The sequence below is a fragment of the Myxocyprinus asiaticus genome, chromosome 15 (assembly GCF_019703515.2).
Source record: "Myxocyprinus asiaticus isolate MX2 ecotype Aquarium Trade chromosome 15, UBuf_Myxa_2, whole genome shotgun sequence".
NCBI classification, from domain to species: Eukaryota; Metazoa; Chordata; class Actinopteri; order Cypriniformes; family Catostomidae; genus Myxocyprinus; species Myxocyprinus asiaticus.
Window position 1 is genome coordinate 24,194,140 of NC_059358.1, and position 288,358 is coordinate 24,482,497.

The window sequence follows — 288,358 nt, forward strand, 5'->3', positions numbered from 1 at the left end:
CCTCGTTGTCATTTCCGTTACAAAATATGGCTCTTCTCTGAAAAGGTCTATGAGGGAGTTTCAAACTTGCCCTAAGCACGCCTATGATGCCCCAAATGCTGTCCATGTAGGTAGCTCACTAGGTTTAGAGACACTGTACATATTTGTACGAGACTATTTTTTTGGGGGGGGGGGTTCCCCTTTTTCTCCCAATTTGTAATGCCCAATTCCCAATGCGCTCTAAGTCCTCGTGGTCGCATAGTGATTCGCCTCAGTCCGGGTGGCGGAGGACGAATCCAGTTGCCTCTGCGTCTGAGACAGTCAACCCGCGCATCATGTGGCTTGTTGAGCGCGTTGCCACGGAGACAGCGCGTGTGGAGGCTTCACGCCATCCACCGCGGCAACCACGCTCAATTCACGGTGCGCCCCACCGAGAACAAACCACATTATAGCGACCACGAGGAGGTTACCCCATGTGACTCTACCCTCCCTAGCAACCGGGCCAATTTGGTTGCTTAGGAGACCTGGCTGGAGTAACTCAGCACACCCTGGGATTCGAACTAGCGAACTCCAGGGGTGGTAGCCATTTGTACGTGACTATTAAAAACAACTGAACAAAGAATGAATGGGAAGTCGAAATGAACAAGCAAGAATACGTCCGTTTACTGCCATTCGTTTAGCACGAATCGGCTTTTTAATGTCAAGAGAGCATTCATTTACAGGCCACTGTGTGCAAAAGAGCCTTTAATACAGCCTTTCTTACCTAAACCTGTATGTACAACCTTAAAGGCGTGTCTGTGTAGCGCAACATTAACTAATATAAATCCCAACTCACCGATTTTTTTCTCCCCCGGATGATTTTCTAAACAGTTTTTCCTTTTTAATGCAGTGATTTGGCCTTTATTTCGCACGCTTCTTGCAAGACCCCCAAACAGGGATGAAGAGCGAAGACGGCCGTGTGACGTCATGCGCAGACTGAGACGCTATGTGGGAGTTGTAGTCCACAAGAACAGAACGTTGTAGTTATTGAAATTAATTTAGTCGAGCTGTCAAAATTGACGCGTTAACGCATGTGATTAATTTTATAAAATTGAATGCATTAATCTTTCTTAATCGCGGTTAACGCACTTACCGTTTGTACAGCATAAACCAGCATAAACACTGGTTATAAGGGCGGAACATTTGCGATGTGTCCGCCCGATAATATAGCTAAAGAAATTGGCTTAATATAAGTGTACTCCAAAAGTTAATTTACTATATCAGTACCTTTGTGTATTCTGCTTCATCCAGTAGATTTAACTCTGTTGGATGTTAGGCAAGAAATGGATCAGAATGATCAAGAAGCAGTCATGGTGAGGGAATTGGGTCAAAATATAGTCACAAGATGCATCAAAAGACCCAGAGAGAGGACAGGTGGGGATTGCTTAGCTATACTATACCAAGGATGAGAGTATCAGAGAATAAAAGAATATCTAATCATGTATTATGTACACAGGAGAACTAATGGCCATTTGGATGGCTGTGCTAAGATTAAATGATGTGAAATTATAAGCAATCATTTGTTCAGATTCCAGCATAGCTCTTTTAAGTCTTGAAGCTCAACAGTCAGACACAAGACAGGATGTTGGAGATTCTCCAGACCGTATATATAATGCAACAAACAAACATGAAGGTACATTTTGTGTGGGTGCCAGCTCATTTGGGAGTGAAAGGGAATGAGGAGACAGACAGGTTGGCAAAGCAAGCTATGCGAAAGGATGGAGAAGACATACAAATAACATACAGAGGATCAGAAATGAAATCAATAGTTAGAAAGCAAATACATAAAAATAGCATAATTATTGGGACACAGAGACAAAGGGTAGACATTTGTACTCTATACAAGCAATGGCATGTAAAGGAAGGTTTTCAGATGGGAGTAGAAGAGAAAATAACATAATATCAAGACTAAGATTGGGGCACACAGGACTTAAAACAATGCACTTAATATCAAAACATCCAACAAGATTATGTGAATGTTGTGGGGTCACTGAATCTGTAGAACATATCAAAATTCAGTGTGGGAAGTATACAGAAGAAAGAAAGGAATTAGTAGAAGAATTGCAGAAGAAAGCGGAGCAACAATTAACATTAAAGAGTCTTTTAAATCCATTTATGGGTAGTAGTATAACATCACTATTGATACAGTTCTGAAGAGCACACAGTTAATTGGGAGAACATAGTGTAGATGGAAGCGGGATAAGTAGATGGAAGAATAAATAAGTATGGGTATTTACAGGATAGTATTGAATAGTAGAAATAGTATTTTTTTCCCTCTCTCTCTCTATCTCTCTCTCTTTCTTCATGGAGGAACTGAACACACAGTGCCAGTGGAGACCTGGATACTGAAAGGTCCAAAGGTGAAGGTGGGGTTAAAGGGACAGTTCACTCAAAAAATAAAATTCTCTCATTATTTCTTCCCCCTCATGCCATCCCAGGTGTGTATGACTTTCTATCTTCTGCAGAACACTAACGAAGATTATCTCAGCTCTGCAGGTCAACACAATGCAAGTGAATGGGTGCCAAAATTCTGAAGCTACAAAATGAACACAAAGTCAGCAAGACTCCAGTGGTTAAATTGGTATCTTCTGAAGAAATATGATAGGTGTGGGTGAGAAAGTTTTTTTTTATTATTTTTGTTTTTGTTTTGTTTTTTATAGCTGATATCACCCATTAATAATAATAAATTAAAAAAAATCACGAACAAAAAAATCATACCTTTTAGTATTGTTTTTATGTGGGCCTACTGTAATATTCTTTGTTCTCTTTTTTTTTTTTTTAACAGAAATTGTTTTCAAAAGGAACCTTCATAAAACCTGAAATTATGAAACTTTTAAAATAATTTATCATAATACTTTTTGCAGAATGTCAAAATTAACATTAGAACTGTGATTGGTTTGGAAAGATCCCATCCCTGGATAATATGTTTTAAATTGTTATACTGAGTAGTTCTTGTTATTACTATGATAAAGTGTTATATGTTTAACATTAGTACTGTAATGAAAAGTGTTACCATTTGTTTCTATATGGTCCCATTCAAAACATACATTTAATTAAGGTTGCTGTGTAAACATTTTTGCAAGTCGACACAGTGTTACATGATGGGTTGGGAGCAACTGTAATTGATAAACCATTAAAAACATACAGTCTATATAATATAAAAGAGAAACATTTATACTTGTTTTCAGCTGAATTTAATTACATATATTTCAGGAAGAAAAAAAATGACTTATTCAGAAGGGACAAACAGGTTAAACAAACAGTTAGTTGTCGCCCAAGATGTCGACGATCCAGTCAACGTAGCGGCAAACCTCAGCATAAACCCCAGGAAAGCCTGCGTCAGCACAGCCATAGCCCCAGGAAACAACTCCTCGCAGTTCCCCATTGCACACCACAGGGCCACCAGAATCACCCTGAGAGACAAAATGGGTGGGTGGGTTTAGAGTGGTTATCATTAGAATCCGTTTGAAAACACACATTAAAAGGAAGAGAAAAGTTTAGTGCCCTTGACTGTTTCCTATGGCTGTACCTGACACGAGTCTTTGCCTCCCTCTAAGAATCCAGCACAGAACATGTTATCAGTTATTTGCCATCCATATGCACCCTCACACTGTGACCTTGAAAGTACAGGCAAATCCAAACACTGCAGCACAGCAGCATAGTCAACTGGAAAAAGAATATATGAACAATGTTAAAACTTTCTTTTGCAACATTTACATATCTATTTAATATTGACTGTACAGATCTAAAGTATAGAATTGTCATTAATCAGCCATCTCACCTCCAGTGTTGATCTGATTGCCCCATCCAGAAACCAAGCATTGCTCCCCTGCAAAAGAGCAGCTAGTCGGCAGAGAAATAGGTTGCACATAATCGTTGAAGATGGCAGGTTCACTCAGCTTGATGAGCATGAAATCGTTGTCATATGTCATATCATTATAGTCCGGGTGAGGTATTACCTTCTCTGCCCAGATCCGCTGCTCTGTGCCTTCTTCAACATACACATTGTGCTCTCCCAGGTGGACAGCCAGACGAGGAGGCCTATATGATAATCAATCCTTATATCAATGTTTTCTTTTATTCTAAGAAAAAAATCCTGCTGCTGTTAAATTTTATACCAATACATTTTAGTGCATACATTTGGAACAGAAAAATATTACGTATAATGATTGTACGACTGCTTAATATTAGTCCTTATACAAGCTGTCTAAAGGGAACGTGTAAACTATGATAAAAAAGTTTGATGGTGATTTAGATTTATAATGTCAAAAAAAAAAAAAGAAAAAAGTATCAAATCAAAGTAGAGTTATATACTCACGGGATGTAGCAGTGAGCAGCAGATACAACCCATCTTTCATTAATCAAAGATGCTCCACACCAGCGTTCCCCATCATCATAAGTAAGGTAAACTTGCCAGGGTTGGGAGTTCGGTGTGCATTCATATCCACCAATGATTTTATCATCAGCTGTGCTGCCAGCTTAATAATAATAATAATAATAATTAAACATTTAATTCTTCCAAAGGTACACTAAATAACCAAACAAAGCAAACAAAGTTTGATCAGTCTTTTATAATTTACTTTGATTTCTTTTGATTGATATTGGTGGTAGGTATCATATTAGTGTAAGACCATGGCTAAGTAATGTTACAGGTCAGTGTTGGCAGAAACTAACAACTGACATAATACATAATAAGAGAGATCTTCATACCCACAGCCACAACCAGTAAAACAAACGCAATACTCTTCATTTCAATGGTGGACCGCAAAACAGGAGTGCTCACAGCCAGACAATTTAATAGAGTGATTTTGCAGAATGCAGGAATAGCATTTATGTGTTAAGTCATCAATTCAACACCGATACCTAGAGAACAACCAATAAGGTAATGGCAAATATTTTGGATGTGAAACTTAGCACCTGTGAAAACAGTTCTTGTCACAGTTTTCCATGGATATGATAAATTCAAGGTAGTGCACATTTTGAGTGTAAACTTATATGCACAGTCAGTCACTCAGTAAGTAGAATATTTGTAGCTGAAAGCCAAATTAATAAACCAAATTATTTATTAAGCATGCATGGGTGAGCCATGTGTAGAATCATGATTTCTGTACCACCACCGTTCTCAAAGTTCACCACACTCATGTATAACATAGGCGTAAATGCTATCATATAACCTATGTATTTTTGGGAGAGATTAAATAGGCTATGGCAACATCAACATTACGTGCAATTCCCATCTACAAGGAAATATAATGAACAGACAGTATTTCACTGAAATGTTAACAATTTATTTGAGACAATTTCTCAGTTCAATACCTACATCCACTGCCTTTAAAATGGATTTACATGTTAAACTTGAAATGTGTAAATATTAGAAATGCAGACAAAAGCAGATTTGAGAAAGTACATTCAACCTTACGAAGAACAAAAGAAAACACTTTCTAGATATTGAGAAATCTTTCTCTTTAAGGCAGTAAGTATACATAGCATTTATCAGGAAACAGGTGAATATATACAGTATTTTGTGTGTGATTTAGAGGTTTCAGGTCCAGGTTTAAAATAGGTCACAGCGAGAATAAAAAAAATAAAGAAAAGAGGTCCAAAGTTTGATGATACATCAATGCAGGTTTCTGTTAACAAGTAAAATGTAACATATTTAGACATTTGCACATTAGGCCTTATTCATGAAACACAAGCAGAAAACTTTGTGTAAAGTTAGTAAAATGCTTCTAATGTAAACTGTCCGATTCAATTCAAAGGGACAATTTACCTAGGAATGCATTTACACACAAATTTGTTCCACTCATGTTTCATGAATAAGGTCCAATTAAGTTTTATCTGATCATTGGTAAGAACATCCAAACATTTACATTTCTATTCGAGATACCCGGCACAAAATGATGGAAATCTGTTGTGGTCTCCACTTGATTAGCAAAAAACCTCTACAATGCAATAGCATGCTGTCTTTTGCAACATTCTTACAGTATTTTTTGTGGCTTAGAAGCAACTTTTCCTCTGGACAAATGCAAACTTAATTCTTCTATTATTCTTAATTCTACACTACTATTTTTTTTTTCTCCCCAATTTGGAACGCTCAATTCTCAATGCGCTCTAAGTCCTCGTGGTGGCGCAGTGACTCGCCTCAGTCCAGGTGGCAGAGGACAAATCTCAGTTGCCTCAAAGTCTGAGACCGTCAATCCACACATCTTATCACGTGGCTTGCTGTGCATGACACCGCAGAGACTCACAGCATGTGGAGACTCATGCTACTCTCCGCGATCCATGTACAACTTACTACGTGCCCCATTGAGAGCGAGAACCACTTAATCGCGACCACAAGGAGGTTACCCCATGTGACTCTATCCCAAGCAACCGGGCCAATTTGGTTGCTTAGGAGAACTGGCTGGAGTCACTCAGCACGCCCTGGATTCGAACTCGTGACTCAAGGGTTGGTAGTCAGTGTCAGTACTCACTGAGCTACCCAGGCCCCCTTCAATACTAATCTTGAAATTGAATCAAATTTCTAAGGAAATTAAAGCAGTCTTTAAATACCAAGCCAACTACAAACCTTTCACTGACCACGCATCCAAGGCCAGACAAAATGGAATGGAATAACAACATTATGTTTAATTCAATATCACTGGTGACCAAGTTGAAGTTTACCCATACATTCTTAAAATTACATTATATGACTTTGAAGGGGTCGAATCAGCATTATATCTACCAAGGAAAAACAAATCTCAACAGTCACATTTTCAAGAGAAACATTAAACATGTCTTTTGAAATCTGGAAAGATGAGAAACATGGTAACTAATATGTTGTACAGGACAAAGCATAATGTTGCAATGTTTTTAACATGGAAAAAGGTCAGAATCTGTCCAATTGTTTCGGTATAGGTCTAACCAATTAAAAAGACACGCAGTACAATCGCAAATCTATCTCTAGCATGACCAAACATAAGACTCAGTTAGGTTATGTTTGTGAAAAAAAAGTCTACTCATCCAACAAATTTTGATTACATCTAAAACGAATATCTAACAAACACCTTGGCAGTTTAATCTTAAATTACCTCTTTCAAAGTACAAGGCGACAAGAAAGTAATAGAGAAACTTTCAAATGAAGACTCCAACAAAGAGGGAAAATAAATCTGATAATAATAATAATAATAAAAAAAAACCTTTGTAAAAACAAGGACAAAAAAGTGTCTAAATAAAACAAATGTGAAGTTGTAAGTATTGGCAGTGAGACCAGCATTGGTTCAAGTGTGGCAGTTGCATTGCAGAGATTTAAAAGGTAATAACACTAATTTACAGCATTTATGTAGTTACAACACATTGTTTAAAGGACATATATGGACTGCACCTGTCCTCATTTACAGCAGTAAACAAAACTCTTTTAGAGAGTGCTAAAATAAATCGGTGTCATATACAGAAGACCATGAGCCAGAAAAATATCCGTTATCATTAGCTTTTTTATATATTTTTCCACAAACATCCAAGTTTTAGAACTCTCCACGTGCATGTTTAATGTAATGTTGATGTAGTTCCATTTCCTGTTTAAAGGAAATTCCACACTCAATGCAAGTCAGGTTTACAGCACCGCTTCCCTGGGGAACCAATTTACTTCCCTTTACCTCTTTATCACTCAAGCCCTCCTGATGGTGGTCATTAAGATCTCTGACGTCACTTTGTATCTGTGGAAACAGAGAACAATGGTCCGATTCCTCAGTTTGGTGAACAACTTGGTGCTGATGAAACGCTTGTTGTGACAAGAAAGTTTTATCACAATGATGACATTTATGACTGTTAGGTTGTGGATTTGAGAGGGCTACAGTCTGCTTGACAATATATGTGGATATGTGCAATGAAGCCTGGAGTTTGTCTGAGGACCCAGGTGCCATGGAAGCATTGAGTCTGTATTGCAGTTCAGCTGGTAGATGGCGACGTACTTCATTGTGCCATGCAAGATGCTGCTGCAGCTGGCTTTCAGTCCAGTATCCATGGCAGCAAAGAGCACAACAGTGTGGTCGGGTTTTTGCAACTTCTTTATGTGCATTTAACTTCTCCTCACTGGGAAAAGCTTTAGCACATTTATCACATTTGAAAATACATTTGGTTGAGAGTTCTACATTTCGACTGTTCTGTGCAGGTTCCTCTTCCATAAATGGCTTCAGGTCTGCATTATTGGCCCTGCAAAACATTTTATGATTTTGAACAGCCCATTCTGAAGCAAAGGGCTTATAACATGCAGAGCAATTGACAACATTTGGGTGCTCTTCAAGAGATGCAGTGGGCTGTCTTTCAACACTGAGGTGTTTCTGCCATTTGTGTGCACGAAGACCACGTGCATTCAAGAATCTCTTAGCACAGTAAGAGCACTGATGATATTGCGCATTGGTCTTCTCTTGTTTGGTAGGTGTGTTAGATTGTGTGATGGGTGGACTGGACTCCTCAGAAGGTAGGATATCTGACTGTGGTTTCTCGGTCTTTGCAGGCTTGCTATGACGGTTTTCAAAGTGTGTTGTTAGAAGAGACCCACTTGGGAAAGACATTTGACATTGTGGACAGGTAAAACTGCCATTTGATTCAGCAGTTTCAGCTTCTTTTTCTTTTTGGGGTTGATCCTTTATGAGGGGATGATGTTTCTGATGCCGGCGAAGAACACAAAGGTAGAAGAATCCTTTCCCGCATAAATTGCATAAATAAGGTCCACCATCCACACTTTTAACAGTTCTTGAGCATTTCTTATAGCTCTTTGACAAAAATCTGGCAAATATTTTGTCCCTGTGCCATCGCCTATGTGTGCCAAGTCCTGAATTTGAGGTAAAATATCTTCCGCATTCTGTACACATGAAAGGAGTTCTTGCCAAATGCTTTTCTACCTTTATTTTGGCAACCTTGGGCCGCTTTGCCTGTTCAGCTCTCAACTTTCTTTTAGATACATAACCTATGCGATGAATTCTCTTATGAAAATTAAGAGCCCCAATTACTGAGAAACTTCTGCTACATTCCTGACATTTGTATTTTAAATCAGAAGCTAAACATGGTTTCTGTTTATTTGTAGACCCTGTTGAATGAGAAGTTTCACATATCAGTACATCTTCAATGTCATGGGAGGATGCATCTTGCTCCTTTATAACCATTTTCTTACATTTTGGTGGATATTCCACTTTGTCCCTTGGTTTTGAACAGTGCTTCATATGATTTTGTAGCTCTGACTCACATGCGAAATCAGCCTGGCATGTCGGGCATTGAGGCCCCTCAAAACTTAGTGGCAAATAAGAAAATTCTGTCACAGGGAGGCCAGTCTCAAAGCCATGACTTTTCATGTGAAACTGAAGGGCCATTGCACGTGAGAAAACTTTTCCACAGTATGGACATTGGTAAGAGTTCTTTTTCAACTGTTCAACTTGATGGTCAAAAGATTTGACAGGGGGTTGGCGATTATGGGAAAGCTGGTGTTTAAGAAAACAAGCTAGCATGTGATACGATTTGCCACATACCTCACATTTATGTTTCTTTTTTGAATCCGAGGGTGTTCTGAACATAGGATGTTCTTTTTTCTGACCACCCCTTCGACCCCTTTTCTTACGTCGCACATGACCATTCTCAGGGTCTGATGTATCAACAGGCCTTGCAGTCTTGACATTTGCGCACTGCGAATGGTTTTGCTTGTGATGATAGAAAGCACCCAAAGACCAAAAACCTTTACCACATTTTTTACAATGATGAACCTTTGGGCCCAAAAGTGACTTGGTTGGATTGAAATGCTTTGCCTTTTTATCTTTGTCATTGTTATTGCTGACTCTCCTGCCATTGCAAACTTTCCGATGGTAGTACAGACTTCTTGCATTTGTATAACTCCTGTCACACTGTAAGCACATGAATGGCTTTTTTGAGTGATGCTGTTGGTGAGAATGTAATGCAGAGAGTCGTGAAAAACACATTCCACACTCCTCGCATTTAATATTGTTCTTCTGCAAATTTGCAACCTGGTACGAAATAGACTTGTAAGGTACTTTGTCGTCATGTTTTTGCATATGAAAGTAATGAGCACTCTTGGAAGCACTTTCATGGCCACAAACCTCACATTCTATAAGTGCATTTTTAGTTGGTGTCAATCCATGACACTTCTGCCTCTTGTCTGATTTTTTCTCCATTTCTTCTCTGTGCCAACGCATGTGGTGACGCAAGGATAAAGCAGTGACAAACGTTTGATCACAATGTGAACAATTATATTTAACAGGCTTTTCAGGATGGCTTTTGCTCATTGTTTTGTCATTTATTAATCCTTCATCATTTAAATGCTCATAATCGATCTGTACAATTTTGACATCAATCTCTGGATTCACATGCAGGGAGGAGGTGGATTCAGCTGTCAGACTCGAGCTGTAGTCGAAGTCATCTTTTTCCTCTTGGTCTGATTCACACACTAACTCAAGATCAGGATTTTGACCCTGCGGGAGACCACTACTGTTCTCGTAATCATCAGATCCTGTGATGCGGACAACTTCATAATCTATATCTATTACCTCTGGCTCTTTTGCTGTGTTGAGTGTGTCACTGTAGATAAAATCTCTCTCTTGAACTTGAGTGTGTGAGATCTTCTGAGAGTACGTTGTTGGCACAAAAGCAACATCGTCATTCATTTCTCTGGCATTCCCGTATTTTTTTACTGTTTGCATTGCAGCACTTGTTTTAGAGTCCTTCTCCATGATGTCGCGGAAGACATCCGTATGGTAGAGCTGATGTGATTGCAGAGCGGATGCTCGTGAAAACCGACGACCACAATCCTGACATTCAAAAGCCTTCTTCTTCAGCTGATAAACTTCATTAAGGAATGATTTGGCTGGCAGCTCTTTGCTGTGAGCTAATCGCTGGTGCTTATTGTAGAATGTGAATAAGGTAAACCCCTTGCCGCACTCTTTACATTTATATGGCTGGCCACTGGAGACCTGTTCTCGTCTTTTATGCCAACGCTGATGGCACAACAGAGCCATAGAGCTAGCAAAGGTCTTCCCACATTCAGAGCACTCAAATGGATGTTTAATTTCCTCCTTCACCTTCCCTTCTGAACAGCTGGTTGAGAATCTCTTGTGTGTCGAAAGGCCAGACATGTTGCGAAAAGATTTTCCACAAAAGCACTGAACAACCTTTTGCTGATGATCCTCAATCTGTTCACAGCTTGAGCCATTGTCTTCAGTTGGACCTGGAGCATCATTAAGTGTTGGAGGCTTCTCAGTTTCACAGGTTTTGGATTTTACCAGCTTTATCTCATGGCAACGGCGGTGTGCGTCAAGAGCTGAAGCCCGAGAGTAACAGCGTCCACAGATGGGGCACTGAAATGATTTTTTCTTTAGATGGTCAAGCTGATGAAAAACGGACTTTGAGGCCAGTTTATGAGAACGCTGATGGTTGAGACACTGACCAACAGAGGCAAAAGCTTTACCACAATCCTTGCACTCAAAAAGCTTCTGTCTTATCACACCCTGCTCAAAGCCAGCATTTGTCCCATGTTTAATTACTTGATTACGATGCTTAAGTTGATGGGCAAAAAACTCTTTTGAGCTTGAAAACATTTCTCCGCACAGAGCACAGAACAACGTTTTTTGGCCTCTATCTGTTGACACAAGCAGGTCATCCCACTGTGAATCCGTGTCCAGGCAGACTATGGGACCATCATGGATATGCTTGCTACAATGCTCTAGGTAAACCTCCTTGTCTCCAAAGGTGTCACTGCAATCCTCACAGCGAAATGGCAAATCTCCTAAAAACAGGAAAGGGAAAAATGGGAGGTCAGAGTGATAGGAGAAAACTAAAAATGCATAGAGCCAACAAAATAAAATGCATATTAGCATGTAAGGAAAGCCTCCTTTACCCCAAATGACAATAATAATGATAATAATAATTACACATACATATAGTATGTGTGTGTGTGTTATATATATATATATATATATATATACACACACACACACACACACACACACACACACAGTTGAAATCAGAAGTTTACATACACTTAGGTTGAAGTCATTAAAACTAATTTTTTTAACCACTCCACAGATTTAATATGAGCAAACTATAGTTCTGTTAAGTTGTTTAGGACATCTACTTTGTGCATGATATGAGTAATTTTTCCAACAACTGTTTACAGACAAAGTGTTTCACTTTTAATTGACTATATCACAATTCCAGTGGGTCATAAGTTTACATCTGAGTTAACTGTGCCTTTAAGCAGCTTGTAAAATTCCAGAAAATGATGTCAAGCCTTCAGACAATTATTCAGTTAGCTTCTGATAGGAGGTGTACTGATTTGGAGGTGTACCTGTGGATTTATTTTAAGGCCTGCCTTCAAACTCAGTGCCTATTTGCTTGACATCATGGGAATATCAAATGAAATCAGCCAAGACCTCAGAAAAAAATAAAAATTGTGGACCTCCACAAGTCTGGTTTATCCTTGGGAGCAATTTCCAAATGGCTGAAGGTACCACGTTCATCTGTAGAAACAACAGTACGCAAGTATAAACACCATGGGACCACGCAGCCATCATACCGCTCAGGAAGGAGATACATTCTGTCTCCTAGAGATGAACGTAGTTTGGTGTGAATAATGCAAATCAATCCCAGAACAACAGCAAAGGACCTTGTGAAGATGCTGGAGGAAACAGGTAGACAAGTATCTATATCCACAGTAAAACGAGTACGATATCGACATAACCTGAAAGGCTGCTCAGCAAGGAAGAAGCCACTGCTCCAAAACCATCATAAACAAAAGCCAGACTACAGTTTGCAAGTGCACATGGGGACAAAGATCATACTTTTTGGAGAAATGTCCTCTAGTCTAATGAAACAAAAATTGAACTGTTTGGCCATAATGACCATCGTTATGTTTGGAGGAAAAAGGTTGAGGCTTGCAAGCCAAAGAACACCATCCCAACCGTGAAGCATGGGGGTGGCAGCATCATGTTGTGGGGGTGCATTGCTGCAGGAGGGACTGGTGCACTTCACAAAAGAGATGACATCATGAGGAAGGAAAATGATGTGGATATATTGAAGTAACATCTCAAGACATCAGCCAGGAAGTTAAAGCTCAGTCGCAAACGGGTCTTCTAAATGGACAATGACCCCAAGCATACCTCTAAGTTGTGGCAAAATGGCTTAAGGACAACAAAGTCAAGGTATTGGAATGGCCATCACAAAGCCCTGGCCTCAATCCGATAGAACATTTGTGGGCAGAACTGAAAAAGTGTGTGCGAGCAAGGAGGCCTACGAACCTGACTCAGTTACACCAGTTCTGTCTGGAGGAATGGGCCAGAATTCCAGCAACTTATTGTGAGAAGCTTGTGGAAGGCTACCCAAAACTTTTGACCCAAGTTAAACAATTTAAAGGCAATGCTACCAAATACTAACAAAGTGTATGTAAACTTCTGACCCACTGGGAATGTGATGAAAGAAATAAAAGCTGAAATAATTTTCTCTACTATTATCCTGACATTTCACATTCTTAAAATAGTGATCCTAACTGACCTAAGACAGGCAATGTTTTCTATGATTAAATGCAGGGACTTGTGAAAAACTGAGATTAAATGTATTTGGCTAAGGTGTATGTAAACTTCTGACTTCAACTGTGTAATATATACACACACACACACACACACACACACACACACCGATCAGCCACAACATTAAAACTATCTGCTTAATATTGTGTAGGTCCCCCTCGTGCCAAAACAGCGCTAACCCGCATCTCAGAATAGCATTCCGAGATGATATTCTTCTCACCACAATTGTACAGAGCGGTTATCTGAGTTACCGTAGACTTTGTCAGTTCGAACCAGTCTGGCCAGTCTCTGTTTACCTCTCTCATCAACAAAGCGTTTCCATCCACAGAACTGCCGCTCAATGGATGTTTTTGGCACCATTCTGAGTAAATTCTAGAGACTGTTGTGTATGAAAATCCCAGAAGATCAGCAGTTACAGAAACACTCAAACCAGCCCATCTGGCACCAACAATCATCCATGCAATTATCTAATCAGCCAATTGTGTGGCAGCAGTGCAGTGCGGGTCAGGAGCTTCAGTTAATGTTCACATCAACCATCAGAATGGGAAAAAAATTTGATCTCAGTGATTTGGACCATGGCATGATTGTTGGTGCCAGATGGGCTGGTTTAAGTATTTCTGTAACTGCTGATCTCCTGGGATTTTCACACACAACAGTCTCAAGAATTTACTCAGAATGGTGCCAGAAACAAAAAACATCTAGTGAGCGGCAGTTCTGTAGACAGAAACACCTTGATGATAGAGGTCAACAGAGAATGGCCAGAATGGTTTGAACTGGCAAAGCCAACAGCAACTCAGATAACCGCTCTGTATAATTATAGTGAGAAGAATATAATCTTCGGGGGACCTACACAATATTAGGCAGGTGGTTTTAATGTTTGGTGTATATATGGCCTCATGTATTGTACTCCTTGGATAGTATTCATGTATTGAATCCATTGGAAGACTGAATGTCTTTCCTAACAAAATGTTAAAGCGTTGGTTTAAGTATGTGCTTCATTCTTGCTCACAACTGTAACCCATGGGAAACTAGTTAAAATGTGTAAGTTAAAAAGTGAATGAATGAATGAATTTATATAGCGCTTTTCTGACACTACACTCAAAGCGCTTTACACAGTGAACAGGGGACTCTCCTCAACCACCACCAGTGTGCAGCATCCACCTGGATGATGCGACGGCAGCCATAGTGTGCCAGTATGCTCACCACACACCAGTTATTGGTGGAGAGGAGAGAGTGGAGTGATAGAGCCAATTAATGGATGGGGATTATTATGAAGCCATGATTGATAAGGGCCAATGGGGGGAATTTGGCAAGGACACCAGGGTTACACCCCTACTCTTTTCGAGAAGTGTCCTGGGATTTTTAATAACCACAGAGAGTCAGGACATCGGTTAAAAGTCTCATCCGAAGGACGGTGCCTTTTTACAGAATAGTGTCCTCATCACTATACTGGGGCATTAGGACCTACACAGTCCACAAGGTGAGCACCCCCTGCTGGACTCCCTAATACCTCTTCCAGTGCTCAGTTATTAATAAAACAAACAATTGCAAAACAATAAAGTAACAACTGGATTTATTTTACTAACAGGCAAATGTGAGGGAAAAGGAAACGATAAATCAAGAATAAGTGCATATTTATTTTAAAATTTACTTTAACATATTGTAACAATACTTTGAACTCTGCAATTTTATAATCGGCAAAAACACAAGATGAACTTGAAAGTGAAAGTGGAGATTGATAATACAAAAGGGACTTAATTATTATTGATCTGTTTCTCTCCAACACTAATCATATCACTTTTGAAGATGTGGATTTAACCACTGGAGTCTTATGGATTCCTTTTATACTGCCTTTGTGCTTTCAGGAGCTTCAAAGTTTTTGCACCCATTCACTTGCAGTATTGACCAACAGAACTGAGAAATTCTTCTGTTGTTATGTGTTCAGCAGAAGAAAGTAAGTTACACATATCTGGGATGCCATTAGGGTGAATAAATGATGAGATAATTTTCATTTTTGGGTGAACTTTTCCTTTAATCAGTTGCCTTTTCAAAATGAGGCTTTGCGTTTTCCCACTGGTCACAACTGTGACCAGTTGCAGTGGCTCACGACCTCCCGAGTGTCAGAATTTGCACTGTGTACACCCTGCCTTGCATGTTTACTTGTCCAGTGTGCATGAATTCTATGAGCCAGAGCAATCTTATTAATAAATAATAACAGACCCTTTAAACATTAAATGTAGAGGATGTGACTCCATTAAGCCCATGCACCATATAAGCCCACTTACAGTTAAATTTTGAAATATAAAAAAGACAAAGTAAAAGAAAAATGTGTTCTTGCAGAAGAAATGCACACATTTGTTGGTATCTTTTTACTTTTTATTTGGAGCCAATCAAATGTTTCGTTCTTGAGTTATTTGGGACCACTCTTCACGGCCATTTTGGAAGTTGCTCCAAAAATGCACTGTTTTTGAAGACCTCAGTTTTTTTGGAGTAAGATGAACAACTGGGTGAGGAATGATAAAAAAGTAACTACACTGTACATTGAAAAATATAGTGTTTTTTATCCATGTAATAAATATTGTGTTTACACAGTGTTTACACAATATAGGTTTATTTTCCATTGACCCTATTGTTCCTAATAAGCCCACTAAGCAAATAACCCATTCAGCCCATTAAAAATGTGTTAACTGAATTCATTATCAACTCTAGAATACTGAATCTATTGCAGGGAGAAAATGAATAGGCAGAGAAATAATTAATAGGACTGTCCATATATGATTAAAGCTTGCTGGATTCAGAAATTAAATATTTCATTAACTGGTTATGATGTTTAAAGTCTAAATCTAAAAATTTATCAAAATTGAGGTGTTCATTTAGTAATATGTGAAGGATTTACATTTAAAAATGCATAGTGGGCTCATTAAGAACACGTGGGCTTAAATGGCACACGTGTTCCTTTTAAGACCACTCCAGAATTTTCATGTTTTTTTAATTAAACGAAGTAACTTAATTTAGTCAGTTTATGACAAAACATAACATGAGAGTTTAGATGAGAGATTAATCTTTGATTTAATACTCAATTTATTGGAAGGCTTCTAACATTTCTTTAAGAAAACATGTAAAACAGATTTGGGTGAATTTATTTGGGTCACTTCCCCTACCAAATATGGTAGTTGTATGTGTATTATGGAAGGTTTCAGTTGCTTTCTTTTATGGAGCTTTGACACGGGCATCATCTTTCAGAATGGCACAGTACAATAAAATGGCTCTGATCATGTGATTATTTGCCCACCCATGTAAAAATTATCACATGCAATCAAGACAGTCTGCATGTTCATTTATCGTTGACAACTCTGTGTAAAATCTACAACACTTTTTAAACCCTTCAAATGTCAAAATAAATTTAATTCAAACATATTCGGTGGGATTAAATGCGATAATAGTCTCATTTTGATTATTTCTGGATCTAAAATACTGAACAGTTCTGAGTGCATTGAACCCTGATGATTTGAACAACTTTACAGCTCAAATAATACACAGGTTTCAAAAGAAGAATTAATGTAAATGCTTTTATAAAATGATAAGCTTCACATTTCTGCCTTAAAGGGATAGTTCACCCAAAAATGAAAAATCTCTCATCATTTACTCACATCATGTCATCTTAGATGTGAATGACTTTCTTCTGCAGAACACAAATGAAGATTTTTAGAAGAATATCTCAGCTCTGTAGATCCTCACAATGCAAGTGAATGGTTGCCTGAAATTTGAAAGTCCAAATATCACATAACGTCATGATAAAAGTAATCCATTCAACTCCAGTGGTTTAATTAATGTCATCTGAAGCTATCCAGTCGGTTTTGGGTGAGAACAGACCAAAATATAATTCCTTTTCACTGTACATCTTGCCATTACAGTCTCTAAGCATGATCACAATTTTAAGCTCGATTTACACTTCCTAGTGCTTGATGCATGTGCAGAGTGCTAGATGGCGCTATAGGAAGAGTAATCAAGCTTGAAATCACAATCGTCAAGGAGACTGCTGTCAAGATTTATAGTAAGAATTTAATTACATTTTGGTCTGTTCTCACCCAAAACCGATTGTATCACTTTAGAAGACATTGATTAAACCACTGGAGTCTTATGGATTATTTTTATGATGCCTTTGTGATTTTTGGACCATCAGAGATCTGGCCACCATTCACTTGCATTGCATGGACCAGCAGAGCTGAAATATTCTTCTAAAAATCTTAATTCGTGTCCTGCAGAAGAAAGTAAGTCGTACACATCTGATGTGTTAATGATGAGAGAATTTAAATTTTTGGATGACCTATTCCTTTAAAACTCTTCAAAAATTAGCTCAAACTAAGAAGTATTTTTTTATAGCACTTAAGTGACACTGTATTTAAAATTTTTGAGGAAATCAGCCTACGAATGGCTTACTTATAGTTGTCTCTTCATAGTTTTAAGATGATATTGTATTCATAAAACAGTTTCAAAACATTAGATAGAGAAATAAAACACACTAGACAGTTATAAACAATTTTATCAGCATTTTTACATTTATTTTACGCAAATGTGGAATTTTTATTTAGTAAAGCCTGCCATCTACAGGCAACCTAGCAGGATTGCAGCATTATTTAAGGTTGAACGGATCATTCGAATGACTACAAAACACCTCATTGCCTGCTAAAATAAATGCAGCACTGGTTCAACGACACAAATAAAAAAATAAAAAATTGTTTTGGCCAAAGAAGAAAGGCTCTCAAAACCTTATTTCATGGTGTGTGGTTGTCTTATTGATATAATAACAGATAGCAGCTCAGTGTTTAAAATAGAAATTCCACATGGACATGCAGTACTGGTGGTGTTATTTTGTCATTCTCCATGACGACGTTTGTGTTAATCCAGCTGTTTTAGCCCAAAATAATAAACTACAAGAAATGAGTATAACTACCATCTTGATGATCCACAATCAAATGGCAACAAAATGTTGTAATGATTATCTGTATGATCACAGACTCCTAAAATGAGTGAGTAGGGCTGAATGTTAAGTGACTTAATTCAACAGACTGATCTGATTTTAGATAGCGCTGCTACCAAGAAGCTAGCGAGGGAAGCTAACTGTTAGGATGGTGTACGTAACAACCAAAAGTTGCTTACCATCGGCACTTGCATCTCTCTCAGACGAGTCTCCTAGACTGGTTGTCTTGTCCCCCAAATCTCCTTCCCCGATCTCGACAAAATGTACAGCTGCATATTCGTCTTCCTCCGCTTGTTCTACTTTAATGTTTACGCGTGGAACTACAGAATTGGTTACAACAACTTCGGCGTGGTCCAGGGTTTTCAATACAGGGCCACTGGGACTCAATTCCAGTTCTCCACCGCTGGTTTCAGCATTAAAGGCTCTGCTGTTGCACACTTGACCTATGCTTACCTCTTGGACCGCACCTTTCTTATATTCAGAGGACAAACTTTCATTTTTCGATTGCAAACTTCCCTCGTTTGCTGAATAATCAGCAGCCATTACGGCCTTAGCCAGTTGGGCTCTCCACCATAGATAAGCAGCACTGCACTTTTCGCGGTAAAGGACAGTGTTTTTGTGGGGAGGAGCCGAATTTACGAATCCTACTATGGTGAAAGTTTGGCTCATAAATAATAATTACGCCAGACGTTGGACAGTGGGTTGAGACGGTACGATTGAGGAGATTCTTTGAACAAACAAATACATTAAACAAACAAATATGTCTTTTTTACTTCTTAAAATATGTTCCCTTCTATAACGTACATTTGACATATATCATTAGAAAAATAAAATGTTTCAACAAATGCGATTGCATGCATCATGAATATTAATTACACTACGTTCTTTGACGCTCCAGGAAGGTTGCGCGTGACGTCTACCTAAAGTAATTAATATTAATAAATTAAGCTTTACCGTAGTAGTATTATAAATAAGATATGGTAGAGATATGAAAATAGGAGAGTCTTAGCCGGGGCTGGTTTGGCGGCCCAGGCATGTGTAAAGTAATTTCCTGTTTTACTATACACCGTATATTGTTATTTCTATGGTTATTAATCACCGTGTGAGGAGGATCTCCTTCAAAGCAGCACATAAACAACGTTATTACATGGTAACTGTATTTTTCCCCCTCAGCGCTGGTCATTATGAACCAATCACATTCTTCCACTGGATGAAACGTTTTAAAATAATTTTAAAGTGATTGCAGAGGTTGGTTTCCATTTGTATGTGACATTGGAATCAATAATTTTAAACGATTATGCTTTTTAGTATTCAGATGTCTCCAATAAGACGAAAACGTTCTGAGATTAGGACGTGGCTTTCAGGAGGGCTCACTAGCCATTAGGACGATCGCTTTTTTATGTTATTAATTCATACGGGTTATTCACAATGAAACCTTCAGTTACACATTATAAAAGTACAAAACATTATAAAGATTACACAATGGACTGGGTTTTAGATCTTGTTGTTGTAGAGAATTTGGACATCAAAGAAGTAGGCTACAGATAAGAACATTTATGTTTATAATCTCAACATCACGAACAGCATTAAACATTACTGTTGCACTGTTATACCTTTGTTCCTTTAAAACGTTTGAACAAATATAAAGTAAATTAATAATCATAATAATAAAACACGTATGCTGAGTATACGTAATGTATAGTGTTGATTTGAGATGATTTATTATCCACAGCATGCTTGTTTTACAAAGTGGGACATTTTTATTTTCCTGGCACTTTTTATTATGATCCAAATGCCATATAATCTGACATTATACATTTATAGAAAGTTTAGGATGTCTTCTACCTTAGTCAAAAGCAAAAATGAAGAAATGCTTTATACTGTAAAGAAGAACCATTTAAGACCCTCTTTTGACCAAATCCCAGATTCTTTAGGCCAGTACTGGTAAAAGTGAGACTCTTGTATTGTCAAGGTTGGACAATACATTTTTGTTTCCCTCATTAACGAGCTAGAATTGGGCCTGTACTTGAATATATTTTATTTTAATCATTTATTTTGTTTGCAACATAGGCTTACACAGAGATTAAAATATCCACTTGTTAAATAAACTTTACTTAAATTAACAAATTCTCCTTAAAATATTCATTAAGATTAACCATTTGTAATGTTTAAAATATTAGTGTTAAACATTTTGTAAACACCGGGGAAAAAAGACAAACTCTGTTTAGTATTTGAATATTGTATACTTTTGCTCGCAACATTGGCTAAAAGATTAATATAAAACCTCAGAAAGCATGTACATCCACAACACAACTAAAACAAATCATCAAAAAGGGAAAATATACTACACTATATACTATACTATTTCTCATTTATGCTACATAAAGATTACAATATTATCAAGAGAAAAATGTTTTAGATAATACATTTTTCTTTTCATTGCATGTAAATAGGCTTTGTGCACTGCAATACATACATATGCATACACAACATTATGCATTGAACTGCACTAAACTGCTATTTAATCATTATTTATTGCTATATAATTTAATTATAAACTCACTCCTATTTAAATGACTTGAAATGCTATCCCATTTTGCCAATATGCCTCTGGTAAAGTGGGACAGAGAAAATTTGATTCAATAAAAATATCTACAAATTATTTGAAATACATTTTTTACATTTTCTGATACACATATACATAAATCATTTAATGTACGATTTACAAACATTAAGTCAACTTTTACATTTTCTTTTTTATAACCTTACCAGGATTTACCTCAAATTTCTGTTATTTTCTTTACCATTGATTTTCCCAATGGTTGTGAAATTAGCTGTTAACCCAGTGTAACATCATCAACTATAATAATATAATTGTTTACTTCCCAAAGATTAGTTTAGTAGTGATATTAACCATTTAAGGAAATACATATGGATGTAATGTGGATCAAGCTTAACTGCCCCACTTTACCCTTAGTCCCACTCTACCCATATACAGTACTGTGCAAAAGTTCTAGGCACTTGTGAAAAATGTTGCATAGTTATGATGTCTTTAAAAATAATGGCATAAATAGTTTTCATTTATCAATTAACGTCATACAAAGTCCAGTAAACATAAAAAAGCTAAATTAATATTTGGTGTGAAAACCTTTGCCTTCAAAACAGCACCAATTCTCTTAGGTACACCTGGACACAGTTTTTCTTGGTTTTTGGTAGATAGGATGTTCCAAGCTTCCTAGAGAACTTGTCACAGTTTATTGTAGGCTGTCTCAATTGCTTCTGTCTCTTGGCTGAGTTACCGTAACCCCTCTGTCAGCTCGCACCAGTCTGGCCATTCTCCATTGACCTTTCTCATCAACAAGGCATTTACAAGACTGTTGTGCATGGAAATCCCAGAAGATCAGCAGTTACAGAAATACTCAAAGCAGCCCGTCTGGCACCAACAATTATGCTACGTTCCAAATCACTGAGATCAAATTCTGATGGTTAATCTGAATATTAACTGAAGCTCCTGACACGTATCTGCCTGATTTTATGCAATGCACTGCTGCCACTCAATTGGCTGATTAGATAATCGCTTAAATAAGTAGGTGTACAGGTGTTCCTAATAAAGTGCAATGGGAATATTGAAATCTAAAATTAATATTTACTACTAATACATTAAAAACAGAATTAAGACAAATGTAGCCTATATGCAAACATACAATATATACAAAGAAAATATACATAAATATTCTATATATTCTAGCATGTATATATGTGAATATATACTGTGTATATACATATATATATATTTTTCACCCTATATATGAGGGTCTGTAATAGGGTGAATTGGGTAAAGTGTGGCAGTTAAGCTTGATCTGGTCTGTTGTTTTATAATAAAATTACTATTTGATAAATGTTTTAATTTTTGTCCTGTAATATATAGTGAATTTCAAAGTAGGGTATTCTTTCCCTTTACAAGAATGTTATTGATTTTTTTTTTTAATGTTCTTTGTGAAGTATATCAGGACTCAGTGCATGGGTTTTCACTAGTTGGGAAGACACTACAAATAAATATAGTTAAAAAAACAAAAACATCTTCCAATAAAATAGTTGACATTCCTATGGAACATTTACAAGGTATTGTATAACTCCTATTAATACAAAATTTGCCCCAAAAACACGTTAATGTATAAGGTTGGGAAAACATTTGGCCCCTGTTATAAACTGTGTAATAAATTAGGACATATATTATTTACAAACTAATCAACCACTAATATCTTTTTTAGCATTATACACAATAATTTTTTAAAAAAAAATATATATATATATGAAATTGCAAAAGTTTTTGTTTTGTTTTGCTGTTTTTGAGGATACTGACCACTTACCTATAGGAAAACTTACCCCATATGGTAGATGGTCAACAACATGATGTGAATTAAATAAATAAAACAAAGATGTTTTGTTTTGTTTTTTTTTTACAAATTAGAAATAGGAAAATATGCTGCTGACGACTTTTCAGATGACAAAGATGCAACATAGCCCAGTTTTATATTGTGTGTTTAGGGAAATCACCATGTCTCAGTAACGCTAAGGTTTTGAGTAAAAAGTCAAATGACCCAAATGTGTGTTTTTTTTAGCAGTGGTTTTGTGTATTGGTTTCAAACGTCTAGTTTAACATCTAATTTAACCTCTTGAAGTACAAGATTTGTTTGTAATTTCTGTCCTCTAAAATGTGAATATTATAACTTTGTTCTTACAGGTGTAAGGTAACCAAGTGAACATAATAAGCATACAGTTAGGCAAGGGTCAACTTTACAGTGGAAGTATAAATGTGAGAGTTTAAACGAATGGTTGTTGTTCTTAAACTATGTTCTCAAGACAAGAGTATTTTTCTTAAATGTCAGGTTGGGAAAAGTTGTAAATATTATAAATTTTTTAATTTCAATATTTACAAAAATATAAACGTTGCCATTATCCATTGTTTTACTGTTTAAATTTTTCTGAAAAGTCTATAATGGACCTTATTCACTGTAATGCACTATTTGATAGGTATGAAAATGAGGCTGCAAGGGATAGACTAAGTCTCTTCCATGGTTAGTACTGTTGTTTAAAAGTGTTTTTAATTGTTCTGTAGACAAAAAAATAAAAAAAATATATGTCTTTCCAAAAAAATTTCAGTAGACAACAAATGCCAAAAAGCACAAGTTGCGAAAATTAGATGTGACCAAGTACCTTTACATCTTTATACAGTGCATGCCATTGAAGAGATTGCAGTCTGTACCTCAGCCTTGTTTTCATTCTCCTTAAAAATATAATATGGCATTACTGTGAAAAAGGTCTAAAGACCATTGCTGTTGAATAACGGGTTCCATTATGACAGCTTACCTCATGAGGCATGACAAACTGCCAAGCTATTGGTAAATGTTTTCCACAAAAGGTAACATGCTCGACAAACTGTATTTTTTTCCCCAGGGAAATAAGGTAAACAGGTTTTTTTTAGCCAAGACTTTGAAGTATTACCTATGCATAAATTCACTTTCAAGAGACAAATACTCACAAAAGAAAGAAAATTTGAACTCCCCTTTCATGATACGCCAAGTTACCAGCATGATTTTAAATGTTTATTAATGTAGTATAAACCCATTATAAATTTGCTGTTTTTTTTTATTGTATTACTTCCCTAATTTGCAAGTAAACTAACAAAGTGACAAGTGTCAGCATGTTTAATGCAGTAGCAATGCCTGTTAACTCATTAGCTCTTTATGAATCATTGAACAAATTTGTAGTAGACAATCATATTACTTGTAAATAACCATAAGGTATACTTTCTTGAGTTTAGCAACTTGAGCCAAAAAAGTGGTTGACTATGAGTTTAAATTTCAATGATTTTAAGGTAATTAAATATGTGCTTATGTTACAATAACACTGCAGGTTTTTTGTTTTAGCAAATATGTATTTATGTTTAATTTGGTTTGTGTGGTTTATTGCACGAGGGTAACAAATCACATGAAACTAGTATATGTACAGCTGGAAAATTTAATAACTGAATAAAAACATTAATACGTTTTAAAATCTTGAACAGACACTCCAGCAGTTTAACAGCAATGTACAGTAAAACAGCAAAGATACAGTCTAAACTCATCTATTGTATGTATATCTTTTTTTTTTTTTTTTTTAAATCAAACTCAAATATCTCGCTGTGCATGTTGCATATAATGCATCTGTAATTCTAACTCTCCAGGTAAAGAACAACCACAGATCATGCAATGGAATAGGTGATCAGGAGCAAAAGGCATTTTATTGACAATTTTGTGTGGCTCAGTTTGTTGAGCTAACTGAGGTAAGTTTGTCACTTGTGGCATGAGTGGCATCTCATTTATGGTGCCCTGTGAGCTGAAGAAGATGCCTTGTGGTAATGGACCTGGAAGTTGCCTTCCAACAGAATGTATTGGATGAGGAGCAGGTAAATTAAGGGACGGTGGAGGTGGAGGAAAAGGTGGCGAGATAAAAGATGTAGACTGATTTAGAGGAATTTGTCGGCCAGACATTAGGGCTACATGCTGTTGTGCCGGGATATGGCCTTGTTGAACTGGTCCATTTAACACTGGAGTAGTTTGAAACCCCCACATAGGGGGTCTTTCCCCAAGAGGAAAACGAGCTGATGGATATGGCATGTTCAGTGGTCCCAGCTGATTTGATGGAGTCGCACTAACCCAGGAAGGAGGCATTTGAGTCTGTTGCTGGAGCTGTGGCTGATGAAGTTGTTGTTGTAGAAGCTGCTGTTGTAGTTGCATTTGCTGATGTGGAACCTGCATTTGCTGTGGTAGCTGTTGTGGAACCTGCATTTGCTGTGATAGCTGTTGTGGTACCTGCATTTGCTGTGATAGCTGATGGGGAACCTGCATCTGCTGAGGCAAATGGTGGATTATTCTGTTTTGCTGCTTCTCCAATGCATCTCCAGGTATTTCTTGCAAACTCACAGTTGTAGACATTTCTAAATGTGTTTGCAGACTCCATGGATTAGCGTTCTGTAAAGAGGAAACACCAGTGGATAGCACCATACCATCAGTCTGACCCAAAATTGGCATTTTACCCAGACCAGGGGACTTCTGGATTTGCAAATCCTCCTTTCTAACATGAGGACGTTTATTAGATTCACTGCTGGTTGCTGCATCCAAGTCCATGGTTACTTGGTCATCCTGTGGTCTAGTTTGTACAGAATCACAGAGTACTGACCATTGTGATTGCTTTTGGTCTTGAACATTAAGCAGCTGGTTTGGTGAACTCTGACTTCTGGATCTTGGTGACTGTGTTGTCACATCCAGTGATGAAGTCCTGTCCATGTGGTGTGGTGATTCCGGAGAGTTTGGTGTATTCACCCAGAGAGAAGGATGCTTTCCTTTTTGCTCTTGATCATTGCCAGATATTTTGATCTCTGGATAATGATTAGTAGCTAGGCTAGGTTGTGCTGACACTGGCACATTTGCTCGAGAAGTTTGCTGCTGATGCATGAGGTCTGGAAGACCTGGCCACTGCATCTGCACATCAGTTGGCTGGGTTTCTAATAAACTCTGAGAGTGCAGCAGTTCATCTGATGGGGGCGTAATTTGAAATTGCCATTCTTGCTGCAATTGAATTGGCTGGGAATGATTTTGTGCCTGCAAGTGCTGTGATCTCAGCTGCATGCGTTGATGGCTACCTGCATTGAAGCTATGTGACTGTTGTGGAACCAAATTTGGCATCTGACCGGGTAGAGGGTCTTGTCGTAGAGGCACTGACCTCCCATTGTCTCTGTCTAACCTCGGCCTACCCCTACCTCTCCTCACACCACTTGCATTTACTCTACCTCTTTGTGAATGTACGGACATAGGATAACTGTGACTCGGTCCTTGCCGCTTGCGCATATGTATCTTTTGATGTACAAGCAGACTGCTAAGCCAAGGGAATGACTTATTGCACTCCTGGCAACGGTGGGGTCTCTCCCCTGTATGAGTATTAAGATGGTCACGGAGCAAGTAGGCTAAGGAAAAGCTCTTGTCACAAAGATGGCATTTGTAAGGTTTTTCACCGGTATGGGAAAGCATATGCCGCTGAAGCTGACTCTCATCACTGTAGCCCTTACGGCACTGCGTGCAGCGGAATGGTTTTTGTTGATGCAGCCTCTGATGTGTTTTCATGTTATGAAGAAATGCAAAATCCTTACCACAGTCTGGGCATTTGTATGGCTTCTTCCCTGTGTGAATAATGGAGTGCTGCTGTAAGTAGCTACTGAATCTGAAGGACTTTTTACACACGTGACACTGGTAACCCTTGCTATGTATGCGCATGTGGAGCTCTAACACTGATCGGTAACGGAAGCATTTTCCGCAGTCTCTACACCTGAAAGGTTTCTTTTCTGTCTGTTCACCCAATCCCCCTACTCTTGACATACTGTCAATATCTGCCTCATCCCTATTCTTCTTTTCGGGGACTGCTTTAAACTGATTTGAGATAGGTGATGTGTTTACACCCAATGTGTTTGTCACATGTATTTGTAAATGTGACTGCAGGCTGGATTCCGTTGGGAATTTGAGAAGACAATATCGGCATGAATAAACCTTATCAAATCTTCGGCCATTGCTCATCCTTTCATACTCTGCTTCATGGATTAACATGTGTGCTCTTAGCTCAGCTGCTTTACAAAACATTTGAGGGCAAAGAGGACAGTTGCGCTGCTGCTCAACATTATGGTTTGTGTTCTCTTTACCCAGACCTCCCACATCTCTGTCGTGAGATACATTATAGTTTGTAACACATGCCTCAGACCTAGCTGAGTGAGAGATCTTCTTGTGTTGGCGACAATGTGCTCGCATGTTTTGAGCAAAAGCAAACTTTCTTCCACAGTATGAACAGTGGTAAGGCTTTCGGCCAGTGTGAAGATACTGGTGCTGTTGCAAAACACTACTAAACTTGAAGCTCTTCACACAGATTTTGCACTGGTGTGGCTTTTCTATTGCATGCCTGCGTCGATGGTCCTCCATGATGAAGCGATGCCTGAAGACCATATTACAATCTGGACACTCATAAGGCTTCAGAACAGCATGGGATCGTTGGTGGATATGCAGCGTGGCCACGCTCTGAAAACCTTTGTTGCACTCTAGGCATCGATATGGACAGTCTAAAGAGTGACTCTGCATGTGGGCATTTATGGACACTCTGTACTGGAATTCTTTGCGGCACAGAGGGCAGCGAAAAGGCTTCTCCACATACTGTTCACAAGCATGAAGCCTTAATCTAACCATTGTACAGAAACGCATACCGCAATGCTCACACTGAAATTTCCTCTGTTTTTTGTATATTTTGCAGTTTGACATCCTCTTAGAAAGTAATTTTGAACGTGATACTTTTGATACAAATCTAGTTTGGCTTTCTTCTTTATGTGTACTGCGGTGTTTTATGAGGTCACTTCGATGCTGAAAAGTAATGCCACATTCCTTACAAGTAAGGGAAGCCTGCTCATCCTGGTGCATGTGAAAGTGTCGATGCAGATTGAATGTTTCCCGACGAGTGAACTTTTTACCACATTCATTACATTCCAGGCTGCTTTTCCTTTGCTTGACAACTAATCTTTTACCACCACCCTTAAATTCATCTTCTTCTCCCCTCTCTTCTGTGATGGGCTTAACCTTTTTCATGCTGTTGGGATCTCCTGTTTCCTCTGTCTCCCCTTCCATTGCCTTGGTAGAAGGCTTCATTTTATCTGCTCCTTCTCTCTCTTCTGTGTTGGGCTTAACCTTTTCCATGCTGTTGGGATCTCCTGTTTCCTCTATCTTTCCTTCCATGCCTTGCATTGCCTTGGTAGAAGGCTCCATTTCATCTGCTCTACCCCTCTCCACTGTGTTGTGCTTAACCTTTTCCAAGCTGTCGGGATGTCCTCTTTCCTCTATCTCTCCTTCCATGCCTTGCATTGCCTCTGTAGAAGTCTCCATTTCATCTGCTCTTCCCCTCTCTTCTGTGTTCTGCTTAACCTTTTCCAAGCTGTTGGGATCTTCTGTTTCTTCTATCTCCCCTTCTGTGCCTTGCATTTCCTCGACAGAAAACTCAATTTCTTCATCTTTTCTACTCTCTTCTGTGTTGTGCTTAGCCTTTTCCATGCTGTTGGGATCTCCTGTTTCGATACCTTGCATTTCCTTGCCAGAAAACTCAATTTCTTTTGTAAACTCCTCTTCATCTTTTTTCAGCCGGTGTTCTTCCTCTATGGCAAGCTTTGAATCTGAGCCGAGGTTTTCTATAGTTTTGTCCACTATTTCCTCTTTATCGGTTTCTTGCCCTGTGGAGTGATGGCAAAACATTAAATAGAAGGTAATTTAACTGTAAAAGCAACATAAAACCTCAACAGTGATGGGCAGTAGCTTTTCTAGAAATAGTGAAGCTATTAGCTTAACTACATTTCTGAGTAGCGAGGTGGTAACTTTTCTAGTTTTCAAATCTAGTAGCTTTTTAGTAGCGAAGCTATATTTTTGATTAGGTAGCGGTGTAGCTTTTACAAAGCGGTAGCTCTGACAAAAGCTACACTACTTCATCATACATCACACCAGTGTTTACTATCGTCAATTTTGAATCAGAACTAAAGATGCCCAATTCACAAATGATTTGTTCATTTGAGTTGACACTTTCTAATGAATTGGTCACACGTGATAGCAAAGCGGTCTGAATTGGTTTGCGATTCAATCTGAATGACTCTAGCAGCTAACACATGAGCTGCTGAATCATTTGTTGTATGTTCTCACTTGACAACACGCTCACAGAATATTTTAAAATACGGAAAATGAAGATAACGCTGGATGCAGTGGATCTACCATCAATGGAAACCAAACCAGCAAATGCCTCCTATCGTTTGCCAGTGATGAAGGAAGTTCAAAATGTGTGCAGCTTGTGAATCACTGCAAGTAAAGACATTTTACAACCAAAAGATTATCAAAACACTTAGTAGCCTACAAGAAAACACATGTTTTTTGGACATGTACTATTACCTGGAAGCACCATGATGATACAATGGTATATGAATTTTGTAATCATATGACGAAATACCATGGTAGTCCCATGGCATTCTTTGAATTACCTTGAAGCGCCATGTAAATACAAAATGGAACATAAATATGCTTATTGTACACCAAAGTACCATGGTAATACCATCTGATACCATCATATATTACATTGCAGTGTTTCCCTTAGGATTTTTTTCAGCAGCTGTGCTGTTGTGCACGCATCCATAAGCCCGCAACGCCAGACACGTGTTAATGCGTATTGTTTGAGGAATAGCTTAAAACGGGGATGTCAAACTCAATTTCAGCCTGGGCCACATCAGGGTTTATTTGTGCCCTCAAAGGGCCCATTGAAAATGTGGAACCAGCACATGCTTTGGTTTGTACGGCATATGTACACATTTGACAGTACGGCATTGATTTTGAGTTTGGGATGCAGATGAAAATTATGATATCAACAACAGTGACATCTTTGGAATAAATAAACATCTAATTTTTATATGGCTAAATTGAAATATTCTGACAGTGTGACTAAGTTGTGTCTCCTTTACAGATTCCTTTTATCAGTCTCCTACTGATTAAACTATAGTCATCTCTTGGAGTTTCTGAAGGCAATCAAAACAATCAGAGAGAATTACAAGAGAACATTTTCTACAGTTGGAAACTGATAGCTTGGTCCATAACAGTTATGAAAATGTACCACAGTCCTTCCATAATCTACATAGTTTTAACAATGATATTTGTAATAAATCCATGGTAACCATAGGTAAAACCATGCTTGGCTCGTCACTACCATGATTAGTAACTATGGTTTCCATATAAAGAACTATGGCATTTTTGTAATGAAAAAACAGAAGTCTAAATACATTTAGAAACTTTTTTTGCCACAATTACCATAGTTAATACAGTACAGTTAGTGTCACTACAGTAAATTCATGGTAAATATTTTGTAAGTGTTGTGATTACAGAATTGAAAAGCTTTCTATTTCTCCTGTTTTCTTTTTCAGTGCTGTTTAGAATGTGGGAGCTGTTTGTTTTAAACTAGTTTCATCACCGAGACATAAGAGTTTTGCATCAGACAATTCTGTATCGCATTCAAATGAGTTTTGCGATCCCCGTCGCGCATCTCACTGGTTTACAAGCGCATTTAAAACAGTCTGTTCAGCTGAGACCAGTCCGCAAATTACCTTACCTGCTCTGCGCTCATGCTCCTTTATCCATGATTGAGCAGTGTTGATAACTGATCTGTGTAGCACTGTTTCATTCCTCTTTTGAAGCGAGCAAAATGCGCTCCAAAATGTACAGATGTCAGGGGAAGGGTCATTAATATTCACGAGGAAAGCGCTAACTGATTGTTCAGCGAAATGTTGCGATCCCCTGCCATCCTACATTTCAGAAATGAGCTTGCGGGCCAACTGAACTTAAGCGAGTTTGACACCTGTGTGTCATGTGGTGACGTCACTGAGTATGTGCATGTATTTGTGCTGCAAAATGCATATATGGGAAACACTGCATTGTTATTGCCCAGATGTGTTCTCTCTCTCTCTCTCTCTCTCTCTCACACACACACACACACACACGCACGTGCACAGGTTTGTTTCCCTATATAAGTGAGGACATCTCATAGACTTCCATTGATTTCATAGCAGGCTAATGCTATTTTATATCCCCTAATCCTACCCATAAGCCAACACACACACACACACACACACACACACACACACGGAATGTGGCCTCTGATCAGAAGCTTCCAGTACATTAAGATATACAACAGCTAGAGACAGAATTTAAGGATAAGATTAATAGGATATGTATGCAGAGTTTTTATACAGGAATGTGCAAAGGAAATTATGTTCAAATAGGTGTGGGCCTGTAGAGGTAGTAGTATAAATATAAAAAATAAAATGTAAAAATAGTGATTTTTCATATTGAGCACATGGGTTTGTATGGGTAGCATGTATAAATATGAATTTACATATTGTCTACATGCACATACATTTTATATTGGACTTCACTGTTTACTTGTGTACTGTATTGCACTATACTATACTATGGTTTTGATAAACATCATGTGAATAAGTTATTTAGATGCTTTGTCTATGACAGTATACTCTGTGCATCTAGTTGAAAAACAAAAAGCTTTAATGTAGCAAGCTACTTCTGTAGCTTGTAATGTAACTTGCTACTTTCTCTGAAGTATAGCTTTTAGCTTAGCTTAATATATATATATATATATATATATATATATATATATATATATATATATATACAGTATATAGTATACACACTCTGTTACGAGCGCACCGGACTCTCCCTCAATGTCAGTCACCCGCTCTCACTCACCCGAGTTTTAATCACGCACACCTGCAGTTTATTATCACCCCGTTGAGACTTACACTTAAACCTCACTCTCACACTCTGTCAGCGTCTAGCCTTATTGCAAGGTTCTTTGGACTTCCCTCTCGCCCGCCAGAGTAGAATACTGCTTCCCCGCTTATAACTTCATCACTGATCTGTTCTGGAGAACTTAGTTAATTGAGTCTGAGTCTTCCGTGTTTATGGGTTACCTATTCTCCTGTGTTTTTACCTCACCCGTTTGTTCATGGATAGTTCTGGATATACACATCAAGTTACACGGAGAATACAGCATTTCCACTCACCTGGACTAATCTCACCTGTTTATCCACGATCCACCCCTGACAAGCAAGACAAGTGTTTTTATGAATTCCGAGTTTACACCCTATCAACTTACCTGTTTGAACTTACATGTTATACCACAAACCACTCTGAATACTATGGGAATGTGACTTTGAGATCCTTGAAAATACTTTGTTGTTCAATGTGGTAACCTGCCCTTCAGTTTGCGTACCTTACTCACCTGTGATCTTATTTGACATTGAAGTTTCCTGTTTGGACCTATTTTGATCTAGAAGTTACCACTCATGGATTAGTGCCTTTTGCCTTGGTTCTCAGTTCTGTCTAAGACTGTTTCCTAAAACTGTATACAATTCATGAATACTAACCCTGCTTGCTTGCCTGCTTTTCCAGAGTTCTGTATAATAAACTCCTGCATCTGGGTTCATCTCAAGCTTCTGTGTCAGTGTATTATTACACACTCGCACACACACAAAATTAAACATTTTATAGTTTATAGCCTATGCATAAATTTGCATCCCCTTTTGTTTACACACCCCTTTCAGAATTAATAAGAATTTAATAGAGGAGTCACGTGACGCCATGCGAGGATCGGAAGTGTCAACGGCGAGCTCTGTGCACTTTGCTAGTTTTAACACCTTTAATGACATAAACCGGTGAGATTCGATACACTCTGTTCCATAACTGTTCTAGGAGCACAATAATTCAAAGAATTCAAAATCCTTGGGCTCTGGAGACATTAAGACACTTACGTGCTCAAGTTGACACCCCGAGCAGGCCGCGAGCCTGGGAGTCGATTTAGTGAGAGGTGCGTGAAATGTGGCGAAAGATGCTGAACATTTTGGCAATGATACGTCGATTGATCACTGCCATGGAGGCGAAGTTCACTGATGTGGTTACAAGAGTGGGGGATGTCGAGAAATGGATCGATTACCTGGAGTCATCGGAGAGTTAATTTATCTGCTAATCCCCCAGCGAGCAAGGTGGATTTGGAGCATGTCTGGGAGAAGCTGGAGGACATGGAGAACCGCAATCGGTGGAATAACGTCCGAATCATTGGAATTCCTGAGGGTGAAGAGGGACAAGATATGGTGAAATTCCTGGATGGGCTCTTTCCAAATCTGCTCAACATAGCAGGCCATAAGCTGGAAATCGAACAAGCTCACAGGGTTCCTGCTCGGCGATCTGCGGAGGGAGACAGGCCAAATTCTGGCCAAATTTCTGATATCATCCGATAAAGATCTGGTGTTACACAAGGAGTAAAGGAAGGCTTTCTTGGAAGAACCACAGCATTTTCTTGTTCCCAGACTTTATGAATTCGACGAGAGAAATGTGATCGATTCAAGGAATGCAAGAAACTTTTACATCAACGGAAGGTCGCTTTTGCACTGATATTCCCGGCCAAATTGAGAATAGATGCTAAGGATGGCCGTAAAACATTTACATGCCCAGAGCAAGCGATGTCCTTCATGGAGTGAGTGGGTCGTCTTGTTGTGCTCATGTTGCAGCCGAGTGGACCGGCTCACTGAACATTCGCTTGACTGTTTGAAGAATCTGCGCGCTCTTTGTGCTTAGTCCACCAATCGGCTGGAGTTTATTTTATAGAGCAACACACCTTCAGGGCAGTTTTATGGATGAATCTACACATCTTTGTGCTTAATCCGCCTATTGGCTGGAGTTTGTTTTGTGGAGTATTTCTTGTAAAGTCATTGGAGTAAGTCAATTGCTTGCACTCATGTTGCAGCCGAGTGGACCGGCTCACTGAACATTTGCTTGACTGTTTGAGAAATCTGTGCGCCCTTTTTTTTCTTTTTCTTTTTTTTTGCTGGCTCCGCCTAGCGACTGGAGTTTATTTTGTAGAGTGTCACACCTTCAGGACAGTTTAATGGATGAATCTACATGCTCTTTGTGTTTATTCCGCCTACTAGCTGGAGTTTGTATTATAGATTATCTTTTGCTGTGTAATTTTGCTGTCTCACAAAATTTTTATAGAAACACCGGACTTGAGCAATCTGATGGCAAAGATGTCGTGGGGGTTCTCATAGGCGTGCATGGACTGTTTGAGTTTGGAGGGATGGACGCCAGTTGGCACTCTCATGTGCGGGGTTAATGCGCACATTTTTCTTTTTTCTGTTTGTTTTGCTCCGGGGATGTTCGGGTTTTGATGGTTGCACTAATGTTGGAATGTTGTTTTTATAATCTTATTTTTGACACACAATCTATTTTTTCTTATATGTCAAAATGTCAAATGTTAATATGACTGGATTGTCACTCTCCACATGGAATGTGAATGGTTGGGGCACCCCATAAAAAGAAGCAAGGTTATTTCTCTTAAGCTTAAGAAATGTGATAAATTGTTTCTTCAAGAAACGCACCTTTCTCTGCAGGAAGCTGGAAAATTTGAGTGCTGGCTCAAGTAAGAGCAGGGTAGCCATTACACTGATAAGTAAACATCTACAATTCAAATGTCTCAAACAGAGAAAAGATAAATTAGGAAGAGTAATTATTGTTTTAGCTGAAATTCAGGAACAATGTCTTATTTTGGCTAATACTTATGCACCTAATGTTGATGATCAAGGCTTTTTTATAGATCTTGAAGGGATGTTGAAAGCCGCTGGAACCACTCATGATATAATATTGGGAGGAGACTTTAATCATTTGGTGGACTCAGTCCTTGATCATAATGAAGCAAAAGTGTGCAAGCCCCCTAGAGTAACACTGATGCTTCACAAGATGTGTAAAAATCTTGGTCTTACAGATACTGGGAGACTTTTGAACACATCTAGTAGGGACTATACATTTCAGTCCATAAGATTTACTCTAGAATAGATTTTTTTTAATATATTATTAATATAAGTCCCTCATTTCATCTGTTTTAATTTAGTCTCAGATCATGCCCTGGTGTGTTCAGAGGTGTTGCCACATATGGAGAAAAAGAAATCACATAGTGAATTCCAACAAATGCTAAAGGCTGAAATCAGAGTCTATATGGACACCAACTGATCCTCAGCATCCTCTGTGTTTGGCTTGGGAGGCATTTAAGGCGGTTCTTAGGGGCCGGATCATACAGTATGCCTCATTCACCAAAAAATCCAAAGCACAAGAACTCATGGAATTAGAAGGGAATATTAAAAGTGCCGAGGCAGAACTGAAGTGCTGAATGTCATCTAATGACCTCAGGGAATTGACCCGATTGAAATACAGATATAATACTATTTTGTTGCGCAAGGTGGAGTTTTGGCTATTCAGGGCAAGACAGTCGGGGGACAAGGCAGGGAAACAGCTGGCTAGATATATAAAACAGGCAAGGCGCCGGGGCCAGACAGCTTTGCTGCTGAATTTTTTAGATCTTATGCTACAGAACTGGCTCCAATTTTGCTAGAAATTTAATTTATTAATCTAGAATGGAAAGCTTCCACCAACCATGACACAAGCCTGGATCAGTCTGATTCTTTTTTTTTTTCCTCCCAATTTGGAATGCCTAATTCCCAATGTGCTTTTTTTAAGTCGTCGTGGTCGTGTAGTGATTCGCCTCAGTCCGGGTGGCGGAGGACGAATCCCAGTTGCCTCCACGTCTGAGACCGTCAACCCACACATCTTATTACGTGGCTTGTTGAGCGTGTTGCCACGGAGACATAGCGCGTGTGGAGGCTTCACGCCATCCACCGCGGCAACCATGCTCAACTCACCATGCGCCCCACTGAGAATGAACCACATTATAGCAACCACGAGGAGGTTACACCATGTGACTCTACCCTCCCTAGCAACCGGGCCAATTTGGTTGCTTAGGAGACCTGGCTGGAGTCACTCAGCACACCCTTGGATTCGAACTAGCGAACTCCAGGTGTGGTAGCCAACATATTTTACCACTGAGCTACCCAGGCCCTGGATCAGTCTTGATTCTTAAAAAGATCCAAGCAAGTGTATGAGTTACTGTCCAATTTCCAATGATCCAGCTAGACTTTAAAATATTGTCAAACATTTTGGCTAACCGATTAAGTAAAGTTATGACATCTCTTATACATATAGATCAGGTGGGGTTATTCGGGGCCGTAGCTCTTCTGATAACATTAGGAGTTTCATCAATATCATGTTGTCAGTGGCGAATGATCAGACTCCAGTAGCTGCCATCTTACTTTATTGCGATAAAGGCGTTTGATTTGGTAGAATGGGATTATCTTTTTAAGATTTTGGAAATATATGGGTTTGGGAATACTATTATTGGATGGAAGTTACTTTATAGACACCCGGTAGCAGTGGTACAAACAAATGGAATAATTTCATATTATTTTACTCTGGGTTACCCTCTTTCCCCATTATTGTTTTGTCTTGCCCTGGAACCATTAGCAGCCACGATAAAAAAGGAGGATGATTTTCCAGGGGTGGTGGCATGAGGTGTGGCACACAAGCTTTTGGTTTACGCAGATTATATTTTATTATTCATCTCCGACCCCACTAGATCTATGCCTTGCCTCCACAGAATTATTCATTCATTTTCTAAATTCTCAGGATACAGAGTTAATTGGTCTAAATCCGAAGCTTTGGCTCTGACAGCGTACTGCCCGGTAATGGCTTTTCAGCCGGGGGCCTTCCAGTGGCCCAAACAGGGCATTAAGTATTTGGGTATTTTATTCCCAGCAAATTTGTGTGATTTAGTTAGTTAATTTTGACCCTTTAATAAAATGGTTTTCGAGCAATGTGGGCTTCGTTATATTCATCTATGATTAGGAAGGTTAATGTTATTAAAATAAACTGTATTCCAAAATTCAACTACCTGCTACAACCTCTCCCTATAGATGTCCACCTCTCTTATTTCAAGCAATTTGATAGCATAGAAAAGTCCTTCATTTGGAATGGTAAACGTCCCAGATTACATTTCAGTAAATTGCAAAGGCCGATTGACAAAGGTGAGCATGGCCTACCCAAGATTTTTTTTTATTATTATGCATTCGGTCTCAGACGTTTGGCTTATTGGTCACTTCCACCTGAGAGAGTGAGAGAGCCCCTCCCTGGTTTTGTATTGAACAGGAAGTTCAAATCCCCTATTTCGCCATTGCAAAGCCTTTCTATCAAACTAACCGGAGAAGTTAAGTTACACCCCATTATCTCGCATTTTGCACGCGGTATGGACAAAAGTGTCCAGAGTGTTTAATTCAGACATTCATTTAAATGTTGCTTTGAGCATATGGCTGAACCCAAAATTATGTATTAATAAGTCCCCTTTCTGCTGGACAGAGTGGATTGTGAGGGAGGTTAATATGCTTGGTGACCTATATGAGAGTGGAGTGTTGAGATCCTTCGAAAATATGGTTCAACATTTTGGGATCCCCAGGTCTCAATTCTTTAGGTATTTACAGCTGTGCCACCTGCTTTGTACTATTTTTAGGAGTAGCATACACCCCCCTAGAGTGGCAGATACTCTGGGAGTGGTGATTACTGCTTTTGGAAAAGGTCATGAGGCATCAGTTTATTACTCCCTGCTAATTCAGAGTCTGGGGGATGGAGATTTAACTTCTCTCATGAGACTATGGGAGAAAGATTTAAACTTGGTATTGGAGGAGGGAGTGTGGGCAAGGATTCTAAAAACACATCAAGTCTATATCTAGAGATGCAAGGGTGCGCCTTATGCAATTTAAGATTTTACATTGATTCTATTGGACCCCCTCTAGATTGTATAGGCTTGGTCTTAAAGACACACCTACCTGCTGGCGATGCCAATCAGAAGATGGGGACACAACCCATGTTTTTTGGTGGTGTGTTAAGATCCAAGATTTTTGGTTGAAGGTTCAGAGTTTTATGTGTGACGTATTGGACACTCAAATTTCATTTTGACCCAGACTCTGTATTTTAGGCGATGGGGCTATCATTAATATAGGGGATAAATACATAAAAAATTGGGTCCTAGCCAGTGTTATGATCGGCAGGCAGGTCATCCTTAGGGGATAGAAGTCAGCTGGAACACCCTCATTTCAGGAGAAGTGCACAGAGATGGGCAGGTGGCGGCATTTGAAGAAATGTCATATAGAAGGCAGGGAAACTTGGATTTATTTAATAAAAATTGGGGCAGCTATTTGGCATTTTTGGAAGGCTTTCAGGGAGGGGAAGTGGAGAGAGATGTGTAGTTTTAAATGTGTGTGATATATTATATATAATATTATTATTATTTTTATTTTTTATTTTTTGTGTGTGTGTGTGTGTGTGTGTGTATTCTAAGTTTGACCACAGAGGTATTTGTTGAGGGTGGGGTTGGGGATTGAGAGGGGGAAAGGGAATAATGGGGGTTAAGTTGATTCGGTGTATATATGTTTGCTTTTCTGTTTCATTTGTCTAAATCAAAAAAGGGTTAATAATTTTAATAGATTAAAGATTATATATTTTCATTTAGTACTGTCCTTCAGAAGCCACAGATATTTACATATTTCCCACAAAACAAAATAATAACAATTTAACAAATCATCCTCTTCAAACATTTACATCCGCTTGGTTCTTAATATAGTGTGTTGCCTTCTTCAATGAATGTTAGCACCTTTTTGTAATAGTTGTGTATGAGCCCTTCAATTGTCCAAATGTGTCAAAAGCTGGATGCCTTCATCATATAGTCATTGTTGGGAAGAACTTAAATGTGCAGAAGATGCTGGGAAACCACAGATCATGCTGTGCCTAGAGAGATTTTATTAAAGGAATAGTTCACCCAAAAATTAAAATTCTCTTATCATTTACTCACCCTCATGCCATCCCAGATGTGTATGAATTTTTCTTCTCCAGGGTAGGGTTGCACCAGCTGTGCGTAAGGTCTCATATAAGTTGGGACGTAAAGTTCACACTTGGGGCTTAGTAACTACTAGTTAGTTTGTATCTAAGTCAGTGCTTAATTTGGTTGCACCACCTGTTCTTAAGGCAAGACTTAACTAGTAGGTCGTAAGCTCACTGTAAAATAATGCGTAGTCGCATATTATGAAGTTTACCTGTACTGATCCAATAAACAGCCTTCAAATTCGTACATAAAAGCGTTAAAAATCCGTGAAATTCAGTTTGATCTTGTTACGGTTGATGTTCAAAACTTGTTTGCTCAAAACTTGATTATAATTGTCAGTTGTAATAAATTATATCCCCATTAAAATACGATGTGTAATAAAAGTAGATTTGATAAATAGTATATTTGCCCTGTGTAAATAACTATATATAGGAACTGTATCTAAAATAAATAAAGGGTGATAAATACAGTACAACAGGCTGGAAAAATAGACATTTATTTATAATTTTAATATCCTATATATATATTTTGAATGTGTTGAAACTTGACACCGGGTGACACACCCTTCATGCTGAAGAGTCGCTTAAAAGTACGTTTATTTTTCTCGTTGTAAATGTAAACGAGTGTAAATGTCAACATCATACTGTATGTCGAAACGATTCATGCCTTTCACGCAAAACATGAGCTCATTGATGTCATAAAATATCAGTCTGCTTTTTTATTCCAACCATTAGGCTACTCCTGGTCGGAGTCTTCCATAAATATTTAGTTTATACGTAGGGTTACGTCCCACCTAAGTTTAATGGTGCAATGCTCAAATATTTAGTAGTGCGTAAATTGTGACTTGGTGCCCATTTACGCCACAACTAGGCTAAGTTGTAACTTACGTATAGCTGGTGCAACTGACCCCTGAACACAAATAAAGATTTTTAGAATATTATTTCAGCTCTGCTGGTCCTCACAAAGAATGGTGGCCAGAACTCTGAAAGTCCAAAATATCACATAAAGGCATCATAAAAGTAATCCATATGACTCCAGTAGTTTAATTAATGTCTTCGGTAGCGATCCAATTGGTTTTGGGTGAGAACAGCTCAAAATGTAACTCATTTTTCACTGTACATCTTGCCATTGCAGTCTTTACACATGATCATGATTTCAAACTCGATTACACAAACGCTAGATGGCACTATAGGAAGTGTAATCGAGCTAGAAATCATGATCACCAAGGAGACTGCTGTCAAGATTTATAGTGAAAAAGGAATTACATTTTGGTTTGTTCTCACTCAAAACCAATTGGATCGCTTCAGAAGACATTGATTAAACTACTGGAATAGGGATGGCACGGTGTGAGTTTTTGACAGTTGGCCGTCTGAGCAAAAAAACAAAACAAAAAGAAAACAGTTAACTGGTTTTACAATAATTTACACATTTTCCTGTATTGCAACAGAACTGAGGCAAAAAAGTAATATAATATAACAACTGAATGTGTTAGTGGACATGTTTCTGAGCAGAAACTGTATTTTTTCATTCCGGTTCAGAAGTTCTGCAGCCACATTTCCAAAAGGTTATCGGTTAGAACAAAATAAAAGTACGGTTAACAATGTTCTTTTTAAAATGACAGTACTCTGCGCTAAGAGGTGGGTAAAATACCAATTGCAGTGTTGCCAAATTTTGCAAGAGAAACAAGCAACATGGTCTGGAAAAACAAGTCGAAAATAAGCCACTTGCCTCTCCAAAATAAGAGAAAAATAGCAATACATTTTTTTCCTGTGTGGTGAATTGATCAGCATAGAAATCATAACAAGCAGTTAATTAACAGTTAAGTATAATTTTATTTACAGATCTGCTAATCAGTCCAAACCCGGTAGCATGAAATCTGTATTAATGCATCATATCTAACAATAATTCAGTGAAGACTTGGAAACAATGGAGAAATTTACTTTTTTACCTTTTTTACATTTTCCTTGTATCTGGATTAGCTGTGCATGTATACTGTATGTAGTAATTATAAATAGTTGTTAAAAAGGTCTTCATTCAGAGAATGCGACATCCACAACGGGCAATTAAGCAAATAAAGGTGTGATACAAAAGTTTCCCTCAGGATCAAAGCACATTTTAAATTTTTGGGCAACATGTTACAACCAGTTACCAGCATTTAAAAATAACGTTTTCACTCCGAAACAATTGAAAATCACTTTGTTCTGGTTTTCGGTTACTTCCTCTAAAAATGTTGTTAGTTCTCGGCTTTCGTTCCTTGAACCATTTTTTGTCCCTGACTTTGAGTGCAGCCATAAAATAGGAAAACTGATAAACAAACAATATATAAATATGAGGTAAAAAAAAAAAAAAAGATGCTCAAACATAGGGCACAGCACCACTTATCTGCATCCCAGGCGATTCGCTTTGAGTGTTTGCGTCATTTCAGAACTGCATAACTAAGATTTGTGTGGGTGCACAACATGTTCATGGCATCCAACAGTTTTTCTTGTCCAACAGTTTATTAAAGCAATCCATTGTCTGTCAGACACACCCACCATAAAGAATCTGCAACAGACTCCATAAAATACTGTTCTTTAATCAGTGCACAACACCTCACAAATAAATCTGTGGACTATGCATAATAAAGGGAGCATAAATTTAGTGTTGAATACAGTGAATTTGTACACCGGCAATGCTTTAAATAAAGAGGATGATTTAAGACTTCTCAAAGTTTACCACACTGATGGTAAATATATGCAATATCACAGCACGCTTGAACCTAACAAAAAGTTGCATCTCTCAATTCATCCCTTTAAAAGCACCACAGCAAAAAATATTAAACTTACTCTAGTTTGTTGATCAGTACCCTCAGTCTTTCAAATGCTCCCCAACAGATGATTAAAATAACTTTTTTGGTGGATTTTAGTCTGGTAGATCGAATTCCTCTTTTATATATTTTGGAGTTTGTGTGTTAAAGCCCAGTTCACGTTCGGTCCACGACACCTGGCCAAGCACCACGCGGCCACCGTCCGTAACCATATCAACAGCGACACACTAGCACAAGAGATCTTCACATTTAGGCTTACACCGAAAAACTCTTATATATTTACTGTACTGTATATATTATACAGTATATACTGTATATATTTTTGCCACATGTAAATTAAAGATTAAAACATTTTACGGTTAAATTAACCGTGATATTTTTTTTTATCGCAGTTAATAGTGAAACTGTATTATCGTGACATCCCCACACTGGAGTCGTATGGATTACTTTTACGCTTACTTTGTGATATTTTAACCTTCCGAGTTTTGGCCACTATTCACTTGCATTGTATGGACCTACAGAGCTGAAATATTCTTTTAAAACTCTGTGTTCTTCTGAAGAAAGAAAGTCATACACATCTTGAATGGCATGAGGGTGAGTAAATGATGAGAGAATTGGGAGAATTTTTTTGGGTGAACTATCCCTTTAAGAACAGTGGGCAGGCTTACTGCTCAGGACAAAGCTGGGACTCATGCACAACTATCACAAAATATACAAACAGTCACTGATCAAGGAAGCAACACACCATATTAAGAACCAAGGTTAAGTAAACTTTTGACCAGGATCATTTTTGTAAATTCAGATATTATCTTTCTTGTGGAATACATGTAAATAAATTGGTCATTGGAGAATAAGGTTGCCCAAGGTGATAAAAAAAGTGAAATCTTTTAAAAATCTAGTTTAAAACATAGGCCTATAGGCCCTTTCCTACCGAGAGTCCTGAAACTTCTCTTAGTAGCTTTGTAGATGAGAACTCTTAAGAGGAACAGGACACCCCTAAAGACATTTCCCTTTTTCACACTTTTTCCTTGTGTTCACACTCACCAAAGTAACCCCCGTAGTGATGTCATCTAGTATTGACCATTTTTCTTGTGAAGTTGTTTGCACGAGCGATTTATTAGCAACAACATCAACAACACCGACGGAAGATGCTGGGATCGGAGCTACACTTTTGTAGTACTTTGGCTGCATCTGAAAATGTAGGCAGCTGCCTAATCAGTTAATGGTTTAACTGACAGCATTTCTGAATGAATGGAACTCTTAAAGAGCCCATATTATGCTAATTTACAGGTTCATGACTTTATTTTGGGGGTCAACTAGAATAGGTTTACATGCTTTAATGTTCAAAAAACAAATTATTTTTCTTATACTGTACATTTCTGCTAAACCTATTTTCATCCTCTGGCTCAAACACTCTGATTTAGGTCACGTCTCTTTAAAGCCACCCTTTCCGAAAAGCCCAGTCTGCTCTGATAGGTCAGCTGGCCTAGTCTGTTGTGATTGGTCAACCACGTAGAGCATGTGTTGGAAATGTAACGTCCCTTACCATAACCGAGTTCTTGAGCAGTGTTGTCTGTGGGAGAGAATAACTCCCTTTTGCGTGGAGTTTGTGCTTTGTAACTTCACAGACCTTTTACATGCACAAAGAGCTATATTACACACTAAAGCAAAGGTAAAATCCCAAAAAGCATAATAGGGCCTCTTTAAGAAAAATGGTCTCTGAACAGTTTAAAAAGCACCTTATTTCATCCTACCTCTTTACAGAGCCTCTGAAGGCAGCGTTTTTTGGATGCAGCCCATGTCTTCAGGTTACAGTTTAAACTGGTTGTGTGAGCTGCCTGTGCAGTGTCCCTCAAGCCAGAGTGAGAAATGAGACGAGGTGGTGGAGGCGCTCTTTAACTGCACAGCACACGCTGAACTCAGCAGACAACATGTTGAAAATGCACTATAAACCTATTTATCAACAAGATCTTTTACAATACAGATTTTATGACTGAACATAAATTACTGCACTGAAATACTCATTGACTTAAAAGACGTCTTGATGCAAGTTAACCATGCAGTAACTGGCAAGCAATACTTCCCTCATGTAATCTAGATTTAATGACTGTTTAGTGTATTATATAGTTCAATTACCCACTCTTGATAAACATCTGATTATTTATATCCATCATCCCCAGAAATAAATCGATGTAGTAATCCAGAAATCACTTTATTTTCTCTATAGTCACAGTACAAACAGTACAGATGCGATGAAAACTCAGACCGTGTCTCTCAATGAATTCACACACACACATACACACATGTAAAATGGGTGATCCTCTTTGGATACTTTGTTGCTTTTATTTTATTTCTGTTAAGGGAATTGTAAAATTAGCGCAATCTCATAGTCAGCTAGTATTAAAAACTAAGAAACCCTCAGAAAATAGTAAAAAAAACTGTGTGTTTATGCGACCCATTTAAAATAGGCTACTTAATCTATTCCAACAGCTAAATCTGACACTAAATTCTGCTGAAAAGGGGCATTTATCTGCGACATGCTCGCCTTACATTATGATCATTGCACATTAAATATAGAACATGACACGCATTCACTGAATCAATGTTAGCGAATACAGGCATATTTATTGAAAACAAAACAAGAAAAAGAAAAAAGGACAGAAAAAAACAGGCCTGTGAGAAATGTACAATAAACCTAATGTATTCAAAACATGACGTGCACACAGAATAAAAGCCGTTAAGCAGTCGGCACATTGTTGAAAATAGTCACAGGGCACTTTTTTTTCCTTTTCTTTTTTCTTTTTTTTTTGCATACCTAGCCTAAATGGTAATTGTCTAGGCTACTTAATCAAAAACATACATTTTTGATGAGCAAAATTAACATGTCAACGTGGTCCGGTGAAAGACGTAACCTGACTCACCTGAGGCGATTATCCTGCAATTGAAAAAGCCTGCTCGCGTGAAAAGAATTTGCAATTACGCACAGATTTAAAGAAGACTCAAATGTGAAAATATCCATAGCGACTTGCAAGCCAACGTTTCGGAAATCCGCTTCCCGCACCACCACTGAAGTGATTTCTATACTTTGCTCATCTTGCAAGAGGACATTTTCCTGTGTGCGCCACGAGTGAAAGAGGGAAGCACGCACAGCCTGAGGTGAAATTAAACTTTGTATCCATCTGCTCCAGATATCCTCTTTTTTAATAATATTTGTAGTAATAATTATTTTTAAATGTGTAACATTAACATGACAGTAATTTAAGCGCAGTCTTTGTAATAATATAAAGCCAAATGTAAATGTGTAAAAAATGTTGAACAGTTTAATGGAGAAAAATATTAACTGATTAGTTATTCCAGTGTCGACTAGCAGCATCAGAACCATTTAGTCGACTAGTCTTGCACATCCCTAGCTAGCAGCTAGTTTGCTTACATATGCCAACTGTGGATTCCTCTCCTTTCTCAATGCTCTGCGTGTCATAAGTTTTTGACCAATCACAGGCTACAGCACCTCCACCAGTCCCTATATGCCCCAAAAGTACCTACCCCGGAGTAGGAGCTAAAAACGTACTCTAAAATGGCTGAGGAACTATAGGTGCGAAAACGACGAAAAGTACTAGTCCCAGGGAAAATTACCTAAAACGGGTTTAGTACCTGCAGTGGGAAAGGGCCTTATGTGTAAAGTTTGCTAAAATGTAATCTTTGAGTCCATGCTGGTTTCACAAATTTTTGACAAAACATTTACAGCATTTTCTACAAACAAATATTTAAATGGCATAACAAATGTCATGTGGTATAACCATCAAGTAGCCTAAAAAGGTATTTAAATACTTTCCTTGCACCTTAAATAGCCTTTAGTTTTCAAACTTATTTTTCAAGGTGAAATTTTTCCCCCCAAAAATAGTTTTGAGTCAATAATATCAAGCCGTGGACATACAGTTCTGGTTCTCATGGAGTGAGCTGTTTTTGCTGGAGCTCCGCTAAATCTCCAAATAATTTAACTTCTAAAAACCTGCAAATCCACCATTAACCCTAAGTTTCGTTCAATTTCAAGCTAAGCAACAACCATGACCATTAAGAAAAAAAACGACAAACCAAACGATGATGATGATGATGATGATGATGATCAGTGCAAGGCAACAAGCAACAGTCCAGGGAAGTCGAGCCAGAATGCTGCTAATGCTAGCGTGACATCCCCTAGCACTCAAGATGTTATGGATACCATAACAAACTTAAACACCTCTTTCAGCCAAAAATTGTATACGATTGCACAGACATTATCAGGGCTACGAAATACATTGACAGACATTACAGATCGAGTCACTCCTACCTGAGAACTGGATACCTGGAGAGAAGCCGAAGACTCGAAGTGCCAGGGTGGAGCCAGAGGCAGGGAGGACCGAGGCAGCGACGGAGGTTCGGAGAAGCAAGGCAGAGCTGGGGGATTGGAAGACTGAGGCGGAGCCAGTGTGGCTGAGGACCAAGGCGGAACCGTAGGGAAGGAGGTCCCCAGTGGAGCTGAAGGATCGGAGAGACAAGGTGTAGCCAGAGGATCGGTGAGTCAAGGCGGAGCCAGGTGACCGAAAGTCCAAGGAGGAGCTGGAGGGATGAGGGACCCCGGTAAAGCCGACAGGCTGAAGGACCGTGGTGGAACCGAGGGAACGTAGAGCCAAGGTGATGTCGAGGGATCGACAGGCCAAGGCGGAGTCCAGGGCTTGGAGGGTCTAGGCAGAGTCAGAGATGCGAAAGTTCTCCTTGTCTGGGATATCTCAGAGGGCGATGATCGAGCCGGTGGCTTGGGGGGAACCGGCTGATCAGGAGAACTCAGAGTGGGCACAGGTGCAGGAAAAAATTCCAACTCAAATAGCCCAGTGAGAGATGGCTCTGGAATGGATGAGGCTTGCAATGCTGGCTCTGGGACGGACGAGGCTTGCAACGTTGGTTTTTTGACTGTGGCAGACGCAGGTGTTGGCTCGTTGACCGTGGCAGGCTTGGCCATTGGCTCATTGACCAGAGGTGAACCTGAGACATTGCATGGAGCAGACTGAAACTTGGCTGTGACATGGCATGAAGCAAACTCAGGATCCAGGGCAAAAGATGGCGCTAGCTCAGCAACCATGACGAGGAACTTTGGCTTGGCGGCCACCTCCCCCACAGTGAACAATGAACCACAAATTAGTAGGGCAAGGTCGACATACTGAGCCAGGCTGTGGGTACTCTGACCGCCTGGCATCAGGGAAGAGATTGGCTCATTAAGTCCAAAGCGAAAACAGTCCTTGAGGGCAATCTCATTAAAATCGACAAGGTAGCAAAGACCACAATACTCCATGACATAATCCTCCAGGGGATGATTCCCCTGGCGTAAACGAAGAAGCTGGATTGCTGGGTTCATTTTGGTCGGTCAGGTATTCTATAACATTGGCTGGCAACAAGGTAGACGATGAGACGATGATGAAGTGCGATGATCCCAAGTACAGTTTATTTACAATAGTGATATCCAAAAACCCTAACTTCAAACGTGGACTTGACTTGACTTGACAACATTACATAAACAATACTACATTAACAAACAATACCTGACCATGGACAATGGCAAACATGAGGCTTAAATACATGGACAGGGTAACAAGACAAACAAGTTAACCAATGACAAGACAGAACTGATAATGAGTTAACAAGACAATAAACATGGAGGGAAACATGAAATCACATGACAAGGGGACCACATGACAAAATCACATGACAGGAAGAAACATGGCATGGAACAAAACACATACAACCCTGACAGTGGCAGACTCAGTTTTGTGGGAATCAATGAAAGCTGTTATTAGAGGGGATATAATTTCATTTCAAATAAGGAGAAATAAGGAAGATAAAAAGAGATTAAATGACAGATAATTTAATTTGGAACTTTAGGTCTAAATATTGCCCAACCACTCTAAATATGATTGTGACACTAAGAATCAAATACAATTCTGTTCTCTCAAAAAAATTAACCAAACTGTTTAACCAGATTAAACAACGGCATTTTGAGCTAGGCGAGAAACCCCATAAATTACTAGCTGGCAGCTTAAACAGGCACAAGCATCTCGGGCCATTCATAAAATTTGAACAAAAAGAGGTGATGTCTTAACCGATCCCAAGGAGATAAATAAATAAATAAATGCTTCGCTGACTTCTTTAAAGGAATAGTTCACCCAAAAATGAAAATTTGCTAATAATTTACTTACCCTCAGGTCATGAGGATGTAGCTGAGTTTCTTTCTACATCATCCCTCTCATGAGCGCACATCACAGAGATGTACAGAAGCGAACATTTGTAGTTAAAAAGTATATAAGTATTGTTTTGTTTCTAAAAAATAACTAATCGTTTGCGTTCAGAAGAACTTTATTTGTTGACTGGAGTCGTGTGGATTATTTTGATGCACCCTAAATATGCATTTTGGACCGTCAAAAAAATGGTGGACATTCACTTGCATTGTTTAGAGGAGGAGGCCTGAAATGAAATCCTAAAAGTCTTAAATTCTGTTTTGATGAAGAAAGAAACTCCGATACATCTTGGATGGCCTGAGGGTGAGTAAATTATCAGCAAATTTTCATTTTTGGGTGAACTATTCTTTTAAAGATGTGTACAAGTCAAAAGGAAATATAGACACTAATGCAATTAATACATTATTTTTAACACAAATCTCCCCCGATTAAGTGAAGAGGCAATCGAAATGCTAGAAGCTAAAATTACTCTGGAAGAGATTAATGAAGTTATCACTCATCTCCCTAATAATAAATGTGCAGGCCCAGATGCCTTTAGTGCAGAATTTTATAAAGCATTCCGGGAGACACTTGCTCCCATGATTATCCATATGATTAATTGTTAAATTTCTCAATCTAGATTCCCCCCAACAATGTACAAAGCTAATATAGCTTTAATACCAAAACCAGGACGAGACAGAATGGAGATGTCATATTGCCCAATCTCTCTTATTCCAATAGAAACAAAAATTGTAAGTAAGGTAAAGGAAGGCTTTCTTGGAAGGACCACAACATTTTCTTGTTCCCAGATTTTGCGAATTCGACAAGAGAGAAACGTGATCGATTCAAGGAATGCAAGAAACTCTTACATCAACGGAAGATCGCTTTTGCACTGATGTTTCTGTCCAAACTGAGAATTGATACTAAGGATGGCTGCAAAGTATTTACATGTCCCCAGCAAGCATTATCCTTCATAAACTCATTGGAATGAGTAAGTCATGGTGTGATTCTCACATTGCTCCCAAGTGAGCTTGACTCTCTGAACATTAACTTGACTTGCACCTTTTTTGTTTCCTTTTGTGATAGTTTCACCTAGAGGCTGGAGTTTGTTTTGTGGAATAACACTCCTTCAAGAAACTTTTGCATCGACGGAGGGTCACTTTTACACTGAAGTTCCCAGCCAGATTGAGAATAGATGCTAAGTATGGCCGCAAAGTATTTACTTGTCACCAACAAGCATTGTCCTTTATAAAGTCAAGGGAATGAGTAAGTCATTGTGTGGTGCTCGCTTGGCAGCCAAGTAGACCTGACTCACTGAACATTCACTTGACTGTCCAGGTAAACTGGGCGCCTTCTTTGTTTCTTTTTGTGTTGGTTCCGCCTAGCGGCTGGAGTCTGTTTTGTGGAATAACACTCCTTCGGGACAGTTGTGGATGAATCTGCTTGTTCTTTATGCTTATGCCTCCTATTGGATGGAGTTTGTTTTGTGGAATATTTTTTTGCAGGACATTGGAAGGATTAGGTCATCTGTTGCACTTATGGAACTGCCTGAGGAAACTGAACATTTTTTTTATATATTTTAATATTTTTTTACTTATTTTATTTATTAATAAATTATTATTAATTTACTAATTTATTATTATTTTGTGTGTGTGTGTTTTGGTTCTGCTAGAGGCTGGAGCTTGTTTTGGGGAGGAACACACCTTTGGGAGAGTATGTGGATGAATCTACACGTTCTTTGTGTTTATTCTGCCTATTGGCTGGAGTTTGTTTTATAGATTTTCTTCTGTTATGTAATTCTGTCTCACAAAATTTGTATAGAAACACCGGACTTGAACAATCCAACAGCAAAGTTGTTGCGGGGGCTCTCGTAGGCGTACATGGACTGTTTGACTTTAAAGGGATGGACGCCGGTTGGTGCTGTCGTGCGTGTGGTTAATGTGCACGTTTTTCTTTTTTCTGTTTGTTTGGTTCGGGGGGAAGTCCAGGGTTTGGCTGTTGCACTAATGTTGGAATGTGGTCTTTATAATCTTGTTTTTGACACACAACCTATTTTTTTCTAATATGTCAAAATGTCAAATGTTAATATGAATGGATTGTCTCTCTCCACGTGGAATGTGAATAGTTTGGGGCACCCCATAAAAAGAAGTAAAGTTATTTCTCTTCTTAAACGTAAGAAATATGATATAGTGTTTCTTCAAGAAACACATCTTTCCCCGCAGGAAGCTGAAAAAATTTGGGAAGATATGGGGTGGACATGTTTTCTTTATTGCTGGCTCAAGTAAGAGCAGGGGAGTAAGTAAGCATCTACAATTCAAATGTCTCAAACTGATTAAAGATAAATTAGGAAGAGTCATTATTCTTTTAGCAGAAATTCAGGGGCAAAGTTGATTTTGGCTAATATTTACGCACCTAATGTTGATGATCAGGGCTAATATTGGGAGGAAACTTTAATCTTTTGATGGACTCAGTCCTTGATCATAGTGAAATAAAAGTGTGCAAGCCCCCTAGAGCAACATTGACACTTCACAGGATGTGTAAAAATCTTGGTCTTGCAGATATTTGGTGACTTTTGAACCCATCTGGTAGGGACTATACATTTTTTTTCATCAGTCCATAAGATTTATTCTAAAATAGATTTTTTTTTATATATATATATATCTAAGTCCCTCATTTCATCTGTTGTGAATTGCTCAATTGGAAACATCTTAGTCTCGGATCACGCCCTGGTGAGTTTAGAGGTGTTGCCACATACGGAGAAAAAGAAATCATATAGTTGGTGCTTTGATGTATCCTTTTTGCAAAATCCTGAATTCCAACAAATGTTAAAGGCTGAAATCAATGTGTATATGGAGACCAACTGGTCCTCAGTATCCTCTGTGGGCATGGCTTGGGAGGCACTTAAGGCGGTTCTTAGGGGTCGGATCATACAGTATGCCTCATTCATCAAAAAGTCCAAAGCACGAGAACTTGTGGAGTTGGAAGGGAATATTAAACGTGCCGAGGCAGAGCTGAAGTGCCGAATGTCGTCTGATGGCCTCAGAGAATTGACCTGATTGAAATACAGATATAATACAATTTTGTCGCGAAAGGTGGAGTTTTGGCTATTCAGGGCAAGACAGTCATACTTTGAGTCAGGTGACAAAGCAGGGAAGCTTTTGGCTAGATATATAAAGCAAAGAGAGTCTTTTTCTACCATTCCCTCAGTGAAATCTGCTGGTGGTGAAATTTTTACATCAGCTATTGATATTAATAATGCTGTTAAAGAATTCTATCTTGATCTTTATAGTTCCACATCTTCGTCTACTGATGAAGATATTAGAAACTTTGTGGAACCATTAGAACTCCCTAAACTGACGACTGAGCAAAAATATTCTCTTGACTCTGAGATAACCTTGGAGGAGCTTGGCGAGGTAATTAAGGCCTTGCCTACAGGCAAGGCTCCGGGGCCAGATCGCTTTGCCGCTGAATTTTTTAGATCCTATGCTACAGAATTGGCTCCACTTTTGCTAGAAGTTTATATGTAATCATTAAAGAATGGAAAGCTTCCGCTAACCATGACACAAGCCCGGATCAGTCTGATACTTAAAAAGGACAAAGATCCAAGCGAGTGTAAGAATTACCATCCAATTTCCCTGATCCAGTTAGACGTTAAAATATTGTCAAAAATTCGGGCTAACTGATTGAGTAAAGACATCTCTTATACATATAGATCAGGTGGGGTTTATTCGGGGCAGCAGCTCTTCTGATAACATTAGGTGTTTCATCAATATCATGTGGTCAGTGGCGAATGATCAGACTCCTGTCCCTGCCATCTCACTTGACGCTGAAAAGGCATTTGATATGGTAGAATGGTATTATCTTTTCAAGATTTGGGAAATATACAGGTTCGGGAATACTTTTATTGGATGGATTAAGTTCATTACAGACACCCGGTAGCAGCGGTACAAACAAATGAATTAATTTTAGATTATTTGACTCTGGATAGGGGCACCCTGCAGGGTTGCACTCTTTCCCCATTATTGTTCTGTCTTGCCCTGGAAACATTAGCAGCCACGATAAGAAAGGAGGAGGATTTTCCAAGGGTGGTGGTGGGAGGTATGTCACATAAGCTTTTGCTTTATGCTGATATTTTATTACTCATCTCCGACCCCACCTGATCTATGCCTTGCCTCCACAGAATTATTAATTATTTTCTAAGTTCTCAGGATACAGAGTCAACTGGTCTAAATCCGAAGCTTTGGCTCTGACATTGTACTGCCCAGTAATGGCTTTTCAGCCGGGTGCCTTTCAATGGTCCCAACAGGGCATTAAGTATTTTGGCATTTTATTCCCAGCAAATTTGTCTGATTAACTGAGTTAATTTTGACCCCTTAATAAAAAGTTTTTCGAGTGATGTGGGCAGGTGGGCTTCATTACATTTATCTATGATTGGGAAGGTTAATGTTATTAAAATGAATTATATTCCAAAATGTAACTACCTGTTACAATCTCTCCCTGTAGATGTCCCCCTCTCTTATTTCAAGCAATTTGATAGCTGTGGCGAGTATCCCGTGCATTTCAGCGTCGCCCTGGAATTGGAGCTCATTTGCCAATCAACCGTGGAATGCAGATGCTGATCGGCATCACCTGCGAACGATCAGCTGGAGGGGATTTAAACCCCGGAGGAAGAGGAAGACAGTGAGCACCAACTCCAAGGCATGATTCCAGACTCCAGCAACGAGTGAGTGCCGATCACAGCACGCATTCCGCGGAAACTTCACGACACACCAGATTCACGAACACAGACACCCGACACGCTCACCCTGCCCTTGCACCAAAGACACCACGCACCATTAAGTTCTCCTTTTACTTATTGTCAAAATAAAACACCCCCTTTGTGGGACTGTACACTTGAGAATAATTGTTTGTGCCTCACATAGCATAGCAAAGTCCTTCATTTGGAATGGTAAACGTCCCAGATTACATTTCAATAAGTTACATAGGCCGACTGACAAAGGTGGGCTAGGCCTACCCAAGATTTTGTTTTATTATTATGCATTCAGTCTCAGACATTTGGCTTATTGGTCTCTTCCACCTGAGAGAGCCCCTCCCTGGTTTTGTATTGAACAGGAAGTTCTGGCTCCTATTTTGCCATTGCAAAGCCTTTCTATCAAACTAACCGGAGAAGTTAAGTTACACCCCATTGTCTCGCATTTGCACTCAGTGTGGACGAATGTGTCCAGAGTGTTTAATTCTGACATTTATTTAAATGTTGCCTCGAGCATATGGCTGAACCCCAAATTATGTATTAACAAGTCCCCTTTTTGCTGGTCAGAGTGGATCGGGAGGGGGTTAATACACTTGGTGACCTATATGAGAGTGGAGTGTTGAGATCCTTTGAAAATTTGGTTCAACATTTTGGTATTCCCAGATCTCAGTTTTATAAGTATTTACAGCTGCGCCACATGCTCTGTACTGTTTTTGGGAGTAGTTTACACCCCCCTAAAGCGGCAGATACTCTGGGAGTGGTGATTACTGCTTTTGGAAAAGGTCATGAGGCATCAATGTATTACTCCTGGTAATTCAGAGTCTAGGGGACGGAACTTCAACTTCTCTTAAGAGATTACTGGAGAAAGATTTAAACTTGGTATTGGATGAGGGAGTGTGGGCTAGGATTCTAAATAACATCAAGTCTGCATCTAGAGATGCAAGGGTGTGCCTTATGCAATTCAAGATTTTACACAGAGTCTACTGGACCCCCACTAGATTGTATAGGCTTGGTCTTAAAGACACACCCACCTGCTGTCGATGTCAATCAGAAGATGGAGACACAACCCGTGTCTTTTGGGGATTTGCAATAGTGAGGGTTAAATATTGATTTTGTTTGGATATGTTTTGGATATGTTCAGTCATAAACCAAAATCAGACTGGATTTATGCCAAATAGACACATATATTCAAATCTGAGATGCCTTTTTAATAATCTATAGGTAACACAAAACAGAAGCATGTTTGATCTCATTGGATGCACAATGAGCATTTGATCAAATTGAATGGCCATATATATTTGCAACTCTTAAAAGTTTGGATTTGGGGTAAACTTTATTCAATGGATCAGTATTATATATCATAAACCAGAGGCTTCGGTCCTTACAAATCAGACATTGTCAGCTCCTTTACCATTATACAGAGGGACACGACAAGGCTGCCCCCTCTCACCTTATCTGTTTGCACTAGCTATGGAACCATTGGCCACAAGCATAAGGCAGATTGCTGAAGTTGCCCCTGTCATAATTAACGGCAGACCCCAACATAGATCATTACATGCAGATGACCTACTTTTCTATGTGGCAAAACCAGAAACATCTATTCCACCTCTTTTAAACATTCTCAAAACATTTAACACATTTTCTGGATTCATAATAAACTGGTATAAAAGTGAATTAATGCCTCTTACTGCTAATATTGATACAGATTTTTTAATTCTATTCAATTTAAAATTGACCACAAGTCATTTAAGCACTCTGGAATCATAATTACAAGACAGGCAGACACATTACTAAAAACAAATTGGCATAACAAAATGGGTCAACTGAAAGATAATCTCAAATTTTGGAAGATCAATGCAATCAAGATGGTGACTCTTCCTCGATTTCTATATTTATTTCAGTCTATTCCAGTTCTCATACCATTAAAACAATTTCCGAAATTAGAATCCACAATCATCTAATTTCTCTGAGATTATAAAGCAGTCAGAATATCTGAAAAAAACACTTTTGTAAGCCAAAAGCAGAAGGAGGATTTAGTCTTCCCAACTTTATATGATACTATTAGGCAGCTAATCTACAAACCCTTGCTTGGTGGAGACAAACTCTGGAGGATAATGATGAGACACCTGAACAGGTTTGGATAGAATGGGCTTCATGTAAGAGGACATCCCTGGAAGCACTGCTGAATAGCCCATTCAAAATGAACTCAAGGTTATATAATGGGAACGTAGTAATCCTTAACTCTCTTAAAATATGAAAACTGGTTAAATCCTATCTCAATCTCCTGCACATGTATCTGGACAGCCCAATATGTAATAATCATGCTTTTCTCCCTGGCTTACAAGACAAAGTTTTCTCCCAATGGAAACAAAGTGTTTAATTACCATAAGGGACTTGTATATTGACAATCATTTTGGATCATTTACTCAGCTTAAACAAAGACATGAACTAATACCCTCTGACTTCTTCTGATACTTACAAATCAGAGACTTCATGAGAAAACACCTTGATGGATTTGAAAATATAACTATTCATCAAACTCTTGAAGCCCTAAGTCAATACAACCCACTTGAGCATGGTGCTGTCTCTTTTTTTATGCTCAGTTGTTAGAAAGGGTGAACACAAATACAGATCATATCAAGAAAGAATGGGAAAAGGAATTTGTTGCTGAATTAACAGATGAAACCTGGGAAAATTGCCTTGACAATAAAACACAAGTGTTCTATTAATGCTAGGCATACAGTGATTCAATTCAAAGTCATTCATAGGCTACACTATTCAAGATCCAAACTACACAGGATTTACCCTGATGTATCCTCTACTTGTAATAAAAGTAACATATCAGAAGGCACTTTCTTCCACTATTTTTGGTCATGTCTAAAAATTCTGCCATTCTGGTGACATATTTTTGAATTTCTTTCAGAATCGTATACAATTAACCTGGCACAAGATCCAAAGGTGGGCATTTTGGGGGACACTGAAAGTATAGGATATAAATATCAGTCACAAGCTATTTCTTTATGTATGGTATTAGCAAAAAAAACAAAAAAAAAAGCTTTACTAAAGAAATGGAAGATGGAGTCCATGCCCACCTTTAAAATACGGCTCAAGGACCTAAGTAAAGTGTTGCACTTAGAGTTGAGACACAATTTAACAAACATACCTTGGACATTTGAGAAAGTATGGGACCCAATTAAATTCTTCATTAATAATCTTGGTTTATAGTACTAAAAATTATATCTGGGATGTAAGTTTGCTCCATGTGCTTTGACTAGGCCTAATTTAATTAAATGCTGTTAAATATGTATACTATTTTGTCAACATCCGAAGGTCATTTCTCTCATGTTTGTTATTGCCTTTCTTGTTTTTGTTTTGTTTTGTTTGTGTTTTAAGTTATAAAGGGAACAAGTAGCTTTAGATCAAGAGACAGTATAAACTGGGTAAGCCTTCATTTTCATTTACATTTCTTTATCCTTTTTCTTTTCTGCTTTAAATCAGTGTCAGTTTGATTTACATCATTATTAGTAATAATAATTATTAGAAAGGTTTTCATTTATCTGTCTCTCATGTAAGGCATGTTTGATCATTGTACCTTCAATTTTTTTTTTTTTATGAATACAGATTGGCGACTTATTCTTGGACATATGTATTAAGTGAACATAACATTCAGTGCTACCAATGGCTGTTCCCTGTTATGATAAGTAAAATAAAGATTTAAAATAAATAAATAATATCAAGACGTTTTCTTAGGGTAACACAAATGGTTCTTCTCAATCAAAGCGCTGCTGCCTATAGGCTGGATATCTCGGCTGCCACGTCATCAAGCACCGTTGAAGGCCATCTCAAATGTGAGGACCCTTGAAAGGCAGTCTCATTTCGCAGCCTTCGTTCACCATATTTTGGAGTATACATCAAGTGCATCCTTCGTGGCCTTCAATCACACACAATCCCAAATTGCAGAAAACAAGTCCTTCTGTGTGCTATTGCACAATTTTGCACTATCCTGGTTTCTTCCTCCATATCTACAAAGAACTTGTAGAGGATCAGCACAATTTCCACATCTGTCATCTCCGATGCCGCTTGTTCTCTCTTCAAAGTTTTTGCGCCCTAACAGCAGAGGCGAAAACCTTTATGATGTAGCCATGCGCACATAATAAACCATCTCAATCTAGCACTGAATGCTGAGGAGGAGCCTAGCCTCAGAAGGATTGGTCTAGGAAGGACACACCCTAACTAGGCTGCAGCTTTCTGACTGAGAAGCACCCAAAATGACCATAAAAATGTGTAATCTCATAAAAATGTCAAAATACTGGTATTTATTACAGTCATGAGGGTCTAAAGGGGTCTACATTGTTTTTGTTGTCACATGACAACAAAATGGCTATCTAAGTGTTGGTTACACCACATGATTTTGATTTGGTGGACAACAGTTTTAAATATAAATCTTATTTTAAAATAGAATTGTTTTACTGATATTTTTAATTGATTTTTTTTTAAATTATAATAAAAGACTATTCTGCACTACTCATACCTTTTTTCAAGAATTTCAGCTTTTAATGAGACATTTTAAGCCCCAGAAATATCAAAATTACTTTGAACTCACTAATCGAAAACATGTTCATCATAGAAGTGTATTCAAGTAATTGTTTTGTGTGAATTGCATTTGTAATGTATTTTTGAATAATTTAATAGATGTGCAAAGACAAGTGAGCGTCACGTCACTGACCCATCGATGTCCAATAGCTTTCTCAGGGCAGTACTACATAAAAAAACAAAATGCAATTTTTATGAGCCCTCTAATAAAAATAAAAAAGATGAACATCTTTCAGGTGAGATGCAAAATTATGCACTCAACTGTACAAACACAAAAGGTAAGTAACCTTCAGACCACTTATTGGCAAAGTCATGTGACAGAGTATGCTTATTACAATGTATCATACACCATGATCCTGTATTCTGTTGCTTTAGTGCAAACTCTTTAAGTTGAAACTCTGAAGATGGTTGCCTAAAAGGCCTAAACAGAAAATATATGTTTCAGAATTTGGTGAACATGGATTTTCGTACTTAGGTTTGTTTTTGGTGTAAACAGACGGTCCCGTAACTTTTATTTATAAAAGTGATGTAAAGAAAATATGCATAATTATGTTTTTTAATGAAATTCTGAGAAATGGAAGCATCTTAAACCAATCTTCAAGCATGAAAGGGTTAAACAAGCTGTTGTGTTTCTGATTGGGTTAGAACAGGCCAATTACAGAGTAATAATTACTGCCCGAAAAACCGCTCGTGGTTTCGTGGGATCTTGCAAAGGCTGAATAAATTTGTGAAATTGTACCAGAATGTGCAATAACCAACGGAGCGTGCCATACACTGTCTGCCCTTGATGCAAAGTTGTGCATACCTTTGTTTTCATTGTGCAAATTCTCCGACGCCGCTCCGAAATCCTCCCCAGACTCGGTAGAAACGCTTTCACTGCTATTATTTTGAACGTACACGTCCATTTTTGGCTCGTCCATCGTTGCAGATGTCGAATAACATGCCATTCCTGATGCATCTTTGTTTCGTGGTGGAAGAGCAGGGCCATGTGGAGATGAATTTTCACTTGCTGGTAAAGACGGAACATCGTAGTCTGTCGTTCCCTTCGCGTCGCTGCCTCGTGCACAAACCTCCGCGTTAAAAGTAACAATTGCAGCAGATGATGACTGCAGTTCTTGATTATCTCCCGTGGGTGTACCGTTAGTGAGTTTATTATCTAATTGTTGTTCGGATTCAGATTGTACAGTAGCCATGTTTCACATATTTTCTCTCTTTTCTCCACCCCTAAAAACATGGAAGCAAGCGGCTGATTGGGAGCGCGTGTTACGACATATGCGCCCTCTGCGATTACACTTAAAGGGACACAGGATTTAATTTTTTTCCCTATTTGCATTTTACATTTACATTAAAATATTGTTTTATTGATTTAGCTGATTTATTAATAACACTTCGTTGTGTTAACAATTCCATTAACTGTGAACAGATTGTTAGAATTTACAGAAATCTGCAATACAGTAAAACCATGCATCTCAGGTCTGAAGGACAATGTATACCAAAAAGTAAGGCTTCTTTAGTAATATTTAATTTTAAAAAAGATGAATATACTGAATAACTATGTTTTATTATATTATTATAATAACTATAATTAGAACACATTATTAGGAGTAATAATTATACAACCATAAAATTGTAATACACATTTATGTCCTATAATTTCCTGCTTTCAAAAAATACATGATATGTGTAGATTGCTTTTATTAAAATTTGATCATAGCCAGACATTTTTTCCAAGTACAAGTGATTTTTGTTAACATGGTGAAAAGTTTGTAAAATAGTATGTATTGATCTACAGAGGCTATCTTGCATTGCATGCAAAGTGATTGGGCAACCTTAGATTTTTACATCAGACAGCAATTCTGAAAAATACATGTATTTCATGTCATCATGAAGAACTTTTAAGCAATATAGTATATTTTCAAACAACATCTGAATGTTTTTTTATTACACAGTGAAAATAGCTAAAGTAAAATGTGATTTTGTACCAATCTTTGGTGCCCAAACAAAGAATAAAAAATGAATGACGTTTTTTCTCACTACAGCATGAATACTAAAAGGGTTTAAACCAGCCCTTAAGAATTTCCTTCTAAACTTGCAATTATTATATATAAGTTTAAGCCAGAATATCTGTCCATAATTTACTATAAGCAACAGAAGAGTTCAGAGGTCAATTTAAATATAGTTTAGAGCTTTTTGAAGTATATATACACTTTATTATATATTTACAACAGGCAAAACCAAAAATGTAGCTGCAATGACATGGAACAATCTGCAACTAGCTAGTTTTATAAAACATTGTTTTAAATAAATAATCTAACTGCAACCGATTACAGTTTATTCTTCCACATCTCACATCAACGTCTGCGTCTTCGTCTAAGGTCTACAGTCCTGCCGCGGCATTGCCGTTGGGTTCCATTTATGTCAGTTGGTTGTTCAGTATGCCTAGTACCATCTAAAATATCTGGAGGTGGTGGTATAGGTGGGACTGTTGCTGGAATTTGCTGCTCTAGCTGTGGATGCTGATGTGGATGCTGTTGCTGTAATAACTGTTGTTGATATGGCTGTTGTTGTGGAAGTTCCTGTTGCGGAATTTGTAGTTGTTGTTGCTGAAGTTGTTGTTGTGGAATTTGTTGCTGTTGAGACTGAGGTTGCTGATGCTGCATCTCAAGCAGTCCCAACAGACGTTGCAAAAGTACATTATTCTGCTGCAAGCTATTTGTAAGGGCCTCTTGTGATGCCACGAGTGTCCGCATATCACGTCTAAACCCATCTGCAAACTCACGCAGGTTCTGTTCCATGCGATCTCCAAGCTGCATGGCTGCTTCCCCCAGACCCCGAAGTTCATCTTCAAGCCATGAACTGCGTTGAGGAGGGGGCTCCAGTGGGCCCTGGTGGGTCCCTAAGGATGGTTCTGGGCTTGGCTGAGGGGTCCCATTGAGGAAGGGGGCGCTGTAGAGGGGTGAAGGAGGTAGCCACCGTTCTGATGTTGGAGGTGGTACTATTCCCAGACCCAGGCCTAAACCCAGTTTATCTTCCATGCTGTTCTCCACACCTTCACAATCCTCATCTCCAACATCACCCTCTTGTTCAACAGCTTCTTCCTCCTTATCAAAACCATCTCTTTCAGAGCCATCTCCTACTGCAACTGAGAAAGAGATGAACTATACATTAATGTGTACATTAACCTCTACATAAATTGATTACAACATTCCCATGTTTGACAGACTTCAAGACACAACAAAATTTGGGATCAGTCATCAAATTTTACCTGGATCAGTATCTGACAGGCAAGTGAAAGTGCCTTTTCCCCTGGTGCTCTGCTTTTGACGAGATTGCTGAAGCCTGGGACTAACTTGAGCTGACCTTCCCATAATTGCAGCCCCTCGACTGGATGGCAGGTAGCAGGTGCGATGCCTTGCATCAGCCAGTCTACCACCGTTACGTCTCTTCAGGTCATCCCAGCGTTTCTTCACTTCTCTTAGAGTTCGTGGGACTCTAGACACAGCATTTACACGCTCAAGTATCCCAGCCCAAATGCGTTCTCTTTCTCGGCGCCGAAGCCTCCCAGCTGGACCGAATAGCTCCCCCTCACACCGGGTCACCTCTGATACCAACACCTCCAGCTCTGCCCCACTGAAGCGGCTTTTTCTTTTTCCTGCACCTCCTGCGGCTAATGCTGAAGAAACACCCCTGTCTTCCATTAAAAGGCAAATTTTAATTTAAAGGCATAGCCCCACCCCACCCACACACAAAAAATCTGAAAATAATTGTATTTTTCCTTACAATAAACACGAATGGGGCCTGAGGCTAACATTCAGCCAATAATCTTCTTTTGTGTTACACGGAAGAAAGAAAAGTCATACGGGTTTGGAAAGACAAGGTATGTAAACAACAACAAAATATTTTATATATTTATTGGTGTATTAACCTTTTTAAATTTACTGTAATGTTAGCAATAATGTTTCCATAAACAGAATCACTTATTAACAGTTTTTACAATCAAACACTTTTCAAAATGTAAAGCTTACTTGGGTCAATAGGGATCAGTTCATCTGAAGACATTCCAGGTGCAACTATGTTGGGATGCACAACCACAACATTGAAAGGGAGGCTGGCAGGCAACCCACCATTCAGGTGGTCACAACTGCCCTCTGAATCTTCATCTTCCCTGGTGAAACCATCCTCTGAGACCCCGCCTCCAAAGGGACCTTCTGGAGACTCCACTTTGATGTGCATGGGAGGTGAATGCTCATACAGCAACCCTCCCTCTTCGTAATATTCAGCCATGGATATGTTGTGGTTTACAGACACACCAACTGGACTGCTGGACAGCATGCCATTCACATGGAGGGTGAGAAGCCACCATGCTGTTCCATGGCAAGACACTCATTGCTTCATTGTGATGTTTACCAAGGATAGCTTTAATAATAGGCCCAGTAATAAAAACCCACATAAAACAGATATTTTCTTATAAAATACAATAGGCTAACGTGCCGTTTTATATGCATTTAGACTAAATCTGTGCAGTTATTGAGGTGTCTTTGTTGTCTGTATATTTTTGAAGCAAGGAAACAAAAACCTGTGGCTTCCGTCCAAAAGCGAAACTAGGAGATGTTCTTCAGCTATGTTTGACATTATGTACACGTATCGTATACATGCAAGGTTGCGCTGGCGTTACTGAGACATCAGAGATATCACTTAATTGTAAACGAAACTGAAAATGACAAGGAAAAAATCAGAGGCAACAGAGATGGTGTTAATAACATTAAAGTCAGCATGTTCAATATAGTTGGTTTCAGCCTTTTTTAGATATTAACATCATTAACAGTATTTATAATAAGGGCATATCTTTAACGCAAAGACCAAAATTACCTTTGTCGCAGCAATGCGCGTATATTCTGCACCACATCCGCAATGGCTGCGCATTCCGCATAAATTACGTTAGCCTGTACTAGCTCTTCACAGGCAAATACTGCTGTTCGTGTAAACGATATATATGCGACGAACCAGTATAACGAAAGCAGTATGGTTTTTGAAAAACAAGAATCCGTGCTCACACCGCCAAATGGTAATAAACAGGAAAAACGTTTACAAATCGACAATAAACCGAACTACAAGCATAAGTGCAAAGCTAACCTCTAAAATTCCTAAATGTACACAGACAGCGTCGCAGGAAAATGACGTCATTTAGAGATATTTTCTATGTAGCTATTTCTGATATTCGCAGCAAATAATTGAAATTATTTTACCTTCCCTTCTAAGGAGTTAAACACGGCTTTAGGATATTTAAACTAAGTTTTTTTTATTATTATTATTATTATTATTATTATTATTTTTACCATCTCTCCCAAATAGCAAAAATAAAATTTTAAACCCAAATAAAAAGAGTTGGGCTGCGTCAGTGAAGAACTACGGTGAAATTGGACTAAGTATTACAATCTAAACTTGACAAACTACCAAAACACTCTGATCCATTTTGAACCTCGTATTTTAAGCTGTATTCTCTTGAATGCTAAATGTTAATGCACAAGACTTTTAGAGATAAATTGGGACATGCACGATTACACATTTACATCTATGTTATTAGGGGTCCAAGCACTTTTGTATTTCTCATTGTTACAGGCTTCAATGAATTTTGAAAGCCAGTTTCAATGTAGACACATGCAGAGAAGTCTTGACAACAAAAAGTTCTTGAATATTTCCACATTTATTGGCCAGGAATTAAATACATTTCATTAGACACACACTTAAACATTACAGCAATTAGAACCTAAAAAACCTATTTAGGCTTTGGCCAATAGAATTGTAATTTAGTTCCTGCTCAATAAGTAGAGCATGGCACATTGCAATGTCAAGGTCATGAATGTGATTCCCAGTGAAACACATATGACCAAATGAATATATTGAATGCACTATAAGTCACTTTGGATAAAAGTTACATTAAACTACTTAAAACAACTTGCCCCAACCTGAAATTTATATAAAATTCCTTTTTAGAACACAGTTAAAACTTTTGTTAAAATCCACTTTCATAGTTGAACCTTGCCCTATGATATTTCAGTGTATTTTTATATTGTCTCCTTGTTTACCCAATACAATTGTAAAAATGGATTTTGAATAAGATTTTGTAATTATTGTTTGGAGGAAAAAATTTGCAGAAATGTGCTAAATATTCAACCAATCATTTAAATTTTTTTTTCTTTTTTTTTTTTTTTAACCATAATCAATTAATCAACATATAACCACTGCTAGAGGAAAGAGACCTTTATGCAATTGGATTTTTAACTCTAAAACTTATATTGAGATTTAATGGTATTGAGATTTCCGTATGACAACTTCCCCGGGCATGTAACAACTACCTCTGGTCTTGGTGATATTTAGGTACATAGCTAATTTGTAAACAAAAAAACAAAAACAAAAAAAAAGGTATTTAAACTCAGCAAAAAAAAAAAAAGAAACGTCCTCTCACTTTCAACTGCTTTTATTTTCAGCAAACTTAACATGTGTATATATTTGTATGAACATAAAAAGATTCAACAACTAAGACATAAACTGAACAAGTTTCACAGACATGTGACTAACAGAAATGGAATAATGCGTCCCTGAACAAAGGTGGGGGGGGGGGGGGTGGCTCAAAATAAAAAATAACAGACAGTATCTGGTGTGGCCACCAGCTGCATTAAGTACTGCAGTGCATCTCCTCCTCATGGACTGCACCAGATTTGCCAGTTCTTGCTGTGAGATGTTACCCCATTCTTCCACCAAGGCACAAGTTCCCGGACATTTCTGGGGGGAATGGCCCTAGCCCTCACCCTCCGATCCAACAGGTCCCAGACGTGCTCAATGGGATTGAGATGTGCTCAATGGGATTGCTGGCCATGGCAGAACACTGACATTCCTGGCTTGCAGGAAATCCCACACAGAACAAGCAGTATGGCTGGTGTCATTGTCAGGCTGGAGGGTCACATCAGGATGAGCCTGCAGGAAGGGTACCACATGAGGGAGGTGGATGTCTTCCCTGTAACGCACAGTGTTGAGATTGCCTGCAATGACTACAATCTCAGTCTGATGATGCTGTGACACACTGCCCCAGACCATGATGGACCCTCCACCTCCAAATCGATCCTGCTCCAGAGTACAGGCCTCGGTGTAACGCTCATTCCTTCGACGATAAACGCGAGTTCGACTATCACTCCTGGTGAGACAAAACCACAACTCGTCAGTGAAGAGCACTTTTTGCCAGTCCTGTCTGATCCAGCGAAGGTGGGTTTGTGCCCATGGGCGACGTTGTTGCCGGTGATATCTGGTAAGGACCTGCCTTACAACAGGCCTACAAGCCCTCAGTCCAGCCTCTCTCAGGCTATTGCGGACAGTCTGAGCACTGATTGAGGGATTGTGCGTTCCTGGTGTAACTCGGGCAGTTGTTGTTGCCATCCTGTACCTGGCCCGCAGGTGTGATATTCGGATGGACTGATCCTGTGCAGGTGTTGTTACATGTGGTCTGCCACTGCGAGGATGATCAGATGTCCTTCCTGTCTCCCTGTAGCACTGTCTTAGGTATCTCACAGTATGGACATTGCAATGTATTGCCCTGGCCACATCTGCAGTCCTCATGCCTCCATGCAGCATGCCTAAGACACGTTCACGCAGATGAGCAGGGACCCTGGGCATCTTTCTTTTGGTGTTTTTCAGAGTCAGTAGAAAGGTCTCTTTAGTGTCCTACTTTTTTATAACAGTGACCTTAATTGCCTACCGTCTGTAAGCTGTTAGTGTCTTAACGAATGTTCCACAGGTGCATTTTAATTCATTGTTTATGGTTCATTGAACAAGCATGGAAAATATTGTTTAAACCCTTTACAATAATGATCTGTAAAGTTATTTGGATTTTTAAAAAATTACAGCTGTGCGCAAAAGTTTGCATACCCTGGCAGAAATTGTGAAATTTTGGCATTGATTTTGAAAATATTGTCTTTTATTTAAGGATAGTGATCATATGAAGCCATTTATTATCACATAGTTGTTTGGCTCCTTTTTAAATCATAATGATAACAGAAATCACCCAAATGGCCCTGATCAAAAGTTTACATACCCTTGAATGTTTGGCCTTGTTACAGACACACAAGGTGACACACACAGGTTTAAATGGCAATTAAAGGTTAATTTCCCACACCTGTGGCTTTTTAAATTGCAATTAGTGCCTGTGTATAAATAGTCAATGAGTTTGTTAGCTCTCATGTGGATGCACTGAGCAGGCTAGATACTGAGCCATGGGGAGCAGAAAAGAACTGTCAAAAGACCTGAGTAACAAGGTAATGGAACTTTATAAAGATGGAAAAGGATATAAAAAGATATCCAAAGCCTTGAAAATGCCAGTCAGTACTGTTCAATCACTTATTAAGAAGTGGAAAATTCGGGGATCTCTTGATACCGAGCCAAGGTCAGGTAGACCAAGAAAGATTTCAGCCACAACTGCCAGAAGAATTGTTCAGGATACAAAGAAAAACCCACAGGTAAACTCAGGAGAAATACAGGCTGCTCTAGGAAAAGACAGTGTGGTTGTTTCAAGGAGCACAATATGACGATACTTGAACAAAAATGAGCTGCATGGTCAAGTTGCCAGAAAGAAGCCTTTACTGCGGCAATGCCACAAAAAAGCCCGGTTACAATATGCCCGACAACACCTTGACACGACTCACAGCTTCTGGCATACTGTAATTTTGGAGTGACGAGACCAAAATAGAGCTTTATGGTCACAACCATAAGCGCTATGTTTGGAGAGGAGTACACAAGTCCTATAGTGAAAAGAATACCATCCCCACTGTGAAGCATGTTGGTGGCTCACTGATGTTTTGGGGGTGTGTGAGCTCTAAAGGCACGGGGAATCTTGTGAAAATTGATGGCAAGATGAATGCAGCATGTTATCAGAAAATACTGGCAGACAATTTGCATTCTTCTGCACGAAAGCTGCGCATGGGACACTCTTGGAATTTCCAGCACGACAATGACCCTAAGCACAAGGCCAAGTTGACACCCAGTGGTTACAGCAGAAAAAGGTGAAGGTTCTGGAGTGGCCATCACAGTCTCCTGACCTTAATATCATCGAGCCACTCTGGGTAGATCTCAAACGTGCGGTTCATGCAAGACGACCAAAGGCTTTGCATGACCTGGAGGCATTTTGCCAAGATGAATGGGCAGCTGTACCACCTGCAAGAATTTGGGGCCTCATAGATAACTATTACAAAAGACTGCACGTTGTCATTGATGCTAAAGGGGGCAATACACAGTATTAAGAACTAAGGGTATGCAGACTTTTGAACAGGGGTCATTTCATTTTTTTATTTGTTGCCATGTTTTGTTTTTATGATTGTGCCATTCTGTTATAACCTACAGTTGAATATGAATCCCATAAGAAATCAAAGAAATGTGTTTTGCCTGCTCACTCATGTTTTCTTTAAAAATGGTACATAATTGAGGTCACGTGATGCCATGCTAGGGGCAGACGTGTGAGCGACGAGCTCTGCGCAGTTTGCAAAATTTTTAATTATTCTCATGTTATAATCTGGTGAATTTTAATACACCCAGTTACACATTTGCTCTTTGATGCAAAACATGGCAAAGAAGTCAAAATCCTCGGGCTCTGGAGACATTAAAAGACACTTACGTGTTCAGGATGAAAGCCCCGACAGGCCTACAGACCGGGGACTCGATTTGGATGGGGCGGCGTGAGAGGTGATCCAGCGTCAGTTGTCAGTTGTCCAACTTCGGTGATGTTGACGAAGATTCTTGATGACTTGGAGGATCTCGCTGTAATACGTCGATCAATTACGGCAATGGAAATAAAATTCTCTCAGCTAGTTACAAGAGTGACTGATGTTGAGAAACAAATCGATTTTCGGGAATCTTCGGAGAGGGAATTTACCGCTAATCCGCCCACGACCATAGTTGATTTGGAACATCTCCTTGAAAAGCTTGAAGATCTTGAGAATAGAAGCCACAGGAATAACATTTGAATTGTTGGAATTCCTGAGCATGAGGAGGGCAGAGTTATGGTGAAATTCCTAGACAAGTTTTTCCAGAGTCTGCTCGACATAACAGGCTACAAGCTGGAAATCGAGTGAGCTCACAGAGTCCCAGCTTACAGATTTGCTGAGGGAGACAGGTCCCGATTGATTCTGGCCAGATTTCTGAGATCATCTGATAAAGATCTTGTGTTGCCTCAGGCGAGGAGCAAAGGGAAGCTTTCTTTGAAGAACCATAATATTTTCTTGTTCCCAGACTTTGCGAACTCGACACGAGAGAAACGCGATTGGTTCAAGGAATGTAAGAAACTCTAACATCAGAAAAAGGTCTTGTTTGCTCTGATGTTTCCAGCCAAACTGAGAATAGAAACGAAGGTCGGTCGCAAAGTATTTATATGTCCCAATCAAGCAATGTCTTTTACTGATTCAGTGGCTGAGTAAACCGTTGGATGTTTCTCATGTGAGTGGGTCTGACTCGCTGTACTTACTCTTGAGGAAGCTGGGTGACATTTTGGTTTTTTGCGTTGGCTCCACCGTGTGGCTGGAGCTTGTTTTGTGAATAACACTTTTCCTTAAAGAAACTTTTGCATTGATGAAAGATTACTTTTGCATTGAAGTTCCCGTCCAGTTTGAGAGTGGTCACTACGGATGACCGCAAAATATCTACATGCTCACACAAAGGATGTCTTTTATAAAGTTGACGGATTGTGAAGTCATGGTATATACTTTTATGCGGTCTCCGAGTGAATTGACTCAATCATCCAGGAAACCGGGATGCCGATTTTGTTTCTTTTTGTGTTGGCTCCGCCTAGCGGCTGGAGCTTGTTCTGTTGAATAACACTCCTTTGGAACAGCTGTGGATCAATCTGTTCGTTCTTCATGCTTATTCCTCCTGCTGGCTGTAGTTTGTTTTTAGTTTTTTACGGGATATTGTAATGATTACGTCATCCGCTGAATTCATAACAGCTGGCTCACGGAACACTCGTCTGTCTGTCCGAGGAATCTGAATGGTTTATATCGGCTGGAAATTGTTTTGTGGAAGATCACATCTTCGAGACAGTTCTGTGAATGAATCTACACATTCTTTGTGTTCATTCTTCCTATTTGCCGGGTTTATTTTACAAAGTATTTTCTGTTATGTAATTTTGCCTCACAAATTTGTGAGGCAAAATTGAGCAATCCGATGGCAAAGTTGTCGTGGGGGCTCGTGGGCGTTCATGGACGTTTTGAGTTTAGAGGGATTGTCGCCGGTTGGTGCTTTCGTGCGTGGGGTTAATGCGCACGTTTTTCTTTTTTCTGTTTGTTTTGTTCAAGGGGAAGTTCGGGGTTTGATTGCTTCACTAATGGGGAATGTGGTCTGTATAATTTTGTTTTTCATACACAATTTATTTTTTCTATTATATCAAAATGTCAAATGTTAATGTGAGTGTACTATATCTCTCCACATGGAATGTAAATGGGTTGGGGCACCCCATAAAAAGAAGGAAGGTTATTACTTTTCTTAAGCATAAGAAATATGATATAGTGTTTCTTCAAGAAACGCATCTTTCCCCCCAGGAAGCTGAAAAATTTGGGAAGATATGGAGTGGACATGTTTTTTTTAGTGCTGGCTCAAGTAAGAGCAAGGGAGTCATTATATTGGTAAATAAACATTTACGATTCAAATGTCTCAAACAGACTAAAGATAAATTAGGAAGAGTCATTATTGTGTTAGCTGAAATTCAAGGGCAAAGGTTGATTTTGGCTAATATTTACGCACCTAACACTGATGATCAGGGCTTTTTTATAGATCTTGAAGGGATGTTACAAACCGCTGGCACCCCTCATGATATAATATTGGGAGGAGACTTTAATCTTTTGATGGACTCTGTCCTTGATCATAGTGAAGCAACATTGACGCTTCATAGGATGTGTAAAAATCTTGGTCTTACGGATATTTGGAGACTTTTGAACCCATCTGGTAGGGACTATACATTTTTTTTCATCAGTCCATAAGATTTATTCTAGAATAGATGTTTTTTTTTTGTTTTTTTTGATATCCAAATCCCCCATTTCATCTGTTGTTGATTGCTCAATTGGAAATATCTTAGTCTCAGATCATGCCCTGGTGAGTTTAGAGGTGTTGCCATATACAGAGAAAAAGAAATCATATAGTTGGCGCCTTAATGTGTCCCTTTTGCAAAATCCTGATTTCCAACAAATGTTAAAGACTGAAATCAATGTTTATATGGAGACCAACTAGTCCTCGTATCCTCTGTGGGCGTGGCTTGGGAGGCACTTAAGGCGGTTCTTAGGGGTCGGATCATACAGTATGCCTCATTCACCAAAAAATCCAAAGCACGAGAACTTGTGGAGTTGGAAGGAAATATTAAAAGTGCAGAGGCATAGCTGAACCGCCGTATGTCAGCTGATGGCCTCAGAGAATTGACCCAATTTAAATATAGATATAATACTATTTTGTCGCGGAAAGTGGAGTTTTGGTTATTCAGGGCAAGACAGTCATACTTTGTGTCAGGTGACAAAGCAGGGAAGCTTTTGGCTAGATATATAAAGCAGAGAGAGTCTCTTTCTATCATTCCCTCAGTGAAATCTGCTGGTGGTGAAATTTTTACCTCAGCCATTGATATTAATAATGCCTTTAAAGAGTTCTACATTGATCTTTATAGTTCCACGTCTTCGTCTACTGATGAAGATATTAGAAACTTTGTGGAACCATTAGAACTTCCTAAACTGACGATTGAGCAAAAAAACTCTCTTGATTCTGAGATAACCTTGGAGGAGCTTGACGAGGTAATTAAGTCCCTACCTACTGGTAAGGCTCCGGGGCCAGATGGTTTTGAATTGCCTGAATTTTTTAGATCCTATGCTACAGAACTGGCTCACTTTTGTTAGAAGTTTATACTGAATCATTAAAGATTGGAAAGCTTCCCCCAACCATGACACAAGCCCGGATCAGTCTGATTCTTAAAAAGGACAAAGATCCAAGCGAGTGTAAAAGTTACCGTCCAATCTCCCTGATCCAACTAGATGTAAAAATATTGTCAAAAATTTTGGCTAACCGATGTTATTAAAATGAATTGAATTCCAAAATGTAACTACCTGGTACAGTCCCTACCTGTAGATGTCCCCCTCTCTTATTTCAAGCAATTCAATAGCATAGCGAAGTCCTTCATTTGGAATGGTAAACATCCCAGATTGCATTTTAATAAGCTACATAGGCCGATTGACAAAGGTGGGCTAGGCCTACCCAAGATTTTGTTTTATTACTATGCGTTCAGTCTCAGACATTTGGCTCATTGGTCACTTCCACCTGAGAGAGCCCCTCCCTGGTTTGTTATTGAACAGGCAGTTCTTGCCCCTATTTCGCCATTGCAAAGCATCTCTATCAAACTAATTGGAAAAGTTAAGTTACACCCCGTTATTTCGCATTTACACTCGGTATGGACTAAAGTGTCCAGACTGTTTAAATTGGAAACTTATTTAAATGTTGCCTTGAGCATATGGCAGATATATATATGTGTGTGTGTGTGTGTGTGTGTGTGCGTGGGTGCGTGCGTGCGTGCGTGCGTGTGTTTTACTCAAAATAGTAATTTAAAATGTGCATTTATATCCAATAAAAAAGGTCCATGTATTAATTCAGATGTTAGGTAAACAAAGAGGAATAGCAATGTGTGTTTGTTTTTATACTCACATGGCCTTCCTTACCACCTGTATACTCCCACAAATGCTAATAATTTATCTGTTGTGCTGGTATTGCCAGTGGAGTCAAAAGTCAAACCAAGATTTTACCTCACACATAGCATCAAGAACAAGTATATTAAAACTATAAGCCACGAGAGGCACACAGATTTTAATGTGGACAAGTGGTGTTCTCAGGCAAAAAACAAAGCGGACTTCAAGTTGCTTATTCTTTTTATAGAATTGCAGCAACAGCAATAATGATAAAAAGACCCCAATGTTCACTAAACTGTTACATTTTTTATTAATGATAATCAGAATTAAGAATTTTTCTGCTAAGTAATGTATTTCAGCAGCCTAAATGTATGCTGCTTGAATGCACAGGTGTGTGTTTATATAATTTTTCAACCTTTATGAATTGCAGCTCATCCAGTTAGAATATAGAGTCTGAACTATCAGTTTTTTTAAAAATTTTTGTTGTTGTTTTTCTATCCACCTCCTTTTTATGTAAAATGTTCATTGTTCACTTGATGGCATCTGTGTAATGGTACTGTATATGGTATCTGTGAGGTCACATATGATCTCAATTAAAAAAAAGCCCATATCCTCATTAAAATGGTAATAGCAAATTTTGTTGTAAATAAACGCAAAATGATAAGTAGAAATTACCAATGTTCAAATGGTGAACCAACATTCAAAGGCAACTTAGAAGAGGTTATTTGACCTCAGCTGACCCAATTTGTGTATTTTTATGTATTTATTTTCATTTTAATTTATTATTAAACTTTCACTAGTCTCTCATTATTTCATCTTTCTCTGTGTATTTTAAGGCAACTCTAGTAACCCTTTTCTGTGCAAAGAGTGCCTGCAGGGTATATTATCTATGCTGTGAAGAACACTGGTGTTTTTGCTAATTTAGGCAACAACAATCATTATCAAATGTACGAAATAATTTAAACAAAACCTATGCTGAGCCCATACTTCCTGACAAACAAGGTATGAGTAAAAATATCTGAATAAACATTTCATGATTTTCAAACAACCATGACTGCTTATTCCAAAGCCCATTATTACAAGGAAAGAACATTATCATTATTGCATACAGCCCCTCATTAGGATCCCAAGTAAAAAGCTAAGGTTTTTTGGGGCAAAGTAAAAAGAGGTAAATAAACAGATTTCTGTACCTAACGTTTTACCTAGATTAGGTACCTAGACATTAAGGTACCCAGACACTTTAGATGATAAAATATTAATTACTTCTGTGAATTCTGATTGGATGAGCTGTGCGCAAAGTCATTGTAAAATGATTATAAATACACACCTTTCATTCTATATTAAAGACCCTGCTTTGACAGCATACCATTATGACAATGAGCTATGCTACTTGGAAGAATTGTTCATTCCAGTAATTATCAATAATAATACATTTCCCTTTATTGATAACAATTTATTGAATATTAGTGTCTTTTATCGTAATGCTGTTGCTGCCATTATAAATGTAATCAAATCTTTTTAGTAAAATCAGATTATTTACTCTGTTTTATGTAGAAAAAATTATTTATTTTGTACAAAGAATTAATGGAAATGTATTTCTAATAACCAGTGCATTCCTTGGGAGAGAAAGCACTGTGCATCATATTGTGTCAATGTCAAACCACATGTTAGATTCGCACACTAGTTACTATTTACGGCTTAATGTCAACAAGTGGATTAATGTTCTTGAGATTTATCTCAAGCTTTGGAGTAGGTTAGGTATATAAAGTGGGTCTGTGGCTATCCAAGTCATCAACCAGGGCAGGAAAACCATGAAGGCTCTCATTCTTTTAGGCCTGTTTGCTGTGGCATGTATGTATAGTGATAAGATATAAGATATAGACTGGACTAGTACAAAGCTAATACTGTTTAAAAGGTTATTTAAATAATCCTGTAATCATTGAAAAATAATCTATATTGTGTTAATGCACACAGTTTGTAACATGATAGTAGTTACATGTAGTTTGGGGAAATTAGATTTCTATTTGAACAGTTTTAAATGAACTTCACTTAAAGTATGTTTACATACAGTAGGAGTGCTGACTGACAGTTATGTTTAGGCATAGCTTATGTATGCTTTCAGAATATTTTCATTTCATGTTTTTATCTTTTTGTTTCTCAGATGCCGCTCCTCTTGATGAGGATGATAAAATTGTCGGTGGATTCGAGTGTACTAAGAATGGTGTTCCATACCAGGTTTCTCTGAATAGCGGATACCACTTTTGTGGTGCCTCTCTGATCAACAACCTCTGGGTCGTGTCTGCTGCTCACTGTTACAAGTCGTAAGTGAAATTTTTAATTAAATGCACAGCAAACAAAAAACTTGTTATTGTTACTGTCAACGCTTGTTACAAATGTATTTATGAAACTACAAGGTTGTAGGATGTCAATCTATCCAACCGTCATAGGCCGCAGTATGGTTTTGTGTCAGCTTGTAATTTATAAATAAAAGTCTGGTTCATATGTGCTAAACGTTAAGTAAATATTTGCACACTGTGCAAATTTATGTTTATTTTGTGTAGCAAATCTTACACCCTTGAATCTATACTCAGCCGTGTCCAGGTTCGTCTTGGTGAGCATAATATTGATGTTACCGAGGGCACTGAGCAGTTCATCGACTCTGCCAAAGTCATCAGGCACCCTAGTTACAACAGCAACAATCTGGACAATGACATCATGCTGATCAAACTGAGTCGAGCTGCTACTCTGAACAGTTATGTTCAGTCTATTGCTTTGCCTTCAAGTTGTGCTGCATCTGGTACTGAATGCCTGATCTCTGGATGGGGTAACATGAGCGCGAGTGGAAGTGAGTGACCTTAACTTTTACCACTATAATGTAACTTATTGTAAGCCAGGCAAAAGTTATAAGACCATCCAAAAATAATCTACACCTGAAAAAGTATTTCATACTAGAGAGTAGAGACATTCTAGGTTGAGACGGGCCGCTGGAATACAAATGAATGGGAGAAATTACAGCGCTAAATCTGGCGGGTGTAAGAATGGAAGTCCTGACTTACAGTCAATAAAAGAGTCAATGACCTTTTTGAAATGGATATCAGCTTTCTATTTTCTCACAATAGTGCAAGCACAGTAGCTGGACCTGCCTGGACATTTTTTTTTTGTGTGATTTGAGCTAAAGAAGCACAATTTATGATATAATTTTTGTCAAATTTTATTGCTTATTTGATATATGTTATTTGATCATAATCTAGACCAACCATTCTGGAGAGGTGCACTCACAGGCATGGTGAGTGACCTGACTTGTCTCAAAGGATTATTTTGTCTTTATTTAGGCAACTACCCCAGTCGTCTGATGTGCCTGCGGGCTCCTATCCTGAGTGACACCACCTGCAGAAATGCCTACCCAGGTCAGATCACCTCCAACATGTTCTGTGCCGGCTACATGGAGGGAGGCATGGACTCCTGCCAGGTAAGATCCTGCTAGTTAATGTACTGCACATTTTAATGTCACACTAATATGATTATTTTGAAAAAATATAATAATAATCCAAATGGGATGTCTCAGAGATTCTGACATCCAATTCGCATGGAGGTGGATTAGCTGCACTGTGTGATAAATTCTATGTTCACCTGGGTGCAATTAGTTACTCAATCATAACTCCACAATAAAATGCTTCTCTTTTACAGGGTGACTCTGGTGGTCCAGTGGCATGCAACAATGTGCTCCAGGGTATTGTTTCCTGGGGCTATGGCTGTGCCCAGAGGAACAAACCTGGAGTCTATACCAAGGTTTGCAACTATACCACTTGGATCAGAAACACCATTAACTCCAATTAATCAAATCCAATTAATCATCAAAGATGTTACCAAAACCATACCATTCTAGTATTGGTCCATACTGCCACACAGTCAATATCACATGACTAGCCAAATAAATGTTTGAGTTAAAACTACAAATGAATGATTTGTATGTCTTTTGTTTATGGGTAGTTGACATTGAATACTTTTTGTGCAGTATGACATGCTATATACACACCATCTGAAACAATTTTAAACAGCATTTTGTTAATTCCTTTTTAGTTACTATGCATGCAGCTTTTATGTCCTAGAGTATTTAATTAAAAATGGTGAAAATTCTAAAAGAAATGGTGATCAGTTACATGACCTAAGAGGAACTTTCCTTTATACATTCCTATAAATTTGAACCTAAAACCTTTGTTATTATTATTATTATTATTATACAGTAATTATAATTATTAATAATAATGATAACAAAATGAATAGTAATAAAAACAAAAACAACAACACATTGGTTTGTGGATTGTTTTTAAGTTAATAGCTATGTTATAATTAAGGCTTTCCCTACTATGAATGCCTTACTAGTTTGGTGTATGAACAAAAATAATTTTTGGCACTCTCCTAAGTTGAATGTCAAAGATCTTCTAACCTATATTTCATAGTTTAAAAGCATGATGCCGATTTTATTTTGACATGGATTTTCCAGACTATTAAAGTACATCTAAAACCTACTTTGTGATTTTTTCAAAATAATTTCAAATGCAGAATCTCTGTGACATGCGGATAATCCACAGCAGACTGTTTAATTCAGTTGAACATTTCCCAATGAGATGACAATAAAAAAAATTAAAAAAACAAACAAACAAAAAAAAACAAAAACATGCTGTTACAAGCCAAGATTTAGAGCTTTAGAAACAGACATGTTTCACATTTTGTTACAGTACAGCTTGCAATGGACTCTATGGTTTTGAATAAATTGTATTTTTAATTGAGTACCTAATTCTGTCCACTCAATCATCCCTAATGTGGGTTTTTAAAAATGAGTAGAGAGACAAAAATGATCTAGACAAATGTTTGGGAAATTATCACTTTGTTTTAAAGATAAAATAGTCGTTCTCACTTCTCACCAATCATTCTGATCACTCTTGCACATCTCTAAAAAAATAAATGCTTTTCTAAACATCTACTCTCTAAAGTAACACATCATGGGTGGAGGGCTGTAACACTAATTCCAGCTACTTGCAGAAAATCCCATTATCTGACCGTTCATATTAAATTTCTGCGTTTGTAAATATACAGCATATCCTGGACAGAAAGTTCTTAAAGTGAATCCCCCCTCCCCTCTATTTTAAACATTGGTCAGTTCTCACCACAGTAAAAAAAAAAAAAAAAAAAAAAAAAAAAAAAAAGAAAGATGAAGAAATAAAAAAAGGAAAATACATTAAACAAATACACTCAGATCATTTCAAATCTGTAATTCAATGCACATGTCAAGCTGTTTGCACTTGTACTCTGCATTGAAAATATATGTGAATGTGCTTTTGCATCTAATAACTTTTGAGACTGATATTCTGTGGCATTGATTCACAAATATTAGTTGGTTAACCCACTCACAGTACAGATGGATGGCATTTGTCATTCAGAGACATTAGTGCATGAAAACATCAAAATCTTTGAATTTATTTCAAACTTGGAAGAAATAAATTGCCCCCAAAAAATCTACAATTAAAAATAACAGATACTAAAACTGTTTGCCATGTGCAACACAGAAAAGCTTTAGTTTTTCAAGACCCTTTTATACCCTTGAAATTCCATGTAAATTTTCTCTTAAGATAAATAAGTTGATCATTTTATGAAAGACTTCAGTCAAGAATTTTATATATTGATCACCTTAGCTTCAAAATCGATGAGTTGGTTATGACCAAAAATAAATAAATAATAAAAAATATATAAAAATAATGATAAATAAATAATTAGATTAACGTGAAAAAACCCCTCTTAATCTTAACTTTTTTACTGTACTAAATCAGCATGTACAAACACATATGTCTTTTGCTATAAAGAGCACATTAGTAATGTTTGCCTCATGACAAACGTTATTAATATGTAACCAAAAATTACCTGGCTTTTTAAGTAATTACTGCAACAACAAAAAAATCAAGTAGAAAAGGTAATTTTTGGTTACATATTAATAACGGTAATTGATCAACATTAATTGATGATTTGATGTATAATTTTCTACAAAATGTGCTAGGTAGAAAATGTTCTGCACATTATGTCAAACCATATGCTGGATTCACACACTAGTTACTATTCAAGGCTTAGTTAATGAACAGAAATGTATGTATGTCCTTGAGTATTATCGGCAGCATTGGAGTAGGCAGAGTATATAAGGTGGGTCTTGGAACATTCAAAGCATGACTCTCAGGCAATATGAAAGCTCTCATTCTTCTGGCTCTTTTTGCTGTGGCCTGTAAGTAATCTGATCAGGGAAGACTGAAATTGGTACATATTTGAGTTTTTAGGATCTCACATAAAAGTGCTAACATTCATGATTAGTTAATTTTTGTGTGCTGCTCTGTTCAATAAAATATTCTGCAGATCCGTGTAGGTATATTATATAACAATATCTTATGTTTTCTCAGATACCGCTCCTCTTGATGAGGATGATAAAATTGTCGGGGGATTTGAGTGTACAAGGAATGGTGTTCCATACCAGGTTTCTCTGAATAGTGGGTACCACTTTTGTGGTGGCTCTCTGATCAGCAACCTCTGGGTCGTGTCTGCTGCTCACTGTTACAAGTCGTAAGAGAAATTCTGTATTCTTTTCTTACATGTGTGCATAATGTATATATAAGAATCGACCTAATAGAGATTCAACATTGGAACTCAAAGAGGTAAATAAGTCATAATATGTGGCCACAATATTTCTTAAAAATGCTTACACCTTAGCTAACAAAGTGCACATTTACTTAGACTCAATAAAACAAATGTGAAGACATGTTAAGGAGTTTCATGTTTAATTAATTATTTGTGCATAATATGAACCCAGCCGTGTCCAGGTGCGTCTTGGTGAGCATAACATTGATGCTACAGAGGGCACTGAGCAGTTTATCAACTCTGCCAAAGTCATCAGGCACCCCCGTTACAACAGTAATAATCTGGACAATGACATCATGCTGATCAAGCTGAGCCAGCCTGCCACCCTGAACAGTTACGTTCAGACTATTGCTCTGCCTTCAAGCTGTGCTGGAGCTGGTTCCAACTGCCTGATCTCCGGATGGGGTAACATGAGCGCAAGTGGAAGTAAGTTCCATTACACTTATGGAATGATGTATGGAATTAAACTGGATGCGTAAATCCAAGCCAACCCACAGTAAAATTATCTAAACCCGAAATAACCCAATAAACATACAAATTCATCTGATGGTCATTTGGTTTTTCACTAGGCAACTACCCCAGCCGTCTAATGTGCCTGTGGGCTCCTATACTGAGTGACAGCTCCTGCAAAAACGCCTACCCAGGTCAGATCTCCTCCAACATGTTCTGTGCTGGCTTCTTGGAGGGCGGCAAGGACTCCTGCCAGGTACGGTCTCTGCTAGTTACACATTGCAATGTCACTCAGAATCGCCAGAGAGGCTGTTTCTGTTGTTTATAACAATCATTGCGTTATCTAAAACACGTGTCTTACAGGGAGACTCTGGTGGCCCATTGGTGTGCAACAACCAGCTGCAGGGTATTGTGTCCTGGGGTTACGGCTGTGCCCAGAGAAACAAACCTGGTGTCTATGCCAAGGTTTGCAACTACAACTCCTGGATCAGAGACACTGTCAACTCCAATTAGGAACCATACTCATGGTGTGTTGCAATATCAATGGACAAGCTTAAATAAATGTCTGAGAACAAACATAAAAAATTTGTTGTTGTATTATTTATAATTGGCTGAGTTTTAAGAGAACACAGATGTTTGCATATTTACAGTAAGAATTCATCCACATTTCATTACTATTTCTTTAAATAGTGCAGTTTTTCTTTAGAAGTCTGGGCTGTGTTTCCCAAAAGCATCGTAAAACTAAGTAGATTGTAGAAACCATTGGTGCCAATGGTCTCTACAATCAACTTAAGCTTGCGATACTTTTGGGAATCCCAGTCCAGGTCAGGTTTTATGTTTTATTATACTGGTTAGGATTTTGCCTTAAAAAGGAATGTGCAGTCCAAATCATCAAGTAGAAGGCGATATGTGAACATTTTTAAATCTCGATACTAAATGACAGGATGTGTTAAAATGTCATGATGTATTTACTCCTGTCAGATTCCTTAACAAGTGTGAAATTTGTGGAATGACTAAAACATTCAAAATATCCTCAAAATAACCTTCTTTGAACATGCATATACATTTTCTCGTAACATATAAAACCTGATCAATTTAAACAAAATCAGTCAGGACTTTAATTTGTTAACAGTAAAAGGTTCAGATAAATGTGTCAATTACAACTACAAAAAACCCCAGAAATTTTTAGGATCTCTTCAATAAAATAAAATTGCCCATCGCAGGTAATTCCTAGTCCAATGTCTACAGAACTGTTTTAACAAAGATGGATGTCTTTTTCTTTAAAAAGCACATACATAATGGTTATATATAGCACACATTTACTAAAGTTACAGCTACAGAACTAGGTGACTGCCATACAATACCACATACAGACTGAAAAAAAGAGATATTCATATGGGATATTTATATGTCTCCTCTGGCATGTTTGAAGTAATGTGCATGCAATGCAAGAAGGTTGGAAAAACAAGCACTACATTCTGTGCAAACTAAGTCACCAGATTTCTTCTCTTTCTTCACTATGGATGGTGATTGGCTTGAGCCACTGAATTCTTCCGTTGTTAGACATTTGTCATTAGCATGTGTTGGTGTTTTAACCACTTGTGCCTCATTATTTTGAGAATGAGGAATGGAATGGGGACCTGATGGCAGATGAGGTAACATCTTGATGGGGCTTTGGGCATCTGTGTTCATTTTTTGCTGCTGCTGTAGTGCTAGATGTAAAGGCATGGGACCAGTGTGTGGTGAAGAATGAGGTATTTCTGCACCGTTTGAAGGGGAGAATGGGAGGATGTTATCTTGTGTCTGATCATCACATAAGCTGGGTGAATAGTCACAGCTATGATGTTTGAGGTGGTGAGATTGATTTAGCTGGAAGTGAGAACATTCCTCCATTTCAAGGTGCTGCTTCCAAACATTTGTGCCTTTCCTTAATATTGGTCCTTTCTCTGCAGAATTGTGGGAGAACTGATGGTGGAAAAGCAATTCCAGGGTCTCAAAACTAGCACTGCATGAACCACATTCGTAGGGACGTACAGTGGGCTGCAGATCAACTATGTAAGTTGTCTCCATCTGATTGTTTGTACAGTGAACAACTCTGTGTCGCTTAAGAATGACCGCACTTGCAAAACCTTTACTACAAACATCACAAACATAAGGCATACTTGACCGATGCCATTCTTGCTGGTGATTCCTCAAAAGTTGTGCATTTGAGAAGGTATGAGGACAGAATGGACAAATGTGTGCATTAAATTCTGGATGCTGTTGCAAATGTTCATTGTACAAGCCCATAAATCGAAACCCTTGACCACACTTTGGACAAAAAAAGCGCCCTCTGCTCTGTCTATGCAGCCGCTGATGAATCCAAAATTTTCTCCAATTTTTAAAAGTCCTGCTACAATCACTGCAGGAGAAGCCTTGATCCCGTGAATGATTAAGCATATGGGCTCTCAGTCGTCCAACATGCCTGAATATTCGCCCACATCGTGGACAGAAGTACTTTCTTGGATCTGCTTTTCGGTCTGTCCCATTCAACTGAGAAACAAAATAGCTAGATTTGCTTGGCTGACTGAGAAAGCGGCTTCTCTGTGGCTCATATGTGGAGGTGACCATGACCTTAGGAGGGCAAGTAAGTACAGAGGCAGATCGTTTGAGCTTCTTTGGCGGGGAAAGCTCTTTTCGGGAAGTTGTGGGAGATTTTATATGAGAAAATGTGGGATTTGCTTTTATTGTCAGGGAGTTTTTGGGCTGTAACCTGTGAGCAGAATTGTGACCAGAAACCTTTGGTTTTGCAAGCCTCATGGACAAGCAATGCTTTCCATGTGCATGTAGCTCAGAGAGAACACTAAATGCCTGCTTACAACGGTCACACTTATAACGTTTGGCATCTGCGTGTCCTTGCAGATGTAATTCATACTCATCTCTGGTGTCAAAGCATCTTTTGCAAATGTGACATTTGAAGGTTATAACACCAGCCATTTCCATATCTTTTAAGGATGCATGTAGGTGTCTTTTACCTTCACAAGTGTGTACTTTTAAGGGTCCAATCTGAGAAAATCCCTTTCCACATTTTGAACACAGGAAAGGCTTGATGGACCAATGCACTCTCTCATGGACACGGGCAGTACATTGCTGTGTAAATGATTTGCCGCACACTTTACATGAATATGGCTTTTCTCCACTGTGAATCCGGAGATGGATTTTAAGGACCGATTTGTAACAAAAGACTTTGCCACAGATCGGACAAGTATGGAGATTCCCTTTCCCTCTCCCTCTTCTTCTCCTCCTTTTAGGAGAGATAATTGGATTACTATGATAGTAATTTTCCGCTTTGTCTGCCGTGCTCACATGGCTCGTGTTCACAGTTTCCCCAGTTGTGGCTCTACTTTGGTATCTGTGTCCATGTTTACGACTCCGAATTTTGCATTTATGGACTCTGGCGTGAGATCGAAGGTTGGAGAGTTGAGCAAAGGCTTTGCCACAATTCGGGCAGTTGAAGGGCTTCTCACCTGTGTGAACACGCCGATGAATGATATATGCTGAGGAATGATTGAATGGGCGGCCACAGTATTCACACTTGATGATCTGTTTTTCTTTGCGTGGGCGTCCCCGAGAAAAGGAAGAATGCCCACGTTTACGTTCTGTGATCATCTCCATAGCGTTTGCCTCAGCATTGTCGTCACTCAAAGGTTTCTGGTAATTGTCCTCTGAATTTGTCTCTTGCAAAGATACAAGTGTAGGGGATGAATTCTCTGAGGGTGTTTTCTCAACTGAATCATCTAGACTGGCATTATCTGATGCTTCATCATTTTGATTTAATGCTTCAAAGCGCATGACATGTAATACTACTTGATTTTCAATGTCTGAAACTTTTGCATCTGCAGTATTGTCATGGATGTTTTTGTCAGAATCTCCCTCTTCTAATATGGTTTTCTGACCTTCCATAGATGTTAAAGGCTGGCCTTCATAACTGTCAGACTTTCTTTCTGACTGATTACTTGTTAAGATTTCATCTGTTTTAACAGACAGATTTGCATCCATTTGTGGTTTATCTAATCCTGCATTAAGTGGCAATGATTTTGGCTCATTGACTGTAGTGCTGGAAAGGCTATCAGAATATCTGTTTGGCTCAGTCAAAACATCACAGTCATCCAAACATTTCTGAGCATCCATGACAGTCTCTTTGACAGGGGTAAAATCAGAAGCATTTAATTGTTCTGGAAAGGTATTTCCATCTGTTTCACTGGAGCTTTTTTCTCTCTCGTTTTCATCAAGGTTACAGGGCAAACACTCAGGTCGAACATCAGTAACTGCAGGTGACTGGGAGCTTGATGCAAGACCTTTTGAAAGTAATCCCCCCATCCCTCTTCTCATCGAAGCCTGGTCCTTGGTTTCTGCCTCATTCAAGTTGGTTTCTTGCCTCTTCTCCTCTCCTTCAAGCATGATGTGCGATTCGTCTGCAGGTGTCGGAATTTCCCCCCACTCAAGCTGAAATTAAACAAAGATGGAAAAAGAGATTATAAACCAAACATAAAATTGACAGTAATCTGCAGAGTGACCAAATGACAAAAGAGCAAAAGTGATGTTTAATCTACAGTTATGTGAAGCTGGATTTAGGACCAATGAGATTTCACAGTGAGCAGGGCTACCAGGTGGTACACCACACAAATGAGAAGAAAAAAAAAAAAAAAAAAAACCTAGCCACTGACTAAATGTCTTGTCAGTCAAGGGGTCAGTATTTGACTAGATAGTTTTAGCAGTAAGCAACTACACCATTGTGTGGGCAAAAAACATCTTTCTCCTTTGAATGAAAAAGTTGCCATGAATTACGACAAATACCTTTTTTTTTTTACAAGCAACATATAAATCACAAATATTGAAATGTATTAGTCCACATTTTTGTATTTACCATGTAAATGTGTCAATGCAAAAAAGTTTAACAGTTTAACATTATTCACATTGTATGATCCACCTAATGTCATAGTCAAATGTTGGCATTTTTAGTTAAAATTATAGTTACTATGAGCAATTCCCCAATTATATATAATTTGTCTCTTCTCGCATAAAGGTATATAACAATAAAATAATAATAATAATAATAATATATATATATATATATATATATATATATAACGTTTGATACATGGAAACCCATATCAAACATCGTGGGAAAGTTTGATTCATTAATTTATTACCACATATCTTTTTCATAATATGATGCATTATGCACTGCTACAAGTGCAAAACAAACACTACGTTAAAATATGTAAATTTTTGCAATAAATTCGTTGTTGAAACTGGGTGACCTTATTATAAATCATAAATGTTTATTTTCAATTATTGTATATTGGTTTTGTGTGCAACCAGCAAAGATAACGCAATCTAAATCTTTGATTTTATTGTATCACGGTACAATACAGCCTCACAACTCGGGCAAAATATATTTTCTTTCTCCGTTGTGCTGCAGATAGCGGAGCAAGAAACAGTCGGTCTGATCTTGCATTTGAGGCTTTTGGCATAGGCCAATAAAATAACTGTCATTGATCGACCGTGGGTGTTGCACTGTAATGCAGTACGGTAATTAATGCATGCATGGTCCGTTACAGGCAATCCTGCATCTCCTAATACAACTGCTGCTTCAGCACCAATCTGTCGTTAAAAATGGTCTTTAATTACAAAAGCGAAGTTTTAATTCACTCGATGAGTTTAAACATAATGTGAATAGAATAACCTTACACAAGTCAAAACCTCAATACTAAAACTGATTTTTTTTTTACACCACTCATGTAAAAAAAGAACTACTCATTGTTTAATCGTTGACACAAACGGAGCTTCTGTCTGAACCTGTTAGATTAGTATATCTGAACAAATAACGCAAAACAAAGAAAAACACAGGACCAAGCTCACACCAACCTTTTATGGTCTTTCTTTTCAGAACCAATGAACTACGTTCCGACGCAAACACACAAAACAAATGCAGTTTCCGTTTCCGTTCCCAATAAAAGTCCATTCGACGTCTTCGTCAGAAAAAAAAAAAATAATAATAATAATAATAATAATAATAAATAATAATATTTTTGTTTTATTTACGTTAAACATTCTAGCATGATTGAAATTAAAACGAGACTGTTAATGTTACTCCTATGCCATAAAATGTATTCCCGCATCATGAATTTAATTAATTGATTAATATTTAAGTGGAAATATATAGCATTAAATAATTTAGGAAAATAATATATATCTTACAGAATGAAAGATATTGCTATTCAGACCCATCCCCGCCCTGAATACAGACATTTAGACTATTTTTGTATGCCTAATTTGAATAAATCTGTCACACAGTATTGACTTTATAAAGTAAAAGGCATTAAGTATTATGAACAAACAAATAACAATGTTTTTTTTTTTTTTTTGCAGCATTTATAAATCTTTGTTAAATTTAGTTAATAAAAATACCATTGTTCATTATTAGTTCATGGTGCATTAACTAATGTTAACAAATGCAACTTGCAAACTAAAAATGCAAACTACATTTTTTTTATTTTTTATTAACATTAATCAAGATTAATAAATGCTTTATAAGTATTGTTCATTGTTAGAGTGTTAACTAATATTGTTAACTAGTTAACAAATTGACCTTATTGTAAAGTGTTACCAATAAACGCTGACTGAATAATTGAACAAATAACTGGACAAAAGTAATTTAATAAACAATTGAATACTATCTTTACAACTCTTTACAAATATTAAGTACCCACAGATGCTATCCTTACACAGTATGTTCAGAATAATGTACAATTTTAACTTCCAAAAGGGATTTTTTTTATATACTGTACATATACAGCAATAAAGTGAAGGCAACCAGATCCACATTTTATGATCACTTAAACAAGAAAACAGCTATTTACAGGAAGGCATTGGACAGCTTCTGCTGCAGAGCTTCTTTTTAGCACAATAAATGCTGCCTGAATAATTACAAAAGTATATCATTATTATATTGTGCTTGTAAACGAATAGAAAGCAGTGAATTTATTCAATTAATAGAGCCATATTGCATATCAAAACAAGTAGAACTGCTACCAGCTTCATATCTAAAATTATAACATTTTCACAGTTTTCTAGGTTAGAAAATAATTTAAGGTATGTATTGATAATTTGCAATATTTAATTTGTAGTATTTTGCATATCTGCACTTTTTCAAGTGTTCATTCCTGTGAAACAATTAAAAGACATTATTCTGAACCTCCAGCAGCTTTTTAATCCTAAGCAAATTCATGTATATTCATTAGCTCAATCAGCTGTAATAACAGGAGGTCATGTTTAAAATATGTTTAAAGATGGTCTCCCATCAGTATTACCAGTTCATCGGTGTCTATTCACCAAATCTTTCTTTATCATTTAGATGTGACCAGCAAGAATTACTGTTGCTTTGTGTTGAAAGTTTAATCTTAAAAAGAAGTAATTCTGTGTGCAAGACCACAATGGTTTAGTAATTGAAGACTTAGAAAGGTGTCACTTTTGTGTTTATTGATAGAACATGTTTACATCAAAACTGTATTATTACCATACACTAACAATACACAGTTGCTATCTCAAAAACAGTTATGTAAAGAACTATTTTACAGTGCATTCATGAAGAATATCTGTTTGGAGTCTTCACAGGTATGTGGTGGAAAAAAAACAAGATCTATGTTTAATAGACTAAATTAAGGCAACATTATGAAACACCGATAAAGGAAGCTGAATAATATGATAACAAGAAGCTAAAAAAAACTGTTCAACTACTGAACAAAAGTTGTTTAATGGTTTAAAACTATTGAATACTATCTTTACTACTCTTTAGAAATGTTAGGTACCCACAGATGCTGTCCTAATATGGTATGGTCAGAATAATGCACAAATTTTACTTCCAAAAACTTATTTTTTTATATACATATACAGCAATAAAGTGAAGGCAAGCAGTAGATCCACCTTTTATGATCACTTAAAGCATGGAAATATCTGTGTATTTACAGGAAGGCATTAGACAGTTTCTGCTGCAGAGCATCTTTTGTGTCAATCATTGTTGTTGTTTCAGGCACTGGCCCTAATATACGATGAACCCTTCTCCTGTGATTCTTCAGTGAGACTACATCGGGATAGCTGCGTTGGCAAATTTGACACTTGTAAGGATTATGTTGGCCTGTGTTGAGCTCAAGACCTCCAAGGATACGATGGACCCTCCTTCTGTGATTTTTTAGGGACATTAAATCTGGATAGCTGCGTGCACAAATCTGACACTGAAACTGATTGGGTGTGTGATTTTGCTCAGTTCCCCTTGATGACTGAAACACACCACCTAGAATACGATGCACTCTTCTTCTGTGGTTTTTCAAGGATACTATGTTAGGATAGGTGCGCGAACAGATCTGACACTGAAACTGCCCGGGACGGACTGGGTCTACGGTTTTCAAATTAGATTGTTTTTTCTCTTTTGGCCGATGAACCTTCCTTACATGATCCTTCAGTGATTGAAGCTTTGGATAATTGCGAAGGCAAATGTGACATTGAAAAGCTGCTGATGAGCTGCTCTGTGAACCTGCTTCGCACAATGGTTGCTGTTCGTCCTTTACTGATGTAATTCTGTTTATTGTATGAATGCTTCTCTTATGTTCCTCAAGTGCCTGAGGACTTGGACAATAATGGTCACATATCTGACATTTCAAACCTTGCTGCCTGCTGTGTGAGAGTAGGTGTCTCTTCAGTCCATCTAGACTACTGAACCAATGCACACACACTGGACAACGAATAGGTTTAAACGTGGGTTTACAGGTATTGCTTTGAACATGAACTTTAAGGGTCAAAGGATTTTGGAATGTCATACCACAGTGAGAGCATGAGTGTTTCCTCTGGCCTGTAGGATCACCTTTGCAATTCAATCTTAGGTGTCTTAACAAAGATTTGCGGCTACTGAAGGTCTTTTTGCATCTTAGGCAAACTAATGTCTCTAGAGGTTGTGTCTGGTTCAAATGCTGTTGTGTCCGGAGAGCAGGTGGTTGTCCTTGTACGTTAAGTTCTGATGCCTGAAAACCTGAAGACTGCTGTGGCTGAGTTGAAGCAGGTGATTGTGCCGGCCAAGTTGGAGCAGGTGACTGTGCCGGCCAAGCTGGAGCAGGTGGCTGTGCCGGCCAAGCTGGAGCAGGTGTCTGTGCCGGCCAAGTTGGAGCAGGTGGCTGTGCCGGCCAAGTTGGAGCAGGTGGCTGTGCCGGCCAAGTTGGAGCAGGTGGCTGTGCCGGCCATGTTGGAGCAGGTGACTGTGCAAGCCAAGTTAGAGTAGGTGTCTGTGCCGCCAGAGTTGGAGCATGTGATTGTGCCGGCAAAGTTGGTGCAGATGACTGCGCCACTTGGGAAAATGAATGAGGGTGCCTCTGTGACCCTTTTTGCACACTTGCTTGGCTTTGAGGCTGCAGATGCAATTGTTGATGTGCCTCAAAATCCATCCACGACTGCACGTTCTCACCACAGTGTGGACAAATGTAGGATTCTTGTGCATGAACTTGCAGGTGTTCAAAGAGAAGTCTAGGACAAGTGAAAGAGGCTCCACATTCACAAGTCACTCTTCTCGGGAGCACAGATGGCAGTGACATAATGCCCCAGTTTCTGCCACTATTAACACTGTTCTCCTGTCTGACTGTTTGGCTTTCGGTGGACGGAGACAGAACAAATAAGTTGTCCTGGGCTGCTTGTGTTTCACTCTCCACAATTCTTGTACCTACTGGTGAATTGGTGTTTCCTGCTTGGCATTTTTTTTGGTGAGAATTCATATTGTCTTTGCGGCTGAAGAACCTGCCACACTGAGGACATGGAAAGCTTTTGATAGGCCCAGGAACACTAGATGATGTATTCTTGAAATAATTTATCTGTTTTAACTTTCTTGCTCCACAAATCTTCAAGTGCTGCTTTAGTGTGAAACAGCGGGAGTAGCTTCTCTGGCATCCAATGCAAACAAACCTCCTCACACCTTTATCTGTCATATGAACCTGAAAGCCACTCATGTCCTCATGAGGTTTTACAGTGACAACATCCTCATCTTCATCACAATCTTCTTTAGCCTTGTCTGCCAAATTGTCCTCATCTTCCTCATGATCCACCTCTGTTAGTACATCAATTTCAGTATCATCCAATGGCATAGTCCACTGCTTTTCTCCAAATTTATCTTTTTCGACTGCTTTCATTTCAAAAATGTTTTCAGTTTTTGTTGATATAGTTAGTGTGGAGTTGGAAACACTGGCAAAGATGTACTCAGACGGTTCTGCTGAATTTAACTGATCCCCTGTCTTAAGAGATGGAGACTGCATCTTCAACGCCGTCTGATTTTTTTTTCCTATAGGAAATTCTGTGTTCTGCTCCTCAAACTTAATCGGCTCTGTGCCCACTCCAACATTTACATGCTGTGTTGACATTTGCTTTATTTTTGGTTCTTGCACTCCTTTAGTGCATTGCTCTTTAAAACCATGGAATTTGACATTACCTTGGTTTCCTACAGTGGCAGAGCTTTTCAGAGTACCTCTACATGGGCAGTTATGCCTTTTGAGGTTACGCATGCATGAATAGCTACGCTTGCATAAAGAACAGTAGAACAGTTTTTGTGCCTGTTCTGTTAAAGGGCTGTTCAATGTCAGATACATCTTTCCCACATAAGGAGAACATTGATGGTTTCCAGCAAATGTGCCAGAGCAGATGTGATTATTTGGAACAGAGATAACAGTTATCACAAATTGTTGGCAACGAAGACAAAATTTAACTCTCTCTTTTTTATGCAGGGCATGATGCATTATCAAGCTGTCTAGGTCTTGAAAAACCTTTCGGCAGAGTCTACATTGGTGTCTGCCTTCCAGTTTGTCCCTGCTAAAAAGCTTTTGACGAGTCTCAAGCACCACCACAGGGCAGAGAGTTTGTGTCACAGATATAATCTTCCCCTTCTTCGACAACATCTTTCCAGTTTTAATATTTACCACAGTGCCTGTAGAACATGACACCTTTTCATTATTTTTTGTTTCAGATGGTTTCTGTAGTGGCTTAGGCTTTGACACTATGATGGCTGGTGCAGCTTGCAATGGTGCCCTTGGTGCAACTTTCCTGGGGGGCAAGTTCCTCTTGGTTTGCTCCGGTTTCATTTGGTCTGGTTGTTTGTGACTCATGTAAGCAGATGCTAGCATCTTTAGGATTGATTTCCTATTAAATGCAGTTGATTCTTTACATGATTCTGGTGATTTCTCACTGTCATCCACAGAATGGTTTAACACGCTAATGGATTTTACTGTGTCACTGTCCTTCTCCGGGAACTGCTCCTGCTCTTCAATCACACAGTGGGATGAGGGGGACCCAAAGGGCAAATTTTGGTCTTGCTGATTTGAAATGTTGCTTTCCACAGGGAGAGCCATGTCTGTAGTGGATACAACCTCCTTGATTTCTGGTTTAGAAAGAGGAGATGCACTTTGTATAAGGGGTTCTTCATTAGAATTGGATGGTGAAAGACTAGGGAAAACATGGCTTAAGACAGGGTGGCTGGAGTCTGTTTTGACCTCTGGCTGGATTTCTTCTAAGCATTCAGTGCTCAGCTCAGCAGGAATCCTATCCAAATTTGAACTGACCTGTGCTTCTGGTTCATGTAACTTTTTGTGTTTCTCAAGATCAGTTAATCCACTGAACACATCACCACAGTCACATATATACAACTCTGAAGAGGCTGGAGTGGGCAACGCCATGCAGTTGTGCTTGTCAAGGAGATCTTTACTTGAAAATAAGATTCCACAGCTGACACAGGTCGGTAGTTTTGATTCTGGCTGGCAAGACATTTCATTTGCGTGAGAAGCTTGGTGTACCAAGAGTGAGGCCAAACCATTAAAAGTAGATGAGCATGCCACACAGCTATATGTTTTAGTGGCAGGGCTCCCAGCAGACCTTGTTTCTTGAAGTCCAAGCATTCTTCAGAATGGTAAATGATGCACCACCAATGTAAATTCTAAGTAGTCTTACCAAAGTTTTGTTATGGTTGAGTATGTCCTAAAAAAAGAAAGAAAAAGCAAATCACCTACATTATTGGCAAAGCTTAACCCCTCTTTTTTAATTCAATCATAAATAATGAGAGATTAGGTAATGAGCTTTAGGATCATTTTGTGCTGTCATGTTATATAAAGCATATGAGAATAGATTTTTCATTCTACAGGGAATGTTACATTTAAAGGGATAGTTCACTCAAAAATGAAAATTCTCTTATTATTTACTCACCCTCATGCCATCCCAGATATGTATGAATTTATTTTTCTTCTGCAGAACACAAATTAAGATTTCTAGAAGAATATTTCAGCTCTGTAGGTCTATACGATGCAAGTGAATGGTGGCCCGAACTTTGAAGGTCCAAATATCACAATGGCATCATAAAAGTATGACTCCAGTAGTTTAACCATTGCCTTCTGAAGCGATCCAACCAGTTTTGGGTGAGAACAAACCAAAATATAACTTTTTCACTGTTCATCTTTCAAGTTCGATTACGCTTCCTATTGCTTGATGCATGTGCAGAGTGCTAGAGGGCGCTATAAACACATTAATCAAGCTCGAAATCATGATCGCCAAGGAGAATGCGGTCAAGATTTAAAGTGACATTACATTTTGGTCTGTTCTCACATAAAACCAATTCTATCACTTCAGAAGACAATAATTAAACCACTTGAGTTGTATGGATTACTTTTATGATGCCTTTGTTATATTTGGACCTTCAGAGTTCAGGCCACCATTTACTTGCATTGTATGGACCTACAGATCTAAAATATTCTTCATAAAATTTTTCATTTGTGTTCAGCAGAAGAAAAAAAAGTCATACACATCTGGGATGGCATTAGGGTGAGTAAATAATGAGAGAATTTCCATTTTTGGGTAAATTATCCTTTTAAATTTTATTGTAACTTTTTATACAATATACCCTAAACTTAGAATAATATAATAGCCCACAATAAAACATTGTTTTCAGACTTTTGGTACAGATACACTTCTGCAGTTGTGTGTTGAGTACATCTTAAGGCCACTCAGCTATTTAAAGAAATTAGATATATTATTGAAGAAAACAGTATTTAAAATGTAATCTAATTTAATGTGTTGCATATCGCAACATTTGTTCAACGGTTATGCTTTCCATTTATTCAGCCTCTGAGTCAAAAAAGGTTGTGAACCACTGCTCTAAAAGGGATGAGAATAATCACTGATGCCAGTTTCAAATCATATTTTATTAATGATAAATACATGTCTACAAACAAAATTTGATACAGATTTTTATGAATTAATGACCGGAACAAATCCAAGCCAAAATAAACATTTCCTGTAAATTGAAATGTTTAATCTCGACTGAAAACTAAACCAGTACAGAACTCGCCTGTTTTGAATGGTTGCCCTGCAGTGGTTTTTGAACAACGTGTTAATTATTCATTTTAAATGTAGCAATTGTGACAGAACAACAGAAAAAGTGATTACACTTAGCTTGCTTTGATTTAGTTAGGCCTGGACACTTCCCGCGGCCCTTCTCTTAAAGATGCTAATTGCTCAAATAAACGCTTCATCACAAAAACTACAAATCAACACAAAGATATTTTGCATACGAATAATCGTTTTGTTAAATCGAGAGATCCCTTATGGATCAATTTTAGTGCAGATCTTAAACATATCCCAGGGCAGGGCTAATATGCTAATGTGCAGCATTGCGATGACTACTGCAAACTTAGCATACTCATCAGACTGTACATTTATAACGATTTAATGAGCCTTCCACATCTAAACGTAAATAGTGTATCTTTAAGAACAAACACTCGCTGTAGACACATGTGCTTGAGATATACGGCATGCAGCACATGTCATTCGCTTGCTGCACAATGGAAGTGCATATCCTTCATACAAAAACGCAGCTAACGACCGTTTGTGCGAATGAAAACGAGCAATAACAGGTAGTTTAAAGGTTCATTGGTTAACACTCACCTTGAATCAGCCCTATTTGCAAAGTAGCATGCGTTAACTGAAAGCACTTATTTCCAATCCGAAAAAAACGGTATATATGTTGCAGCTGGATTCTGACATTTTCATTGCTATGCTATGTCATGTCATTTTTCAGTGCACTATAGAGGGCAGTATGTGATTCTCCACTGTACTGAGATAAGATCCATCGGTAAATACGCCGCCAGCTGGTGAGAAAGACCCGTCTGTCTATGTTCCCTCCAAAATACAGGCTTGCCACACTGATATATAGCTTGCTATTACTTAAAAATATAAGACATTTCGCTTGGATTGCTTATTTTTGAAGCTTGAGCAGTATTATGTTATGAAAACACCATAAATAATAATAATAAAAAAAATAAATAAAAAAAGAGAGAATAGTGTGTTGTGGTCTTCATTAAAAAAAAATGTTGATTAACCTTATTAGCCTTTGGCTTGTGGAAACTTCCCCGTGAGACAACTACCCCCGGTCTCAACAAATGTTATAATTTTTATACAAATGAATAATAAATCCACCATTATTATAATATTGATGTCTGTATAATAAATTATAACACAAGTGGAGACTGGGGGTAGTTATCACAAGCCAAAGTCTACATTCACTAAGGTTTTGAGTCAAATGTAAAATTACAAAAATGTGTACTTTCATGAAATATTTAAAAAAAGATCAATTAAAAACGATCTACAATTAATTTTTTTATACATAATTCCTGAAACCAGGAAGTGAGCTAGTGGCTCCATTACAATATTTCGAGATTATAGTATATTGACTGGCCCTGTTATACACTGATGGCTTGTATACTATGACTGCATTAGATTCACAGTTTCAATAAGATGGAAGACGAAAGACTGAAACCTCAGCAGAGACTATCATTAAGGTGCTAAGATTTCCTATCGAACTGTCAGATGCAATTTTTAGAACAATGCAGTTACTGAAGACAGGACCTGATATGAGGGGGGAAAAAATCTGTTACTGTGTAAAGAAATAATTACAGATGTGATCATTTCTTTATCAAAAATGCCACTAGTTAAAGAAAAAAAGCAGTTGGTCAACTGCCAGACGGAGAACCTGACTTTGAAGAAACAGGTAACAAATATATATATATATATATATATAATGATATATTATAATACCTAGGCCTATATTAAAGTACAAAATGTATTTTCAGATATTTCTCATTATGTGCATCTTGTAAAGGAAAAACATTTCCTGGGGAAATTAATATTTAATGCCATTTTGGAGCAAAAAAAAAAAAAAGCATCAACATCAACATTTTAAAAACTTGCTTTAATAACTGGAAAGTGTTTATTTGCACGAAGAAACTCTCAACATTGCCATATAATACAAAAGTATGACTTCACATAAGGTTTTCATAGCCATATGCATTATTTGAGCACTATTGTAGGTAGTACTAATAGGCTACAATGTTAACTGTCATTTATACAACGTAACCTATGAAAAGCTTGTTTAAAAAAAAATGTTTTAGCAAAGCCGTTTAGATGAGATACTTATCAATTAAAACAAACCTGCATTCATATAAAATATATATTTAACTCAGGAGGGCATTCACCTCATACATAACTAATGTGTAAATGACCTTGAATGTTTACAAATGGACATGCTAAGAAAAAAGTAAACATTGCTAATTATTACTACAAAACATTAACATTAATTAGCCATTTCCTCAAGGATGTTTTAAAGACAAAGGCAGGTACATGTAACAATGCCAAACATTACTGTAACAAAGGAATTATTCAGGATTTTCAGCTATACATCCTTGTGAACCATACTGTGGAACATTTTTAATGTCTCTTAAGCTATTTCATTCATACAAATATACCTAAAGTTCCATACATCATCTAGACTGCATCAATGCAGTATACACAATTCAGTCTACGTACTGTACAAACATACCATTTAATAAGCATTTCACAGAACTGTAGAGGAGAACAGACTGTATAAACATTTACAGGCTGATTCAGAACTAGGGTAAAATACCAACGTAATTTCAAAGCAGATAAAAGCAATTAAGCCTACGTAAAAAAGAACAATGAATTGTATTTACATTTGATCTGTTAACAAATAACGTTCAGAAAACTGAATGAGTTTGAATAAACTGCATTGCAGGAAGCGGAGTCATCAAAAAATTTGCCCTTTATTCAGTCACTGGGCTTTGATAGGAAAATTGGGTTGGTGATTGGGACTGGAGAGATTCTGTAGAAACAGCATGACTTTGGTGCTGATGCTCCTCCAAGAGACTTAGAAAAGCAAAGGCTTTGTCACACTCTGTGCATTCATAGACAACTTGTCCTACATGTGTTTCTTGGTGCTGTCGCAGTTGTGAAGGCATGGTGAAGGATTTATAGCACATATCACATCGGAAATCTCCATGGGACATGCTCAAACTTTTTTCAGCATGTTTCCTTTCATGTTTTGAAAGATCATATGCTGTAAGGTAGGATCTGTTGCATATTGAGCAATGGTGTTGCCTTTTTGTGTCATGTGTTTTACTGTGAGATAAGAGAGCTGGTTCTGTTTTAAAGGATTCTGAGCACACATTACATTTGTAGGGCCGTTCACTGTGTATCTGCTGGTGCTTTGTGAGGTACTTCTTTTTTTTAAACCCTTTCTTACAAACCAAGCATTTGAAAGGACGAGGATCTTCATGATGCTTTTTATGGTGGTCTGCTAAATTACTATTGGAAGAGAACCGTTTTTGACAGATGGGGCAATTAATGAAGTCTTCTCCAACATCAACCTCCTCCTCTTCCTCATCACCAACTTCAAAGTGGATGAGGGGATGAGAGGCTGATGGCACTGAAGGGTGCTTGTGCGACAATGTCATTTTTCGATTACTACAGTTGTGTTTGCGGAAAGCATCACTGCCAAGAAAGCTGTCACCACATTCAGTGCACTCATACTGCGTTGCGGCAGTCAAATGGCATTTTTCATGTTCCTCAAGGTCTTTCTTTGATGGAAAAGTCATATTACAAACACTGCACTTATGAGAATGAACAGATAGGTGATTTGCTAGCTCCATAGCTTGTTCAAAACTGTCAGGACAAATTGGACATTGGTAAATTTTTTCATGCTTTGCATTTTCTGTATGGATCCTCTTGTCACTGGTGGAAACACTTGGTCCAACAGAAGCCTCTTCATTCCCATGACTTCGTAAATGAGTGAGATAAAGATGGTGGTGGCTAAAACTCATGCTGCAATGATTACACTGATAAGAACGTGATCCTGACAACTGATGGCTGAGCTGGTGCTTTTTTAGGTGAGAACCATGTAAAAAATATTTGTTACATTCTGGACATGAGTAAGGTCGTTCTTTTGCTGGATTGCAACCATGTTCTGAAAGCTGCTCTGGATCTGAAAATCTCACTTGACAAATTCCACAACAATACTTGTACTGCTCAACATTACTCGATGAAAGGCTTCTACTGGACACACCTGGAGTAATTTGCTTTGTTTGTGGCCGTTCAGGTGGAATTAGAGGAGGAAGCTCTTCTTCTTGCTCTGTGTGTATATTGCGATGCTCTGCACGACTTGTTTTGCAGGAAAAGGTTTTATCACAAAGGTCACATGGAAAATTTTCATCGCGGTGCATAACCATGTGTTCAGCTAGATCTGATGAGCTTGTGAAGCTCAGGTGACACTTTGTGCAGCGGTGAGGACGTTTTCTGACATGTCTTAGCTTGTGCTTACGCAGGGCAAAGAGTGAGACAAAACCTTTACCACACATTTGACACTGAAACTCAGATTTGTGGCTTCGCTGATGTTGTTGCAGGTTTGCCAACTGAAAGAAGCACTTCCCACATTCCTCACACTCAAAAGGTTTTTCGCCAAGGTGGCATCTTTGATGATCCTCAAGACTTTCTGACGTTAAAAATGTTTTTCCGCAAACATGGCAAGGAAAGTATGGTGCTGAATCGGAGTCATTGTCACTGTCATCTCCATCTTCAAAATCTCCGTTGGATTCCTCCTTATCTGACTCTTGAATCACAGATGATTTTTTGGATTCATTATCAATAAGGTTTTTGACAGAATCCGGTCCATGTTTTAGTCTGCAGTGCTTTGCGTATGATGATTTTAAAGCATAGGTTTTGTCACATGGATGACACCTATATACTTCAGGGACCTCAGGTCCTGCTTTCACACTAGGTTCTTTAGAATTGGGCAGCTGTCGCAAAGGATGAGCCATCCTTTGGTGAATGCTCAGAGATTTAGCTGTCCAATACCTGAACTCACATGTGTTACAGACAAAGGGGCGATTGGGGTCATGACAAGATCTATGGATGTCAACATCAGAAGGAAAACGAAAACTCTTGAAACATATTGGACAGGTATTTGTTGTTTTTATCTTATGTTGGATGTTAACATGCCTCTGCAATAAACCAGCCTGACCAAAAACTTTACTGCACACATGGCATCGGTGAACATCAGCTGATCTATGCTCTTGATCCTCACGACCATGTTCCTCCAAATGGCTTATAAGTCTAAGTCCATCTGTAAAACTCTGATCACACTCAGAACACTGATACTTGTGAACAGCTGCATCTCCCTTGTCAGCACAACTTTCTGTCTCTTGATCTTTACATGAGAACTTGGTCTGCAGTACTCCAGTTCCTGTTGTGTTGGAACCCTTATTAAACACAAGCACTGTGTCATTTAGATTGCAATCCAATTCACCTGCATTTTCCAGGGTAGAGTCATTACTTTTGATGATTGTGTGACCTCTACATTTTTTCCTGTGTTTCTCCATGCTCTTTTTGCTCCAAAAACCACTATGACATTTTTTACAGGAAAATGGGTAGACTTCACTATGAATGCGCATGTGTCTACCCAGCCCAGAGGGATTCACAAATCGCATGTGACACTGTGGGCATTCAAGAGGTTTGTCAGGGCCTCTGTATGACTTCTCACGTAGCTCCTTTGCAGGTTTCTGACTGCTGCATGGTTGGTTCTGTCCATACTCCTCATCAAGTGGCTCTTGCTTTATGACTTGTGAGTGACTTGATACTAATTGCTCTTGTGGTTGAGCAGATCTGTGCTTTGATAAGAAATGCTGTTGGAGCTGTGAGAACAATAAAAAGCGCTCACTACAGTTTGCACAGGAAAAACCTTTTATCTTGCATGGGCTCTTGGGATTCTTAACCACTTCAGAGGATTCAGATGATTTTGAGCTGATGACACAGGTCTTTTGGTGTACCAACAGTGTATCCTGGAGAAAAAGGCCACCACACTTGTCACAAAGGACTTTTTCTTGTCTTTTGCCCTTTCCACTACATTTAATCAAGTGCCGTTTCAAGTAGTCTTTTCTGATGAAACGCTCTCCACAGCTGGCACAACCATATGGTTTTTCCCCTGTATGAAGACGTAGATGCACCTTCAGCTGTCCGGGCATCTTGAATCGGCGGGGGCAATATTCACATTGGTATTTAAATTTATTCATGTAGTGTACCTGTATACGTTGCAGAAGTTTTGATGTTTCTCTGCATGGTTGATTTGGAACATTGTTCTTGGCAGACTGTTCACTTTCTTTTAAAATCCTCTTACATTTGATCGTGAGGTTGTGTCTCCTCAAAGTCTTTACAGTACTGTAAGTTTTACCACAGCGTTTGCAAGGAAAAGGTTTGTCAGTAATGTGCAGCATTGCCATATGACGCTTCAAATCGCTCTTGGTGGACAACTGCTTGGAGCAAATTTTGCATTGCAGTGTTTCATTTTCTTGCTGCTCTTTGCTTTGGCAGCCTGTGGCCAAGCTGTCTAGACTCATCTTGACAACTCGCACCTCAAGCCGTCGCTTTCCTCTGCAGCGTGTTTGGTGCAGTTTCAAATGATCATAGCGTGAGAAACAACTTTCACAGGTCTTGCAACGATATGGCTTGACATCTGTATGAGTAAGGATGTGCCGTCTTAGATATCTGGGCCTGGAAAATGATTTAGTGCAAAATTTGCACTTAAATTCCCCACAATATTCTCCTGAAACTATCTTGATCTCTTTACACTTTTTTTCTGCAGTATGCATAGATTTCATTTTTTCAGTTCCACCCAAACTTTCCAATCCACTTTCCTTGGACACACCATTACAAAAAGCCTCATGCTGCAAGTATCGCTGCTGACCGTCATATTTCTGTCCACAATGCATACATGCATATGATTTTTCCTTGGAATGAACAGAAAGATGTCTCAGGAGAAAACTTTTAGATCTAAAGCATTTAAAACATTGTGGACATTGCTGCTTGAATCTGTCTTTACCATTTGTTCCGGTTTCATTTGATATCTTGCCCTGGCACTGTTTTTCATGAGCATTTCTGTATTTTTTTTTGCTAAAGTTTTTTCCACATTTACTCCAAGCAGGTCTTAATTCTTCATTATTGCATATACTTTCATGTTCTTTAATTTTTCTTTTCCTGTAAAACTTCCCACACTTTGGACAAGGGAAAAGTGTTTTTGCTAAGTGGGCTCTTTCATGGAATTCCAAATTGCTGGGAAAACGAAATGATTGTGGGCAGTGTGAGCATTTATAGGGTTTGTTCTGTACCCCTGTGCATTTCTCCTGATGCAATTTAAGAGCCTCTTGTCTGTGGAAGTGCATTCCACACCTCAGACATGGAAAAGGCTTTTCACCAGTGTGAAGGCGGATGTGGCGAATCAGCACAGCACGACTAGAGAAATGACGTTTGCAGAACTGACATTTGGATGTTGAAGGTCCTGGCATATGAGTTAAACAATGCTCGCTAAGTGCCTTTGAATCATCAAAGGCTTTTTGGCAGACAGCACATTTGAAATCCTCTTTGGGAATTTCTTCTGCCTTTTGAGTTTTAGCCTGTTCCAGTGAGCGTTTTCTCTCATGAACAACCACATGTCGAAGGAGGAATACAGGAAATCTGAACTGCATTGGGCAATCAGGGCACTTGAGCAAGCCTTTTTTATTTGGATGGGACAGTCTGTGTTTTAACAAATCTCCAATTGATGGCAGAACTTTCCCACAGTCTGAACACTGTATTTTCCGCTTGTGCACATTTTTGTGAGCCATTAAGTGTCCATGTATAGCAAAATTTTTACCACAGTCTAAACAGCGAAAAGGTTTGTTTCCTTTATGATTTTGTAAGTGTTTTTTGAATGAGTGAGATGAAGTGAAGGCTCTTCCACAGAAGCGACAAGAAAAAGGAAGGCTTACATCCTCATCAGTAGACTCCTTGTTAGTTGGCCTTTGACTGGCAAAGCATGAGTTTTTCAAATCAACAGTGTTAGCATGCTTGTATTTGATTGCCTTTTTGTTTTTTGCAAGTAATTTATGCTTTGCTAGATGCCTGTAGAATCCAGATTTGCTAGCATACACAGACAGACAAAAAGTGCATTTGTAATGCGACTGATTTTGTATTGGCATGGTCAATGGTAACTCTTTGCCCTCATTGTTGGCTTTGATGGCTTCTTTGATCTCCTTTCTTCCTTTAATGTGCCCTTTTGATGTATACATCTTAAGCTTAACACAAGTGTTCCAGATATGTCTCTTGCGGTTACAGGCCTGGGTAAAGACATCTTTACACAAAGGGCATTGATACTTGTTTTCGCCAATCTTTCCTTTGCCTTTTCGTGTGTATTCTTTGAGACACTGTTCACGCAAATGCCGTGTCCGATTGTAGGAGTATTTAAACACACGAGTACAGATGGGGCATTGGAAGTTTTCTTGAAGTCTGCTCTCTGGAACTGAAGATTTGTCAGGCGGGACAATGTTTTTAGAACACTGCTCTCTTTTATGCTTGTTAAGATTCCATGAATATTTGAATGCTTTGTCACAAATCTCACACTTGAACGGCTTCTCATCAGTGTGTGATCTTTGGTGTGATTTCAGTTGTGCTCGGAGTCTGAAACTTTTCCCGCAAACTTGACAATATATTTGTGCAGGTGACTGGTTTCTATTGCATACATCCACAAGTTTGACATAACAATCACGAAGTCCTGTATTGGAGCAGTCCGTTTCAAATACAAAGTTCGGTATGTCTGGCTTTTTGAGGGTTGATTCTGCATGGTCTGCAATCTTTACAGAAGGTTCTAGTATCAAGGGCTGGCACTGTGCTTTACGTTTGTGACTTTGACATTTTTGAGCAGTAGGAAAGTATAATCCACAACATTTACATCTATGTTGGGTGACAACTATGTGCCTCAACTCGTGTTCTTCGTAAAAAGGTTGACGAACAAAGGACTTCCTACAGTACCTACATATGAACTTTCCTTTCTCCTCAGTTAGCCCTTTGGTGTATGGAAAGGACTTTAACTGATCATTTAGCATGACTTTGCCACAGATATGTTGTCCAGCCAATGTACCACCAGTGAAATAACATTTGCAAGTGGGACAATACTGAAAGTCATGCAAAGAATGAGTGGAATGGTAGTGCTCAATGAGCTCATCGGAACTTTGTTTGGACTCTTTGCATTCAAAACAATGGTATTTTTTTCCATCAGACGTTCTCTGCTCAGTTGTCTTAAGGATAACAACAGGCTGCAGTTTTCTTGTTTGTGTCTTGAAAGATAATAAAGGAACTCTTCTTTCATTGATAACATTTTCAGCAAAGAAATTTTGCTGTCCAGGACTTGTGGTTGTGGGTGTTTGGCAAGCACTGAGTACTGGTGGATCTTTTGGTCCATTTATTTCCTCATCAATCTGAACCCTGTTGTTAGATTCAAGAGCAATTTTTAAAAGAACTGGTGGTTCAATGTGATAAAAAGGATCTCTCTCAGGGATTTGAGTCATATTCTGACCAATTGACAAATCTGTCTCATCGACTCGGTTTACTTGTGCATATTCCAAATGTTGAATATCCTCGATTTTTTGCTCTGAACTTTTAAAACCAAAACATGACTCAAGGAATCCAAAACTACTCCGCTCGACCACTTGTACATCACTGGATGTAAAGCTTTTCTGTCCGTCTATCTGAAGTGACTTTCCATGGCCAGATGTCCCAGATGTCTCCTCAAATTCAGTTTTTGAGGATGTGTTTTCAGGATCTGCTTGCTTTCTTTCCATTTTGCATCCACTTAATGAATCTATGGCTGAGCAATTGTTTTCATCTCCTTTCAAATTGGATGGGGTCTTTTTCACATTACTCAAGTGGGCACAAGTGGAACTATCCTGAGTACCACCAAGTTCTTTACAAAGCACCACGGTTTCATCCACAGAGCATCCCAAATCATGAGCAAGAATGTCTCTCTCCCCAATTTGCTCTTCCTTTGACAAAGGCACTACACTATTGAAATCATCCATGGTTTGAACTTCTGCACACTGATCCTCAAAATTTGTGAGACATGCCCCCCCTCTCCAACCCTCACTCTCATGGTTTACATTTTCTACTATGCATTCATATGTGGTTATTGGAGGTCCACTTCCACTAATATCTTGTTGTTGATTTGTTTCATTGATATTTTCTTCCCCAGTATTATAGCATACATCAGAAAAGTGCATTGTATTGTCTGAATTTTCTCCTTCCTCCAAAGACTGACCAGGCTGGTGGCCACCCAGGTTAACTTCAATGGAAGAACTCAAATTGCAATCAAGATTTGCTTCCATTTCAGAGCAACTGCTAATATCTGAATAATCCACAAGATTGGCATCTGTCAAAGAAGGTATTGATACTTCCCTGTCAGAATGTGCCTCTAATGTAGACTCAACCTCTCCTGAGTTAGACCAGTGACATGGTGTCATGTAACCATTACGTTCTTCTTTATCCCTTGACATTTCTTGTTTATTGTTAGCTGAATTAATTTCTCCATGCAAAGATGATTCACAGCAAACATTCTGGAGAGAACCTGACTCTGTGTTCAATTCATTCAGGTCATATCTGGCAATGTCTTTCAAATCCATTATGCCTGAAAGGTTCTCCTTCTCAATTAATTGTTCTATTTTTTGAGCAAAGCTCTCCTCTGATTCCATTACAGTTCCTATAGAGGTTTCTGGGTTCTGGTTAGATGGAATCTGGGCTTGCTGGAGTGCATTCCATCCTTGCGCCATACTGGTGTCCTCCTAGAGGTCCAATGACTAGTTCTCCTTACAAAACTCTGAAAAACAATTTTCCATGCAATTAGCAAAAAAAGATTTCCATTTGTAGATACAATTTTAAGAAAGAATAATAAAAAAAAAAAAAATAAAAAATAAAAAAACTCACCACACTCTATCCGCTACATATCAGTGGGAACAATTTAGCTGATTTGCCCAGAGAGCTGCATAAGGACAAAAATCTGTAAATCACAGCATATATAATCATTATTCTATAAATATGATTGCTATCTGTTTGAACTAGTATAGCATGCACAAAGAACAAATAAAAATTATCATTACTAAACCTCATGTTGTTCCAAACTTGTATGACAATTTACATCAATATTCACAGAAAATCTTCCCCTCCCATTACAACTCTCAAATCAAATATGGCCAACCCTCCACGGACACGTTGAAGAAAGAATCGCCATTGGCAAGTACATTTTTGATTTTACTTGCCAGAGTTTTAACGACATGTAAGCGTACTGCAACTGAAAAAGATATTAAGCTAACCGAGGAGGCGGCATCTTCACATATCGTTGCTGTCTGATGAAAAGCACGTATCTCCAAAAAAATTATTTTTCAAGGGCATTGAAAAACTCCCTCATAAACAATCTTGAAAATGATTTGAAAATAACAGTCACCTTTAGTACCATAAATAGAATTCGGTCATTACACATCTGTTAGTGAACTGTTCGATATTTTAATTAGACTTCCATGGATTTTTGTTAGCGAACATGGAAATATACGGTTTTCTTATCATGGTTTCCAATTGTGCATGTTCAGTTACAGACTCGAGTCTAACTGTTTGTGTTCCCAGAACTCAGTTAGTAGGTTATCGATTGCTAGAGAATTATTTTTTTTTTATATAATCTGAGCTTTCACTTACTATTTTAGATTGAAATCAGTTTTATGACTAGGGTTTCTAGTCCGGTTGTTGAGTGGAGAGTTCAGTTTCGAGATGGGTTTTCCGTGTCTAACGCATAAATTGCCAGAATTAGCTTTCATTCGCGGTTTCGTGAAGATAGAAATCTGGCAACCGTATATGGCTGGTATATTCTACTTTTTAAAGCCACCTGACATTGTGCATGCATGAATGGCTTTGGATGTCAGGGAAATCACAGAGCCAGCACAATCTCTTTACTACACTTCAGCCAGACAGCTGACACTCTTCAAAACATAAGGGTGGGACATATGCGGTTTTGATGGACACTTCTCAAGTCCAATGGAGATACTTGTTAAACAGATAGCCTGACTGGTTATTTTGATGCACAATTCAAACAGTAGGAAGAGGTCATTCGGCACATTCTGTCTGTGTTAAAGTCAAAATTGCCAAAACACAGCGACGATATGCAGTATATAGCACTTATACGTATAACTTCACCTATAAAAGATCTCGCAATTTGGCCAATATGTTGATGAGATCAGATGTGGTGCGTGATAGACTCAAGATGGCGCCGAGTATGGCTGCTGCGTTGCGAGCTCCAACACAACATAGCAATGTTTTGTTTGTTTTGTTTACAATTCTTATGTTTTTTTGTCTTGGATGTTGTCTGCCTTATTGTCTACGACAGACAAACACTTTTGGACATTGGTTCAGTGATCTCACAACGAAAACCGGACTTCACATTCCTCAATGCCGACCCGCTGTTTACAAACACGCAAGCGGAGCCCTTTGTCTGGGCAGCACGGCCGCGGAAACGCAGGAGGAAAAGGGGAAACAGAGCCGGCGTTCTCATCAGAGTAAGACACCGCGCAAATCGACCCCCGCTACCCACTATTCTACTGGCAAATGTTCAGTCTCTGGATAACAAGTTCTGCGAGCTGAAAGCGCGGATCTCTTTCCAACGAGAGACGAGGGACTGCTGCATTATCTGCCTTACAGAAACTTGGATGTCTGCGGAGATTCCAGACTCAGCCATTGAACCCGCGGGGTTCTCCATGCACCGAGCGGACAGAGCGAAAGACCTCTCAGGTAAAACTAGAGGAGGTGGTGTATGTTTTATGATCAACAAATCCTGGTGTGATCAGAGGAACGTACATTCCATCAAGTCTTTCTGTTCTCCTGATCTGGAATTTCTTATGCTTCTGTGTCGACCATTCTGGCTACCGAGGGAATTCACAGCGGTCATTATCACTGCTGTGTACATTCCCCCACAAGCCGACACAGACCGGGCACTCAAGGAACTGTATGGGATTATAAGTGAGCAGGAAACCGCGCACCCTAAGGCCGCGTTCATTGTGACTGGGGACTTTAATAAAGCCAGTTTAAAATCAGTCGCACCAAAATATCACCAGCACATTAGTTTCAACACACGAGGGGACCGGGTTTTGGATCATTGCTACTCTCCGTTCCGGGATGGCTACAAATCCCTCCCCCGCCCACCATTTGGCAAATCGGACCACTCTTCCATTCTGCTTCTGCCCGCTTACAGGCAGAAATTGAAACAGGAAGCACCCACCCTCAGAACGATCCAGTGCTGGTCGGACCAATCAGACTCTACGCTACAAGACTGTTTTGATCACACGGACTGGGAGATGTTCCGGTCCGCTTCTGATGACGACATCGAGCTTTACGCTGATAGCGTAATGTGTTTCATCAGAACGTGCGTAGAGGAAGTGATTCTGACCAGAACTGTACGAATCTATCCGAATCAGAAGCCGTGGATCAATAGCGATGTTCGCGCGGCACTTAACGTGCGGACCTCCGCTTTTAATTCCGGGAATGCGGAAGAGCATAAACAAGCCAGTTATGCCCTCCGAAAAACTATCAAAACAGCAAAACGCCAGTACAGGAGCAAGATTGAAGGACAGTTTAACACCACCAACTCTAGAAGCATGTGGCAGGGAATTAACATCATCACGGACTTTAAAGGGAATAAAAACTCCGCCATGAACACCGCTGCCTCTCTACCGGATGAGCTAAATACTTTTTATGCTCGTTTCGAGGGAAATAACACCGCCCTCGCGGAGAGAGCTCTCACGGCCGAAGCTACAGAGGTTAGTTCACTCTCCGTCTCTGTAGCGGATGTAACCCGATCCTTCCGACGGGTGAATATCCGCAAAGCCGCGGGTCCAGACGGCATTCCGGGCCGCGTCATCAGAGCGTGCGCGAACCAGCTGGCTGGTGTTTTTACGGACATTTTCAACCTTTCCCTCTCTTTGTCTGTAGTCCCCACATGCTTTAAAACATCCACCATTGTGCCTGTTCCAAAACAATCAAAAATAACTTGTTTAAATGACTGGCGTCCTGTTGCTCTGACCCCCATCATCAGCAAATGCTTTGAGAGACTAATCAGAGATTACATCTGCTCTGTCTTGCCACTCAATCTTGACCCGCTGCAGTTTGCTTACCGCAACAACCGCTCCACCGATGATGCCATTGCATCTACAATACACACTGCTCTCTCCCACCTGGAAAAAAAGAACACTTATGTGAGAATGTTGTTTGTAGACTTACAGCTCAGCATTCAACACCATAGTGCCCTCCAAGCTAGATGAGAAACTCCGGGCTCTGGGCTTAAACAGCTCGCTGTGCAGCTGGATCCTGGACTTCCTGTCAAGCAGACGCCAGGTGGTTAGAATAGGCAGCAACATCTCCTCATCACTAACCCTCAACACTGGAGCCCCGCAGGGCTGTGTTCTCAGCCCACTACTGTATTCCTTGTACACACATGACTGTGTGGCAACACATTGCTCCAATGCCATCATTAAGTTTGCTGATGATATGACGGTGGTAGGTCTGATCACTGACAATGATGAAACAGCCTACAGAGAGGAGGTGCACACTCTGACACACTGGTGTCAGGAGCACAACCTCTCCCTCAACGTCAGCAAGACTAAGGAGCTTGTGGTGGACTTCAGAAGAAAAGACAGAGAACACAGTCCCATCACCATCAATGGAGCACCAGTGGAGAGTCAGCAGCTTCAAGTTCCTGGGTGTCCACATCACTGAGGAACTCACATGGTCCGTCCACACTGAAGTCGTTGTGAAGAAGGCTCATCAGCGCCTCTTCTTCCTGAGACGGCTGAGGAAGTTTGGAATGAACCGCCACATCCTCACACGGTTCTACACCTGCACTGTGGAGAGCATCCTGACTGGCTGTATCTCCGCCTGGTACGGCAATAGCACCGCCCACAACCGCAAAGCACTGCAAAGGGTGGTGCGAACTGCCAAACACATCATCGGAGGTGAGCTTCCCTCCCTCCAGGAAATATATACAAGGCAGTGTGTGAAAAAAGCTTGGAGGATCATCAGAGACTCCAGCCACCCGAGCCATGGGCTGTTCTCACTGCTACCATCAGGTAGGCGGTATCGCAGCATCAGGACCCGCACCAGCCGACTCCATGATAGCTTCTTCCCCCAAGCAATCAGACTTTTGAACTTTTGATCTCCCACGATCAAAATACATCAGCCCTGCACTTTATTACTCTTTTATCTCACACCGGACTGTCATAAATTATATTACTATTATTATATTATGTCTCTCTTAACAACTGACTATCAACCGACAGCCTGAATGTCAATACAGTACAATACTGTACATTCTATATATATATATATATATATATATATATATACACACTTTTTTTTAATATATATATTTTAATTTTTAATTTTTATTGAATAATGTGTATATATAGTAAAAAACAAAAACAAAAACAGCATATTGTATACTGTACAGTGTATGTTATTATTTGTATATTGTTGAGTGTAATTATGTATAACAGATGTTTAAATTGTGTTGTGTTAATTTGATGTTACTGTAAATTGGTATATGTCTCATCACTGTCACGACTGCTATGTTGATCGGAACTGCACCCAAGAATTTCACACACCACTGCACTTGTGTATATGGCTGTGTGACAATAAAGTGATTTGATTTGATTTTGATGACAAAAAAAAAAAAAAAAAAGTTTTCCCATGTAGAAATTGCACATCATGTTCTTCAATATTGAAATGCAAAGAATTAACATGTATTTCTAAAAAAAAAAAAAAAAGTATCGGATTAAATCTTGTATAACTTTTGCTCCACAAATAATGTGATTTTCTTCAGTGCCCATGTCCTTGAATGTACATTGGGAAAACATCAAGGGCACTAAAAATTTTAATTAGTGAGCACAAATTGGCCATCTGTAGATGCGAGTTCGAATCCAGGGTGTGCTGAGTGACTCCAGCCAGGTCTCCTAAGCAAGCAAATTGGCCCGGTTGCTAGGGAGGGTAGAGTCACATGGGGTAACCTCCTCGTGGTCGCGATTAGTGGTTCTTGCTCTCAATGGGGTGCGTGGTAAGTTGTCCATGGATCGCGGAGAACAGCTTGAGCCTCCACATGCGGTGTCATGCACATCGAGCCACGTGATAAGACTGACTATCTCAGAAGCGGAGGCAACTGAGACTTGTCCTCTGCCACCTGGATTGAGGTGAGTAACCATGCCACCAGGAGGACCTAGTAAGTAGTGGGAATTGTGCATGCCAAATTGGGGAGAAAAGGGGATATCTATCTATCTATCTATCTATCTATCTATCTATCTATCTATATATATAAAAAAAGTCATTGACTGGAATCATCATGTATTTATTGAACTTTTTTTTTTTTAAACTAGTCTTTTTAACAGTGGATTTCCTTGAACTTTACATATAATTCAACTGAAAAACAAAAAATTTAATACAAAATAAGATAAATATAAATATATACACACTTAAATATAAAAATGATAAATACAAATAAATTGGATCAAAAATAAATAAGATCAACTATGCTGTAGTGCAGTTTAGGGCTGGGCGAGATGTAAAAAATATTTTATCATTATATTTTTTTTTTCTTTTATGATTTTGCTTGATAAATTATATTTATTGAAACACGAAAAACAAAGACATTTCTAAATTTAAATAGCACTTTAAATGAAAAAAAGTAAAATAATGAAGTGATTAAAAAATGGTGTTTGTATTGTATTTTGGTAATAATGCTGCCTAAATAAATGAAATAAAACTAAATTATGTTCAAGGTGAACATGTATTATTTTATGATTTAATCACTTTCGTCTTTGATCTTTAACACAAATATATATTGTACCTGCAGAGTTGCTTTCCCAATGCACGCTAACAGCGTGGAAATAAAGCGAACTAAACTCGCATCACCTCCCGAGATGATCAGAGAAAATTTGCAGCATTCTCATAGATTACATTATTCTATCAAACAGTTTTCAGACGAATGAAAGAGAAAAGAGTGAAAACTCTTTACATATGCTTGTTCCACGAGACAGGCTCGCTGCATGCCCCTGAACAAACAGCGAATCAGACACAAGCATTGACGGCTTTTCTTTTGTCTGTTCTTAAAGATATAATAAAGTGTTAAGCGCATGTCATTGTGACTAACAAAATTTCTTGTCATGCATCACTGAGACAGTCGCCCACCTGTTGCAGGTAGATAAGCAAAATTACATCATTATTGCAATAATACTCAAACTGACTGGGTTACAAAAAAAATGATGAATAGTGAACTGACCCTTTCACAAATTAGACAAATTATAATAATTTTTATTTTTTTCCAAAGCAGACAGATGCAATATGATCATTATGTTATTCCCTTCCTCGGTTTCACCATTTTATTTATTTATTTACTTTTAGTTTTAGAAGACTAAAAAATGAACACATTTTTCAGAACAGTATTTCCGGTCAGCAGTAAAGCATGGGAAAAACATGGTTTAATTTTGGTAAAAAAAAAAGACACTTTTTTTTTGTTGTTGTTGTATGTTTATCATAATCGCAGTTCAAATCACAATTGAAATAAATTACTCAAATCGCAATTCTATTTGTTTGTCCAAGTTGTTCAGCCCTATCGGGTTCTTTATAAGAGCCCTATTGCCCAGCCCTAGTGCACTTCCACAACCAAATTAGACCTACTAAACATTTATTTAATATATAAAAATGACCAAAGGCCCTCTTTCCGTCATCTTGGCTCAAGCTGATCTAAATGTGTCACAGCCTGGCAGGGAGTGAGTTTGGGCTTTTAGGAAGGGGCGAAAGCATACCGCTGTAAAGGAAAGAGGTGTGCTGGATTTATAACACAAGACAAAACGAGAGCATCATTGCAAAATGGAATGCAGCACAATAATAGTTTTATCTCGACAATTTTGTTTTCATAATCGTTGGAAGCCAAAATTGTAATTGAAAAAAATTCAATGTATCGCCCAGCCCTAGATTGTACTTTTTTTGTACTTTTTCGCTTTTGATAATTTTAAAATCACATTTTATGTGACATTTCATTCTTACAGATGTACAAATTTCACATTCACATTCCACATTTTTATGATGTCATGAAATTGCATTTTTAATAAATGGTACAAACTGTTGTCACTATTTTTTGACAAAATATTCACAAGGTTGGAACCTTATAATGAAAACAGAATTACACATACAGTATAACAATTATTTAATTATTACATTATGAAAATGATTTACTATACCAAAACTACTAGGCAAAAAAATAAAAATAATAATAATAATTTTACCAAACCCCTGCAAAGATGCTGCAAGAGCCTATTTGTTAAAGCACTGTAAAAATTTAAGAATTTAAGTACAAATATTTCACAAAGTATGACTGTCCCTTTTAAAAATTATAATTTACACATTACAATTACTACATTACTAAAATTGTTACATGTTTTTTTATATGCACAGTATGATTTACATTAATATGTATAACAAGCACTAAATTGGTACTGTCTCTTTAAAAGAAAGTGTTTACGAAAATGTTTATGGTTGAATGGGTGCAGTGCACATTAATGAGAGAGAAGTTGCAGTTGTTTTTACCTCATCCGTGCAATGTGTGATTAAAATTTATATTTATTTTTTACTTTTTGATCAACAACTGATTGTAAATAAAGGATGTTAAGAGATATGAAATGAAAACGGAGTGCCTGAATCACGTCTTTGGACACACAATACACAAAACAAAGCAATAACGTGCGTTGACTTGCTTGTACAAATATTTATTGTACAAGTTATTAAATTCAAATCTAAAAGCTCTCGAGTTTTGCAGCTTTTACCTTCTAACAGATGTCCAACAGGCACGTCACACTGGTCTGTTTAAAATGGATAATCTTGTGAAAATAGTCAGTGGAAAAGTTTAAACAAAATCTTGAGCTGTTGTTAAATGCAATGTCAATGAAATTTCATGGCTCAACTAAAGCGATGGTGACAGGGAGAGCCACAACATCTATGCACCAACTGAAACCAAATAAGGTCAATTTCCTTCGGAGTGTGCTTTTACAAGCAGTAAAAGACAAGGCTGAATCTGGCTTCTTAATTGCCAGCTTCTTATTCAGTAAAAGTATAGTGGTGCTTAAGTTGTTCACCACTACACAACTCAATCTCTGGTGAGTGAAATCTGAATATGTAGGGGAGGGTCTCTATTTTCATGACAACATACTGCACATAAATCATTGCGTTACTGCATGAAAATAAACCGCAAAAAAGGCATAGTGTGAAAAACCTACTGTTTCTCCTGGATGCAGCTGAATTTCAAGCAGAATTCTCAGTTAATTTAGTATTAACAACATGTGTCCTTGTCATCTTTGTCTCTGCATGTTGATATCAGACACACTTAAGTAGTTCCGTAAAGTTCTCATGCTTACATATGGAATTGCCCAGATCCCGTTGTAAAAATTCACTATTTACACAGTCAACCATGACTTATTTACTCTAAGAGTGAACAACAACAGTGTGATTACTGAGATTAAAGGTGCTGTAAGTGATTTTAGCTGTTCTGGAACTTCTACCAGACTTAGCCACGCACCCTCTTTCCAAAACCCCACACTCCAAAGACTTGTGCGATAGAGATCGACTGACAGTTGATTTTGCCGATACCGATATACTAAGATGGGAAAACAGGCCGATAGCCGATTAATCTGCCAATCGATTAAAAAAAATCTATAATATGGATGAAAACTTTCCACTCAATGTATAATAGTGCTGACTGCTAAACTTTAGTATCACTTTCCATGGCAATACTTTCATGCATTTCTCCCACACTGCTACCTCTTTTAAAGCCTTTGCCATCTGAAATTAATAAAAATATTAATACAAATGTTACGTCAAATGTGTTTGTTGTTTAGCAATAACATAAAATATTGACTTACAAAGTCAAATAGCTACTGTTTGCTTCATCACTACTAACCATTAGAGGTCGACCGATTTTACAGATACCGATAACTAAGTTGGGCAGTACCTGCCGATAACCGATTAATCAACCAATAATTTTTAAAAAATTATACTGAATGAAAAATAAAGTAAAATAGTCCAGAAATTTATTACAAAAAGGTATTGTATTTTTTAAATGCAATATCTAAACATACACGTATATTAATATATATGAACTAGTATTCAAATTTTTTATGTCAGCTGATTTTTAAATTGATGCTGTTTAGTTAATCCACAAGAGGGCGCAATAAATACAAACCATTCAGCACTGTAATATTATTGAATAGAACATTCCTATCCTGGCTGTAAAAAAAAAAAAAAGAGCATTTCATTTTCAACTAATGTGCATAAAATAAAACATTTTAGTAGGTCCATATTCTCAAATGTTAAGTTAAAAGTAAAATGAGGGGGGAAACGCTTCAAACAGTTCACATGGTGTTACACTTGCACTGATTCCTACTACTCCAGACTCACGTTTCATAACAACAGTGAAATACCACATTGTTTTTTATTCAGTACAGTTGTATGTAGAGTAGCAATATTCACAGATAGCAGTGGTGTTCAGCTGAACTCGGTGGTGAAGCGGCTCAGACTATGAGCACAGACCAGGGGCTGTTCAAACAGATGGAACATAACAGACTGAAACCAAACGCGAGGATCGAGACACATTTCCAAGTTGAACATCTTTCCCGACAAAGCATTTAAACAATTCATGCTTAATCTGAGAAATGCTTATAAGAGAGCAAGACTCAATGGCCAAAGACCTCCACCAACTCTAGGGGCTGTTCACACCGAACGCTTTTGCAACCATTCATTTTTCTATGTAAACGCGCGCTAGACGAACATATTTGTTTCCCTTTGTTTTTGTTTATTCAGCGTCTCATGCAGGAACGCTGCTTTTTAGATGATGTGTCTAATTAAAAAGAACTTTAAAAGCATACTGAGACACCTGTTTTCTGTTAAACTGTAACTTGTTGTGCTAGCCTTTTTAGCACAACAATGTGATCGATTTGAAGTCATCGTATTACAGTGAGGATAAAAAAAAATATTGAATTGAAATCTGATGCGTTTGAGTCGTTTATACATTTCTCTCGGCTGCATGAAGACATTAATTTGCTTTCTCGCATCACTAGCTTTAAATATGCAAATTAGCTGGCTAATGAATGCATAAACATGACCAGCTGGATATAAACTAAATTTTAAATAGATGGTAACAATCATAACATTTAAACATTTGGGTATGACTTGTGTGTATTTGTCACATTGTTCTAACCACTTGAGGTTAGATTTAATGTTGGCGTCCTCTCAGCCTTGTCGGCAAAAATTCTGCTGTTCACTACCAATGCAGCATCTAGTCAAATTAATTACTTTATAATGATATGACAACATGTACTGTAGTGTACTGTATACATACCTTTTTGTTGTTGATGTTTTAAATCCGCATCTGAAGTGTTCCGCTCCATGCAGAGTGCAGTCTCACGTGTCAAAACAAACTCCACAAGGCATCAGTGATGTGATTTTTTTATTTCACCTCTAGAGGCCGCTCTCATACTGTATAACCACAGTGGAGCCTTCCCAGCAGCTCCAGCACCGGACGCAACGGGAAAACTATCGGTGTGGATTTTTGCCGATAACTGATAGTTCCAGAAATCTGTTATCGGTGCCAATCAATCAGCAAAACCGATATATCGGTCGACCTCTACTGACAATATTTATTATTTTATTTTATCATCATATTAAATCTATGAATGATGTACAAGAAAGCGAGAGAGAAAAAGGGATAGAAATAAAATCAAATATTGAGTCTTGTCATTTTACAGGTAATTTTAGAATGACATTGTCTATATTATTTTATAACAATGTGCCCTCTCATGAATATCACTTTTATATTTCAGATGTAGCCTACAGATTTTACCATGCTCTTTCACTTTTAAAATTAGGAAGCTTGAACAAAAGTTAATTTAGTCAGAACAGAGAAAAGTTTGGGAAACTTGGTAGTCAAAAAACTATACACCAGAAAACTTTAAAACTGTTCATGTGTGCATGCATTCATACAATATAGTGTGCTCATGACACACTTGATCTTCTGAAGCATGCAAAGTAGTGAATGGCCAAACAAAAGCAAAAACTCAGGCAGCATATTCATATAAGGTTTACATTAATGATTGATTTACTACCAACAATTAACTTTTAAATTCACTTAGAAGCAAAACTTCTTTGGAGCGCTCAGGTTTATAATAAGGGATGAGCATTTTGGTCATTTTGTCTACTTGAGAACTCAATGTAATTATTTGAGTACTCGTTGAGTACTCGGGTGGGGGTGATATGTACATGTGATACGTCTTTGGCTGCTGCATTGCGCCTCATTTCAGTGTTGTTTGGCTCCTTTTAAACTGTCAAAAGACCTGCGTAACAAGGTAATGGAACTTTATAAAGATGGAAAAGGATATAAAAAGATATTCAAAGCCTTGAAAATGCCAGTCAGTACTGTTCAATCACTTATTAAGAAGTGGAAAATTCTGGGATCTCTTGATACCAAGCCAAGGTCAGGTAGACCAAGAAAGATTTCAGCCACAACTGCCAGAAGAATTGTTCGGGATACAAAGAAAAACCCACAGGTAACATCAGGAGAAATACAGGCTGCTGTGGAAAAAGACGGTGTGGTTGTTTCAAGGAGCACAATACTTGTTGACCCACTCTCCAAACATAGCACTTATGGTTGTGACCATAAAGCTCTATTTTGGTCTCGTCACTCCAAATTACAGTGTGCCAGAAGCTGCGAGGCGTGTCAAGGTGTTGTCAGGCATATTGTAACCGGGCTTTTTTGTGGCATTGGTGCAGTAAAGGCTTCTTTCTGGCAACTCGGCCATGCAGCTCATTTTTGTTCAAGTATCGTCACATTGTGCTCCTTGAAACAACCACAACGTCTTTTTCCAGAGCAGCCTGCATTTCTCCTGAGGTTACCTGTGGGTTCTTCTTTGTATCCTGAACAATTCTTCTGGCAGTTGTGGCTGAAATCTTTCTTGGTCTACCAGACCCTGGCTTGGTATCAAGAGATCCCTGAATTTTCCACTTCTTAAGTGATTGAACAGTACTGACTGGCATTTTCAAGGCTTTGGATATATTTTATATCCTTTTCCATCTTTATAAAGTTCCATTACCTTGTTACACAGGTCTTTTGACAGTTCTTTTCTGCTCCCCATGGCTCAGTATCTAGCCTGCTCAGTGCATCCACGTGAGAGCTAACAAACTCATTGACATTTATACACAGACACTAATTGCAATTTAAAAAGCCACAGGTGTGGGAAATTAACCTTTAATTGCCATTTAAACCTGTGTGTATCACCTTGTGTGTCTGTAACAAGGCCAAACATTCAAGGGTATGTAAACTTTTGATCAGGGCCATTTGGGTGATTTCTGTTACCATTATGATTTAAAAAGGATCCAAACAACTGTGATAATAAATGGCTTCATATGATCACTATCCTTAAATAAAAGATCAGTCATATTTTCAAAATCAATGCCAAAATTTCACAATTTCTGCCAGGGTATGCAAACTTTTGAGCACAACTGTGTGTGTGTGTATATATATATATATATATATATATATATATATATACACACATACACACACACACACACACACACACACACACACACACACAGTGGTGTGAAAGTGTTTGCCCCCTTCCTGATTTCTTATTTTTTTGCATGTTTGTCACACTTAAATGTTTCAGATCATCAAACAAGTTTAAATATTAGTCAAAGATAACACAAGTAAACACAAAATGCAGTTTTTAAATGAAGGTTGTTATTATTAAGGGAAAAAAAAACAAACCTACATGGCCCTGTGTGAAAATGTTTGCCCCACCTGTTAAAACATAACTTAACTGTGGTTTATCACACCTGAGTTCAATTTCTCTAGCCACACCCAGGCCTGATTACTGCCACACCTGTTCTCAATCAAGAAATCACTTAAATAGGACCTGCCTGAAAGTGAAGTAGACCAAAAGATCTTCAAAAGCTAGACATCATGCTGAGATCCAAAGAAATTCAGGAACAAATGAGAAAGAAAGTAATTGAGATCTATCAGTCTGGAAAAGGTTATAAAGCCATTTCTAAAGCTTTGGGACTCCAGAGAACCACAGTGAGAGCCATTATCCACAAATGGCGAAAACATGGAACAGTGGTGAACCTTCCCAGGAGTGGCCGGCCGACCAAAATTACCCCAAGAGCGCAGCGACGACTCATCCAAGAGGTCACAAAAGACCCCATAACAACATCCAAAGAACTGCAGGCCTCACTTGCCTCAGTTAAGGTCAGTGTTCATTACTCCACCATAAGAAAGACACTGGGCAAAAATGGCCTGCATGGCAGAGTTCCAAGATGAAAACCACTGCTGTGCAAAAAGAACATTAAGGCTCGTCTCATTTTTGCCAGAAAACATCTTGATGATCCCAAAGACTTTTGGGAAAATACTCTGTGGACTGACGAGACAAAAGTTGAACTATTTGGAAGATGTGTGTCCCATTACATCTGGCGTAAAAGTACCACCGCATTTCAGAAAAAGAACATCATACCAACAGTAAAATATGGTGGTGGTAGTGTGATGGTCTGGGGCTGTTTTGCTGCTTCAGGACCTGGAAGACTTGCTGTGATAAATGGAACCATGAATTCTGCTGTCTACCAAAAAATCCTGAAGGAGAATGTCCGGCCATCTGTTCGTGACCTTAAGCTGAAGTGAACTTGGGTTCTGCAGCAGGACAATGATCAAAACACACCAGCAAGTCCACCTCTGAATGGCTGAAGAAAAACAAAATGAAGACTTTGGAGTGGCCTAGTCAAAGTCCTGACCTGAATCCTATTGAGATGCTGTGGCATGACCTTAAAAAGGCAGTTCATGCTCGAAAACCCTCCAATGTGGCTGAATTACAACAATTCTGCAAAGATGAGTGGGCCAAAATTCCTCCACAGCGCTGTAAAAGACTCATTGCAAGTTATCGCAAACGCTTGATTGCAGTTGTTGCTGCTAAGGGTGGCCCAACCAGTTATTAGGTTTAGGGGGCAATCACTTTTTCACACAGGGCCATGTAGGTTTGGATTTTGTTTTCCCTTAATAATAACAACCTTCATTTAACAACTGCATTTTGTGTTTACTTGTGTTATCTTTGACTAATATTTAAACTTGTTTGATGATCTGAAACATTTAAGTGTGACAAACATGCAAAAAAATAAGAAATCAGGAAGGGGGCAAACACTTTCACACCACTGTGTGTATATACACACACACACACACACACACACATAAATATCACATTTTAAAACTACAAATCTCTCTCCAATTCCCCTCCCCAAGAGCCTTCCATAAATACCAAATAGCTGCCCCATTTTTTATTAAATAAATCCAAGTTTCCCTGCCTTCTATATGACATTTCATCTCCATGCACCACTACTGAAATGATAGTGCTCCAGCCGACTTCCATCCCCTAAGGATGACCTGCCTGCCGATCATAACACTGGCTAAGACCCATTTTTATGCATTTATCCCCTATATTAATGACCGCCCCATCACCTAAAATACTGAGTATGGGGCAAAATGAAATTTGAGTGTCTAATACGTCACACATAAAACTCTGAACCATCAACCAAAAATCTTGGATCTTAACACACCACCAAAAAACATGGGTTGTGTCCCCATCTTCTAATTGGCATCGCCAGCAGGTGGTGTGTCTTTAACACCAAGCCTATATAATCTAGAGGGGGTCCAATAGAATCGATGTAAAATCTTGAATTGCACAAGGCGCAGACCCTTGCATCTCTAGATGTAGACTTGACATTTTTTTAGAATCCTAGCCCACACTCCCTCCTCCAATACCAAGTTTAAATCTTTCTCCCATAATATCGAGAAGTTGAAGCTCCGTCCCCCAGACTCTGAATTAGCAGGGAGTAATACACTGATGCCTCTTGACCTTTTCCAAAAGCAGTTATCACCACTCCCAGAGTATCTGCTGATTTAGGAGGGTGTATGCTACTCCCAAAAATAGTACAAAGCAGGTGGCACAGCTGTAAATACCTAAAGAACTGAGACCTGGGGATCCCAAAATGTTGAACCATATTTTCAAAAGGATCAACACTCCACTCTCATATAGGTCACCGAGCGTATTAACCTCCTTCACAATCCACTCTGTCAAGCAGTAAGGGGACTTATTAATACATAATTTTGGGTTCAGCCATATGCTCGAGGCAACATTTAAATAAATGTCTGAATTAAACACTCTGGACACTTTTGTCCATACCGCGTGCAAATGCGAGATAACCGGGTATAACTTAACTTCTCCGGTTAGTTTGATAGGCTTTTCATGGCAAAATAGGGGCAAGAACTTTGTTCAATACAAAACCAGGGAAGGGCCCTCTCAGGTGGAAGCTCAAATGTCTGAGACTGAATGCATAATAATAAAACAAAATCTTGGGTAGGCCTAGCCCACCTTTGTCATTTGGTCTATGCAACTTACTGAAATGTAATCTGGGACATTTACCATTCCAAATGAAGGACTTCACTACGCTACTGCTTGAAATAATAGAGTGGGACATCTATAGGGAGAGACTGTAGCAGGTAGTTGAATTTTGGAATACAATTCATTTTAATAACATTAACCTTCCCAATCATAGATAAATGTAATGAATCCACATCGCTCGAAAACCTTTTTATTAAAGGGTCAAAATGAACTAAATCACACAAATTTGCTGGGAATAAATTACCCAAATACTTAATGCCCTGTTTGGGCCACTGGAAGGCAACTGGTTAAAAAGCTGTTACCAGGCAGTGAGCAGTACTTAGAAAAAGAATTAATAACTCTGTGGAGGCAAGGCGTAGATCTAGTAGGGTCAGAGACGAATGATAAAATATAATCTATATAAAGCAAAAGCTTATGCGCCACACCTCCCGCCACCACCCCTGGAAAAACATCCTCTTATCGCGGCTGCTAATGGTTCCAGGGCAAGACTGAACAATAATGGGGAAAGAGGGCAACCCTGCCGGGTGCCCCTATCCTGAGTAAAATAATCTGAAATTAATCCAATCGTTTGTACCGCAGCTACCGGGTGTCTATAAAGTAACTTAATCCAGCCAATAAGTTTTCCCGAACCTGTATATTTCCAAATCTTAAAAAGATAATCCCATTCTACCATATCAAAAGCCTTTTCGGCATCAAGTGAGATGGCAGCAACCGGAGTCTTATCATTCACAACTGACCACGATATTGATGAAATGCCTAATGTTATCAGAAGAGCTATGGCCCGAATAAACCCAAACTGATGTATATGTATAAGAGATGTCATAACTTAAATCGGTTAGCCAGATTTTTTACAATTATTTTAACATCTAGCTGCATCAGGGAAATTGGACGGTAACCCTTACACTCACTTCTTTTCTTTTACACTGGATCTTTGTCCTTTTTAAGAATCAGTCTGATCTGGTCTTATGTCATGGTTGGCAGAAGCTTTCCATTCTTTAATGATTCCATTTAAACTTCAAGCAAAAGTGGAGCCAGTTCTGTAGCATACGATCTAAAAAAATTCAGTGGCAATGCCGTCTGGCCCCGGAGACTTGCCTATAGGCAAGGCCTTAATTACCTCGCAAAGCTCCTCTCGATTCTGAGATAACCTTGGAGAATTTGTTTGCTAAGTCATCAGTTTAGGAAGTTCTAATGGTTCCACAAAGTTTCTAATATCTTCATCAGTAGAGGAAGACATGGAACTATAGAGATCAAGATAGAATTCTTTAAAATCATTATTAATATCAAAGGCCGAGGTAAATATTTCACCATCATCAGATTTCACTGAGGGAATGGTAGAAAAAGACACTCTGTTTTATACATCTAGCCAGAAGTTTTCCTGCCTTGTCCCCTGACTCAAAGTATGACTGTCTTGCCCTGAATAGCCAAATCTCCACCTTCCGTGACAATAGTATTATATCTGTATTTCAATCGGGTCAATTCTCTGAGGCAATTAGATGACATTTGACGCTTCAGCTCTGCCTCGGCACTTTTAATCTTCCCTTCCAATTCCACGAGTTCTTGTGCTTTGGATGTTTTGGTGAATGAGGCATATTGTATGATCCGGCCCCTAAGAACCACCTTAAGTGCCTCCCAAGCCAAGCCCACAGAGGATACTGAGGACCAGTTGGTCTCCATGATTTCTTTTTCTCTGTATGTGGCAACACCTCTAAACACAACAGGGCGTGATCTGAGACTAAAATGTTTCCAATTGAGCAATCCACAACATATTCTAGATTCAGTCTTATGGACTGATGAAAAAAAATGTATAGCCCCTACCAAATGGGCTCAAAAGTCTCCAAATATCTGCAAGACCAAGATTTTTACACATCCTGTGAAGCATCAATGTTGCTCTAGGGGGCTTGCACATTTTTGCTTCACTATGATCAAGGACTGAGTCCATCAAAAGATTAAAGTCTCCTCCCAATATTATATCATGAAAGGTGCCAGCAGCTTGCAACATCCCTTCAAGATCTATAAAAAAGCCCTGATCATCAACATTAGGTGCATAAATTAGCAAAAATATTTCAGCTAAAACAATGATGACTCTTCCTAATTTATCTTTACTCTGTTAGAGACATTTGAATTGTAGATGTTTACTTAGTGTAATGACTCCCCTGCTCTTACTCGAGCGAGCACTATAAAAAAAAATTAAAAAAAAATGCCCACCCCATATCTTCCCAAATTATTCAGCTTCCTGCAGAGAAAGGTGCATTTCTTGAAGAAACACTATCATATTTCTTACGCTTAAGAGAAATAACCTTCCTTCTTTTCATGGGGTGCCCCAACCCATTCAAATTCCACATGGAGAGAGACAATCCACTCATATTAACATTTGACATTTTGACGTAATAAAAAAATAGATTGTGTGTCAAACAAGATTATAAAGACCACATTCCAACCTCAGAGCAAACAACAAAATCCGAACTTCCCCGGAACAAAACAAACAGAAAAAAAGAATGTGTGCATTAAACTCACGCACGACAGCGCCAACTGGCATCCATCTGTCCAAACGCAAACAGTCCATGCACGCCTAACCCCCGCGACAACTTTGCCAACAGATTGCTCAAGTCCGGTGTTTCTGCACAAATTTGAGACAGAATTACACATCAAAAGATAATCTATAAAACAAACTCCATCCAATAGGTGGAAGAAAAACAAAGAACATGTAGATTCACCCATAAAACTGTCCTGAAGCTGTGACATTCCACAAAATAAACTCCAGCTGATAGGCAGAGCCAGCACAGAGAGCGCACGGATTCTTCAAACAGTCAAGCGAATGTTCAGTGAGCCGGTCCACAGTCACTGCAACTTGAGCACAACAAGACGACCCATGGTTTTACGGCCATCCTTAGCATCTATTCTCAATTTGGCAAGGAATATCAGTACAAAAGCAAACTTCTGTTGATGTAAAAGTTTCTTGCATTCCTCGAATCGATTACGTTTCTCTCGAATTCGCAAAGTCTGGGAACAAAAAATACTGTGGTTCTTCCAAGAAAGCCTTCCTTTACTTCTCACTTCACATAACACCATATCTTTATCGGATGATCTCAGAAATTTGCCCAGAATTGAACAGGGCCTGTCTCCCTCCGCGGATCATCAAGCAGGAACCCTGTGAGCTCGCTCGATTTCCAGCTTATGGCCTGCTATGTCAAGCAGATTCGGAAAAAGCCCGTCCAGGAATTTCATCATATCCTGTCCTTCTTCACCCTCAGGAATTCCAACGATTCGGATGTTATTCCACTGGCTACAGTTCTCCATGTCCTCCAACTTCTCCCAGACACGCTCCAAATCCACCTTGGTCGCTAGCGGATTAGCAAATAATTCCCTCTCCAATGACTCCAAGTAATCAATCTGTTTCTCGACATCCCCCACATTGTAACCACATCAGTGAACTTTGCCTCCATGGCAGTGATCGCTCGACGTATCACAGCAAGATTCTTTAAGTCAGCAACAACCTTCGTCAGCATTGTGACATGTTCAGCATCTCTCGCCGCATCTCCTGCACCTCTCCGACTAAATTGACTCCCAGGCTTGCGGCCTGCTCGGGAGTGTTAGCTTGAGCATGTAAGTGTCTTTTAATGTCTCCAGAGCCCGAGGATTATGAATTCTTTGACATACTGTCCTCCTAGAACAGTTATGGAACAGAATGTATCGAATCTCACTAGTTTGTCATTAAAAGTATTAAAACTAGCAAAGTGCGCAGAGCCCGCCATTCACACATCCGATCCTCGCATGGCATCACGTGACTCCCCCATTCAAAACAGCATATTAAGAGGAAAGGTAATCAGTTTCCTTCCATGACTTTGTAACATTGTTCTTACCGTTCGAACAGCTAATGTTATAGCTCTAAATGTTATACTCTCTCCACCCTGACACCAATGAAGATATCCAGTGCAGTGATTAGATATCAACAAATTAATAATCATAACACCTTTGGTTGTCATAAATGATTGATTTATTGTACCATGACAACAATGTGTGTTGTACTGTATACACACCTTGCCTTTTCTCTGTCGATGTTTTAAACCCACGTTTGAAGCGTCTGTCTCTATAAATAGCGGAGTCAGCGATTGTTTTTATTTAACCTCTAGAGGGCACCGTTATATCATTGAACCAAGTAGTTCAGACAGTAAAACCCTTCAGTGCCTGGCCACAAATGTAACCAAAAAATAACAGTTTTTCCCGAAAGCAAATAGTTAAACGCAACTATCAGCACAGATTAATCAGTAAATCCAATAAATCAGTTGACCTCTAGTGCGCACACAGACACACTTGGAGACCATTGTATTAGAGCAGATTTACCGTCTGACCAGGAGCGTCTCTCTGGAGCAGGACACCATACCGGCACTCATATGGGCTGCCCTATGAATGCGTACAATGATTGACAGGCAGAAATCTTCTGATTTAACTATGGACGTGTTTTTCACCGCTGTTCACTGAGCCTAGGGATGTTATAGACACAAATGTGATATTTCATGGCACCTATTTAAATTATATCTGAAAGGTAATAAGGACATTTTCTGCAAGCCATTTAATAATAATAAAAAAGCATTATTCAACTGCTCATGATTCCAACATGGCAGCCCCCATGAGGGGGACCCTTTCCATGTACAATGGAGAGGGTCCCCCTCAGCGATCAGCTCATCCTCATTATGCGCTGAGGTCAGACAGCACCCACCACATAAACTTCAGAAATTAGTCACAATGTCTGATTTTGAGGCAATTGATGGTAAAACCCTCTTAAAACGTCAACCTGCTGTCTGGGCACACTCCCCACATCCTTTCAAAAATGTGTTTAACTGTCTGGAAAAAGATCTGTTAGAAATAGTCAATGCCTCACTCCTTTCAGACATGTTTCCGAAGTCCCTGAAAACTGCAGTTGCCAAGCCCCTTCTAAAAAAAAAAAAAAGCAATCTGGATAACTCTATATTGAACAAGTATAGGCATGTTGTTTTCAATCAGTTGAACACTCTTAAAATCGAATGGCTATTTGGACAAATTCCAGTCTGGTTTCCGACCACATCATAGCACAGAGATGGTACTCAAAGATACTTAATGATATTTGGCTAAATACTAATTCAGGCAAAATATCAGTGCTGGTATTACTTGATCTCAGTGATGCCTTTGACACCCTTGACCACAACATTATCCTAGACAGATTGGAACACTGGATAGAGCTCTCTGGGACAGTCCTCGGCTGGTTCAGGTCTTATTTAGAAGGGAGGGGTTACAATGTGAACTTGGGCAACTATGAATCTGAGTGGACATCTATGAGTCCCACAAGGCTCAATTCTTGCACCGCTCCTGTTCAACCTGTAGGCTTATATGCTCCCACTATGCCAAATTATATATATATATATATATATATATATATATATATATATATATATATATATATATATATATATATATATATAAATAAATAAAAAAATACATAGGTCATTGTATTTGGCAACAAAGGCAAATTTCCCAAGGTGAACACATACTTTGATTCCAGGGGTCTAAAGACAAAAAAAACAAGTCAAGAAATTTGGTGTCATTTTGGAGTCAGACCTTAATTTCAGTAGTCACATCAAAGCAATAACTAAAATCAGCCTACTATTATCTAAAAAATATAGTGAGAATTAGATGTTTTGTATCCAGTCAAGACTTGGAGAAACCTGTTCTTGCATTCATCACCAGTAGGGTAGACTTCAGCAACGGACTCCTCACCGGTTTTCCCAAAAAGACCATTAGACACCTGCAGCTCATTTGGTTTCACCTGAACCAAAAAATCTGAGCATATTACTCCAGTCCTCATCTCTTTACACTGGCTTCCAGTTACATTTAGAATTGATTTTAAAGTACCATTACTCATTTTTAATTTACTCAATAGCCTAGGACCTAAATACATTGCAGATATGCTTGTTGAATACAAACCTAACAGACCTTTCAGATCATTAGAATCAAGTCAGTTAGATATACCAAGGGTTCACTCAAAATAAGGTGAGACAACATTTAGCTATTATGCCACACACAGTTGGAACCAGCTTCCAGAAGAGGTCAGGTGTGCTCCAACAGTTGCCACATTCAAGTCCAGACTGAAAACACATCTGTTTAGCTGTGCATTTACTAACTGAGCACTGTGTTTCACTGACTGATTGTACTGTCAATTTATTTCTGTATTCATTTTCTTTATTTTATTATTTTTTATTCTTATTTCTTGTTGTTAATTGATTATAAAATGTATTTTAATGTATTTTTTTTATTTTTATGTAAAGCAATTTGAACTGCCATTGCATATGAAATGTGCTATATAAATAAACTTGCCTTCAATAAGACAGCTTTTAGAAGGTTGCTGATACAACTGATGAGTCCTCATCTCAAGTTAGTGGTCATGATTTTATATGTTTCAAAATTACAATTCTTTAAGTAAAACTTTTTTTTATTGAGGAACAAAGTACTAAGTGCATCTTTAAGCTGAGGGCAAGATTATTAGGGAATATTGACTTAAATTTCAGTCTGTTACACACACAAAGGCATTATATGGGGTCATTATTGCTTTGTCATTGTGGTGGTGGGGGCGTGGTCGAGCACCGGCTTGTATTCACATCAGGAGATCTCACCGTCTCAAACTTCCTCCTTGCAGAAAGTTAACTAAATTGTCACAGTTGTGCCGAAACCTGTGATTTGAGGAGGAAAAACACCACCATGGAAGCCTCACCTCTGGAGGGTGTTCAAGACCCTCACCAGCATACACCAGTCCCAACATCAGGCCCTCCTTGAGCTGCATGCAGAGCAGGAACAGGGGTTCATCGCGCTCCTCCCGGCCCAAGTGGAGGACTGGCAGGTGCTCCGGAGCTTGCTACCCCAGGAGGGGGCTGCTGCTGTGACCCCCGGATCCTGCAACTACCCACCCCAGGTGCCGCTGGTCAAGATGTGCCCCAAGATGACCCAGAGACATTCCTGGAACGGGGAGGCCCAACTTGCGGCGCAGCAGTTACCAGCGGAGAGCCTCCTGGTGCATGCAGACTTAAGAAAAGCCATCCTGCAATGGACCCCAGAGCAGCAGTGCAAATGCTTCTGCACGCGCTGACCCTTGGTGAGCACGGCCACCCATTTGCCTTCACCCAGCAGCTCCGGGACACCTGCCAGAGGTGGTTAATGGCTGAGCAATGCGACGTCGTGACCGTGATCGATCTGGTGGTACTGGAGAAGTTTATTGCTCGACTTCTGAGAGGGACAGCGGAGTGGGTCCAGTGCCACCGCCTGGCATTGCGCCACCCGGCCATCCAGCTGGCAGAGGACCATTAGGCGGCATATTCCGGAGCCGGCGAGCCCCGGGATCCTTTTTCTTTCTCTCTCTCTCTCTCTCTCTCTCTCTCTCTGGTCTCCCCTCATTCACTTCCCTCCATTTCCTCCCTTCCAGTTCCTCCTCCCAAACTGGCTCCCCGGCTTCGGGGACTGCACAGCCCACCAGTTTCCCCTATCCCTCTCCACTCTCAATCTCAGGTTGGTGAATCCGCCATCATGAGCGGGAAGCCTGGGCCAGTTTGCTGGAGCTGCGGGGAGCCCGGGCATTTCCTGGACCAATGCCCGGTGATGGAGGTGGGGACATTGGTCCGGGTCCCAGATGCGCCACAGGCCCCCCCCAATCGAGCTGGAACATACCGCATACCTGTGAGTATTAAGGGGGGTACATATCAAGCCTTGGTGGATTCATGTTGTAATCAAACCTCCATTCACCATAGTTTGGTTCAATCCGAGGCTTTGGATACAAGCCCGTGGATGAAGGTAAGGTGTGTGCATGGGGATACCCAAAATTACCCTGTAGTGACAGTCACCATTCAATTTCGGGGACAAAAACAGTGTTGAAGCTGTGGTTAATTCCCGCCTCACCCATCCACTAATCTTGGGAACGAATTGGCAGGCCTTAAGGGGGAATGTGTGTGGATGGGTCCTGCAAAAAAGCGTCGGGCCATTAGAGCAGACGGCATGCAGACATCACTTTGAGTCATTTCTGTTGGACTACGCAATGCGATATCCGGAAGCAGTGCCTCTGCGCAACATCTCAGCACATAGTGTTGTGGAGGCACTCTTCGGAATAATCTCAGAATTATTCCAAAAAAAACCTCACTGATAAGAGCACAACATTTGTCATGAAATCTACATGAACTGTATGAATTACTGGGGATTAAATCGATTCGGACCAGCATTTACCACACCCAAACGGACGGCTTAGTCGAACGATTTAATCGAACACTAAAGAATATGAATCGTAAGTTCATCCAAGAAGATGCTCGAAATTGGGACAAGTGGCTCGAGCCCCTATTATTTGCAGTACGAGAGGTCCCATAAGCCACCATGGGGTTCTCCCCATTTGAATTACTGCACGGGCGTCGACCGTGGTGCGCTCAACGTCCTACGGGATAATTGTGAGGGGGAACCTTCGAAGAGCAAAAACGAAATTAAATACGTTCTTGACCTAAGAGCAAAACTCCACACAATGGGGCAATTAATACATAAGAATTTGCTCCAGGCTCAAGAACGTCAAAACCGGCTATATAACGGGAATTTATACAGGGAGATAATATCCTTGTATTGCTCCCCACATCAAGTGGCAAGGACCCTTTGAGGTCACACAGCGAGTTGGGGAAATCGATTATGAGGTGAAACGAATGGAGAGGTGGAGCATGTTAGATTTACCACCTCAACCTCCTAAAATAGTAGAAAGAGGCGGTCCCCGTGACTTTGGCAACGGTGGGGAGGAGCTCGGACGGGAGGTAACTTAAGCCACTGATAGAGTCACCCTGGTCATTTATTCGTAGTGGTGATTGCAATGAGTTGTGTTAGGAACAATTGTTTGAGCATGTTTGACTTCAGACCAGATGTGCCATTGACAAGAATGGTTCCCTTAGAGGGAAGGAGTTGTGATAAACCACCAACTAGTAACTACAGCCATATATCCTCATGTGGCTGAGCAGTAGTTATGGAGAGTTCAATGGGATATGGTATGCATACAAATAATCTCGAGCTCCCGTGTTTTCAAATACCATCGTTCATTATTTAAGGGTCATGTCATTTACAGGAGTCAAAACAACAGCAGTAACATGTGTAAATCACCAAGAGGTTTCTTGCAGCATCTCCATGCACTGGAAAAGAGAATGTTGCTTTGGATCAATGTGCACCTGCTCTCTCAGAGAGTGACACATGTCCAAAGACTGTCAAACATTGTGGGAAAACATTTTTGGAGAGCCCTAAAATGTGTTGTCTCATACTAGTTCTGTGACAAGGATGACACTGTACAATGCTGCAGCAGCAAACGGTGCAAGGCAGAGAGCTTGCGGCAGACTAGGGTTGCCTAATGGCAAGGCCGCAGGAACAGATTTTGAACAGAGGGTGCTGCTGATGGATAGATGGGGGAGTTGGTGGGGTTTGGGTTGGTCCTGGGGGTTTTAGGGTTGACCGCTGCTGCGGAAATAACGAAAAATACCCCTTAAACATTTTCGTCATTACTTTTGTTAACAAGATTACCACAAAACACAACGATTTGACAGCACTTAATCGGAGTTGCTGCAACACTGACAGTGGGTGCTGCGGGCACCCCTACTTCCCGCAGATATGCCCATTGGCTACCTTTTCGGTTATATTCAAGATAATCTTAATAGAAGTTGTCTGTGTTGCAGCAGACTGGGTCTCCAGTTACACATGTGAGATTCTACTTGGATTACACTAGAGCTGCATCCCAAATTGCATACTTCTGCACTATTTTATGTCATGCTGTAGTGCAAGTAACAGGGGGATTATACACTTAAAAATGCAATGAGAAGAAGAGCACTATGAGTACCTGGATGATGTACTTCTTTAACTGAAATAACAGTGTGGAATGTTGGAAACTTCATGCACTCAGGTGGAATTTACCTGCCCCCAATGCTGGCCTTACAATACGATTTCAATAAATGGTGAATGTGTGCGCGGTCTGTGCCAAGTCTAGTTTTTCTAGACATGCAGACAGTGTGGATCCATCATTTGCACATGCACCTGGCATTGACTGTAGTAAAAAGTACTACAGTCCATGTCGAACACATCCGTATGGACTTGTGGTCAAAAGGAGTAAGGTTGGCTAACATGCCAAAGCTAGCAGAAACACAAATCACATGAATACGAAATGTCACTTCCTTCAGCTAAAAAACAGTGAATGCTTCCAAGAACTTAAAGTGTTCCCTTTGAAAATTTACTGAATGTTCACTGGAAGGCAGAGTTAAGTGTAAGTGAACAGTGTCTAGTGTGTCATTTGAGACATAGCTTGGATCTTCTCTAACTTACATGATGAAGAAAAGGGTTGTAAAGGGCAAGATACCTGAACAAATGGGCACTTTCATATCCCATGGTGAAATGTCAAGCAAATCGACCAAAAGAGTAACTTTTTTTAACCAGCCATAACTTTAGGTAATGCATGTATAGCTGGTTTTCTGAGGGAAATCTGACATCTCATCAGAAGCCACATTGCTCATCTGTTTAGAAGATATGAACTTGAATAAGGAATTATTTCAGTGCAGTAGGTTAGAGAACCTTGTGGGACTTCCATAATGTATTGGCCAATGGTCTAAAAACTTTTCTATGTGCCCAATTATGAAACCTTATATGCATGTCCCAAGTTGCATAATGAGATGTCTTATCCATCTCCTCAGAGAACCAGGATTACCACCGCAACCAAGAGTTCTACAGTTGTTGAACATGAGAAAAACAAGTCGAAAAAATTAAGGTTGTCAAGAAAAAAAAAAGCTGTGTCCCAAATGACACACAATACACAATGCACACTGCTATCTAGTGTCAATCTGGAACATGGAAGCATTTGCCATTTTTCAGAATAACCTCCTGCCACTTTTCTCACATCCAACTCCTACACTGGTGCATGCTATTCAGAAATGATCATCCCTACACCCTATTCTCTTCAAAGCCAATTACTCCCCACTGTGAGAGCTTCAGAGGGCTGAAAAGCGATAACAGATATAGTGATCTCACTTTAGTTATTCTTATTGGTAATTATTTGGAACGACCCTACGGCATGGATTTTGCTCCCTTTGATGTGCCTTGCTAAAGCATTCAGCACAGGTGAGAACACAGCAATGTGTGCTGAACAGATGTAGGGGTAGGGTGCGTTCTTCTTGAAAGCATTTAAATTGGACAAAGATTCTCAGCCTTTTTGTGACATTATTATTTTGTCAGAGTTTATTTAGCCAGAAGAGAGAAACTTGGTATGCATTTGGTTGGTATGCATTTGTGCCACGGTTCATCTGATTTTTTAAGTCTAGCGATGCATCTGAAGTATCTGGTGTAGCAGCATCAAATACACTGGCAGAGTCACAATATCCGCTAATGCACCTGTATGCCTCTGTAAATTGATACAGCTCAAATGGACAGAGCAGCGCGAGGCAAAGAAGGTGCGTTTTTACTCGCAGACCGGTCTCGAGCTCTTAAATGTGCAGCTCTGCAAGAATCAGTGAGAAGCAAGGTGCAAGTGGAAACCATTTGAATTTGGCACAGAATTCTACATCACCACCCTTGAATTTACTATAGTAACACTAACTGTACTTTAGAGAGAAATAGATTGATAATAAATATGATCATATCACTACTTCAGCTCTATTAAATTTGTCATAGGCTACATTAGTGGAGTGAGGGAATATAATAAATTTGTTACAAATTACAAATATATATATTTTGTATTTATTGTTTTTACATGTGTTTAGAGTAGGTCTTCAGTTTATTTCAAAAATGCCACTGTTTGTTTTATAGACATCATGTTACATCTCATCATGGCAGTGAAGATCCCTGCTTCCATGTGCTTGCTTACTATGGTCTCGTTACAAATACCACTGTTAAAACTATAAAAATAAATAATGAATGAATATAATTTGTCAAAAGGGAAAATGCAAAATACACTTTTTTTCCAGATGCAATATAAATGTAAACACTAAAAAAATAGGCTAAAATATTTTAACTTTTTACAGATGTTATAGATAACCTTACTGTTGTTGATACAGGTAAATTTACATCTGCATCCAACTCAAAATCAATGCTGTAATATAGAATGAGCTTTTCAGTGGGACAAAATGTAATATTATTGTTTTTTTTCACTTATTTTTGAAAAATATGAACAATATCACTTATTAGTTTCTGTCTTCGCATTTTCATTTTATAGGCCCCAGATATAGCCCTCCATCTGTTTGAATTCAAGAAACGCAAGGTTTGGTCTCACATTCATGACGTGTAAGCCTGCTGAATTTATTAACAAAACTTTAAAATTATCAAAGATGCACTGAGCTAATTAAGCACAGCAAAGTCCCACTTTCAAATTGTCACATGATGGCGGGGGGGGGGGGGGGGGTAACAAATATGATCTTAACATCTTGATGAAAATTTGGCATCTGCTTCTTTGTCCTCGAGGAAAAACATTTGTGAACTCATTTAAGGAGAAACATCAATGGTATTGCATCACTTATGCCAATGTTGAGGTGCTGCATGGGTTCACCCAGGTCAGCTAACAAGAAGAAAGCCAAATCTCTGGGGCAAACATCCTGTTTTTGTCATTAATCACAAAACTTCTCACCTTACTACGTAGTGCTTAAATCCTGCTGTCATGCTATAAAGCATGAACTGACAAATGCCAGAAAGTCTTAGGTTCAAATACTGATTTCTTTGTTCACAAACACACCAGGTCAAAAGATGATGCAATAAGCAAACTAATGCCTGTCTACAGTCTTTTAGGGACCATGGCAGTGGCTCTGTCATGATCTGTAGGGGCAGTTTGCTCATGGGTGTAGGGGTCAGGGCCAGACACTGAAGGAATAGTTACAAGTAATTATGGATTCAACTCTGGTGCATCTGATTTAATCGATTTCTCAGCAAATGTTTAAGTATTTTCCCCGTTAAATACTCCCTTGGACCAAAGCCTGTGTGACCTTGAAATGGCAAACCATCTCATAAAGATCCTACATCCAAGAACAATGTTCTGTTAATGGAATCACAGAACAACTTACTCAACAGTAATCAATGCTGTTTCAAAAAAGGATATTCCACGGAGACTGTCTCTTGTTAGTAACTGAAACCCTGTGACTGTCAAGAGCCAACTCCAAATCATTGGTCCTCATCCTTCTCGATTTGTCTGCTCCCTTTGATAGAGTGACCCACCAGATACTCATGTACACCCTGTCTGACCTAGGTATCACAGCAATTGGCTGGTTCGTGTAGTACCTCCCAGGCAGATCCTTCAAGGTCTACTGGGAGGAGAGATGCCCAGGACCCCTCCTCTTCTCGACCTACACATCACTCGAACCAATCATAACGGCTTCTCCCATCACTGCTACACATATGCGATGAAGCTCCACCTGTCATTCCAGCTCAATGACTCCACTGTCTCAGCTTGTATTTCAGCCTGCCTTTCAGATATCTCTGCCTGGATTATTGAACACCACCTCAAGGAACTCAACCTTACAAAGACAGAATTTCTGGTGATCCCTGCCTGTTGACCACAACCTCACAATTCATATCGGCTCAACTAGGACAGCCAGGAACATGGGAATGGTGTTTGATGATTAGCTAAACTTCACCGGCCACATCTCTTCAACTGTTCGGTCTTACAGGAACACTCTTTACAAAATCAGTAAAAATAAGACCCTTCCGGTTTAAATATACTGTACAGCTCCTGGGCCAAGCTCTTGTCATATAAAGACTTATCTAGTGCAATGCTCTGTTGGCTGCCCTCCCCACTAGCACAATTAAGCCACTGCAGTTGGTCCAGCGTGTCTGGTCTTCAACCAAATAAAGGCTCACTTCACTCCCCTCTTGATCTCACTTTACGGTCTACCCGTTGCTGCCCGCATCAAATTCAAGTCTTTAACTTTGGCTTTCAGGACAGCCGATGGAACAGATCCCTCATACTCATGTCCCCTTTCGCTCCCTGCAATCAAAGAATGAGTGGCGCCTGGTGGTTCCATTGCAACAAGGCACAAAGTTGCTATCCAGCTCGTTCAAATTCTCTATTTCACATGTTAGAATGCACCACCAACCCTCCTGATCTGTTGAGACACTCAACATTAACAAAACAGGTGAAGACATCTCTTCCATGAGCATTTAATCAGTCCACTAGCAAAAGGCACTTGCTTTCTATACTCAAAATAAAATAAATCTGTGTCTGTTTCTTTATTTTGTATCAATCTTCTGCTTTAACTTCTATACTACTCCATCTATGATTAGAACTTGGCAGTGCGAATACTGTTGGCTTTTGTATGACAAATTGCTTATGTTCCTCATTTTGTAAGTTGCTTTGGATAAAAGCAACAGCTTAAATGACTAAATGTAATGTTGCTGTTCACAAGAAGTGAATCATGCCCACAACAAAAGAATTCAGAACAAAAATTAAGATTTTTTTTGGTCTTGCACAAAGCTGAAAAGGATTACAAAAGTATCTGTAGAAGTCTTGATGTTTAGTTCACTGTAAAACAAACTGTCAAACTGAGAAAGTTCAGCACTCTTGATACTCTCCCTAGGAGCGGGCATCCAGCAAAGACTGCAAGATCACAGCACAGAATGCTCAATGGTGTTTAAGGTTGAAAATGCAATGTTCTGTGCCATGATCCATGCACACAAGTCTATTGCCCCTGAAGATCTTACCCAGATGTTCTGGTCTTGCATGAAACAAATCACTCTCAAATCACTGAATTTAAATTAACTCCTTGTCCACTCTAATTATCTTTGGGACACCAGCAGACCCTCTCCCTTGCAGCACCAACAAGATGGACACAGTGGTTTTACCCTGCTTTTTGCCCAGTGGAGAATTCTGCTTGCTTGGAAATCATCTACTCATCCTTTACTATCTGCCTGACTGAATGATATGGTTTACTTTCTTGACCATGAAAAGGTTAAATAATCACTTTGCAGCTCTGGTGGGATGTTCTACACAATCTGGCAACCCTTGAGATTACCTTACTTGCCTTCCTACCTCCTCAGTTGTATTATGACATGCATGACTTTAGATCCCTATAGACTGATGACACAACAAAAATTCAAAGCCATTCCTGCTACTCTTCCTCTGTGGTCTTCTTTAACGTCATGAAAATTACTATCTCCATTTGATTCTTTCAAGTCTGTCTAGTCTAGTGGCTTGTGCATGTCCTGTTCTCTCTGCAGTCCCTCTATGAGGCAGTACCAAAAATTGAAACTGTGATGGTGTAAATGAAGTTAATGTCCTCATCAGAGGAAGGGGACAAAAAAAGTTAGTGGTGTTGTTCCAGCACCTGCTGTGCAAAACAAATAGACAAAAATATAAGGGCAAGCTAAAGACAGTTAAGGAGACTGTATTACAGAAGAAAACCTACACAATTGTGCTCTAACCAGCACTGCAAACAAGGTTCACCACTGTCCCTGATAACATATTGTAACATACAGAACTCAAATCTTCCTCCCCAGTCTCAAAAAAAGTGCAGATCTCAAATTATCTGCCAAATAGTAGAATAATTGCCACTTAAACCAGTGAATCAGTCAAATGGATTTGTTGAACTCCATAAATGTATTAAAACAAAATTTTCGTACATGCATAGTACAGTCAAAGACAACTCTCTCCGGGGCCTGGGTAGCTCAGCAAGTAAAGACGCTGACTACCACCCCTGGATTCGCGAGTTCAAACCCAAGACGTGCTGAGTGACTCCAGCCTGGTCTCCTAAGTAACCAAATTAGCTTGGTTGCTAGGGAGGGTAGTGTCACATGGGGTTACCTCCTCGTGGTTGCTATAATGTGGTTCTCGCTCTCGGTGCGGTGCGTGGTGTGCTGTGCGTGGATGCCACGGAGAATAGCGTGAAGTCTCCACATGTGCCATGTCTCCGCGGTAACGCGCTCAAGCCACATGATAAAATGCACGGATTGACGGTCTCAGACGTGGAGGCAACAGAGATTCGTCCTCCGCCACCCGGATTGAGGGGAGTCACTACGCCACCATGAGGACTTAGAGTACATTGGGAATTGGGCATGCCAAATTGGGGAGAAAAAGGGGAGAGAAAAAATAAACTCTCCCACCAATCTTTGGTGTCCAGTTTAGTTATGGGAGAAACATGCAGGAGGCCAATTTGGCAACAATGGTTCTAATTCTCACATTTAAGTAAGCAACATGAGAAGGTTTTCTTGGCAGGGGGGTGGGGGCTGAAGGGAGACTAACTACCTTTAAGAAAAATCTCTTCCACAAACATGTTCTTGTTACTATTATTTCTTCAATGCTGTCTTCCACTTTCATTTCAGTTTTATCATGTACGGTCATTTAGGAACTGTGTTGCAGCATGTTACTGTTAGTCATGTTACTGCCTATTAAGGATGGATTGCTTTTAATTTCCTCATTTCCTAGTAAGGTTGCATTTAGGGGTGTAACGATTCACTCATTTTCTCAATATGTTGATTACTAAGCCTGCCGATTCACATGCATCGATCATGAAATATGATTTTTGAATTGAGAATCATTAGTGTTGGTCAACAATCGGTTTAAAATGCATAAAATCAAATTAATCGTGATTTGGCAAAACAGTGTGCAATTTTACAGAATGTATAAATATTAGTTACGTGCACCTTGGAGCACGCACCCTCACAGCTCTCCCCTTACAGACGTGTGCTGCACTCTTACATCGCCCTTCACAGCAGCGCGTTCCATCTGTAACACTCATTAAAACTTATTCTGAGGAGCTTACTGAGGCTTGAGCACCTCATGTCTGATCTCTTCTCAGGACAGCCACTGACTATCACATAAGCAAATGAAAGCTCACTCACAGTAGCACTCTTGTCTTGAGTCAAACCCGCTTATACCACTGATACAGCTGCCAACTCATTGCATGGGCACTACTGAAATAAAATGCTTTTAATTACGGGAGAATTTAGCAGGGATTCTCTATAAGCTAAAATAGTGCCATTTTACTGGTATCATTGATTAGCAGAGGACTTGGCAGGCAGAAAACATTAAAGATGAAGTAATTAGTTGATAGTGCTTTTCTCTTGTCTTTATTTGCATATGAGGTCTTGAGGAAACTGAATGTAGTCATTAGATGTTAATATACTGATTCAGGGTTCCACAGTCATGGTAAACCTGAAAATAAAGGAATTTTAAAATTGTGATTCAGTTTTTTTTTTTTTTTTTTAGTGAAACCTAATATGGAATATTTTGCTCACTTAAAACACACTGTGAAAAAGCATATGGCCAATTGCAGTGTAAACGCTCATGCATTCGAACAGCCAAGGACTGTCTACTTGCCTGTCAATCTATCACTGCATTAAAACAAGAGGCTTAAACTTTCTTTCATCACATTCCCCGTGGGTCACATACACCTAGTATTTGGTAGCATTGCCTTTAAATTGTTTAATTTGGGTCAAACTTTTTAGGAAGCCTTCCACAATAATATAATAAGAATTTTGGCCCATTCCTTCTGACAGAACTGGTGTAACGGAGTCATGTTTTCTATCGGACTGAGTTCAGGGCTTTGTGATGGCCACTCAATACATTGACTTTGTTGTCCTTAAGCCATTTTGCCACAACTTGAGGTATGCTTGGGGTCATTGTCCATTTGGAAGACCCATTTGCGACCAAGCTTTAACTTCCTGGCTGATGTCTTGAAATGTTGCTTCAATATAATCCACATAATTTTCCTTCCTCATGATTTCGTCTATTTTGTGAAGTGCACCAGTCCTTCCTGCAGCAAAGCACCCCCACAACATGATGCTACCACCCCCATGCTTCATGGTTGGGATGGTGTTCTTCAGCTTGCAAGCCTCACCCTTTTTCCTCCAAACATATCGATGGTCATTATGGCCAAACAGTCCAATTTCTGTTTCATCAGACCAGAGGACATTTCTCCAAAAAGTAAGATCTTTGTCCCCATTTGCACTTGCAAACTGTGGTCTGGCTTTTTTATGGCAGTTTTGGAGCAGTGGTTTCTTCCTTGCTGAGCAGCCTTTCAGGTTATGTCGATATAGGACTCGTTTTACTGTGGATATAGATACTTGTCTACCCGTTTCCTCCAGCATCTTCACAAGGTCCTTTGTTGTTGTTCTGGGATTCACTTGCACTTTTCCCACCAAAATGCGTTTATCTCTAGGAGACAGAATTCGTCTCCTTCCTGAGCGGTATGATAGCTGTGTGGTCCCATGGTGTATATACTTGCATACTATTGTTTGTAGAGATGAATGTGGTACCTTTAGGCATTTGAAAATTGCTCCCAAGGATGAACCAGATGTGTGGAGGTCCACAAATTTTTTTCTGAGGTCTTGGCTGATTTATTTTGATTTTCCTATGATGTCAAGCAAAGAGGCACCGAGTTTGAAGGTAGGCCTTAAAATACATCCACAGGTACAAATCCAATTGACTTCAATTAGCCTATCAGAAGCTAATTGGCTAAAGGCTTGACATTTTCTGGAAGTTTGCTTAAAGGCACAGTTAGCTTGGTGTATGCAAACTTCTGACCCACTGGAATTGTGATATAGTCAGTTAAAAGTGAAACAATTTGTCTGTAAATTACTCATGTCATGCACAAAGTCGATGTCCTAAACGACTTGCCAAAACTATAGTTTGCTAATATAAATCTGTGGAGTGGTTAAAAAATTAGTTTTAAATTACTTCAACCTATGTGTATGTAATCTTCTGACTTCCACTGTAAGTGTTTAAATCAAAGTCAAGTTAAATTGGATGGAATGGTGCACAGAATGTCTTCTCACTTTCACTTTCATTTTCTTTTATTTATTTTTTTAGCTTTATCATCATGCAGTAACACACTGATGTAGTGAGTGATGTATGCGGAAAGTGTACAGGAGATGTACACTTAGTGACCACTTTATTAGGTAAACCTGTACACCTACTTGTGCGATAAATCACGCAGATACTGGTCAGGAGCTTCAGTTAATGTTCATCAACCATAAGAATGGGGAAATAATTTTATCTCAGCGATTTCAACCGTGGCATGACTTTTGGTGCAGACAGGCTGGTTCGAGTATTTCTGAAACTGATCTTCTGGGACTTTCATGCACAACAGTCTCTAGTTTAATCAGAATGGTGCCAAAAAATAAATAAATAAAAAAACATCCAGTGAGCAGCAGTTCTGCAGATGGAAATGCCTTCTTGATGAGGGAGGTCAATGGAGAATGGCCAGTCTGGTTCGAGCTGACAGAAAGGCTACTGTAACTCAGATAACCCCTCTACACAATTGTAGTGAGCAGCACAAATCTGTTATTGGTGCCGATTAATCAGCAAAACCGGTCGACCTCTACAACAGAACCTTCAAATCCTGTAAATTGCAAGGAGTGAGCGGCTGTGGATCAGAATTGTTGATCCAGCACATCCCACAGATGCTCAATCGGATTGAGATCTGGGGAATTTGGAGGCTAGGGCAACACCTTGAACTCTTCATCAAGTTCTCCAAACCATTCCCGAACAATGTGTGCAGTGTGGCAGGGTGTATTATCCTGCTGAATGAGGCCACTGCCATCAGGGAATACCATTGCCTTGAAGGGGTGTACCTGGTCTGCAACAAGGTTTAGATAGTTGGCACGTTAAATTGATGTCCACATGAATGGCCGGACCCAGGGTTTCCCAGCAGAACATTGCCCAGAGCATCAAACACCCTCCACCAGCTCATCATCTTCCCACAGTGCATCCTGGTGCCATTACTTCCCCAGATAAATAGCACACATGCACACAGCTGTCCATGTGATGTAAAAGAAAACAGGACTCATCAGACCAGGCGATCTTCTTCCACTGCAACAAGGTCCAGTTCCGATGCTTGTGTGCTCACTGTAGGTACTTTCGACAATGGACAGGGGTCATCATGGGCACTCTGACCAGTCTACGGCTACGCAGCCCCATACACAGCAGGGTGTGATGCACTGTGTGTTGTGATGCATTCCTCCTGTAACCATCATTAAAATTTTCTGCGACTTGTGCCACAGTAGACCTTCTGTCGGTTCAGACCAGATGGGATAGCCTTTGTTGCCCTCGTGCATCGATAAGCCTTAGGCGCCCAACACCCTGTCACTGGTTTGTCCCTCCTCGGACCTCTGTCAGTAGGTAATCACCACTGCTGACCGGGAGCACCCAACAAGCCTTGCCATGTCAGAGATGCTCTGGCTCAGTTGTCTGGGTATAACAATTTGGCTTTTGTCAAAGTCGCTCAGGTCTTTACTCCTGCCCATTTCTTCTGTGTTCAACACATTGACTACGAGAACTGATTGTTTGCTTACCACGTTCACTACGAGAACTGATTGTTCGCTTACTATCTAATCTACCCAGACCTTGACATGTGGCCTTGTTAGGAGATGATTAACGTTATTCGCTTCACCTGTGAGTGGTCATAATATTCCACAGTGGTAAGTGTATCACAGCCAGAGCCCTTGTAACATGTAACCAGTCACGGTTAGTTTTGTTGTTACATGCCATCGTGCTACTACATTAATAGACCATTGTGCAACACAGTCTCATTTAAATGGTCCGCATATCAGAGCCGCAGCAGACGCGTTTGAGCTCATAATGTTAAAGTGCTCGCCTGTTTCATTTTCACTCTCTCTCCTCAACAGTTCCCTGTAACTTTTAACTGTCTTGTCTAATGATAAAAAGGCAAATATCAAACTAATATAAATCTTTCTCTAAAGCACTTATTCTGACAGTCTCTCCTCAACAGTTCCCTGTAACTTTTCTAATGATAAAAGGCAAATATAAATAAACCTACTATTATATACCATCTGCAAATTTAAACAGATGTAATTCACGAACTTGCAAAAATCCAGCGTTTTCTTCCCGTCGAGCGCTCATCTAATATCGTCCTCTGAAGCACGTATTCTATCAGCCAGAATCAAAACTTCAGGATCAGGATCAAAAGTTGCTGATTCACAAATCATGACAATCCAACCAGGCGATCCAGGCCATTTAAACTGTCAGGATATTGCTGCTCGTGCTGGATACGCACGAGCGCATGAGTGTAGCCAAAGTCTTTCTAGCAAGTCAGTCCACTGTCGGCCATGTTTGGAATGCTCTCAAGAGGCTATTTACTGTCATGAAAGTGCAGCTCCTTTCTACTTGAATGAAGAAAGACAAAAATCTCCAAAAGAGTTGGTCAAGATTACGATCAAAGAACATATTTCAAATCAGCAGTAAAATCTGACAACACTGGTATCATAAATGGTGCTTCTTTACCTCAGATTACGCTAAGAAATGCAATTTTCCCAGCTTTTATAGCTAATCCGCATGCGCGTTCTCAAGTTGATTGACCAGCGATGTCTATATCTAAAAGGTGATTGGCTCTTTTACCTGTAAGGCTGGTCTTCCTATCTACATCTGTTGACCATTAGCTGCAGTTGGGCATTCTAATTTTTCCCATTCATGACGACAATAGAAGTGGCCCATCTCTGCTAAATAGTCTCTGGTACAACTTCAAAGTAAAAGTGCTTAACATGCGCTATAAGTAAATGTCTTCTTCACTATGCACTGTATGTACAATTGTTTTGATTCTGTATTTTTTGAGAAAATGCAATTGCTAACATGTGCATGCCATCTATGGTTGCTATGGACTACTGTGTGTACTGTTATGTCCTTCCTAATATATACATTTTTTCATGTGCAAACAAATTACTAAAATTTGATGACTAAACAGAAATCAGAAGAAACTGCCATCTACCATCTAAAAAATATTTTAAAATGTAGATTCTTTTTTTTTTTTTTTTTAGTTTTGTGTGAAATTGAGTAAATATCGTGCTAAATAAGTTTATAATTTATTTTTTGCAATTTTATGTTTATTTACTATATTAAATTGTGTGATAAATCGGCACTGAATCGGCATTGGCCATTTAAAAACCCATATCAGTCAACCAATATTTACGACGATAAAATTGCTGTTTTATAAGAGAAGACACAGACAATTTTGTGACAGGTAGGTGTCAGTTTACGGCTTTCCCATTCATTTGTATGGTATCCACAAAAGTGACTTACTGTCATAATATGCTAGTTTGACCATTACGCTCTCTATGGTAAAAACGCAGATGTTGATACCTCAAAATAGAATATATCTGGCACAGCAACTCCCCCTTTTAACATACTCTCATAAATGGACAGTCCTCTTAAAAGGAAAATCCCTGTGCCGAATAAGTATTTGCCGTCACAATGTTTGGTCATGATGCAGGAACCGAGGGCATTTGATGTTACTGAAGTTCAACCTACGCCATAGGCACCATATTTAAGAGTTGGTCTCAAGTTGTCACAGAGGGCAAGATTTTCAGAGAATACCCTCATAAATTTTGGACAGTTCCATACACAAAGCATATGACATCAGAAGACTTGCAATTAAGCATGTGATGGTATAAAATGTTACTTCACGATAATTGCTGAAGCTTTTATCACGGTATAAGGTATTATCACGGTGTTGAATTACATTATAAAAACAGGCTGAACGATAAACAAACATTGTTGTTCTCTGAAAAGTTCATTAAACTTGTTATTAAATCCTAAAATGGCCTTTAAATTAACAAAGAACTTAGAAAAGAATCCTAAACGTTTAAACAACTACTATCAACACCAGATATATAGCCAGATATAATATTTAGTTGATGTCTTAATATTTAAATGGTCATTATGTCATGGGGCTCTGATCATTACAGACAGGTACAGGTACAGACATCATCTTGTTGAAGCTAATGTTAAAGTAAGGCTAGGCTCATTTTATCAAGCCAGCTACTAGGCTACAGTATGCATGTTTTTTTCTGGATAGCAAGCCAGTTGCTAATATATAGCAAGGTGCTAGCTACAGATTTAATTACCGCAAATTCACTCACACTTTAAGGCAAGGTACGATTGTGAGACATACTGTCGTCCCAACATGAAATTAAAATCGAAATCATCATTGTGCAACATTGCCATTATTAATTACAGGACTTAGTATTATCTGATTTCAATTGTGTTTTAGTTGTTACTACAAGACGCAAATGTTACTGTGTAGCTAGCGGAGTTCTAGCAAACTACTCTTCGGCCAATTACACATTATCTGCAAATGGCAACAAGAGTTCACTTTTTTTAGTCGTCTTAGCTAATTACCTCTTAGTTCTCAAAAACTGTTTGGAAAAACAAGCAGAACTGTCACAACTTACCTTTAACTTGCTGAAATGCACAGGATGATTGTCCCCCAGATGAGCAAACATTTGAGGTGTTCCTGTGTTTCGCTGCCACTTTTCTCCCACATATTTTACACAAAGGGAAACAATCTCCAACCAACAATCCCTCTGCATTTTTATGAAACCCAAAATAATTCCACACTTCCGACTTAACCCTGCTGGTTTGTTTACATCAGAGTGTGCGGTGTCATTTGTGCCGAATACACACAGTTTTTTTGTATCTTGCTTTTTGATGGGATAAAAACCACTGTACATTCAGAAAAATCGAAACAACTTGGCCAAAAGGTTATCTGTAATTATTTACTGTATTTTAAAGTGCCCACGATAACAAAATTGTGCATGTTAATTACCCTGATATACCGTTTAACCAAATACCGTCACATGCCTACTTGCAATACAGACTACTTTTATTGTTCTTATATATTCTTTTGGAGCTTGACAGACAAGAGTCAAAATGAACTGTTGTTGTCTGGAAAATAGCTTTAAGATTCTCCTTTAGTGTTCTACAGAAAAAAAAATAACAGTATCAGGTTTGGAACAACATGAATTTTCAGAATGTAATGACAACATTTTCATTTTGGGTAATGTATCCCCTTCACCCACAACTTTCATTATTTACTCACCTTAATGTCATTCAAAACCTGTATGACTTTTTTATTCTACAGAACACAAAAGGAAATAATTTAATGAATGTCCCAAACACAATGGCAGAACATAGATACTCACTTTAATACTTAATAAAAGCACCCAAGTGTCATTAGTAGTCCATGCGGCTCATGTATCATATACCAAGTCTTCTGAAGATCAGTGATCACTTTGCATGATGAACAGACCATAATTTTAAGTTGTTATTATCTCTCAAATCAAATAATTGCAAACGGAGAACACATCCAGTATGGTGGTCACATCAATTACATCAAACCTCACTGGTTCTTGGGACATAACGTTTGGTCATGAGACACACAAGAACCAATGAGGTTTGATGTAATTGACGTGACCGCCATACTGGATAGCAGTGCTGTTTATGTATTTTATTAATCATTTAAATTGACAGTGAATAACTTCAGTCACGATCTGTTCATACCAAATGATTGAATGCCGTAAGAGTATGATACACAAGTCACATGGACTACTTTGATTACACTTTTGAGTACTTGAAGCATTAAAGTGAGTGTCTGTGGACTGCCATTGTTTTGACTTCAGCTAACTGGACATTCTTCAAATGATCTCCTTTTTGTTTTGCATAAAAAAGAACATTATATGGGTTGTGAACAACAAGAGGGTAGATAAATAATTACATAATTTTAACTTTTAGGTGAACTAACCAGTGCTGTTCCCATGATAAACTGAAGTAAATATTAACATACAATGTGATTAGTCTACTCCATCCAAGCAACCCATGCTGTCTTAGCATGTAAACAAATGCTTGCATTCAAGTCAGTCAAATGTGATGCTCGGGTAACAGGATGATGTACACACAGTGAGAGTATGCCATCAGTTGAAAGGGGCTGACCTCACTGTCAATCAGTGTACTAACTGGTGTGCTATACACTGGTGCATGTAGCCAAGTAACAGAACACTGCTTTGGCTAGGTAGACAAAGTGTTTGCTTTAAGGACATTCTTGTATAAAACAAAGCTACATATTAATAAAGTTAATTGACAATATGCAATAATACTTCTCATTCCCATCAGGTGAAACAATTACTTTTTTATCTGTGTATGAAAGAAACTAAAATCCCACAAGTTTCACTTAACATATTGTGAAGATTTAGAAACGGCCAACAAAATTATTCTAATAAAAACAACTTGCCTTAATATGCGAGTACACAGTCCATAAGCAAACTCCATGTGTCCATTGTTTTCCTTGTGCTCACGCACCCTGTAACAAGAATGGCTTACAATCAAATATTTGAATGACATAAAACAAGTATACAACAGATAGATAGATAGATAGATAGATAGATAGATAGATAAAACTTCTTGGACACGCTAGTTTCAAACTCTCTTTGAATGTAAAAATTATAACAAAGAAACTACAGTTAGTAGGTGCACAATGGTTGATATTCAACACATAAATAAACGATGGAGTCTATAGTCTCTTCTGGCAGCTGTGCAGTGACAATGACTGTTATTAAAGTGATGCTAGTGTCACTACCACCAAAATCTATGCCTAGTTTATCAATCGAATCAAGTGACGCAACACTATTTAAATATACATATCTTTGGAATTAAAACTTTAATTGATTTAAGTTATTATTTAATTGCTTACATAATACTTGGAAGATACGGCGCAATAAGCAACAGAAATACACGAAGCTAAGCTGGCTCGCTGGGAACATGAAAGTCCAACGTCACATTACAAAATGGGCTGCATGCTTGAGCCCAGAGCAATAGAGAATCCGAGCAGACAAACAAGAACTACCGATCTGATCTTACTACAGCAATCCACATCCTAATTTGATGTGCAAATATACTGATCGAACACATTAAACACGAGTATTATTCTACAACGAGATTTAGTCTGCGCAGCAATGCATTATCATGTGCAGCTTTTTCCAATGAGATCAGTCCCCCTTAGAACGCCTAGTACTCACCGTCGTGCTCGGCTTCCTGCTGCTGTCGCTTTCCTTTGTAAGACTCTGCGCCTTTCCGCTGCGCAATGCTCATATAAGATATTACCAAACTCTCACTTCACGTTAAGGATACGTGGAACACGATATTTATTTTTTCTGCGGATTTGATGTTAGTTTGGTTTAGCCTCCTCGATGCAGAGTCACTGAACAATGTGGCTCAACCCTGGATTTTTCATGACACCCGATCAGTTGAACCAATGAGAAGGCGGCAAATGAAGAGGAAGACCCTCCTGCTGTTCTACGGGCCTCCATTTCAACGTCCAATGTGTAGAGACATTTCTTTGCGCATGGTATCTATGGAACGTACCTTAAAATGGCCACCGAGGCTGTGGGAGGAGCTTGTTGGTTACTCCGTCGACCACACCATGGTATGCCTTGGAGATTGTTTCAGGATGCAGTCTGGTAGCTTACAGCTCCTTGTCAAAGAACTTGAGGAAGTCAGATTACCCGCAGGTCCTGCAGTGCACACAACCTTTCTTGTTCTTAGTGTTGTAATATATTCCACTATTACAATACAGTGGGGTAACAATGTCATGGAACCCTTTTCAGAGTTGGCCATACATCTGATAACCTACAGTAACTTGTTCATCAGCAATGTGAGCTGTTACTGGGAAAGGTAATTGTTAGATTTAAACAAATAAGAGTCTGATGCAGCTCCTCCACACGACTCCCACAGTTTGTTTTCTGTCACTGAAATCTTCCATTCACTCATTTCCTGTGATCGAGTGAATGCATATACTTGGTATTTTAAGCCTAAGGGATGTCCTGGCAAAGGTGCATGAATGGACCACCAGGAGAAAGGCTCCACTTCTTTTTATAGAATCGATCTTATTATTGACTCTTCCTGATTCACCACAATACTCTACCCATCATCTGTAGTTCAATTATATAAACTTTACACAATCCCCTCACTCTTATTCCCACAGTTGTATTATGCTAATATGTTTGACAAAACAGATTGGACCTCCTATTAGAACCTGTTGAAAAAAAAGAAAGAAGCTATAATCAGCCTAAGGCTAAGCTGGTTGGCTAGTCTTAGCTAGTCTGCCAGCTTGATCAGGGCTGCATTTCTCAAAAGCATCATAAGTCTAAGTAGATAGTAGAAACCACTGGTCTCTACAATCAACGATCTCTTGTGATGCTTTTGGGAAACACAGCCCAGACTGGTTAGTTGGCTTTTAAAGGGGTTTAAAGGGGTTTTAGGCAATTTTTAGGTGGTCAGGCTGGGTGACCAGTTTACCCCTCAGCTAAACCAGCTAAGTCCAGCAAACAAGTTTAGGCTTGTTTAAGAGTTATTTTTTCCAGCCAGGGGGAACTTAACATAAGTGTTGTGTCACTGTTTTTAAGGCTATTACCCTATTAATAACCAAAGTTATGACTTGACTTAAGCCTCTACTCAATATGAACACACAAAGCCTGGCTAAGTCTGGTGGAAATAATACTTCTCAATTTTTTTCCACAAAAATAACATAACGGTCAAAGCCTTGACTCTAATTGGGGGTGGCACTTACTCATAGACCACAAGAAATTATTACAAATCCAGCGGCAATCCAGTGTGTAGTTCTTGAAAGTCCATTGTCAGATACCTGATATCCACTTGATATGTTTTGGAACCAAGTACCAAACTCTAATCCCATTGTAGGCCTATACCTCTTGAACAAATGTTTTTATAAATTGAATGTGGAAAAATTATTAATAATAAACATAAGCATAGCATAATATTTGGTGGGGGGGGGGGGGGGGGGATAATACTACGAGATACAGTGTTGATGCTGGATGGTTCATTTAACTTGATTATCTGAAATCATGATAGAATCCTCGTACTTCTGACCAACCACCAATCCATCAAGACAATGATACAGCACATGATACAACAGTATACAAAGTGCTTTCCCAGCAAGTAGATCACTTGTTATGAACAATGGAGTTGACTGCCTAGGTCAGGTGTTAAGAACCTGACAAGAAGCATGTTTATATTATTTCTCTCTGAACACACCTGGTTCAAGTCATCAGCTCATTAGTAGGGGTTGCAAGGTAAGGACACCATACAAAACTTGCAGTGCTATGGTTCCCCAGGAACAGGGTTCCTGACCCCTGACCTAGGTGATTCCTCAGATGACTGAAGAATATCAGATTGTGTGAATGTGAACTTTAGGCGGGGGAAGGGTTGTGGGTTTAGGCTGGTGTCTCCCTTGATTGTTTCATCATTGGTTGGGGGGGGGGGTATCATGATATCACTATACCATTGACCATCAAGCTGTTTGCCAAGAAAGTGGCAAAACACAAAATGAATATATTGAAGTACTACTGATAGGCTCTCATCATGTGGATTAGAACAAGAGCATGATCTTGTGGCCTTGATTCCAGGTATTAAGATCTTGCCCTGTGCTGTTACATGGCTTCTGTTTCTGTTATATGCATAGTCTGAGACTGAGTTTGAGTTTGAATCTTTTGCCAAGTGTTACCACAAAATAACTTATTATTACCTCTATTAACCCTGGTGGCTTACTTTATATCAGAGTAGCCTCAGGTACCTTTGGTTGCTCTGCTAGTTTCTGATTCTAATGGTACTTAGTTGGGTTAAGTGTTGTATCAGATTAGTTTTTCTAATTCTTTGTAATAAGGTTAGGACATTACAAATAGTATTGTCATATACATTTATTCATTTAGTAAATGATTTTATCAAAAGCGACTTGAGAATTATAAGTAGAAGCAATGAATGCAAAGAAGAACACAACAGAAGTACACCATACCAACTTTCCATTAGGTAAAATAGTACAACGTTTGAGCAAAAGTGTAGTGCAGAAAGGTTGTATAAGTGCAATAAGGCAAATTAGTTAGTAAAGTGTTCCCAGAAAATTTTTACAACAAGAAGATTGTAATGGATTCTGCTGTTTCAATAAAGATTTGAAGTTAATTTCACCACTGAGCAGGGCTGCCTCTAAGGGGTAAAAAGGGGTAAAGCTTTGAGAGGTCTAGCCACTCAAGAGTTGCCTTCAGTTGGCATGACAGTGGGGCCCATTCAGTTTAATTTTTCAGGGCCCCAGCAATGTATTTGGGTGGGCCTGCCACTGAGTAACAGAGAGTGAGAAGGTTTTAGAAAGTGTCCAGGTGTCTTCCATTCACTAACTGCATGGTACAGGAGGGAAAAAAGACCAAAAAGGGTGCAATGTGGCTCCTCTTCGGTTGAGTGAAGAACAACAAATGTGATGCTGCATCCTGGATTCTCTGTAAAGGCTTGATAGTGCTAGCTGGAAGGCTAGACAGCAAAGCATTGCAGTAGTCCAGTTTTGAGATGAAAAGAGCCTGGACCTTTGCAGCATAGAACAGGGCTAATTTTCCTGATGTTACAAAGCACACATTTGTATAACCAGGCAATGCTGAGATGCAATCTGTGAAGCTGAGCTGATAATCAAATACTACCTCAAGATTCCTGGCTGGCTTTTTTTATTGATGAGCCTGGCTGGCCATTGACATTTTATTCAATTGATGGCCTGTCTGGGATTTCAAGGTGTTCTATCTTTGAAAGGTTAGCTGAAGATGGTGTTCCTTCTTCCAGTCTGAGATGTCAGAAAGACATGCAGAGATGCGTGCTAAGATAGTGAGGTTGTTTCACTTGAATGGCATCTGCATGACAAACAGGCCCAGAGATGTATATTTCAAGAAGAGGAGGGGGCCAGGCACTGATCCCTGGGGTACCCAAGTGGTTAGCTGGTGTGATACCAGGGCCACCGATAAGGGGGGACAACTGGACCTTTTGTCCTGGGCCCTGGCTTGAGGTGGGGGCCCACAGAAAGGCTGTTCCATATTCTATAGCGCATCTAAGCGCGTTCAGCGGTAGAGGTGGATATAAACAAGGAAACAGCACACATCAGCAAAATGATGGCAGCACACATTGATGGAAGGACGCTGAATACATTTTGTACTGGTCCCAAGAATTTCTAACTGCAGACACCCCTTACCCTCCATTAAACCCTGAAGGATCTGCCTGTAAGACTCAAAACAGTGAAGAGCAGTACCAGTGATGCTTAGCTCTGAGAGATAGGACAATCTAATGATTTACTTTTTAAAGGTAGCTGAAAAGACAAGCAAGAGGAGGATTCTGAGGTAGTTCTTGCCTGTTGTAGGGCTTCAGTAACAGAGAGTAGGGGAGACCTTTGAAGCCAGATGGTTGGTATCCAGCATACTATTATGTAAAAGGACCACAAAAGCTGACTGAAGGCTGGTCTTTAAAAGTATTTGAACTGGTAGAGCATGGTGCAAGCAACGCCAAATTCATGGATTTAATTCTCAGTAAACACAAAAACTGATAAAATGTATACCTTGCATGCCCTGTTAGTCACTCTGGATAAAAGAGTAAGCAAAATTCATAAATATAAATCTACTACTGTAGGGAAAAGTGTTGATTTTTATGAGCAGTGGGGTTATACAAGCCTGCTTAAATGGAGCTTTAGTGACTGAAATGGAGTTTAAGTGTAGTTCAGACAGACCACGGAGTGCCAGCCGGCTCATCAGCTGACGCTAAGCTGATCTGTGAATTCCACCTCCTACCAATTAGGAAGTACATATAAACTCACCATTCAGAACACACACCAGCTCTAGTCTGTTGCACAGATATTCGCTCCCCCACCCCAAGCTCCCACTCACGCTCAAGGCAATCTGAGCCTTTCTGCATGCATCTTCTCTCCATATGGAGATTACCTCATCTTTCAGCGCCATAGGCTGTTATCATCATCTTCCTGATTCCTTGTGCTGAACTCAACCATTGTACTGTATCACTATTTGTACTGAATTATTACCATATACTGGATCTGTCATCAATCAGTTGTCAATTTGCATGTAAATTATCTGGTTAATTGTTATATGTTTCGGGGGGGGGGTCGATACCATGTCGTCAGCATGGAAGCTGAACCCCTCAGAGCGGAGATGTTTGAATCATCAGAGCTGGTACAGGTTCTTCAAATAATACATGGTAATAGAACCATTACAAGAACATAATGCTCAATTTCACAGTCACATTTTGAGATGTTTGATATTACCTTTGTGTTCCATCTCTGTTTACAAACAGAAGCAATCTACCACATACAGAAAAGATTATGCAGTGCTGGCTGTATTGAAAGAACAGATTGGAGTATATTCAAAAATTCCTTCACTGATTCAAATGAGTAAACAGAGACAGTCAGGTTTTATATCAACAAATGAAAAGATGTGTTCCTATCATCTGGATATATATACCAAAGATGGAAAGACTAATTATCTTATTTATGCAGTGCTAGCATAGACATACGCTATATGGCCAAAAGTATGTGGAAAACCCCTTCTAATTAATGAGTTTGGTTACTCCATTAATTCCAGTGAGGACAAATCATAATGCTCCTCCAAATAATGGTATTCTGGGGCAACTTTGTGGCAACAGTCTGGGGAGAGCGCTTTTCTATTCCAGCATGACAATGCCCCTGTGTACAAAGCAAAGTCTTTAAAGAAATGGTTTACAGCACCTGGATAGGAAGAACTCAACTGGCCTGGACAAAGTCCAGACCTGAACCCCACTGAACATCTTCAGGGTAAACTGGAACAGCAAATGTGAGCTAGGCTCCATCAGCCAACATCAACGCCTGACCTCACAGATGCTCGTGTCTGAATGGGAGCAAATCCCTGCCACCATGTTACTTCATACAGTACCTACAGTATAGTGGAAAATCCTTGCCAGAAGTCTGGAAACTGTTATTGTAGCAAATGGGGAATTGATTCCTATGGTTTTAAAAATTAAATATTCATCAAGCACATATGGTGTCCACAAACATTTGGCCACTTCAGTTTACCTACCACCCAAACAGCTCAGTCAGAGATGCCATATCTCTGGCACTCAATGATACCTTTTAACATTTAGATGGTTGTTTAATCCTCTTTGATCCCAACAATCTGCTCATGAAAGTTTTTGTCTAAGTAATTGACTATACCCCCAATTCACATGTAAAGCTGCTCACAGCAGTAATTAAGTTTCCTGACGATGCAAATCATAAGATAGTGCCATAGCAAACAATTTGTCCTTCAATGACAAGACAGAACTTATTCTGGGTGTCAAGGGACCTAGAGGGTGCCATTTCCTAATTAATATTTTTAGCACTACAATGAAAAATGTCAGTTGCCATGTTCCTCTGGATGCATTTTCACTGAACTGAGTTGGCCCCACAAATCTGTAGCCATTTAAAAAGATGCACACCAATGCCTTCACTAACTTGAGAGGCATAAAGAAATATGACATAGGAAAGCAATTCCTCATGGACCACAGAAAATCCTCACTTGTTGTGTGGTATAGCAAGACTAACAAACACAACAGAGATTCCTATTCAGACACAAAAGCATCTGTGTGGTCAGGCACTGATGTTAGCCAGTGGGACATGGCTCACAGTCAGTGTTCCAATTCATCCCAAAGGTGTTCAGGATGGCTCAGGTCTGAGCTTTGATTGTCAATTCATGAAAAAATAACAACCACTGAAAAGGTTCAGCACAAGATACCAAGGGGTCCTTTTCAGAGTTGAAGGAAGATGAAACAGACTCCCATGGACAAAGAAAGCTTCAGTCATATACAGTTGAAGTCAGAAGTTTATGAGCAAACTATAGTTTTCGCAAGATGTTTAAGACATCTACTTTGTGAATGGCACGAGTAATTTTTCCAACAATTGTTTACAGACAGATTGTTTCACTTTTAATTGACTATATCACAATTCCAGTGGGTCAGAAGTTTACATTCACTAAGTTAACTGTGCCTTTAAGCAGCTTGGAAAATTCCAGAAAATTATGTGAAGCCTTTAGGCAATTAGCTTCTGAAAGGCTAATTGGAGTCAATTGGAGGTGTACCTGTGGATGTATTTTAAGGTCTACCTTCAAACTCAGTGCATCTTTCCTTGACATCATGGGAAAATCAAAAGAAATCAACCAAGACCTCAGACAAAAAAATGTGGACCTCCACAAATCTGGTTAATCTTTGGGAGCAATTTCCAAATGCCTGAAGGTACCACGTTCATCTTTACAAACAATAGTACGCAAATATAAACACCATGGGACCACGCAGCCATCATACCACTCAGGAAGATCCAGCATTCTGTCTCCTAGAGATGAACGTAGTTTGGTGTGAAAAGTGCAAATCAACCCCAAAGCAACAGCAAAAAACCTTGAGAAGATGCTGGAGGAAACAGGTAGACAAGTATCTATCCACAGTAAAACGAGTCTTATTTCGACATAACCTGGAAGGCTGCTCAGCAAGGAAGAAGCCACTGCTCCAAAACTGCCATAAAAAAAGCCAGACTACAGTTTTCAAGTGCACATGGGGACAAAGATCTTACTTTTTGGAGAAATTTCCTCTGGTCTGACGAAACAAAAATTGAACTTTGTGGCCATAATGACCATCGTTATGATTGGAGGAAAAAAGGGTGAGGCTTGCAAACCGAAGAACACCATCCTAACCGTGAAGCATGGGGGTGGCATATCATGTTGTGGGGGTACTTTGCTACAGGAGGGACTGGTGCACTTCACAAAACAGATGGCATCATGAGGAAGGAAAATTATGTGGAAATATTGAAGCAACATCTCAAGACATCAGCCAGGAAGTTAAAGCTCGGTCGCAAATGGGTCTTCCAAATGGACAATGACCCCAAGCATACCTCCCAAAGTTTTGGCAAAATAGCTGAAGGACATAAAAGTCAAGGTATTGGAGTGGCCATCACAAAGCCCTGACCTCAATCTGATAGACATTTTGTGGGCAGAACTGAAAAAACTGTGTGCGAGCAAGGAGGCCTACAAACCTGATTTGGTTTCACCAGTTCTATCTGGAGGAATGGGCCAAAATTTATTGTGAGAAGCTTGTGGAAGGTTACCTAGAACATTTGACCTAAGTTAAACAATTTAAAGGCAATGCTACCAAATACTAAGTGTATGTGACCCACGGGGAATGTGATGAAAAAATAAAATCTGAAATAAATCATTCTCTCTACTATTATTCTGACATTTTACATTCTTAAAATAGTGATCCTAACTGACCTAAGACAGGGAATGTTTTCTACGATTAAATGTCAGGAATTGTGAAAAACTGAGTTTAAATGTATTTGGCTAAGGTGTATGTAAACTTCTGACTTCAACTATAGTCAGCAATGAATGCAATTCCTGCACCTGTCTACTGGAGGTTTGCTAATTTTTCATTTGCAAACTGCTCCAACTCTTTTAGATTTAAAGTGCACCTTCTTCCAACTGCTGTTTTCAGATCTCTCCATTGGTATTCAAGGGGATATACATTTGGATTTATTGCTTGCCACTTCAGAACAGTCCAGTGTTTTATTTTCATGAATTCCTGGGCATTTTATTTAATGCCTTTAAATGTTTACTGTAAAAATTAAGACACTCGAGGGACCATTTGAGGTTCCTCAGCTGCCAGACCGGTGGAACCCTCTGGAGATCCCTCCAAAAACCCTTTTTAGTACTCTGAGAAATGTACTCAATTTCTGAAAGAACTGTCAGCTTTCCTTTAATAACCCCATAATAACGGGGCAGCTTCAAGACTCTTGAAATATATCTCAAAATTTCTTGAGTATATGATATTTGAGGCTTAAAGGGTGTAAGAAGGATCTACAGAGGGTTCTGCCAGTGTGGCAACTGAGGATCCCCAAATGGTACCTTGAGTATCTTTTCATTTTTACACTGTATCTATATTCAAGAAGCTCAATAGTTTCACCCAGTAAATAAGTGTTTAGGATCATAGTCTTGCTGGAAGACCCCTGGCATTTAGTGTCAATACAGCTTTTTGACGCACATTTAATTGGACTCCAAAATGTGATCTCCTGATTTCTTGATGCCATGCGCAGATTCAAGACACCCAGTGCCAGAGGTTTCAGTGCTTTCACAATTTCAACCTGCATCATCTGTCATCTACTCAACAAATGAGGAATCTATATTAGGAGAACAACAAAGACCCCAGTCCTCAGAGAGACACACAAAAAGTCTAGCTGGAGCTTACCAAAACATTCAGAAACAATTCAAAATATTTATTTTGGAAATATTCCTGTGGAAGGATAAAACCATATAGGAGCTGTAAATTCCATCAACTATGTGTTTACAGAAAATAAAATATAACAAAAAAATAATAGCCCAAACATGGAGGATGCCTCTGGGGTTTTGATTATTGCATAGCATAATGAAATCAGGAGATTACTTTTGGAGCATAACATTGAACCCAGCGTCAGAAAGCAGCATCGCCATCTAAGGTCATGGGTCATCCACAGGACAATGACTTCAAAAACACCTAGGAATGGTTGAAAACAAAACACAGGACTGTTTTAAAGTAGCCAGAAAGGAATCCAGATCTAATCCCATTCAATACTAATAGAAAGATCTTTAAACAGCATTTGGAAAAATTGTCTTTTCAAATCTGAAGAGAACAGGAGCAGCTCACAAAAGATGAGTGGTTTGGACAACATTACATTTATGTTGTCCAAAGGCTGTGAAACCAAATATCAAGTCTAGGGTGAAATAATATTGTCCAGACCATTTTAGAATTTCTGTGTGTGGGAAGATAAGATTCCATAAAGAATAACCATAACTCTTAAACATCAGCCATGTAAGCATGAGACTGGCATGGTTTACCCACCTTCTCTGTGCAAAGTTATAATCCAATTTTATCATGTCAAGACCATGTACAGCTGGTAAACCTGTTAAACCTTTCACATGATATTCATGCAAGGATATAAAAAAGGGATGTGATGTAACTATCCATGAGAGCACCTTTTAATAGATCAAACTTCACTCATGGGGAAAAACATCTATAATGCATAATATGAAGTACACCGATCAGCAACAACATTAAAACCACCTGTCTAACATTGTGTAGGTTCCCCTTGTGCCACCATAACAGTGCCAACCCGCATCTCAGAATAGCATTCTATGCTCTTCTTCGCAACACAATTGAACAGAGTGGTTATCTGAGTTACCATAGACTTTGTCAGTTCAAACCAATCTGGCCATTCTCTGTTGACCTCTCTCATCAACAAGGCATTTTTGTCCACGGAACTGCCGTTCACTGGATGGTTTTTGTTTTTGGCACCATTCGGAGTAAATTCTAGAGACGTTGTGCGTGAAAATCCCAGGAGATCAGCTGTTACAGAAATATTCCAACCAGCCAATCTTGCACCAACAATCATGCCATGGTCCAAATCAATGAGATCACATTTTTTCCCCATTCTGATGGTTGATGTGAACTATAACTGAAGCTTCTGACCCATATCTGCATGATTTTATGCACTGCACTGCTGCCATATGATTGGCTGATTAGATAATCGCATGGATGATTGTTGGTGCCACATGGGCTGGTTTGAGTATTTCTGTAACTGCTGATCTCCTGGGATTTTCACACACAACGTCTCTAGAATTTACTCCGAATGGTGCCAAAAACAAAAACCATCCATTGAGCGGCAGTTCTGTGGACAAAAATGCCTTGTTGATGAGAGAGATCAACAGAGAATGGCCAGACTGGTTTGAACTGACAAAGTCTATGGTAACTCAGATAACCACCCTGTACAATTGTGTTAAGAATAGCATCTCGGAATGCTAATCTGAGATGCGGGTTGGTGCCGTTTTGGCGGCACGAGGGGGGACCTACACAATATTAGGCAGGTGGTTTTAATGTTGTGGCTGATCAGTGTATATCTGTCTTGAAAATAAAAATGTTGACAACTTTATAGACCATATAATATTGTATATATTTTGCTGAATAATTCATGTAAGTGCTTTAACAAAAATATGAGCTTCACACCAACGACAGCCACATAGACATCCATAGTAAGTGCATTTCTGTACACATACACTATATGGCACAGTATGTGATCAGTATATAACTGATATAACAGTATATAACAGTATGTGGTCACCCACTTTTAATTAATGACTTAGGCTATTCCAGTAAAAACTTAATACTAAACCTTACAGTGATGTTCTAGGGAATTCTGTGCTTACAATTTTGTTGCAATAGATTGGGAAGGGCCTTTTCTGTTCCAGAATGCAGTACCCATGTGCATAAAGTGAGGGCCATGAAGAAATGGTTTACTGAATCTGATGTGGAAGAACTTAACTGGCCTACACAAAACCAAGACCCCTAGTGAACACCTTTTGGATAAACTGGAACTCTGACAGTGAGCAGACCTTATCCCCCAACATCATAATATCAAATGTAATTTATGCTTGAGAATTTACTGTAAATGTTAAAGAAGACACAAGAACATTCATCATGCCAGGCAACGATGTTGGTTGATGGGGCCTGGCTCACTGTTGGCATTCCAATTCAACCCAAAGGTGTTCAGTGGGGTTCAAAACTTGGCTATGTGCAGAAATTTCTAAAATAGGAAAACCTGTCAATTAGAAGGGGGTGTCCACATACTGTTGGCCAAATCATATTTCCTTTATTTTTATGAACTGAGGGGCATGTCATTATTATTTTTGCGGTAATCGACAGCATAGCTTACACACCATCGATAGAGCTTTTTACATTTAAGTTAACCAACTTAACCAAAACTGACAACACATGGGCTGTTTCTCAATGTGCATTCTTAGGTGTTATTATTTTCTCGTGGACTCATTCGACATCATCATCCACTGCCAAAGTTTAATTCCAAACTCAAGAACGTGAATGCATAAAATTCCCAGATGTGTTCTTGCTCAGGCTGAATATCAGGTGTTTCTCAATGCTAAAAACGCAGAGAACAGACTTTTGTTCTTATGAAGACCAGTCTTGCCAAGCTACCTTGGAAGAACTTGAAAGGACAGTAGGATGCAGAATGCCTCTATTGTGAGCTTTGCCATGTGCTGCGTACATATCATGCTGTGAGGTTTTGCAGATGACACATTAAATGAATAAAGTCTGTTAATATTTGTTTCGAATGTTGATGGAGTATGATGACTCTCACAAGCCATGAGTCTTTCACAAGCTAACAGTGGGAAACTCTTGAAGGAAAACACAACGATAAATGTCCTTCGTTTGGCAACGTACTGCTATGACTTCTGGGACTTCATATAGGTTCTTGTCCACAAGTCATCATCCGATGCATCCTCAATATTCTGCCTTATCAAGAACACATCCAGGTAATTCTATGCAGTCTCAGTACTTGCATTCTTGAGTATTGGAATTGAACTTCGGCAGTGGATGATGACCGAATGGGTTCATGAGAACTTAAGAAAACATAAGAACACACATTGAGAAACAGCCATTGAGAATGTATCGAAAGATGACTTTTTTTTTTTTGAACAAATTTGAAGTCCCAGGAGTCATATCAGTATTACAGTAGCAGACGAAGGACATTTATCATTGTGTTTTCCCTCAAGAGTTTCCCCACTGTAAGCTTGCGAAAGTCTGAAAGCTCATGAGAGTCGTCATACTTCATCAGCATTTGTTGTTATGTTGGGCATTAAGTAATAAACACATGAAAAAAACAGGTGTTAATAATGCTGTCAATGTTGTGTGATAATGGCAGCAGTTCTCTCACTGGCAACAAATGTGCGGGGATGGGCAATTGCACAACAGGAAGATCGCAGCACATCTCAAAGCTCGCAAAATATGCATTCTATATCCTCCTGTCGTTTTGAGTTCATTCTTCCAAGGCAGCTTAGCAAGATTGTTCTTTATAAGAATGCAAATCCTCTGCGTTCTCAGCACTGAGAAGCACCTACTATCCACTCCATCAAATAGATCTCAACTCAGAATAATCCTTAATTACCAACTGACACCTTTCAGGGTGGTAACACATGTTTCATGCACTACATTTAAATGTTAGGGATTCCCTCTCATTGAACAGTTGATTAAGCCACTTGAATGGCTAATGCCTTTAAATATACACTGTAAAAATTTAAAAGTATTCGAGGGACCATCTGGAGATCCCTCCAAACACCCTTTCAATTATCTAAAAACCTCACTAAATTACCTGCAAGAACTCTAAGGACTGTTAACTGTTTCTTTAGAAACCCAGTCATAAGGGGAAAGCTTCAAGACACTATGATCCCCTTTACACCTGGTATTAAGATGCGTATCGGATGATCCAATCATATGTGGTCAGCCAAACCATATCTCTGTTTTCACCTGGTCGCTAAATGCGTCTCCTGTGACCACTTGTGTTTGGATTTCGAGGGGAGGGTCTCTGATTTCATGATGACATAAATCAATCACTCTGTCAGTGTTACTGCTTGATAAAAAAACGTGAAAAACTCAAAAGGAAAGCGCAAAAGAACCGGCACATTGTTTCTACCAGATGCCATTGAAATTTAATCTAAGCACAAACGCAACATTTCAAGCAGATTTCTCTATTGTTTATGTGGAGTGCCTGTGTTGGCTAAGCTTCACATGTGTGTGTTCTCATCAGTGTCACTGCACATTGATATAAGACACACTGAACAAGATCCGTGAAGTTCTGGTGCTTGTGTATGTTTTTAAAATTTTATGATCGGACGGTTATATCCTTTTAAAGCTGCTCTTAACTGGCATAGTTTAAACTCTTGTTTTAGCACAACGGTTGACTGACAGGTAAGGTGGTGCTTCGCTGCTGTCAGGGATGCATCAGGACGGTTTAGCGTTTACACCTCAAATGCGATGTGGTTACATGCGTTCTTGATCTGATCACAAAATATTTCAGACCCCGTTTACACCTGTATTTGGTGCCAACCACATGTGATTAGATCACCCGCAACACATCTTAATACCTGGTGTAAACAGGGTCTATATTGAAATATATCTTATTTCCTTAAGTACGTAAATAGGTTATTTGAGGCTTCTTTAAATGGTGTAAGATCTCCAGAGGGTTCCACCAGTGTGGTAACTGAGAATCCCCAAATGGTGCCTCGAGAATCTTTTCATTTTATAGTGCATATATTTTCAAGGAGCTCAATAGTTTTGTCCAAATTTTTCACCATTACAAAATGTTTCAAGCAAACGGCGCATTCCAGTTTACATTTTCGTATTCAAACAGTTCATATTGTATGAACAAAATATGATGTGCACACATAAGCAGCATCCCCATAAAAACAATAAAATATTACTTAACTGTGTTGTCCTTGTTAATTAACTGAAATTGTCTAATTATTACAACTTTTAAGCTCTTGCTAGTTACATGTGTTTTTGTTTGAACCACATTTTTTTCCAGCTTTTTAGATTAACCAAAGTCAGTGACCTAAATTTATTTCCATTGTATTGCAAAATAGTACAATCCTTTACAGCTTTGAGGCATTAAAAAGATATTCAATAAGTGCAAGGCCTCAACAAAAACAATCATGTTTATTTAATCAAGTTAAAGTAGACTTGTACAAAATCTTTTTACTGATGTCAGAGAATGGTCAAAATATGTAATTTTGCATCACCACTAGTTCAAAAACAATTACAACTTTGTTTATAAAAAAAAAAAAAAAAAAAAAAAAAAAAAGGTTTATAATTTGTGAGAAAAAAGTCATACAGTAAAACAGAGTATTAGTTATGAAGGTATATCTAAAATGTACATATCTCCCGAACTGAAGCAGAACTGTGCTCTTGGAACCATTTTTAGCAAAGAAAGTTCAACTGATTGCTTTGTTCTAATTGTATCATTAGCATTTCTTAGTCATTTTAAACATTCTGCTCATTAGAGAGGCCCCCATTAAAGGTTCTTTTAGTTTGTGTCAGCACACAAATTAAATTTCCTTTTTTAAATAAGAAAAAAATGGGAATTTGAAAATGGGAAAAAGCTAAACACATTGAGGAAATAAAATATTTTATACACAAGTGTAACAGAAAAAAGGAGGAACCTCAGAGAACCTAAAAGCTACGGAAGTATATCACTTAAAAAAATAGTGGGAATCATGCAACTGGGCATAAAGTTGTGTTAATTACAATTTAACTTTTACTCAAATATGAGCATTTTGATGTTGAGATATCTTTGAAGCACATTCAGCATTAAATAAATCCTTCAGATAACATTCCAACATCAGCATCATCAGCATTTGCATTAGCCTTTTCAGCATCAACTACCTTGTGTTGAATTTTGGAATCAACGGAATTAGTCTCAGGAGATTTTGTACCACCCTTCACAGAGCCATCATTATGCTGTTGCTCAAGATGGCGATCCAAAGCAGAGCGGAATGTGAAGCGGCATGGACAGCAAGGGCAACTGAGCAAGATTTTGCTGGGATCTCGCTTGTGGAAATTCACATGTCGCTGGTAAACACTGAGCAATCCAAATACTCGACAACATTCTTTGCATTTGTAGCTCATCTTTGGATTGAAAGTTCTCCTCTCTTCAGAATCCAATGACAGCTCATCATATGGCAAATGCATTTTCTTCATCAAAGAAGAATATGACAGAGTTTCTTCTTCAAGAGCCTCTTGTTCATTATCCTTGTCACCTTTTATTTGTGATGATGCTTTCACAGGTTCCTGTTTACGGTTTTCATCCTCGCTTTCTGTCTTTGCTGTCCCACGAGCTCTTAGTAGTAGTGCTGAACTGTGGTGAATGGCCACATGCCTTGTGAGATCACATCTTTGAGGAAAGCGTTTCCCACAATAAACGCAAGCATGCAGAGTACCCTTATGGTAACGCATATGACGAGAGAGACTGCTTGAGTGCATAAACGTACAATGGCACTGTTTGCAGGAGTATAGTTTACCACCAAAATGTAATCTGTTAGCTCCTCTAGGTTTACCTCTTATCCTAGACTTTAGTGGATCAAATTGTCTTATTTGGGCTTTTGCAACCATTTGATGCATTTTACCAGTGTGGCCAAAAGACTGCCGTTTTATGTTAGCTGGTGAATCTGAAGAGTCCTGAACTTCATCCGTATCTGGATGCCGAGATGCATGATGGTCTTTTAATTCTGACTTTTGATTGAAATCCTCCCCACACAAGCCACAACGATATGGCCGATCAAGTGAATCACTGCCATTGGTCTTACTTTCTTCCTCCCCTAGTACTTTCTGTTCTCGTATGGCATCATTTGGGCTGACAAGAGAATGACTCTTTAGATGGCTCTGCAAGTCAGATAACCAAAAGAAACGCAAACTGCAAATTTTGCAAGGATAAGACCTATCTATTCTATTTTCTTGATCTTCCTCTATCAAAGCTTTGGGACCAAGAGATCCATGCCCCTGTTTTTGGTGTGACAATAAGGTCTCCTTCCTTAGAAATCGTTTTCCACAGTATCCACAACTATAAAACCGTTCATGAGCATGGTTTTGAAGGTGGCTTTGCAGGCTCTCCCGGTCATTAAACACTTTGCAACACAGGGTGCATTTGAACCCCTGCTCAAGGGCACGGTATTGCTGATGCAGTTGTAAGCTCTTTTGGTTTTTGAACACTTGCCCACATCTTTCACATCTAAACTGGTTACACTCTTTCTCTGCCATTTTAGAAGTCAAGGCACCTTGATTAGGGGTTTGGCACCATGATGACTTGGATGCAGGTTTTCCAAATAAGAAAGAAAATTTAGACAACACAGATCGATCAACAACAGTGAGTGTTCCGTTTTCGTGGAGAGCAAACTCAATGGATGTGTTGATACTACTATCATTACTACTACTGTTTAAAACATCAGGAAAAAACAAGCCAGCAAGTCCATGAATGGCCATGTGTTCAATTAGTTTTGTGTACTGCCTAAAGCCTTCGCCACACTCTGTGCAGATGAATGCATCTCCTGCGATTATCTCTTGAGCAAAATCCATTGAGTATGCCATCTTGACAAAACAAAATTCAGCTTCTTTTTTAATGTAATAATTAAAAATGGTTTAGGTTACTACAAACTGAATTTGATTGAGATGAAAAAATTACACCATCTTAAAAAAAAGGGGAAAAAAATTGTCACTTGGACTTGGGGATACTTTTTCCAGGAAATGAAGTCCTTTCAACATCCAATCTCACTTTTGCTTTAAGTTGCTTTATGCATTAAATATGTGTTTAAAAGTCTAAAATGGCCCCTCAGTCAACTCCAATAAAAAGGGATAAAAGCATAAAGGATTAAAAACCTTTTCTTAAAAGTCGGTGACCGTCAAATTCAATAACCACTAATTTCCCAGTTCTGTGGTAAAGTAACCCTTTCAGCATAATACAATGGCATAAACCTCGTTAGGTATGGCCTGCCTTGCTCCAGCTGCTGGCCCACAATTCGGATATTGCCATCTAAAAAAAAAAAGAGAGAGAAAAGGAAAATTAAGATACAAATACCATATTGTTGATGATTGGCGAGTCAGTCATGGTGATAATCTTGAAAGTTACCTCATGAGTTTATCATCCTACTGATTAGGTTCTACATGGTGAGGTAGTTTAAAAAAATATATCTTTTATTTTTGTGAAAACTTTCAAAAGTTTTTGGAGTAACAAATTACAAAAAACATTATATTTGGCTTACTTCTGTTTTGAATCCCCTGAGACACACTATCATTCTCTATAGGCCTATTTCCTGTTCAAATTGAAGTGGCACACTACAATTCTAAAGGTCCCTCCTCTTCTTCACAACAAAGACTGGATTTCATTTTGAGAAACTATAAAATACCTAACTACCCCATACTTCGTAAATATTTTCAGGTCAATTAAGAAGGCTCCAAACAAATTTTAAGCACTGGCAATGTGTATTGCTGCTAGAAAAGTGAAATTCAATTCAAAATGTCTGCCTTGGTGAGGTATTAATGTTAACACAGTTATTTATACCCATGCTGATTAAGTCCACATAAACAGGCAGGGGGAAAAAAATCAGATGTGTCAAAATATTGGATTTGTTAATGACGTTTTTCAATGTTAATGAAGTTTTGCAATGTAAATGCAGCCAGTGTAAATAGACCTGCTGCTGCTGTTTATTAAATCATTAATCAAACAACAAAATTAAGATTTTAAAAATTAATTTTCTGAATGTTTACTTAAATACTTGATACTGCTGTTAGATAGGTCTACCTGAAAAACTTCAAGCGTTGATTACTTAAAGGAATAGTTCACCCAAAAATTAAAATGATGTCATCACAATATCATAACAGATGCTAATAAAGAGTCCAATTTCATGTTGTTATAACAACATAGCAGAACTTACTAATGTTTTTTCTCAGCCAAATCCTTACTGCCAGACCACTATTTTTACCATGTTTTAACAGTGAGGAATGTGTGATGTTTATAAGGCTGTATGATAACTGGAAGAACATTCGAAGACAAGTGAAAAACTGCAATCACAGAGACTAGCTGTTAAAGGAATATTCCGTGTTCAATAGTTAAGCTCAATCGACAGCATTTGTGGCATAAAATTGATTATCATAAAAATTCATTTTGACTTGCCCCTCCTTTTCTTTAATACCCCATTTACCCCTGGTTTTTGTGACCCGATCACATGTGGTCAGCGCTAAATACAGGTCTTAACGGGGTCTAAAACATTTTGTGATCAAATCACAAAAAGCACATACAAATGTGGTCAAAAACACATGTGACCGCATTGCATTTGTGGTGTAAATGCTAATCTGTCCTAAATGCATCCCAGCAGCAGTGAAGTACCACCCCTCACTTGTTAATCAACCGCTGTGCTAAAACAGGAGTTTAAACTTTGCTGGTTACGTGCGACTCTACAAGAAAAAAAAAAGTCAGATCGGAAAATTTGAAGAAGCGGATATATACACAAACATGAAAACTTTGTGGATCTTTATCAACATGAAGGGACACTTATGACAAGCATGAACATCTGAAGCTCAGGTTAATACAGGTAATCCACTAAAATAAATGGACAATTCTGCTCAAAATGTTCTGTTTGCGTTTAGATTAAATTTCAGATGCATCTGGGAGAAACAGCACGCCGTTTTCTTTGTCTTTTCTGACTTTGTTGCTCCAAAAATTGTACATACCTTTCTGTATTAATGGTGACTACACAGCCATGCAAGTAACCCATGCCATGGGTACTGACACTCCTCCATACCATGACAGACACTGGCTTTTGGACCTGACACTGATAACAGCTTGGATTGTCCTTTTTCTCTTGGCCCAGAGAACACAATGGCTGTTTTTTTTTCACCAAAAACTATTAGAAATGTAGTCTCGTTAGACCACAAATCACTATTCCACTGTTCTACTTTCCATCTCAGATGAGACCAAGCCCAGGAATCAGTGGGGTTTCTAGGCAGTGTTGAAGTATCGCTTCTGCTTTGCAGAGTAAAGCCTTTACTTGAATCCGTGGATGCAGCGGCAAATGGTGTGAGAGACGAAGGTTTACCGAAGTATTTCCGAGCCATTGTCATGATATCCATTACAGGTGAATAACGTTTTTTAAGAGAATGTGTGCCAAATAATGATGTGCAAAATACAGCAACGGAGGCCCCGTACAATTGCATAGCTAAAGAGCAGCATAATGGATGAATTGGGAAAATTCTGCTTGCTAAACTTATTAGAAGAAATAATACAGTGGTAAACACTCGACTGTCCCAACTTTTTTGGGGCATGCTATAATCATCTGATTTGAAATGTGTATATTTAAAAAAAAAAACTATTAAATTCACAAGGTAAAACATCAAATGTGTTATTGTAGTGCTTTCAAAATAGCACACGGTGAATATAATTTTTTGTTTTTATTAGCATTTTCCACACTGTCCCAACTTTAGGAATTGGGTTTGCAGAGCCATTACTAGTCAACTAAATGCATATTGACAGTAAGTGACCACTTTTTACTTTATTTTACCATGAGCAGTGTGTCTGCAGCCAATCCAGCAGCAAAATGTCTTCACAGACATCACAAACCTGCACTTTGCCTCTCACGCAACACAATGCAATTTTAGACACCTAAGGTATTTGTTGTGTTAATGGTCATTTTTTCCACAAATTTTCCTGTCTGGTAGGCTTAGTCAAAATGTTGCATCTTATCAAAGTGATTTTACATTGTTTTTCAGTTGCAATTATGAAGATAATGATTAATACAGAAATGTTCCATAATGTCAGGAGTTTTGAATGAGTGGATTTTGTTAAAAGCACTGCATCCAGTGACCAAAATAACATTAAGTTAGTTTACCAGTGAAAATCACTATTTTCTCTTGAATGCACAGTAAAGAAGTCTTTGAGCACTTGGGTATGTAGAGAATAGAACCTACCAAATAGCACAATTTATTGGTAAACTCAATACTGAAAAACAGATGACTGGTAAATAAAAAAAGTTGTTAAAGAGGCCCTATTATGCTTTTGGGGAGTTTACCTTTCCTTTAGTGTGTAACATAGCTCTTTGTGCATGTAAAAGGTCTGCAAAGTTACAAAGCACAAAGGGTTGGGTTAGTCCACGCAAAAGGGAGTTATTCTCTCCCACAGACAACACTGCTCAAGAACTACAAGAAACGTAATTTCTTCCGTAAAGCATCTGCGTCACTATGTAACACATTTTCATAATGCCCACCTAAGGGCTACTTTGGCCCGTCCTCAAACAAACGTAGTCTTTTAGCTGCGGGCCCACTTTTACCTACAATTGTGTAGAATTATGCAGATTGTTTGTCATTCTTATTATCATGAATAGTGATCAAGGGTGAAGATGGATTTATTTTACAAACGGTCATTTTACATCTGCAATCCACGGTAGTGCTCTGTTAACCTGCTATGTAATGTTATTGTTTTGGTAAGGGCTAACTATTCAGCTGTGGGCTGGCTTTTACCTAAAACTGTGTAACAAAATGGTCGATCTCAAGAGTCTTATATAATGATATAATTACAAGCTGTAATGTTATGGCTGCTATCCACAACAGTCCATGGCTAACTTGCTCACTAACTCCCTAATACACCCGGTAATGAGGGAGTAAGCCTCTGTTCTCAGTTCATAGCTCGGCGAAAAAAGTTTGGCTACACCCATAGATGACTAACATAGATGCACTACGTATCTTTTACTTGAAGCTTTGTTAGGTTCACAATAATCAACAGTGTACTTGTAAGAAAGCTACAAAATTAAAACTTACCACTATGAAACATCCTGCTCAAGTCGTGCTTGCGAAGTTGGTTCGGGTCAATCAGCTTTTTCTTCCAAACTTTCATTATCAGGCTCGGGCTAGTGCTGGTACAGCAAAAACCGATGCCACTGTTACCATAGTTACAATTGTGTTTACAGAGCTGCTCACGAAGCTTCAGGAGCTGAAACTCAGTTATGGTAAGAGGCGTTAGATTTCCGACACGCTCTACGTGGTTGACCAATCACAACAGACTGGGCCAGCTGACCAATCAGAGCACACTGGGCTTTTCGGAAAGGGGGGCTTTAAAAAGACAGGAGGTAAATCAGAGCATTTCAGCCAGAGTATGAAGAACGGGGAAAAGAAATGTACAGGATGAGAAAGATTGTGTTTTTTGAACATTAAAGCATGTAAACCTATTCTAGTAGACCCCCAAAATAAAATTATGAACCTGTAAATAATGCATAATATGGGCTCTTTAAAATGATCATTGTCTAATCTCTATACAAGAGATGCAGCTCACTTCATATCAAATTTTTACTCTTATGTTCTCAGGTCCCATGTCACCTGAATAATGCAGTTTTAAATTGGGAGAAGGATCTCAGTAATGAATAAATAGATGATGATGATTGGCTGGAGGGCTTTCTATTTAAAAACACAAAGACAGATACTGAACCTAATCTTAACCGTTTTCAAACTGCTTGATAAATAACTGGGGTTTTTTTCCCCTGATTTTTTTCCTAACAGATTGATAAAAGATCCTCACCACTCTGTAACTCAGACTGTTGCTTTGCTCTGTCAAAAGAGAATAGCTGCTGTGCTTAAGGTTAATGATCAGTCCTTCTTTGCAAAATGGAGTACATTCATAAAACATTTACCTCCAGATCTCAGAAACACTGCATTAGGGGGCCTGGGTAGCTCAGCGAGTAAAGGCACTGACTACCACCCCTGGAGTCGCGAGTTCGAATCCAGGGCGTGCTGAGTGACTCCAGCCAGGTCTCCTAAGCAACCAAATTGGCCCGGTTGCTTGGGAGGGTAGAGTCACATGGGGTAACCTCCTCATGGTTGCTATAATGTGGTTCTCGCTCTTGGTGGGGCGTGTGGTGAGTTGTGTGTGGATGCCGCAGAGAATAGTGTGAAGCCTCCACACGCGCTATGTCTCCGCAGTAATACACTCAACAAGCCATGTGATGTGCGGACTGACGGCCTCAGACGCGGAGGCAACTGAGATTCGTCCTCTGCCACCAGGATTGAGGCGTGTCACTATGCCACCACGAGGACTTAGAGCACATTGGGAATTGGGAATTTCAAATTGGGGAGAAAAAAGGGGAGAATATCTAAAAAGAAAAACTGCATTAAAAGGCCAGTGCTTCTTGCACTGGAAGCCTCAACCAAGGCTAATTTTGAATGTTAAAGGCCCGAGCACACTCATGGCAAAGTGCTTCTTTGTTCTTTGCTCAAAGCCAAAAAGAAGTTTGAAAAAGCTGAGCAACCACATACTGCTTGCAAACATTCAGACACCGGCCATGCTGCAGGGGAAGGTGTTTAGGGGTACATTTAAATACGAGGACACTCAAGACTATGTAAAGCATCAACTAATATGACATTAAAATGGGTTATCAATCACTTCATGCCTCATTGAAAAGAATTCACATGAGATTAGTAGTAACTTGCATCCAATGCACACTTTTTTAAATCGATGCATCGCATCTTTAACTTTTATGCCGATGCACATCAGTGAATCTTACCTTCCCTAGTAGGTACGTTTGATTACCAGCTCGATTATAACTCATGTTTGACTGCCCTACCTGACTGAATGGAAATTAGCTGTCAGCCTCAAAATAGGTGGAACTCCAGGTCACACCTAATGATGATGTGGACCAACAGTAGTAAGTAGGTGTTTAGCAGCTGGTAAGAAGTTTTCCTGAAACTTTGCGCTGGCAAGCTGTTATGAACCACCGAAACAAACTTAAAAACACCTTCTTTTTGGCCAGATTTTGTTCTAAAGGATGTTACACATGTTCGTTCTTTGATTTTGTAGGAAGCGTGTTGGGGCCTTACATCATTGGGGTGTTTTTCTTGCTACAAAGGATGGTCTCTGGTAAGTGTGTGTATATATTATTTTTTTTCCTTTCTTTTAGTGTCATGTTTCAGTTTACAACATATTACAATGTAAACAATTAAAAGTAAATATTGTCATATTTCCTCAACACTATATCATCATCTTCAGCAGTTGATCATTAGTAATCGTTTGTCATAAATTTCCGACATGGCCTAACGATTGTGAACTGCTCTGCATCAGCTGGAAACAATCACAAGCCCCCCTTCCCCCGAAGGGAGTAGCGCATGCATTTATTAATTAAATTGTATTCTTTTGAAGTTTGATAATCACATTAGATCACATCACGATTCCTGTCTTTCTGCCCGCAAATTTAAGATCACTTTAAATGATAATTAAGACTTTTGTTGTATCATTTAAGATATTTAAGACTTTTTATGACCTTACATTTTGGAAAACTGAATTAAGACATTTTAAAACTTCAGGATCTGTGGGAGCCCTGTTGTTTTTCTTTTCTATGTCAGTGGCCTGCAAACAGTTTTGTTTTTTATGCAAGCACTGCAAATGATTTTATGCCATCTGAAGAGGTGTAGAGTTTAAATCTCGCATTTTGCATGTTACTGTGCATGGATTGTAAATAGCCTATATACTGTACATAAATAAGATGGTGGCTGCAAAAATCAAAGTGGCTGGTAATATTGGGTCAAAAAAGTTAGTTTCACACTCTGCTCTCAACTGAGGCATGGAAAATATCAAAAATCTGCAGTGAAGACATTGTGGATATCACATGTGAGGGTGAGTTTGGATTAAAAAATTGCCTAATATGTCTTTTCATTTGATCTAGCACAGCATATTTTGCACTGCCTATAATTAGTGACTCTTCCTGTGTATTTATGAATGTGGCCTAAAATAAGGGGAACCTGAGTTCTATTAAATGTAAATTTTATTAAACAATTTTAATGTTAAGATTATATTATACAATTCTTAATTGGAATACAAGATCAGTGTGTAGAAGAGAGTTGTATTTGACTTGTGTTTTATTTCTAGAGGCCTTGTCATACTGGTTGCACATTTTAAAACAGGATTTGGTTTTTAAACCAGAATATTTTAATCTACAGAATAGTAAGGGAAGGGTAGCACAAAACACTTTAAAGCAGATAGAAGAAAAGGTCAATAACAGTAATTTGCTTTTTGGTGACAGAATTATCTATTTTGATTTTCTTATCTTTATGAACCTTACTGTGTTTTAAATGGAGCAAAATTATAGTTTACTGTAAACAACTGTTTTAATACAGACTTATGCTCAGGACAAATTAATTTCAAAATCAACATGTATCTCTTGATCCGTATCGTATCGTGACTTTGTTGGTGATACCCAGCTCTAACTACTTTTATGGCACTTTTAACATGTTTTTGTGTGAAAATATTAAAATCCTTACAGAGTACAGAAAATCAATGGTTCAACTTTTTACTTACCGCAATTCTGATTTTTTTTAAATGATCACTTCCCCTTTACTGAGGCAAGGTCCAACATCAGAGTTAACATTCCTAAAAATTAACAAAGACAAAACAAGAAAACTGTATTATAAAATAATAAATATAACTGTTAATAAAAAATAAACTGAGGCTAACAAGATCAAGATTACACAAGCTTTGACATACCTTTTATTTTTTTACATGCTGATGAAACATTTCTTAAACAGAAAACAATGGCACAAATAAAATCTCAAAAGGCACTGATGCTTACCCCATGATATTTACATTACTTGTATGTACCTCACCTTTCTGATGAGTCACTGATGGTTGTTGAATTAACAATTGTATTTAAAGGGATAGTTCACCAAAGAAATAAAAATTCTCTCATTATTTATGCCATCCCAGATATGTGACTTTCTGTCTTCTGTAGAACACAAATGAAGATTTTTAGAAGAATATCTCAGCTCTGCAGGTCCATACAATGCAAGTGACAACTTTGAATCTCCAAAAATAACAAAGCCTGCAAAAAAGTAATCCATAAGACTCCAATTGTTTAATCCATGTCTTCAGAAGTGATATGAAAGGTGTGGTGAGAAACAGATTTGAGAAAAAAATATGGACGTAAAAGTGGAGATTAATAGTAAAAACTTTAATATTGATCTGTTTCTCATCCACACCTATCATATCTCTTCAGAAGAAATGGATTTCACCACTGGAGTCCACATATGGTTTACTTTTATGCTGCCTTTATGTGCTTTTTGAGCTTCAAAGTTCTGGTCACCATTCACTTTAATTATGTGGACAAACAGAGGCAAAAATCTTTGTGTTCTGCAGAATAAAGTCATACACATCTGGGGTGGCATGAGGGTTAGTAGATGATGAGAGAATGTTCCTTTGTGGGTGAACTATTTCTTTAAGTGTGGCGATTGGCCGCCTCTTTACCATAGTTAGCCTACTAATGTTAATATAACTTCGCAGTATTAACAACAACTCTGGCAACTTTGGCATTTTGGAAAACTGTGGTAATTTTTTGTAATTAAAATACAGATATTTTGAACGACATAAATGTATATTAATTACAATAAATTAAAGTAATTTGGGGTATACGGATACATTTATCTAAGACAACGGGAAGATTATTTACCCAAACAACACACAACAGCAGTACAGGCACAACACCACCACATAAGCACCGCCATCTTACAAGCCTAAACCACACGCTACTTAAGCGAAGTAGATTTAGGCCTTACTTGTAGCTGACATGCAGTCTAAGCAACCAAAATAAAACCCGACCGGTTAGTTCGACGTGATATAAAATACCAGTCCCATGCTTTTATATAACCGTATTTGCAAATACAAGCAGCTCCACGTTTCAGTGTATTACCTCGTCGACTTATAGATGTCACTTCTGAGGGCGCTCAAACGCACGTAGACACATCAGGTTTCCATTTCAGTTTAAAACTTAGCAGGAGTGCGATCCTTAGCGAATTCAATGTTTAGCGTACCTCGAGTTTGACTTTTGAGCAGTCAACAGATTTTTTTTTCCACATTCACGAAACGGGAGCAAAAGAGTGAAAGAGAGTGAGAGAGAGAAAAAACAAATGGCTTCCGCTTCCCATTCACCGCCCCAATTCTTACACAACGCTAGGTGGATTACTGCCATCTACTGGAGAAATAGGAGCATTCAGACTGTTCGAAACCGTCTAGCTGCAGTCAGTAAACAACTCGAAAAATTCCTGAAAAAAAAATAAACCACTATTGACCTCAATTCTGAATGCTGGAGGTCCGAATGACACCGTTTTGTGCAACTATGCAAATCTTGTGGCTTATAGGCAGCCAGGGATAATACGGGTTGATTATCTAAAAAAAAAAAAAAAAGAAAAATCAAACATCAGACAGAATATTATGCAATCATTGGGGTCAGATGTGCCTTGATGCCTTCCAAACCCCATATTTCATATTTCGTAAACAGCCAGTATACCCTAACATGACCAAGGCAGCATCCATGGTGATTTTGAGAGTGCTCTTAGTAGGCCCGTTACAGTTATAATGGTAGTTTTAATTCATGACTTTACACCCCAGGGATGAAAAATTATAGCTGTCATAATTTCCATGCCAAAATGTTTCTCACCAAGCAATCTGCTGTTATGTGGTGTATATTATAGCCTACAGTATACACAGTATGAGATACAGTATATAACAATGTAAAGTTGAATAAGGTACAATGTTTAAGGTAGAAATAGTTTACGATTACATCTTCAAATCTGAAAGTTATGAATGCTTCCAATGTGAACGATGCTCTGAGACTGTGCCCGTTGGTAGAGAATGGTGGTATGCATAGCTGGTGCGCCTATCTCTGGGTCACTTTTTATAGTATGAGACTAAGCTTTGTATGCCCTCTCTTGTGATTTTAGAGCAGGTGTTTACAATGGTTTGGTTGCTGTTTCTGTCATTAATTGTGAGAGATGTAAAACAACATGCATTGGAGAAACTAAATACTCCTGAAATAAGACCAGTTGGATATTCTCATTCAATATTCTTATTAAGACTGAAAAATGAAGGCAAATGTATATGGACATTCAGAAAGCAGTTCAGGGTGAACTGTGTTAGGGCTGGTGTGTCGTGCTGCAGTTTGTTCACGTTCGGCATTATAGTTAGAAGTTATATCCAACCTGGATGGTCGTGGGTCTTGATGCAAACAAGAGCACTGAAATCTACCTCATCAAATAAGTACTATCAAGTAGTACCAGCAGTTTTAGGGCACTCAGTAATTACTAACCAAACCAAAGTTCCTCCAGGGAAAAAAGTTGTACTGTATATTTTATAAAAAGGAAAAGCTTAGTAAAAATAAGATAGAGTAGCACTCTCCTGTGACCCCATATATGGCTGTGACCCCGAGGTTAAGAACCTCTGTATAGTTGCAGTTTTTCATGCCATAACTGTAAATGGGGACTGGAACTTTTAAATTTTTTAAAAAGACGATTTGTTCTTCAAAATGAATCCTTTGTTCACATATATTGCACAAATATGGACTACTTTTGCGATACTTTAATTATAGTTTTATGGAAGTTTTGCATCATTTTTTAAGCTCGAAAGCTTCAGTCCCCATTCACTGTTATTGCATAAAAAACAGTGACCAGAACTTTCTACAAAATGTATTCTTTTGTGTTCTAAAAAAAAGAAAAAAAGAAAAAAAAGAAAAGAAAGTCATCTGGGTTTGGAACAAGAAATGAGAGAAAGGTGAGTAAATGATTGGTTGGGTGACAGCATAAAACCAGTACCAAAACTTCTAATGTTCCATTTTTAATGATATTGACACATGATTGTACAGATACAGAGAGATCCACACCTTATTAAAAATGTGATGAGATGAGTTTAATTAGCTAAACTGGTAAGTTTAATTAATTTTATGTTTTTGGATAAACCTGACATGACAGAGATGTAACTTTATGAAATATTTAAAAAAAAAAAAAATTAGTTATACAGAAATTGCATAAGAAACTGCTCTCCCGACATGTTCAATGCTTGAAAAACTTCATTCTATTACACTGCTGATTAAGGCCCTCAATAAAATCACAAATTTACATTTATACAAATCAATACAAAGTTTTCCACAACACTTAATAGGTATTTCATTAATGACACACACACACACACACACACACACACACACACACACACACACACACACACACATGTTGGTGCAGCTATCATTATGAGGCCTCTCCATAGATATAATGATTTTTATACTGTACGAACTATAGATTCTATCCTCTAACCCTACCCCTACACCTAAACCTGACCCTCACAAAAAACTTTCTGCATTTTTACATTTTCAATAAAACATCGTTTAGTATGTTTTTAAGCAATTTGAATTATGGGGACACTAGAAATGTCCTCATAAACCACATTTATAGCATAATACCCTTGTAATTACCAGTTTGCAACCTAACCCCCCCCCCCACACACACACACAGTTGCAAGGCAGTGTTTTTATGTATAGCTTTAAACTAACTGAAAGTTCTTTTGATCCAGGATCTTCCAGTTACCCATGTGTCAAATTGACTGACCAGTCACTTTAATGTCCTCCCTTAGACATGGTGCCTCATGTCTCTTTGTTATACTTCAGCATCAGAGAAGGACTTACTTCCTTGCTCTTTGTTTCGAATGATGTGCATTGAATGTGTGCAGGTATTTGTGCGTGAAACTTCTTCTGTGAAAGCTGTTTCCAAGACCTTCAGGACAGACTTACGCACTTTGTCTTTAAAGTCTTGTCCCATGAAAACATACAACAAAGGGTTTAGGCAGCTGTTTAGGAAAGCCAAACTGGTTGCAACGGGAATTCCAACAGTAGTGACATACTGTAGGGTGGGGCTGAATTTAGTTGCCATGTGGTTTACCATCTCAATGAGGACTAGGATATGGTACGGAGCCCAGCACAAGAAGAAGGCGGTGATCACAGCAGCAATTATCTTGAAAGGACGTCCAGTTCGTCCAGACATCGAACAGTTTCTTTGGAGACTATGGATGATAACTGCATAGCAAGAGACAATAATTACAAAAGGCACCACAAAGCCTAGGAGGAAACGGGTAACGATCATGGCACGGTGGCGTAACGTACGGAGCGCCACGATCTCTGGTGTTTCATAGTCATCAGAGAAGGCAAAGTTATTGAAGCAGTTAATTATGTTTTCATTGCTGTGGTCTGGTGCAGTGTCCTTGAAGACAAAGTAGGGAGAGCTCAAAACCAGGGCAAATAACCAAACTGCTAAGCTCATCACAGATGCACGACTTACATTCCGATGATTCTGTGCCCAGATTGGACGGACCACAGACACACAGCGATCAATGCTAATCACGACCAGGATGTACACACTTGAAAACATGTTGAGGAAACTAAGGGTGCTGTTGAATTTACACATGAACTGGCCAAAAGGCCAGTGGAAGCCCATAGCTGTATAAGCCACGCTGAGAGGGAGGAAGGCAGTGAAGAGGAAGTCAGCCACAGCAAGGTTCAAGAACCAAACAGTGTTGACTGTTCTTTTCATTTTGAATCCAGTTACCCAAATCACAATGCCATTGCCTACCACTCCGAGTACAAAAGCCAAGGTGTACACTATGAGTGACATGATGTTAAGAGATTTCTCAAGCTCCGTATTCTCATAGTAGTCATAATATTCAAACTCAGATGTGTTTTGATTGAGAGGACTCTCTGTAAAGTTGACTGGATCCATCACTGTACCTTTAAATCTGTGTTGACAGAAAAAAAAAATGATGTCGTTTCAGTACTGAAATAAATAAATCTGAAAGATATAAAGTCAGAAACATAACTAATCATCACGCATAGCTAGTCTTGATCTGGTAAGCATGGAAAGGAAACCAACATATAACAACACAATGTTCTGCTTTTGTCCACTAGAGGTCAGAATTTTATTAAATATTCCAGGTTCAATACAAGCTAAAGGAATAGTTCACCTAAAAATGAAAACTCTCACCATTTTCTCACCAATTTCTTTCTTCTGCAGAACACAATCTAAGATTTTTGGAAGAATATCTCAGCTCTGTAGGTCCATACAATGCAAGTGAATGGGTGCCAAAATTTTGAAGCTCCAAAAAGCCCATATAGCCATCATAAAAGTAATCCATATGACTCCAATGGATTAATTAATGTCTTAATTAGCAAAACGCAAAGCAAAACGCTAGGTGTGTGCAAGAACTAGATCAATATTTAAAACTTTTTTGTTACTTAAAATGTTTGCTTCTGGCCAGCTGTGGTTTGCATGTTGACAAAGATGGAGTTCAAACTGCCTCTTGCGTGACACAAGCGTGTAATGCTGCCCAAACACTATATGACTTTCAAAGTCGTCGGATTGCTGTTCTTTTCACACTACACAACTGTCTGTATCTTGAAGTTGCTGTGGTTTGCACATTACACGAGGGATCGGTGACAGGGGGTCACACATTACAAAACATTTCACTAGGAAGAATCCCCGACAACTCTTGTCTAGTCTCCAAATTACGTTTCACAACAAGACGCACATGAGAAGTGATACAGAAAATGACGTAAGATGACACGTGAGACAGGAGCTGAAATATTCTTCCAAAACTCTTTGTTTGTGTTCTGCTGAAGAAAGAAAGTCATACATATCTGAAATAGCATGAGAGTGAGTAAATTTTTATTTTTTGGTGGACTATTCCTTTAAGCTCATTTGGCAGCATTTGTGCCATAATGGTAATGACCAAAATTTCAACTTGTTCCTCTTTTTCTTAAAAAATAAATAAATAAATAAATAAAATAAAAAAAAAAAAAAAAAAAAATATATATATATATATATATATATATATATATATATATATATATATATATATATATATATATATATAAAGAAAAAAAAAGAAGAAGCAAAACTCTGGGTAACAGAGAGGCACTTACAATAAAAGTGAATGGGGCCAATCCGTAAACATTAAAATACACACTGTTTCAAAAGTATAGGGGCAAGACGTAAACAATATGCATGTTAACATGATTTTAGTGTGATGAAATCGCTTACTAACCTTGTCAAGTTATATCAAATTGTACGACAATGTAGGCTAACCCTAAATCCATCGTAAAAACAGCAATTTAAACTCAAATAATACACGTTTTAACAGAAGAGTTAATGTAAGTGATTTTATAAACTTATAAGTTTCACATTTCTGCGTTTAAACCCTCCAAAAATTGTCCCCATTCAATTCCACTGGACTGTAGTGCCTCACTGTAACCTCGATATATGAATATTTTTTTTTTTTTTTTTTAAAGAAAAGAAGGGACGAGTCGAAATAAATTTTTGTGGTAACCAATATTATGCTACAAAAGCCGTCAACTGAGCTTAACTTGTTTTGAACCCGGAATATTCCTTTAAGAAATGCTGCAGTACAGAAAACCCCGCACTTCCTCTAAATGCGCCTTTCCAATTCTACCTCATCATCAGCGATGCTATTTCACATGAGGATTTTACATCTGTTCATATTTTTGTTCGCCCCTTTATATTGTTAGCTTATAGGCCTATGACTGTCTCCACAGTCTACCAAACAAAGAACGTTTTTCTAAATGTCAAAATTAACCATTGTTCTATAGCCACACTGTTCGTACATCAGCTGGTTCCTTTGAGCACAACTTGACAGCTAGACTTTCAGGGAGTGTCGTTTTTTTTTTTTAAAACACCTTTTATTTAGGAATATGAGTGATATCTATTTAGGCTTAGCCTACCACGTGAAATAGATTTCTGATCCATGAAAAAATATATATCCCGACAATTCCCTCATACGATCTTTCTCCAAAATGCATTTTATATAGGCCTACTTGACTAATAAAGTACATTGTTAAAAAATATATTAAATAAAGAACAGATAAACAGCTTTTTTTGTGTGTGTTAGCACGTCTTATAGTTTGATAACTGTGCAGTAACAAAATTGCCTGTCTCAATTAATTGTTGTAAAGCTGAGCCGTTTAATTAGTTTTCTTAAATTAGGTATTAAATGACACTTGCAAAGCGGCCAAGCAGTTACATGTTTTATTGAGATACTCATATGAAAACCTGCTATGCTTACCTGGAGTTGCCTGATAAGTAACCTCCACAAACACTCCTGAAAATTGAGGAATTTGCTCACTCTGGTGACTCTCAAAACCGAAACTGCAATAATCTTTCTGTTTCTTGTCGAGAAACTCAATCCCTGTTTGAGTGACGTCACAGCATCACCCTCCTCTTGCCTCTTCAAAATACTCTGTTGTTGCTCCTTGCTTTAACTTTGTTTCAGCTTATTTAATGTAACTTTGTTTCATTTTTTCACGTAGATTTAACCCAAATGTCTTATGTCCACACAACTTTGATATTGTTAATCATTTCCAATGTTTAGAAGTGAGCATGCATCATCGCGTTTTAATTTGCCGAATATTTCCAGCACTGGAGGGCCATGGAATGATGCGGTTTTCCGAATGCGGTAAAGCAAGCTACCATTCCCTGTCAAAAACAGCATGTTTGAAGAAAAGAGTGAGGCGAGAGCACAAGACATATCAAATCAAACGGCGATATTAAAAAACTTCATGGTGTATATAATTTAATATGCACAGGTTTTTTAGTAGCCTAACACGTTATTTATTATTATTTAATAACTATTTTCCTAATTTTTTCCCCCTTTATTTTTCTTTTTTCTTTATTGGGGCAAGCAAATGCATGGTTGAGGTTCAAATACAGATATAGTGTTGACTGAGGAATGTGCAAATATACACTTACATTACTTTATTCTTCTAAGCAGGACAATATGATGAAGTCTAGTCACTGTATCTGACCATAATTTACTGTGGTCACAGCTGCTCTTTGTGCCATGGTGACTCCCTTGATTTGTCCACTTGTTTTCAAGGCAGAACATGACCAACAGTTTGTAAATAAGATCTCTTAAGTTTGAGTGAGTACTGTGTGTCTTGAGAATATTGATACAACACACCATATCATTTGGAGTTCTTAGATAAAAGTTGAAACATATCCACATTATCAATGTCCATTTTTTTTTTTTTTTTAACACTATGTAACTTGTGGCCCTCTAGCAGTTAAAAAATAAAACGGCAAGCGTCTTGCGGAAGGACATAGTTTTGGTTGTGATTCGGCTCAGTTCCTCTTCCCGGATGAATGTGGTTCGAGGCACCGGTGTACAAATGAATACAAGACATCTTATCAGAGCAAATGGAAAAATAAATAATGAAAGAAAGGAAAAGATGGATATCTGAAAACATGTCATCTGAGCAGATAAGTGCCATATCTTATATTGTTGTTTTGATACATTGATGTTTTGAAATAATGACGTTACAAAAGTTAGGCAACGTTTGTTAACATTAGACATAACGATTGCTAGTCTGATAAGGTCAAACATTGTAAAGTTTTTATAACTGCAGGATATTCTGGCCAAACAGACCACAGTAGTAACTAATTTATAGATTGTCATTGTTACCAACCAGTGGTCAACATCGTTTCAAGACTCACATGTCCTTGGCAAGCCTAGGACTAAAGGATTTATTTATATAAATTATTGCTCTTATAAAGAAAAATACACACATGTGCAAGCAAGTGAAACGTTCTGCACCGATTACAGTATAATTATTGTATTTCTCTAATAAACCATACCAATAGAATATCGTACTTTTTGAGTAAGAAAAAATCCATCTCTGGGTCGCTTTTAAATCCTTTCAGATCTCGGAGTTGTGCACATCTGAAAAGCCAAGCTGATGTTGATTCTGGTTTTATTACGGACTCTGTTGCTTTCCCTTTTTTGCGTGTAGACTCTGCTCTGTTCGGGGTTTCTTTGTTTTTACAAAGTGATTCCCTGGAGGTTTGCCATTTTGAATGATCCATGGTCAATTTTTCTTGTTCGTTGTGACAACAAACTTTCAGCTTTAGATTCTCCCACATGCACGCGCTACAGTAGCCGGATCTTATTTTCTCGGTGTATGGATGTGACATCAACATGCATGGGCGAATGACGTATGTATGCAATTTCCAGCGAAATCCGTCCTGACAGCTCTAAAATATTTATAATATAATATCATTATTATAAGTGTATTTGGGTAAAGTAAATACATGGTTTGGAAGATGGATTTTTGTTGCACTCTCTCATTAATAACATTTTGTTATTTTTTAATAATAATAAAAAAAAAAAGTTACAAAGTGTAGCTTTAAAGAAGCTCATGCTGACACAACACACAAAAGGGTCTTCTGTCAAAAACTGATCAGTTTGGACAAACTAAATACTGTGATGAGCAGATAGAGACAGTTTCTGTGTTCGGCTTATTTTGGAATAAAAACTGTATGCTTCTTATTTGCCACATCACAAAGAGAATGGGGAATGTGTGTAAATTTTATAAAGTGTCCTTTTGTTATTGCTTCAAAGAAAGTTTATTTAGTAAATGTATGCTATTGTCCCTAATGTTTTGCTAAGGCTTTAGTTAAGCTGTAGCTTTTTGCTACAGTAGCCATGTCACTGATTATGATTAAAGTGTAGACATTTTCTATGGTACTTCTCAATTGTAAGTTGTTTCGGATCAAAATATCTGCCAAAAGAATAGATGTAAATGTTTCAGTTGATATATTGTCTTACCTTTTTAAATGCATTGTATCTTAGAGCATTTTTTATGGTTAAGGATTATCAGTTACAATGACAGAATCCCAATGACATAGTCTAATTTACAAGAGTAAAAGCGTCATAAGATGCAATAATATTTTTATTGCATTTTTGGAGAAAATTCACTAAACACTCAAGGAGTGTTGAGTCCTTAGATTTCTTTTCCCCATTCTAAACTCAAAAATGGTTTTGTTTCAAATCTTTTCTTACACAATATACTGTAAAGTACATCTGAATATCGGAACTACCATGAATAATAACAATGGGTACAGGATAAAAAAATGGGTACTATACACTGGCGGCCAAAAGTTTGGAATAATGTACAGATTTTGCTGTTTCGGAAGGAAATTGTTACTTTAATTCACCAAAGTTGCATTCAACTGATCACAAAGTATAGTCAGGACATTACTAATGTAAATAAACAACACCATCACTATTTGAAAACAGGCCCCATTTCCAGCAGCCATCACTCCAACACCTTATTCTTGAGTAATCATGCTAAATTGCTAATTTGACACTAGAAAATTACTCGCCATTATATAAAACACAGTTGAAAGCTATTTGTTTCATTTGTGTTTGTTTTTGAGTTGCCACTGTATGCAATAGACTGGAATGTCTTAAGGTCAATATTAGGTAAAAAAATGGCAAAAAAAAGAAACAGCTTTCTCTAGAAACTCATCATTCAATCATTGTTTTGAGGAATGAAGGCTATACAATGCTTGAAATTGCCAAAAACTGAAGATTTCATACAAAGGTGTACACTACAGTCTTCAAAGAGAAAGGACAACTGGCTCTAACAAGGTCAGATAGAGATGTGGAAGGGCAGATATACAACTAAACAAAGAGGATAAGTACACCAGAGTCTCTAGTTTGAGAAATAGACACCTCACATGTCCTCAGCTGACAGCTTCATTGAATTCTACCTGCTCAACACCAGTTTCATGTGCAACAGTAAAGAGAAGTCTCAGGGGTGCAGGCCTTATGAGAAGAATTGCAAAGAAAAAGCCACTTTTGAAACAGAAAAACAATAATAAAAGGTTAGAGTGAGCAAAGAAACACAGACATTGGACAACAGATTATTGGAAAAGAGTGTTATGGATCTTTTTTTTTTATTTTATTTATTTTTTCTCCCCAATTTGGCATGCCCGATTTCCAATGCGCTCTAGGTCCTCATGGTGGCGTAGTGACTCGCCTCAATCCGGGTGGTGGAGGGTGACGCCATGCGAGGGTCGAACGTGTAAACGACAAGCTCTGTGCACTTTGCTGGTTTTTGATTATTTTTGTGTCATAAACCGTGAGATTTGACACATCCTACTACATATCTGTTCTTTGAAGTCAACATGGCAAAGAAGTCAAAAGGAGATATTAAAAGACACTAACAAGCTCAAGCTGAAACCTCTGACGGGCCTGCTGACCAGTGACTCGGTTTGGACGGTGCGGCGGCAGAAATCCAGCATCAAATGTCCATCATGTCTGTGATGCTGATGAAAGTTGTTAATGACTTCTGGATCTGGCTGTAATACGTTGATCGATTACGGCAATGGAAAGTTAGTTACAAGATTGTCAGACTTCGAGAGGTGGATCAATTATCTGGAGTCATCGGAGAGGGAATTATCTGATAATCCGTTGGCGACCAAAGTTGATTTGGAACACGTTTTTGAAAAACTGGAAGAACTTGAGTATAGGAGCCGCTAGAATAACGTCCAAATTGTTGGAATTCCTGAGCATGAAGAAGGCAGAGATATGTTGAAATTCCTTAAGGTGCTCTTCCCGAGTCTGCTCGACATAACAGGCCATAAGCTGGAAAAAAGCAAGCTCACAATGTCCCGGCTTGCAGATTCGCTGAGGGAGACAGGCCCCGATCAATTCTGGCCAAATTTCTGAGATCATCCGACAAAGATCTTGTGTTGCGCGAGGCGAGGAGCAAAAGAAAGCTTTCTTGGAAGAATCACAACATTTTCTTTTTCCCAGACTTTGCGAATTCGACAAGAGAGAAACGTGATCAATTCAAGGAATGCAAGAAACTCTTACATCAACGGAAGATCGCTTTTGTTCTGATGTTCCCGGCCAAATTGAGAATAGATACTAAGGATGGCCGCAAAGTATTTACTTGCCCACAACAAGTGATGTCCTTCATAAAGTCAGTGGGGAGAGTAAGCCATTTGGTGTTTCTCATATGGCCCCCGAGTGGATTGACTTGGCTGTCTGAGGAGGCTGGGTGCCATTTTGTTTCTTTTTGTGTTGGTTCCACCTAGCGGCTGGAGTATGTTTTGTGGAATAACACTCCCTCAAGAAACTTTTGCATCGACAAAGGGTCACTTTTACACTGAAGTTCACGGCTAAATTGAGAATAGATACTAAGGATGGCCGCAAAATATTTCTATGTCCACAACTAGCGATGTCTTTCATAAAATCAATGGACGGAGGAAGTTACGGTGTGTTTCTCAGGTGCCTCAAGTGGACTGACTCACTGAACATGTCTTTGACCGTCCGAGGAAGCTGGGCACCTTTATTGTTTCTTTTTGTGCTGGTTCTGCATAGTGGCTGGAGTTTGTTTTGTGAAGTTACACTCCTTTGGGTCAGTTGTGGATGAATCTGCTCGTTCTCTGTGCTTATGCCTCCTATTGTTTGGAGTTTGTTTTGTGGAGTATTTTTGCAGGACATTGGAATGATTATGTCATCTACTGAATTCATGGATATAAATACAGACCAGGTGGTGTTTATTCGGGGCCACAGCTCTTCTGATAACATTAGGCGTCTCATCGATATTATGTGGTCAATGGCGAATAATCAGACTCCGGTCGCTGCCATCTCACTTGATGCCGAAAAGGTGTTTGATATGGTAGAATGGGATTATCTTTTTAAGATTTTGGAAATATATGGGTTCGGGAATACTTTTATTGGATGGATTAAGTTACTTTATAGACATCCGGTAGTGCCGTTACAGACATTTTGGATTCATTTCAGATTATTTTAATCTGGATAGGGGCAGCCAACAGGGTTGCCCTCTTTCCCCATTATTGTTCTGTCTTGCCCTGGAACTATTAGCAGCCGCGATAAGAGGGGAAGATGATTTTCCAGGGGTGGTGGCGCATATGCTTTTGCTTTACACAGATGATATTTTATTATTTGTCTCCGACCCCACTAGATCTATGCCTTGCCTCCACAGAAGTATTCATTCCTTTTCTAAGTTCTCGGGATACTGAGTTAATTGGTCTAAATCCAAAGCTTTGTCTCTGACAGTGTACTGCCCAGTAACGGCTTTTTCAGCCAAGTGCCTTTCAGTGGCCCAAAGAGGGCATTAATTATTTGGGCATTTTATTCCCAGCAAGTTTGTCTGATTTAATCAGAGTTAATTTAGATCCCTTAGTTTTTGAGCAATGTGGGCAGGTGGGCTTCATTACATTTATCTATGATTGAGAAGGTTAATGTTATTAAAATGAACTGTATTACACAATTTCTCCCTGTAGATGTCCCTCTCTCTTATTTCAAGCAATTTGAAAGCATAGTGAAGTCCTTCATTTGGAATGGTAAGTGTCCCAGGTTACATTTCAATAAGTTACATAGGCCGACTGACAAAGGTGGGCTAGGCCTACCCAAGATTTTGTTTTATTATTGTGCATTCGGTCTCAGACATTTGGCTCATTGGTCGCTTCCACCTGAGAGAGACCCTCCCTGGTTTTGTATTGAAAAGGAAGTTCTTGCCCCTGTCTCGCCACTGCAAAGCCCCTCTATCAGACTAATTGGAGAAGTTAAGTTACACCCCGTTACCTCGCATTTGCTATCGATATGGACAAAAGTGTCCAGAGTGTTCAATTCGGACATTTATTTAAACGTTGCCTTGAGCATATGGCTGAACCCTACACTATGTATTAATAAGTCCCCTTTCTGGTCATATTGGATTGTGAGGGGGGTTAATACACTCGGTGACCTATATAAGAGTGGAGAATTGAGATCTTTTGAAAATTTGATTCAACATTTGGGATTCCCAGATCTCAATTCTATAAGTATTTACAGCTGCGCCACCTGCTCTGCACTGTTTTTGGGAGTAGCACACGCCCACCTAAAGCAGCAGATACTCTGGGAGAGGTGCTTTTGGAAAAGGTCATGAGGCATTTCTCTCTGCTAATTCAGAGTCTGGGGGACGGAGCTTTAAATTCTCTCAAAAGATTATGGGAGGAAGATTTAAACTTATTATTGGAGGAAGGTGTGTTGGCTAGGATTCTAAAAAAACGTCAAGTCTGCATCTAGAGATGCAAGGGTGTGCCTTATGCAATTTAAGATTTTACATCGATTTTATTGGACCCCTTGTAAATTGTATAGGCTTGGTCTTAAAGACACACCCACCTGCTGGTGATGCCATTCAGAAGATGGAGGCACAATCCACGTTTTTTGGGGGTGTTGTAGATCCAAGAATTTTGGTTGAAGGTGCAAAGTTTTGTATGTGATGTGTTGAGCACTCAAATTTCATTCTGCCCCAGACTCTGTATTTTGGGAGATGGGGAGGTCATAAATTGGGTACATAAAAGTACATAAAAAATTGGGTTTTGACCAGTGTGATGATTGGTAGGCAGGTTATTTTAAGAGGATGGAAGTCAGATGGAGCATCCTCGTTCCCAGAGTGGTGTGCGGAGATGGGGAGGGTGGCTGCTTTCGAGGAGATGTCGAGCAAGAGGATGGGAGTAGGGAATTTTTTCAATAGGAAATGGGGCAACTATTTAGTGTTTTTGGGGGACTCTCGAAGAGGGGCGGTGGAGAGAGTAATTTAGTTTTTATTTATACTTGATTATTGTATTTTCTTTTTTTGTTGTTGTTTTAGTTTTGTGTTTTTTTTTTGTGTGTGTGTGTGTGTGTGTGTCTATATTTTATTGACCACAGGGGTGTTCGTGGGGGGTCAGGGTGTGGTGAGAGATTGGTAGGGGGAGGGGTTGTAGTGGGGGTTTAATGTTAAAAGTGATTGATTCATTATATATATGTTGTGTTTTTTCTTTGTGTTAACTTATGAATCAATAAAAATGTTAATTACAAAAAAAAAACCCAAATCTCAGTTGTCTCCACGTCTGAGACTGTCAGTCTGTGCATCTTATCACGTGGCTTATTGAGTGCGTTACTGTCTAGTGCGTGTGGAGGCTTCACGCTATTCTCTGCGGCATCCATGCACAACTCAGCATGCGCCTCACTGAGAGTGAGAACCACATTATAGCAACCATGAGGAGGTTAACCCAACATGACTCTACCCACCCTAGCAAATGGGCCAATTGGTTGCTTAGGAAGCCTGACTGGAATCACTCAGCATGCCCTGGATTCGAACTTGTGACTCCAGGTGTGGTAGTCAGTGTCTTTACTCGCTGAGCTACCCAGGCCCCCAAGTGTTATGGATCTTAACCCCATTGAGCTTTTGTGGGATCAGCTAGACTGAAAGGTGCGTGGGAATTGGCCGACAAGACAAGACAGCCACATCTATGGCAAGTGCTACTGGAAGCGTGGGGTGAAATGTCACCTGAGTATCTGGACAAACTGACAGCTAGAATGCCAAGGATCTGCAAAGCTGTCATTGCTGCACGTGGAGGATTTTTTGTTTAGAACTCTTTGAAGTAGTTTAAGAAGTTTTTTTCAAATTGTAATAGTAATTTTTCACATTATTAATGTCCTGACTATACTATACATTGTGATCAGATGAATGCCACTTTGATGAATAAAAGTACCAATTTCTTTTCATAAGAGCAAAATCTGTACATTATTCCAAACTTTTTTGGCCGCCAGTGTGTGTATATATACAGTGTATATATATATATATATATATATATATATATATATATATATACTGTATATATAAACCATACTCAAGCTTGTTTTTGGGAATTTACATATCCACATGCATATGTGAAAGACTGAAAACACAACTATGTGTAGAACATGGGAAAATCATAATCAATCCAAGCTGTAGAATGGTACTGTGTAGATGGATTTGTGCTGTGAGGTTACCGATCCCTTTCCACCACTCCTTCCCTAGGATGTTAGAGAAACTGGACAGCTTCTTCCAAGACACACCCAACCAATAGTGATCAGGACAGGCCCCAGGCCCCAGACCCCAATCCCCCCATTTATTATACACCCTCACAGCAGAGAGTACATTTATGCGTGGGTGTATTGTGAATATTGGCAGCCAGAATCTGAACCTTTTTCTTGGTCTAGAGCTATGGGGTGCAGAAGGTTGGCCAGAACAGCTGTGAGAATGTTAAAAAAAAAACATTATCGGCAGTCACAGACCAAATGAAGCTAGTTTGTAAAATGCTGGTGTATTTAAAGGTAAATGCCCACCTGCAAAATACATTTAGATTGGAGAAATGTTGTTTTCTTTTAATGGAAACAATTCTAATCACAGCAATTCATAAAAAGGTTATCTTTGATATTTAGTTTAACTGCTGTAGGAAAGACATATAGAATGTGCAGCATAATAACAAGGTCTCTTGGTATGAATTCTGGCCTAAAACATTTTCAGACAAGATATGCCACATTAATTTATTGTTCCCAACACAGCTCCTTCACCCATACAAAGATACTTAGGGACATTGTAATAGATAAAGGACGGGCAAGGAGGAGGCGGGAACCGGCTGAACAGTCAACATAAAGTTTAATGTAAAACCCAACTTAAAACAACATAAAACAAACATGGACACACAAATGCAGCACGGTCGCGTGCGTCTCTTTCTCTCTCAAACTGGCGTCTCCAGCTCCCCTTTATCTCGCTCTCCCGCTGGTCATCTGATTCAGCGGCAACTGTGCACCCTCATGACCCGGCCACGCCCTCCTCTTCATCACACTCCTCCCCCGCCCGATTCAGGCCGGGGCACCACCGGACTGATTTACCCCCCCGCTGCCCTTCCGGCCGTTCTGACAGCCAGTGGTCCACCCCTCCTCCTGGGAACCTGAGGAAGAGAGAGAGAGAGAGAGAGGAGAGAGAGAGAAAAACTTGCTCGCTGGTTCCCGGACACGCTGTCGCCCAGTCCTCAACCACTCATCCGCCCTCAGGTGGATGACAGCTCACTCCTCTGGCGGACAACAGCTCGCTCCTCCTCTGGCGGCCGGCAGCGAGCCCTCCGACCCCAGGTGGATGGAACCGCTCCTCCCCTTCTTGGCGACCGGCAGCGACCCTTCCATCCCCAGGCAGACAGCCGCGGCTGCTCCCCTGGTGGATGGCAGTGGCAAGGACTCCACAACAGCACATCCCTCCTCCCTCCTCCCTCCCAGGTTTCGGCACCACTGTTACAGATGCAGTGCGGTCGCGTGCGTCTCTCCCAAACTGACGTCTCCGGCTCCCCTTTATCTCGCTCTCCCGCTGATCATCTGATTCAGCGCCGGCCATGCATCCTCGTGGCCCGGCCACACCCTCCTCCTTGTCACAGACATCTCTCCTATAGGGTCACTCATGGCTCCAGCAATTGTCGTCATCGTCGTCATCATCATCATCATCATCATCCACTTACTGTATATCAGCATTTTTAAACCAAATTTTGTTTCCAAAAGCCCCTTTAATAGAAGCACATTGCCAAAGATATGGCCCATTTGAAGCTACAATCTAAAGCATGACACAAATCTAAGATCTAAGCTGGTTTTGTATACAAACATGCGCAGTTACATAATGGATTAGTGCAATCATATAGACAGTAGTACATTATTGCCGAACATATTTTCTTAGATACACTTTTAAATTCTCCTGATTAAAAATGGATTGCACCCACCAGACTAAATGTTCTAGTCCTGCAGCCAGAGAGCATGAGAAAACAATTTGAAAATCCTGCACCCTGCCAATACAGATGTGCAGAGGAGGAGTGGGAAGAGAACAAAGTTGGAACTGAAAAAAGGGGAGACAGAGAAAAGGAGGGAGTTTGCGGGTATGAGGAATATGAGTTCATTAAGGCTTAAGTGTTTGAATGCATTATTCGTTTTACAATAGCAATGACGGCACCCAAACACTTATAAAAGTAAACATGAATCTCCCTTATCATGTCATTTCTATCATGACTGAAGGCAAGAGAAACATACACTAAAAAATGTTAACTTAAAAAATGTGCTTCATGTCGTAACATCTTAATGAACTGGTTTTATTCAAGTAAAAAATATTACTTAACACTGAATCAAGGGTAGACCAGGTTACCACTTTTTACATTGTATGTTAAACGGAACCTTTTCAATCTCAAAGTGAAAAGCTAGATCAGAGGACAACACAAAATGTGTACTGTCTTTTCTATTCAGCTTTTGCAAAGTCTTACAACATACTGTATATTGCAGTAAGCTTGACACATATCGTAGTAAGTTTAACAAATCCTTCTCTATAAGAATGAGGAGTGTAATTGTTTACTTTTGGTCCAAAATAGTTCTGAATCAAGCTGAAATGTGTTTAGTTATGCTATCTGATTTAAAAAATATTCTTATTTTTATCTATATCTTATTTTTATATGGCATATTTTTATTAAGTTTTGCTTTTTAATTGATAATTTCTAAACTGTCACATAAAGCTGTTATGAGTCATTCATAATGAGGGCGTCTGGAAAGGATATTTATACATCCTATAGTTTGTGGGCACTCAAGTCTCTCCACCACTTGATTTGCCAACCAAACTTGCAATTTAGTCGGCCAACATAAATACCAATTTGTGTGTGTAATACAACCAATGAGAATACAGGGCTGAGAGTATGTTTGCACCTGGGGTGGGGGCTTGGTTGGAGTAGATACTTTTGTGCAGATGAAGCCAGGGTGTGGTCATGAAATAAACAGATCTAAATGGTTTTAAATGAACTTGCTCTGTTCTCATTTTGTGGTAGAGAAAAATCTAATGAGGCCATATACAGACTTCCACCGTTTATGTAGCTGTTAGAGGAAAATCCTCACAACCATATTGCTTGTTTCTTGTAGCTACAGCCCTTATTCAAGCAGAGCAAAACATCTGTACTGAAATTGGAAAAAAAGGAGTTTTTTTTCTTCTTTTTTTTACTTTTAGTTTTTGCTGTAACCATCTGATTTTCTTCTCGTGTGCTAAATGTAAGTTTTTAGTCACCGATCATGGTCACCCGGCATCCACCGTAACACATCCTGCACAAGTTTCATTATAACAGATAAAAAATTTGCCGCCTGAAGCATAATGACACGGGTTTGACATCAGAGACTCAGCGATTATGCCATTGGCTCTCGTGTGTCTTGTGACCGATTACAATGGCCTCAGTTTGGATGTTCATGTATTTTTTGAATGAGACATGCCAGTAGAATCAGGATGATACAGGATCAAGATGCCTTCACGGAGGGGGAATATTTTTACAGATTAAAACTTTCAGTTCCCTATCTGTCATTCACTCAACGTTGTGTCGATGTAGTGACACTAGGGGTCACTCTTGGGAGCCCAAGACACCTCTGGTCTTTGATAAAAGGCCAGTGAAAATTGGCGAGTGGTATTTGCATGCCACTCCCCCGGACATACGGGTATAAAAGGAGCTGGTATGCAACCACTCATTCAGATTTTCTCTTCGGAGCCGAACAGTCATGCTCATTGAGCTGAATACTACTGTTCATTCACCTCTGCTGGATCTGATGGCGCATTTCAGCGGCTTCTAGCTCCTCTGCACTGGTGCACTGCAGAGAACGCCCCTGGGTGCTTCGGCAGAAAAAACTAGAGAGTATATTTTCTGAACTCTAAAAGAGTATATATTTCTCTAAAAGAGCACACACATGGAATGTCTTTTTAAAGATGCCTTTCCAATTGTGTGTTATTCCTGGTTGCGGTCGTTATCTCTCAACTTCGGATGGTCATGATCGCTGTCTTTCGTGTCTGGGCGCGACCCACACAGAGGCAGCGTTTGTGAATGGTTCATGTTCTCACTGCGAGAACATGACCATGGCAATGTTGTGGTCGCGGCTTACTTTCGTAAGAAAGCAAGCCACCCCAGCGGCTCCCCGCCTCGGTCCTTCTACCTACGGGTATGAGGCCAGCACGGCTAGCACTGGGGGCGATTTGGGGACCCTAATGGGATCGTCTCCGCCGGGTATCCCCCCGCAGACCTCCCATTCCCCAGCACACTCACTGCCCCAATCGGGCTTCCGGATGAGTTCGCTGGCTCGTCTCACGGCGAGTCTGGCTTCTTGTTCGGAGCCCGCAAAGATGATGAGCTCTCGAGTGCAGCATCGGAGAGCGGGCTTGTCCAGTCGGACGCAGAAGCCTCAGCTGGGCTTCCCCCTTCGGGGATGATTGCCCAGTCACAGGCAAATGCCAAAATGACGGACATGCTTTCCCGGGCGGCCGCGAGCGTCGGGTTAGAGTGGAACCCTCCACTCTCCCCTGAACCCTCGCTGCTTGATGACTGGCTTCTGGGCTCGTGGCGCCACTCAAAGCAGCCACGCCCCGCTCCAGTGCCATTCTTCCCGGAAGTGCATGAGGAGCTGACGAAGTCGTGGGAGGCACCTTTTACTGCCCGGCCCCGACTTCGCAGTTCCCCTGCTCTCACTATCCTCAATGGCGGGGCGGCCAAGGGCTATACGGCGATTCCCCCGGTGGATAAGGCACTCGCGGTGCACTTATGCCCGCAGAGTGCCGCCATCTGGCGCAGACGCCCTAAGCTCCCTTCCAAGCCCTGTAGGCTCACGTCGTCCCTGACAGCTTTAGCCTACAATGCTGCTGGACAAGCTGCCTCTGCCCTGCATGCCATGGCTCTCCTGCAGGTCCACCAAGCCAAGGTGCTGAAAGAACTGCACGAGGGTAGTTCCGCCCCAGATTTGATGCAGGAACTGCGCTCGGCGACCGACCTCGCTCTCCGGGCGACGAAGGTCACGGCGCGGTCTCTCGGGCAGACGATGGCCACACTAGTGTTCCAGGAGCGCCACCTTTGGCTCAACCTGGTCGAGATGGGCGAGGCCGACAAGACACGGTTCCTTGCTGCCCCCATTTCCCAGGCGGGCCTATTCAGCGACACCATCGAGGACTTGACGGTGTGCCCCTTTGGCCCAGCCCCGGCGTGGAGCCCAATGCAGGAAGCCAACGCCACCCGTCTCACAGCCAGCGCCGAAGAACCCACGGAGGTCCTCAAAGCGCCCCTGAGACGGGTGACCCGGGGACGAGGGAACCCACTCACGTGGAGCTGGTAAGAAGACCATTCCATTCCCTGGTGGAGGGCCAGGTGGACCCACCATCGCACGGTCGAGTGTTGTGCTTCCCCTGGGCACTTCGGTGGCTGAGTCCACAGGTGTTAAAAGAGTATATTCCAAAAGAGTAAATTTTCTCTAAAAGAGCTCACACAAACAATTGGCATCTTTTTAAAGATGTCCTTTTGTCTTTGTGGTACTGGGTGCGGCTGTTATCTCTCCCCACCGGATGGCCATGAGATCTGTCTCGAGTGCTTGGGTTGCCAGCACGCCGAGGCAGCTTTTGTGGAGGGGTCATGTTCTCACTGCGAGAAAATGCCAATGAGAACGTTGCAGTTGCAGCTCTCTTCCTTCTTCGTGAAGCAGAGAGCCACCGCGGCTGCTTTCCGACCCGGTCCGTCCTGGGTTGAAACTCAGGTGGCTGCATCGGCGAGCGCCACGGGCGATCTGGATGTGGGTATGGGAATGTTTCCACTGGCTCAATCCCCGCGGACCTCCCAGCCCCCAGCACGCTCATTCTGCCCGGTAGAGTTCATGAGCAAGATAGGCGGTCCACCTCAGGGCAGATTTAATATCTTGTTCGGGGCTCACGATGAGTGTGAGTTATCGGTTGCAGCATCGGAGGGTGGGCTTCTGCTTTCGGGAGCGGATGAATCTTCTGAGCTCCTGCTCTCGGCAGCCGTGCTTGATTGGCGACTCACGGCCGCGCCGCGCCCCAGTGCCCTTCTTCCCGGAAGTGCATGAGGAGCTCACGAAGTCATGGAAGGCACCTTTCTATGCCCGTACACGCTTCGCCAGCTCGTCCACCCTAACTACCCTCTACGGCGGAGCAGCTAAGGGATTTGTCGAGCGTCCCCAGGTAGAGCGCGCCGTTGCATTGCATTTATGCCCGCAGGGTGCAGCCACTTGGTGGAACCAACCAAGGCTCCCTTCCAAGGCATTACAACACTGCAGGTCAGGTTGCTTCTGCCCTGTACAGCATGGCCATCCTGCAGGTCCACCAGGCCAAGGTGCTCAAAGATCTGCATGAGGGTAGGACCTACCCAGGACTTATGCAGGAACTGCGTACCATGACCGACCTCGCTCTACGGGCGACGAAAGTCACGCCGCGCACCCTGGGCCATACGATGTCCTCCTTGGTGGTCCAAGAGTGGCACCTGTGGCTCAACCTTGCAGAGGTGCGTGAAACCGAGAAGGTCCGCTTTCTCGATGCATTCATCTCCCAAAGGGGGCTCTTTGGTGACAATGTAGAGGATTTTGCCAACCAGTTCTCGATGGTGAAGAAGCAGACGGAGGCCATCAAACACATCCTGCCGTGGCACAGCTTGGCCGCCTATAGGCCTCTGAAGTCCCGCGCCCTGTCTGCCTCTCGCCAGGGCCATCCTCCTGCGGTGCCGGCCCTGGCTCCCCCACCATCGGAGCCCGTACGCCGGTCTTTGAGAAGATCCTCCCACAGGAAGGCGGCACCGCCTGCCTGCCAACCGGCCGCCAAGAACCCCAGATGGGCTTCGAGGCGGTCCTGAGATGGGTGACCCAGGGATGAGGCAGCTCTCATTGACAACTCTGACCCAGATGTACACACGGGCCCCACTCCCGCCCCTGGGTCAGCACGAGGTGGGTATCCTAACATCGCCGGATGCCTTCTTGGCTCTGGCACCCAAATTGAAAATAAAAGAGTAGTTTCCTCATTCCCTGGGCCATTCTCCAATGCTCAGCCCCTCCAGCCCTTGCACCCCTGATGGCCAGGTGCTGAAAGTCTTTCCGGTCAGCGAGCGGGATGCGAGTATCTCGCGTTCCCTTGTTTTTCGTCAAAAGAAAGCCGGCAAACAGGTCAGTACGGTGGTTCTTGGGGCCGCTCGCCCGCAAGGGTCTGAAACCAGACTGAAATGTATCTAAAATGTTAAATGTATTTAGATAGGAGTAGAGCTGCGAATAAACAACTCTCTCCAAAATCTTGGAAATAAAGGCAGTTTGGAGATTGGTCTGTAATTGTTGTGTATTGCTGGATCCAAAAAAGTTTTTTTTTAACAAAGGTAGATGTAGAATTGCATGTTTAAATCTACTTAGAACAACTCCACTTGCTAATGAGCTGTTAATTATAGCTGTCACACTGGAACTGATAGTTGTGAAAACTCCTTTAAAAAGGCGTGGAGAAAGAATATCCAGCTTGTAACTGGAACACTTCATCTTGGAGACTACATCTGTTAACTGTGCTGACGTAGCTGGTTCAAAGTGAGTCAGGGAGCTGGACAGAGAAGGAATTAGTGGTTGATCAAATTGTGCAGGTACAATTGCACCTTTAATCTGCTCAATTTTGTGAGTAAAGAAGTTTAAAAATGTTTTACAGGTCTCTTGGGTGGCGTCCAGAAAAGCATTTCTAGTTGGGTTTAAAACAGAATCAATTGTTTTGAACAATACTTTTGGTCGATTTGCATTATCAGAGATTAATGTAGAGAAATACTTAGCTTTCGCTTCCTTTACGGCTCTCTGATAGTTAAACACTCCTTTAAAATATCATAAGAGATCTGAAGCTTGTCTCGTTTCCACTTGTACTCAGCTTTTCTGCACTCTTGTCTGAGAGCACGGGTGACGTAATTTAACCAAGGCTGTGAAACACCCTTAACTCTCCTTGGCTTGAGTGGAGCGACATTATCAAGTGTACAAGTACAAGATTTATTAAAAGCTTCAACCAATGATTCAGTGTCGAGTCCAGCTAAGACATCATCTGTGAAATGAGTTAGATAAAATTCCAAAAACAGATTGGCAGTAGATGAGTTAATGGACCGGAAGTGACTTAAGGGCTGAGAAAAAGTAGGGAGAGGACAAGTAGAGACAGACTCAAACAATATTGAATAATGGTCAGAAATGGCAATATCTAAGACCTTTAAGTTGGATACAGAAAGACCATAAGATAACACAAGATCTAATATATTACCCATATTGTGAGTAGGACCAGTGACATGTCGTACAAAATTTAAAGACTCGGTTAGGGAGATAAATTCATTTACCAGAGGTATTGATGGACAGCATACATAAATATTATAATCCCCAAAAATCAGGAGTCTATCACCACAAGACACCAGTCCTGAGAGAAAGTCCGAAAATTGTTGGATGAATTCCTTATTAAATCTGGGAGGTCTGTACACAAGTACACAGAAAGCAGGACCCAAGATGTCAAACTTTAATAGTTGGACCTCAAAACTGGAATACATGTCCATAGGTTTTTGCATTTAAAAGAGTGTCTAAAAACAGTGGCAACACCACCTCCTCGCCCTGAAGTCCATGGGGAATTTAAAAAGTCAAAGCCTGGCGGTGTTAGATCCCCCAGGGCCATTTGTTCGCCAGGATTCAGCCAGATCTCAGTGATGAATAAAAATTACAATGATTGTTATATAAAAAAGTCATTCAGAATAAAAGACTTGTTAGATATTGAACATGCATTAATGAGGGCCATCTTAATAGTGGTGACATCTGTGTTTTGCAGTGAAATGAAAGATGTGCATTTCAGCAAGCTGAGATTATCAAAATTGACACCCCACTTCACATCACTTTCACCAGTCAGAGGGCGATGCCGTGAAGACCAGATGGGCGGTATGTGGATGTTGTCAGAGGAATCAGTCAGTAGTCTGCAGGGATGTCAGCGTGACCCTTGATGGACATACCGGGGGTGACGTGCAATTCCAAGAGCACGCAACAGTTATTTATAACTATTAGTAGTTAGTTTACTCAATCTGACAGGTGGGCCGAGGAATTCAAACACTGTAAATCCAGAGATGAGTAGAATAAAAGCATATCTGAAGAAAGATGATTGCATGAACTTGCAAACAAGCAGGGGGCTCTCCGCTGAAACTGGCGAGGGCCAACAGCTAAACTCCAACAGGCCAAGATGGGCAACAGAAGGCAGAACATACTCAATGAATCCATCAGCATGACCCGAATTCAAATCCACATGCTCCAGCCCCACTGGACGTCAACGATGGACAGAAAATCAAGCAGCCTATTTAAGACTGAACATACCAGTCCCGGCGAAGACCATTGACGGGTGCAGTGGTTTTTATTTCCTTTGAGGTAATCCAGTCAGATATGAGATGTAGTGTAGATTTCAAACAAACTAAAAAGTCAATAGTCCATAAGATTGTCCATAAAAGAGAAGCATAAAACTCGATTTCCTGAGGACGCTCATACAAAAGGCCACTAAAACAAAAGCATCTAAAAACATCGAAAAGAACCCGGAGAGCAACGGCAGACAAACACGCCAGTGTTTATTCTACCAGAAGTGTAGAGAACAGGTGTGCATGCACAGTGTAATGTATTTCAAATTATGAATACCTAAGTGTCTCTTTCATGTTTTATATTGTTGATTATCAGTTAAGTTTAGAAATGGGGTTGGGATGTGTTTTTGTTTGTTTTTTTTATATTGAACCAGAGAACAGTTTGAGTGATTTTACTATAAGCATGTTTTGTATTCTGTTTTTGTATTCAGCTTTGTATTGACTAAATGTCAACTGAGAGAAACTCTTGAAGCATAAGAATCAATCAAGGGACTCAAAAAGGAGGAACATTTTCAAAGGAGGCAATTCTTGATCCCAAACCACACCAAAAGAATGCCTCTGGGGACATTTTCCATTCATTTTAACTTAAGGAGTTTTGTAAATGGGGAAGGCAGAGAGAGAGTTACACTTCAGTGCATTACAGCTGTGGAGAGGTCAAGAATTTTGTTATTAAGTCAAACATTTTGTCCCCACTTTAGCTTTGCCAGTCTGACCAAAGATCAACAGAGAGAGAATGCTGGAGCTCTCCTGCCAGACCCACTTCCTATTACTTGTTTCTACTTCCAACCACAGTGTTTGTAATCCGTAACACAAATAAGAATACACCACAGTGGCGCAAACAGGCAGACCAATGCACAGATCTGACTAACAACATATTTGATAGGAGATGGAGGTACAGAGTACTGTCCCTTAGTGATAACAGAGACTGAATGAAGAATAAAGGGTCTTTGTTTTTTACATGAACACAACCATAAGAATCCACACAAGAAATGCACATATGCATTTAGAGAGGGAAAAATCTGAGCCAGTCAACTGGACAAAGTCAATAAACCTTGGAGTATACATTACACACGAGAGAAGACTCTTTTTTTTTGTTCCTTCCTCCACTGACCACATTCAGCAAACATGGTTCATCATATGAAAATGACAGCATCTGTTGGGCACATGCTGCATTTTTGTAGGAGCACTGAGTCATATTCTCATTTCAGATCCACATGTGACTCTGTGTCTGTTAACACTGTGTCAGTGGAGAAAAAAATGTGTGGGTAGTGTGAGACAACTGGGTATGTTGTCATGGGTGCTCTGATATAGGGGGGCCACAAAGGTCCTGCGTGGTATAGCCTATTCATTGGGACCAGAGGAGAGGGGGCCCACCCATACAAACTTTGACCTGGCCCCCATGAATTTAAGAGATTTTGCCCAACATCATCACACAGGAAATTGACATGTTGCTTCAGAAAGTTAATGTACCCTGTAATCAACCCCATGCTGCCGAATACCCAGAAATTATATCAGAAATATATGTATAATTTCTACTCCTCCTAGATAGGGCTGTTTCTAGGCATGGGTGAACTGGGGGCTTGGGGAGAGGAGTGGGGATGGGCTTTGGGTGGATACCAATGAAGAAACCACCCCCCATCTACGGGCCATCAATAATGTGGTTGATCAGCCAGACAGGGGCACCAATAATGAAGCCACCGCTCTAGCCTGCATTGCATCACCCCCCCCCCCAACGGCAACAATAGGGATCTTGCCTAGTACACAAAAATGCTCAGAAATGGCCTTGCTCCCAGACACAGGTTTTGATCTCATAAAAAACAGTAAGTAATTGTGTTCACATAAACAATGATGAGCACAGTTCAAAGACTGCACTATTTAAGGCTAAATTACATTTGTACTCCACAGACAGTTAGGTTTAAGGTTGGGGTGTAGCATTTGAGGTAGAGTTAACAAATATGCATTCATGTTCACTGTATTACTTAACTTCCACCCAAAAATAAAACTTGCTTTTGGTGCCACTCCATGGGCATTCACCTGGAAACTGAGGCCCACACATGCCCATACATTCCACAATACTTCCAGCTTCAACCACTGGGGCAGTGGTTTCCGTCAAGCACAAATAGCACCTGCGACACAACATGGCTATTTGTACTCCAATAGTCTAGTGAAAAAACAGAAATTGCAGAAAAATTGCACACCTAATGTTGCTGCAGTAGCGTGGGGTATAACGGGGGTGTGGATTTACTTTTCTGTGCAGATGACACCGGTTCGATTCTGCATTTTGTCCCACTTTTTTCCATTCTGTTTCCTGTCTCCACTATTAATATTTTCTTCAATACTACTTATAATAATAAATAAAAAGGAATATAAAGGTTGATTTCCTTGCAGTCATTTGGTCACTGTGAAAGCTGGGGAGTTGAGAGAAAGGTATGATCCAGGAAAAATAACCATGGTTTTACTATAGTGATATTGTAGGACTAATAACCATGTTTTTTGGTGGAAGCCATAGTTTTAATGCAATTAACCATAATGTTACTACAGTAATATGGTGTTAATATAGTAACCATGTTTAATTTTGTGGTTACTAGGATTTTACTACAAAATACCATGATGATACTATAGTAAATGTAGTAAAGCCAAGGAAGGTTCGGGTTTAGGGGTTGGGGTTGGTGTAGTGCAGGGGTGTCCAAACTTTTTTGGTCGGGGGCCAAATGCAGAAAAAAATAAGCTGCCGTGGGCCACATCGCTGTAATCATTTCAAAATGACTAGAAACTATTAGATTGCCACAATGCATACTCTTTATATTGTACGCTTAATATTATGCAAGTTTTAATCATAATTTGTGCTCTATGTTAATTTAATTTAATTTAATTTAATTTAAGGATATGGTTTTTCACTCACAAAAAACACTTATAATGGCACAGTGATCTTATACAAAATATTATACTCATTTATTCACATTTGTATCTTTTTGACGTCCATTCAGTGGCACTGCAAAGAACTTATAGATCTGCTACTGAGTTTTGGGTGTGACCCATCACAATAATCAGAATCAGATTACATTTTATCACTTTATGAAGCGAAGCAAGAAATTACTCTTGATAGCTATACAATTATAACTTCTGTTTTGTTGTTACTTACGTTACAAATACGATTTTAATTTGATCAAAATTATTGCGCTTTATTTTATAGACGTGCATGTGCAAGTGTTTTAAGCGCTCTCTTCTACAGTACAGTATGTCCTCACTCAAATGGTGCTGGGAAGCCTGTGAATCATTTTTCTTGTTACAATGAAATATCAGAACGAACCAGTTCATTACAGTACCCTTCCCAGAGCTACAGAAGACGTTCTGGAAGAGTATGCTCGGTTCACATGTCTCTGTGCATGCTCAATAAACTCTGTTCAGCCACTGGAACAACAGCAGCTCTACTCAGTTGTATGATGTGAGGTATCGGGACATTTTTACAAGAACAAGTACATGAGTAAAGTATCTAACCTGATGTCAATCCTCTAATAAATGCATCATTCTTTCTGCGGGGTGCCTCATCCATGGAAATAAGGAGTATTCAAATCTCCCTTTGAACTCCGCCAGTGGATGAAGCTAGTGACGACACTAGTGGAGACGATGTGCTGTTAATAGCGGCTGCACGTGATAGCGACATCCAGTGCACAGAATATGAATTTCAGATCATTTTTACATAGCGGGCCTAATTCTGTTCTTTTTCTAAAGTCTCTTGCGGGCCGCATCGGAGTAGTCGTTGGGCCGCAGATGGCCCGCGGGCCGGACTTTGGACACCCCTAGTGTAGGGTGTCTGTGGGACTCTAAATAAACATGCTGCAGTGATGCCCTTATACTGTATGTTAGTGTTTAATTGGGGTGAAAATAGCATCTAACAATATTTGCACTTAGTGCAAAGAGGATGCTTTTTGTTGCTATTTAAAATTACTGTTAATAGCATCTATCGCTTTTTTGCACTTTGTGCAAATTGCCTTTGCCTTTAATTAAAGCTTCTTTCTTCCAATTCAGTCTCTGTTCTTGTGACCTCTGCATATTGCTCAGAGAGACATTATTTGTTATGTTAAGTATTTTTTTACTTATCAAATAACATCTACAGACAGTATATAATTTTTTTTATGGCTTATTGAAATGTTAATGAAACCACTTCCTCATGTTTAGAAAATCTATATGTCTGATATTTCCATTTCCCACTTTGTTACTCAGTCATGTGAAAAATGTATCTAAGTGTGTGATTTTTTTTTTTCAATTTGATAAACAAAAGGCCATGCAATGAAAACTTTATTGAATATTTTTTTCCTAAACCTACTACACACAATTACTTTTGAAAAATTAAGAACCATTTCAGCTCTGAAACCCAAAAAAGACAAAAAAGAAAAATGTACAAACAGCATTTATTTTTATCATTACACCAGTGTCCAAATTCTTGCCATAGAATTTGTAGTTCAACAAAGAAAAGCAAGACAACTGTGACATAAAGAGCGAGAAGAGGAGAACTTACTAGATGAATGCGTTATATATTTAAACCTTAAGTACGTATAATCATAGATTTAGTTAAATGTACTCTTACATCTGACTATTTTTCTGTCTGCCACAGTGCCACTGATAAACACTTTGGCACATGAGTTTATGTAAAGTGCCTGACAATCTGCTGTCTGAAATCTTCAGCCATTACTTAATACATGAACTAACAATTATATGCACTGGACCAAAACATTTAAATAGAGGAATAATTTTCTAGTGTGCCACAAAGTAAACCTCAGTTCAGTTTTTCACTTAGTTTTCAAACAGATATGAAAGAGATCTGTGGCATGTGGTGGACTTTTGAAATGAGGAGGAAGAGTACCATCTCAGCATTCGTTTTTTCCCCAAATTTCAATGTAAATTCCTATTTCAGTTCCAATTGACATTTACATAGCTTTCAGGTTAAAGTAACCCATACAAATCTGGAATGTGATTTATTACAACGTATGATATAAAAATGTAGGCCTACATAAAAATATACTTACAATAAAAAATACTTGCATAAATGCAACAACACATTAACAAAATACCAAAGTACTAAAAATGTCTGTTGTCCTATTTGTCACACATATTTTCCTTAAATCATAGTTTATTTGCATATAATTTAAAGAGGCTATGTACTTACAGTATATGTCCAAACAAAATGAACTATTATATATATATATATATATATATATATATATATGTATGTATGTTAATTGCCATATATCAGATTTCTGTATGGGAAGGCATATGAAATACCTTTTAACTTACACAGTTAACAGGCATGAAATACTAATATTTTTGTAAGTTCATATTAACACTGTTTGTTAAATCGTCAAATCAAAGAGTGTATGCATTGTATTATAATTATTATTTTTACATTGCTTCATCCCAACAAGAATACAGCAGCAAGAATACAGTATTTCATGTACACTGAAAATAAAAACCCTATAGATTTTACCCTCCCAAAATGAGGCAGCAATTTGCATCCACTTTCTTTGAGTACATTTTCTCAATTTTACCATGGAATTTATAGGTTAAAAATATCAGATAAAGTCTACCTAATATAACTTAGACAGTTAATGCATTTTACCTTTGAAAAATAGGCAAGTTTATCTTTTAAATATTAAGTAAAATTAATCTGAAAAAACTGTATGTATTTTTATACCTACACTAAATAAATAAATAAATAAATAAATAAATATTGGTTTAACTTAATTCAATTGTGGACATTGGTTCCACACAATGAAATTGAGCTGTGTTGGGCCTCATGTATTCAGGTAGAAGACAAAGGCAGGCCTAACACAGTCGTAAAACCTAACTCAGGCCCACATACCAAGTCATAAAGCTTACTGATAAAAACCGCGCCAAAATCAAACAAAGGGAGTCCAAAACAGACTACAAATACCATGAAGCCTTGCTCACTAAAGGATCGAACTCTCAACTCCTATTGGATGAGGCACACGACAGAACGCACCTCAACCATGACATCATCAGGAGTAGAAATCCCTCTGAAATGCTTCCGGAATTTGCTTCCAGCAACTTTGCTCGCCGTGTGTAGACGCAGCTCATCGCTGCTCTCAGGTGTAGCCTCGTGGCACAAGGAAGTAACGTCCGACTTGAAACTGTGGCCATACAATCTCCATCTTGCTGGACGAGTTGAGATTACTCTGTGTTCCACTGAACACTCTAACGGATCCGAAGGAGACCGCCGAGCAATCCGCATCTTCATCCGTTTGCCTGCAGAAGTCTGTTTGGGGGTCCGTTTGATCTTCAATCAAGTCAACGTCGCTGATCTCTCCGCCAGCCTGCTGAGAATCAGCAGCCGTACTGCCCGCCGACAGAGTGAGGAAACGGCCTCCCGTCATCACCCGAGCCTCAAGGAACCGAGTCGGAATTAAAGGACGGATGAACACACATTCTACATCCTCATACGTTTCAAGTAAGAGGTTTACGTCTGGGCAGAGATAGAATATTATAGTGTGTTATTCTTGTGTATCAAGGTTATTGCTTGTACAGTTTACGGACCGCCGAGTCTGCTCATCGCGGCTAATACTCAAGGTATTTAATTATCACGAATGAGATTTGCTGTGTTGTAGTCCAACCACATTGGACTGTTGTGCATTTCCGCCATTGCGGGTGAGACCGGTACACAGGGTTTATCCATTAAAGAATCAAAGACCGCGGGACGGTTTACGAGCCGTCCACTGCGTCTCTGAGTGATAAACTAAAAGCTGCTTTCTCTCCCACGATCGCGAAATCGGCTTTGGGGCCGTCACTTTTTTCTCTCTCTCTCTCTCGTACTAACCACACACACACACACACGCAACCCCTCACAAACATTCTCGCACACATTTTTGGCTAGTAGATAGCTTTGTGATAAAGCTCAGCTTTGTCCCTAAGCTATCGTACAAGCGGATACACGCGGTAAACTGGTGGACGCCATTGACTGGTTTCTCTCCGCCCACATTCTGGCCATATTCCCTGGCCAGAAGTCTCGCGTGACATACTCTCCACGAGAGTCACGTCCGCCATTTTGTGCGGGTCCCTCCTTACACTCACACACACACCCTCATGTGTTATAGGATTATTTTTATTTCCATATCTAATCATATCACTGTTTAGTTTGTAGTTGTAAGTCGGAAGTTTATTGACGGCATTGTATTAATTATTAATTGATATTACTGCAGAAATAAACTTTGTTATATTTCAAAGAGAAGTGTTTTGGTTTGTTTTGTATACACCTGTGTCACATGCTGATGGGATGTCAGTGCTCGGATTCAAGCCTTCATTCATTGTTTTTTTTCTGAAAATCGATATTCTTCGGATGTCGATTTTCCTAAGAAAACAATCTAATATTGAGACTGTTATACTATCTGGTTATTAGTCCCTGATTCCAGGGTGGTGCCCCGGCAATATTAATCCTTATTAATATTCTATTGATTTTTGATAATTGATAATTATCTTTGATGATTGTTGAATTTGAAGGATCAATAAGCTAGTGTTAATTTTAATTATTGTTTCATTGATGTTAATGATTGGTGATTATCTTTGATAATTGCTGATTTAAAGCATTAAAAAAAAAAGCTAACATTGATTCCCATCAATGTTCTATTGATTTTAATAATGAATAATTATCTTTGATAATTATTAATTATTGCTAATAACCAAACCTGCTCCTAAACGTAGTGCACTACATTTACTGGAGCCCCATATGAGGTTTTAATGAGTTAGATTCAATTAATTAATTTAAATATTAATTAATAACTAAAGAAATAATTACCAATTATTTCTGATAGTAACACTGATCTAAACAACCAGTAAAGCCCTACAGCTGCCTTAACATGATATTAAAATGTACACTTTGCTCAAATACTTTGTGTAGCAAAAACATAAATTAATTCAGTTCAACTAACTTATAATTGATCTGAATTGTGCAGCTTGTTGCTAAATAGCATCAAACACATCAGCATATTATATAATTTTGTACTGTATGACAATGGTGCTGCTGAGGGTTTACAGATCCCAAGTCAGTCAGTATAATGACTTGATCCCTAAGTATTTGCTTTGTGAGTAAAGCAATACACTGATATTTCAAAAGACATTTACCCAACGTCGACTTAATCATTAGCGCCACTCTTCTCCACAACGGTAACATTGATGCAACAAATTTTATTCACAAAGTCCCAACACAATTGGATTAAATAAACATAGATGGACTGTACACAATGAAATTAAGTTGATAAAAAAATGCTAAAGAATTGTGTTAAATTAACCTATTTTAATTAAGTTTATTGAGCAAGCAGTAGAATCTCATTGAGTGAACACCATCTGTTAGGAATCTGAATCCATTTGAACATTTCATAACAATGTGATCATATCAATTTTTGATGACTGTGTTGAATTTCACTTGGACTTTACGCAATATAAATTATATAATGTTCTCAGCTCAAACATGTACACCGATCAGCCACATTAAAACCACTTGCCTAATATTGTGTAGGTCCCCCTCGTTCCACCAGAAGAGCGCCAACCCGCACTCAGAATAGCATTCTGAGATTATATTATATTATATACACAATTATGCAGAGTGGTTATCTGAGTTACTGTAGACTTTGTCAGTTCGAACCAGTCTGGCCATTCTCCATTGACCTCTCTCATCAATGAGGCATTTCCATCTGCAGAACTGCTGCTCACTGGATGTTTTTTGTTTTTGGCACCATTCGGATTAAATTCTAGAGACTGTTGTGCATGAAAATCCCAGGAGATCAGCAGTTACAGAAATACTCATACCAGACCATCTGGCACCAACACTCATCCATGTGATTATCTAATCAGCCAATTGTGTGGCAGCAGTGCAGTGCATAAAATCATGCAGATACAGGTCAGGAGCTTCAGTTAATGTTCACATCAACCATCAGAATGTGGAAAAATGTGATCTCAGTGATTTGGACTGTGGCATGATTGTACAAATGGGTTGACCAAACAAACATCTTTCACAGAGAGTCATCTTTGAATCAGTCTTTAAATACACAATACTTTAAAACTTTAATACATAAAAATCACATCTGAACTGGCATCCAGTTCTTAAAAATGTCTTATTAACAGTGCGCAAGCCTTGTTGCTGCATTTAGACAGTACTTCATTGTCCTTAAAATGATAGCAAAAGAAAGACAGAAAGATTTCCATATCACACGGGTTTCTCTGTGTTTACCGCTGTACATGAGGGCGCGAGTGCACGCTACGCTGCTCGGGTGAGAGACTGGTGGTTGTCCCGTTCTGCTATAGCGCTGCGGCCAGCAGATGCGTTGCACGGTTGCGTTGCACAGTTTAATCCCCATGGCTAGTCCATACTTTTATCCCAGCCCAACAGTGGCAGAACAATGATCCCTTCATTGTTGATATGAAACACATCTGAGCCACAGTGAGATGCAGGCAACATTCCGTGATTTTCTTAACAGCAGGACCAACATGAGTAGAATGCATGAACAAAATAGAAATATTTTCAGATTCAGAAATCCATAACACGCTAAACATTCATTAAAATAGTCATGTCTTTAGTATCTAAAAATAAATGCACTTTTATCACACTATCTTAACACATGATAAAGGATTTCATTCAGACCTTTGTAAAATGTTCCTGAGCTGGCAGCCGGACCATAGGCTATAAACTTGAAAAGCCTTGCCACTCGGATAAAACCGATACAAAATTCACATGAAATTTCAATTTCCATTCAATTTGCCAAGTATAATATCAAAAAAAAAAAAAAAAAAAAAAAAAAAATTAATTCTGTGTACAACTGATATTTTTCTGTCAGTCTTGCTGGATGTCCGAAAATTATTTTAACAGATTTTATGAGGCTTTTGTATGTGGTATCTTTGCTTGAGAGATGCTGCCTCCCTCTGAAACTTTATCCGCTGGTGTCACTGTTTGACAGAGTGACTTTAGAAATATGACTGCTATACACGTCTGAGCTATAAATTCTTAATTTTATTTGTTTTATGTACAGTTGCTTACGTTTCTTACCCAAATTTTTGAGGAGGCCCTGCCTCATTTGCCTCTTCCGAAACATCGCTACTGAAAGAGATAGATTAACACTCTTAGAAATTGCTTCTAAAAATACTGAAAATCACACTGTTGTTCTCTTAAAAGTAAATTATTCCTAAATGTTTCTTTGCAGGATCAAGATTTAGCAAAAAAAAAAAAAAAAAAAAAGAAGAAGAAGAAGAAAGAATAACAACTTCTTACCAGGAAACATGTTTTGCTCTATAGGGTTCTTAAGTTGGCTATAAAAAAATAAAGTTATTGATATTCCATTAGGTTCTTTAGATAAGAATTTTAGTTTGCGGTTTCTTTAGAGCACCAGTATACATATGGTTTTATAAAGAAGATTAAACATTTTTGTGGAAAAGATTCCCCTATTAAATCAGGCAGTAAAACCTTTTTTTTGTTTTAATTTAATCAAGCTTGACAATACACATGTTTCTGTGTGTCTGAGAGAACAAAAAGCAATAACTGTTATGTACTTGCAAACACATATTTATTGTGTTAAAAATTATTTAAAATAAATTAAATAATTATCATAAAGATAAAAGCTAACTATTAATGCAATTCAATAGACTATAAAAAAACATCTCCCAAATCTATTCCTTTACCTAAACTTTACAGCAGGATTATCAGTCTAAGAAAAATAAACTGACACTTTAACTGCATAATGAACCTGCAATTGCTGACCATTCCAGCAACAACCATTAATCCTATTAATTCCCCAACATGTTCACACAGGAATGATGAAGATAACGTCCCTGTAAAAAGTCATAAAAATAGACATTAGTCACAAAATATCTATGAAAATGAATATACTACATGTAAAATAATGACTGAAGAAAATTAATATTGATGGACATTTCATTTGCAATAATATACCTTTTTCCCCTCATACTTTTTCTGCATGACAAAAACATTTGAAGGTCACTTCTGGTTTTAGCCATCTAAAATTAACTGTCTCTGCCATGTGGATTTGACAATAAGAATTGTTTTTCAAAATACTGCAGCTCATTTTCAATGAACATGATATTTCTCCCTGCTATCATCTGAGGCTGCACAACATTTATCAAGATTAAGTGCATATCAGATACAATAGAAAAAGAAACCTTGAAAAACCTTGACAACTCAGCAGTTCACATTTCGCTATAAATAAATAACAAAATTCAAAAGATGAGTAGTTCTGCAAGTAATAGATCACATCTTGCTAAATTCAAGGGAAGTCAGACTCTAATCAATATGGCTACTGTGGAAAGCCTCCCATGCCGAAATCAGCATCGCCCCTGGCAACCACAATCACACGCACCTGGAAACAGCTGAAACACAATCACCCACATCAACAGAGCACCATATAATTCTCACAGAACACTCACCCGGAGTCTGAAAACGAGAAGACTTTCACTAACGTTTCTCTCTGTTTCCCGTTACAGAATTGGACTGAAAGCCACCAATACTACGGGCCAACGAAACCACGCATGCCACGCACTCAACAACGGAGATCCTAGCACAACCACAGTGGAACACGGTAACCACACAAGCACTTCAAGCATTTGCCTCACTGTCTATCACTGCACTTAAATTCACAGTTTATTGTAATAAATGCCCCTCCGGGCACACTAAAGTATTTACGGTTGTCTGTGCCTCATTCTCAACCCTGTGATACTGGTGGAGAATGCTGGCTTTGTTTACAGAGTGACACAATCACTTACCCCGTAATTCTCTCTGTGTTCCCACAGATTCCGTTCTCTCTCCCTCAAATTATGGAAGACCTCATCCATCGTCTCACCAAAGATTCACTCCGCCAGCAACAAATATCTAAACAGCTTGCTGCTGCCGGACTGACTCGAACGGAACAGGAGATCGTTCATCTGCAGGTTGAAGCGGAAGAGCGTGCACGCGCACCGGAAGCAAAACATATAGCCAACCAGGTACTGACTAAACTCACTGAGTAGTATGATGTAGAGGCTTTTCTCTTTACCTTTGATATCATGGCCATCCAGCAGGCTGTACGCGAGGGGAGTGGTCTGCGATTTTGGCGCCCTTCTTTACAGGGGAAGCACAGCAGGCCTACTACTCCTTGTCGGCCGAAGCCTCCTGCGACTATGGAACTCTCAAAATGGAGATTCTAGCTCGGGTGGGACTGTCTCTGGTGTGCGCCGCTCAAAAGTTCCATGAATGGACGTACGATCCCCAGGTTCTGATTTAGGTCCAGGTGTCTTGACTAGTACACTTCATCCAGGTCTAGCTTCTCGGCGGAAACCCAACCCCAGAGAAAGTGGCGGAGAAGATATCCGTTGATAAACTGCTGATAAACTGATAAACTGTCTCTACAATGTCCCATCCGCTGGCCCGTGAGAATGAAAGACCCTCCACAATGGCTGAGCTGGTCGAGGCAGTGGAGCTGGCGGAGGCAGCGAAAGCTAGAGATGGTGGAGAGAAAATGGTGGGATTTCCCCGGAGGGGCTGGCCAGAGAGACGAGCACCAGAAGGCACCCGATGGAAGGAAATTCCAGCTGCAGGAGGGGGCCCTAAAGATGAACCGATGCTGACGGACCCAAATCCCCCGGAGGGCCACACTTGATTTGTGGGGTGCATCCTGCATCATACGGTGCCACTGAAAGGAATGTACTACCGCTGCTTTATACCTCAATTCTCCTCTCTAGCCTGTCCCCTTACAGACCTGACCCGGAAAAGACAGCCCGAGAAGGTTCACTGGACTCCAGCAGTAGAGAAAACCTTTGCATCCCTGAAGCAAGCCTTAAGTTCTGAACCAGTTCTTCATGCTCCAGATTTCTCGCTGCCTTTGTGTTACAGATGGACACATTGGAGCCCAGGCTTGGAGCTGTCCTTTCCCAAGAATTTCAGGGGAAGGAGCAACCCATTATGTTCCGGAGCTGAAAACTCTCCCCAGCAGAAACACGATATGCAGCAGTGGAATGAAAGGCCTTGGCCATCAAGTGGGCAGTCCTGGAGCTGCACTATTATCTCCTCGGATGTTCATTCACCTTGGTCAATGATCATGCCCCTCTGTAGTGGATGGCAAAAGTGAAGGGAACCAATGCCAGGGTGACCCGGTGGCTTTTACCCTCCAGGACTACTACTTCACCATAAAACATAGAGCCGGCCTGAAGGCATTCAGACAGAAGACAGTGTTGGGCCTCATGTATTCAGATAGAAGACAAAGGCAGGCCTAACGCAGTCGTAAAAACATAACTTAAGCCCCCACCTTCTAAGTCATAAATTTTACTGATATAAATTGTGCCAAAATCAAACAAAGGGAGTCCAAAACAGACTACAGATCCATGAAGCCTCGCTCACTAAAGGATCGAGCTCTCAACTCCTATTGGATGAAGCACACAACAGAATGTCCCTCAAACATGACATCATCAGGAGTTGAAATAATTCTGAAATGCGTCCAGAATTCACTTCCAGCGTCTTTGTTCACCGAATATAGACGTAGCTTTTTTTTGCTGCTCTCCGGTGCAACCTTGTGGCACAAGGAAGTAATGTCCGACTTGAAACTGTAGCCATACAATCTCCATCTCGCTGGACGAGTTGAGATTACTCTGTGTTCAACCAAACACTCTAACGGATCCGAAGGAGACCGCCGAGCAATTCGCATCTTCATCTGTTTGCCTACAGAAGTGAAGAGATTAAAGATTTCTCTTCCATCTTCAAACAAGTCGACATTTCTGAGTTCTCCGCCAGCCCGCCGAGAATCAACAGCCGTACCACCCGCTGACAATCAACAGCCGTACCGCCCGCCGACAGAGCGAGGAAACGGCCTCCCGTCATCACCCGAGCCTCAAGGAACCGGGTCAAAGTTAAAGGACGGAGGAAAACACATTCTACCTGTGTCCTCATGCGATACAAGAAAGAGGTTTACGTCTGGGCAGAGACAGAATATTATAGCGTGTTATTCTTGTGTTTCAAGGTTTTTGCTTGTACAGTTTACAGATCACCATGTCCGCTCATTATTAATACTCAGGGTATTAATTATCACAAATTTGTTTTGCTGTATTGTGGTCCAACCAAATTGGATTGTGCAATTTCGCCATCGCGGGTGAGACAGAAACTGAGTTCATCCATTAGAGTCAAATAACGCAGGACTTTTATGAGCCCCGCTCGTAAAACCGCGTCTCTGAGTGATGAACACAGCTGCTTTCTCTCCCGCTATCGCGAAATCGGCTTTGGGGCTGTCACTTAATCATCTCTCTCTCTCTCTCTCTCTCTCTCTCTTACTAATCACACACACACACACACACACACACACACACACTGTCACACACACACACACCTTATGTGTTACAGGATTATTTTGATTTCCATATCTAATCATATCACTGTTTAGTTTGTAGTTGTAAGTCGGAAGTTTATTGACTGCATTGTATTAATTATTATTTGATATTACTGCATAAATAAACTTTGTTTATATTACAAAGAGAAGTGTTTTGGTTTGTTTTGCATAAGCCTGTGTCATGCTGACGGGATGTCAGTGCTCGGATTCAAACCTTCATTCATTGTTTTTTTTCCCGAAAATCGATATTTTTTGGATGTCGATTTTCCTAAGAGAACAATCTAATATTGAGACTGTTTTACTATTTGGTTATTAGTCCCTAATTCCAGGGTGGTGCCCCGTCAATGTTAATCCTTATTAATATTCTATTGATTTTTGATAATTGATAATTATCTTTGATGATTGAATTTGAATGATCAATAAGCTAGTGTTAATTTTAATTAATGTTTCATCGATGTTAACAATTAACGATTATGTTTGATAATTGTTGATTTAAAGGATTAAAAAAGCTAACATTGATTCTCATCAATGTTCTATTGATTTTAATAATTAATAATTATCTTTGATCATTTTTAATTATTGCTAATAACCAAACTTGCTCCTAAATGTAGCACACTATATTTACTGGAGTCCCATATGAGGTTGTAATGAGTTAGATCCAATTAATTAATTTAAATATTAATTAATAACTACAGGAATAATTATTAATTATTTCTGATAGTAACACTGATCTAAACAACCGGTAAAGCCCTACATAATAATTGGTGCCCCGTGTGAGGCATCCTACGTGCCAGTTCTGTCACAGTGTGTATGCAAAAGAATCCAAAGTAATAATTTGAATCATTACTTCAAAGTTTGGTTCTGTTTAACAATTTACTTCTCACAACTTGCCAAACATAAGCCAGTGTGGTGTGAAAGTGCTCTTAAGAGTGAATTAGGGGTTGGTAAATTTACTATAGTCTGCTTAAAACCTGCTGTTGTTGTTATTTAACTCCTAACACTTTCATCTAAATGTTACAGAGAGGTGCCAAGTCACTTCATTGACATCCACCAAAGAGAGAACACAGTGAAATTCGCACATCATAACAGTAGCCCGTAAGCCACAGGTCGAAGCCTCTCAACTGTGCTTTCGTGTTAGCATTATATCAACTGTAAAACAACAAGCTGTCAGAGCCACTATCACAGGAATTTTTACGGCCCAGTAAAATGAGTCACCAATCGCCCTGCGTGACTGGAGCTGAAGCTCCACAGAGGTTAGTCGACCCAGCACTGCAAGATGTAGTTGCTGCTGTCCTTCGTCTCTCCATAGAGGAGAGAGATAACCTTAACGGCTACAATATTAGTCATTGTGATGATAATGTCAACAACCTGAAAAACTCAAGCTTATATGGAAGATCACAGTAAGGAGTGTCCATGCGTTCATGGAAACGCTACCGACTGGTACACGAAACCGCTACTCAGCTCTGTGTAAAGCCCTACACGAGGAGTATTCGCTGTATATCGACGAAGCCACTGCTACCATAGCTGCTTTCGCCGTCACCCAGAAGAGGCACGAGCCTCCGCGTGAATATTATAGACGCCTGAGAACCACGTACTTCCAAGGAAGTAACGAATCAGGTCTGGAGGAGGAACGAGCTTTCAAGTCTCTTTTCCTTCACAACCTTCACGAGTGCGTGCGATATGATGTCACGATGCACTGCAGAATGGGCAACCCCACCATGCAGGAAATCAGAAGATACGCGCAACTGGCATGGGAGACACGCATGTGCCCTGCCCGAGGGCATGAAGGCGACGCCAGAGCCCTGGGGATCCAAGCCTCATATGCAGACCTAGCGCTTGAAGGCAACAAAATGCCTCGCGTTAAGGTGAATGCTAGAACAGGACCCCAGAGGCACAGATCACCACGCCAGCAGGGTAGGCAACAGAACCAGGGGGGTGGTGACCAGACACACCCCCAGGGTCACGGCAGGCTTAAACAACAAAACGTTCACTGGCCGAAAAGAAATGCGCGTTTCGAACGAAAACCCAAACAAGAAGGTGAGTGGGTAGGCAAGGTTTCAGATCCCCTCAGAGAACAAGATTTGAGAGAGGAAATGGAGGATATAAGGAGACGCTTGACTGAGTTAGTAACTAAGCTTGATGTGCTCCGTTGTTCAGCAGGTCTGTTGACCTCCTCAAAGGAACACGGCACTGAAACCCCGTCAGTATGACTAGACGATGTACCCCCTTCCGTTAACATCAAAGTTTACTTTGTAGGTTGGGAAAAGGGGAACAGTGTCCAAGTTGCTCCCCAAAACAGTCACTCCTAACATGCCACACCCTCCTTTTCTGACCTTCTTGGGCGATCTGTTCCATAAGGGCAACGCCTGACACATGGGTCATTCAGCTCCCACGCACTACTCAACACCGGTTCCGAAATAGTCTAATGGGTTCCAACACATTCGCAGAGGTGGCTAGAGCAAAGCTCTCCCTTGGCAAACTGTTATAGACCGAGACCTACAACGTAAGCATCACAAGCTACACACAAGATAGATCGTCTATCACAAAATGGGCCTGGATTGACACCTTTCAAGGGATGATGCTAACAGACCCTGTTTACATATGTCCCATTAATACGGAACCACTGTTAGTTGGCCAGGACCTACTGAACCGATTGGCTCTGCTCACTGACTGCCGTCGTGGACATATGTGGGCTCAGGTTGACATACCGAGACCACTTGGTCCAGAAAACAGTTCGCCAGCTTCAGATGCACACGTCGCCATCGTCCAAAAAATTCAGCAGAGACGACGACTCCAATAAGAACAATTACAGGGCCTGAGTAAAACCCTTCAGGGTACTATAGTCACTGTAAATTTGCAATCCATTCTTATCAATAACACTTTGCACACTCTAGGGACTTTGTCAGAGAAAACAACTTATGCGTGTATCGTTAGAGATCTAATGCAGGACCTCCTCAGGGAAATTAGTTCCTCAGTCAACAGTCTGAGTGGTGGAAGGATTCCAGCTTACCTGGTATCCCTAGACCGTGTCGAACAAATCCTTAGATCTGCTACTATCTCCGTTGTGCAACCTTCACAGATACACATGGCATATAGTTTTGGCATTGAAATTCCAATCCATGTAAATCCTCAGAACCTCAAAATAGGATTTATCCTCAATCTACTGTCATAGGCAGAATATATATAGACTAAAATCTGTATTTAATGTTGGTTTTCAGAGAGGTAATGCATACATTCACCTCAAAACACCACCAACACTCGCCTACCATGATGAGGACCCCTCGCTCTACCTTATCCCTAACCTAAACAGGTGTACCAAGACAAAGTACATTCATTGGGTTTGTCAAAACGCAACCCCTTTGTTAGAGAGGTGACTAACTACCTCCCTGAACAAGTGTCATGGTAGCATGTCCATCAAAGATGAAGGAACAGAGACAAAGGTAGAGTGAGCAGGCAGTCGCTGACTCGTTAATAAAACAGCCACCGAAGTCATACGACTGCCATGATACAGCCACTAAACTAGGGCCACTAAACTAAGGCTACCAAACCAAACGTTGTTCTTAATGGTTCCCCAAAGAGCCACCATGCACATTGACGATATTGTCCTCCATCATCTCAACGTCGACAAAAATGGCGCAGAAATTGAGATCATGGACGCATTTAGAGGTTACAGCCTCACCGTTGATGACACCCTTCAACAGCAGCTTCAGGCTGAAGGGATGGAATTAGTGAAGTTCAGTCTCAAACCGACTGGCTTGACCACTGTATTTCAGTCACATAAGCAGATTGTCATCTTATCAGTTTGGTTGCCCTCTAGCTCCTCCTTAGTGGTTGGATCATCATCGCAATTATTGCACATGCCATGTACAGGTACATTCAACACCTACAGGCCAGACTGGACTCACTTCTCATACAGCCGAGTTTTACACACCAGTCTCAGCCCATCCCACAGGTTAACCCCAATAATTTCCAAGGATAAGCCTTTTAACCTTTAACCCTCCTTTCCTCTAACATTTTGTTCTTAGTAACCAATGTCAGGTTCTACTTTGATTTTGTGTTATGACCAAAGAACAACAAAGGATTGTGTTATGGTTAATGCTGTGCCTTCCAATAACTTGAAATGTTTATTTGTGATGAATGTAGTTTTAGAATTAGCTAGAAGTTCTATGCCCAGATGTGCCTCAATCTCTGTCCAGATGATAAAGCCTCTGTGAACTCTAATGAACTGTATGGACTGTGCAACCATTTTTCTTTCCTATCAGGAATACATGGATGGCGTAACCCACAGGTTACTGTGAAACAACAAGAACTGTTCGGCCCTTCAGTTGCTCTAAAGATGCTGGACAACAACCAACTCTTCAGAACAAAGGGGGGAATGTTGGGCCTCATGTATTCAGCTAGAAGACAAAGGCAGGCCTAACACAGTCGTAAAAACATAACTCAAGCCTCCACCTTCTAAGTCGTAAATTTTACTGATAAAAATTGCGCCAAAATCAAACAAAGGGAGTCCAAAACAGACTACAGATCCATGAAGCCTCGCTCACTAAAGGATCGAGCTCTCAACTCCTGTTGGATGAGGCACACAACAGAATGTCCCTCAAACATGACATCATCAGGAGTTGAAATAATTCTGAAATGCGTCCAGAATTCACTTCCAGCAACTTTGTTCACCGAATATAGACGTAGCTTTTTTTTGCTGCTCTCCGGTGCAACCTCGTGGCACAAGGAAGTAATGTCTGACTTGAAACTGTAGCCATACAATCTCCATCTCGCTGGACGAGTTGAGATTACTCTGTGTTTAACCAAACACTCTAACGGATCCGAAGGAGACCGCAGAGCAATTCGCATCTTCATCCGTTTGCCTACAGAAGTGAAGAGATTAAAGATTTCTCTTCCATCTTCAATCAAGTCGACATTTCTGAGTTCTCCGCCAGCCCGCCGAGAATCAACAGCCGTACCGCCCGCCAACAATCAACAGACAGAGTGAGGAAACGGCCTCCCGTCATCACCCGAGCCTCAAGGAACCAGGTCAAAGTTAAAGGACAGAGGAAAACACATTCTACCTGTGTCCTCATGCGATACAAGTAAGAGGTTTACGTCTGGGCAGAGATAGAATATTATAGCGTGTTATTCTTGTGTTTCAAGGTTTTTGCTTGTACAGTTTACGGATCACCATGTCTGCTCATTATTAATACTCAGGGTATTAATTATCACAAATTTGTTTTGCTGTATTGTGGTCCAACCAAATTGGATTGTGCAATTTCGCCATCGCGGGTGAGACAGAAACTGAGTTCATCCATTAGAGTCAAATAACGCAGGACTTTTACGAGCCCCACTTGTAAAACCGCGTCTCTGAGTGATGAACACAGCTGCTTTCTCTCCCACTATCGCGAAATCGGCTTTAGGGCTGTCACTTAATCATCTCTCTCTCTCTCTCTCTCTCTCTCTCTCTCTCTTACTAATCACACACACACACACACACACACACTGTCACACACACACACCTTATGTGTTATAGGATTATTTTGATTTCCATATCTAATCATATCACTGTTTAGTTTGTAGTTGTAAGTCGGAAGTTTATTGACTGCATTGTATTAATTATTAATTGATATTACTGCATAAATAAACTTTGTTTATATTACAAAGAGAAGTGTTTTGGTTTGTTTTGCATACACCTGTGTCATGCTGACGGGATGTCAGTGCTCGGATTCAAACCTTCATTCATTGTTTTTTTTTTCCCGAAAATCGTTTTTTTTTCCGGATGTCGATTTTCCTAAGAAAACAATCTAATATTGAGACTGTTTTACTATTTGGTTATTAGTCCCTAATTCCAGGGTGGTGCCCCGTCAATGTTAATCCTTATTAATATTCTATTGATTTTTGATAATTGATAATTATTTTTGATGATTGAATTTGAATGATCAATAAGCTAGTGTTAATTTTAATTAATGTTTCATCGATGTTAACAATTAACGATTATGTTTGATAATTGTTGATTTAAAGGATTAAAAAAGCCGTGGCGCCGTGGGACACATTGCGTGGTCATCACACCAATCTGTCACCGCCTCTTCAGCCCTTGGACCGACCTTGCATTTCTACGGGCAGGGGTTCCCCTAGAGCAGGTCTCCAGGCGTGTCATGGTTACGACGGATGCCTCCAAGATGGGCTGGGGCGCCGTATGCAACGGGCACACAGCCACCAGCTCCTGGACTGGCCTGCGGCTGCGTTGGCACATTAACTGCCTCGAGTTGTTGGCAGTACTGCTCGCCCTACGGAGGTTCTGGCCGTTGATCCAGGGCAAGCACATGTTGGTCCGGACTTTTTGGGGAGAAAAGAGGAAAAGAGGCCATGGCTGGGCTAGTCTGTCCCTATTTGTTGGGCAGTCAACTTGTTCCCAAAGGGCCGTTCGATGCTCATAAGAGCATTGGGGGAGGTTACGTGATGGCCTGGTGTGCTGGCTACGAGGCACACAGCGGTCTGCCTGTCTCGCACCGCCAGTCCATGTAACACAGTTCAGCTAGTTGTGGCGTTTTGTATAGGGACTCCTAGTGTCACTACATCGACACAACGTCGAGTGAGTGACAGATAGGGAACGTCCTGGTTACTTTCGTAACCTCCGTTCCCTGATGGAGGGAATGAGATGTTGTGTCCCTCTTGCCACAACACTGATCTACCCGCTGAAATGGCCGGGACCTTGTCTCGGCTCCTCAGCACAAAACCTGAATGAGTGGTTGCATACCAGCTCCTTTTATACCCATATGTCTGGGGGAGTGGCATGCAAATTCTACTCGCCAATTCCCACTGGCCTTTTTTCAAAAAGCAGAGGTGTTTGGGGCTCCCAAGAGTGACCCCTAGTGTCACTACATCGACACAACGTCTCGTTCCCTCCATCAGGGAACGGAGGTTACAAAAGTAACCAGGACGTTATCAATACTTGCATAATTTTGTTATATCTTAACATACTCTGATCAACTCATTCAATAACAACCATCAATTCTACAGAAGTTATCAGGAGAGGTTCTTTGATAACAATTGAAAAGATAGTTTTCATGAAATTTAATTTACATGAGGAGGCCCACATTTACATCCAAATGATACGTTAGTACTCAGACTACTTATTTTCATTGTCTGTAATTGTCATGACATAGCTTAATTGTTAAGATCATAAGGCCCATTATACCTATATTTTGCACTTATTCCCCATATTTAAAATATATTGAAATAAATAAATGGATAAACATTGCCTAAAAGCAAATTACACAGACAAATCACAGTCCACACGAATGCAAGAATGGAGTGTAGAGAAATAATATCAAGGATGAATACGAGGATGGAGTGGAAAGAAATATATTAGATGGGGATATCAATAAGATAAAGAACCTAAAATATGAACATAGATGGGAACTTCTTAAAGAAGTAATAATTAATAAATGATGATGATTATTTCTCTTTGACTTTTTTAGACAGTTGGTTAATTTAAAATGTTTAGCAATTATACAGCTCTACAAATTCAGAACATAAAATTGAGTTATGTCTGAAATCAGGTCTAACACTATGATCTGTCTCGTGACAGAAGAGTTTGTCTCATATGCCAAGATTCAGAGAAAACTTGATGTGAAAATGCATTAACTACAAAATCAAAATAATTCAAGCAATTTTTCTGAGTTTCAGTGTTGGTGTAGTTACTGAGTTTGGCCTTTGTAGGGTAGTAAAGGGTATTGATACTCTTGATGTTTTTTGTTTTTACATAATTGCAATTAATATTTAAGATATGTTGTTGCATTTCATGTTTATACTGAATATTATTTATTGTTGATCATCTGAGCATCTAGAAACTTCTGAATTTAACAGAGTGTTTTGTACTTGAAGGTGTTGTAGGAAATCAAACTAACTTAACATGTTATTTCTATATGGCTCATCATATTATTCATGAGTAAACCACTTTACTGATTTGGAACTGTCCTTCTGTAGTAAAATTACAGATATTGCTTTTCTTTTATCAGACTGTTAATGATTTAGGAATCATTTTGATTATAGTAATCAGGGCAGGTGTTTTCTCTTTCCCTCGCCAGTGCTGTCTTGCCATTTAAAATGGTTGAATTGCTCCATAGAGCTTTAAAATAGAAAATTCTCATACAGAATTAAAATAGGTCATAAAGACATGTATCCAATGTAATAGAAACAAAACAAGGCAGTTTCACACGACACGGGACCTGACAACTGGTCAAATTGCGTGTGGCATTTGTGCAGCCAAGATGGTGCTCACATTGCGGCTTCATCGTGGTTAAAAACTTAAAATCAAGAACTTCATTGAGTCACCCACATCATGTCTCTCACAGTTTACTGAAAAAAGCGTATCGAAATAAAAATCTATATAAATAGTATTAATATTGGATATTATGTAATTTTAGGCATAATGTATCTACACATGTAGGCTTCTGTAGTCTCTTGTGGTCCACACAGTGTTGTCAGATTGAACTGGTCCATAATAGCTTGATGAATTAATTGTGTAACTTTTTAAATAGTCTGGGAAAAAAGCGTTATTGCTAAAGCAGACAGCAATTTTAAACAGACAAACAGCACCTATTTATTATTGATTGACTATTTTCAAAGCATTGACAAGCTGCTTAAAATACATTCTTTTACAGCATTTGTCCACCATTCATAACATTTAACCATGCACAATAAAATATTAGGATATTTTGGGCAGTGAAATTTTTTGTTTATAATTTAATTATAGACTATAAAATAAATGTATTATTCGATGACAGAGTTTGTGTATGAAGCTAAACACCATGTTACGAGTTGAATTTAGTCGGTTATGACAGTTTTATTTTAAATGTTTATTTTATTTTATTTTATTTTTATTATAAACCACCGGGTAACTTATGCACATCTTTTTTTAGCCTACATCTCTGACACTTTTGAAGGACAATTATGTTAAATTTATGTCTCAAAATTATTATTCTCCATGTTTTTGCAGTTAAAGAAGAGCTCAATGAAATTTTTTTGGTTGGTATTTAAAGGTTTCAGACTGATTGCAGACCAACGTGGCTGCCGCTCAGGGATTTAGGTACACAAGCAGCATGCAGAACTGCCTTGCATTGTGCATTTTCCCGCAAATTAACTAGAAAATCATGTCCGTGACGACATGGCCCTAACATTATCAGTGGGCTTTTCCAGTGTTTTTGGATGTAGCATTTGCAGTCAAATCATGAGACGTAACTTCTCAGCGAGTGCTAATTACTACTGTGTTGACTCATTTGTACAGTATGTATTTTTCCAAATCAGTCAGCAGATAGAGAAAAAATATTCAGAAAGAAATCTCAGTATAGACTATTATTTTTTTAGATAGGGATCATTTTGAATAAAACTAAATTAAAGTGAATTGACAAATTGTAAATGAAGTAGAAATAAAAACTAAATGAAAAGTCAAAATAATAATAACTCAGAGTCACGTGACGCCATGCAAGGTTCGGACGTGTGAACGGCGAGCTCTGTGCACTTTGCTAGTTTTGCTAGTGAAAGTCATTGCTGACTTGGAGGATCTTGCTGTAATATGTCAATCGATCACTGCCATGGAGACGAAATTCACTGATATGGTTACAAGAATGGGGGATGTTGAGAAACGGATTGATTATCTGGAGTCATTGGAGAGGGAATTAGCTGCTAATCCACTAGCGACCAAAGTGGATTTGAAGCGCGTCTGGGAGAAGTTGGAGGACTTGGAGAATCGTAACCAGTCCGAATTATGTTATATTATATTATGTCCGAATTGTTGGAATTCCTGAGGACAAAAAAGTCGGGATATGGTGAAATTGCTGGACGGGCTCTTTCCGAGTCTGCTCGACATAACAGGCCATAAGCTGGAAATCGAGCGAGCTCACAGGGTTCCGGCTCGGTGATCCACTGAGGGAGACAGGCCCCCATCAATTATGGCCAAATTTCTGTGATCATCCGATAAATATCTCGTTGTAAGGGGGTTCGGTGGAAAGGAGGAGGCGAGAACCAGCTTAAGAATATAAATAATAGTTTAATAATAAACTTAAACAAAAACACACAACCATAAACACACACAGTACAGCTGCCTGTAATTCTCTCTCTCTCGAACTGTCGTCCCCAGCCGCCTTTATTCCTCGCGCGCCCCATCAGGCTGATTGGGGACCAGGCGTGCGTCATTCCAGCCCGGCCCCGCCCTCCTCGGCTCTACACTCCTTCCGGCATTGCCTCAGGCCGGGGAGCACCTGGCATAACGTACATCCCCCCTTCCTCTCCGGGGGGCGTGCCTTGCACCCTGACTGCCGGCGGGTCATCCCTGCCTTCCTCGACCTGGGAGGAGACAGGAGGGGAAAAACAACAACAAAATAGGCGAGGGAAAGGCCAACACGGAGCGACAGAGAGAGAGAGAGAGGAGAGAGAGAAAAAGAAACTCACCGTTTCTCTGATGCACTGTCACGTGATCCTCGATCACTCCTCCACCCTCTCAGGTGGATGGCAGCCACTCCTCCCCGGGCGGACCGGAGTCAGACCTCCGACCCCCAGCGGACAGAATGCCCCTCCGCATTCCCGGCATCCCGTGGGGACACTCCTCCTGGCAGCGGCCCTACCACTCCAGGCGGTCGGGGAGTCGCTTCCCTCCTCCCCCCGCGGACGGCGGTCTTCTCTCGACCCCTCCGCATTCCTGGGGGATGGCAGGGCACTCCTCCACCCCTGGCAGTGGCTCCCTCGCTCCAGGTGGTTGGCCGTTCCCCGCGTCCGGGTGGTCGGGCTACTCCGTCCCCCGTCGGATGGCAGCGGCGCTCCCCTGGGTGGACGGCAGTGTCGAGGACTCTGCGACGGGAATCCCTTCTCCCTCCCGGGTTTCAGCACCAGTGTAAGGGGGTTCAGTGGAAAGGAGGAGGCGAGAACTGGCTTGACAACTTAATAATTTAATAAACAATTTAACCAAAAACACACCACCATAAACACACACAGTACAGCTGCCTGTAATTCTCTCTCTCCCGAACTGTCATCCCCAGCCGCCTTTATCCCTCGCGCGCCCCATCAGGCTGATTGGGGACCGGGCGTGCGTCATTCCAGTCTGGCCCCGGCCTGGACTATAATTTTTTTTCATCAGTCCATAAGATTTATTCTAGAACAGATTTTTTTTATCTAAGTCCCTCATTTCATCTGTTGTTGGTGGCTCAGTTGGAAAAGAAATCATATAGTTGGCGCTTTGTATCCCTTTTGCAGAATCCTGGATTCCAACAAATGTTAAAGGCTGAAATCAATGTTTATATGGAGACCAACTGATCCTCAGTATCCTCTGTGGGCATGGCTTGGGAAGCACTTAAGGTGGTTCTTAGGGGTCTGATCATACAGTATGCCTCATTCATCAAAACATTCAAAGCACAAGAACTTGTGGAGTTGGAAGGGAATATTAAAAGTGCCGAGGTAGAGCTGAAGCGCTGAATGTCGTCTGATGGCTTCAGAGAATTGACCCGATTGAAATACAGATATAAAACTATTTTGTTGCAGAAGGTGGAATTTTGGCTATTCGGGGCAAGACAGTCATACTATGAGTTGGGGGACAAAGCAGGGAATTTTTTGGCTAGATATATAAAGCAGAGAGACTCTTTTTTTACCATTCCCTCAGTGAAATCTGCTGGTGCTGAAATATTTACCACAGCCATTGATATTAATAATGCTTTTAAAGAATTCTATCTTGATCTCTATAGTTCCACGTTTTCGTCTACTGATGAAGATATTAGAAACTCTGTGGAACCATTAGAACTCCCTAAACTGACGACTGAGCAAAAAAATTCTCTTGAATCTGAAAGAAACTTGGAGGAGCTTGGCGAGTTAATTAAGGCCTTGCCTACAGGCAAGGCTCTGGGTCCAGATGGCTTTGCTTCTGAATTTTTTAGATCTTATGCTACAGAACTGGCTCCACTTTTGTTAGAAGTTTATATGGAATCATTAAAGAATGGAAAGGTTCTGCCAACCATGACACAAGCCCGGATCAGTCTGATTCTTAAAAAGGACAAAGATCCAAGCAAGTGTAAGAGTTACCGTCCAATTTCCCTGATCCAGCTAGACGTAAAAATATTGTCAAACATTTTGGCTAACTGACTAAGTTATGACATCTCTTATACATATAGATCAGGTGGGGTTTATTTGGGGCTGTAGCTCTTCTGATAACATTAGGCATTTCATCAATATCATGTGGTCTGTGGCGAATGATTAGACTCCGGTCACTGCCGGTGCCGAATTGGGTTCTGATCAGTGTTATGATTGGCAGACAGCTTATTTTAAGGAACTTCCACGTGTTCGTGGAAGTTCCTTAAAATAAGAAATTTGGCTGGAGGGCCCTAATTTCTGGAGTGGTGTGCGGAGATGGGGAGGGTGGCAGCTTTCGAGGAGGTGACATGCAGAAGGCTGGGGTTTTGGGATTTGTTTGATAGGAAAAGGGGCAGTTATTTAGCATTTTGGGGGGACTCTCGGGGAGGGGCTGTGGAGAGAGAAGTATAGTTTTAATTATGTATAATTATTTTATATATATATCTATATCTATCTATCTATCTATATATCTATATATATATATATATATATATATATATATATATATATATATATATATATATATATATATATATTTTTTATTTTTTTATTTTTTTTGGTATTATTATATGTGACCACAGGCATGTTCGTTGGGGGTCAGGGTGGGGTTGGTGATTGGGGAGGGGGAGGGGTAATAGTGGGGGTTAAATGTTGATTCAATGTATATATGTTTTTCTTTGTTATATATCAATGAATCAATAAAAAATGTTAATTGGAAAGAATAATAACTGGTTGTAATGACTAATGCAGCTTTTACTTTCTTTGGTGTATGTTTGAGTGGAGGGGAAAAAGCAACAAATAATTGAAATGTCAACAGAACACAATAAGAATTGTGTTGAAGGACAGTTTTGTCTTCATACGCCTAAAGCATATGCTTTCATTCTGAAACCACTTTGTAGTCTGTTCAGCAGGATACAAATCATAAAATATACAGTATATATATGAAATGCAACAGAGGTGTTTTTGTTACATTTATATTGACAAACTGTTTTTCTTAGTTGTGAAGTTTAAAATAAGCTTAAAATATTTATGTTGAGTTTACGGTTACAATTTTAATTTAGATACATGAACAGATTCATTCAGACTCGACTCGGTCTCGGACTGTTATGGACTCGGCCTTGAGTCCGACTCAGCCCATTTTGGACTCGGACTCAACTCGGACTCGATTGTTTAAAGACTCTGACTTGACTCGGACTCGACTAAGGTGGACTCAACTCAACACTAGAACTTCCCTTAACGTAGCGCTTCTGGCGCGAGATCTACTGTAATTCACACAAATGTTTCTGTCAAAACAGTATGCTGTACCTGCAGACATAATGTTGCTTGGACTTTCGGGCTTCACGCTAGTGACACAAGTATGCAAATGCTAGATGAATGCTTTTCCAGGACAGGGGCACTGAAGCGGCCAATCAGATTTCAGCTGGGGCCGTTGCCTCCTTTATTTATGCCACATCACCATGCAAATCAGTGGATTTGCAATGCCGAAACACAGCAGCAGCAAAGCTGCACCTCTTCCAGATGACATGGAGCACGACACTGAGGAAGACGCTCATAAGTAACAAAAACAAGCTTATTTAAAAATCTAACAATGCAAGAAACCCACGATTACATGAGACTTATTTTTCTCTGGTTTTGCCGTCAAAATGTAAGCAGGTATGAGTACAACACATGCGAACATGTTATAAGATGGTAATAATGGCGGTAAAGTTTACATGCAACTTGAAACTGTGGGGAAGTGGCCAAAAAATTATGTGTACTGATCAGTTTTTGCTGAAGCCACTAAAAAATATTGGATTATGTACTGGATTATGGATTATGGTCATTCTGCCACATTACCAATCCCCAAGCATCACCATGGTGGCACCTCCTCCAAGCTCCTGTCTGAATATGGAGTCCAGAGTGAGGAGCTGCATCCTCATTGCCACCAACACGGGAATGCTACTTCCTCAACCAGGCCATACGTGGGCGTATGGGGGATACCTCTCCGGGCCAGATCTCTCTCTCTCACTTGCACCCGGGTGGGAACAGAGAATGTTCTCTCTGTCCCACTCCAGGCTTTCCATCTAACCAGCGAACGATAAGGAAGAGTGACGTCATCATGTTTTTCCAACTGTGCCATCTCTGCCTACATTCATACCTGCATTTTCCACCACTGTGAGAGACAAACACAGTGGGTGTGGCATCAAGCCTCTGAGAGTTGTTTATTGAAAATAATAATAAATATCAAATGTCAATAAAAGGAGAAAATAAAGTGTCCAGGGGGAATGGTGTTCAAAATAAAAGGGGAATCTGGCATCCTCGTGGTGAAACAGGGCTCGGTGTAGATTGGGGAAGTATCCATGGAATGGCCCAAGCGTGAGTGGAGTCCGACGGCCACCTGCGCTCCACTCCTTGGTCCAAGGTGTGTGGGGCAGTGGCATCCTTGGTGGCCTGTCTTCCCAGGCCCGTGGCATGTAAGAGGGGAAGGCGGCCTGTCGGCCGCAATGCATGCTGTCCTCTCTGGCGTTGCATCTAATTTGCGCCAGGGTCCGAGAAGCAGGTCTGGCGATGCATTTAACTCGGCTGAACCCTCCCCGCTAGGGTTGCTCTGATACCAAAATATTTGCTTTGGTACGATACCAGCCCTGGTACCTCTCGATATAACTCAATACTTAAGCAACAAATAATAAAAAAAACTCAGATTTTTGATGAAATTACACAGAAGATTACTTGTCTAAAAGAACTGCATAAAGTCTTATAGATACAAATTATGCCTCTTCTGTTTTAATTTTTCTGAATTCCATGTTAAATGTTTTGTTTTTCTTCTCCACTTTTCTCCCCAATTTGGAACGCCCAATTCCCAATGTGCTCTAAGTCCTTGTGGTGGCGTAGTGACTCGCCTCAATCCGGGTGGTGGAGGACGAATCTTAGTTGCCTCCGCGTCTGAGACCGTCAATCCGCACATCTTATCATGTGACTTGTTGAGCGCATTACCGCGGAGACATAGCGTGTGTGGAGGCTTCATGCTATTCTCCGTGGCATCCATGCACAACTCACCACGTGCCCCACCAACAGCGAGAACCACATTATAGTGACCATGAGGAGGTTACCCCATGTGACTCTACCCTCCCTAGCAACCGGGCCAATTTGGTTGCTTATGGAGAACTGGCTGAAGTCACTCAGCATGCCCTGGATTTGAACCCGTGAATTCAGGAGTGGTAGTCAGTGTCTTTTCTCGCCAGGCCCCCCATGTTAAATGTTTTAATTATATTAGGGCTGTCAAATGCTTAAAATATTTGATCGCGATTAATCACAATTTTTTGTAGTTCATCGCGATTAATCGCAATATCTTTATAAACATGAGTGGACAAAATATGTTTCATCCAGATGTATTTTTCAGTCATCCACACAAAACCTACCCCACCAACAGAGTTGAACAACAGAAAATGAACACAGCACAACTCAATTCAAATTATGTACAAAATCAAGTGTATTATGACAGGATTCATTTACTTCTTTTTATGGAGTTTTGACAGATATAATCTTTCCAGGAGCACAGTGGAATTAAATAGCTCAGGTCATGTGACTGTTTGCACCACACATGCAAACAAAAAGTCTTCACTGTAATTTACAATTGACAACTCTGTGCAAAATACATCAAAACTTTTATCTGCCAGTGTGCGTATATATATATATATATATATATATATATATATATATATATATACACACACACACACACTGGCAGACAAAAGTTTGGAATAATGTATAGATTTTGCTGTTTCGGAAGGATATTGGTACTTTAATTAACCAAAGTTCCATTCAACTGATCACAAAGTTTAGTCAGGATATTACTGATATAAAAAACATTTTGAAATCACTATTAATTGACATCACCATTTGAAAAAAGTCATTTATGATCAAATCTAGACAGGCCCCATTTCCAGCAGCCATCACTCCAACACCTTGTCCTTGAGTAATCATGCAAAATTGGTAATTTGGTACCAGAAAATCACTTGCCATTATATCAAACACTGCTGAAAGCTATTTGGTTCATTAAATGAAGCTTAACATTGTCTTTATGTTTGTTTCTGAGTTACCACAGTATGGAATAGACTGGCATGTGTTAAGTTCAATATTAGGTCAAAAATGGCAAAAAAGAAACAGCTTTCTCTAGAAACTTGTCAGTCAATAATTGTTTTGAGGAATGAAGACTATACAATGATTGACAAAGATTTCATACAAAGGTGTACATTACAGTCTTCAAAGACAAAGGACAACTGGCTCTAACAAGGACAGAAAGAGATGTGGATGGCCTAGATGAACAATTAAACAAGAGGATAAGTCCATCAGAGTCTCTAGTTTGAGAAATAGATGCCTCACATGTCCTCAGCTGACAGCTTCATTGAATTCTACCTACTCAACACCAGTTTCATGTACAACAGTAAAGAGAAGACTCAGGGGTGCAGGCCTTATGGAAAGAATTGCAAAGAAAAAGCCACTTTTGAAACAGAAAAACAAAAAGGAAATGTTAGAGTGGGCAAAGAAACACAGACACTGGACAACAGATGATTGGAAAAGAGTGTTATGGATCTTAACCCCATTGAGCTTTTGTGGGATCAGCTAGACTGTAAGGTGTGTGAGAAGTGCCCGACAAGACAGCCACATCTATGGCAAGTGCTACAGGAAGCATGGGGTGAAATGTCACCTGAGTATCTGGACAAACTGACAGCTAGAATGCCAAGGATCTGCAAAGCTGTCATTGCGTTATTATTTTTGGTAAAAAGTAATTCAACACCCAGGGAGGTCAATTGGACCTGGCAGATCACATTCAGACAGCTATGACAAACTGCACTTTTTCGTGATACAAGCGTTTATTTGTTATACGTGTAATTTCAAACAGTGACAGCTCATATTATTACACATGCAAGTGCAACATTAAAGAAAATTACAATTGTACTTTTTAAAATTAATTTGACATTTTTTAGAGGCTTATAAAATATAAAATAAAACATACACTTTCACATGTGTACATGTGTGTGTATAAATATAGTTGCACCCCTCCCCACAATGCTGAAAAACCCTGCTCACCTTAACTATATACTATAACACGATGGGTGAATAACATGATAAGATGGTCAGAGGTGTCTTAGATACTTTTAATGAGTTTGTGTTGTCTCTTGGAGTTTCATGAGCACAGAGGCATATCAGACATCCACAGCTTGAAGGTAGGATCTTATGTATTTATGAATTAAATACTCTTGTTTTAAAATCTCCCCGGTCTGCTTCCAGTTGCTATGACATTCCCTGAACACTTTAAAATACTCATGATAGCTTATGACAACTCTATAGCCTGTAAATCCACTTTGCTAGCTAATTACACTTTGACATCAATTATTATCAAGAGTAAGAAAAAAGAAATTATGATCCAACGTGAATTTTCTTGATAAAAAAATATGATTGTGCCTGGTAACGTACATGTAAAATGGCTAGAAATAGCATTTTAGCTTAGCGTAAAGCTGACAATTTACACAAGGTTTATTTCTATTTCTTCTGCTCCAAACTTACTTCAAACTTACTTCTCTGTCTGCTCGTTTGAATGTAACACATCAAAAGAAAATGTTTCACTGCTGTTCAAATGCACTTTGGATTGTATCATTTCTATGTATACATTTTTCCATCTGAAAGGACTAAATATTAAATGAAACAAATGACAATTAAATGCAAAGTAATCTCTTCAGTAATCAAAATACTTTTTGAATGTTACTGTATTCTAATTACCAATTATTTAAATTGTAACTGTAGTGGAATACAGTTACTTATATTTTGTATTTTAAATACGTAATCCCGTTACACGTATTCTGTTACTCCCCAACCCTGCTAGTAATTGTGTGTCATTTTTCTCGATGGGTAGAAGCATTTCCTCTGTGAACCGCCACCACTGAGAAAGTAGCAGAAATTTTGTTGAGGGAAATATTCCCGAGATGGGGAATTTGTGAGTCACTGGACAGTGACCAAGGAACATATTTCATGGGAAAAGTTCTTAAAACATGTATGAAAATTCTGAGTGTAAAACAACAGTTCCATCTTATGTATCATCCTCAATCCAGCGGTGCGGTCAAGTCACAGAATAAATCTTTAAAAATGTCTCTCCATGCAAAACTGAGTGAATATGATGGTAGATGGTTTAGACACCTCCCCTATGTTCTCATAGGGAGAGCAACCCCAAATCGAACAACAGGATTGTCACCTTTCGAAATTTGCATGGGACGACTATGACATTGCAATATGACGCGCCTTTGTTGAGAGCAGGTCCGACGGGTCCGTTAAAAGACCTTTTGCAGGATTATCTCAAATTATTGACAGACTTTCTCAAGAACATGCATTACACTGCCCTTAGCACTCAAAACATGAGAGATACAATGCACAAATCATATAATCTAGGAGTGAAAAATCCAGTGCAAATGGGAGATTTTTGGACCAATGTCTACATGGTATGATGGCCCTTATCCAGTGTTGTTGACAACCCCAACCTCTGTACTTGTTGAAATCGAGCCGGGTTCGACTCGATGGATGCACTTAACACAAATTAAACTCTTTTCTGCTTGCTCTGCTAACAAAGCTAAAGATATTGGGGGTACGAATTCAAAAACATATGGCAGCATTAAATGGTGATGTACCATTTAATGCTGCCTTAACCTTTTTCCTGACAGGTCAGCAGAATGAATGTGCCTCATGGTGCCAATGTAATGCTGCTTCGATGGAATGGGAATTTGATTGCTCTTTAAGTAGTGACTAACTTTGTTGGGAAGGGTCACCCCTTCCATGTGTGTTTTCTCTTCCCTCTCATTTTCCCTCTCATTCATCTCCTGTTGCTCTATGTTTTGGTGTTTTTCCTCTATCTATACCTATCTAAGAAATTTGAGGATCCAACTGATGCTCTCAGGGAACTACAAGGAATTCCTTGGTCAAGTACAAGTAGTCCAACACCTGACATCTGCATAGATACTCTGGACAAACTACGTGCATGATGTCCTCCTGAACGATCCTGCAGTTCTAGCTGTATCAATTGGCTTATCCATCCTGACACCCTCACTGCCATCGTTTGAGTATAAATCTGTCACCGTAGGAGGCTGGTGCTTCCACCATAGGTGCTTCTCTCCAGGCTCAGGACACCTCATTTACATTGACGGACATTGTGTCACACCCCCAGCAACCAAATGAGACATCCCAGCTCGTTATTGGTTTTGTGAGAAATTTCCTAATATTGCTTGTTAGAACCAAGATATTGTCCGGTATATTTTTTATTACTGCTTACCCATTTAAACATATCAGTAAAATGAGGGTTCTCATCCTCTTCATCATTCTCAGAGCTACTATGCTAGCTCAACCTAATGAAAACAGTCTGAATCTGGTGGCCGAAAAAAGCTGGACTATTTTGAAGCAAGTAACACAGCGCATAAAGACAATTTTTGGTGGAAATGTATTAATTATATTGCCCGAAATAATAGGTATCACAACTGCTATGTTTGTGCTAACACTGCACACTCCACAGATAAGCCACTCCGACTCCAACCGAATCCACTTACAGAGACTGAATCTATGTGCATGACATGGTTATATGCCCTGGTCGTTCTCCTGCCGGAAGGAACTTGTACTGGACAGCTAACTTATATAGCCCATCAATTTGCTCTGATGAAAATTGATATTGATGTTAAAACAGTCTGTTCGCCTATGTGTAATTTCTTGTACGAACATGATTCGTTTGACACTCTCATCCATAATAGAGTTAGAGAAGCTGACATGTCTACACCTCTACCAGTCGATGTTAAACCAAGTTTTACTGCACCTGTTTGTATTTGTCAACCTGATGATCACCTCTTCTAATTGTAATTATAGATATGTAAGTTATGGTCAAATCTTTGGTCCAATTACTCTTCTGGGAATTTATGGTTTAAGAGAAATGTCACTGATCTCCCCTTTTTAACTCCAACAGGGTATAAGAATCTTACTGTTTATCCAGATTCAATCGTTCTCCCAAGAGATGCTAAATTTGGGGCATTGAAGAATCAATATTGGATCTGTGGCAGCTCTGCTTATGTATGGCTACCACAATCCTGGTCAGGATGTTGTTATTTAAGTGGTGTTTCCACATCCCTCACATTTATTAAATCTGATTCTAAGACTGGGCATATCTTAGAGAAGTACTCACCCATACCTCAAAACAAGATTAGGCCTAGACGTGAGTTATACAGACCACATTTGAGAATTTCACCTGAAATAAAAAATTTAGAAGGGATTTTCCCTTGGTATGGAACAGTCCATAATGCTTATCTGATTGACAATATTAGCCTTGAATTGGAAACTTTTGCAGATTATGCAATTGAGGGATTTTATTTGATGACAGATGAAATGAAGAACCTCAAGCTAGTTGCTCTGCAAAACAGAGCTGCCCTTGATTATCTCCCAGCTAAGGAAGGAGGGGTGAGGAGTTCCTTGGGTGGGAAAGGAGAAAATGGGAAACTTGGGAATTCAACTCAAAATTAGGTGTTAAATTAGACAAACTAAAAAATGGCTTTTCAGCATAATATTCAATGATCACGCTTTTCAGCATCCACAGCTCTACACAGTCTTTGCTTATCTGTGGTAGATCTCTCTCTCTCTCTCTGTCGGTGGCGTGGTTCCTCCTTTTATCACTCTCCCCAATGCTTACTGCAATCAGAAACAGATGTTAGACAAAGTGTGCACCCTTACCGCTTTCTCTCTCTCCGGACGAACGGTCGACCACATCCCAACCGCCCGACTCAGGCCGGGGAGTCATCCGGTCTGCCCACCACTGCCCCCCCCCCCATTTCTGGAAAGGAAGTCCACGGACAGCCATCTGCGCCCCTGGTCTGTGGACCACCTCGAACCTAAATGGCTGAAGAGCCAGATACCAGTGGGTGATCCGTGTGTTGGTATCTTTTATGCGGTGGAGCCATTGGAGTGGGATGTGATCTGAACAGAGGGTGAATGCATGCCCAAATAGGTAATATCAGAGAGTGAGGATGGCCCACTTGATGTTAAGATACTCTTTTTAAGTGGTGCTGTACTTAGTCTCCCTCAGTGAGAGCTTGCGGCTAATGTACAGCACTGGGCGTTCCTTCCCCTCCGCCACCTGTAAGAGCACCGCCCCCAGCCCCCTGTTTGAAGCATCCATCTGTAAAATGAAACGGAGAGAGAAATCAGAATGTAAAAGCGGTCTGCCACAAAATGCAGCTTTCACCTGCGTAAACACCTGTTGACACTGCTCCATCCATTGGACTGGGTCTGGAACTCCCTTTCTTGTGAGATCAGTCAGCAGACTGGTGACGTCCGAATAATTAGGCACAAACCTTCTATAATAGCCAGCCAGCCCCAGGAAATGTCTCACCTCCTTTTTGGTCTTGGATCTAGGGCAGGTCACAATCGCCACAATCTTATCAATTTGGGGATGCACCTGCCCGTGACCTCCACCCGTCCAACTGCGCATTTCTTGGGGTTTGTCAGACCGGTCGGAGTCAGACAGCTCATCCCTGGGTCGCCCGTGTCAGGGCCGCCTCGAAGCCCGTCTGGGGTTCTTGGGGGCCGACTGACGGGCAAGTGGAGCCGCCTTCCTACGGGAGGATATTCTACTCGGAGGCTGGCGTACGGGCTCCGATGATTCGGGAGCTGGGGCAGGCACCGCAGGAGGATGGCCCTGGCGAGAAGCAGATGGGGCGTGGGACTTCGGAGGCCTGAAGGCGGCTGGATGTGTTTGATCACCTCGGTCTGCTTCCTCACCGTCGAGAACTGATGGGTGAAGTCCTCGACCGTGTCGCCAAAAAGCCCCCCTTGGGAGATGGGCGCATCCAGAAAGCAAACCATCTTAGCGTCACGCATCTCCGCAAGGTTGAGCCACCGGTGACACTCTTGGACCACCAGAGTGGACATCGTTCGGCCCAGGGCGCGTGCCGTGACCTTTGTCGCCTGTAGGTGAGGTTGGTTGCGGTACGCAGTTCCTGCACAAGCCCTGGGTCAATTCTACCCTCATGCAGACCTTCCAACGCCTTGGCCTGGTGGACCTGCAAGATGGCCATGGCGTACAGGGTGGAGGCGGTCTGACCCGCGGCCTCGTAAGACTTCGTCACCAACGAGGAAGAGAACTTACAGGCCTTGGAAGGGAGCCTTGGTCGGTCCCTCCAGGTGGCTGTGCCCTGTGGGCATAAATGCAATGCTACGGCGTGCTCTACCTGGGGAAGCTCGACATATTCCATAGCCGCACCGCCGTCAAGGGTAGTTAGGATGGACGAGCCCGCAAAGCGTGTACAGGCAGAAAAAGGTGCCTTCCATGACTTCGTTAGCACCTCGTGTATTTCTGGCCGTGAGTCGCGCTCCGAACCGAGAAACCAATCATCCAGCCACGAACGCTCAGGGCAAGGTGGAGGATTCCACTTTAGCCCGATGTCCACAGCTGCCTGGGCAAGCACGGCTGCCATCTCAGCGTCTGCCTCATCCTGAGCTCTACCGCCCGTGAGCAGGAGCTCAGAAGATACGTCCGCTTCCGACAGCAGAAGCCCACCATCCGATGCTGCGAGCGATAACTCATCCTCGTCACGAGCCATGAGCGAGACATTAAATCCGCCCTGATGCGGACCGCCTGCATCACTCGACAGCTCTTCCAGGTAGAACGAGCGTGCTGTGGGATGGGAGGTCCGTAGGGGCTGAGCCGGTGGAAACGCTCCCACGTCCACATCCAGCGGCGCTCGCCAAACTGGCCGCCTGAGTTTCAACCCAGGATGGAGCGGGTTGGAAAACAGCCGCGGTGGCTCCTTGCTTCACGAAGAAGGAAGTGAGCCGTGACCACAACGTTCTCATGGGCATGTTCTCGCAATGAGAACATAAACGCTTCACAAAAGCTGCCTCGGCGTGCTGGAGCCCCAAGCACTCAAGACAGATTTCATGGCTATCCAGAGGGGAGAGATAACGGCAACATCCAGTAGCTCAAAGGCAAAAGGCCATCTTTAAAAAGATGCCAATCATTTGTACAAGCTCTTTTAGTAGAAAATATACTCTTTTAGATATATACTCTTTTACCACCTGTAGTCTCGGCCGCCGAAGCGCCCAGGGGATGCACAACACTCGACCGTGCGAGGGTGAACGCTGATATGCGCCGTAAATCCAGCAGCGTAAGCATAGGTGATAGGACGAACACAATACATGCATTCGGCTCCGAAGATAAAATCTGAATGAATACAAAATTTATATCTCCGATTTCATTTCCGTCTATAATTTTTTCCCGGCATTTTGAATTTTTTGAAAAACCTACTAACTCCTCCTAGACCATTAGTCCGATCAGCACAAAATTTGTTATTCATCATCTGCAGGCCCCCCTGACAAAAAGTTATCAAAAGAATTTTGATACGTAAAATCTTTCCAAAGATATTAACGATGAAATTCCTTCGGTTAAACATGATTTGAGTAATTGATCAATATCTTCTCAACGCAAACTCCAAATGCAACCAAACTTAGGACACATAGTCAACAGGACATTTAGAAGATGTCAGCAAAGTTTTGTACAATTCCACCCCTAGGGGGCACTACAACTAAAAAACTGTGATAACTTTGCAGCCATTTGAGCAACAACGCTAAAATTAAATATGGATCTTCTTTGGTTCAAATACTAACATATTCTTAAAAAATCAATTCGACAAATTAACAAAAATGGTCGCCAGCAGCCAATCAAACTTCAGCACGTAATAACTTGAATTGTGAATGGCTGATGGTCCTGAAACTTATTATACACAAGGAGGGTCTCTACAGGAAGCTGTATATAAACTTTTGTGAGAATCGGCCACATGGTGGCGATATAATAAACTAATTTTCGTTTCTCCAAATCCATTAGTGCCTTTAAAGGATATGATCACATGGAATTTTATTTCCACATGAAATCTTTTCTACCATTTACATTTTTTTGAAAAACCTACTTTTTCGAACTCGTCCTAGGCCGTTTGTCCTATTTGCACAAAACTTGGTATACATCATCTGCAGACCCTCCTGACAAAAAGCTATAAAAATAATTTTGATATGTCAAATTGTTTTAAAGGTATAAGCGAATATGTTTTTGGGTGTGGCCTGTAATTACTAATTGGCCTGTATCTTGTGAGTGAAAAATTCTAACATATCAAAATTTTCTGATAACATTCTTGAGGTAACATGCCAATTTTCAGCAATTTGGCAGAGCTATAACATAAGAATTAGCTATTTTTACAACTGTAATAATGCTGTAATTGTACATAAATAAGATGTTGTACTTTTTGTCCACCAGAGGGAGCCACACGACAGGAAATGTCTTCAAAGAGTACTATCAGTTAATTCTGAAATATTTTGCCATTCAGCCACTCCTTGTAAATCAGACAAATAAATTATTAAATTAACAGCCTTTTTATTCTCAATTTATCCTTTAAGAATAGCTTCTGTTTGTCAGTTGCTTTGGATAAATGCATCTGCTTAATGAAGAAAGGTAATAACAGGGTTTGCACAAGGTCCTTAAAGTGCTTGAATTCAGCTTTTCGAAATTTAAGGTCTAGAAAACCTGGAAAATCTGCTTGTTTTGTGGAAAAGTGCTTAAAAGTGCTTAAAATTAAAACAGAACGTGTATGCGATTTGTACAAATTATAAAAAAGTCATTGAAGTCAAATGATATTTGTAATATTCCCCGCAGGCAGGACACAAACCACCCTTGATTGGAAGGGCTGTGTGACTGACAGTCTAGCTTGAATTATTCCTTAAAGGAATAGTTCACCCAAAAAAGAGAATTGCTGATAATTTACTCACCCTCAGGCCATCCAAGATGTATCTGAGTTTCTTTCTTCATCAAAACAGAATTTAAGACTTTTAGGATTTCATTTCAGGCCTCCTCCTCTAAACAATGCAAATGAATGTCCTCCATTTTTTGACGGTCCAAAATGCATATTTAGGGTGCATCAAAATAATCCACATGACACACGATTATTTTTAGAAACAAAACAATACTTAGATACTTTGTAACTACAAATGTTCACTTCCGTACATCTCCGTGACATGTGCTCATGAGAGGGATGATGTAAGCTCGTTGGTAAGGTCACGCGTCACGTGGAGGAGGAGTCAGGAAGCATGTCATTGTTTACAAGAGAAACTTGTGCTGTTCACAAACCAAAACAGTCCAAAACAATTTCAAAACAATATGAATTAAATAAAAAATAATTTCCGAATAATAATAATAAAAAAACAATGTAAACAATGGCACGCTTCCTGACTCCTCCTCCACGTGACGCGTGACCTTACCAACGAGCTTACGTCATCCCTCTCATGAGTACAGGTCACAGAGATGTACGGAAACGAACATTTGTAGTTAAAAAGTATATAAGTATTGTTTTGTTTCTCAAAATAATCGATCGTTTGCATTCAGAAGAACTTTATTTGTCGACTGGAGTCATGTGAATTATTTTGATGCACCCTAAATATGCATTTTGGACCATCAAAAAATGGTGGACATTCACTTGCATTGTTTAGAGGAGGAGGCTTGAAATGAAATCCTAAAAGTCTTAAATTCTGTTTTGATGAAGAAAGAAACTCAGGTACATCTTGGATGGCCTGAGGGTGAGTAAATTATCAGCAAATTTTCATTTTTGGGTGAACTATTCCTTTAACAGTGGAGTCCCCCTCCCCCACCCTTTTACAACTACCACTGCAGTGGATGAATTTTATAAAAATGTAGTGACATTTTCATGCTCAGATTCAGTTGATTTTGTGTGCTCATTTTTGTTAATCGGCTAATTTGAAGCTTAGTAATGGTCATGGTTTAGATAACTATCATGCCTGGTCAGTGTAAATTCAATCCAGCATAGCTGGACATTGAGACTTTATTATGGTTGGCTCTTGCCAGACACGAGCAATGTACATAGAGCTCATTGTAAGTTATGCAAAAAAGACTTCGGCTGTCGAGTATGAGGAAGACTACTGAAGAGCCACATGGTTGGATCATCTTCAATTTGTGACTTTGTGGGACCTCCATTACATGCGAGAGAACAGGTAATAATACGGAGCAGTTAAGTTAATACTGTGGGTGCAGTAGTAGTGTGACACGTCTATACTCTTAAAGTTGTGCAGCTTTTTCAACAAGTATTGGAGTACCATCAGTGTCAAATTACTACAACACGTTTAAGTGATATTAATTTATAATGTGTTCCTAGTGACGGGTCATTCATAAATGATTCGTTAATTTTGAACAAATCTTTTACATGACTCTGAGTAGTCTCAGAGAGTGATTCGTTCATTATTTTGTAGCCGCACATGCGTAAAATCCGTGCTTGTGTTTTCATTTTTAAAACATTTGGGAAAAAAAAACATGCACTTTCATTTAGCTATTTATATTAATACATGAATGTTTGTATTATTTGTATGAATTCATCTCATGTTCACATGGATTGTTATTAAAAGTAATTGTAGTCTGTTCAAGTGCTCTTGTATTTTGCAAGAATTTATTCATGTTCCTATGGATTATCAGTATTATTTGAAGTCCATTTTAAGTGCTGTTTTGTATTTTGCATTAATTCCATGTTGATATGAGGGAGGTAGATATAGCCAGAGAACTAATGGCGATCAGGTGCCACTTTTTGGCAGCAAGCTGGCATGATCAGCATTACTATGGAAACAATTACGGCTTCCATGGCAACGCAGATTACATGAGTCAGCGACACATGAACACAACAGAGAACGTGATGACAAACAAAAACAAACCAGCGGACTCACCGTGACAACAGATTCCTCACATCTCGTTTCTGCATCCCTTAATGATCATCATGGAAGTACTTAGCCATGCCCTAGCAACCATTTAGAGCAACCTAGCAAGCAAACCCCATTGACTTCCATTCAAAATGGCTGAGAATGATTTCTTTGGATCAGAATGTCCTAGAGAAATGACAGTTGGCTTGTTTGACTTGGGTGAGCAATCAGACTTCAGGTATAATCATAGAAACTACTTAGCCACGCCCTAGCAACCATTTAGAGCAACCTAGCAACCAGCCCTATTGACTTCCATTAAAAATGGCTGAGAGTGATATCTTTGGATCAGAATGTCCTAGAGAAATGACAGTTGGCTTGTTTGACTTGGGTGAGCAATCAGACTTCAGGTATTGTCATAGAAACTACTTAGCCACGCCCTAGCAACCATTTATAGCACCCTAGCAACCAGCCCTATTGACTTCCATTCAAAATGGCTGAGAGTGATGTCTTTGGATCAGAATGTCCTAGAGAAATGACAGTTGGCTTGTCTTACTTGGGTGAGCAATCAGACTTCGGGTATCATCATAGAAACTACTTAGCCACGCCCTAGCAATCATTTTGAGCAACCTAGCAAGCAAACCCTATTGACTTCCATTCAAAATGGCTGAGAGTGATATCTTTGGATCAGAATGTCCTAGAGAAATGACAGTTGGCTTGTTTTACTTGGGTGAGCAATTAGAATTCAGGTATCATCATGGAAACTACTTAGCTATGCCCTAGCAATCATTTAGAGCACCCTAGCAACCAAACCCTATTGACTTCTTTTCAAAATGCCTAGATGGGGATCTCAGGATCAGAATGTCATAGAGACTTCTGGTTTCATTCATTGGACTCAGAATAGCAAGGAGCCTTTTGAGTATCACCTTGGTAACTGCTTAGCAAACAGATGGCGTTACCCTAGCAACCATGTAACAAATCACATATCTCTGCACCAGAACATCGTAGAGTCTTCCAGTTTCGTTCATTTGACTCAGGATAGCAAGGAGCCTTTTGAGTATTACCTTGGTAACTTCCTAGCAACCAGATGGGGTTACCCTAGCAACCATGTAACAAATCACATATCTCTGCACCAGAACATTGGAGAGACATCTGGTTTTGTTAATTTGACTCAGGGTAGCAAGGAGCCTTTTGATTTTCACCTTGGTAACTGCCTAGCAACCAAATGGGGATACCTTAGCAACCAATTAACAAATCACATATCTCTGCACCACAACATCAGAGAGACTTCCGGTTTCATTCATTTGTCTCAGGGTAGCAAGGAGCCTTGAGTATCACCTTGGTAACTGCCTAGCAACCAGATGGGGTTACCCTAGCAACCAAGTCTATGGCAGCCCATAGAACCGTTCACAGGAAAGTTATGAAATTTTGCACACAGCTAGAGGACAGTCTGAACTGATACCACAGCAAATTTGGTCTGTAAGTCTGTAACTCAAACCCTTTAGTGCCACCAATAGGTCAAAGTTTCACTCATGTTTATGCAAATAATTTTTGAAGTCCTAGAGACAAAATCATTTTCCCCCTGATTCCTGAGCTCACGCTGAGTCGAATGCATACCTTGGTTTCGATTTCCGCCCGACGAGATTTTCCACCATTATAAAATTTTAAGGAAACAAGTTTTTTCGCTACTACTCCTACAATTTTTGTCTGATTTCCACCTAAGTTGTTTTAAAGCAATCATGAGATAGAGCTACACAAAAGTTATCACTTTTTGTTTCGATGTTTGAAATCGTTCCTGAGAAATGGCTTCACGAATTTGACGGTGAGCACGCCAAAATGAACTTAATGCTGTATCTCTGCACAAAACTTTGTATGTGTCATCAGGTGAAGGTGCCTGAGAAGTTTGGGTCTTGCCGAGTGCAACGATACCATATTTGCTATGGTTCGCCTTATGGCCTGTTGCCACTTCGAAAATAGTTCTGAAACTACTTTAGCAAATTGCTTCAAAGCCGTTCGTCCGATCGGAACGAAACTACCAAAATAAAAAGCGTCATTAGTCAATTTCTTAAGATAAAAGAGAACATGGCAAAATTTTGCTCGTAAATGCCAAAAACAAGTTGATGGATTTTAAAAGTGGTCTCTGCTTTTACGTAAATTGATATAACTCTTAAGTGAAATTAGATATTTTCACCAAACTTTACATACTTATATAAGGGCTCAACCTAAGAACACACAGAAAAAGTTGCGCAGTTTGGCCATTTGGTGGCGCTATAACCTAGTGATGCACTGAAATGAAAATTCTTGGCCTAAACCACAAATTCTGGATGCACTCAACCAAAAACCAAAACAGAAAATGTTTTTAAATTACACTTTGTTTGGAATAACTAAACAAATTATCAATATAATATTGCATAATATATTTAAATGATTATAATATATTGTAATGTCATATTTTAGTGATTGCACTTGTTCTTCCATTAGGTCTCATTACTATAATAACATCTAGGCTCCTACAACTTTTAAATATTGGATTAAACTTTAAACTTTTTTTTAGTTTAAATTGCATTAAACTAAATATTGCATAGATGTCTATAAATGTATTGCATATAACTCTATGGATGTAAAAACTGACTTTTCCCATTTTTTCCAAAAAATCCTACAAAGTGCTTGAGAATACACAAAACAATGTATAGTGTGCAATGTTGCACTTAACCCCTTCTGCACAACCTTGTGTAAATGCTCTTTATCAATGTATTAATAGCCAAAAGAGCAAGCACTTTTGTTCTGCTGATGATAGAGATTTTAATGTGCAACTAGTACACGCAAATAGAACAGTAGTGTATCTTGAGAAACATGGCCATAGATGTTTGTTTTTTTATCTTTAACTCCTACAGCATTCATAAGAGTTCTAACTTAAAATTGTTACGATGCTTCTTTCGCTGCTCATGCTGCCGATAATTGGCTTGACCAAAAAAAAGTATTGCTGCTTGCAGCTATATTTTTTATTGTTGCTCTTTGTACATGTGCGTGCCTCAGACAGTAACATTTGAAGTGTCTCACTGGTATTCAGTGTCATAAACACTGCTTTTTTAGGATGCTGTGTCAAGTTGTGTAGTGGAAACTTTGAAAATCACGTATCAAGTTTTCTGTATTTTGTTATGCTTCGCCCATCTGTTGTGTTTTGTAATTTATTTATTTTTTTGGGATTTTTCCCCTTTTTTCCCCCAATTTGGAATGCCCAATTCCCAATGTTCTTTTAAGTCCTTGTGATCACGTAGTGATTCGCCTCAGTCCACCATGAATCCCAGTTGCCTCCGCGTCCGAGACCATCAACCCGCGCATCTTATCACGTGGCTTGTTGAGCGCGTTGCCACAGAGCCATAGCATGTGTGGAGGCTTCACGCCATCCACCGCGGCAACCACACCCAACTCACCACGCACCCCACCGAGAACGAACCACATTATAGCGACCACGAGGAGTTTACCCCATGTGACTCTACCCTCCCTAGCAACCGGGCCAATTTGGTTGCTTAGGAGACCTGGCTGGAGTCACTCAGCAGCTTTGTCCTTGAGTGAGCAGTTCTCATTCGGCTGCGCTGCTTGTGAAGTTTGTTGAGGCGCGATGCCACTTATTGAAGCGGCTTGTAAAAACAGATGTACTGCAAGTTTAAGTTGCTTGTGTGTTAGGAGAATCTATACTTACGTAATTTATGTATGCTTCAGGGGACATGATTAATTGTGTTAAATAAAGCGTGGGGTGTACCGATGGTGTGCATGTGCTTTTTAGTGTGGATTACGCGGGTTAGATTCAGCCTTTTGCCCCACTTTTTACCATTCTATTTCCTGTCTCCATTCTTAATATTTACTTAAATACTACTTATAATAATAATAATAATAATAATAATAATAATAATATGTACATAACAATGACTATAAAGTTGAGTTCCTTGCATTTATTTGGTCATTAGAATGCTGGGGAGTTGAGAGAAAGGTTTGATCTGAGTAAAATTAATCATTGTTTTACTATAGTTATATTGTAATAACAATTTTTTTTTTTTTTTGGTGGAAGTCATAACCATAGTGTTACTACAGTACTATGGTGTTAATATAGTAACCATGTTTAATTTTTTGGTTGTGATCCTATATTTTTACTACAAAATACCATGGTGATTCTATGGTAACTGTAGTAAAACCATGGCTAATTTTTGTAAGGGAAGGTTAGGGTTAGGTTTAGGGGTAGGGGTCCCAGGTGGGTAGAGTAGCCAAAAACTGTACTCAAGTAAAATTTAAATTACTTAAAAAAAAAAAACAATACTCAAGTAGAACTAAAAGTACTAAAATAAATAATTACTTGAGTAAGAGTAAGAAAGTATCCGATTAAAAGAGTACTCAAGTAGTGAGTAACTCGTTACTTTCACAAATGACATAATGGATGTTAACTCCCCTATATTCCATTACATAATTGTAACAGTTCGTGGAAAGGAGGAAGCTGGGTCCAGTTTGACAAAACACGTAGATATTTTTGTTGCACTTTTCAGTCGCACACAATAACACACTGCTTCACACTACGTTATGCTTTTCAGCTTCACTACACATAAACTCTGTTGGCTTTTCAGCTCAACACTACACACAGTCAGATTTGTGCGTCTCTCTCTCTCTTGTCTGCCACTGTCTCCTCTCCTTAAATACTCCCACCGCCCCTCACTGGAACACAAGACTGGTGTGGCACGGTCTTCTTCCAGACCTTATCTTCCACTTATCTTCCAGGCCTCACTCTGCCCAGATGCCGCTTGGGCCCACCCTGCTCACCACAATAATACACATTTAACATGTATTACAGAATTATTATTATTATTATTAATGAAAATTCTGTCATCATTCACCATCATGTTGTTCCAAACCCATATGACTTTCTTTCTTCTATGCAACACAATAAGGAGATTTTAGACAGCGTTTTAGCCTTCATCACCATTTACTTTCAGTGAATGTGTTTTTTTCTCCATATTTTGATAGAGAATGGTGACTGAGACTGTCAGTCCCTAACATTCTGTCTAACATCTTTTGTGTTCCACGGAATACAGAAGGTCACGTGGGTTTGGAACAACATGAAGGTAGGGAAATGATGACAGAATATTAAATTATGGCAGAGCTATCACTTTAAGGGCTCTTGTATGGTCTGGATGAATTTGTCAATGAGAAGAGAGGTTTGGAAACCTTTCTAGCAATTATTACGGTGAAAACGTATATTATATATAATGCTGAAATATAAACCAAAGCAAGATCATACTTTATTAATGAGTACTTTCACTATTTCATAGCTTTTAAAGTCCTGCATGAATTCTTAGTTCAGTGTAGTTACAGTTTTCAGTGTAGAAAGAATTTAGATCTTTAGTTCTGTACAGCAGTACCGGTGCGCCCTAAATGCAGAGTACGCAGCCTGTGTAGGGCACCAACCCGTCACGGAGCACTCTCTTCGCCATATGATCGCCTCACACCCACACATCTCTCATGCTCACCTCACTCCCACACATCTCTCACGCGCGCACCTTGCTGTGCATGCACAGAAATGCTGTCTGTTCACGCTCCAGTTGTCAATCACGCGATCAGCAGAGCAAAAGGCATTTACACTTAACATGGATATTTACATGAATTTATACAGTTAATCATCCCGAAGTAGCTACGATAGTTTCCAGTACACCTACGAGGGCGCAGGTTAAATGCGTAAATACTGCTTATGACATGCGGGATGCAGAACAAAGCACACTAATATATTGCTGCAGATTTAAAAATGTACACTTAAAAACTGATGTCACAAGAGCCCATATTTACAGAATCACCCTGAAAATGACCATCAGCATGTCACAGAAAAGCCTGCGTTATCATTAGAGCCAAAACTTACCTCAGCTTGCTGCCTTAAGTTGGAGCTGCAATTTTAATCTTGAAATATCAGCTTGTCTTGGTGTTAAATGAAGGCATTGCATGACAAATCTATTTTTTTCACTGTGCAGAGCGAAGAAAGTGTTTCACTTTGAAGAGCTTGATGCTGCAGCAGTGATGAACTCATCTTGAGTGACAGTCTGTGTCAGCGTGTGCAGTTGTGTGAACTTCCGTTGTCGTAAAAGTCTCATTCAATAATCTCTTAATAAATTACACATTAATTAAAATTAAACCCAGTAATGTAATGACAGGAACGCCGCCCATTGTAACTAAGTTAAAGTACAAAAATTTCATTAGAAATTTACTTGAGTGAGAGTGAAAGATACCCACTTTTAACCCTACTCTAAAAGTAAATTTTTCCAAAACGTTACTCAAGTAAATGTAACGGAGTAAATGTAGCGTGTTACTACCCACCTCTGGTTACAGATGCCATTGTAGAAACTCACTATTCACAGTCAGCCATGATTAATTTAATCCATGAGTGAAAGTGTCCAATAAAAGGCCGATTACTGAGATTAGTAGTATTCGGCTTGTCATGTGATTCTAACATGGCAGCCCCCATATGAAGGGACTTTCTCCATGTAGAATAAAACTACTTTAATAAAGTTACTGATATGACTGGATTCCCCATCTCATGTTATTGGTCATGATTTTATACATATGTTTCAAAATAACTATTAATTTCTTGTAGAGTAAAGCTTTTTAATCAGTAAAAAATTTAGTGCACCTTTAATGTCGACCCTGGGAATAATATAAAACAATGCAACAGTCCCCTCTATGCTGCCTGAACCTGTTCAGAACGTTGGATCTTTGTGATACCTGTGCTAAAAAACAGTCAACAAGCAGCACAAAGAATGAAACAGAGTGCAGGTGTCTCGATATGCGTTTTTGAAAATGTGAAGTTCTTTTTAACTTGACAGTGTTTAAGCTGTGCCGGTCCTGCACAAGACGCTGAAGACACAGCACAACATTCAAAGACATTCGTCCAGCATGTGTTTACATAGGACAACAAGGGGAAAACAGATCATATGTGCGCAAAAACTCATTTGGTGTGAACAGCCCCTAACTTGTCCGTTCACACGTAAGTGAGAGCACGTGCGCGAAAGAAGCTCGGTAGGCCTGTTTATTTTTTCATTAATTACAAACCCGAACCCAACCCAAACTCGAAGTCCAACTTGAAAAACTGATCCGAACCTGGAATCTTGGGTCCCGTCGGGCCCGGGTCGGGTTGCAGACCTCTACATTTACTAAATGCGGGACAAAGGTAAAGTACACTGGTATATTGCTGCACTGATTTAAAAATGTACACTAAAAAACTGATGTCATAAGAGCCCATATTAACAGAATCACCCTGAAAATGACCATCACCATGACACAGAAAAGCCACAACTTAGGATTAGAGCCACAACTTACCTCAGCGTGCTGCCTTAAGTTGGAGCTGCAATTTTAACCTTGAAATATCCACTTGTCTTGGTGTTAAATTAAGGCGTTGCATGACGAAACTATTCTTTTTTTTTTTTTCACTGTGCAAAGTGAAGAAAGTGTTTCACTTTGTTTGAAGAGCTTGATGCTGAAGCAGTGATGGACTCGGCTTGAGTGACAGTCTGTGACAGTGTGCAGCAAACTTCCGCTGTCGTAAATGTCCCATTCAATAAATTCCGCATTAATTAAAATTAAACCCAGTAATGTAACGACAGGAACACCGCCCATTGAAACGAAGTAAAAGTAAATTTTTTTCATTCGAAATTTACTTGAGTGAGAGTAAAAAGTACCCACTTTTAAACCTACTCTAAAAAGTTAAAGAGTAAATGTAGCACGTTACTACCCACTTCTGGTAGGGGTTAGTGTAAGGTGTCTGTGGGACTCTAAATAAACATAATAAACATGCTGCAGTGATACCCCTATACACTGTATGTTAGTGTTTAATTAGGGGTACAAATAAGATCTGCCACTATTTGAAAGCATCAAAGATGCTTTTTTGCCATTTACACTTAGTGTAAATAGCCTTTGACAAAAAATAGATACGTCAGCATTAACTACATTTTGAGGCACACTGAAATTTGACCATTTATACCTTGATTTACCCTAGACAGGTGGTAAGTCTGTTCTGGGCAGCCACAAGGTGACTGAGACAGTGGGGGCTACAGTGGATGGAACTGTCCTCCTGGAAGCAGAGACTGTTCAAAGACATTCTGAAGTTCTTCATGACTTTAAGGATTAGTTCACCCAAAAATGAAACTTTGCTGATAATTTACTCACCCTCAGGCCATCCAAGATGTATTTGAGTATCTTTCTTCATCAAACTTTTAGGATTTCCGAGCTATCTGCACGTCATTGTTTACATTGTTTTTGACTGTTTTGGTTTGTGAACAGCACAAGTTTCTCTTATAAACAATTATGCGCTTCCTGACTCCTCCTCCAGGTGACGCGTGACCTTACCGACGAGCTTACGTCATCCCTCTCATGAGCGCAGGTCACAGTGGTGGGTAGTAATGTGCTACATTTACTCCGTTACATTTACTTGAGTAACTTTTTCAAAAAAAAAATTACTTTTAGAGTAGGTTTAAAAGTGGGTACTTTTTACTCTCACTCAAGTAAATTTCTAATGATTTTTTTTAACTTTTAGTTCTTTACAACGGGTGGCGTTCCTGTCGTTACATTACTGGGTTTAATTTGAATTCATGTGTAATTTATTGAGAGATTACTGAATGAGACTTTTACGAGAACGGAAGTTCACACAGTTGTGCACGCTGCTGCTGCCGCTGCCGCTGACACAGACGGTCACTCAATCACTGCTGCAGCATCAAACTCTTCAAAGTGAAACACTTTCTTTGCTCTGCACAGTGAAAAAAAGAATCGTTTCGTCATGCAATGCCATCATTTAACACCAAGACAAGCTGATATTTCAAGATTAAAATCACAGCTCCAATTTAAGGCAGCACGCTGAGGTAAGTTTTGGCTCTAATCCTAACGCAGGCTTTTCTGTGTAATGTGATGGTCATTTTCAGGGTGATAATGTAACTGGGCACTTACGACATCAGTTTTTAAGTGTACATTTTTAAATCAGTGCAGCAATATATCAGTGCGCTTTGTCCCATGTCCCGCATGTCATGAGCAGTATTTATGCATTTATCCCGTGCCCTTGCGGGGGTACTGGAAACTATCGCAGCTACTTCAGGTGGATTAACTATAAATCCATGTAAACATCCAAGTTAAGTGTAAATAAATGTATTTTGCTCTGCCATTCGCGTGATTGACAACTGGAGCGCGAACAGACAGCATTTCTGCACGTGCACGCGGGGCATGGCGCGTGAGAGATGTGCGGTGGCGAGGCGATTGTATGGCGAAGAGAGTGGCAGTGTCCGAAATCGTTCACTCATTCACTATTTCCTATATAGTGAATGGCATTTAGTGCACTATATCTCAGCAGTGAGTGAACGAAGTGAGTGAGTGAATTGGACACTGACCTATACACCGAGTGTCGGAGCTCTGGGGCTGTTGCAGAAACAATGTCACATATGAAATTTTAAAATACTTGGGCCTTACTTATAATTCTTATTAAATAATATATTAATACAATAAATCTTCATTCTGTTTGTCATTTTTAATATATACTGTGTTAATATAAAGAGTAAACACATTTTATCAAATAAAGAGTAGATTTTAAAATGTATCTGTATGTTTTGCCACTCTATATGTTATTATGTTAATCAAGTAATGATTTGTCAAAAAGTAATTTACTACATTCAGCATGAAATAAAACATTGCAGAGTGAAGAAAGCAGTAAACTTCCAGCTTGTACGTCTTCCCCGTGGTGGATTGTGGGCAATTAACCATCAATTTTAGAGTGCATTGTGGGTAATAATGAGTGAACAAAAGTAGGGAACGAGTGGCTCACTCAGAATTCAGACATTCCTACAAAATGGCAAACACACAAAATAGTGCACTATATAGTGGATAGGGGGTGGTTTCAGACACAGCGAGTGTTCCATGACCAGGATTGGTGCCCTACGCACTAGGCTGCGTACTCTGTGTTTAGAGAGCGGCGGTACTGCTGAACAGAAATAATGATCTAAATTCTTTCGACACTGAAAACTGTAACTACACTGAAATAAGAATCCACACAGGACTTTAAAAGCTATGAAATAGCTAAAGTAGGTATTAATAAAACATTATCTTTCTTTGGTTTATATTTCAGCATTATATACAATGTCCTTGTGGGACATTTTCATGTTTCACTGTAATAATTACTAGAAATGTTTCCAAACCTATCTCATTGACAAATTCATCCAGATCTGACAAGAGCCCTTAAAGGGATAGTTCACCCAAAAATTAAAATTCTCATTATTTACTCACCCTCATGCCACTCCAGATGTGTATGTCTTTCTTTCTTCTGCTGAACTCAAATGAAGATTTTTAGAAGAATTTCTCAGCACTTTTGGTCCATACAATGCAAGTGAATGGGTGGCAACATTTTAAAGCTAAACAAAATCACATAAGTCAGCATAAAAGTAATCCATAAGACTCCAGTGGTTAAATCAATATCTTCAGAAGCGATGTGATAGGTGTGGATGAGAAACAGAGAAACAAATCACTTTCACATTCTTCTTCTTGTGTTTTTGGTGATTCACATTCTTCTCTGCATATTCTCCCCTGCTGTCTAACAAAAAATGACAAATATTGATCTGTTTTTCACCCACACCTATCCTATCACTTCTGAAGATATGGATTTAACCACTGGAGTCTTATGGATTACTTTTATGCTGCCTTTATGTGCTTTTTGGAGCATCAAAATTTTGGCCTACAGAGCTCAAATATTCTTCTAAAAATCTTAATTTGTGTCATACACATCTGGGATGGCATGAGGGTGAGTAAATGATGAGAGAATTTTAATTTGTACCCCTTTAAAGTGATAGCTCAGCCATAATTTAATATTCTGTCATAATTTCCCTACCCTCATGTTGTTCCAAACCAGTGTGATGCTTTGTATTATGTGGAACACAAAATATGTTAGACAGAATGTTAGGGACTGACAGTCTCGCTCATCATTCACTTTCAAAATGTGGAGGAAAAAAAAACATTCACTGAAAGTAAATAGTGACTCAGGCAAACATTCTGTCTAATATCTCCTTATTGTGTTGCATGGAAGAAAGAAAGTCATACGGGTTTGGAACAACACGATGTTGAATGATGACAGAATTTCCATTAATAATAATAATTCTGTAATACATGTTAAATGTGTATTATGTAATGGAATATAAGGGATTAAACGTCTATTATGTAATTTGTGAAAGTAACGAGTTACTCACTACTTGAGTACTCTATTAATTGGATACTTTCTTACTCTTACTCAGGTAATTATTTATGTTAGTACTTTTACTTCTACTTGAGTAATTATGTTTTTAAAGTAATTGTACTTTTACTTGAGTACAGTTTTTGGCTACTCTACGCACCTCTGCCTGTGAGGTAGTAGTAGCTATGGACAAGAGAGTGTTCCTGAGAGAATATTTCACAGTGGTAGGTGCCTGAATGTTCCAGTCGAGCAGAGGGGATGAAATAAAGAGGATCCACACATAATACCCTTGTAATTACCAGTTTATAACCAAAAAAATTTTCCTCATAAACCACCCAAATCCACACACACACACAGCGATAAAAAAAACTTTAGGTGCAAATCTATAACACTTCACCTTGCAATTGAAAACCTTTTGTCAGCAGAAGAACAGGGGCAGTGCAGTCTGCCTACTATTCCCATAATTATAATATTTAAACTGAGCCTCTGGGGAAAGCAGTAAAGGTAACAATATGCTGAGCAGTGTTTGTTGCTCTGCTGAGTGGAAATGAATACCACAGTGTGTGGGAGGGGGTCTGCCATCTTGGGTGACCCACAGAGCTATCTGTGCGAAATTATATTATGTGTGAAAGTGTGTCAAGGCCTAGGGTTTCGTTTAACTACTTTGCCTTGCTCTTAAGTACATTTAGTAGAGTTAAAAGCTACAAATAGATGTGCTGTGTAAATGCTGTTAAGTAATTACAGAGCCAGTTCTGTCAGGTTAAGTTATAACATATCCATCATGTCAAGTGAACTGGGTGAGGGGGTGGGCTGCATAGAATGACATATCATAGTAGATTGAACAGCTCACCGGGGCAATCATGCGGGAACTCACAGGAGTCGTACTGACAGGTCTTGCAGGAAACCTAAACAATACATTTGAACCAATTTATGTGATAATATGGTTTTAATATGATGTTTTACAATGATATGTACTTTGAAACAATGTAATCAAATGTAAAAATAGATCAAGGTTAAAAGGCTGTAAACAAATATTCTAGATTAGTGGGGCCATTAGTGTGTGTGTGTGTGGGGGGGGGGGGGGGGGGGAATTCCAGCCCTGAAGTAGATTTAAAATGAATTTGTTTATAAGTTTGGAGAAGAAGTGTACAGAAGAGCTATGCCATTTGAGACCAGTGATGAAGGAACATGTCACTCATCACAGGAGGGGAAACATCCAGAGGCTGCGAGAAATTAAAGAAAATATATTTTTAGATAATGCAGTAACATCAATGTGTACAAGTTCACATACTGTAAAAAGTGGTAACCTGCAATTTTTACCTTAAGGAGCTATTTCTATCTGATCTAACCCTTAAAATAAGTTTGTTGGTACAATCTGATTTATTGAAACTGATTAAGTGATGTGAAATTATAGTATTTTGACTACAATTAAACCATATACTGAAGATACTAACACATGAAGCAAATTTTTTTTGGTTAACATATTTTTATTTCAGTGCAAGGAGGAATTAAGAGTAGGTTTAATAGTTAGTAATACAGAGGTGGCTTAATGAATGGATGTTCAAGGCAGGAAGAATGAAGATAAAAGAGAAAAATAAGAGGAAATTGTGATGGATCTAGCTGGTGGTGAAAGTGTTTCATGGTATACCAAGTAAACAAAATAGAAGAGATAATGTACTGTAAGCCTCACCTCTAGGCAGCCTTGAGGCCACAGCAATGAAATTGTTTGCTGCTTCCTGTAACCTGTTCTCATACACTGTGTTTGAAAGAAGGATGGAGCCATTTATCTCAGTTGCACTCAGAGTGTACATGCCAAATATTATGTGTCAGTTACTATCTGGTGCTCTCCCTGACATTTCATGTCAACCCCACATTTGCTCCTTCTGCTTTCCTCAGTAGTTTAAGAGCAATAAAAGATGGGCTTCTTTCCAATAACCTAGAATTAATGTAAAATGTATGCAGAGTTCTGAGTTAATGTAGAAAAAACATTCAAATTTGATTGCACTGATACAGATTTCATTCTTTTATCTTTTTTTTTTTTCAATCACACATGCTCTTAACAAAATAATATTTCCTCCTTTTATTAGTTAAAACCTGTAATTAAACATCTGGAACTGTCACATTTATAGCTTTAAAATTGCCTGCACACACCTAGAATCTGAGAAATCCACTGTGTTTCTGGGTGCGGAGAGTGTAGGCAACCATTTGACATTTATATCTGTGCATGTCATGTACATGTTATGGAAATCCTGAGGTTTATATTTTGTAATAAGGCCTCTTTGTAATCTAAGTGCTGTTGGAGTTCATTGATAAGAAATATGTATTTTAAATGCAATTTTCTTTTCTTTTCTTTTCTTTTCTTTTTTTTAATTTTTTATGAATCATGTCTAAAAGTACATAAATATTTACTCTATGGTCAGGGAAATCCTTACACAGGTTATAAAGAATTGTCACAGGACTTGCCCCAAACCCACATAGTTATCACTTGGATGCTGAAGATTACAACGATGCATCATACCTTTATTTGTCCTCTGGTCAAATTCCTCCACTAGGCATAATTTCAGCAAGATGTTCTTCAGCATCAGGTCATAGCCTCTCCCTGAGAAAGAAAGAAAGAAAAAACACATAGCACAATTGGTAACAATTGTTACCTTAAGGAACTATTTCTACCTGATCCAACCCTTAAAATGATTTTTTTTTTTTTTTTTTTTTTTTTTGGTGTAACCTAATCTATTCAGATTGATTTAGTGATGTTAAATAATATGTTTGATTTGAATTCTACCTGCTTATTTAGATGTAACCACATGGAGCAAATTTTTCGGCTAACCTTTTTTCCCAGTGTAGAGTGAAGATGACCCTTTCTTCCAAATAAAGCATATTTGTGATATGCTATGTCTTTATATTATATATTAAAAATAGCTAATTGCATAATAAGGGTGTGATTTCTTACCAACTTTCCCTGCCTCACTCTTGGTTCATTGCTGAATATTTGGTCCACTGTTCTGAAACAAGAGTCCACATTCCTTATATTGTACATGGTAAGAATGTGGCCCCAGCACAAATGAAGGCTGTCTTTGACATTGATAAAGCACTGATAACAATTCAAAGCTGGGCTCACAACTGAGCAGAAAAATAACAGTTTCAACAAAACTGCTTGAGAACAAAATATGAAACTCCGTTTCAAGAGGTTCTAAGAATCTTCTGAAAATTCACAGATGAACCCATCAACACAGAGAATAAACCTGATCTATTGTAAACTGATCTTGGTTTCACACGTGTTAAAATTAAGATGAATACAAGCAAAAGGGTGACATACAGTAAGTGGCATGGGTGACATAGGCAGTTGCCTAGACCACAAAATGACAGTGGGGCTCTGCACAAGAGGATTTTATTTATTTATTTAGTTTTAGTTTTATTTGTCAGAAGTGCTTCTTTTCATTATGACTGTGTGCCCCTCTAAACTTGTGTTGAGTGAAATGTGCCACTAACATCCTTTCAGTACGGATTCGTCCTCTTTTTCCCATACATGACCTTTTTTTCTGACTGGAAAAAAGCCTCTGGCCGGGAGTTCAAAACTGGCTAAAAATGTCCAAGATTTGGCTTTGTCTTCATATTGATGTACTCTCAACAGTCAGGAGTAACAATCTTAAATCTTACCTAGGGAGTCTGGGCCGGCCCTGCCAACCAGAACATACAAAAATGTTTCAGAATGTGTAGAGTTAACACCAATTAAATGAGATTAGGCTTTCGTGACATGAATTATGTCAGGACACATAGGAGTAATTATTCAATTCAGTAAAAGCCCCACACAAAAGCAATATACGCATGTGGTTTTCAGTGATCTTGTGCTTCCCTGTATATTTCTGATTCCTCATTTGCCCCACTGTCTTTTCAACCCTCTCACAGGAACCATTTCTGCCATGAAGAGATGGTATTAGTCAGTGTGTGTGTGTGTGTGTGTGTGTGCGTGTGTGTGTGTGTGTGTGTGAGAGAGAGAGAGAGAGAGAGAGAGAGAGAATGGCAAAAGAGAGGGGGAGAGAGATGTGAATGTCTGTTGATGATGGTGGTGGGGTGCTGTGATATTGCATATGATCCAAACTGAACAAAACAAAGGAAAAGTGCATGTGATCAATCAAGACCCTCTGGGGCAGTAGAAGAAAGTAAAACAACAAAACACAAATTACAACAAAAAAACAATAGTTGCAATAATGAGAACAAGCGTAACTGCATCTCAAATAGATAAATGTAATGTACACAGAAAAAAAAAAAATCATAGGGAAAGACAGCATAGCCAGTATGCGTGTGTCTGAGAAAGCGAGAGAGACTCCCGAACATGCACACAAGCTCATTGCATCCCATATCCCACAACCCTCCCTCATTCCATTACCCCAAACCATCCTCTCCTCCCTCCACCTCCCTTCCTTGTCTTTTCTGAAGTGTCAGCATGGTAACGAGACAGGGTGCCCAATACATGATATTTCCAGTGGCAGGAATGACTTTGGTATTAATGCATTCATCTGTCTCTGAAAAGACAAGCCAATCAATGACAAGCAGGAGCCCCACCACAGGCCTGCCAGAGAGCGGACAGGGTAGTCAGTCAGTTGGCCGATCAGTGAAGATCAGTAGACAGGTAGCATTGCACTGCACTGTTTTAAGCTGCTAATTTTACAGCTGGCCCACAGACAGGAGGCCAGGAACTCAGTGAGGGCAATCTGAAAAATGTAGGTATCATGAAGTGACAATGTCCCTTTTTTCCCTGGGTTCATTCTTCCTTTGTGATTCACAATGTACATCATGTGCTGAAGAGCGTTTTCCCCCCCAACACTACTGCCCTACAAAGGCAAAACACAGTAACTACGCCAACACTGAAACCAAGTAAAATGGCTTCAAAGTTTAAGTGTCCAGCCAAATGTATCATACATACTACATACATAGTAATTTACTCATTTTATTATTCATTATTCATTTTATTATTCCACTGGATGTATAAACCAATTATACACCCATGGAATTGGTGAAGAAAGAGAAGAGATGATTCATTTTGACATCTATGGACCAAAATCTTATGTCAATATGTCTAGTCTCTATATGTCCATTATTTATTATTCCACATTTTGTCTCATTATGACCAAATTATTGGACAAAAGCCTGGCCCCCCATACCCCTCCCCCATTATTAATTTTTTTTCTTCTCGAGAAAATCAAATGCAAACTCATGTCAAGAACTAAGAACTTTTGGGAAAAACTATACTTTGAAAAAATAAATGCAAGCAGCAAAGAAACTTTTCTAAATAGAACCTTTTTTCTTTGTTATTATTTATGTTATTTAAGTTAATTTCACTAATTTAATTTTTAATTATTTATTTCTTTCATTACTTATTTAATTACACTTCTATCAAAATGTAGTCACGGCAGTTTGTCTGAAAGAACCCAACACATTCGGATGTCTTACGCATGATTTACACATGGTCGGAAGCAGGTGTAAATTTTGTTCGTACCAGCTAACGTTTTGAAAATACGAAAACGTTCATGAATCTGAAAATGTACGTCAGAGCAGCTTTACGAACAGTTTACACAAAAATTAGTTCTGCTCATGTTTCATGAATGAGACCCATTGGTCTTAATGAGTTGGTCTTAACAGTGTTGGTGATGGTTATATTATGGGGTCACTACCCTTAGCTGTCTTCTTATTAGACCATTTCTTAGTCTAGAACACAAAGCCAACCAATAGGGTGTGCCCCCAATGGCCACTATTGTAACTGGAGGTCACTATATAGGGCTTATCAAACTAAATATAGACATAAAATGGAGACTTTCAACATAAGTTTAATCTTTCATTTAAACAAGAAAGAAAGAAAAAAAAAGGCAAATGTTTCTCCTTTGTTTGATTTTTGGGGATGACAGCGCATGCAGCCCTGTTCCTGAGGACCTCACCTGTGACCTAATTTGACCTCACAGGTTAAGGGTCTCAGGGACAAAGAGACATACTTAGAAAGATAGGACCATGTTGCTGGAATTAAAAATACATAATTACATCTTGTGTCATGCTTTCGATTCCAATGTCTTCATTACTTAAGATTCCAAATATTTAAACCACCTGAAAAAAGGCTCAGACTACATTGCGCTGTTCAAATTCAGTCAGAATTTCACACTCAACACATTCAGGCTGTGGAGGTGCACTGAGAACAGTAAACACATAACTCCATTTATAAAACTCAAAGAACATGCCAGTAAATATTTGCACCATACGGTATCATGTCAGTCATAATAAAACCATGGGGTGTTATTGATGGGTACTTTTACTGCAAAATGTTTCACTGCAGAAGCTGTAAGCCTTCAAATGCATCCGTCGCATCAGCCACTGCAAGATTGTACCAGTAGCTTCAGTAAAACCTCATCTGCTTCAGGAGCTTTACCTTTGGAGAGTTAGAAATATATTTGCTGACAAAAAATAGCCATAAACATATTATATATGTGACAAAAACTTGGACAGCAGTTTCCACTGTCACCAGGTAACATGAGGACAGGGCAAAATGGAATACCTAAAGCGCTGTGTCTGGAAGTAATCCAATTTTCCCTAAATGTCCAGTTTTTTTAGTTGAAACCTGTAAAGATAAAAAGGAAAACATTAAAATGTTAAGTATTTTAGGAGGCTAAATTTACTTATAAGTGTGTGTTTAAACTGAAAACTGAAAATGGGGATTGAAGAAGGATTTATAGTACAGTGGTGCAATTTTGCCCCCTCTTGGTAGACAGCTGATACAACTAACACAGTGACTGAGTAATTGAGACACAAAATTGTTCAAATTATTCACACTGAACATCAGCAAATGACAATGGTGCAGATTATTAACAAAATAAATTAATCTACAGATTTAAAAAAAAGAGAGAAAAAAACTGAAAAATTTGATAGAAATATGTTCATGGAATTGCTGGTTGTAGACATGCAATTCTGCAGACTGGTCAGTGACTCGAAAATACTATGATGACAAAATTATCCTCAAAAATCATGGTGTCATGAATAATGAAGATGACTGCAGCAGTAGTTAGACCCATAGTTCTATTGTCTTTTCAAAGGGTCACACAAAAAATTAAAAGACACAAAAATATAAAGAACCACCCTGAATAAACCAAATGAGCGACAATGGTGTACTCCAAAGCATAAAAAATTCTTCCATACAACATACACACACACAAGTCCAATATTCAGCAGATGCATGTACACAGGTGTGCACCCAAGCATCACAATAAACTGTCTATTACAAAGATCTTCAAGTCACTGCTCAACCAAAAAATGCATGTAGCAGGAATATATGGTGATAAAAGCCAAAATGAGATGCAGAGTGCACTACCTTAATGTGGGTGGGTCTGGCATCTGGAATATGCAGACTTTGGTGATGTCAACCTTTTGGCGACAAAAAGTATATGTCGACGACTGAAATGAGCCACAAAACCAGTTCAAAGACTGTTGAACAGCACAAGAGATGTGGACATGCAAGTGTCTGTCTCAAAAGTTCAACCTGATCAGACAAAGACAAAGTGAAACAAAAAGGAAAATAATAAAAGATGTACATGAAATGCAGTAATATCCATCATTTCCTCTGTCTGTATGTCCAATCTGTGTGTCTGGTCCCTCTTTCTGGGGGTAAAAGAGTCAGACAGTCTGACAGCCAGACACACAGACAATGAGCCCAACAGCATGTAGACCAAAGACAGTTACAGTGATCCCATAATTAACACACAACCTACCTCCCCTACAGCAATCCTATAGTCTACAGCACCACAAGCACCACAGACAGTGTCCTTTCTCAGTCAGACAGACACACACAAACTACACACACAGCTGTGCACACACACACACACTTTTTCTGTTCACCAGAGTCACTGATTCTCGGTATCTTCCATCACTCTCTGTCTCTTCTCAGCATCTCAACCACTCACATCCCTTGTCCCCAATCTCAAACTCTGTCTCCCTCTCTCTCCCTCCCTCCCTTCCAAGCCTATGCAATTCTCATTTTCTTCCACTCTCTCTCTCTCTTCCCTCGCTCATGTTTTTCAGGCATCGTGTCTCTGTTACTCCTCCTGCCCCCCTTCTTTTGCAGTCAGTGTACTCACGCGCCTGTGTGTGTTTGTGTCTCAGAGAGAGAGAGGAAATGTGTGTAAGAGACAGAGAGAGCAGGGAGGGGGCAAAGGGGAGAGAGAGAAGAGAAAAGAGTGGAGAATATAAGGAACGGGAAACGAAGGGGGAGGGTAAGAGGGTGAGAAACCAGAGAGCATCAGGCTAGCAAAAAGATAAAGTGCTAGAAAATATTACTCCCTATATTTGCTGCAATCCTCTCTTAATCAATCTGTGGTATGCCTCATCAGATTACACTCTATCTCTTCAACACATGCCATGCCACTCCCCCAATGCAGTGAATCAGCAACACTCATACACTAATATGTTCACACAATTACTACATATTTTTTAGCACTTGAGGTAGTGCCTGAGGCATTGCGCTTAATGCAATAGAATCTCCTGTGCAGCAGGTGAAAATGCACAATAAAACACAAAGAATAAATTGTCACCCATATGGTGGGCATTATCTTACACTGCAAAAAGTCATAATCTGAATTTGTTACCTTAAGGAGCTATTTCTATCTTATGTAACACTTAAGATTGGTTTTACTGGTGTAATGATGTATTCAGGTTGATTCAGTGATATTAAATAATATTTTTGACTTGAATAAAAGCACATTTTTAGGTTAACATTTTTATTTTATTTTTTTGTACACTTATTGTTATAGTCTATGATATGCAACATGCATGTTTTGTGTCTTTTGGCTCCGTGGTCATATCCTTTGGGAAATAATGTAAGAGTCTGGCTAGATCTTCCACATATTTAGGTCATGCGTGACAGAAATGCTTTGGTTTATGAGTGTCTGAAAAGTATGTACACTCTCATGCACACATAGCATGTAAGCAAAATATCACATCAACAGTTCATGCCAAATCAACAGTTTGTTTGCCAAAATCAAAACGTAAAAAAAATTTCAGCTGGGTATCGTTTCTCGAAGCTGAAATCAATCTGTAACGATGCTACATTGTCCTCCCATGGCCTCTTTTGCCAGCCACACTACAGTCCCACAGCCTCAGTGGAGGTGTAGTCATTTAAATATGATTTATGACATGCTGGTACAGTGAGTGGGGGTGGCTCCTAGTTTGGCTTTGAGAAGGAACAGTAACAAAGACAAAGACAGGCACAAACAGCAGAGATGGGCATGACTGCTGCCCTGACCCACGCAATGAGGAAGAGCTTAAAGCGAACAGCCCCATTCCATGCCATTTGCAGTCAGTAGGTAGGAAAGCTCCTTGCTCTAGTGCCAGATTGTCTGCTGCAGACAGCATCGTCAATGCAATCTGGGATAAAGATGTTCAGACATTGATGCAAACAACATGAAAGAGAGCTTTTAAACAAGGGTGTACAAGTTTGGATCAGCTATACGGTACATTAGCTTTACAGCAGATTATTCTGGGCATGCAAAGGGAATGCTTAATAACCTCCATTTCCACATAGAGAACTCCACACAGAAGGATAGCAACAGCTGTAAGTGATGCTCTCTCTTCTGGCTGGAGGCAGTCTTCTCACTCCTGCTCATTTTTACAGATCTCTCCTCTCCTATAGAACTATCACAGTTTTTTTATGATTCTCTCTGTCAGGGACTAAAAACAAAATGTTTTTCATTTTCGTTCATTCTGTATTTCTTCGTTCCGGTTCAAAAGTTTCGCAGCCTCCTATCCAAAAGGTACCGGTTAGCACAAAATAAAAGAATGGTTAATAATGTTCTTTTTAAAATGACAGTACTCTGTGCTAAGGGGTAGGTGAAATATCAATTGCAGTGTTGCCAGATGTTGCAAAAGAAACAAGCAACATGGTCTGGAAAAACAAACCCAAAGTATGCCACTTGCCTCACAAAAATAAGCAATTAATTATTTTCCTGTGTTGTGGATTTATCAGCATAGAAATCATAACAAGCAGTTAATTAACAGTTAAGTAGAATTTTATTTACATATCTGCTAATCAGTCCAACCCCGGCAGCATGAAATCTGTATTAATGCATCATATCTGACAATAATTAAGTGAAGACTTGGAAACAATGGAGAAATTTACTTTTTACCTCTGATAATGTTTCCTTGTATCAGGATTATCTGTGCATGTATATGTAGTATTTATACATAGTTGTTAAAAAGGTCTTTATTCAGAGAATGCAAAATCCACAACGGGCAATGAGGCAAAGAAATGTGTGATGCAGCAGTTTCCTTCAGAATCAAAGCACATGTTTAATTTTTCAGGCAAGATGTAGTGGTGTAGTAACAAAAATGTACTGTGATAAACCCTTTAGCCTTTAGTTTCATGAAAAAATGATCGGAACAAAATTAACTGGTTATAAACGGTTACCAGTATTTAAATATAACATTTTCACTCAAGAACAATTGAAAATCACTTCCGGTTTTAGTTACATTCTGCTAAAAAATTTGTTCGTTTTCGCTTTCGTTCCTTGAACTGTTTTTAGTCCCTGCTCTCTATATCGCCATATCTTCCACTCTGCCTACTTCCCTCTGACTCCCTTTTCTGTCTCACCTCTCTGTTTGTTTTACTGAGGTGAATTATTATCTTATTGAGATATACAGTATATACAGTATGTACGCAACTTTTAATTTATATGAAAATTTTGTCATCATCTACCCACCCATGTCTGTCAAAACTCATATGACTTTTTTTTTCTCATGATGAACAGTGGAAAAATGTCAGAAATTAAAATTTCCATTAGGGGAATATTTGCCCCCTGGAGTTGTTATTTAGGGCATTTTTTAATCTTAATTAAGGCATTTTTAGGGCATATTTGTTTCTATAAAGGAGGGAAAATGCACGCACATCCAATATTTCTTGAAAAGGTGCCAGACCAAAACATTACAGTACAAGTGAAGAGACAGATTTGCACACATAATATTATTCCCATTTACTGATTAAAAATAGTAATGCTTTGATCAACCTGAACTTTGTGCCTGACGAATAACATGACAAAATATAACAGTGTGCGGATCAATCGCTCACATCACTCACTCATGTCTTCACTTACATTTTGTCTAACCATACAAAATATGACATAATATGATGTCATTATTTTATGTAAAATACTTCAATTCATTCAAACATTTTGTATCTAAATAATCAGTAAAGCTGTTACCTATAAATTTAAAGCAATAGTTCAATGAAAAATTTAAATTCTCTCATAATTTTCTCACCCTCATGCCATCCCAGTTGTGTATGACTTTCTTTCTTCTGCTGAACACAACTGAAGATTTTTAGCTCTGTAGGTCCACACAATGCAAGTGAATGGGTGCCAAAATTTTGAAGCTCCAAAAAGCACATAAAGGCAGCAAAGTAATCCATAGGACTGCAGTGGTTAAATCCATATATTCAAAAATGATTTGATAGGTGTGGGTGAGAAACAGATCAATATTTAAGTGCTTTTTTACTACAAATTCTCCTACTCGCCCATTAGGTGACCATACACAAGAGGAAGAATGTGAAAGTGGAGACTGATAGGAAAAAAGGACTTAAATATTGATCTGTTTCTCACCCATACCTATCATATCGCTTTTTGGATTTAACCACTTAAGTCATATGGATTACTTTTATGTTGTCTTATCAAATCAAATCAAATCACGTTTATTTATATAGCCTTAATGTGCATTTAGAGCTTCACAGTTTTGATCATCATTCACTTGCATTGTAAGGACCAACATAGCTGAGATATTCTTCTAAAAATTTTCATTTGTGTTCAGCAGAGGAAAGAAAGTCATACACATCTGGGATGGCATGTGGGAGCAGTGATGTGCACAGACCTTAGCAGGGACAGGGGTGGAAGGATAAAAAAGGGCACCGATTTTTTTTTTTTTAATGTGTTGTAATTATAAATACTGAACTAATTTCTTTGCTTTTTGAGTATTTAAACATTTTCTTGTATATACAGTATATACTATGCATAATTCTTTCAATTTTTCCTTTAATAAAAATAATAGCCTATTCTGTTATATTTCACACAAAAAGCACCATGGTAATACACTTGTTTATTTATTTATTTTCAGGCATGGTTTGTGATAACCCCATGTTTATGACATAGTAAAACCATGGTATTTTTTAAAGTACCTTGGAGTACCATGACATGAAGGGCTTGCGCCCCAGCTGCCCCCATTCTGTGCACATCAGTGTGTGGGAGAGTAAATAATGAAATATTCATTTTGGGGTGAACAAATCCTTTAAATGAACATTAAATATGGTGGAAAATATTTTTTATAATTAGTATACTAAGCTTAGAAAAAAATATTAAGAAATATATCTGACGCTACAAATAAAAAATAGAGGTATTTTATGCCTCCGCATTTTCAATTTAAAATGCAATTTTGTCACTTTCAGTGCAGAGTCCTTGTTAATTTCTGCCCCTGACTTAGAAGCTGCTTTTTAGCATAGCACTGTCTATCAAGTTATTTTGCTTGGTATATTTAAACTGTTCATCTATGTTCAGTATATACTATATTATATAGGCTTTGTATATATGCTTATGTGTTTTGTATTGTTCTCCACCTCTCTCTAATGTTGGACTAACTATAAATATATTGTATATATAGAGTATATTACCGTTATCTCACAACTGTAGTGAAGAACTAAGTTGTTACAAAGTATTTATTTTCTTTGTTCATGTGTTATCTTGCCGAGGGCACCAAGTGAGCCAGTGTCTCCTCAATAAAAACAAGGTACTGTACATGACAACCCCTGGTCTTATTGCTATTGTATTGTTCTCCATCTCTCTCTTATGTTGGACTAGTTCCTGTCTCTTTCTGGATTGCTTTACATCTCTGTGTGCATGGATGCTTTAGTGCTGTCCAGTGTGGTGCATGTCTGCAAAAGGGAGCACATGAGACAAAGCACTGAGGTTCTCATGGAGGAATGACATCACCATGCTTGGTGCAGGTCTCCCCATTTCAGAGCCCGGCTAGCCACAGACTTCTAAGTCACTTTCAATATTACTGCTCATCAAACAGAAAGACAGCCGCTTCTCTGAGTCACCAGACAAATGTCAAGAAAACTTTCATTCTGGATTAAGTGTGATGGACATTATTGCTAATGCACAAACAAGCGTTTGTAAGCACGTGCACACCACGTTTATATTTAAGGTATATTTTAACCAAAAATGCTAAATTCTGTCCATTTTTACTCACTCTCATGTCATTCCAAAGCTGAATGACTTTCCTTCTTCCATGGAATAGGGCCTACTAAAGGACATGTTACCCTCAGTCACCATTCACTCTCATTGTTAAGGAAAAACAGCATGTAAACATTCTTCAAAATTTGTTCCCTTCCACAGAAGAAAGAAAGTTTGAAACAACATGAGGGTGAGTAAATGATGACAGAATATTTGGGTAAACTATTCCTTAAAGAAGATACGGAATTCTGTTGCAAACTGTGCCAATCGTTTATGTGGGTGCATCAGATCTGAGCTGCAGTAGGGGTGAAGGTGTGGAAGTGGGTGAAGGGTATGAAAATTAAGGCAGAAACGGAAGGTCTGATGTATGCAGTGGAGAACAGATACTGGGACAGTCTAAAACAGATCATTATAACACATCCCTTTGAGACACTTAGTGTGTGAACTGAATACAGAATCCTAAATATACAACAGAAACTATCAACATCTGACCACAGAACAACCTCCCAGCACACCTCCGATAGGATATATGCTGGTCTGTGCCCTTTTCCCACACTATGGAGGTGAAAGACGAAGAAAGACACAGAGAAAGAGACGAGAAGAGAGAGAGAAGCAGAAAGAAAGAGAAAGACACAGAGGGGGAGTGTGTGTGTGAGAGAGAGAGAGAGCTGCAACGCAATGCGGATGCTGGCTGTCTGTGCCACCAGACACACAGGGGAAGATGGGGAGGAGGGATATTGGGGGTGGGGGTGGATGGGTTTGTAGACTTGGATGGTGATGCAGAGATAGGAGGTACAAACAAACAAATACACACACACACACACACACACACACACACACACACACTAACAGACAGATGTGCAAACACAAATAAGCAGCGAAACCTCTTTGCTTTGTTAATGTTACCGCAATTTATGACTGAGAAAAGGGTGCACAACAAAGATATTGTTACTTTGTGAACAAAATTAATTCAGTTGCAATAAACATGTAATAAACATATACTATATATATATATATATATATATATATATATATATATATATATATATATATATATATATATATATATGTGTGTGTGTGTGTGTGTGTGTGTGTGTGTTGGGCCTCATGTGCTCAGATAGGAGACAAAGGCAGGCCTACACACAGACATAAAGCCTGACTGAGGCCTGTAGGAACACTCAAAGCCTGATAACAGAATCAGCCACCAAAATCAAATAAAGGGAGGCCAAACAAAATACAGATCCCATCAAGCCTTGCTCACTTTACACCTAGGTGTGAAATTCTGAAGGATCGAACTCTCAACTCTATTGGATGAAACGCACAACAGAACACATCCTTCAACCATGATGTCATCGAGAGTATAAAACCCAGCGACAGTATGCACCACGTCTAGTTGCAGCCCTGCTACTCCCAGGTGTAGCCTCGTTGCCCAAGGAAGTAACGTACATACCTGAACTTTGGCCATACAATCCCCATCTCGCTGGACGAGTCGAGATTCTCCGTGTTCCACCGAGCACGCTAACGGATCCAAAGGAGACTGCCGAGCAATCCACGTCTCACCCTTTTGCCTACAGAAGTGAAGAACATTTCTCTTCCTTCTTCAACCGAGTCAACTTCGCTGATATCTCTGCCAACCTGCCGAGAATCAGCCGTTGTACCGCCTGCCAACAGAGCGAGGAAATGGCCTCCTGTCATCACCCGAGCTACGAGGAACCGTGTTGGAGTCAAACGACGGATGAACACACATTCTACCCACGTCCTCACGCGACTCAAGTAAGAGGTTTACATCTGGGCAGAGATAGACAGTGGCGGCCCGTGCATTTCAAGTCTTGGCCTTCAGTGCGATTCATGCCATTAAGAAAACACTGTTTCACAATTAATAAGGCACCCTATGCCTAAGGACATCATACATTACATCAAAGCCAAATAATAATACCAATTGACATTTTTAAAACTCGTCCATGCACGAAAGCCAAAACCAAGAAGGTCTAATACCAGGAAAAAGCTATCTAATAATATTTGCGATCTAAATGTTGCTTGCAATAATTTTTGTTTCGTCAGGGTACATGGTTACTTTTCAAAACTTAAACTGACACTGAATGCTCCAGCCAGCATCATTTACACTTAGAAAACTCCTGATGTTGCAATAACAATGCAAAAAGCACTCACCAATTTACTTGAAGTGAAAATCAGCCCTCCTTTCCTGTTTACGTCTCAGGTTTTTAAATCCATAAGGATCTCTTTCTCAATGGCAATACTGAAAGATCTCGCGCTCTTCGCTTTCAAATTACATACATTACTTAAAGCGTGATTTCGTCACTCAAGGCCAGCTAGAAGGCCTCGACTGGGACATATCCTAAAGACCACACCTACCAAGAACTAATAAATCAATCTGATTGGCTGATGAATCTGGCAATCTGACTATAGATGCCCATTAATTTGCACTGTTGAGGGATTCTGCAGAAATTCTGAAGGCCTGATGGGGTGGAACTCAGACTCACACGCTGCTTCGGCTAAAGCGCTCGGCTTTGGGCATGCAATTTGTGAACCAGTCATCACGCTTTGCTTGTAAGGATCAAGGATTAAATTCTGATTGGATAAACTATTCGTTGTTTGCTATTCGTTGTTAGATTAATTAGGAGTGGAAAGCGATTGAAAATAAATAGGCAAAAAGGTGAATGAGAATGAAAGGATGAAAAAATATTTAGTTATTAGACATGATAGGCCAGCAGAGAAGGCTTTGCTGGCCCTGAGAATTCACCACTGGAGGACAGATTATTATAGTGTGTTATTCTTGTGTATCAAGGTTATTGCTTGTACAGTTTACGGATCGCAGAGTCCGCTCATTGCTGCTAATAATACTCAGGGTATTACTGTAACTTACTGTGACCATGAATGAGATTTGCTGTGTTGTCATCCAACCACGTTGGGCTGTTTGTGCATTTCCGCCATCGTGGGTGAGACTGGCACACTGAGTTATCCATTAAAGAACCAACGACTGCGGAGGATGGATTACGAGCCATTCACCACGTCTCTGAGTGATAAAACTAATGGTTGCGGTCTCTCCTACAGTTGCTAAACCGGCTTCGGCTGTTCTCTCTCTCTCGTACTAACCGTACACACACACGACCCCTCACAAACATACCAACACACACCTTTGGCGAACAGATAACTTGACGACAGAGCCCAGCTTTGTCCCTAAGTTATCGTACCAGCGGAGACAAGCATTAAAGCAATGTTTCCTAATCTTATAATTTGTACATTTACTTTGCACGTGTTCGCTTCTTCGCAGGGACCTCTCAGGCACGTCGGGGCCCTAGGCGGCCACCTGTTTTGCCTGTAGGAGGGCCGGCCCTGCTTTCTTCCATGCAACACAATACGATTTTAGACAGAATGTTAGCCTTGGACACCATTTACTTTCAGTGAATGTGTGTTTATATATATATATATATATATATATATATATATATATATATATATATATATATATTGAAAGTGAATGGTGACTGAGACTGTCAGTCCCTAACATTCTGTCTAACATCTTTTGTGTTCCACATAATACAGAAGGTCACACGGGTTTAGAACAACATGAGGGTAGGGAAATTATAACGGAATATTAAATTATGACTGAGCTATAACTTTAAAGGGGTAGTTCACCCAAAAATTAAAATTCTCTCATCATTTACTCACCCTCATACCATCCCAGATGTGTATGACTTCCTTTCTTCTGCAGAACACAAATTAAGATTTCTTGAAGGATATTTCAGCTCTGTTGGTCAGTACAATGCAAGTGAATGGGTGCCAGAATTTGTATGCTCCAAAAAGCAAATGCAGGCAACATAAAAGTAATCCATACGACTCCAGTAGTTAAATCCATATCTTCAGAAGTGATATTATAGGTGTGGGTGAGAAACAGATCAATATTTAATTAATTTTTTGCTAAAAGTTCTTCTCCAAACCCAGCAGGGGGCAATATGCAGAGATGTGAATCACCAAAAACACAAGAAGAAGAATGTGAAAGCGATCTGTTTCTCATCCACACCTATCATATTGCTTCTGAAGATATATATTTAATCACTTGAGTCTTATGGATTACTTTTATGCTGACTTATGTGATTTTTTTTTAGCTCTAAAATGTTGGCACCCATTCACTCGCATTGTATGGACCAAAAGAGCTGAGAAATTCTTCTAAAAATCTTCATTTGTGTTCTGCAGAAGAAGAAAAAAAGTTACTCAAGTAAATGTAGCACGTTACCACCAGGGTTGGGGAGTAACGGAATACATGTAATGGGATAATGTATTTAAAATACAAAATATAAGTAACTGTATTACAGTTACAATTTAAATCATTGATAATTAGAATACAGTTACATTCAAAAAGTATTTTGATTACTGAAGAGATTACTTTGCATTTTATTGTCATTTGTTTCATTAAATATTTAATCCTTTCAGATGGAAAACATTTATACATATAAATGATGCGATACAAAATGCATTTGAACAGTGGTGAAAAACTTTCTTATGATGTGTTACATTCATACGAGCAGACAGAGAAGTACGTTTGAAGTAAGTTTGGAGCACAAGAAATAGAAATAAACCTTCTGTAAATTGTCAGCTTTACGCTAAGCTAAAATGCTATTTCTAGCCATTTTACATGCACGTTACCAGGCACGATCATATTTTTTTATCAAGAAAATTCACGTTGGATCATAATTTCTTTTTTCTAGTAAGACCTTTGATATTAGGGTAAAAATCGTATTCTTGATAATAATTTTTGTATTGTTTTCCTGTAAAAATATCTAAAAATCCTTAAAACAAGATCAATTTGATTTATCTTGTTTTAGAAACAACACTGCATAAGATATTCAGGTTTTTCAGAGAATGTATTTTTAACATGTGTATTTTGTCTTACTGTACTGGCAGAGTTTTTATAGTCAAAACAAGAGAAAAAATCTACCAGTGCTGAAGAAGTAATAGTGCTGAAGAAGCAATCCAAAGTATTTAGAATATGTTACTGAAATCTAATGGAATACGTTACAAATTACATTTTACAGCATGTATTCTGTAATCTGTAGTGGAATATGTTTAAAAAGTAACCCTCCCAACCCTGGTTACCACCCACCTCTGCTTGCATGTCTTTGACACAGAAATTTGTGATACTAATGTTTCTGACCACAAGTCTATTATTTTCAATGTCTCTCTTGCTGTTCAAAAGGAAAAACCACATTCCATGGTCCGGTGGTCCCATATCTATAGTCCTACTACCAGTGAAGATTTCTCTCTTATGTATAAAATGTAATAGAGTGCTCTTTGCCCCACTTAAGTGTGGATGAAAGTTTCAAATTGTTTAACTCTACTTGCTCTAGTATTTTAAATTCAGTTGTCCCATTAAAACCTAAACATCTTAAACCTAAAGTGGAGCCATGGTTAAATGAAACCACATGTTCACTTAGGCAGAAGTGCAGACAAGCTGAACGCAAATGGAAAAAGCATAAACTACAGGGGTGTTATGTAGCTCTTCGGGACTCCCTGTCTAACTTTCAGAAAGCGGTAAAGGCTGCAAAGACAAAATATTGTTCTAATATTATTGCAATGAATTGTCACAGGCCGAGAATTCTTTTTTCTACAATAAAATCTGTTTTTAATCCATCTGCTAAAACTCACCCAGAAACATCTTCCATAATCTGTAAAAAAAGTTCTTAGATTTTTTGTTGATAAGATCGCTGCTCAGAGATCGCAGATCCTGCCCACTGCCAATGGTCCATCTGAACCCCCAATTTGAATTGCTGTTTGGAGTGATAACAGCTTTTCCCATTCTAAAAGACATTATTGATCAACTTACCACAAGCCTACCACTTGTTTTCAAGATACTATCCCCTCACGCATACTCAAACAGATTCTTGACACTGTGGGTACATGTCTTTTATCTATTATAAATAAGTGTCTTAGCACGGGAACCTTAAAAGATTACTTCAAACATGCTACTGTTACCATCGCTGATACCATCTCTAATTTGCCCTTCATATAAAAAGTCTTAGAAAAAACAGTCTTAATACAATTACAGTCTTTTCTGAATTCAAATTCTATATTTGAGACATTTCAATCGGGTTTCAGAGCATGTACAGAGTCAGCTCCAGGGGCGGACAGGCTATAGGGAGAACCGGGACTTTTCCCAGTGGGCCGGCCACGAAACGGGGTTGAACGGACCGCGATAAGTTGAAACGGGCTGCCGCATTATGCAAATCCAGGGCCGATTTCTCTTCCCAGTCCGCCCATGGTCAGCTCTGTTAAGAGTTTTAAATTATATTTTACAAACTGTTGACTCTGGTGTTTCTGTGATCCTTGTTCTTTTAGATCTTAGCATAGTATTTGATATGGTCGACCTCAATCATAAAATTCTTCTCTCTTGTCTCGAGCAATGTGTTGTAAGCATGAAAGAAACTGTTTTGAAATGGTTTCAATCACATCTCACAAATAGAAGGTGTCATTAATTTCGGTGATTAAACAGTTTTTCCATCTAAATGTGAAACAGACTGTTAAAGTCTGCCAGCTTTTTTGCAGTTTACATTCCTTAGCCACTAAAAACAATATAAAATTACTTTATAATATACAAATTGCCTCAAACAACCTGCTGTTGCCAACTGTTTCCAACGTATCATGTTTTCGGCTTGTTTTTCTGTCTTGTGTACACTTAATAGTGAATGCACTAAACATTTTTGTCATCTAAAGTGAAAAAAAAAAAAAAAAAAGAATTGCCATGACTAAATCAATCTGATCACATTAGGTTACACCAGTAAAATAATTTTTTAAAAAGCTAGACCTAATAGAAAAAGATCTTTAAGATAACTTTAGCATGTTACCTGCACTAACGTTAACTTAAAAAAGGTGCTTCATGTGGTAACATCTAAATAAATTGTTTTTTAGTAAATAAAAAATATTTCTTAACATCATCTGAATCAACCTGAACATATTAGGTTAAACCAGCAAAATTAATCGTCAGATTAGGTAGAAATAGCTCCTTCAAGACACCAATTGCAGGTACCACTTTTTGCAGTGTTTTTAAAGTACATTCTAGTTTTACAAATCTTTTATTAAGATTCAACTTTAAAGCACTTGTAGTGTAGTGTCAGAAAAGTGCTATAAACTGTAACGTTCGAAAACAGAGAGACTTCCAAAAAGAGTGTCAGTTTTAAGCATCACGCCCACAGCATTCAACATACTTCAACATACCTAACTGAATATCTCAGTTTATCTTTAAAAATATCTTCTAATCTCAGGCAATTCCGTGAGGCTAAATAACCAGGTTTTAATTTAATCATCGCTTCTGGCTGTCCACTTGAGCTCATCCCATGCTGCTGGATCATGGTGGGTTCTGAGAGCCGTAAGTGTGCAGCCGCAGGGAAAGCTAGAAGGTTGTACAGTTATCTCCAGACTCTTTATTATGCAAAACCATACAACCAACTACCTCACACCGCAACGCACATGCAGGGGGACCAAGTACTTCTCCATGAAAAGCCCATTAGAGAGGACGCTGAGGACCATATGATAAATTTGTGCATCTCTTTCTGTTGGCCATCTGTCTGGCCTGCTTGGTCTAGATTGATCTATCTGACCATGGCACCTCTGAATTTGAGGTCTCTTGCATGTGTACTCTTTAAAGATTGGTTATCGCAAATGTGACTTTCTATCATTCCAAAATTATCTTACTGTTGCACAACAAATCTTTGCACCTATTATACATAATCACTTTCACTAAGAAGATTAACCTAAATGGCACATGTCAGAACATTTGCATGTTAAAAATATTTGACCTACCATACTACCTCACTACTGTATATTCAAACAAATATAAACTGATCAGCCACAACATTAAAACCACTGACAGGTGAAGTGAATAACATTTATTACAATGGCACCTGTCAAGGGGTGGGATTTATTAGGCAGCAAGTGAACAGTCTGTTCTTGAATTTCATGTGTTGGAAGCAGGAAAAATGGGCAAGCGTAAGAATATGAGTGACTTTGACATGGGCCAAATTGTGATGGCTAGAAGACTGGGTCTCCAAAACAGCAGGTCTTGTGGGGTATTCCTGGTTTGCAGTGATTAGTACCTACCAAAAGTGGACCAAGGAAGGACAACCAGTGAACCGCGACAGGGTCATTGGCGCCTGTCGGCTAGCCTGTCTGGTCCGATCCCACAGAAGAGCTACTGTAGCATAAATTGCTGAAAAACTAAATGCTGGCCATGATAGAAAGGTGTTAGAACACCCAGTGCATCGCAGCTTGCTGCGTATGGGGCTGCGTAGCTGCAGACCGGACAGAGTGCCCATGCTGACCCCTGTCCACAGCTGAAAGCGCCTACAATGGACACGTAAGCATCAGAACTGGACCATAGAGCAATGGAAGAAGGTGGCCTGGTCTGATGAATCACGTTTTCTTTTAGATCATGTGGATGGCTGGTGCGTGTGTCGTTTCCCTGGGGAAGAGATGACAGCAGGATGCATCATGGGAAGAAAGCAGGCCAGCGGAGGCAGTGTGATGTTCTGGGCAATGTTCTGCTGGGAAACCTTGGGTCCTGGCATTCATGTGGATGTTACTTTGACACATACGAACTACCTAAAGATTGTTGCAGACCACGTACACGCCTTCATGGTAACAGTATTCCCTGATGGCAGTGGCCTCTTTCAGCAGGATAATGCACTCTGCCACACTGCAAAAATGGTTCAGGGATGGTTTGAGGAACATGACAAAGAGTTCACGGTGTTGATTGGCCTCCAAATTCCCCAGATCTCAATTCGATTGAGCATCTATGGGATGTGCTGGACCAGCAAGTCTGATCCATGGAGACCCCACCTCGCAACTGTGCCAGATACCACAGGACACCCTCAGAGGTCTTCTGGAGTCCATGCCTCGACAGGTCAGAGCTGTTTTGGTGGCACGAGGGGGACCTACACGATATTAGTTAGGTGGTTTTAATGTTGTGGCTGACCAGTATATATATATATATATATATATATATATATATATATATATATATAAATTTTCAGGTGCATCTCAATAAATTAGAATGTTGTGGAAAAGTTCATTTATTTCAGTAATTCAACTCAAATTGTGAAACTCGTGTATTAAATAAATTCAATGCACACAGACTGAAGTAGTTTAAGTCTTTGGTTCTTTTAATTGTGATGATTTTGGCTCACATTTAACAAAAACCCACCAATTCACTATCTCAAAAAATTAGAATATGGTGACATGCCAATCAGCTAATCAAGTCAAAACACCTGCAAAGGTTTCCTGAGCCTTCAAAATGGTCTCTCAGTTTGGTTCACTAGGCCACACAATCATGGGGAAGACTGCTGATCTGACAGTTGTCCAGAAGATAATCATTGACACCCTTCACAAGGAGGGTAAGCCACAAACATTCATTGCCAAAGAAGCTGGCTGTTCACAGAGTGCTGTATCCAAGCATGTTTACAGAAAGTTGAGTGGAAGGAAAAAGTGTGGAAGAAAAAGATGCACAACCAACCGAGAGAACCGCAGCCTTATGAGGATTGTCAAGCAAAATCGATTCAAGAATTTGGGTGAACTTCACAAGGAATGGACTGAGGCTGGGGTCAAGGCATCAAGAGCCACCACACACAGACGTGTCAAGGAATTGGCTACAGTTGTCGTATTCCTCTTGTTAAGCCACTCCTGAACCACAGACAACGTCAGAGGCGTCTTACCTGGGCTAAGGAGAAGAAGAACTGGACTGTTGCCCAGTGGTCCAAAGTCCTCTTTTCAGATGAGAGCAAGTTTTGTATTTCATTTGGAAACCAAGGTCCTAGAGTCTGGAGGAAGGGTGGAGAAGCTCATAGCCCAAGTTGCTTGAAGTCCAGTGTTAAGTTTCCACAGTCTGTGATGATTTGGGGTGCAATGTCATCTGCTGGTGTTGGTCCATTGTGTTTTTTGAAAACCAAAGTCACTGCACCCCTTTACCAAGAAATTTTGGAGCACTTCATGCTTCCTTCTGCTGACCAGCTTTTTGAAGATGCTGATTTCATTTTCCAGCAGGATTTGGCACCTGCCCACACTGCCAAAAGCACCAAAAGTTGGTTAAATGACCATGGTGTTGGTGTGCTTGACTGGCCAGCAAACTCACCAGACCTGAACCCCATAGAGAATCTATGGGGTATTGTCAAGAGGAAAATGAGAAACAAGAGACCAAAAAATGCAGATGAGCTGAAGGCCACTGTCAAAGAAACCTGGGCTTCCATACCACCTCAGCAGTGCCACAAACTGATCACCTCCATGCCACGCCGAATTGAGCCAGTAATTAAAGCAAAAGGAGCCCCTACCAAGTATTGAGTACATATACAGTAAATGAACATACTTTCCAGAAGGCCAACAATTCACTAAAAATGTTTTTTTATTGGTCTTATGATGTATTCTAATTTTTTGAGATAGTGAATTGGTGGGTTTTTGTTAAATGTGAGCTAAAATCATCACAATTAAAAGAACCAAAGACTTAAACTACTTCAGTCTGTGTGCACTGAATTTATTTAATACATGAGTTTCACAATTTGAGTTGAATTACTGAAATAAATGAACTTTTCCATGACATTCTAATTTATTGAGATGCACCTGTGTATATATATATATATATATATATATATATATATACACTACTGGTCAAAAGTTTCGAAACACTTACTGAAATGTTTCTCATGATCTTAAAAATCTTTTGATCTGAAGGCATATGTTTAAATGTATGAAATTAGTTTTGTAGACAAAAATATAGTTGTGCCACCATATTCATTTATTTCATTATAAAACTAAAATGTAATTAAAAAAAAAAAAGTTTTTGAAATTGATGACTTGGACCAAATAATAAAGAAAAGCAGCCAATAAGTGCCCAACATAGATGGGAACTCCTTCAATACTGTTTAAAAAGCAACCCAGGGTGATACCGCAAGAAGTTGGTTGAGAAAATGTCAAGAGTACATGCCTGAAAATTCTAGGCAAAGGGTGACTACTTTGAAGATGCTAAAATATAAAAGAGTTTTGATTTATTTTGGAATTTGTTTAGTCACAACACAATTCCCATAGTTCCATTTATGTTATTCCATAGTTGTGCTGACTTTACTATTATTCTAAAATGTGAAAAATAATAATAATAAAGAATGTGTAAGTGTTTTAAAACTTTTGACTGGTAGTGTGTGTGTGTATATATATATATATATATATATATATATATATATATATATATATAGAGTTGTATATTTGCCTTATTTTCTATTTTCAGCCATACATTTTTTTATTTATTTAGTTCTATTCCTCTATTCTATGTAAATTTTACAAGGCATGACAATAAAGAACTTAAATTTGAATGAGATTTCTCTAGTATGACTTTCTTTTATTGCTTCTATCTTTTGAATTTTAATGTTTCATAGGCATTTATATGCTTTATAATGTAATTTATATACATATTTTATAACATAATATAATAAGGTAAACAGTTCCCCTATGTTAACTCTTGTTTTCAAAATCATTACATTGGCCACACCACTAAACAGTCTAATTCAAGGACTTACGCTGAATCTTATTCAAAATCCTCAGAAAACACAAGCACCATACACAAACTGTATTGTATATTTAGTAATTAAAATGAACACACAACCCTCTTAAACAGCATTCTACAGGTGCATCTCAATAAATTAGAATGTCATGGAAAAGTTCATTTATTTCAGTAATTCAACTCAAATTGTGAAACTCGTGTATTAAATAAATTCAATGCACACAGACTGAAGTAGTTTAAGTCTTTGGTTCTTTTAATTGTGATGATTTTGGCTCACATTTAACAAAAACCCACCAATTCACTATCTCAAAAAATTAGAATACATCATAAGACCAATAAAAAAAACATTTTTAGTGAATTGTTGGCCTTCTGGAAAGTATGTTCATTTACTGTATATGTACTCAATACTTGGTAGGGGCTCCTTTTGCTTTAATTACTGCCTCAATTTGGTGTGGCATGGAGGTGATCAGTTTGTGGCACTGCCGAGGTGGTATGGAAGCCCAGGTTTCTTTGACAGTGGCCTTCAGCTCATCTGCATTTTTTGGTCTCTTGTTTCTCATTTTCCTCTTGACAATACCCCACAGATTCTCTATGGGCTTCAGGTCTGGTGAGTTTGCTGGCCAGTCAAGCACACCAACACCATGGTCATTTAACCAACTTTTGGTGCTTTTGGCAGTGTGGGCAGGTGCCAAATCCTGCTGGAAAATGAAACCAGCATCTTTAAAAAGCTGGTCAGCAGAAGGAAGCATGAAGTGCTCCAAAATTTCTTGGTAAACGGGTGCAGTGACTTTGGTTTTCAAAAAACACAATGGACCAACACCAGCAGATGACATTGCACCCCAAATCATCACAGACTGTGGAAACTTAACACTGGACTTCAAGCGACTTGGGCTATGAGCTTCTCCACCCTTCCTCCAGACTCTAGGACCTTGGTTTCCAAATGAAATACAAAACTTGCTCTCATCTGAAAAGAGGACTTTGGACCACTGGGCAACAGTCCAGTTCTTCTTCTCCTTAGCCCAGGTAAGATTCTGATGTTGTCTGTGGTTCAGGAGTGGCTTAACAAGAGGAATACGACAACTGTAGCCAAATTCCTTGACACGTCTGTGTGTGGTGGCTCTTGATGCCTTGACCCCAGCCTCAGTCCATTCCTTGTGAAGTTCTCCCAAATTCTTGAATCGATTTTGCTTGACAATCCTCATAAGGCTGCGGTTCTCTCGGTTGGTTGTGCATCTTTTTCTTCCACACTTTTTCCTTCCACTCAACTTTCTGTTAACATGCTTGGATACAGCACTCTGTGAACAGCCAGCTTCTTTGGCAATGAATGTTTGTGGCTTACCCTCCTTGTGAAGGGTGTCAATGATTGTCTTCTGGACAACTGTCAGATCAGCAGTCTTCCCCATAACTGTGTAGCCTAGTGAACCAAACTGAGAGACCATTTTGAAGGCTTAGGAAATCTTTGCAGGTGTTTTGACTTGATTAGCTGATTGGCAAGTCACTATATTCTAATTTTTTGAGATAGTGAATTGGTGGGTTTTTGTTAAATGTGAGCCAAAATCATCACAATTAAAAGAACCAAAGACTTAAACTACTTCAGTCTGTGTGCATTGAATTTCTTTAATACACTAGTTTCACAATTTGAGTTGAATTACTGAAATAAATGAACTTTTCCACGACATTCTAATTTATTGAGATGCACCTGTATAATCATTGCTGTGTCATTTTTGCCCTCTGCTGGTGGTACCTTGCACTGAACCCACTCTGCCCTGCCTCCTGCATGCATTCTCTCTATCTCTCCACATTAGTAGCTTAATTTGTATAATATACTGACACAGACAAACACACGTGCAGACATAAACATATATACACCCACATGCGCGCGCGCACACACACACACACACACACACACACACACACAGCCGCCAGGGTCTGACCTCTTTCCTTGGTGAAACCACCCACTCTCTGCAACTACTAAAATATTCATGCTGCCCTGATAATGTTTTCTTTTATCATCATCGTACACTCTTTACCTCACACACACACACTGTCTATGAAAATTTGTACGCTGTAATCTTATTTTACACTCTCTTTAAATAAAATTTGACAAAATCACAGCTGTACAAGCCAATTATATAATGGGGTTCAAAATTCACACTGAAAATCTGTAATTCAAATTCAAATTTAAACCTTGAAATTTTCAAACAAAAAGACATTATGATGTAGAATGAATAAACTTTTAGGTTGCTAATAAAAACACTCTTTGTAGCATTTTCAAGTCATGCTGGATAACATGTATTATCAGAGTTTGAACAACCTTGAGGAGCCCATGTCACCCTGAGTGCATGCTATTTATTTCAATTCTATAGTATTTCAGTACTAAGAAATTCTGAAAATAAATATACATTTTTCAATTTAACTTTCCACTTAAAATTAAGCTGATTCTAGAACAAAAAATGAATAAAAACAAACAAATATTAAATTAGAAAAATAGAAATAGTGAACAGAGGCATGTGTGTGTGCGTGTGTGTGCGCGTGTGTGTGTGCATGTGTGTGTGTGTGAAGAGTGCTGTGTAAATCATTGCTGTGAGCTTTTATTTCATCAGTCTAGACAGATTCTGCAGGTCTGGCAATATAAAGCATGGAGTCTGTCTTCTAACAGAAGCTAGTGCTAATTTAGCAGGAAAGAAGCAGTACAGCACTCCTCTAAGACCTCTCATTTTCACACATACACACAGGCCTAAGACTATGGCGTATCACTTTGCATACCAACTACACACATCACATGCCTTGCACACGTTTTACAGATGGCACACATGCAAAAGAAGGCAAACGTAATCATCACTTGTGTTAGTCAATGTCTATAGTATACCTTCGCTGTGTTTGATCTTTATATTTGTTTATAGTGATGCAAATGCTTCCAAGCGGTTTCCAGCATAATGAGTTTACAGGTTCAGCTAATGAGTTTATGACCCTCTGTGTAGTCACAGATCTAAATGCTAGACGAGAAAAATGGAGCTTAGCAGCAATCATGGTTAATTTGCACCTCTGGTTTCTTCCTTGACCAAGAAATTACTTTAAAAAAAAGTGTTTGTGAATGTGTGTGTATCTCTGGGTATTATTATGTAAAAACCAAACATAATAAGCCAAAACAAAACCAACATACAGTAGGCTATTTTTATTATACAGACTTGGTGTAGGGTCTGTTTGTCAGTTGGTCGTTCTTTCTTTCTTTCTTTTTTCTTTCTTTCTTTCTTTCTTTCTTTCTTTCTTCTTTCTTTCTTTCTTTCTTTCTTCCTTCTTACCTTCATACTTCAAGCTTTTATTTTAAAAAAAACAAACAAAAAAAAAAAAAAACTTTTGGCTAGGCTTTGTTGGCAAAAATCAACATTGGTTTTGACAAACTTTACCTATCTACAGTAGTTGATGGATGATTTTACTGATAACAGCATAGCTGGTCCACCAAGTAGCATCAAATCAGCACTTACCATCACAATCCCAACCTAAACCAGCATAGAAAATGATCGCTGCTGTAAAATGGTCTTTTATGTGTGTAGACATAACTTACCTTTATGAGTAACATTTATGTGATATTTGTGTTGTCATTGTGTATTAAATGCAAAAAAGGCCTCAATTGTTTCATTCTTTTTTTTTTTTTTATTACTTGTAATAGATTGAAGTTAGTTACTCTAATTCTGTGAGCTAAAACTGTGCTTCCCTATCTGTCACTCACTCGACGTTGTGTCGATGTAGTGACACTAGTGGTCACTCTTGGGAGCCCGAGACACCTCTGGTCTTTGACAAAAGGCCAGTGAAAATTGGCGAGTGGTATTTGCATGCCACTCCCCCGGACATATGGGTATAAAAGGAGCAGGTATGCAACCACTCATTCAGATATTCTCTTCAGAGCCTAACAGTCATGCTCACTGAGCTGAATTCTCACGACTGTTCATTCACCTCTGCTGGATCTGACGACGCATTTCAGCAGCTTCTCCCTCCTCTGCACTGGTGCACTGCAGAGAACGCCCCTGGGCACTTCGGCAGAAAAAAGAGAGTATATTTTCCTGAAAGAGTATATTTCTCTAAAAGAGTGGCACACACGGAACGTCTTTTTAAAGACGCATCTTTTTAAAGATGCCTTTCCGATTGTGGTCATTACCTCTCAACTTCAGACGATCACGATCGATGTCTTTCGTGTCTGGGCGCGACCCACACGGAGGCAGCGTTCGTGGATGGTTCATGTTCTCACTGCGAGTTCGACCTCTTGTTCGGAGCCCGCGAAGCTGATGAGCTCTCGAGAGCAGCATCGGAGAGCGGGCTTGTCCAGTCGGATGCAGAAGCCTCAGCTGGGCTCCCCCCTTCGGGGACAATTGCACAGGCTGATGCAGAGATGACGGACATGCTTTCTCGGGCGGCCGCGAGCGTCGGGCTAGAGTGGAACCCTCTACTCTCCCCTGAACCCTCGCGGCTCGATGATTGGTTCCTGGGCTCATGCCCCGCTCCAGTGCCTTTCTTCCCGGAAGTGCACGAGGAGCTGACAAAATCGTGGGAGGCACCTTTTACTGCCCGGTCCCGATTTCTCAGTTCCCACACCCTCACTACCCTCGATGGCGGGGCGGCCAGGGGCTATACGGCGATTCCCCCAGTGGATAAGGTGCTCGTGGTGCACCTATGCCCGCAGAGCGCCGCCACCTGGCGCGGACGCCCAAAGCTCCCGTCCAAGCCCTGTAGGTTCACGTCGTCCCTGATGGCCAAAGCCTACAGCGCTGCTGGACAAGCCGCCTCTGCCCTGCACTCCATGGCTCTCCTGCAGGTCCACTAAGCCAAGGCGCTAAAAGAATGCACGAGGATTGTTCCACCCCAGATCTGATGCAGGAACTGCGCTCGGTGACTGACCTCGCTCTCTGAGCGACGAAGGTCACAGCGCGGTCTCTCGGGCGGACAATGTCCACATTAGTGGTCCAGGAGCGCCACCTTTGGCTCAACCTGGTCGAGATGGGTGAAGCTGACAAGACACAGTTCCTTGCTGCCCCCATTTCCCAGGCTGGCCTATTCGGTGACACCGTCGAGGACTTTGCCCAGCAGTTCTCGACGGTGAAGCAGCAGATGGAGGCTATCCGGCATATCCTGTCCTGGCGCAGCTCAAGATCCCGCACCCTGTCTGCTCGTCGCCAAGGGCGTCCCCCTGCGGTGACTGCACCGACACCGGCTCCGCCGCAGCCCGCCCCTTTGGTCCGGCCCCAGCGTGGAGCCCACCGCAGGAAGCAGACGCCACCCGTCTCACGGCCGGCCGCCAAGAACCCAAGAAGGTCATCAAAGCGCCCCTGAGATGGGCGACCCAGGGTTGACAAAACCCACTGCATTGGAGCTGGTAGTAAGACCACTCCATCCCCCGGTGGAGGGTGGAGAATCTTTGTTGCCTTTTCATTTGATTTTGCTGCATGCCCAAGTGGCTGCGGTATCCAACAGTTCAGCAAAAGAGTGGTTTCCTCCTTCCCTGGGTCACATACCCAGTGTGCACAGTTGTCATCACGACCACCGTCCACCTTTTTTTCCCTTGCAGGATTTTTTCCTGGGCCCTGGCCAGGGGTGCCTCTCTAACAGACATTTGCAGAGCAGCAGGCTAGGCAACACCCAACACCTTTGCAAGGTTCTACAACCTCTGGGTGGAACTGGTTTCGTCCCAGTTTGTGGCATGCAATACAAGTGGATAAGCCCGGGATAGCCAGCCGGGTGTATCGCTTGCACATAGCGACTTTCACCTCCTCTGAGCTGAAGACGTGCGCCATTAATTCCCAGTAGTGTTCACAAACTATGCTCCCTGGTTGACTTCCTCCGAGACCTGTGGCAGTCGGGTTTTCGGATAGACTCACTGCCAGCCCAGTACACATGCTAACTAAGAGCCCTGTTCTGGGGTAGGTGCTCCGCATGTGGTGGTTCCCTGTAAGGTAACCCCATGTGATGTATATCTCCCACTAATTCGTTTCCCTGTTGGCAAACTGCGTCTTCCTTGGGCAGATCCCCCTCTGCAACAGTCTCCATGTTTGTAATAACTCCTCCCCCATTGGGTAGGATCTACCATGAGACTTCTCCACATGGGTGGCAAGACCATGTGATGTATTTTCCACTTAAATATCCCCCCCTCTCTTTGGGCGAGGTGTGTTCTCCGCAGTGTCCTCCCCTTGGGAGGGACACTCCCTGACTAGACCTGGCGGCCCAGTCGGATAATCCCCCTTGTTTTTTATGGAGTGGAAAAAAAGAAGGGGAAAAGAGGCCACGACTGGGTTAGCCTCTCTCTATCTTTTGGGTAGTCGACTTGTCCCCAAAGGGCCGTTCGACACTCATAACCATGTTGGGGGAGGTTACGTGTCGGCCTGGTGCACTGGCTACGAGGCACACAGTTGTCTGCCCATCACACACCGCCAGTTCATGTAACACAGTTCAGCCAGTTGCGGCGTTTAGTATAGTGACCCCTAGTGTCACTACATCGACACAATGTCGAATGAGTGACAGATAGGGAACATCCTGGTTACTTGCGTAACCTCCGTTCCCTGATGGAGGGAACGAGACGTTGTGTCCCTCCTGCCACAACGCTGAACTACCCGCTGAAATGGCCGGACCTTGTCTCGGCTCCTCAGCATAAAACCTGAATGAGTGGTTGCATACCAGCTCCTTTTATTCCCGTATGTCCAGGGGAGTGGCATGCAAATACCACTCGCCAATTTTCATTGGCCTTTTATCAAAGACCAGAGGTGTCTCGGGCTCCCAAGAGTGACCCCTAGTGTCACTACATCGACACAAAGTCTCATTCCCTCCATCAGGGAACGGAGGTTACGCAAGTAACCAGGACATTACTGTGGTTAGTTCTACGGTATGGACACTGCAATTTAATATACAACATACAATTACCATAATTAATTTTACTGTACAGCTAATATACTTGTTGTGTCCTGCTTATATTACACTAGCCCTTTAAGAAGTGAGCACAAGTATGCATGTGCAGGGAAAGAAAGAGAGAATAGCATGATGTACTGACATGTTAAAAAGAGTTCAGTAAAGTTTGAGTTTATTACTTGGGACTGTGACTGCATTGACAATCTTCTTTCAACCCAAGGTTAATGTGGTAGTGGAAAAATACCGCTTCAGATAATGTGTTTGACATGTGGGTGAGTCGACGGATCATTACATAGCAGCTCTACGCGAGCTAGTTACAACTTGTGCATTCAGTGCATTTGAAAATGAAATGCTATGTGACCAACTAATTGAGAAAATATTTGTGCCTCGTATACGAGAGAAGTTACTACTTCTGATTTGACCCTTGATAAAGCACTGCACATCTCCAGACAAAATGAAACTGCCATTGCTGAGGCTAAGATAATGCTGGATGGCGAGCCTAAATTCGTGAGAGCAGTACAACCTAAAATTAACCAAAAATGAGCAGGGCAACGCAAATACATTCAGAACTCCTATTCTAGTGAAAAAAGAAAAAAAAAATCCTGCTCACTGTTATCATTGTGGCTCTGTCAGTCACATAGCAAATGATGCATCTTGCTTAGCCAAAAATGCTAAATGCAAATCCTGTGGAAAAATTGGCCATTTTGCTAAAGTAAGCAAATCCAAAGAGAAAACAGTTAACAAACTTGCTGTGCCCTAGCCTGAGTGATCGTGTCTACCACCGCGGGTGGTAGGCCACTTAAGTCTTCCGCGTCCCGTCCAGGGGCCAGACATGTAGATTCCAGAGGTCTGGTTGCGGGTGCCAGATGGTGCCCCGTCCCTGAGAAAGAAGGTCCTTCCTCAGGGGAATTTGCCAGGGGGGTGCTGTTGCGAGGAGCGTGAGGTCCAAGAACCACATCTGGGTGGGCCAGTAGGGTGCTACCAGGACGACCTGTCAGGGCGTACCAGAGCGGGCAGTGGGAGGATTCTCGGGAAGCGTACAGGTCTACCTGTGCCTGCCCGAATCGACTCCAAATCAGCTGGACCACCTGAGGGTGGAGTCTCCACTCTCCCCTGAGGGTAACCTGTCATGACAGCACATCCGCTGCAGTGTTGAGGTTGCCCGGGATGTGAATGGCTCACAGCGACTTGAGGTACTGCTGACTCCAGAGGAGGAGACGGTGGGCGAGTTGTGACATACAACGGGAGTGTAAACCACCTTGACAGTTGATGTATGCCACCGTTGCCATGTTGTCTGTCCGAACTAACACATGCTTGCCCTGGATCAACGGCCAAAACCTCCGCAGGGTGAGCAGACTTGCCAAAAACTCGAGGGAGTTGATGTGCCAACGCAGCCACAGGCCCGTCCAGGAGCCGGCGGCTGCGTGCCCGTTGCATACGGTGCCCCAGCCCGTTTCGGAGGTTTCTGTCATAACCACAACGTGCCTGGAGACCTGCTCTAGGGGAACGCCTGCCCATTGAAATATGAGGTCAGTCCAAGGGCTGAAGAGGCGGCGACAGACCGGCGTGATGGCCACGCAATGTATCCCACGGCGCCATGCCCATCTCGGGACTCGAGTCTGGAGCCAGTGCTGAAGCGGTCTCATATGCATCAACCCGAGTGGAGTGGCCACCGCTGAGGATGCCATATGCCCCAGGAGCCTCTGAAAGAGTTTCAGTGGAACCGCTGTCTTCTGTCTGAACGCCTTCAAACAGGTCAGCACCGACTGTGTGCGCTCGTTCATGAGGCACGCCGTCATCTAGACTGAGTCCAACTCCAAGCCGAGAAAAGAGATGCTCTGAACCGGGAGGAGCTTGCTCTTTTCCTAGTTGACCCGAAGCCCCAACCGGCTGAGGTGCCTGAGCACCAGGTCCCTGTGCGCACACAACGCATCCCGAGAGTGAGCTAGGATTAGCCAGTCGTCGAGATAGTTGAGGATGTGAATGCCCACTTCCCTTAACGGGGCAAGGGCTGCCTCTGCGACCTTCGTGATGATGCGAGGGGACAAGGACAGGCCGAAAGGGAGGAACTTGTACTGATATGCCCGACCCTTGAATGCAAACCGCAGGAAGGGTCTGTGTCGAGGTAGAATCGAGACGTGGAAGTACGCGTTTCAGGTCTACCGCCGCGAACCAATCTTGATGCCGGATGCTCTCTAGAATGTGTTCTTGCGTCAGCATCTTGAACGAGAGTCTGTGTAAAGCCCAGTTCAGTACTCGCAGGTCCAAGATTGGCCGTGACCCATCGCCTTTCTTCGGTACAAAGTAGGGGCTGTAAAACCCTTTCTTCATCTCAGCCAGAGGGACAGGCTCTATCACACCCTAGCGATTTCCATGAGCAAGGTAGCGGCGTACTCGCCCTTCAAATTAGACAATGCTGGTATAAAAAAATTGTGCTTCTTTACTTCAGATTACGCTAAAAAAAAATCAATTTTCCCGGCTTGTATAGCTAATGTGCATGCACTCTCTCAAGATGATTGACAGGCGATGTCTCTTTTACCTGTTAGGTGGGACTTCCTTTCTACATACGATGACCGTTGGGCACTAGAGCTTCTTGTTTGGGCATTCCAATTTCTCCCATTCATTTTAATAGAAGTGGCCCGTCTCTGCTAAATAGTCTCTGTCCTCTCACACCACCTGTAAGTGTAGTCAGGCTCCTCCATCTAATTCTGCCTCTAACATTTTCCCTGTCCCAATGTACCTCTTTTTTTCCCACTCTACATAGTTGACATTTCTATTTACCTCTCATCTGGTTCTCATTCTAAGATGTTCCTTTCTTTAAATATCCTATCCCATTTTTCTAACTACATTTTTTTTTTACAACATCAAAATCCACTTGACTCAAAAGCCTGAGGGTGCAAATGACACCTGAATTTTATTTACAGCTACTCTCCATATAAATTTCAATAGATCACAGAACAACAACTAGACTAATTAAACCTGACCTTACAATGCATTAAACAAGTTTATGTTTTTTGAAGAGATTGTTGCGTTTGATTTTGTTAATGTGTGACGGTATTCGTCAAGGTTTGGGTTCTAAATGCATATAATTGAACGCATGATTCTGTACACGTGTGCACCCATGAACTGTGTACATAGGTAATCACTTATAAATACAGTATGTACACAGGTACTCACTTATAAATGATAAACAGGGATGTGCACAAGCTTGTTAAAGTTGCAAGTGTCTTATTGCTGACTTTAATATTCATCTGCATGACAGTAATACAACATGGTTAGCACACTTCTCTATGCTATTGTAATGGAAGCCAGCTGGTAGGTAGCTGTGCAGTGTGTAAACCTCGAGCAGGGCCGGTTACACTATGTTTGACAAATGAATGTCAGAAAATGGGACCTTTATCCATCATAAAAGCTAAATTAAATTACATTGAATCTACACCATAATAAATAATCATACACAGTTCCACTGTTTAACTAATACAACAGACAATCCTGAGTGCCTTAGGTATTAAACTAACAAATACAAAATATAAAAACATAAAAAATATAATAAAATAAAATAAAATGGCCAAAATAATGTAACACATAGAAAAAAACTGAATCTAAAAAATTATATCAGCTTTTATCACATTTTTTTCCAGGGCAATTTCATCAGTAATCCCTTTCTGCCTCTTTGCAAAACCTTTGCTACATTTCAAGGTGGCAAATAAAGTGGTTAAACATGTTGCTATGGGAACACATTCCCTGGCAACCCTGGGCAGCCTGGCAACATGCCAAGCGGTTGCTAGGGCAGAGTTGTCAATCACGTCAGAGGGGTTAGTGTGTATGCCAGGCATGTTGGTGGGACTGAGCTCTGTTGGATAGGAAACAGAGATTCTCACATTGCTCGAGTCAGCTTTAAAATATGAAGGTCAGCAGGTATTATCAGGTATTATTAAATGAAATTCCAAGGATATTCTGGAAAAGCCACAATCAGAAATATTCAGAGAGCAACTTAGTGTCCAGTGAAGTGCTGCTTTTTCAATTAATGCAACCCTTTTGAAAGTAAAGAGTAAGAAAAGAGTGAGAAACAAATCAGAAATGTGAGGCAGTTCAAAGGAAATTTCTATAATGAATGTTGACTCACCAACAGACCTACATATCGGCATATATATGAAGGATATTGGGAGATTGTTAAGCATAAGGAGAGGAACATGACTACAAATCCATTATTACACAAATGTAACAATGTTTGTTAATATTTAATATTATTAATAGGGCTGTCAATCGATTAAACATTTAAAAAAAAAAATCTAATTAATTACATGACAAGCTAATAATTTATCAAATTAATCACATAGGCCTATATCAATATTTGCTGAGAAAGGCCCCAAAATAGATAATTCTATATAAACAATAAACAAAAATTATATATATATATATATATATATATATATGTCTGAGCTATGTGCATCAGACAGAGGCTTTGGAGTGACCTGCTGGTTTTCAGAGTCATAAACACCACAGTTTTATGACTCTGTGTCAAGTCAGAAATAGTTTTGAAAGTCGCTTCTCGAGATCTCTGCGTTCTGTTGTGTTTTTCCAGCTGTCAAGAAATTGTCCTGTGTAATTGGCTCTCTATGGCTGCACTGCTTGTGAGGACAGTGAGGTGGGCTGACTGCCCCCTGCTGACGTAGCTTGTAAAAACTGTTAGTGTTTTGCTTGTGTTTATGTTTTGGCCTCTATAGGTCCTCCTGGTGCTCTTATACCCAGCGTCTCTATTTGTAATCAGTGTAATTAAGTTCACATGTGTGTCATTTAGCCCAGTGTATTTAAGTTACTCTGTCTCCTAGTTTCTTTGCTTGGTGTTTAGTTGTCCTGAAGCCAGTTACCTGAGTAAGTGTTCTCTTAAGACGTTTGATTAACTCTGCCCTAGGATTTTTCCCCTTCACTGTTTTATTTCTCGTGGACTTTCTCCTCTGGAGTTTTTTGCTTTAACTTTTTTTTTTTTTTTTTTTTTTTAATGCATTTGGGGAATGCCCTTTTTGGACTGGTTTTGTTTTTTGAGGATTACTTTTGCTGTTTTTTGCTCCAGCTGTGGATTTGTTGCTTGAACTTCTTAAAATAGTTTCTGCTCCTCAACTTCTAAGTGTGTCTTACTATTGAGTTCACCATACTCCAGTGGCTGAAGGTTTGAGAGTTAGACTCTCATGGTGGAGACTTGAGTTCAAGTCCCATCCCTAACAAAAACACAGAATTATAAATACTACTTGCTCTTCTTTTTATCACGGACTTTACATAGAAGTCAGGGGACATGGTTATTTGAGAATTGTTACACTATTTTTTTTTAGATAATTAATCCCACTGAATGTATGTGTTAATTTGACAGCCTAGTTATACGTGGAAGTTATTATACAGAGTTACGAAGATAATCGGGTAGTTTTTTATATTAGGGGTGTCCCTGGGTTGGCTGAGAGTCTCACTGGGGGCCTGGTGTGCAAGCATTGGAGACACAGAAGACAAAGAGAGGAAAATGAAGAAGGGAGAAAGAGGAATGGTTACCTGATCACTTACCAGCTGGTCTGCCTTTGAATTCTATGTCCAAAAAGAGGGATAAACACCTGTAGTCCCACAGGACAACCAAAACAGATCTCAAGTGATGCACTGGAGTCCAACCTTCTGAAATAACAAAAGATTGGAAGCTTAAAAGGATAATTCACCCCAAAATAAAAATGTGTCATTTACTCACCCTCATGTTGTTTCAAACCATTATGACCTTTCTTCTGTGGAAGAGAAAAAGAGGTTAGGAAGAACGTTAGTCCCAGTCACCAATCACTTTCATTGCATATTTTCTGTTTACTTGAAATGAATGGTGTCTAAGGTTAACATTCCTCCTTACATTCTCCTTTTGTGTTCTACAGAAAAAAGAAATTCATACATGTTTAGAACAACATAAGGGTGAGTTTGTGTGAAATATCCCTTTAATAAAAGTGATCCAAGACACAAATGAATGCCACTGTGCACATATATAAAACATTTAATTAATTCTTTTGGTTGCATGCTATAAAATTAGTTTTATGACTGTTAAAGTAGGTATTTTCTGTCTTGTGCTTGCAAGCATATGTTCTCATTTTGATTTATTTTTTTATTTTATTTTTATACAGACTCCCAGGGTTTTCCCCCGATGCATCATCTTACCCAGCTAATTGTGACATCACGGCAAGAACGCACACAAGTGTTTAAATATAAACACACTCCAGCCTCAGATCTCTGGTAAGTAATTCATATTTTATGTCTGTTTTTATGTCTGGCTTCTGCAAGTGCAAAAAAAAATGCAACCTTCTGCCTGACAGTAATCTCATCGACACATACCATATTAGATGGGTCACATACAGGTCACTGCTGATGGCAGAAATCAAACTTACATGAAAGGAAGCTTCAGCAATCAAAGTTAATTCAGTGCTGTCACTTATCTCCATTTATGGTGCTATCAGGGAGAGAAGGAAAACCAAATAACTTTTCTGTTCCAGGCCAATTTCATACTCTGAAGCATAACATATCTAACACCATTAAACAGTTCAACATAAATTCCCATGAGCTGATTCTGTTCCACATACTTTGTGTCCTAGGGTGAGAACAGAGCCCACGCTAATCTTATCAGTCTTGATGAGGACTCGCAGTGAGTCACAACAATCGACAGAGGAGAGGAGGAGGATGCATGCTGCAGTTCTGGCTAGAGAGGATTAATTTCAAAGTCTTGTCAGGAATTAGTTCACTAGAGTCAAACATGAATCGGACTTGTTTGATGGTCTTTCAACTCTACACAATAGTAAAAGCAGCCCCTCTGTATGCATATTGATATGGTTACGTTAAGTTTGGTGACATCTTTACAGATCAGCTGACAAATCTCAGTAATGGTAGCAGCACTCTGTAAAAATGAAACACTGTGACATAAAGGTCCGTAATCGCTTTTGGAGAAATAATTCTGAATTTTGATGAGTGGAATATTACTCCATATATAATCGACCAAAACTTGCAATGGAGACTCTGCAACATTCTCAATGAGAATCAGGTTTCATTTCCTATTTCTGGACATTTTTAAAACAATGTAAAATAAAGAAATACGCCACAAGAGTCCACATGTTACAGTTATTTTATCAAGGGTAAGAGGTGTTCTTGGCACAACGCAAAGGGTCTAAAACATACAGTACGTGCATGTTAAACATATGTATGGTAAACAAACATATCTACATTCTATTGCATATTACTATATACATTTGATTTTTATTTCGATTATTTGTGTCTTTTTCTCATTTCCTCTGTGCACTGGAAGCTTCTGTCACCAAACCAAAGTGTGTGTGTGTGTGTGTGTGTGTGTGTGTGTGTGCTTGACAATAAAGCTCATTCTCATTCTGATTCTTCTAAACTTGAGTAGCTAATTGCTTTTATAAAACAATGGCAAGTGGCAACAACAATTTGACAAAAGGCACCAATGTTCAGTAATCAGCTTAATTTAATATTAATAATAATCTGAATAACCAATGCGTCCACAGTAATTCAAGGTGCATCCCAAACCGCACACTTCTGCACCATTCTACGTCATTGTATTGTGTAAGTAGTGCGAGAAATGTGTTAACTGAAAATGCAACAAAACAAAGTGTCCTATAACTACCCAGATGATGCATTTCTTCATCTGTCAAAATAAAGTATGGAATGTTGGCCACTTCATGTACTCAGCACTCGTGGCTTGCCGTACATTGCGGAAGAGACACAGTTACCTGCGTTGTTGGTCTGACAAACAATTATACATAATGGAGAATGCAGCAAGTAGTGAAACTACAGTGAAGAGCACCTTATAAACTATCTCATGCTGTTTGAATATGCTCATTATTTTAGATATTAGTTTTGAATTGAGACTGGCTAACACGCAAAACCAAGCGGCAGCACATCAAATGTTTTTGAAACGTCACTACCGTCAGCTGTTAAACAGCAAATGCTTCTGTGTAATGCAAAACACTTTGAAAATTCATACACTACATGACTGAGTGCATGGTGGATATTATAAGTGCACACGGTGCGAATTACGGGGGGTCTCGGGGGTCTATTTCATTCATATGTTTGTGAATAACCTGACTGGAGTCTTCGCCGATGCAGATCCACTCCTGTTCACTGTAACTCCACCTTGGCACGCGCTTCAAGCACCGTAACTTCGCGCTTCCACTCCACACCCCCAAGTGCATGGTGTATAGTGTATCATTTGGGACACAGCTATAGTTAGTTTTTCTAACCATTGGCTGTTTACAGTGGCCAAGCAACATTACAGCCTGGTGCATTATTATCCACAGTTTCCAAAGCCCTTCTGACAGGAAAGCCTACAAGGTTAGCATAGATTAGCGTAACACAGCCGTTCCATAGACATTCTATGGCAGTACACTGGTGAGGAGATAAGAGGCCGTTCTTTTTGAATGGATGTCTCTGGAGGAGATGCTTCATAACGCAGAATAAACTGCTTTTGTGAGGAAACAGCTCATCATTTAATGATAAAACTGCCTGCCTAAAAGCTTCAACATGTTTTACACTAAACCATCTTTTTGGAGTGAACTATGTGTGGAGTTTACTATGATAAATTTGCTGTTTTACAACGCATCTGTGTTTTAGTTTTTGACAATGCATCTATGTGAACCTGAAAGACATTAGTCATTAATCTTACAGTTCATACAAAATCTTTGTTTAAACACTGGCCCTTAACACTTAGTTCACTCATTTTAAACCATGACTTGCACTGCACATAAATAACTAATACTGGCATTATATTCTTGCTGTTTAGCCAGAGGGGAACTGGCCCCCACAGTGAGCCTGGTTTCTCCCAAGGTTATTTTTCTTCATTAACCAACATCTTATGGAGTTTTGTGTTCCTTTTCAAAGTTGCCTTTGGCTTGCTAACTGGGGTCCTAAATACAAATATTATTTATTTATTTTTATACACAATTAACAATCATATTTAATCAAACTATACAATGATGACTCTAAGACTTTATAGATATTACAGTTTCATTTTCTTTTAATGCATGTGTGGCAGAAAAGCTTCTCGTTCTTCGGGAAAGGAGGAAGCAGGAACCGGATTAACAATCAAAAAGACTTTAACATAAAACACTGAACTGAAACAAAACAAAGGCGCACGCATAAAACACTGCTGTGTGCGCATCTCTCTCTCTCTCTCTCTCTCTCTCTCTCTCTCTCTCTCTGGCATCCACAGCTCCTCCTTTTATCTCTCTCCCGCTGATTGGGCAACTCAGCACCGGCCGTGAATCCTCTCGGCCCAGCCACGCCCTCCTCCTCATCACAGCATGATTTTCTGTAAAGCTGCTTTGAAATAATGTGTGTTGTGAAAAATGCTATACAAATAAAAATGACTTGACTTCACTGTTTTATAAGGGAAGTCACGGACAATTTTACGACCATAAGGTGTCAATTAACGGCACTCTCCATTCATTTGTATAGCATTAGCAACTGTCGTAAAATGCTAGTTCACCGTTACTGCCGTTATGCTCTCTCTAATGATGGAACCACAAAGGTTTTTATCTCAGTACAATAAGATGTCTGAACTTTCCCTGACTCACCACCAGGCACCGCCATGATGATTTTGATTGCCGCTGGACTGTTTTCTGGTTCTGGTGCCATGAACAAATGAGTCTGCCCATGAAATCGAGTCCCCAGGGGGTAACCGTTTGTAATGCCTGATCAAAAATTTTGTTATCGTAATGGCTTTGAAAAAGTGTGTATTATGAAAAGCACTAAACATGTGACAATAAATAGAATGGCTTGACATAAATAATGAACACATTTATTTAAAAAAATAATTCATGCATTAATGTTCTTAAATGTACACAAACTTGCTCAGTACATTTATTTTGGGGGAAAATAAATATATATATTTAGACTGCACAAAAATGTCATTGACAATTGATCCCTCATAATTGCAGGTGTGGATATAAGATTGTAAGGTGTGAAAATATTTAATATATTTTGTAATATTGTGGTTCAGTAATTCTGTAGCAGATGGCTAGCAAAATGTCAGCTAACTGAATAACACACACAACAAGTAATGTCCTGGTTACTTTCGTAACCTCTGTTACCTGATGGAGGGAACGTTGTGTCGATGTAGTGAAACAAGGGGTCCCTATACGAAATGGCACAACTAGCTGAACTGTATTACGTGGACTTGCAGTGCGAGATGGACAGACCACTGCGTGCCTCGCAGCCAGCGCACCTGGCTGTCACGTAACCTCCCCCAACGCTCCTACGAGCGTCATATAGTCCCCTGCACCCTGACAAGTCAACTGCCCCAAAAATGGGGACAAGCTACCCCAGCCATGGCCTCTTCTCCTCTTTTTTTTCTCCCCAAAAAAGAGTGGAAATCGATTGACTGGGGGCCATAAGTGTCCACGTCGGGGGGGGGTGTCACTCCCAAGGGGAAGACACTGCGGAGACCACACCCTGCCCGAGGGGGAGGTAATGTGTGGAAATGCGTCACATGGACTTACCGAGTTTTGTCAGCAGTGTTGCATGTGGAGAAGTCCCAGTGGTAGGTCCAATCCAGAGGGGACGGAGCTCTACAAACATGGCGACCGGTGGCAGAGGGGAC

At 39.6% G+C, this 288,358-nt stretch overlaps 10 protein-coding genes and 1 long non-coding RNA gene across 18 annotated transcripts; 2 read left to right on the plus strand and 9 right to left on the minus strand.

The window, feature by feature from the left end:
* Positions 1-3,135: 3,135 nt before the first annotated feature.
* On the minus strand, positions 3,136-4,884 carry LOC127452454 (trypsin-like). Its single transcript, XM_051717902.1, has 5 exons — positions 4,729-4,884; positions 4,337-4,496; positions 3,800-4,059; positions 3,548-3,684; positions 3,136-3,431 (listed from the first exon to the last, which is right to left on the minus strand). Exons 1-5 carry the CDS (start codon positions 4,766-4,768, stop codon positions 3,282-3,284), a joined length of 747 nt encoding a protein of 248 aa, XP_051573862.1. The 5' UTR covers positions 4,769-4,884; the 3' UTR covers positions 3,136-3,281.
* Positions 4,885-5,192: 308 nt separating this feature from the next.
* Positions 5,193-19,150, minus strand: LOC127452413 (zinc finger protein 91-like). The gene is made up of 2 exons (XM_051717822.1): positions 18,744-19,150; positions 5,193-11,785 (listed from the first exon to the last, which is right to left on the minus strand). Exons 1-2 carry the CDS (start codon positions 19,105-19,107, stop codon positions 7,521-7,523), a joined length of 4,629 nt encoding a protein of 1,542 aa, XP_051573782.1. The 5' UTR covers positions 19,108-19,150; the 3' UTR covers positions 5,193-7,520.
* Positions 19,151-24,565: 5,415 nt separating this feature from the next.
* On the minus strand, positions 24,566-58,613 carry LOC127452414 (zinc finger protein 628-like). Its single transcript, XM_051717823.1, has 2 exons — positions 58,182-58,613; positions 24,566-28,858 (listed from the first exon to the last, which is right to left on the minus strand). Exons 1-2 carry the CDS (start codon positions 58,567-58,569, stop codon positions 24,735-24,737), a joined length of 4,512 nt encoding a protein of 1,503 aa, XP_051573783.1. The 5' UTR covers positions 58,570-58,613; the 3' UTR covers positions 24,566-24,734.
* A 443-nt stretch (positions 58,614-59,056) lies between these two features.
* Positions 59,057-62,546, minus strand: LOC127452433 (myb-related transcription factor, partner of profilin-like). Of its 4 annotated transcripts, XM_051717867.1 has the most exons (4): positions 62,246-62,546; positions 61,402-62,087; positions 60,642-61,067; positions 59,057-60,518 (listed from the first exon to the last, which is right to left on the minus strand). In XM_051717867.1, the coding sequence occupies exons 2-4, from the start codon at positions 61,706-61,708 to the stop codon at positions 59,728-59,730; spliced, it is 1,524 nt and encodes a 507-aa protein (XP_051573827.1). In that variant the 5' UTR covers positions 61,709-62,087; positions 62,246-62,546; the 3' UTR covers positions 59,057-59,727. The 4 variants fall into 4 exon arrangements, with proteins under 4 accessions (XP_051573827.1, XP_051573828.1, XP_051573826.1 ...); XM_051717868.1 differs by having other exon boundaries at positions 60,642-61,049; positions 61,402-62,546; XM_051717866.1 differs by having other exon boundaries at positions 61,402-62,546.
* Positions 62,547-72,785: 10,239 nt separating this feature from the next.
* LOC127452455 (trypsin-3-like) lies at positions 72,786-75,021 on the plus strand. The gene is made up of 5 exons (XM_051717903.1): positions 72,786-72,915; positions 73,226-73,385; positions 73,656-73,909; positions 74,397-74,533; positions 74,752-75,021. The coding sequence occupies exons 1-5, from the start codon at positions 72,876-72,878 to the stop codon at positions 74,899-74,901; spliced, it is 741 nt and encodes a 246-aa protein (XP_051573863.1). The 5' UTR covers positions 72,786-72,875; the 3' UTR covers positions 74,902-75,021.
* Positions 75,022-77,253: 2,232 nt separating this feature from the next.
* Positions 77,254-78,777, plus strand: LOC127452456 (trypsin-3-like). Its single transcript, XM_051717904.1, has 5 exons — positions 77,254-77,335; positions 77,508-77,667; positions 77,915-78,168; positions 78,312-78,448; positions 78,556-78,777. The coding sequence occupies exons 1-5, from the start codon at positions 77,296-77,298 to the stop codon at positions 78,703-78,705; spliced, it is 741 nt and encodes a 246-aa protein (XP_051573864.1). The 5' UTR covers positions 77,254-77,295; the 3' UTR covers positions 78,706-78,777.
* Positions 78,778-84,481, minus strand: LOC127452418 (zinc finger protein 585A-like). The gene is made up of 2 exons (XM_051717831.1): positions 84,103-84,481; positions 78,778-82,677 (listed from the first exon to the last, which is right to left on the minus strand). Exon 2 carries the CDS (start codon positions 82,630-82,632, stop codon positions 79,597-79,599), a length of 3,036 nt encoding a protein of 1,011 aa, XP_051573791.1. The 5' UTR covers positions 82,633-82,677; positions 84,103-84,481; the 3' UTR covers positions 78,778-79,596.
* Positions 84,482-85,695: 1,214 nt separating this feature from the next.
* LOC127452412 (uncharacterized) lies at positions 85,696-144,129 on the minus strand. Of its 5 annotated transcripts, none has more exons than XM_051717818.1 (4): positions 143,766-144,122; positions 142,982-143,050; positions 102,379-102,433; positions 93,478-102,271 (listed from the first exon to the last, which is right to left on the minus strand). In XM_051717818.1, the coding sequence occupies exon 4, from the start codon at positions 102,222-102,224 to the stop codon at positions 94,365-94,367; it is 7,860 nt and encodes a 2,619-aa protein (XP_051573778.1). In that variant the 5' UTR covers positions 102,225-102,271; positions 102,379-102,433; positions 142,982-143,050; positions 143,766-144,122; the 3' UTR covers positions 93,478-94,364. The 5 variants fall into 5 exon arrangements, with proteins under 5 accessions (XP_051573780.1, XP_051573779.1, XP_051573778.1 ...); XM_051717816.1 differs by having other exon boundaries at positions 102,379-102,451; XM_051717817.1 differs by lacking the exon at positions 143,766-144,122 and adding an exon at positions 143,441-143,670 and having other exon boundaries at positions 102,379-102,451.
* A 13,916-nt stretch (positions 144,130-158,045) lies between these two features.
* LOC127452430 (zinc finger protein 62 homolog) lies at positions 158,046-169,902 on the minus strand. The gene is made up of 3 exons (XM_051717861.1): positions 169,656-169,902; positions 168,272-168,343; positions 158,046-160,972 (listed from the first exon to the last, which is right to left on the minus strand). Exon 3 carries the CDS (start codon positions 160,528-160,530, stop codon positions 158,758-158,760), a length of 1,773 nt encoding a protein of 590 aa, XP_051573821.1. The 5' UTR covers positions 160,531-160,972; positions 168,272-168,343; positions 169,656-169,902; the 3' UTR covers positions 158,046-158,757.
* Positions 169,903-171,576: 1,674 nt separating this feature from the next.
* Positions 171,577-175,960, minus strand: LOC127452441 (chemerin-like receptor 1). Its single transcript, XM_051717883.1, has 2 exons — positions 175,862-175,960; positions 171,577-173,521 (listed from the first exon to the last, which is right to left on the minus strand). The coding sequence occupies exon 2, from the start codon at positions 173,503-173,505 to the stop codon at positions 172,390-172,392; it is 1,116 nt and encodes a 371-aa protein (XP_051573843.1). The 5' UTR covers positions 173,506-173,521; positions 175,862-175,960; the 3' UTR covers positions 171,577-172,389.
* Positions 175,961-247,017: 71,057 nt separating this feature from the next.
* On the minus strand, positions 247,018-250,470 carry LOC127452474 (uncharacterized). Its single transcript, XR_007899269.1, has 3 exons — positions 248,561-250,470; positions 247,733-247,798; positions 247,018-247,265 (listed from the first exon to the last, which is right to left on the minus strand). It is a non-coding gene; the product is annotated as an uncharacterized LOC127452474 (long non-coding RNA).
* Between the last annotated feature and the right edge of the window lie 37,888 nt (positions 250,471-288,358).

What these genes read in the sequence shown, in the direction of transcription:
- LOC127452454 (XM_051717902.1), bottom strand. Translation starts at nt 4,768, where the DNA reads ATGAAGAGTATTGCGTTTGTTTTACTGGTTGTGGCTGTGG. An exon ending in GCTGCTCACTGCTACATCCC is followed by an intron (nt 4,060 to 4,336) that starts GTGAGTATATAA and finishes ATTATCATATAG; the next exon opens with GCCTCCTCGTCTGGCTGTCC. An exon ending in CAATCAGATCAACACTGGAG is followed by an intron (nt 3,685 to 3,799) that starts GTGAGATGGCTG and finishes TTCTTTTTCCAG; the next exon opens with TTGACTATGCTGCTGTGCTG.
- LOC127452413 (XM_051717822.1), bottom strand. Translation starts at nt 19,107, where the DNA reads ATGGCTGCTGATTATTCAGCAAACGAGGGAAGTTTGCAATCGAAAAAT. An exon ending in GAGAGATGCAAGTGCCGATG is followed by an intron (nt 11,786 to 18,743) that starts GTAAGCAACTTT and finishes TCCTGTTTTTAG; the next exon opens with GAGATTTGCCATTTCGCTGT.
- LOC127452414 (XM_051717823.1), bottom strand. Translation starts at nt 58,569, where the DNA reads ATGGCTACTGTACAATCTGAATCCGAACAACAATTAGATAATAAACTC. An exon ending in TTTGCACAATGAAAACAAAG is followed by an intron (nt 28,859 to 58,181) that starts GTATGCACAACT and finishes ATCACTCCACAG; the next exon opens with GGCAAGAAACCGATAAAGAG.
- LOC127452433 (XM_051717867.1), bottom strand. Translation starts at nt 61,708, where the DNA reads ATGCTGTCCAGCAGTCCAGTTGGTGTGTCTGTAAACCACAACATATCC. An exon ending in ACTGATCCCTATTGACCCAA is followed by an intron (nt 61,068 to 61,401) that starts GTAAGCTTTACA and finishes TTTTAATGGAAG; the next exon opens with ACAGGGGTGTTTCTTCAGCA. An exon ending in CCTGTCAGATACTGATCCAG is followed by an intron (nt 60,519 to 60,641) that starts GTAAAATTTGAT and finishes TCTCTTTCTCAG; the next exon opens with TTGCAGTAGGAGATGGCTCT.
- LOC127452455 (XM_051717903.1), top strand. Translation starts at nt 72,876, where the DNA reads ATGAAGGCTCTCATTCTTTTAGGCCTGTTTGCTGTGGCAT. An exon ending in AGGCCTGTTTGCTGTGGCAT is followed by an intron (nt 72,916 to 73,225) that starts GTATGTATAGTG and finishes TTTGTTTCTCAG; the next exon opens with ATGCCGCTCCTCTTGATGAG. An exon ending in TAACATGAGCGCGAGTGGAA is followed by an intron (nt 73,910 to 74,396) that starts GTGAGTGACCTT and finishes GTCTTTATTTAG; the next exon opens with GCAACTACCCCAGTCGTCTG.
- LOC127452456 (XM_051717904.1), top strand. Translation starts at nt 77,296, where the DNA reads ATGAAAGCTCTCATTCTTCTGGCTCTTTTTGCTGTGGCCT. An exon ending in GCTGCTCACTGTTACAAGTC is followed by an intron (nt 77,668 to 77,914) that starts GTAAGAGAAATT and finishes ATATGAACCCAG; the next exon opens with CCGTGTCCAGGTGCGTCTTG. An exon ending in GCGGCAAGGACTCCTGCCAG is followed by an intron (nt 78,449 to 78,555) that starts GTACGGTCTCTG and finishes CGTGTCTTACAG; the next exon opens with GGAGACTCTGGTGGCCCATT.
- LOC127452418 (XM_051717831.1), bottom strand. Translation starts at nt 82,632, where the DNA reads ATGCTTGAAGGAGAGGAGAAGAGGCAAGAAACCAACTTGAATGAGGCA.
- LOC127452412 (XM_051717818.1), bottom strand. Translation starts at nt 102,224, where the DNA reads ATGGCGCAAGGATGGAATGCACTCCAGCAAGCCCAGATTCCATCTAAC.
- LOC127452430 (XM_051717861.1), bottom strand. Translation starts at nt 160,530, where the DNA reads ATGGCATACTCAATGGATTTTGCTCAAGAGATAATCGCAGGAGATGCA.
- LOC127452441 (XM_051717883.1), bottom strand. Translation starts at nt 173,505, where the DNA reads ATGGATCCAGTCAACTTTACAGAGAGTCCTCTCAATCAAAACACATCT.